Below are 257,826 nucleotides of genomic sequence, written 5' to 3'. Positions count from 1 at the left end.
AAGGCAGAGGAACAAGATATATTATTGTTGCCATATGCTAGAATAAACGACAATGGCAGAAAAAGTCAGCATGTGTTTTGTTGATTATGGAATGTTGTCAGTCATGAGAAGCTGTGGAATGTGATTTAGCAAGCTTTGACTCTTAGATCTTAGTTTTAGGTAAGATTTACTGTTTCAATTTTCCTTGGAAGATCACTACCATCTTCTCAAATAATTATTAAGTCTATAAAATACTTATAGAATTCTTCCATAATTGATTTAATTTTACTGTTTCTTTTCTTTTTTTAAGGTTGCTATGCCTGATACCGAAAGGGACACGGTGGCTCAGTGGCTAAGAAGCTGAGCTTGTCAATCAGAAAGGTCAGAGGTTTGGTGTTTGAATCCCTAGAGCTGCGTAACGCAGTGAGCTCCCGTTATTTGTCAGAGCTTTTGCCCACCTAGCAGTTTGAAAGCATGTAAAAATGCAAGTAGAAAAATAGGAACGACCTTTGGTGGGAAGGTAAAAGCGTTCCGTGCACCTTCGGCATTTAGTCATGCCAGCCACATGACCATGGACACGTCTTCGAACAGCGCTGGCTCTTCTGCTTTGAAACGGAGATGACCATCGCCCCCTAGAGTCAGGAACAACTAGCACATATTTTCAAGGGGAACTTTTACCTTTACCTATGCCTGATACCATTTAAATTTCACCTATAATTTGAAGTGCTATTTATGCTTTTTGGTTAGTGTGAAGGATTTCTTAATATGGTCCAGATTTTGGTTATTAACAGGCTAAAAGTTAACAGAATTTAGTAAATTATATCAGTGCAACCTTGCTTTATGAAAACTCATAACGGGTCTCAAATAAATGACAAGTTTGCATTTTCATAATCCCCATATTTATAGTATTTTTGTTATAGAGCTAAATGTTTTCTTTCCTCTCTTTCCCCAATCAAATGCCTATAGAATCATCCTGCAGTTCTTTTAGCTTACTTCTTTATTGCAAGAGTCACTAACCTCACTTCAGCCTCAGGAATTTGCTGAATTGTTACACATGATAACACACCTGTGACCCTTAATATATCCATCTTGTTACATTTGTCACTAATCCATCAAAGCATGAAAAACACATACACTTAAATGCAATTGAGACATAAAGAACTATGATAAGCTCAGACAATTAGTTACAGTTGTGCTGACCAGATAAATTAAACTGTCTTGGCCAGAGCCAGCTCCAGCCACTTTGATGGCACCAAGGTCATATTCTGGCATTCTCTATGGTTTGGTTCATCTCCTAATTTTGTTTTCTTAGGAACTTCAAAGGGAGCCTTATTATTTTTTTAGTTTTTGAGCTTTACACTTACAGTTTTCAGCCCTGAATTGTTTTCTTTTTTCAGACATTTTCATCCTTTTCATACAAATATTAGTTATAATATCACCCACTGTCAAATGGAGACAGTTCTGCAAAATTATAATTAATCCATGACCAGGCACATTGGCTTAATTTCTGAAGTCTTTTCATGATGCCTCCTAAAAGTTTGTATCCCCAGAGCCAACACTCCTCTTGGGAGAGAGAACAGTTGGATATTGAGACAATCCGTATTCAGACACAGTTTTATTGGAGCATAGCAATTTGGCTGTTATAAAATATGCTCCAGAATAAATACAACAATTCAACACAATATTTTGAGTGTGTTCCTTGTTTATTATTCTGCACAATATAGTCATTTCATTTTAAATGCAACTGCTATACATCATCTGCCAATTTTAAATAAAAAGCAAAAGTGCACTCTAGTTGAGAATGGCTCCTGGTGATTTCATGGACACAACCATGTAGTTGCACTTCATTATTCAAGTCAATTACATCTGAGACCAGTACAATATATTATTTTCTTTCTCCTTCCATGGAAATATAGCATAATATTGTGTAAGTGAACTAAAACATTTTGAAGACTATAAAAGTAGAGATCAGACTTGTACAGCATCTAGAAGACCAAATAATGAATCCTAGAATTACTGTAATGAAAAAAACTGTATAATGGGAAAGATTGATAACAGCTGAAAAATGAGTATTGAAGTCTTAAGAATAACTATGCATAATACTTATATCATTTAAGATTCATTGGTATAGTATAAGCATGTGCCTAAGGAAATTTAATGCTCTTGGGAAAAAATATTTATTTATTTAACTTCTATGCCATCTACTTTGCCTAGAGGCAACTCTAGGTAGTTTACAATAAATAAAAACAAAATTAAACATTAAAACAACAAGTGAAATTGATAAAATTGCTTTAAAATTAAAGATGGGAAGGAAAGGAACAAGGTTCACAAAGGGAGGTGGTAGGCCTTATCTTAGTCCATTAATCACCTCCAGAATGACACCATCCCCATATTGTGTTGTATGATAAGAGTAACTTGTAAGCCTCTCAGAGTCATTTGGTTCAGTTGGACAAGTATAGAAATTGAATGAATGAATGACACTTCTTAAGTGTCTTCAGTTTTTTTAATTTAGTAGGTCCCATTATAAACTAGAAACTTTGAAAACAATTGCTAACAATATAACTGCTCCACTGCAGATAATCTTTAACTTACAATTTAGCCCAAAATTTCTGTTGCTAAGCAAGACAGTTGTTAAATGAGTTTTGTTTCCTTTTATGACCTTTCTTACCACAGTTGTTAAGTGAATCACTGCAGCTGTTAAGTTAGTAACACGGTTGCTAAATGAATCTGGCTTTCCTGTTGACCTTGCTTGTCTAAAGGTCTTCACATGACCTCAGGACTTTGCAACCATCATACATATGAATCAGTTGCCAAGCATCCAAATTTTGATTATGTGACCTTGGGGATACTGCAAAAGTCATAAGTGTAAAAAACAGTCATGTCAGTTTTTTCAGTGTAATTGTAACCTTGGTCAATAAGTGAATTGTTGTAAGTAGAGAACTATGTATAATATTTATTGTGGTCTAAGACCTCAAAGTATTCATTCACTTCATTTATTTATTCATAATATTTTCCACCAGCAATGATAGTAGGGAATGTAGTCATGTAAATAGCTTAATACAGTAAAACTCAACTGTGTTGATCTAATATTGTGATGATACTGCTTGCAGTTAGTTGCTGGGGACTAACATGAGCCTAGAAATTCTTCATCTTCTAGGCCAACTTTTAGGTGAAGTGACTTTAAATTGCTAGCTCAGGGGTGTCAAACTCGTAATGCATATTGTTGACACGTGACATATCGCAACTTTCCCCCCTTTGCTAAACTGAGGGTGGGTGTGGCCAGTGTGTGATGCATCCAGCCCGCGGGCGCAAGTTTGACACCCCTGTGCTAGCTGAAACACAAAAAGGTTATGTCCTATCACCCAAGATTTTAACAAAAATTGGATAAACTTCTGCATATTAGGAAAAACAATCCTGTTGTTTAGCAAGAAGATTTTGTTCTTAGTAAAAGAAAGTATGAAAATTTACTCTCCGAGAATGCACTGATGTCCCCTAGGGTAACTGCCATAGGATTAAACTTTTTCCTGATTGTGACATGTAAGGATCTATTTGGAAGTTCAATAAATCATGAATGTTTTAAAGACTGGCCAAAGATTTTATTCATTAATGCAAAATATATGACACTTCTATAAGAGGACTAACTCCGAGGAATGAATCTGCCCAGTATGAAGGCAGGATTGATACTGACAGCAATCACCTTATTTTGCCCCCACTAACCACGGAGGTAGGAGCAGTTTTAAAGATGAAAAATGCTGCCTTCTTTCAGATAAAAAAGATGAAAAATGCTGTCTTCTTTCAGATTTAAAAAAAAACTTCAATTTAACAGAATTATTTTAGTAGATTTAAGAACAGGTATATATATATATATATGCCTTGTTTATTATTGGGGATGACAACTGAAAGGAGAAGGCTCTGGGAAGATTGAGGAGTAAGCCGTTTGTAATAAAGGCTGCTAAAGGGAGAATAGACCTATTAAGATTCGCACATCTTTGTTATGCTTCCCTTCTGTACCACTCCTGGTGGTGGTAATTTAAATACATGGCTTGTTCTGTAGAGGAGATTATGCATTTTTTATTCATGGATCAGTTTATAGATGTTTCTAGGAAAACTGCCAGGTTTTGTTCTGTTCTAATTGCTATTATAAGGTGCTGGATCTAAGATTGGAAGTACCGCTAATTGCTTTTGCTTCAAGGCTTTTTCAGCATTTTATATTTGTTAGTAGAGAGCCAGTTTGATGTAGTGGTTAAGGCACCAGGCTAGGTGACCTTGAGTTAGTCACGTTCTCTCTGCCCTAGGAAGGAATCAATGGCAAACCATTTTCTGAAAACCTTGCCAAGAAAACTGGGGAGACTTACCCAGGCAGTCTCTGAGAACCAGACACAATCAAACAGAAGAAAGAAAAATAATAAGTGTTGGGCCAAGAGACAAAAAAGATTGAATTCAAGGGGTTTAGCTGATTGCCTGATAAGGGATCATCAGCTATTTCTGAAGGGCAAGACTGGATGATGTCTTCTTGCCTCCAGTGGTCCGCTTATGAATGCAATCTTGGCCTATGTATTGTCTGCATTCAGCCTGTATTGGCATGCTCTAAGTTGCAAACTAGTGTTTTCTGGCTTCTTTTACTTTAAGCATTATTGCTGGCCTGCTGGGCTTTAATTTGTTTTCTGGGCAACCCCCTGCAATTTGATTGGCACAGAGGTAGGAAGCCCTCTTTGTCCAGTTTTCTCAGCTTTGCTTCAAGAAGGTCTGACGTGGCCTCTGAGATTACACTTAGGCATTGAATTCAATCAAAATAAAGTAACTCTAATACAATCTACCAATTACTGAGATGTATTTTCATTTGCCATGTAGTCTATGCATTCTTTACAACATTCTTTTAATGTAGTATTTATTGTGTATAGCTTTTTTGTGTGTGTCCACACCCAACACCTCTGTACCTCCTATTTCAACCCCAGGTGGCCTGTCTCAGTCTGCCCTGATTCCAGGTCCTTCTCTATCTTAACTGCCCATTGGATTCTCATCATGGATCTGGATTGTAACTAGATTATTCCAATTCACAACATCAAGCATGCCAACAGGAGCAGTGATGGGATTTAATTTTTTTTACTACCGGTTCTATGGGCGTGGCTTGGTGAGCATGGCAGGGGAAGGATACTGCAAAATCCCCATTCCCTCCCCACTCTACTAACCTGATTTCCAGCTCTGTTCTCCTGTGCAGGGCAACAAAAGATGACCCAGCCGATCAGCTGGGACTCGGGAGGCAGTGAATAGATGGGCGGGGCCAGCCAGAGGTGATATTTGCTAGTTCCCCAAACTACTTAAAATTTCCGCTACTGGTTCACCAGAACCGGTCAGAACTGGCTGAATACCACTTCTGAACAAGAGCCATACTTAACAAAGGAGTCAGCTAGTAAGTATTCAGGCAATGACAGAACATGATTTTGCTGCCTGGGATGCTGCTGGAGATTGTAAGCTCTCTTGCTCAACCTGAACTTGCTAGTTCTATCTCTTTCTTGGAGGAAGAAGAAAAAATTAATGGAGTCACAAGAATCAGAATGAACGAGGTAGATAACACTTCTAGCTTTCTATATGGTCATGCATTGGCATAAAAACCCTGCCAACAATCTTTAAAGAAACCTTGTTCATTGCTGTGAACATCATCAGCTATAAAGTGATGTGATAGGTCTGTTCTCATTTGGATTACATTTTGGGAGACTTGGCTACATTGATCTAGCGGTATGGCTCTTATCTTCTAATCAGTATTCTAAGCAAGTTGTTTTCCTTTATATAAAAAAAATGGGGTAACGGAAGTCTACAAATTACAGTACTTAACAGCAAACAGGCTGAATTTCAACAGCATATTTTTTGCTGGGTGGGTAGATAAGGTGTTGTCAGGTCCAAAGCTCAAAGACAACAACAAAACCAACTCAACTTCAATCCCTTTTTTAAAAATAACACTTAGTGGAAAAATCTTGCCAAAGTAAAGCTATAACCTTCTAACTTGCTGGATATACCCCAGAAGATTGTAATCCTGCGATCTCTGGGTGGAAGGTTCTCTCCTCCCAATTCCAGCTCAGGTCTTTGCAGTGTCTTAATCTGGACCTCTTTCTGGAAAAGCTCTGTTGCCAAAAGTCTTCTATATTGCTCCTCCAGGTGCACATTCCATCACAGTTTTCTTGTAAAATTAAGAGTGGGAATTGGAGGGCCAGGCTTCTGGGAGGCCAATCATTTCTATCCCCACAACCAAATCCTCCAAATCTCATCAAAAAATCCACGACTCCTCAAACTTTAATTTTTAGATTTGATCTATTTATTTAAATATCATATTTGCCCATCTCCCTCATTGAGAGTCTAGATTGATTTTAAGAGTATCCAGGAAAATTTCAAATATGGGAATCAAAGTTTCAGATAATCCTTGACCATTTGTTCAGCAACCCTTTGAACTCATGATGGTATTGAAAAAGGTGATATGACCAATTCTTGCACTTATAACCATTGCCGCAATCCTGTGATCACATGATCAAAATTTAGGCACCAGCATCTATTTATGATGATTGCAGTGTCCCAGGCTCACATGGTCACCATTGATTTTTCTAGGGGGCTTCTAATAAGTAGTCAATGGAGGAAGCCAGATTGACATAATCATGATTGTGAGTCACATAACAACTATGGCAAAAATGGTTATAAAATCAAGCACAACCCTCTTAATGACTGCATTGCTGAGCAACAGAAGTTCTGGTCCTAGTTGTGGTCATAAGTTGAGGACTACCTATATCCTAATGCTTTTAGTCAGTCCAAAGGGAAAAAAAGTTTCCTAGTTTGAATTTGAGATGCATAGCTTAATCATCTCTTCATATTTTAATTCATTTGTGAATGAAGATATGCAACATAAGGCCCGATAAATATTATTTATTTTTTAAATTTTATTTAAAATAATATACATACTATACAGTGGTGGGTTTCAAAAATTGTTCGAACCTACTCTGTGGGTGTGGTCTCCTTTGTGGGAGTGGCTTGCCGCCCATGTGACCGGATGGGAGTGGCTTGCCGCCCATGTGACCGGATATGAAGATGCCGACAACACTTGTCAGAACCACCTTAAATTACCTCACACACAGCACTGGCATGCATAAGAATATGACGTAAACTTGTTTTTAAAAGGCATCTTTGGTTTGCGTTAAAACAACTTCAACACACGCAATGTTCTGATTGTACCACAAACGCAGTAGTCATCCTTACCTTTCACAGAGGCACTGAGTTTTATAAATATGAGCATGATACAATGTATATATAACATACAATGTATGTTTATGGATTGAAAAAGTTGTAACAGTGCAGTAAAGCAGTAATTCCACTAGATGTCCTCAAAGTGTAACCAGACTATACAGAATTGTAAATGCACTTTGCCAAACCCACCAGGCATTTGATTCAACTCAGTGTCAAGGACTAAATTTTACACAAACTAGTTATGTATCACAGTATTCCCATTCAGTAGTATAAATATGCCACAGACATATAAGGGAGCTAATTTTGTCATTTACAAAATTTAGTATATGGGGCTGGAGGTTTGTTCTTCAAGCACGTGGGTTGGTTTCCAAACATTTCATTACCAGGCTGAGTAACATCTTCAGCAGAGTTTAGGGGGTGTCAGCTCCCCCCCATTCCCCACGCACATGCGCACATGATCCCCCTCTCCCCCCAACCCTCTCTCTCCCCTGATCCCCACACATGCCCCCACTCCCCTGACTCCTGGGCATGAATGTATAACCACTCCGTGCATGCCCCACCCTTGTGCATGCATGGCAGAGACCCAAAAGCCAGTGGCCGGCGGGAGAGCCATGTGTACGTGCGCAGTGGAGCTGAGCTGGGGCGATGGCTCACATGCCCGCAGAGAGGGCTTTTCATGCCACTTGTGGCACACATGCTATGGGTTTGCCATCATGGACATAGAGGAATCTGCAAGAAATACAATAATTGCATTGAATTATAAGAAGAAAAATGTTTCTCATCAGGCTGTGAATTTCATCGCTATCAAACCATGTATCTTTCCATATTGTAAATATGTTTAAAGAGATTAAATTAAAGAAACTAATTCTCAATTCATATGAGTTTAAGAGTGTTAGAAGGGTGTGAACATTACTAGTTTCAGTGAGATTGTAATTTTATATAATGGACAGTTTCCTCCTTCTCCACCATCAATTGGAGGAGGAAATTACTCACCAAATATCAGGGAAATATTGACTATTTTCATTTATACCAATATAATTACCCTGTTTCCCTGAAAATAAGACCTCCCTGGATAATAAGCCCTCCTCAAAAATATTGCAACACAGCAGCAGCCCGGAGGTGACCACCCTCGCCACCTCCTGCACCTCAAAAATAATAAGACCTCCCCCAAAATAAGGCCAAGCGCTTATTTCGGAGGTCAAAAGAAAATAAGACCCTGTCTTATTTTCAGGAAAACCTGGTAGTATATCACGTGGTTTGTCTTTTCTTGAGTTTTTATGTCAAACTGATGTAATAATAAGATGTTGGTTTGGGTACTGGAGAGACATAAGTTTACAATCCCACACAACTGTAAAAATTTGGTAAGTATCTTTGAGCCAATTCCTTTTTTTAGCCCAACCCATCTCATAGGATTACTGTGGGATAAAATTAAGGGGAATGTCCTTGCATAAACTATTTTGAGCTGTGGGAGAAAATGCCACATATAAGTACAAGAAGTAACAAGTAAATAAACCTCATGTGACATGTTTACTTCCAAGGAAGGTTAAAAATTAATTGTAGATTTGCTGCATTTTCTTTTTAATTTATTTGACCAGTTACGTGATTTTTGGACACGTCTCCACACTCTCACGTGGAATGAAGTTCTCAGCAGCACATGCATAAATGTGCTTGCAAGAAAGAGGAAGAACGGAAGGCAGCAAACACTTTAAATGTTTGGGATTGGCTGCAATATCCCATTGTCAGTCCTGAAAACAAATACTACAGCATGCATAAAGTACACACTTAAGCCACTTCACATAGCTGGCCACTAGTTCAGTTTCAGTTTCAGTTCAGTTTATTAAATTTATATGTTGCCCTTTTCCCCCGAAGGGGACTCAGGGTGGCTCACAACTCGAACCGGGGAAGGGGGATACAGACAAAAGATTAAAAAAAAACAACAACCAGCAAGCATAACAATAACAATATATAATTTAAAACTCACAACAGTCATACCATTCGAGACGGGGGCAACAGCTCTTTAGCCCCAGGCCTGTCGGAACAGCCAGGTTTTGAACAGCCAGTTACCCAATGTTTTGTGGAGGGCTGCACGAAGTCTCTATGAAACCATGGAGAACTCTCCCAAAGGAGTTTCTGTTGTGGATAATGGCAGGAAGAAAATAATCTTAACAAAGTAAGCATCTGGTTACAGGTACTCCTTGAGTTACAACAGTTCACTTAGTGACTGTTTGAAGTTACAACGGCATGGGAAAAAGTGACTTATGACCATTTTTCACATGACTGTTGCAGCTGATCATGATCACATGATCAAAATGTGGATGCTTGGCACCTGGCATGCTTGCAGTGTCCCAGGGTCATGGGCTCACCTTTTGTGACCTTCCGACAAGCAAAGTCAATGGGGATGCCAGATTCACTTAACAACTGTGTTACTAATTTACCATTGCAGTCATTCACTTAGCAACAGCGGCAAAAAAGGTTGTAAAATAGGGCAAAATTCATTAACAACAGACTCACTTAGCAACAGAAATTTGGGCTCAATTGTGGTCATAAGTCTACCTGTACTTATAACTAATAGGAACAGAAATAATCCTAACTAATAGGAGCAGAAATCCAGCAATATGCAGTAACTATTATGAAGAAGGTAGACTTGGCAACAAGCTGTGTGTGAGAGACAGAGGGGGGGAGAGGGAGAGAGAAAGAAAGAGAGAGAGAGGAGGGAGCGAATGTCTCTGTATGAAATATTCACATTAGTTTGTAGACCCAGGTAAACAAACCTACAGTATCAAAACAATCATTTGTCCATTATTTAAACTGGAAAGTGTGTCTGTTTTGATCATAATAATGCTTTGCTGGATGGATTTTGATTTATTTATTTTTTTAAAAAGATCTATGTAATTCCAGTCTCTTTTTGAAAGCCTCCTATGATGGAACACTGATAACTTCTGAAGGCAAGCTATTACATTGGTTGATTGCTTTCATCATTAGGAATTTTCTCCTTCTAGGTTGCTTATCTCCTTGGTTAGTTTTCATCCATTGCTTCTTGTCTTGCCTTTTGGATGTTTTGGAAAATAGTCTGACCCCTCATCTTTGTAGAAGCCCTCAGATATTGAGGTACCTCTAATTCTTTGGCACTTAAGAAAAAACACCACATCAACTGCAACTACTAGTGGGTTCCTCTGTCTTTATGAATTTCTTCACAGTCTGCAAAAGAGGCATTGTTTGTCTACTTCTGTTGTAGGTAGCCAGGAGAGAATTGCAAAGTAAGAACTGAAAATTGGTTGTTCTAGCCATATGAAGTAAAAGATGATTATCACACACTGAGAAGAAACTTAAGTATACAAGGTGGTAAAGGATTTGGCCCTTTAACAAATTTTCTCTGGCAACATTGCAGGGAAGTCAGTCCATGAATTGTGTGCCAGAACACGAGTGTGTGCGTGTGTGTGTGTGTGTGTGTGTGTGTGTGAGAGAGAGAGAGTGAGTGAAGCCCTATGCAACTGCAAGGATATTTAGGAGATTTTTTTTAAAAGACTGAAATGTCATCAACTACATAACTGGAGAGGAACGATTAAGTCATAAATGTTTCAATCCTCCCTAAACAGTAGCATAGCTGGAAGTAATATTAAAAATCTTTTCTATATAGATTAGATAATATTAGGTGAAGTTACTTAAATTAACTTTCTATTATCCACAAGGAGGTCTTAATAATGAAATGTCATAGTAAATAGATAAGTTCCAGAGCTGTAGCTCTTTCTGTTCTTTTCTCCTCCCATCTGCTATAGTGCTTGAAACTTACATTAATCTGATTTTTTTCCTTAGAAAACCCTCCCTCAGAAACTTAAAGAAACTAAGCTTATATTAATAATATAACTATCGGTACTCAAGGGCTTTGTCACTTTGGAAAAGAAAGATGCAAAAGGAAAGACTTTTGCAAAGCTATCCTATGTGGAAAAAGATACGGGGGCCCTGATTAAGATAGAAAATCTATATGTGCTTCTCTATAATTATTACTAACCTGTGAACATCCACACCTAGCAGCTCTGACAATGCATATAGCAAGGTGAACCATTTATCAGGATAGAATGCAATACAGGAAGTCCTTGACTTACAACCTGTTGTTTACTGACAGTTCAAAGTTCCAACAAGTGACTTATGATCGCTTTTTAGATTTATGACAGTTGCACCATTCCCATGGTAACCTGATCAAAATTTGGGTGCTTGGCAACTGGCTCCTATTTATGACAGTTGCAGTGTTCTGGGTCATGTGATCTCCTTTTGCGACCTTCAGACAAGCAAAGTCAATGGAGAAGCCAGATACATTTAAAATCCATGTTACTAATTTAACAAGTGCAGTTATTAACTTAACAGCTGTGGCAAGAAAGGTTGTAAAATGGGGCAAAACTCAACTGTCTTGCTTAGCAACATTAATTTTAGGCTCAATTGTGGTCATAAGTCAAGGACTACCTGTATATTTATTTTTCAAGTTAGAAGAAAATGGCATATGTTAGCATTATGCCAATGTATCTTGCAAATACTGAATCTACTATAATGATTGTACTGAATATTTTTAACTTGTATTCAGTCCATCTGCTTTTTGACTGTATGTATGTGTTGAAGTTTGATATTTAATTTTCCTAATTACATGTCAGACTTTACACTAGGCATGCAATAAAATTTGATTCTCCAGACACTCAGAACAATATCAGAAAGTTGCTTACAGTACACAAAAACTTTATAAGCAGAATACAGCTAAATTGCTTTATTGCAGACAGAAATAAAAAATCATATACTAATTATCACAGAACAAGTAAACCAATCTCTACACATACAATAGATATAATTTTTAGGCTTTTTCCTTCTGCCTTTTCAAGCCAACTAACTTTGGACTCTTCTTGAGAATAAGAGACAGATGCTTGCTGTTTACATAATGATTTTTTCTGGCCTGAAAATCATTGGTTCCTGCCTTGCAGCTTCAGCCTTTATATTAGACTAGCCTTTCTTAACCTTTTTTTAACTTTAGAGAAAGGCTTGAAATAATTTTCAGGTCTCAGAGAACCCTGCATAAATATCATTATATCTACAGCTCTTGGTACATTCGTATGATTAGTATGAGCTACAGATATAACAATATGAAAATTTCAGCATACAGTTCACTTCTAACCTACACAACCCGTGTTTTCTAATGTTTACAATGACAACAATGTCAGGCAGGTAACTGAGTCATAGCATTTAAAATTCCGATTTAGTGCACTGCAAGTACTACATTACTACTGCTCAGCACACCAAATTTTTTTCAGTTGCAATCTTTAGCAGAACCCTAGCAACCTCTCTGCAGCATCCTAGCTGAAAAAGACTGCATTAGACACCGACAAGAGTATATATTCTTCCAGTTGTGGTTAAGATTTGATAATCAGCAAGTCCAGTGGTGGGGTTTCGGCTCCCGTTGCAACTGGTAAGCTGCAATGGGATCCGGGTGTGCACAACGGGGATGCGCACTGCGCCGTATGCTGCACACACGTGCACAGATGGCCCATTTCCTTCAAATACAGGTAAGGAATGAGGGAGGGAAGGCGGGCGGGCATGCCCTCCAAAGCACCATTCTGTACCGCCTGCAACCCACCACTGAGCAAGCCTTGAAAATAAGTGGGGACTATACTGTAAAGCAAAGTTGCTGTAGTATGTTAAAGTTTAGGAGAGGAGGAATAATTCAGAATAATTTTTCTTCTTGTTTATATATTTTAAGATTTGATATTTGTAAAAAAAAAAGTACAGTTTTCACTATGTGCTGTACCTATGTCATCTCCTCTTTCTTGTAGGCTTGCATTGCTTTAGATATTGTTAATTATTAAAATGCTAATTTCCCCTTTAAGTTGATAGCATTCAGTGGCATTGCAAGCTTGTACTGTAGTGAGGTCAGATTACTTGTAGAGCAGAATTCTGGTTTTGCAGAGTGGGGGAGGAGGGAGAGGGGATGATTCTGCGTATGCAGCCGGCAAGCAGTTCCATTTGCACAAGTGGCAAGCATGCACGCCTGCCACTTATACAAATGAAGCGTGCACGCACTCGCCTGCTGCTGGCACAAATCAGGGTGCAAGTGGCCAGCTGTTTCCACAGCCCAGCTGCAACCCCCTCACGGCCCATAGGTTGGGGACCCCTGTTTTAGAGGATGAGATCAGCAAGGGACTTACTGTATAAGCCATTTCAAGGTAATACAGGTCTTTATAGTAGTTCTTAGACCAGTGACGACGAAACTTTTCGGCACCAAGTGCCCAAACCGGAACATGTGTGCATTTGCGAGCATGTGTGCATGCCAAAGTGCTGGAAACCCAAAGACCAATTGGCTGGTGCAAGCGTGCCTGGGTTTTTTGGCCATTTTTTGGCCTTTTTGAAGCTGTTTTGGGCCATTTGTAGGCTGTTTTTTGTGCTGTTTTCAGACCATTTTGGGGGGCATTTAGGGGGCATTTTCAGACAATTTTTCGGCCTGAAAACAGCCCAAAACCCAGCCCAAAAAAAGGCCTGAATACAGCCCAAAAATGGTCTGTTTTTTAAACCAGAAGAGCAGCTGGCAACAGCACACGTGTCCACAGAGAGGGCTCTGTGTGCCACCTCTGGCATGTGTGCCATAGGTTCTCCATCACGGTCGTAGGCTGCCTGTCCTATGCTATTCTCTGTTTTTCCATTGAAAGAACTGGACATAGGTAGTTTAGTATGGGAAAACCACTTTGAGAAAACTTTCTTAGTTGTGCAAAATGGTTAGCCTAACAATGGAGTCCCAAATCCCCCGTGATCCACTACCAGGCCGCAGCCATTTGGAACTGGGCCTCATAAGCAGCGAGTGAGCCCGTCTGTGCACAGCTCTACTTGTCTGAACAAGAGGCGCTTGCTCAAACGCGCAGCTACATTAGTATGAGCACAAGGCACCAGTGCCCACTGCTTGCACAAATGGAGTTGCGCACATTCACATATGCACCTGCCACTCACACGGAACTACGTGCTCTCTCCCCTTCCGCTGGGCCGAAAGGTTGGGGACCAGAGGTGGGTTTCTGTTGGTTTGCCTCGGATCGGGAGGCAGGAGGCTCTGCCTACCTGCCCAGATGCTTCTGCACATGCAAGGGTGCACAAGCGAACCAGTAGTAAAATAAATTGAAGCCCACCACTGTTTGGGACCATTGGTCTAATATACTGTTTTTTGCAGTTAATAAGAAGATCTGGAGAGCAGAAGAAATAGCTTAGTTTCTCACAGAAAAATTCTTCCAAAAGAGAAAGTTGTTGAGCAGGCCAACGAGAGGGATCCTTTTTTAAAAAGTTCACTAGGAATAAATTTTGCACCTGGGAAAAGATGCAATGGCAGGCAATCCAAGATGAATCTAGACAATGCAGTCTGATGAATAATTGTTATTGGTTTTCATTAGCAATGTAGGCTAATGGTCTTGAGCAGGACTGGGCAGTGTTATATTTTTTGGTTCAAGTGGGGACTGAAGTCTCCTAAAATGGAGCTGAATGAGATCTGGAGAAGCTTGTCTACTCTTTGCAGAAGGTCTCTGGAGAAGCTGAAATGACAGAAGGTATGAAGTTCTCTCAACCAAAGAGAAGCCTCAGCCAGCCTGGAAGAGGGAATGTTGGCCACTATACTTAGCCTCTCTTTTTTTTAACCTCAAAATTGAAAGTAGGTAAGGTATTTAGAAATAGGGCAGTTTACATATGCATTAAGTAAATACTATGGGATGCATAACACACAGGCAGAATTCACTTAGTCTGCACAATAGTTAGAAATTGAAAGCTTCCATTTTACAATGGATTTTAAAATTCAGTCCATAGCTGTTGTTGTCCAGGCAGAAAATGGAACATACATAGTTACCTAGCTGTAAATGATGCTTGGCAATAAAGGTTGTGAAAACTAAATGCTGTTCGATATCTTAAGAAAAAAATATCACATTCTTGTGGCCTGCCAGCAGCCAGCAGAGGAACATGGGCCAGTCCTGGAGTCTGGGGAAGGCTCTGATGAGGGCTCTGTGTCAGAGGCAGAGATAAGGCCAGAGCCATATGCCAATTATCAGCTGCCTTCAGAGTCAGACATCAGTGAGGCAGATGAACAGCTGGAGCCTGTTCCCAGTGTGCACATAGGCAGAGTTGCCAGACGAAGGGAACAGTTGAAGAACAAGGATCAACTTGGGAATAAATCCAAAGGTGGACAGTGAATGGCCCCTCCCAGAGGAAACAAAAGAGGAGCAAAAGGGGAGTAGAGTTTGCAGGAGAAAATAGGGTTTGCTTAATTGGTTCATGGCTCTCTGAGACTCCTTGCCAAGTTCTATAGATATTGGTCTGGTTCGCTCCTATTAAATATCAAGGCATGAGGTAAAACAGAGCGATTTATTGGAACAGTTAACGGCAAACATAATTTCAGACGGCGCACCTCAGCCAATCAGGTCTCGGCTTCTCCGGCCCCGCCTGTCGGCTGCGTCGGAAGGACACAACAGCTCCCTACGCCAGATAAGGTCTGTGACTGTAAATCCTCCCTTGAAAGACTTTGCTGTATGTGAACGAGCAGAATTCACAGTAAATTAATCAAAGGGGTTTTTGTCAGGACCAAGAATTTGCTTCATGCTCTTGGGAAGGCTCGGTCAGAACACACATTCTGATTTGTATCAAACCCTGGAAAACCCACTTCAGTCCCTTGACAGCTTTCCTTTTGTCAAAAATCATGCTAGGACTCAGCAATAAATCATAAACGTTCAAACATTTAATCCTTAATTCTGCTCTCAGCTAGGCTTAGCGGAAGGTTTCCAGACATGACTTAACTCAGGATCTTTCCTGCAGATGAGAAGGAAACCTTAATGCAGTCATTGATTGCTTACTGCAGAACAAGAATTCAGGGCCTTTAAATATCCACGATCTAGTCTTTTTTCCTCCTGCCTTTCTAAGTTAATGGGTATTTGGCAATTCACTTGGTGGTCTTGGGTGCTTGAGGTATGTTTACAGAATGGTTCTGTGTAGCCTAGGAACAACTGATTCCTTCCTTGCCAGCCTATGCTGTCCATGTTTCCAGTTGTATTTTTACATTTTAGAAAGCAGTGCAGAGGGCAGCACATGGAGTTGGCATTTCCACAGATGCCTCTGTTGTTTATGAAAGACTGGCAAGGAGCCACTGCTGCATAAAGCAGATTTGTTGATTGCAGAATTACATAAGGGTACTTGAGCTACCCTCTACTCTTAAGTGCACTCTTTGTATGTTCATGCAGTTGTGCATATCCATGTATAGCTTGACTCCCTGTTCATCTCTCAGAGGTTAATATATATTGGTCAAGAGAAAGCACCATACGCTAGTGAAATCTGAAGAAGGGAAAGAGAGGTTACAATTCAGCAATTGGGAAAGACTCTTGAAATAGTTCCTGTGAAATTAATTACTTAACTTAATCAGGATTAACAAATTCCAGTGGTTTCAGGAATTGTATTGTTGTTTGGAATTGCTTTAATGCTGATGTTAATTAAGGATTTATTTACTACTATGTTTGAAAACTTGAGGTCCCACCAGTAGAACTCAGAATTTCAAAACTTAATATTCCACGAAAAACATTTTAGGTAGATTTTTTAATAGATGCAGATTTACATAGAGCATCAAATCATCTTGATAAACTAATTTGACAGTTGATAGCACCCTTATATAAAGAGATATCTTTTTAGCTTTGTTTATTAAAGCAAGTTTACATAAGGTCACATTAAGCAAACCTACACCTTCCTGTATGTGTCCATGTGTACCATATCTTCAATTCAAAACAGTATTTCTAGTTGTGTCCCAGTTCCTGTTTTATTGCCAGCCAACATGATAATAAACGTAGAAGAACAGGCTGGGCAAAATAGAATCCCAGTAACGTGTTTGACGTTTGCCATTATTCTTGTAGGTTCTGCAATTACTGTTAGTCTTTTTGTTTGCCTCGAAATCATTGTGAACAATGGGATTGTTTGGCTCGAGTAGAGGAAGGAACAGAAAATGCTGGCCCCCTTCCAATGAATTCCATGAATGAAGTTTTTTCCATCCCGGCAGGAATAAAACCATTTGGGACTATTCCAATGATCCCATTTTACTAAAGCATTCATTACTGATGAATCAGAAGAACAGGATTGTTTGGTACATATACAGGCCTCAAGCCTGTGTTTTAAAGTTAAAAGGTAGCCTGTTTATGCTCTGATGTGGATTTTTAAAATTAATTATTTGTTATATATAGGTACACATACTAGGTTATAACCCAGCGTTGTCTGGGTATTTATTTATAAGGGAAAAATGTCCGGACCAAACAGAATTTCTTATGTTGGATTTTCCCCCTTACTGGAGGGATTTCCTTGTGGAGTACTATGAAGCTGTTACCATGGCAACTGTACTGCACTGAGCCATTTTACAGCAGTAAAGTAGAAGACATTTGAAGGCACAACAGGTTGTATCATAACAGAACACATATCCAGAAGGGTGTTAGGGGGTCTTTCCCCTACAGTATTTGTTTCCAGAGAGTACGTCATCTGTGTACCAAGTTTTGTTGAAATTGCTTGAGGTGTTCCAGAGTTATGCTGGAACACACAGTCACAGACACACATATATGAAGACAAGACAACCAATTAAAAAAAGAAACATCAGAGAGAGAGAGAGAGAGAGAGAGGGGAGGGAGGGAGGGAGGGAGGGAGGGAGGGGGAGGGAGATTTATATAGAGATATATTCATCATTTCTTTTAACGACCCCATGATCCCTTGCGGGGTGGAGTCTGGGCAACTTAATGGGGCTAGCAAGTCCTTTCAAGACAAAATATTTATCATTTCCTCCCCTGATTTTTTTTTCCTTTGAACACTTTTGAGATATGTTGGTTTGAAAAATAGGATGCGTGATTTGTGGCCATCCTGTGGAATGAATATACAGAATGACCTTGTAGGTCAGAGGAAAGATTCATTACCACAACAATAATTAGATAAAAGAGACTTGAGGCCAGACCAGGAAAATGGTTTGTGGAAATGCCTAAGACAGCATCCTCACTCCCACAATTTACCCAAAGATTAAAAAAGAAAAAGGGAAGCACATTCAGACTTGAACAACTCTGTTCATACAAACAGTTCTTCTTAGTCTGGTCTACCTTATAGAGTGGACACCATAGAGCTTCTGTGGTAGAGGGTGGACTGAAGAACTTGGGTCTCATTGCTACTAGGCCAGCACATTCAACACTCTAGCAGTCTGACTCTCAAATACCTAAAGTTTAGATATTTACTGAGCACCTCTAAATGTGGGAAGTCCATTGGCAGGACTTTTCTCCTAGTAATTCCTGCTGTTTAAGGAAAAAATAAACATTTTTTTTCCTACTCTATTCCATTATTTAGCATATTCCAAATGGAGTTTACAGAATGGATTTGGTCAGGAAGATATCATCAGAAGAAATAATTTCAGGTTAAAATAAACATCTTGCAGAGCTGCATAAGGTAAATGCGTTTTCTTGAATTTAAAAAAAAACCCACACATTAACCTGAAATGGCATGTTGACCTCCCTTACATTTATGTATTATGGCTTGTGCCATACGCTTTTACAATAAACGACAAATGATACAAAACATCAAAGTCATCCTGTCTTGTTCATAAGGCAACTTCATAACAGAAACAATTTTGAAAGGTGCACAAACTTTTTTGAACGTTTTGTGCATCTAAAACTATACAGATAATCCTTGACTTACAACCATTTGTTTAGTGACAGTTCAAATGCACAATGGCACTGAAAAAAGTGACTTATGACAGGTTTTTTTTACTCTTACAACTATTGCAGCATCCCCAAGGCTATGTGATCAAAATTCGGGCAGTTGGCAACTGGCATGTATTTATGATAGGGTCATGTGGGTCTTATGATCAACATTTGTAATCTTTCCAGGTGTTTTCTGACAAGCAAAGTCAACGTGGCAATAATGTCATAAAATGAGTCACAACTCACTTAACAACTGCCTTTCTTAGCAATGGAAATTTTGGACTCAATTATGGTTGTAAATCAAGGACTACTTGCACTATTGAGAATTTTTAAAAAAACTTGACAAAGGTAGTGTCAACCTTTTGAGATAGTCCAGATCAAGAATTTATACCACGGAGATTCCAGGAATATAAACTTATTGTTGTAGAGAGTAATAACAGAATCTGGAAAATCTGCTCAAGTTTCTGCCTATTCTCCCTTTATAGCAATAAAATCAAGGCAGAGTAATTCTGAATTTTTTTTCCCCACTTGCTTCATCCCCTGGCCTGTGTAATTGTTTTTCCAAGTGGTTTTTCCTTGATGGTTCTTTCAAACCAAGGTCATATCAAAATTCTTTTACAAGTAGAGGAAGAATCAAAGGGAATAAAGCCCAGAACATAAAGCAGACAATGAATAGAGACATCTATAAAACAGGATACGTCTAAGAATTAATAAGCTGAGTCAACTTCTCGCATTAAAAAGTTGATAGGTAAGTGACAAATCAGAGCAAAATTGATATATTGATAGCAATCAAGAGTTGGTTTACAGGATAAGTCTACAAATTAATAAACTGAGTCAACCCCTAGAGTAAAAAGGAGACCGAAGCATATACTGTATATGGAGAGTCAGTTTAGTCTAGTGGTTAAGGCCCTAGGCTAGAAACAAAGGGAGTGTGAGTTCTAGTCATTATGGTGGTGCAGTGATAAGAATACAGTGTTGCAAGCTAACTCTACCCACAGCCAATCTTGACCGGCTGAAATTTGACTCAGCCTTCCATCCTTTCGAGGCCAGTACAACGAGCCAGATTGTTAGGGGCAATATGCTGACACTGTAAACCACTCTCTGAGTGGTTTATGGAAGGGTATATAAGTCTAAATGTTGCCGCTATTGCTAGTTCCACCTCACGCCTGAAAGCCAGAGTGTGACTTTGCGCCAGTAACTCTCTCTCAGCCCAACATACTTCACAGAGGAGTTGTTGTTTCTTGACAGTAAAAATACAGGATTCTAAGGAGGATTGCTATCTTGGATCACTCCCATTCACTCCCTGCTCTGTCTTTACATCAAGAATATGTAGCAGACTATTTGCATTTCTGCCTATCTGGAATCAACAACAACAACAACAACAACAATAAGAAGCTCTGGAGAGAATACTAATGTTGAAGCTACCATCCACTGTCAACCTTAAGATAAGATGCAGATCTGCAAATTGCAATGCAGGTGAGGATGTCATCTCTCTTGCATTTCAGTTATGTATTTCGCAGCAGAAAAGATATAAGAGTCTGCCATATCAGGCCTGCAAAAATTCACACATCTACTGAATGGCAGCAAGAAAGCAGAGTTTTCTCTACTATGCACTGACTGTCCAGTTTTGTAGCCAAGATCTCGTACCTCTAGGAACAGCTGCACTTTAGGACTGAAAGACTGAAATTGCAATAATCAAATGAGAAAGTATTTTGTAATGTGTTACAATTTTGTTTGTATATTCCAGAGTTGGGAATCTTTATACCCACATGACCCCAGGGATACTGAGATTTAAAGCTCTTTGAATCAGAATCAAAGGGTTCTATCATTGAGCAAATATGAATTAAACCAAATATTTGAAATCCAGAAGGAGTTTGGAAATCTTTACAGAGAACTCAGTTATATGGGTAGAGATAAGATGCACAAACTAACAATAATACTATGCTATGTCAGGGCAAATTATTGTCTTATCAGCAATACTTCAGTTTTAGGGCTAGGGTTGACTACAGAATTATTTATCAGACAAAAGGTCAACATTTCTTTATTGGGTAGCAAGACACAAATCACATTATTGCTTCCCTCCCACTTTTTATTCTCCTTCCCTCCCCACTTCAGATTATGTAGGGGTTCATATTGCTTGTTCAGAAAATAAACCTTCTTTGCCTTGGTTTAATACCAGGAATTAATTACACTAATGAAATGATACACATTCTTCAGTGCTGGTGCTTTTTTAATTAAACATAGAAGCAGAGTACTTGCATAGAAAGTTTAGGAGATATATTTGAAAAGATTCTAGCTTCATATGTAGAGCCATTTGAACAGTGTTAATGTTGACAGGTTTGAAAAGGAAAATGGGCAGTGCTGTTTGGAGGGGTATTCTAAATGTGCCCAGATTTCTTTTATCTCAGGTGGATCCTTGTTCAGAATTTCATCTTTCTGATCAGAGAGCGTGAAGCAACATTTACAGGCTGAGCCAATCCAATGCTTTTATTTTGAAATATCCCAGATATTATATAACTACTTGCAAAGTTAGGTTGGTGACTTCGTTGTGATTGTACAGATATGCTGGTGACACCACTGAATTTGTGAAACAGTTGGCACTCTTTGTAACTTGGTTTTCCACAATACAAATCAAGGCACACTGCAATGTTGCAGAGCTGGTTTTTCAAACATCATCACAGGAATGTAGAAGGCATTCTCATACTGAAACTGCTGAGTATGCTCTCAGACTGTTCTCACTGCTCCAAAAATCTCTTTTAAGGTCAGGCTCCTTTCATAGTGGCAGCACTGGCAAGGGCCCCATGGACCTTGTTCTACCTGTCTAGCATTATAAACAAGGGCAGAAGTTGCACCCAATGAAAGTTCTTCTTTAACAATATATGTGGCAATGGTTCATATTATAAAAGGCTGGTTAGAAGGCAACTGCAGAATTTATGTGTGCTTCTACTTTCTTAATAATATATAACAAGAGCTCTGGTGCAACCGTTTCTTAAGATAATTTTTTTACACATATTCTCTTCCTTTCTTATATATCATATATGGTCAAAAGCACAAAAGCATATATGAGTTTGGTTTGTAGAAATGTTACAGCATTCAATGATCATTTAAAAAAATCTTAGTGGTAAACAACAAAAGTTTAAGTGAATGATGAAACTCACATTTTAAGGAGATACTAGCAATTTATAACAGCATTAATGCTAGCTTAATCTAACTGCAACTCAAAGTTCAACCAGTCTTTTATCATCACTTCACCTCTGGTTCAAAAGGAATTTTTCTACCTTAAATTAGCAGGATTCTACTATAGTCACATTTTGGTATAAACCAATAGTCTCTTCTTAGCGTTGCTCTAGGTACGCTAAGACAGCATGGCTATTAATATATGTCTATATATTATGGCTATACAATGTTTTGGATTTGATTTGGAAGATGTGTTTCAGAATTCATGAACCCCAAAAGCAACTTTTGCTTCTGTGGAAAAGATGCAGCTGCTTTAATGAGCCATATCAGTAGATAAATAATACCTTGGCACTGTGATATTCTTTATTTTCCAAAGACTCCTGCTTCAAATCTTTTCCTGTTGCATTCCCTCTTTTAAAATGAAACTTGTGTGCGGTGTTAGTGCCTGTCTTTCTTTAATACTGTTTCTTTGAACAAAGAAATATGTATCATGTAATTACGATATTTAATTCTTCCAATGTGCTTACCTTTCACTGCTCCATCATTAATCCAATGCATACAGTATCCCATTGCACCCCCTTTCCCAGAAGCAATGAAGTATAAAGTTAAGGAACAAAGAAAAGGGGAGATATTTCCAAATGCCCAATCTCCTTGTCAACAATGTTTCTTTACAAGCCCTATCAAGTTCAATTTCTTCTTGAATATTTCAACATTTTGGCTCCATGTAAACTACCATATGCCCCTAAAAACAAGATGGATGGTCTCTATATTTGATAAATGAATGAACAAAGAAACAAACAAACACACAAATGAATGAATAGAAAAGAGGAGAGGGTCACAGAAAGTCACTTTGGGAGCAAAATCATATAAATCTTCAGAGGCAGAAAACTGAATTGGTGCAAAAATGGTGATCTGGTGAACTCCATTACAATTAACATTCCTTCGCCTGTTAATTTTGCTTTGGCTGTTGTTGTTTTTACAGTTTTTAATGTTTAAATTTTTGTTATAGATAATGATTTTAGATATTTATTGATTTAACCTTATTCTATGTGCCCCAGAATCACTTGCTGGTGAGATGAATGAATGAATGAATGAATGAATAGATAGATAGATAGATAGATAGATAGATAGATAGATAGATAGATAGATAGATAGAGGTAAAAAAGCACAGGAGAAAAACATTAGAATTTAGAATAAAAGAGTTGGAAGGGATCTTGAAGGTCTTCTAGTCTAACCCCCTGCTTAGGCAGGAAACCCTACACCACTTCAGACAAATGACTATCCAACATCTTCTTAAAGACTTCCAGTGTTGGGGCATTCACAACTTCTGGAGGCAAGCTGTTCCACTGATTAATTGTTCTAACTGTCAGGAAATTTCTCCTCAGTTCTAAGTTGCTTCTCTCCGTGATCAGTTTCCACCCATTGCTTCTTTTTCTACCTTCAGGTGCTTTGGGGAATAGCTTGACTCCCTTTTCTTTGTGGCAGCCCCTGAGATATCAGAACACTGCTATCATGTCACCCCATATTCCTTCTTTTCATTAAATTAGACATACCCAATTCCTGCAACCGTTCTTCATATGTTTTAGCCTGTAACCAACGTTAGACACAAGATTACAGCATTCAGATGTCTCCCTATATTTTTTCCTAGTAGGTGGCACTGACTAAGGGAAATAGCAATTACACTCTAGGGGAGGATATATCGACACATTTCCCCATGATAAGAGCACAGTTTGACCGTGAACTGCTAAAGGTGCTCCAGTTCTGTGTGCAATGGATGGTCTGGAGAACTTAATTTATGGTAGCAAGCTTTCTGCTGACACAGTGAATGGTGGGTGGAATTTTATGTAGGACAACGTCCTCTGTGAACTATGTTCCTCCACCATTATGCAAGCCTCACTAATTGGGATCATTTATAAGGGCAATTAATTCACTGCAGACATGTTGTCAATACAAAACACCTGCTTTAACATGAACTTGTGCAGCTGGGTTCACACAAGGCACTAACCCACAGCATGCTTTGTTGACTTGATTGGTCCAGTATGTTCTGTGAACTAAAGCATTGTGACTGCTGAATGTATTCTATGAACTGAGGCATTTCCCATATTGATTCACAACTGGAAAAAAATGACAGTCTTCCTATTGGCATCCACCTCTCTGAGAGGACAACTACATGGTCTGATCATTTGCCAAGGTCTTGAATTTAAATCACATGACCATGGGGATGCTGCATCAGTCATAAGTGCGATGACTGGTTGTAAATCACTTCTTTCAAAGTCATTTGTAACTTTGAGCAATCACTGAGCAAATGGTTGCAAGTTGATGATTACCTGTACACACAAATGGAATGGGGATTACTGAATCCTATTCATTCAGCCAATACTTCTTCCTTTGCAATCTAACCATAAAAAGGGTGATACAGAAAGACATCCATCTGTGCATATCCAACCTCTCCATCTCTTGCCAAAATAACCGTGTGGGACTTATAGGACAGGGATACTACTTTTGGAGAAATTTTGGAACTATAGTACAAGCAAATTTATTCCTAGAGCCTGAACTGAGAAATTGCCACTCATTCAAACAAAGTACAGTGTCAGCCAATCTGTTGAAAAAGGTGCTTGAATGAGAATATTGGTGTTTTGTTCTACTTGTTACTTGCATGACAATGGTGTCGCAGGAACAGAAGGTTTCTTTTTTTAATTGTTTTTTGGAAGCCAAGCTGAATGCCAAATCAGGCTGTCTGAACCCTTTGAAAAGCTGAGGATGTTGCTTCAAGTTGTGAGTGCAGATCTAGAGAAGAGCATCACCCACTGAGCTTTTCCTTCTCACCCCACCAGACCATTCCTCTGCTCCATTGCCTTCTAATGAAGAGGAGGCCCTGGTCCACTCACCTTTATTTCATGCAGTAAAACTGATCTAGACTGGCTGTGGAAATTAACTTTGTCCATTGATGCCTTGACCTTGAAACTGATGCTTATTTCAATCATTAAGCCATGTGTTTTATATCGCCAGACTGCTAGAAAATTACAGTGCCTAACATTTCACACTCTATTTGCAATAAAGTCCAGTGATCCTTGGGCCATCCATAACAGATTTTAAGGCAATAATGTTGGCACATAAGCATTTTTAGCAGCATACTGATGAATTTGCAAATGTAAAAAAATACTGATAAGCGCTGAACCTGTCTAGTTAGCAAATTAAAATAAAAAACACAGAAAGAACTGTGTGTTGCAAAGTACACCACATTAAAATAAACAGTGTTCAAAAGTCTGACTTTAAAAAGGATTTAATTTGTTCATGCAGTGTACCTAGAACAATGTTGGCAAACCTTTTCTGCACTGAGTGCCAAAACAGGAGCATGGGCGCATGTGCGTGCCGGAAACAGGAAGAGCAGCACGCACATGTGCACCGTCACCTGGTCCTCCAATTTCTGGTGCACATGCGTGTGCAAATAGCAGCTGGCTGGTGCACATGCGCATGTCAGAAACAGGAAGAGAAGCCATCCAGTGCTGGGAAGATGATCTTCTGGTTTCTGGCACCTGCATGGACACCGGCCAGTTGATTTTTGTGCACGCATGCATGCCAGAAACCAGAAGACCAGGGGGACGGTGCTCATGTGTGTGCCGGAAACCAGAAGAGCAACCACACGGTGTGTGCAGGCAGCTGCTCTCCTAGTTTCCGGTGCACAAGAAGATCTGCTGGCCAGTGCGTCGGAATCGGGAAGAGCAACAGGCGACGGCTTGCGTGCCTGGAGAGATGACTCTGTGTGCCACTTCCAGCACGCGTGCTATAGGTTCGCCATCACAGACCTAGAAGATTCTTGATGAACTTTAGGTCCTGAATAGGCTGTTGCGTTGAGGGTTTCTCGGCAAATGAAAGCTATGTTGCTTTGCTAAGCTGCTTTCTTTCTGGCCCTTTTGTTACAATGTAGGGTTTGCCTCTTTCCTTGATGAGCTGTTGTGACCCTTCCTTCATCCCTTTGCCTCCTTGAAATCGTAGCCACTTGAAGGGCGAATGGGTTGTTTTTACTGGGTTTCTCCCATTGTTATGAGCTACACACTTTTTCCTCCTGAATTTTTTTTTATAGATTGCCCTACCTTCTACAAAAATCCTGCTATAAAACCTTTTCTAACACCACTTCCTAGGCTAGACTTGACAAATGGGAGGCCTCATGCTGCTAAAATAAGACACACATGCAAGCGCGCACAAAGCAATGTGATTTATTTTGAAAGCGTAAAGAAAAAGAAGAAGAAAGAATGTAAATGCTTCAAGGATACATGCAATGACAGGAACAGAGGAGATTGAAAGTTAACCCAAAGTTAAAACCTCCAAAGGTTTCCAATCCTACCCAAGGCAGGATTAGCCACATGTGGTTTTATGAATTTCTATAATAGGAGAGAATGGAATGCATGATATCATTTATTTTTATCTTCAGTAATTGAACTTCAAAATAGCTTTTGTCTGAAGGTGCTAAGCTTTATTGTTTCCTAACTTTATAATGTCAGGCGTGATTTCAAGGCAATTTGCTGGTTTTCCTTCCTTTCTGAAGAAACTCAAGACAGTTTCCCCTGAAGATATAGTTTCTTTTTTTCCAGTGTTCCACCGATGATGCGCCTTCTTGGATTTCAATTCTCAACACCAGATGCAACTTAGATATAATTATAAATCCCTGGAAAACTCTAAATTTTAGTATTTACACTGATAACATACTATTTATCATCATCTGAAATAACTGCACACAATCTTGTGAAAGAAGGAGATAAACAAATAAAGAAATATGTAAAAAAAATATTCAATATTCCCTCACATTGTATTGCACCTAACTGGTGAGTTTGCTCAATTATTTTTAAATATTAAAATTGCTTCTGCCTATTGCTTTATATCAAACATTTTTCCCCTTAAAAACTGTACTCCAAGTTCTGATTTTGCCTGTGTGGCACATAGGGAAGCCATTTTTGTTTCAGTTTAGTTATACAGGTAGGCCTTGACTTATGACCATAATTAAGCCCAAAGTTTCTGTTGTTAAGTGAGATGTTTGTTAAGTAAATTTTGCCCAATTTCTTGCCATAGTTGTTAAGTGAATCACTGCAGGTGATAAGTTAGATGTTAAATGAATTTGGCTTCCCCATTGACTTTGCTTGTCAGAAGGTGGCAAAAAATGATCACATAACCTCACAGCATAGCAACATTTTTAAATATGAACCAATTGCCAAGCATCTGAATTTTGATCACATGACCATAGGAACGTTGCAAAGGTTATAACTGAAAATCAGTCAAAAGACACTTTCTTTCAATGCCATTTGAATGGTCACTAAATGAATGCAAGTCAAGGATTACCAGTACTGTACTTCTATTCTAGATATGTTAATTTTATTACTTCTGGGATTTCCCCAATTTTGATTTCTCAATCTAATATTGTCAGGTAAGTATGTCTTTTTTCAGTGTTGGGTGAAATTTATCTTCATGGTCATCAGTACTGTTTATATCTTAACACATTGTGATATTCTTTATTTCTCTGGAAAAATTCCTAGTTAAAAACACGCATATGAAGGTTTCAGTTCAAGTTTTGCTTTTAACTTTTGTTTTAAATAATGCTGTATATTTTTTCCAGTAATTTTGAAACCCCCCCCCCCACTAAATTGCCTATGGGTCTTATCTTATTCCCATTTAAGGAGTAAGGTGTTTATCCATTTAGTGCCAACTCAGTTGAAAACTAGGTTTCTTGCAGCAAGATGGCAATGCAGTTATGAACTTTACAAGATTATCTCCACATTTTGACCACGAATTGGCCACATTCCAACTAATTAAGGTATTGTAGCTTTGTTCTAGTGGGCCTCATGTCAGTGTTTAATTAGGGACGCACATTGTAATGGCTCTGTTTGGGATTTTTGATTTCGTCTGGGTTTTTTCCTCCTTTCCAAATAAATTTGCTGATTATTCTTTGCTGACCTTACAGAATTGTTTCTGGGATTAAGACTGATGCCATTTGAACTTTAAAAATTAATCTTAGTTAATATAAGCAATATATTTAACAACTGCAATTGATCCTAACCTGGAGAGTTTCAAAATTTTCCACCCTTCAAATTTTTTTTAAAAAATGTCACAGAGAAAAAGGATTTACTTTATCTCCCCATGCCATGATGCCAAACTGTCAGAACTCTTTGGAATAGCTTATTCTAAATAAAAGGGCTTTGGGGCTGTTCTGTGTAATATATAGCTTGGCTCTTAAAGCAAAAGACAGTTTATGGAACTTTTCTGTTCTACTATCTGGAAAATGAATTGCTCTATTGGGAATGGCAAATGGTTTTAGGTGATGAGAATAATTGCAATTGATTAACAGATCCCAGTCCACAGGCAGTTTCTCCCAAGTTCCAGAAGTTGGCTGCATGCAACCATTGCATACAACTCAGGAAACACAGGTAGTACCTCCTGACCTTCGAAGTTAGCACCTCTCTCGGATTTCTCACCAGTTGGCTTTGAACTGTAGCATGGATTAATAGCTAATGTCCACTATATAAGTTCTAGTGGAAATTGGAGACTTCCACTATATTGATATCTGCTGGAAAACTTACTCCATTAACAATGGAACATCCAACAGATTGCTGCCCCTTCTGTCTGACAATGTTATTTTTCAGAAGAAGAAATAAGGGGTCAACTATCCTGGACCTCATCCTGACAATTGGTATTAACCAATAGATTGAAGGCCTTAAGTATCTTTGATAAAAGCAATTCATTTTGGAATTCAAGGGAACTAGAAGAGGAAAATCTGAGAGACGTCATTCAGGTGTCTAGGACTTTGCGAAGGTGTCTGGGGAAGGAGAGGCAATTAGGGTAGACATTTGTGTTGTTACGTTGTGATGCAATCCCCATGATTTATGCATTTGTGTTGTGATCAAAGTATAAAAGGGTGGGAGTTGCAAGTTGAATATACTCAGCTCTTTTACTCATTAAGAGAAAATGGAGACCACCAATATCCAAATGTTGTCCTGTGCAAATCTGTTCTTTATTGAAAACTGATAACCCGGAGTTGCATGGGGATTTATTTATAGGGGGAAAATGTCCTGACCAAACGTAATTTCTAATGTTGGATTTTCCTCCTTACCAGAGGGAGCCCCTTTGTGGAGTACTGTGAAGCCATTACCATGGCAATTCCATTGCGCTGTACAGTAGAAGCCATTTTACGGCACAACAGGCTGTATCTTAACAGAACACACACACCGAGGGCTGTTAGGGGTATTTTACCCACACAGTATTTTTTCCCCAGAGAGTAAGTCATCTGTGTACCAAGTTCGGTTGAAATTGCTTGAGATGTTCCAGAGTTATGCTGGAATACACAGTCACAGACACACACATATGAAGACAAGACAACCAATTAAAAGAAGGAAACATCAGATTGAGTTTTCTGATTTTTTAAACAGCAATGCAGTAAAATAGTTTGCCTAAACATTGATAGGTTCTCCCTCACTGGAGATTTTTTAAATAGGCTGGATAGCTATCTGCCTGGGTGGTTTAATGGTTTTCCCAATGCACTGTAGTTTAGAATAGATGATCCATATATTGTATGATGCCATACAACTGATTTGGTCCAAGATTTCTGCAGACCTGATGTGTTTTGCAAATAGCTGAAACAGGAGAATTCCAAAATGTCTTCAAGGAAAAGAAGAGAGACAGTCTATATAGGTCTTCTGAAGTGTTTTACCTACACATTTCTGCCAGGGATATCCTCCATGGCTTTAAGGAGACAAACTCCACCGTTCATTAGATTACAGTCATGGTTATATATTATACTGCCACTCGACTATTGGTTTGTCAGCATTTCCATAATAAACATTTAACTTCTGTGATTTATTGCCTAACTATTAAAAATATTGCTTGAGCAGAAAATTTGGAAGCCTGAATGTTTTGAGAACACAGTGAAGGAAATCTGTAGCAGGAACCATGACTTAATTCTATAATTATTGCATCATAGACACTTTATATCTGAAGCTGATGTAAGGTTGAGGTATATTTTAGGCGTCCTTTGATAATATTGTCTATAATTCTGCCAGATACATTTCTGGTATGCCTATCTCTTCCAATAGAAAATTGTATATTAAAAAATAAAATACATTACAAAAATAGAACTCAACATTATTTTTCTCGACTGTTTTATCTATATACTTAATAATGGTAAGATCTGTTTTTGTATTCTTTGCAATTTTGCTTCATAACTCATTTTATTTTAAATTATTAGTTTATAGAAACACAAGGGGATATATAGAGCACTTCCTCCTAGACCTCCCCCAACAACCCTGTCAGGTAGGTTGGGTGAATTGCTTAGTGGGTTTCCTTGAAGAGATTGGGATGAAATCTAGAGCTCTTTACTCTATTTAAGCGGTTCCCAACTTTTCTGGTTTCATGGACTGGCCGTGAGAGAGATGGTTTCACATATGGACCTGCTGCTTGTACAAATGGAGCTTTGTGTGGTCATCTGCTGCTTAGACAGCCGGCTTCCTACTATCGGGCCAGGGGTTGGGGACCCCTGCTCTAATTTATTACATCACACTGGCTCTCTTAGGTAAAGGTTTCCCTTGCACATATGTACTAGTTGTTCCCGACTCTAGGGGGGTGGGGCTCATCGTTTCAAAGCTGAAGACCCAGTGCTGTCCGAAGACATCTCCGTGGTCATGTGGCTGGCATGACAAAACGCCAAAGGTGCACTGAAGTCCTATTACCTTCCCACCAAAGGTGGTTCTTATTTTTCTACTTGCATTTTTATGTGCTTTCGAACTGCTGGGTTGGCAGAAGCTGGGACAAGTAATGGGAGCTCACTCCATTACATGGAGTGTAACTTGAGGTTCTCTTAGTAAGGGACAATTGCGGCTCAAATCAAATCAACACTATCTTCCTCCTCCCCCTTTTTCTCCTTTTACAAAATATGCTTGCTATATCATCTTAAATAACTTTAGCTGGTTTACAGCAAAATAAACATAGCCAATCCTTGCTTAGTGACAACATTTGGGACCAGCCAACTCAGTTGCTAATCATCATGGTAATTTGGAAGACCGTATTATTACAATGGATTATCAAGATGAGTTCCTTTCCCGCCATTAAACAAGTCACCATTATCCATTGTAAAATGAGAAGAGATGTTAAATACCGGTAGGTTTTGCCCCATTTTACAACCTTTGTTAAGTGAATCACTGCAGCTGTTAAGTTAGAACACAGTTATTAAGTGAACCTGGCTTCCCCATTGACTTTGCTGGTCAAGTTGCAAAAGGTGATCACATGATACCCCCCTCCCCCAAGCACTGCCAACCATCATACATTCCAGTTACCAAGTGCCCAAATTTTGATCATATGATGCTGCAACAGTCAGAAATGTGAAAAAAGTCAGAAATGTGAAAAATGTCATGTCACTTTTTTCAGTGCTGTTTTAACTTTGGAGGTCATTAAACAAATGGTTATAAGTCAAGGACTACCAGTACTTGGAATGAAGGGACCCACTTTTCAATAGTTTTTCTCCTATTTTTGAGCAACCATTTTTGAGCAATTTAGATTAATATACATGTGTATGTGTGTGTGGGAAATCTGTGGTGCAGGGATATTCTATTTTCTTGTGAATTGCTCTTCAGAGTCCCATATTCATCTTGCATGCTTCTTAAGATAGTTTAGAAACAGTTACCGTTAACTGTAAAATCAGTATTATTATACTAATCTTTTAAAGTTCCTTATTGGTTTTTGTTTTCTGGTGCAATGGTTTTCCCTTCCTATTTAAAAAAAATAAATTTCTTTTTTATCCTTGAGTCATAGAGATATTGACTTTACATTGATGAAAGTATCAATTTCAAAAAGCAGCTTTCTTTGGAACAGCTGAGATCTTGCAACACTATCTTTAATATCATCAAACAGCAATATCTCCCCATCCCAGGTCCTTGGGCATGCCTTGGTAGGTAAATGAAAATGCCAAACAGTCTAACTATCTGATAAAAAAGTCATTTCACAAATGGAAGTGAGTTAAAAAACATAAATTTATTTAAGTTCTCGACTTACAACCACAATGGCGCCCAAAATTTCCTCCGCTAATCGAGATATTTGTTAACTGAATTTTGCCCCCTTTTACGACCTTTCTTGCCAGTTAAATGAATCACTGCAGTCGTTAAATTAGTAATACAGTTGTAAAGTGAATCTGGCTTCCCCATTGACTTGGCTTCTCAGAAGATGACCCTATGAAACTGCATCATAAATATGTCAAGCACCTGAATTTTATCACATGACCATGGGGATGTTGCAACTGTGAAAAATGATCATAAAGTCATTTTGAGGAGGGGGAGGGTGCTGTTGTAACTTTGAACAATCACTAAACGAATGGTTCTAAATCAAAGACTAGCTCTATTCCTTTAATCATATAAAACAATGCAATCTACAAATGAATTTTAGATTTTCATTTTGACTGTATACAGCATCCTAAGAAATATTCTTGGCAATTTAGAGGGGGAAGGATATAATGAGCAGGGCTTTATACCGTGTTAGTCCGCTTGAGGCTACTGATGACATTATTAAAAATAAATGTGAAAGTACAGTATGAAGAAAACTCAGAAAACTATGATCCAAAGATCATGACTAGCCATATAAACCATCCTCCACGGCAATCCGAAATGAATTGTAATCCGCAGAAACCCACGTCGCAAGCAAGACGTAAACTTTACAAAATCTTTGTTGAAGATTTCCCCCCTCCCTCCCCCTCAGAGTTTTGCCATCCTGTATTTATTTAAGTAACGGTAGCTGCGGAAGGGAAAAGCGTTCGCGGAGGTCCATCGTGGGAAACTGGCCGATGGCGGATTCAGACCAGCCGGCTGTACCACTCAACGTGCCTCCGTCTCTTCCTTCCAGCACGGCAACTCGTCTCGTTTTGAAACTGCCAACTGCTAGATAGGAGATCTTGCAACGTGGTTGCAGGCGAAGTCGGCTCCCAATGCTGCCTCTTTAGCCGCCGTTGGATTACAGAAGAGAAGTCGGTGAGCCGCCGTTTCCCTTTTGCAATGGTAGTGGAGATCAAAGTATTCAACGAAATCTATCGATTGCCTCCAGGTAGATGCCTCCTCTGCCTATCTGGTTGCACGCCTCGTCGACTATGAAGCCGATAGTCTTTTTAAGGGGCACCTCGCGTGAATATTCGCAAGAACTACATTACCCAGAAGTCAACGCGCTAGTCGTGCAAAGGACGTCTGCGCACTAAGACACTCGGATCCAAGTTTGGAGCTTTTAGCTGCCAGTCCTGGCCCATCATGTAGGTGCAGCACAGCTTTCCTTCCCATTGCAATAGCGGGAGAAACCCCACTTTGCAATCTGTTTTGCAAGGCGTGCAATTGCAGCTCCTTCCTCTGCAAGGAAATCTGCTGTGAGAAGTGAGAAAAACTCCAGTTGCATGAAGATTGAGCGCTTGCAGTTTGCATCTTTGTTGCAAAACTAGCTACAGAAGGCAAAGTCTTTTGTGTTCCCCTCCCCCATCAAAGCAGAGGGGAAAATGTCTCAGAGAGGTAAGGCTCGGACTTGCGTTATTTGCAGATATGCAAAAAGTCGTTCATGCATTTTGGAATTGCATGCATGCAATTTGCGGGATACTATTGCATTTTGAAGTTTGAGGCGCTGAATAGCTCTCAGTTGCATTTCCTGTTTAGTATCTGTGTGCTTTTTGCAGGCACACAAGCACACACACACGGGCGCGCATATACTCGGGCGCGCGGCGTGCACGCACAGAGTTCCTGTAAGGCAGGGCTTGCAGTTTAGTTGTGCATTGACGTTATTTGCATTCTTTTGCTGGGATTCCTGAGCTTGCGCCCCCCCCCCTTTGCAGTCTTCATTGATAAAGGGTTTTGAAAAGCTTATGCATGAGCAGCTGTACCTCTAACTCCCCCCCCGCCCCCCTTAAGGCCAATGCAGATAAATCTGCAGACAGTTTTCAATGCAGATTTAAATCCTTGCGTGCGTTTTAAATCTCCGAAGGAAATGGAAGGTGAAACTTGAGTGGAGTTAACCAAGAATTAAATATAAGTCTCGGTTTCTATGGGAAAGTATTGTTCTGATGCCCAGTATCGAGTTCATTTTCCATAGACTTGGCTCCCTTCCCCTTGTCGCAAGTAGTATGCGTATTGCAAAGGCTAGATTTGAGAAAGTTACGTAGGGGGCTCTCCTGATCTTACTTTGGAACGCGTTTTTTTTTAAATCTCGCGTGTGTGTTTTGTTTTTTTTAAGATGAAGACAGAGCAGCGAGGCTTCTGCGAGTCTTACGGGAGAGGTACTGTTAAAGGTTTGGGAGAAGTGGAAAGCTTGCATTTGACACGAATTAAGGAGGAAGTGCGGCTTGCCGTGGCTCATTCAAACTTTAGGGAGAATTCGCTGAACATAGGAGGAGTTGTTCTTTGAATTGGGGGCTCCTCTCGTCTGGGGTGGGTGGTATGCTTTTGGAGGTTTCTTGGCTGCATCTTGGGGGAAGAGAGTGGCTTCGGGACAGAGGCTGCGGGATAAACTCCGAAAGGCCACTTGTAAGAGTTGCTCGGTGAGTAAACAGCGCCTAAGCCAGACAAGGACAGAGACAGGCGTCGCGATTGCTGTTCGGAAAGGAAAAAGCTGGTGGCCAGCCGCTATTCCCCCCCCCCCCCCTCTCTCACATACGACGGGCATACAAAGGTTGCTGCTTTTCGGGGCGGCCGAATTGCATAATTGACTCCCCATTTGCTGTAGTGATCTCTCCCAGCCAAATGGAGGTTTTGGTGGTCCCAATAAAAGCTCTCAGCTCAATCCTTATGGCCAGGCTGTCAAGATGCCTGCGCCGAAGGTTTTTTTTTTCCGCTGAGGCTTTTTCATCCAACGGGCTAATTTAGAGAATAGTGAGAAAGAAATCCGTCCTTTGATACGTGGAGGAGGGAAAGAGGTGTAACTCTTTCTCGCCTCTCTCCAAAGCCTTGGAAAAACCGATTGAGGGCTGAAAGAAAGATGAGGTGATTTTTCACATTACATTTCCCCCCACCCATCTTCATTTACCACCAAGCACAAGCTAGTCTTTTGCCTGCCTGCCTCTAGGTTTCTGGGAAGAAGGATTGCTTTGGACACTCTGGGTTGTTTTTTTTTTTTTTTTGACTGCTTTCCAGCACCATCCAATCTCAGTTTCCTCATAAATTTAAATGTACAATATAGCATTTTCAAAGAGAGAGAATGGCAGCTATTTAGACATTCTAATATGGAAATGGACATCCTTACCTATGATCTCCTCCTCCCTTTTGAAGAAAACTGCAACTTTAGTAGTACCTAGTAAGATCCGAAATATGTCACTATAAAAGTGTCTCACTATTTCTGGGCCTTGACTGAGTGTGGTATCTGGTCTTATCAGTTTAACATTTGTTCTATTCTGTATTTGAGAACTAGTATTAAGCAGATTTGAGGATGAACCAGTTCTTATTGGCCTCTGAAGAGAAAGACTAGGATTTTGTAAAGATGCAAACTTGAGTGTCCCGAAGAATATAATATTTCAAAAAAGAAAATGGCATTTTGTTTGTGTTGTAAGGTCAACATTGTGGAATTTACTTTAGTCCACAACTCTTTATTTTCATCTGCAGAAATAGATGGCCTAGATTTTTATGGAGAAAAATTAATTATAGTACTAGTAACTCTTAATTGTGGCTTGATCTTTCTTTATTCCATGTCCTGCCATCATTCCACCACTTAATTACCTGATATTCCAATACCTCTGTCCTGAGAGTCATCTTTTGCTCTCATAATGCAGACTTGTTTTAGAAAATCTATGGCTTGTTTCATTTAATAAATACTTAAGGTATGCCAGCTGGACATGCAGCTTGGCTCCTTCCTTATAATGGATCTCTGTGCCATCTTGTTCTCATTTCAAGAAGATTTGGCAGAAGGTTGGAGACAGATTACAGAATGAGAATTTATCCATGTGGCATGCCATGTGCAGACTTGGCATGACGAAGCAATTCTGGGTAGCCTCCAACTAGCAGTATTGACTTCAATGGTACTATTTTCCATCAATTGTGTAATAGTTTTCAATTGTGTCAATGATTGATTGATTGGTTGCCTAAGTGTAATCAAGTCATTGTTGAGTGTTAGTGATCACATTCTGGGGACCTCAACCCCTTTACGAAATTTCAGATTGTTTGTTGATCCCCAAACATTGTATTATATGAAAACAATTTACTAAATGCTATTTAAAGTAATATTATTATTATTAATAGGTGCCTTGGTGCAATACCAAAATCATTGGAGCACCACTTGAACACTATCGGCATTGACAAATTCACCAGTCAATTGCAGAAGGCAATTGGAACAGCTTAAATCCATCAGACTTCCACATCTGCCTAACCCAGGTCCTTCGGAAGGACTCAATAGATGGATAAAAATGCCAAATCTAGTCCGAACATCTGGATGTGTGACAAACCATAATTATACATTTGACCCCTTGCATAGTCCCATTGATCCTTGGGTGTCAATATTAACTCCTTTGTAGAATGCTGACATAGACAGATTTTCTCCAGGAGGATCTGTCCCCACCCTGATCCTTCAGGTTTTCTAATGGTGTGTCCATCACTGCAATTGTTTATTTATTTAAAAACTTTTTTGTAGCTGCCCATTTTATATTGAACTCTGGGTAGCTCACAATTAACAATAAAACCTCCATCAATAAAACAACATAATACATATACTTATTAAAACTATAAACTTAAAAAATCCTTGGCACTGAAAATAATCTTCAACCATGCAGTCCCTCGTTAAATTCTTTCATCCCCCTCATTCTATCAGTGCTCAGGGAAAAGATTTAAGTGCTTTTCAGAAGGCTAGGAGAACAGAGACCTACCAAACCTCAAGGAGAAGGGTATTTCACAGGGTAGGGACTGCCATGGAAAAGGCAGGCTTCTTTTTTTTATTGAAAATTTTGAGGGGGAAAAAAAACCTTTTACAAATATTTCCCCCCTCCCCCCAACCCCCCCCTTCCTAGAACCATACAGGGTATAAATCTTTAACAAAGATATTCTAAGATAAACTTAAAAAAAAGTTAGTATCATCTTTCATTTGAGCTTTAACTTCTCTTTGCTAGGCTAGCTCTAAACAGATTATATCATTCCTTGTTTCTTCAATTATAAACTATCTGGAATTTCTTAGTCCCATATTTATTTTGAGTATAGTCAATCCATCTTCTCCACTCCAGTTTATATCTCTCATTTGAATGGTCCTTGTGATATGCTGATATTTTAGCCATCTCTGCTAGGTTTGTTACTTTTAATGTCCATTCTTGAATAGTAGGCAAATCTTCCTTCCAGTATTGTGCCACCAACAGTCTTGCCGCGGTTATTAAATGCAAAATCAGGTTAGTCTCTATAACTGTACAATCAGTAATTATACCCAACAAAAATAACTGAGGGGTAAACTTTATCCTTTTCTAAAGAACATTTTGCATAATCCACCATATTTTTATCCCCCCAAAAATATGGAATGCTTCACGAATTTGTGTGTCATCCTTGCGCAGGGGCCATGCTAATCTTCTCTGTATTGTTCCAATTTTAGTATATGTGCTGCCGAAGCGAGCACGAAAAGGCAGGCCTCTTAGATTCCATAATACAGCAACGGGAAGGTCTAGGAGTGCATCTGATCTGATAGGACAGGTAGATGTCCTTAGGGAGACACGATCCTGCAGATAACCTAGCTCTGTGCTACATAGAGCTTTAAAAGTAATAATAACCAGCATCTTGAATTGCGCCTGGAAGGAGACTGAGAGCCGGTGTTTTGGAGGGTTCTGAAGTCCTGTTCAAATTACTGCAATGTGCTCTACATGAGGCTGTTCTGGAAGACCACCCAGAAGCTACAACTGGTTCAGAATGCAGCAATGTGTAGAGTGACAGCCACTGCTAGGTTTACCTAATGTAATGTGATTTCATATTCATCCTTAACAAAATTCTTTAAATTCCACAGTTCCTCTCGTTCCAGAGCAATAAGATTCAAGCAAAATGATTCCTGATGTTCTTCGTGAACATGGTGGGGATATGCTCAACTTCACATTGTAACAACTGGTTGGCTTTCTGCTTTCACTTAGCTTAACTTGGAAGTTTGTGTTTTGTTCCTCAATCAGCCGCTGATCGCATATTTGTTGTTACAGTAGAACTGAGCTTTTTTATTTCTTCCTACTAGTAATACAGTTAATTTGATTTGGTGATACCTATCTGTGTGTGCATGTGTGTGCTTATGTATACACAATTCTTTTAGTTATTTGAAGATTGTGTTGGCAATGAAGAAATAATTGGATTGCGAAAAGTTCATAATAGAGTTCTGAACAAAATATGAATGCAGTGCCTTAAAAGCAGCTGCATCTTCTGATTGATTTGCATAGCTGCTTTGCAGTTTGTGGTTTATTTTGCCTGTGACCTCAGTAGAAGTGCTGTCTGCATGTAGATGTCTGTGTAGAAAACCAAAGACAACTTTGAAGCAACTGTAAGCTTTACGAGTGCAGATGTTTTAATGTTTCAAAAATAGAAGTTTTGTTTCAATTGATGTACTTCCATAACGCTCATATATTCCCATTTGTTGTTTGTTGAACATTGGAAAACTTGATGCTATTTCAGGATTCTGGGAACTGCAGTGCAATGCATCTGGGAAGTGCTTGATTGCAACAGGTTGCTATAGATACAACTTTCATTTCTTTCTGGATCAGCTCAAGTAATTTTCTCCAAGTGATGTAGATTCAATGAAGAGTGATGTAGATAAATATTAGGTGTCCTTTGAATTACCGGTAGTTGATACACTTGTTTAAACTGCGCGTATGTATCTGTAATTGTGAACTACTATGATTCTTCTTGACTGAGCCTGAATACAGCATTGCACGGGGAAGAATGTTAAATAATTGGATTATACTAGTAACTGGAATATATTCTGTGTAGCCCATCTGCAGGTTTAGCAATCCCTTAAATCACAAGGAAATTAATGTATGATGTATCACTTTACTCAATAGCTGAGGAATATATAAACTATTAAGTTTAGTAGGATCTATTGGTAAATCACATTTACTGGTTTTCCACTACATGCTAAGCTGTATAAATCATGATTTTACACATTGCTATGGCTAGGTTTACCACAAATCAACCAACCTACTTTATGTCTTATTATGCAGTGAACCTAGTTAGTATTTATTTTCCTGTTATTTTGACCTTTGAATAGCCTCGGTGCTATCTGCAGCTATCTGAATGTGAGAACTTACCTGTACTCTTTCGTTCTGTTTAAAAAGGCTTATTTGAAATAATCTCCATAGTGTTAATTCCAAAGAAAACGTCATGAGAAATAGCATGCATGACTTCTGCTAAGTGACTGGGAAGTCCTGTGCCCTATCTTGCAACTAATGTATTAGTTGAATGCCACTCAAGAATTAAAGTGAGTGTTTGCGCTTGTATTCTGTGAGTGGGTGAATTCAATCTTTTTAATGAACAGTCCTTTTAAGTATATTACTGTAGAGCAATTTACAAAAATCTCACTTTTTCTTCAAAGCTTATTGAATGTGGATTTCTTTAGAATGGAATTCCATGGGTATTTGACTACTTTCAGCCACGGGGCCTGGGAATGACACAACACTTAATAAAATTTCTGCCCAAAGACTTCAGGTTGCAGTGACCATATTTGTCCTGCTTTTTGTGTGACCTCAGTCACGTTGCTGGTGTAATGCAATGTGAATGACTATTTACAGAGCCATTGAAAAGGATAAATACTGAAATAACACCAATTCTGTTGTTTCACCAAAGGATAATTAGTTCTGAGTGCTTGCAAATTAGTACTTAGTTGAAATGTCACTGATAATTATTTTCAGGTAATGAGCATAACCAAGGGCAAGACCTGGAGTTCTCTGTAAGGTAAAGGTTCCCTTTGCTCATATGTGCTAGTCGTTCTTGACGCTAGGGGGAGATGCTCATCTCTTTTTCAAAGCTGAAGAGCCAGTGCTGTCTGAAGACATCTCTGTGGTCATGTGGCCAGCATGACTAAATGCTGAAAGTGCATGGAATGCTGTTACCTTCCCACCAAAGGTGGTTCCTATTTTTTCCATTTGCATTTTTTCATATGCTTTCAAACTGCTAGTTTGGCAGAAGCTGGAACAAGTAAAGGGAGCTCACCCCGTTACATGGCGCTATGGATTTGAACCACCGAACTGCCGACCTTTTTGATCGACAAGCTCAGCATCTTAGCCACTGAGCCACCGTGTCCCTTTAGAATTCTCTTTACTATAGTGGAAAATGTAACTACACTTTGGTGTTCAAATGAAGAGTCCTTTTTCAATTCCAGTTTACCTAGAGCAGGGGTGTCAAACTGGCGGCCTGCAGCCTGCATGCTTCATGCGCAAGCCATCTAGTCCATGAATGGGAAAAAGTCATGAAATGTCACTTGACAGCAATGTAACGCCACGGGTTTGACACGCCTGTGACCTAGAGTCTGTTCCCAGAGCATCTACTTGTTTTCACAAATGGCACTTCATTTATTTGTTTGTTTGTTTGTTATATTTATTTGCTGTCCATCTCAATGTGGGTCTACTGTGGGCGACTTGCAACAATCAAATGGGGGGGGGATGATTAAAAATGTAAACAATAAGAAAAGAATAAAACAGTAAAAATAAACAGTGGAAATACAATAACTTGAAATTAAAATTAAACATTTAGAGACAGTGGAGCCATTGGAGGATTGAAAGTTTTCCCTGTGCATACCAGGTAGATAAAAAGTCTTGACATAACCTACACAGTAAATAAAGTTTTTTGACTAACTAAAGGAAGTATTTCTTCCCCTCTGACAACCCTAAATAACGGAAGGGCCTGCCTGTTTGCTTATGGCTGTGACTTCACTCTGGAAACCCGCTTTCAGATTTCCAAAGCAAAGCAGAAATCTATAAGCTTAAATGTCCTAGAGAAGATATATAAATCCTTCCACCTGTCCAATGAACAATGTCACTGAACTAGGGTGAGTGATACTTTCCTGGTATCATGACTAGTTGTCTTTATGCTGCTGTACATGTTGGCGATATGACCACCTGATTGTGGTCAAGACATTTTGTGGCCATATTTCAGCTAAATGTATACTTGATGTCTGCCCTTTTTTTGACAGATTAAGTTTTAGTTGAGTGGGTAAGGAAAGTCTCTTAAAGAAACACATAGGCAGCTGTAGTAAATTATCTACTAAAAAGACACTCTTGGAATGAAACTCTGGGCTCTAGCTTTTCATTTCCCATTTTATAGAAGAAACTACAATTGTATATATTTTAATACACTTACATCTTTCCCCTTTAATGCTGTTGATAGTATGTCAGTTGTTCCATTCTCCAACTGCCATATGCTTTACTGACTTTGAAGGCCACTCAGCCTGAAGTTGGTGTAGAATGCAGTCCTTAACTCCTGGCAGCTGAGAGCCAAATATTCTGTACAAGTAGTCTTCAAGATACAACCGTGATAGAGCTTGCCCATTACAGTTGCATGTTGTGGCAGTTATTAGGTGAAATGTGTTAACTAATGACATACTCCATCCTCCCTGCTATCCCCAATACAACATAAAATCAATGTATGGGTCATTAAGCAGAGTGTGGGTGCCTCCTGGGTGGGAAGGTTCGTTGGAGGCCTAACTCAAGCCCAGGCCCACTTGCCCTGGTCTTCTCAAGGCCTCCCCCACCCACGAGTGACCACATGCTCCACTTCACATGCCTTGGGGCTCCTCTGGGCCTTTTCCCACTCCCACCAAGTCCTCCCAGTCCTTAGTCCTGATTCCTACCCCACTAAACCCTACATTCTCCTTCCTCCTTATCTTTTGAAGAGTTCAGAGACCTTCCAGGGCATAGGAATGACTTCCTTCTTTGTGCCACCTCTTGGCACAGTTCTGAAAACGGCCATCATTTTGTCCCACCCACAAAATGGTGGCTGCATTTGGGTTGCCTCCCTACAACTCGGAGACAAACTGCTTTGTTTTGCTGTCTTACCAAGATCTGCAATGTTGGAAAACCTTTCTTCCGTGTTCCGAAGCTTCTGGAGCACTATTCAGACCTCTCTAAATCAGCAAATTGATGTAATTTTGCTGGTGGCCACCATATTGTCCCACCCACAAACGGGCAGGACAAAATGTCAGCGGCATTTGGATCGCCACTGTGGAGCCCAGGTACATATGGCCTTCCCTTCTTCCATAATATGACCACTGTAGATGTTGTAACATTGAAATGGGGTTGTAACTTTGAAATGGGGTCGTATGTAGCTTGGGGGAGGTCTGTTGTATCTCAACGATTACCTGTAATGTTACATTAACTTCTAGTATGCCTCTTGATCTTTTAAAAGGTCAGGGGGGGGTGCTTTTACTTTCTTCAGGCGGAACCAATAAATCCACTGAGATTGATGATTATTTGAACTTGTCTTGAGGAAGTCAGTGGTGCCTAGGAGGACCCATGCTTTTAAGTATACCAGCTTTGGCTTACAGTAAGGTAAAAGTTCCCCCCACACATATGAGCTAGTCGTTCCCGATTCTACGGGGTGGTGCTCATCTCTGTTTCAAAGCCGAAGAGCCAGCACTGTCCAAAGACGTCTCCGTGGTCATGTGGCCAGCATGACTAAGTGCCAACGGCGCCCGGAATGCTGTTACCTTCCCACACATGGTGGTCCCTATTTTTCTACAGGCATTTTTACATGCTTTCGAACTGCTAGGTTGGCAGAAGCTGAAACAAGTACTGGAGCTCACTCTGTTACTCGGCGCTAGGGATTCAGAACACTGAACTGCCAACCTTCTGATCGGCAAGCTCAGCATCTTAGTCACTGAGCCACCACATCCCATTGTTTTACAGTACCAACATTTTCCTGGGATTATGAATATCCCAATAAGATTGTAGCTCAGGATGCAGTAGTTTGGGTTAAGATCTTTTTCAAATGTAAAAAGGCTTGGATATCTGAGAATTATCTCCTTCCTCGCATCCTCCCTTCTATCCCTAACTGTAGAAGGAAATATCTTTCTCCTAGGACAGAATTGAGAAGAATGAGGCAGGGGATGTTTTGAGAGAGGTTTCACCTTTGATAGTTTCCTGAGTTTTTTACATGGAGGATTCTCAGTAGAAATACAGAAATGGTTAACCTTGCTTTCTTCTGGGATTCTTGTTTTTACTTCCTAATTTAGCCCATTGCCTTGGAGGTCTCCCATCAAAGTAATAACCAGACCCAGGCCTGCTTTTTTTCCTCTAACTGGGACAAGGCTAGCCAGGGGTTTACTGCCTGTCACTGAATATTGACGTTCCTTTTCAGATTTTATTCTGGCAGTTTTGGTTGGTTTAGTCTGATTGATCTGTGATCTCTGTTTTGATTGGAGTTTTATTACTGTGTTTTACCTGCAGTTTATTCTTGTAAGCTCTCCTGATTAGTCATAGACCCTGCAAAGCCTACTTGATAAAACACTTAATACTGTATAAATAAACAGATGGCATGGTGAGGAAGATATGTCCATAGATACACAAATCCCAGTGTATTTATTAGCATGATCCTTTAGAATCCCTAATTTTCCTGCTGTTTTGAAAGGGAGGGGTGTAAGGGACAAGGAAAAGAGAGCTTAAAATTAAATTGCCTCCCATTTTTCTTTCCAGCCTAATACAGTATTGTGTGTCTTCTAAGTTAGATCTCGATATCTGAATCATGTGTTTGCAATGTGGAATTAACCTGAGAATTGGAATGCTGTGAAATCTAGTAAAAAAATAATCCACTCAACCCTAGTTGAGCATTTGTTGCATTGAAAAACGTATGATTTATATCTATTGCATAGGTTTTAGCTGGTTGTGTCCCTGCCTCTTGTTATTGGGAACAAGAACCTCCCTTTTGTTGAGTATCTGGGAGAAATAACATGGCAAAGGGGCCTAGTGGTTTTTATGTTTGAGCCATGAAGATAGAATATTTACGTTAGAGATACGATCAATCTGTTCATACGTATGAAAATAGGTATGTAAAGGTGAAGGGGGAAAAAAATCTAATATTTCTGTAGAGCCTATATTGTATTTAAGAGTTATGTAGACTGCCATTTAGGTTTTTAATTGCTGTATTGCTAGGGCTGCTCTTTCCTATGGCTGAGGTTGCTGCTGATTCAGGTGACGTTTAGCAGACAGTGATGTCAAAAGTACATCCAGTTAAGATTTCTGCACTCTTTATCATTAGAATGTACAAATGTTACATTTATATTTTATCTTCTTTCATAAATACAGAATTTGTTAAAAGTCCACAAAGTCATATTTTAAATAGTATATCATGTACAGGAATTTACAACCACTCATTTAGCAATTGTTTGAAGTTATGACAGCACACAAAAAAAGTAAACTTGCAATTACCGCCATTACAGCATCGCCGTGATCTCATGATCAAAATTTGGGTGCTTGGCAACTGGCGTGTGTTCATGATAGTTGCAATATCCCATTTCCAACCTTCCCAGCTGGTTTCTGACAAGCAAAGTCAATGAGAGAAGCCAGATTTAGTTAAGGACTGCACAAGTCACTTAACAAGTGCAGTGATTTACTTAACTACTATTGGCAAAAGTCATAAAGTTGGGTGCACAACTCACTTAACAACTATTGTGCTTAGCAACAGAAATTCTGGTCCCAATTGAGATCGTAAGTCAATGCAGCTTCTGTCTTCGGTGTTTTTAGTTAGCAACTTAAGCTAATACTACAGTCAGCAGAACTTGACCTCCATGATACGATGTGTACACCATTATTAGGATTTCTGGTCACTGAATCATGAATGACACCAGAATAGCCCTTGATAAACATTCAAACAATACATGATATTATAATTATTCAGGGCTTTAACCCAATGGTTTTACATTTAGTTGTGCTTTCATTAGTTTGAGGATTTCTAGAATATATAAAACAGGATTGTATACTATTTATTCCATATCTTTTTAGTTGAAAAGGCTCCAGGATGGCTTACAAAGATTTGAATAATAATAACCTTAAGTTTATAATCTGAAAGACAAAACGCATGAGGAAAAGACTTGTGGGAAGAATGAGGAAAATCACTTAAATGTAAAAAAAAACTGTTTCTATGATACAAGCAATCCTTGATTAATGACTATAGATAATGCTCGTCTAATAAGCACAATTGAGGCCAACATTTATATTGCTAAGCAAGACAGTTACGTGATTGCTCGATTGTATGATCCTTCTTGCCACAGTTCTTAAGTGAATCACTGCAATTGTTAAGTAGATATCACGGTGATATCATGGTATCACGTGAATCTGGCTTCCCCATGGACTTTGCTTGTCAGAATACTGCAAAAGGAGATCACATGACCCCAGGACACAGCAACCGTCATAAATATGAACCAGTTGCCAAGTGTCTGGGTTTTGATCACGTGAACATGGGGATGCTGCAACAACGTAAGTGGGAAAAATGGTCATAAGGCACATTGAATGGTTACTAAATGAATGGTTATATGTCAAGGACTACCTGTATTACCTCATACCTTTTGCAGATCCTGATTTGATAATAGACTACTTTTGTCTAATGCTGTGCTCAATACATTACAGGCTGCTTCCCATAAGTTCCCTAATATCAGATGTTAATAATTCTTGCAGCATGCTGTGGTGAATAATCAGTTGTAATTGAATTAATACAGATGTTGAATAAAAGGATAGGTTTGGCTCAAGGATGTGAGCTGCTGAACTTTAGTTCCTTTTTGTGAACATTACTATTAATATAATGTAGTGGGTGGAACAATCCTATGGGCATGACTGTGCCAGGTTGTTTGGGCTGTAGAGGATGAAGTTTCCTTTCCTAAGAACAAGCAGAAGGGACTAAACCAACTTCAGTGGGGATGAAGGACGCTTGGCTGCAGGGGTGAAATTCAGCAGGTTCTGACAGATTCTGGAGAACCGGTAGCGGAAATTTTGAGTAGTTCGGAGAACCGGCAAATACTACTTCTGGCTGGCTCCAGAGTGGGGTGGGAATGGAGATTTTGCAGTATCTTTCCCCTGTCACGCCAACCAAGACATGCCCACAGAAGTGGTAGTAAAAAATTTGAATTTCACCATTGGTTGGCTGTCATTGCCAACACTGCAATTTGGGGCAGGAGACCAACAACAATCTCTCTTCTGGCAAGAGAGCCGCTCCAGGCTTTATCCCAGACAAATATTGCCCTCCAAGAGGCTATAGTTAAAGGTCATCTACAAATATCTTTGTTTTATCACTTTTATCTTTTCACATAGACAGCATAGTATATTCTTTATACCGCTGGTCCCAAACAGGTATCACAATCATAAGGTAAAGGTAAAGGACATATGTGCTAGTCATTCCTGACTCTAGAACACAGTGCTCATCTCCTTCAAAGCCGAAGAGCCAGCACTGTCCGAAGACGTCACCGTAGTAATGTGGCCGGCATGATTAAACGCCAAAGGCACACGGAAAGCTGTTCCCTTCCCAATAAAGGTGGTTCCTGTATTTGTATTTTTATGTGCTTTCAAACTGCTAGGTTGGCAGAAGCTGGGACAAGTAATGGGAACTTACTCCATTACGCGGTGCTAGGGATTCATACTGCCAAAATGTTGACCTTCTGATCGACAAGCTCAGCGTCTTAGCCACTGAGCCACCATGTCCCTACATCACAATCATATCTATAGTTAATTTACAGATTTTTAAAACAGCAATATTGCATCTCTCATCAACAGCAGAGAGACATCTTGTCCAGGAGTTTAAAACTAAATCTAAATCTGAACATTAAGTACTTTCCCCTTCAGTTAGCTATTTATTACTTTTTCTAGGCTGCCTAAACACAAAATGCTCTTTTAAGCCTTTTAATTTCTCTGTGATGTTTTTCATGGATCAAGTTGTGGATGTGTATTGTTATCTATTGTTGGGATCACAATTCTGTTGGTGGAATCATCATTAATTTAAAAAAGGCATTTTTGTCCCTCCCGCCCCCCCAAATGCATTATGCATCCCTTGTGTGCATAGTATTTATAATGGCTTTTGTATCTAACAAGTCTTTTTTTTTAAAAAAAAATAGCCATCATACAAGTCGTTTTCACTGGTTTCATCCCTTAAATTTTATTTTCCTCTAATGTCTCCTTTTACTATTCTTTCCTTTTTTATCTTCTCCTTCAACAGTTGATGGATATATAATACGCGTCCTGGAAGAATTCATCTCCATGCATCTGATGAAGCTGATTATTGCCACAGAAATCAAAGTAATTTTTTTTTTAGACTAAAGAGGCAAAAGACACCTTATTTAAATAACAAAAGAAGTGCATTCGTTCTCTTGTTATTTTTTTTTTTTTGTGAAAAGTGCTGAAACTTCTATAGGCAATGCTTTTAAAAAAAATCTGGATAGATGCTCTATGCTAGAAACATTGATCATATACTGCATTTTATACCACAGCCTAAAATTTGCTTTTTATCTCTCGATGATGTTGCTCCAAGACTACCACTTAGGTGTCCAAAGAGATTTGAAAATATTGGTTGTTCATTTTAGACCATCCAAATACTAGCCTTCTCCAACTGAGCATTGGAGTTTTCCCAAAAGTGTTTAAATTGAAAGAATAAATGTATGGAAGTGGGGAGTGAAATCAATAGAAAATCCACTTACTGAATAAATCTTAACAGTTCTTCTCCTTGATAGACTGAGAATCTTCTTAGAAACTCCTGCTCCTTCACATATTAGAAGGTGAAATGAGGGCAGATAGGATGGGCTTTAAATTTAAAGCTTCCAAACTTTCTACAGGATTCAGTCACATTGCCGATCCAGAGGAAAACATATGTCACCAGTAATGAGCATTTTATTTGTTCTATTGGAAGAGGTGCTTTGTCTTTGTAAGCAAGTCCTACAGGACTTGGGCTAAGATAGCAGAAGTGACTTTCTCTGGCTCTTTAAGAAAATTGTTTTGTATGGTTGCATGAACTGTCAGAGTTAGAAAGTGGTGGAGAATCTGCAGTTTCTTTAACAGCCATCTAGCATTATTCTGTTGTCAGGGAGGGAGTATTGTACAACCACACTGTTAACATTTAACTATTCAAAATAAATCAAATGCATAACTTGGAAATCATTTAAAACTAGACACACACACACACACACACACACAGAGTCCTTGAGTTGTAATCTTAATTGAGATTGGCAATTATGGTCATCAGTCATGATGGTTGTAAAGCGATGCACCACATGGATGGACCTAATTTTATTACCTTTATAATGGTGATCGTAAAGCACACTCTGGTGATTTTACAGACAGACAGACAGACAGACACAAACACACAAACACTGACCTAAGGAAAATCCTTGGGAACCCAGAAAGACATTTTTGAATCAGGCCTATTTTACTATATGTAATATAACAACTGAGGAAAATTTACTAACACGCCACCCCCCCACCCGCCCAGTAGCCTAGAGTTAATTAGCTTAACTCAATTCCTTATGTGAAAGAGAACTATTTTCTCTACGGGCTTGCTGTAAGTGACAACATCACGCTCCAAATGTACTCTTATGGGGATCATGTTATAATTTAGTTTGTGAAAATGCTCTGGGGGATGGTTAATAGGATGAGAATGAAATCAGCAAATGGTAATGGCAATTCTGACCAAAATAAGTAAAATTTCAAAATGTACTAAATGTCCACTTTTAAAAGATTTACAAGTACAGTTGGACTTCAGTGATTAAATAATTGATATGGAAAAAGAGATAAGGCTTAGGAACCTATATTTTTTATGTTTTATGATAGCTATAATAATGATTTATCACTTATACCTTTATGTACACTGAGAGCTTATACACCGAAGAAAAATTCCTTATGTGTTCAATCATACTTGACCAATAAAGAATTATATTTGATTCTATTGAAACAGGCAAGGCTATTTGTCAATATATATTAAGTTTTCCCCAAAATGGGATCTTTTAGATGTGTTACTTCCCAGAACTCTCTAGCCAGCTAGAATTCACTCTGACTGATAATGGTTCTCCACAGTCTTAGATGCAAGTTAGAGTAATGATTTTTCTCCATAGTGAGGGGGGAGGAGTATCCAGACTGGGTTGACCTCATTGATTGGATTGAGTCAGATAAGCTCTTTGGGACACGCCCCTGGCCACCAGATATTCCCCAGTTATCGACTCAATCCACTTACTGGAAGGTTCACCATTCTGGATCTCCAGCAAATCGCAAAGAATTACAAGGAAAAAATATTTGGACCTGACAAATTTTGCCTCCCTGTACCGCGCACAACCTCCTCCTGCAAGGATTGGACTGCCACAAGCCCCCTGGGGCGGCGTGCTGCCCTGGCCACTGAGTGAGACCAGAGTCACTCAGTGAGGACCTTTGCCGGGCAAGCAGGAGGAGAGGGCACAAGCCTCCTGGAGGCAAGCCCTGCTGCGGAGGCTCTACAGGGGCTGGAGCACTCCACCGCTCCCCTCAGCGATCGAGCGGCAAACAGTGGCTTCCCAAATGGTGCGGAGCGCCCATGCTGCCTCCACATGGCCAGCGTCGGAAAGAGGCAGGGAGCGAGAAATCCGGCTACAGGGGCTCGCGGCAGCTCCTGGGAGCACACACCAGCCCTCATTGTTCAGGTCTCTGCTCCTCAAGGTCAAGACAAGCTCGGCAACAGAGGTGCCGCCTCAGTGCCAGGGCTTCTCAGTGGAGAACATCTTTGATGAGCAGGCCATCGAGGCTGACACGGTGCCTATGCCTAAGGCCTTCCTCGACCTGGTCAGGTGCCAAGGGGCATCTCCTGCCACTGGTCCCTCACTCTCATCCACGGACAGGGTGTTTTTTAACGTGGATCAGGAGTTGGCTAAGGTGCTGGAACAGCCCTCCATCGATGCTTCGGTCGTGGCTCTTCATATGTCTACCAACATGCCTGGGGAGCCAGAGGATGCTCTGAAGTTGGAGGACAAGAAGGCGGACTTCACCTTGCAAGAGGGGTCATCAAGTGGCTGCTTGGGCAGTGAAAGTAGCCACCACAGCCTCCTTCATCAACCGATCATCCTTGCTGTGGCTGTAGGAGCTACAGCAACGTACCCCCATAGCGGATGTCCGATCGCATCAAGACATCAACAAACTGGTGGCAGCCATCCAGTTCTCCTGTGCACCGCTTGGAGAGTCCAAGCAATGGGTTACTTCCCTGGACTGAGAAGTCTTTTCCCTGGCCACGCCTCCTTGCGTGGCTACGTTCTCCAGAAAAAATTCTCAGTCCAGCCCGATTGGATTGATTTTCTGTGAACTCCAGCTATTTGGCTTTTTCCTTTTGGCTTGGACTCTCCAAACTATTCTTTTCCCTTCTAAACTTTTCCCTTCCTTTCCTCTTTCTTCCCTTGTGGTTGGCGGCCTCTGGATTGCTGCATTTGAGCCTCTCGGAGGCTGGGAGGTAGGCGGACAGTGGAGGAGGGCTCTCCAGGGCCGCGTTGCCTCAGCCAGCTTTGGAGGCCTGCCGCTTGCCTTTAAAAAGCGCAGCGATCAGCGGCAAGGCTCCTAGGGCACGCAGCGACCTCTGTGATCCACCATTTGTTGTTTTGCCGGAGTTTTTTCTTTTGTCTGGCCTTAGTTTCATTCCAGCCTGCTGCAGAGGCGAGTGAGGCTGGTGGTTCAGCCGCACGCGCGCCACACTCGTCCTCCTTATTCCCCACACTGTTGCGGTGGCCATTTTGGGCAAGGGCCTTTTGCGCCTTTTTATGCCCAGGCCTACTGCCTCAGCGCCGCCTCATCGGGAGCCGCTGGATGAACAGGGGGTACAGCGGGGCCCCCTCAACTGTCCCTCTGCCATCCTCAACGAACGGCAAGCAGCGCTAGTGCCAGTGCCGCCCGCGGCCTGTGGTCTGGCACAGGGAAGCACCCGGGGCCTGCATAACGTTAAGCTTAATTTGAATTGAATTTGAATTTGAATTTGTTTATTTATAGGCCGCCCTTTTCCCTGAGGGGACTCAGGGCGGCTTACAATCACAAAGGGAAAGGAAGTGTGGGACAATAACAAAAAGAAATGTGCACAAAGTAAAAATTAGATGATAAAACTCAACATTCACTCAGCATTCGGGGGGGGGGCAAAATCAGATTATCCCCAGGCCTGACGGGCTAGCCAGTTCTTGAGGGCTTTGCGGAAGGCCTGGACGGTGGTGAGGGTACGAATCTCCACGGGGAGATTGTTCCATAGTGTCGGAGCCGCAACAGAGAAGGCTCTCCTCCGAGTAGTCGCCAGTCGGCACTTAAACCCCTTTTTTCCTTCGCATGCGCCTGGGCACTCTCTGATCTCCTGATGGGTCTTGCAGTTTGCACTGCAGACCTTTTAACCTCCATTCCCTCTGTTCTTTCTGGCACTACCGCTCTATATATGGAATATGTGTGTATGTACATTTTTTTCCACTTTGGATTCCTCAACTTATGTCCCTTTTTGTTTCCTTTGTTGCAGAGTAGCCAGTCAGAGCATCCATTACTCCTGCTGCCTCCCTGCACTTGTCTGATCTATCTGTGTGATCATTCACCATGGAACCTTCTACATCAGGTTCTTTCGCTGGTAGACAGGGTCCTGCGCAGGTTCCTAGCGAGGTTTCCCTCCACTAAGGATAGTGGTTCAGGCAGGGTAAACACCCCAAGATCCCCTCTGTAGCTGAGGCTAAGGATGCTGAAAGGCGCCAGAGAGCCCTTGACAAGCAGTTTGAGAGGGCAAAGCGCCTGGTGGAGAAGATTATAGCTGAGGGAGCGGAGGTGATACCCCTGGCTCCCTACTGGCCTCGGAGATCGTGGTTCGCCGACTTGGTCAGCCTGTCGGTGTCCCCTCCGTGGCGAATCCCACCGGATCAGGTCTCTCTCAGCCAGGGGGCCGTTGTCCATCCAGAGCCCCAGTGGCTCCAGTTGGCCGTCTGGCACTTGAGGGGGACCTGTTAAGGACCGAGGGTTTGTCAGTGGAGGTAGTGCGCACCATCCAAGCAGCTTGGTGATCCTCCACGACGAGAATCTATGATGCCACTTGGGCATCCTTCGCCAGATGGTGTGAGGACCTTCTCATTGATCCGGTTACTGCGCCTGTGTGCTGCGTATTGGACTTCTTACAAGGGGGTCTTGAGAAAGGTCTGTCCCCTGCTGTGGCGCCAGGTGGCGGCTTTGTCCACTGTCTGGTCCGGGGATCCCTCTTTGTCTCTCGGCAAGATCCCCAGGGTACGCTGCTTCCTGAAGGGCGCCTCTAACCTTCGTCCTCCCGCCGTGCATCGGTATCCTACCTGGCAGCTGTCCGTGGTGCTTCAAGCACTCACTTCTCCACCTTTCGAGCCACTGCGTTCCACCTCGCTGCGGCATTTCACACTGAAGACGGCCTTCTTGATAGCCATCACGTCTGCCCACCGTATTTCTGAGTTGGCGGCCCTGTCAGTCCGTCAGGACCTGTGTGTTGTCCATCCCGACAGTGTTGTGTTACGGCTTGATCCTTCCTTCATTCCGAAGGTCAACACCCGGTTTCACAGGGCACAAGAAGTCATCTTGCCGAGTTTTTGCCCACACCCATCTCATGCGCGGGAGCATTCCTGGCATAAACTGGATGTTCAGCGGGCCCTCAAAATCTATCTTCACCGGACCTCGGACTTCCGTCAGTCCGAGGCCTTGTTTGTATCCTTCCAGCCTGGCTCCTTGGGCAAGAAGGTCACCTCCGCCACCGTGGGCAGATGGTTGAGGGTGTGCATCGCTCCTGCCTATGAAAGTCAGTCTCGGGAGGTTCCGCGTAACATCACTGCCCACCCTACAAGGAGCGCGGCCACCTCGGCTGCCTGGGCCACCCAAGCTTCAATCAAAGAGATTTGTAGGGCAGCCACGTGGTCTTCACCTTCCCCATTCATCAGACATTACAAACTGGACGTGTTTGCCTCGGCTGAGGCGGCTTTTGGCAGGAGGGTACTCCAGGCGGTTGTTCCTACGACTGTCTCCCGGGACTCTGATTCTGCCCGCCCAGATGGACAGTAACTTGGGTATGTCCCATTGCTTGGACTCTCCAAGCGGTGCACAGGAGAAAGACCATTGGCTTACCTGAAGGGTCCTTCTCTGTGCACCCCGGGAGAGTCCAACCCGCCCAGGTCCATCCCGGGATACGTGATAAAATTGTCACCTGAATTGAAGATTGGACTCATCTTGTTCCATCCTCATGGTCTAGACTCTTCTATTTTTTTCTGGAGAACATAGCCACGCAAAGAGGTGTGGCCAGAGAAAAGACTTCTCAGTCCAGGGCAAGCTTGGACTCTCCCGCGGTGCACAGAGAAGGACCTTTCAGGTAAGCCAATGGTCTTTTTCATCGGATGCCACCTTAGCTGCAGCCAGGTTTGCCTCCAGGGTGATCACTTCATCGGTGGCATCATGCAGGCTGCTGTGGCTACAGCATTGACATTCGGATGTTCACCACAAGTGGCGCCTGGCATCGGCCCCCTTAACAGGGGACTTCCTTTTTGGGTTGGCCCTGGAGCCCTTCCTGATTGAGAACAAGGACAAAAGGAAAGTCCTACCCACCTCCCCGAAGAAGGTCAGCTTCAGGACGGCTCCATACCCCAGACGCTCCTATTCCCGGGGTCAAGACTCTGGGTCCTTCTTTCGGGGTCAGGATTCCTTCAGGGGGGTCAGAGGCAGGGTACTTTGGGAACAGACAGTACCAGGGAGGATTCTCTGCTAGGCAGAGATACCAAACAGAGAGCAGAGAGGCAGGCAGCAGAAGTGGCCCTTTCGAGGAGGCGGAGGGGGCGCTCCTTCCGCAAAAATTAAATCTAGGCCCAGTGCTCCTCCAATTAGGTTGTGCTTGGCATACTTCGCCGACCGCTGAGACCTCTCCTCCTCCGACAAGTGGGTGCAGAAGACCATCAGGCATGGCCTTTTACTCAAATTCCTTTCCAGTCCCCCAAGTTTCTTCTGGATTTGCCCAGTTTCAAAGAACCCGACCCGGAGGTTGTTGATGCAGGAGGCCATCCAATACCTATTGGAGATGAGGGCGATCCATCCAGTGCCTCCACAGCAACAGGTTCAGGGTCACTATTCAATTCTCTTTGTCATTCCCAAGGCCTTGGGGGGCTGGAGAGCGATCCTCGATTTGAAACGCCTGAACCGTTCCATCCGATATAAGGAAGTTCAAGATGCACTCTCTCCACTCCCATCTTGGAGGGGGTTAGACAGGGAGACTTTCTCACCTCTATAGACCTCACAGAGGCCTACCTGCACATTCCCATTGCCCAGGAACACTGCAGGTACCTCAGATTTTGCTACCTGAGGCACCACTTTCAGTACCGGGCCCTACCCTTTGGGTTGTCTTCGGCCCCGAGGGTATTCACTAAGGTAATGGCTGTTCTGGCAGCGCACCTGAGGCAGATTCCAGTGCATATCCAATGTACCTAGATGACCTGTTATTGCAGTCATCCTCCTTTAAGGGTGCCCTACGGGATCTAGACATCACCATGACAGTCCTGAGAGAACACAGGTTTATGGTGAATCTGGCCAAGAGCCACCTCCACCCCTCTACTAGTCTGATCCACCTAGGAGCCCGAATAGATACCCAGGCAGGCACAGTCTATCTGTCACCTGAAAGACAGCTAGCTCTTAGGCAGCTAGCATCCTTGGTAGCCAGGAAACATAGGGTGTCCTTAGCCACTTTGTCTAAATTGCTGGGCACCATGGTCTCTGCCACTGGCATTGTCCCGTGGGCAAGAGGAACCTCCAATGGTTCCTCTTGCCTTTCCAGCGAAGGCGCACAAGCTGCTCGCAGGCCAAAGTACTTTTTCCTGCAGAAGTCTCCCGCTCCCTGACTTGGTGGATGTCCCTGGCGCTTACGAAGGGCGAAGCCTTCTGGACACCAGACCGCATGACGGTAACAAAGAACGCCAGTCTGAGCGGGTGGGGTGCCCATCTGCAGGCTCAGATGGCGCAAGGACAATGGACTCAGGCAGAAGGGGCTCACAACATGAACTGGTTGGAGCTCAGGGCGGTCCGCCTGGCTCTGTTACACTTCCAGCACTCGGTCTGGGGCCCTCACATATTAGTCCTCACAGACAATATCACCACCAAGGCTCACATAAACAGACAGGGGGGGACCAGATCCAGGGCCCTCATGAAGGAGGCCAAACGTCTGGGACAGTGGGCCGAAAGGAACCTCCGGTCTTTGAGGGCAGAACACATAGCGGGGGTGGACAACACCAGAGCCGACTGGTTCAGCTGGGCCGCGGTTTAAAACTTGGAGTGGAGGCTGCAGCCGGCGATCTTTGAGGAGGTGGCGGAGCACTTCGGACGTCCAGAGTTTGACTTATTCGCCACCCCTCCCCATTCCCTCTCGATCAGCTGGGATTTGGGAGGCAGAGAATAGATTGGGGGTGGGGCCAGTCAAAAGTGGTATTTAGTTTGGTTCTCCGAATTACTCAAAATTTCTGCTACTGGTTCTCCAGAACTAGTCAGAACCTGCTGAATACCACTTCTGGTTATAAGTGTGAAATATGGTCATAAGTCTTTTTTTCAATTTCGTTGCAACTTCAAACAGTCACTAAGTGAACTGTTGTAAGTCTACCTGTATTGCATTCTAACCACTGTGCCACCAGAGTCATCTAAATTTTGACTCCCTGGTCCCTGATACATTAAATCGTTTTGTAAAAAACAACTGCTGAGAAGAATACAGGGATTGTGATAAAGACAAGAAAAATAGATTTGGTTTTCTCAGCCTTAGCAACTTTAAGATGTGTGGACTTCAACTCCTAGAATTCCCCAGCCAATAGTGCTGACTGGGGAATTCTGGGAATTGAAATCCACATTTCTTAAAGTTGCCAAGATTGAGAAACACTGTGGTCAGGGCTTCTGTAACTGATTATTTTGGCACACCTTTGCGTGATGTTTTTGGTACAGCCACTTCCTTTTATACTCCAGCTTTTATGGTTGAGATGGGGTGAGGCGTTATAGATTGTCATGTGTATTACTTCAGCTGTAAAGCAAACAACTCATTTAGAATTGGGAATTGGCACTGTTCTGTTCCAGGAAAGGATAATTTGTTCTTATAGAAAAATAAGAAGAAAAAAAATCAACATGTGGAGCCAGGCAATAAAACATTATGAAAGAAAAGAAAGAAAAGGATGTTACAGCAGCAGGTGCCACCCCAGTCCAGATGTTGATGCAAAGGGTTCTTGCAACACCACTATTGTCTTTTAGCTTCTTGGAGCTTTTTAGGTTGACGACTTCTGAATCCCCTCCCTGGGTGCCCCATTATTTGCAGGAATACAATTTTCAACAAGGTAATTCATTGCAATACTGTATGGTAAAGCACTGTTCATCATTATTAGAAGGTCAGGCAAACATATAGCATGGATCTTGGGTCTTGCTAAATTTCTGGCATTTCTTTTAGAACAAATACCAGCTATTTACTTTGTCCAGTTCCAAGTCACCCTCAGTAGGCAAGCAGTTCAGACTTCAGGCAAGGTAACCTGCTGGCTGTGTTGGGGAAGAAAGGTTAGTGGAGGGCGATACACACAGGTAATACTTGAGTGTGGCCTTCCCACCATGATCACACTGGTCGTAAAATGGATCAGCCACGTAACCAACCCAATTTTACAACTTCTTTGTGGTTGTCATGATGGGACTCCACAGTTGTTAAGCAAAGATTAACGTGGTTGTTAGTGCACTTTTGCTAAAAATGAGAAGTAAATGCCAGGTTTTGGCAAAAATGTTGTGAAATGTAATTACCGTATTTTTCGGAGTATAAGATGCACCTTTTTTCCTCAAAAAAGAGGCTGAAAATCTGGGTGCATCTTATACACCGAATACAGCATTTTTTGCCTCCTAAAGCCCCGCCCCTTCACCTAAATGGCCGTGCAGAGCCTCTAGGAAGCTTTTAGAGAGCTCCTGGGTGCTGGGGAGGGCAGAAATGAAAAAATACCTGTCACTGCGGGACACTGTAAATGGCCTGGTTGCTGTAAATGTGGCCTGGTTCCTGAGTGCCCAAAGTGTGGTCACATGACGAGGGGGTGGAGGCAACCATTGAAATTTCCAGGTCTTAAGCATCTCCAAGTAGGTCAATTGGAACTTCAAACAGTTGCTTAGGAATCGGTTCTAAGTCAAGGACTCCCTGTGCAGGTAGTCCTCAAGTTACAATGGTTAATTTAGTGACCATTCAAAGCTCTGAAAAAAGTGACCATTTTTCACACTTATGACTATTGCAGCATCCCATGGTCATGTGGTTTACATTCAGATACTTGACAACTGACTCATACTGATGGCAGTTTCAGAGTCCTGGAGTCACGTGATCCCCTTTTGTGATTTTCTGGCAAACAAAGTCAATGGGGAAGCCAGATTCACTTAACAACCTTGTTACTAATTTAAGAACTGCAGTGATTCACTCAACAAATGTGGTGAGAAAAGTCGTAAAATGGGGCAAAACTCACTTAACAAATTTCTTACTTAACAACATAAATTTTGGGCTCAATTGCATTTGTAAGTGGAGGACTGCCTGTATATATTTAAAAAGTGTCAGAAAAGAGATTGCCAGAAAATGAGCAGGGAGCTGCTTTCATTTATATCTCATAAATCCTTAACCCTGATTCCTCCAACAGATAAATATTCCAAAGAGTATGTAGACCTTTAATGAAAAATGTTTCCCTAATTTTGTGTTAGGCTGTGAAGTGATACTTTCAACTCAACCATTTTTTTTTCAGTTGTTGCTTTGCATATTCTGAACTTCAGATACGTTGCTCATAAATTAAGTACTTTGGTGAAATTACTTGAACATAGTAGAATTTCTTTTCTAGCCCTCTGTCCAAATATATTTGTTAATGGAGGATGGGGCAGGGAATGGGGTTTATCTTATGCAAGGAAGAAGCAGGCTTCTTTTCTTAAACTTAATTGGAAAAAGGCTGTCTGGGGTGCTTTTTCCTTCTAGTGAATTTTTGGTGCAAACCATTTGAATATGATTATAGAGTTTTCCTTATATAAATGGAAGTTGTAAGATGACTTTGAGTGGCTTTTGAATGGTATATGGGGAAATAACGTTTTTGTTTCCTGGAAATTTCAAGAAAAGAAGGCAGAGGAAGGAAGGAGAAATGAAACCCATTTTCACCTTGTTGATTCTTCACTTTCGCCTTTTGGGGGGCTTTTCTGCATTGCCAGCAGAGGGAGCCAATAACAGAATAATAGAATAACAAGAGTTGGAAGGACCTTGGACGCCTTGTAGTCCATCACGGTTTTTGTTGATGACCCTGATTGATGATAGCTAACACTTATGAAGAACGGCAATATCAAAGAGTTCCATGGAGGTTCCTCTCTTTTACAAGAAAGGCGTAATGTGACCAGCATCTGGCATGATTTACATCCCTCCTTTATTTTGCTTAACTATCTATGCTGGAGTTCAGTCCTGCAAATATTGCATGGTCACTGGATATTCTTACGGTTTTTATCCAGGTTAGTACAACTCCTTTGGTAGCCAAATTGAACTTTTTCTATCCTCAGAAAACTTCCAGTAGATCCTTGAAGTTCACACTTCTTAGAGTGGCTGAGGCTGAGATTGTAGGAGGAGAGGAAAATAGACAAAGATGAGTTCAAGTCCTGCCTTAGGGACATAAAAGCAAACTGGCTAACTTTTGGCCACTCTCAGCCCCACCCACCTTATAGGGCAGTGTTTCTCAACCTTGGCAACTTGAAGATGTCCGGACTTCAACTCCCAGAATTCCCCAGCCAGCGAATGCTGGCTGGGGAATTCTGGGAGTTGAAGTCCGGACATCTTCAAGTTGCCAAGGTTGAGAAACACTGTCATAGGGGGTTGTTGTGGGGAAAATAGGAGGAAGACGTTGGATATGATACGTTCGCCTCCTTGAGTTATTTGTAAAAGCGATAAAGATGGGATAGAAACGAATAAGATAATAAATAAAAGCTCTGGAGCCAACTATGTGATCTTTCTCCTTCTTTCCTGCCCTTCAAATGAAAAGTGTCTCCACAAGGCAGGTTCCTGAAAAGCTGCCTTTCTAAATTATTATGACAAAATATGTGAAGTGGAAATTACTGGCGTTTCTTTAAAGAGAATCCTTTTGAACTGGAAAACTGAGCCTCCCAACTTCTTACTCACTTGGAAGAAGCCGCTTTAAATACAGTAATTCAGGCTAGATGTGGGCAGGATTACATCAGTATTTATTTTCTACTTATCCACAGAACCCTTAAGAATGTAGTTTGGCACTTTAATACATTGATGTCTTCAATAGATTTCGGTGAAGCCGTAGATACTCTGGTGAAGTGAATGGGCCAACCTGGGCATCGTCTACCTGGTTCTCCCTTTAGGGGAGACTTATTATTTTACTCCCCTTCACATCAAAAAATAATAATGGTAATTTGTGTAAAATTAAATTTCAGTTCATTTTTAGCATACTAAAAATACATAAAATTTGTTGAATAGACTATAAGCAGCTTCCAAACACTTTAGATATTTATTATTTGTTGGTCTTCCTGCTTTTCCCAGGCAAACAATACTCCAAAGTAGCCATAATTTGATGACAGTGTTTGCATACACAGTGACAATGTTTGCATAATACATTAAGTGTGGTTTTAGGTTGACCACAGTTAAGGCCAATAAATGCATACCACACAACCCAGCACACCATGGGCAGTGATGCAATAGCACTTCTCCATCTTTGTTCTGACTATCACTTCCTGGTTTATTTATAGGCAGTCCTTGACTTAAAATCATTCATTTTAACGACTATTCAAACTACAACGGCACTTAAAAAAAAGTGATTTACAACTGGTCCTTGCAGTTACGCTTGTCCCAGCATCTCCAGTCATGTGATTAAAATTCAGGTACTTGACAACTGGCATGTATTTGTGACAGTTGCAGTATCCTGGGTTTTGTGATCGCCATTTGAGTTTCCCAGGGGCTTCTGATAAGCAAAGTCAATGAGAAAAGCCCTGATTCATTGAGCACTGCTGGCGCTGTATTGCAGGCTAATTCTGCTGACTGTCTACAGTTTAATTCTCACTGGCTCAAGGTTGACTCAGCCTTCCATCCCTCTGAGATTGGTAAAATGAGGGCCCAGATTGTTGGGGGCAAAACACTGATTCTGTAAACCGCTAAGAGAGAGGGCTGTAAATCACTGAGAAGCGGTATACAAGTCTAAGTGCTATTGCTATTCACTTAACAACTGTGCAGTTCATTAATGCAGTGATTCATGCAAAAGCCACTGCAAAAAAAGGGCATAAAATTGTGTGCCACTCACGTAACAACCCTTTTGGTCCAAATTGTAGTAAATTGAGGGCTAAATTTCCTGCAGAATTGGAATGTTGAAGTTGTAGTGGTGTCATTCTTGACAAAGCCAACATGTGCAGGACAGAGAAGGCTTAGCTTCCAACCTCCTTGTTTCAAAAGAAAGTTCTCATGCACCCACAGAAGAACAAAGCAAGAGAAGTTTCATTTTGTGGTGGCTTCATTTTGTAAACACTTCTGCACTGTGAACTGTTTTCATGGCATTCCAATAAATTGCTGGTTAACCATTAATAAAACTAGTCATTAATCTGAGTTTGGACAACACTCTAAATTAGCATTCAGGTAAATAACCTATAACAAGGTTTGGTTACAGATTGTAGCTAAGGAGAAAGGTTTCATTGACAATGTGGCTTCACTTGGATAATACATAGTATATTGCTTTAGGTTTTAGGTTTGTAGATAGCATCTGTTCACTTGAATGAAAAAGACCATAGACTAGTAGTTTAACAACTAGGACCGAATGCTATACTTACAAATAGTAGCCAGGACTGTTCATTTAATCCAATTGAACTCCAGAAAGATGAGCTTCTAACAGTATGAGAGAAATGCAATGCTTTTACATATTTGTTTATGACAAGGGAGAATATTTGTGGCTCAGGGTTGAAATGAGGGTCCTTGATGTTCTCTGAACTTGGTTGTTTTCAGTGATAGTAAGGAATGGAATTTATATTTTAGTGTCTCAGTTTATATTCTAGTACAGTGATGGCGAACCTTTTCGGTACCGAGTGTGGAAACGACGTGGGCGTGCTTGTCAGGGTTGCAACCCAGAAGAGGAACTGCATAGGGGGCATGTGTGTGCTGGAAGATGAACTTCTGGTTTCCGATGCACGCATGTGCACCAGCCAGCTAGTCTTCTGGTTACTGGCACACATGTACGTGCGATGATCAGCTGACTGTTGCGCATGCTCATGCCAAAAAATGGAAGACCAGTTCTTCCAGTTTCTGGCACAAGCATGCGTGCCGGCTAGCTGATCATCACATGCACATGTGCAACAGAAACTGGTAAGAGGAACGGGCCATGCTGAATGTGCCAGGCCACTTTGTGCACGTGTGCCATAGGTTCGCCATCACGGTTCTAGTGGCTTGCCTTATCAGTGTTGGTGGTGGGCTGAGAGGTTCTTTGCTTGGGCTGTTTAAGTGGACCAAGATCACTCAGGGTTACCAAGAGCCCGAATCACGATCATGTCACCATGGGGATGCTGCAACAGTCCTAAATGCAAGAACTAGTCATAACTCACTTTTTTCAGTGTCATTGTGATTTGGATTGGTCATAAGTCAAGGACTACCTGTATTTTACTCTTATCGTTTGTAAGCTGTTCAGAGCTTTAAGTACCGTATTTTTCGGAGTATAAGATGCACTGGAGTATAAGATGCACCAAGATTTTGAAGAGCCAAATTTTTTAAAAAAGTGTTTTGCACTCTGCAGACCTCCCATAAATGGCCCATTTTTTTTCAAAAAAAGGGGATGCACAGCCTTTAGGAGGCTTGTAGAGAGCTCTTGGAGGTGGGGTGGAGGGCAAAAACGAGCAAAAAAGGTCTGGTTTTTTTGCAAAATCAGGCCCATTTTTTGTCAAAAAAAGGGCATGCATAGCCTTTAGGAGGCTTATAGAGTGCACCTGGGAACTGGGAGGGGGCAAAATTGAGCAAAAAACAGTCAGTTTTTTGCTCATTTCTGTCCTCCCCAGCACCCAGGAACACTGAAAGCCTCCTAAAGGCTATGCACAGTCATTTTGGTGAAGGGGCGGGATTTCAGGAGGCCAAAATGCTGTATTCAGTATATAAGATGCATCTAGATTTTCAGCCTCTTTTTTGAGGGAAAAAGGTTCATCTTATTCTCTGAAAAATACGGTAAGTAAATATAGCTTCATTTTTGCATTAATTTTTTTTCAAGATACTGCACCAGCTATCCAGTCTATTAATAAACTAAAATATTAATAATTTTGACAGTATTTATTGATTTTATTTATTAATTAAGTGTGTACTGTCTACATAGCTCTGAGAGGTTTACTAGAAAAAGAAAACATAACAAGCACAAAATCTTTACAAAATTAAGATGGAGAGAAGGTGGGGGGAAGAGGGAGAAGGAGGGAGAACTCTGAAGCCAACAGCTACTCCCAGGGTTGTGTACCCTTCTTGGATCCCCCGTGCCATTTGACAGAGGCAAGTCGTAATGCTTTTCCAAAAGGCCATCAGAATGGAGACCAGCCTTACCTTGGGGAAAGGTGTTCTATAGGGTGGAGGCAATAGCAGAGAAGGCTCTCCTCCTAGACATCACCAGTTGGCATTCTTTAGCCAACAGGGTCTATAACCGTGATGGCGAACCTATGGCATTTGTGGCAGAGGTGGCATGCCATAGCGCCCTCTCTGTGGGCATGTGAGCCATCACCCCAGTTCAGTTCTGCTGCACGCGTATGTGCCTCCCACCAGCCAGCTGGTCTTCAGGCCTCTGCTGCATATGCACGGGGGTGGGGGACATGCGGGGGAGCACACGCATGCATGCAGGCCGTGCACACTGGGAAGCGCATGCATGCGTGAGGTGGTGGTGGTTCAGGGCCATGCGCATTGGGCACTCGGTCCGGAAAAGGTTAGCCATCACTGGTCTATAGCATGTCCTTCCTGCCTGACCGGATGGGATTGCTGGATGTAACTGGGAAGAAACGATCTTGCCAATAAACATATTTGCAATATATTGGCAAAATCACTAACAAACAGTCCGTTTGAAATCTAAAGCCCTTATCACTGTTAATTTTAAGGACAAGCAGCTCTGATTGGAAAATTGCAGAATGCTTTACTGTTTGCATTTCTTTCTAAGGTGACTTTTTGTCCTGGGAATAGAATTTGGAATGGAGGCCTTGTGAAGGGAGACCAGAGGAAATGTATTGATGCTTGCATGCTGGAGAGCAAAGCCAGAGGTCATTTTCCTAACTAACCAGATTAATAATGTAAAGTCACCAATGTCACAGACAACAAGAGGTCTGTTTCTTAGAACTTCAAAGAGAGTTTTGGGGAGAACATAGATTCTTCTTTTTCATCCATGCCCCAGGCTGTTGCCCCTAACCCTGAAAGCATACCAGATGGTATTGCATTTCTTTCTAAAATTAGACAGCTTTGTGACTTAGTAATTATTGGAATGCTTTAAAAGTGTGCTCATTTTTAGAAATCAATATTACAACATCAACTAAAAAGTAATCAGGAGTGTAATTAAAACTACTACCAAATACTGCAAGCCACGTTTTATTTCATCTTCAACTTCTTTTTAATTTTTTCCCCCTCCAAGCCTGCAGATGTTTGTGGAAATGAAATTTGTAGTCAAGTCCTGCATGGGTATATGGTAATCATAAAATTTCCTTTTAAGTTTCTGCTGAGGAAAACACTCAAATATGTTTATTTTATACTTTGGAAAAAAAGAAGGGATGAGGATTTGGGGGACGGGGATGTCAGCCTGCGAATATAAATTATTTTTAACACGAACATATTTGTGTAGCTAAAAGACTTGTATAGAAAAATTTTAGAAATGTAATGCGGTATCAAAATACCAAATTATAAAGGAGATATATGTTATTGGTAAGTTTTCTTCCAGATAGAAGTTTAATCAGGCATGGTCTAGTTAGCTCCTTCATTCTTACACGTAATGAAACACTATTCCCATTATATTCTAGTGGGGGGGGAAAATCAGTGTAATTAAGACAAGCCAGGATATAGAAATTGAGTTTTAAAGCAGTGGTCAAGCTTGCTTGGAAGCTATTAATATTGGTGTCTGTGTCTAGGTCTGTGTCTGTATGTGCATATATGTTTGTAGAAGATTAGGTTTTTGGACTACAATTAAGAAAAATTAGGTTTGAACCTCCACTCAATTCTGAAGTTGACTGATTGATTGGAGACCAATTGCTATTGACTCTTCAACCCATCACACAGATTTACTGCTATGAGGATAAAATGAGTGGAGATCCATGTGTGTTACTCTGAGCTCCAAAGGCAATAAAGGATATAGTTGATAAAGCTGTGCTTAATTATACTTTATTGTAAGAAGTGATTGCTGCAACTTTGTTTACTAGACTGAGTTTTGATAGCAACAGCTAGAATGTGTTCTGAGTCTGCAAGGCCTCTTTAACTTTTGGAGATTAAGCACTGCTGTAGGCAAAAGGAGGGCTGGGCTGAATCCATCAGCCACAGCTGAATAAGTTGTTCTTGATGGTTTAGAAACTGTGTAGGCAGTAGTGATCAAGTGAGGGAGAAGTATGCTTGGTGATTAGGGCAGTCAGAACTCCTTCAGAGCCCAACAGTGGAATTTGAGGAACATTCACTTACTAAAACCGTGATGGCAAACCTATGGCAAAAGTGTGCCCGAAGTGGCACGCGGAGCCTTGTCGCCTGATGTGCGTGGCGTTGCCTGTTTTTCTTCCAGGTTTCTGGCACGCATGCGCACATGAAGATCAGCTGGTGTGTGGCACTGCTGGTAACTGGAAGACTCGCTGGCTGTTGTGCATGAGCATGCAGGGAACCAGACCAGTGGTGGGTTCTGGCGGGTACGCCATGGTATGGGCATACCGGTGCCTGCTGGGAGCCGCAGGCACCATTCCGGTACAGTGCTGTGGAGGGCCCACCCGCCTGCCTGCTCTCCTTACCTTTATTTGAGCCGACTGGAGCATTTGCACACACGCACGCAGCATACGGGGCCTGCACGATGCTCCACCGAGCAGCTGGAATGTCGCAGGGCGGTGATGTGCATACGTGCGCAGCGCCCATGCACGAGGTGGACGCCTGGCCCTGTCGCAGCGCACCAGTTGCAGCGGGATCTGGAACCCATCACTGAACCAGATGTTCATTTTCCGGCATGTTAATCCCTCCTGGGCAGTTCTTCTTCCTGGTTGCGATCCAGACAAGCGTGCATGCAGTGCTCCCTTTTCAGCACTTGGTGCTGAAAAGATTCGCCATCACTATCCTAGAACAATGTTTCTCAACCATGGCAACTTTAAGATTCAGAAGGTTTCAGCACTGGACTGTATCCAACAAGATTCAGTTCTGTGATAAGAAAAGTAATTATTACTACTATTAGGCAGGAGAAACCAAATGTGCAGGTATAGAATGCAGACAGTACCTGGCTCAATAGTAGTCCCTGGGAGAGGGATTTAGATGTCCTGGTGGGGCACCGCTTAAATATGAGCCAGTAGTATGCTGCAGCTTTGAAAAAAAGCCAATGCAGTCCTAGGCTGCATCAACAGAGGGAAAGCGATGAGTAATGAATAATAAGTGACAGTACTGCTTAAAGTCACTAGTGAGGCCAGATTTGGAAGACTGCAACCAGTTCTGATCTCATGATACAAAAAAGATGCTGAAGCCCTAGAAAGAATGCAGAGAAGAGCAACAAAAATAATAAAGAATCTGGAGGCTAAATTGCATGATGAATGACGAAGGGAACTAGGTATGTCTAGTCTGACAAAGAGAAGTCTTAGGGGAGACCTGATAGCAATCTTCCAATACTTGAAGGACTATCATAAAAAAGAGGGTGTCAATTTATTCTCCAAAGCATCAGGCAGGACAATATACAATTGGGGGAAACTCATCAGAGAGATCCAATTGGAAATGAGGACTTTCCTGACAGTGAGAACAATTAATGTGAAACAGTTTGCCTCCTGGAGTTGTGGGTCACTGCATGTTTCCAAGAAAAGATTAGACAGTCATTTGTTCCGGGATGATCTAAGCCGTCTCCTTCCTTGGGCAGGGGGTTGGACTAAAAGATTTCCTAGGTCCCTTCCAGCTCCATGATTCTATTCTAGCACGTCTTCAAATTGGCTGGCTGGGGAATTCTGGGACTTGAGCTTCTGAAAATCAAATCTAGACTTGATTTACAATCAAGTAACCATGAATTGGACTTCAGCCTAGTCCTGTTTTATATTGTACCGTGGCACATGCCACCTGGTTCCTAGAAGGAAACATAATATGCAAACAGCAGCAAAAATGTTCATATAGAGCTATAGAGATAGTCCTTGACTTATGACCACTATTGGGACCAGAATTTCCATTTCTAAGCAAGACAGGTGGTAAGTGAATTACTGTGCTAGAATGTCCAGCTAGATGGGGGAAGGAGTAAATGGATTAATGAGCTTAGAGTCCTTGCAGAACAGGAAATGACACAGACAGTCCTCGAAGCCGTTATTTGCTGTTCCCAAGAGAATGTATTCAGCATGGCAAGATTCTTCTAAATAGGTTTGCAGTAATAAAGATGCAATTCTGATCAGCTCATCCAGGCATTATTCTGGTTCCTTGCACCTGACAGTTATCCCTGATTTTGTTATCTTTTTTTTTGCCATAGTTATTAAGCAGTAGGTTAGTGAATACAGCTGCTCCCATTGACTTTGCTTGTTGGAAGCTAGCTGGGAAGTTTGCAAATGGTGATCACATGACCCCAGGACAGAGGTGGTATTCAGCAGGTTCTGACCAGTTCTGAAGAACCGGTAGTGAAAATTTTGAGTAGTTCGGAGACCCAGTAAATACCACCTCTGACTGCCCCTGCCCCCAATCTATTCCCTGCATCCTGCGTCCCAGATGATCAGGAGGAAATGGGAATTTTTCAGTAACCGTCCCCTAGAAGTGGGGTGGGAATGGGGATTTTACAGTATCCTTCCCCTGCCATGCCCACCAATCCACATTCACTGAACTGGTAGTAAACATTTTTGATTCCCACCACTGCCCCAGGACCCTGTAACCATTTTAAACACATGCTAGTTGCCAAGGCCAGGATTTTGATCATGCGACTTTGGGGATACTGTGGCGGACATGTGAGAATTAGTTGTAAGTCACTTTTTCAGTGCTGTTGTAACCTCAGATAGTTGTTAAACAAATGGTTGTGAGTCGAGGACCACGTGTAAAGCATAGTAGATAATAGAAATGAAATTGCCTGGACTTCTTTTGGTATACAAGCAGCAGATAATTTTATCCCTTGCTTATGTAAGAAATGAAATTGGTGATAATTTCTTTCTAACTGAAATGGATATTAAACCGGAGTTGATTATTATACTTGATCTATATGCTTTTATTCTGCTCAAAATGAGCATTAGAAATGGCTTTCAGTTAAAATAATGAAAAGACAGAATAAGCGAAGTAGAAGGAATGAAGTTAAAACATGAATAATGAAATAAACTAAAAACAGAATTGAGTTTCAGAATTTCATGCCAACTTAGTTCTTGACCTCTCTATGTTCATGAGAAGAAACATTGCTAAACGTGATTAAAATACAAGGTAGCAATCAGTAATTGAAGTCAAAAGTTTAATTGTTGCCATTCAGAGGAATTCCGGGGACTGGAAGTTTTCAGTCTGGCCAGGGGGCGTTGCTCAAAGAGCTTATCTGACTCATCCAATCATGAGAGGACAAAGTCAACCCATTCTGGATACTCCTCCCCCCTCACTATGGAGAATGAGCAAGTTCCACCAATGATCTTTGTAGGTGCAATGTCAACATTCTTACCAAAGGGCCACAACACTTTTTTGTCATTTACCTTCCTGCATTTCTTGTTCCCCACCTACTCACAACACTTGTGGCAGAATGCATGGGTTCACTTGCCTACAATTTATATTTGGCACCTTTCCAATGCATTATTTTTTTTAAAAAAATAGTTTGCCTGCATGCAATTAACATCTATCAACATTGTTCAGTTTTTTAAAATATGTAATTCTGCAGTATGTGCACACACACACACACACACACACACACACAGGGAGAGGGAGGGAATGCAGGCAGACATTTGAAAACGAGGGAATGCTCGGTTGTAAATTAAAATGTGTAATTTTTCTATTTGATTCTGTTTTTCAAGAAAAACATGGATCTATGGGAGAAAATGAAATGCAGTAATCATTTCTATACATCCTTTACTATTTCATTGTGGTACCTTACATATGATTAATTTGCTCTACAATCCTCAATTTTTTTAAATTATATGCAAAAGTACACTAAGTGAGACAACAGCGACATGTTCTAAATGAATTCACTTCAAATTTATTTAAAATGATTTAAATTCTTAAATTCCACACAGGCAGACTTGCAAGTGTGAAATTGAATCTTCCTTCTTTTGATGAACATGGGCCAGGGTGTGTATATGTTTGTACAGGTGTGACAGAAATGCATATTGATCTTGCATTGGGCAGTTTTTTTTAATACTATTTTCCCTCTGTATATAAGAACTGTAGTGCTTTGATGCATTAGAAAATATATGGGATAGCAATTTATGAACCTTGTGTGTTGTGTCACCCATTAGGTTAAAAGGAAATCTACTGTTGGGATTTATTATTACTTTTTCCAATGGTTTTCAGTTTCTTCTATTTGTTGGGGGAAGGGAAAAACTTAAGAAAAATGGTATTTGCTCTCATTATTCTCTTTCTGTCCCTCCAACCCTCCCCCTTTATATCTCTAGCCACAAAGATTAAAAACATAAGCAACCACTAAATTAGACAAGATGATTTCCAGTGAAACTGAAAGTTTCATAAAGTTTCCCACAAATTTTACAGTGGAATTCTTGTGGCTTTTCTTTTTTCAGATAAGCAGTCAGGGAAACCATATTTGTGGGATGAGAAATAATTGTTGCCTTTGGGCTTGGCTGGAAGGGAAATGCAAGTGTGATTTATGCTCCACTGGGGAATACTCTTGGGTCCTGTTCCAGCTTACTCTTACAGCTGATTTTTATAGGCATTGATGCAAGAGATGACCCATGGCAGAGGTTACTGTACATGTTTTGTGATGTCCAGAAGACCCTGGATGTTTACTTTAGATACAGAGGGGGAAAACGTGTGGGCATGTTTTGGGAGTAGAATAGTAACAGTAGTTGATGAATTTTTTTTGATAGTCTTTGATTGATGGCCCCAATTGGGCCTGAACTTTTTGTTGTTAAGCAAGAGAGTTCTTAAAGGAATTTTGCTCATTTTATAACACTTCCTGCCACAGTTATTAAATAAATTCCTGCAATTATTAAGTTGGTAACAAGGTTGCTAAGTGACTCTGGCTTGTTGACTTCGCTTGTCAGAAGGTTGCAGAAAGCAGTTACATGACCTGGGACATCATGGTGGTAACTTTGTTACTGATCCCGTTATAACTTTGAACTATGGTTGTAGGTCAAAAACTACCCATATGCTCTTTTTCCAGGGTGCTGCTCAGGAGAGTCCAAGTAAGGATTAAATACAGCCAAACTGCCCAGAACTGAATTGAAACTTTAAGCCACGCCTCTGGTGCTGAATATCTCCAGTTTTTTTTCAATTCAGCTAGCCCAGTGGATGCGCTTAGAGTTTCTCTTCAATTCTAACAGTTTTGCTTGGACTATCTTGAGCCTAAATTGTAAGTAGTGTTAAATTTGAGGTGTGAGCAGGCTTAGTGAGATAGTTTGCTGTTTTTCTGTGATTTACTGTTTGAATCTCGCTCATTCCCCCGGCATCCTGTTTAACACCCAGGTGCCGCTTGGAACTCAGGCAGCTGTCGGGGAAGCACGCCAGTCGGAGCTCTGATGCCAGTGCTGCCGCGACCCCCGATGGGAGGGAAAGTCCCTGCTGAGGCTCTCGTGGCCGTCGTCCGTGCCTCCTGGTGGCTGGCATGCGGTGCAGTTCTGCAGCCTGACTCACGGCAGGAGCCACGCGGTGCCTTCTTTGTCCGGCCTGGATGGCAATTTGGCTCGTGTTCTATCTTCAGAGCGGCAAGGATTGGGGCCTACTGGTCACGAACCTTGGATCCTGCAGGCGCTGGGAGCTGTTAACGCTCGCGCTTAACACCAGGTGGCAAAAAATTGGTGCTACGACCTCCCACGTCTCTCTTGAGTGTTCTGTTGGTCTGCAAGGGATTTGCAAGGTGGTGAGTGGAGGTAGTCCCTGATTTATCAGCTAGGCCATCGTATTTCATATGGCTGATCGGGTCCCTGAAGAACCCACCCAAGCAGGGGGCCATTCCAGGGCTTTCTCCAGGCAGGCCGGCATGGCTGCCAGGGAGGCCATCAGGGGCTCCAAACCATATTCCAGGCCCGGGCCTAAGTAGGGATCGGGGCCAGGCAAGGATGCTTTGCACCACCAAAAGACCCTTGAAACAATTCTCCAAGACCCAGCACCAGGCACAAACCTCTCATTCGATGACTCCTGAGGAGCTCTCCATGGAAGTTCTACCAGCCCAGGCAAGGCCTGTTTCAGATAGTGAGGATGAGGGCCAGAAGTTTTTGCCCACGGCTTCTATGGCCATGGCGGTGTCTTCTGGGCCTTCAATGGTGGATCAGGCTGACCTTTTCGCTTGCCCTTCGGATCTGGAGGAAGGCCCTGTTCCGGGTCCATTGGCCCCTCAACACCCACCTCCCAGGCCTGACCCCAGGGTTTGCCCCATGGAGGACCTGGGGTCCAACTTTTCAGTTGAGATGCAGGGAGTTATTAATAGGGCCATATCCCAGGGCATTGAAGCGGGCATGTTGCTCAAGGGCAAACGCACCGCAAGACTAAACATCTTCAGCCCCAGTCAGTTCCTAGGGCTGCATCTCCCGCACATGTCACGCATTCCCTCCATTCCTCTTTGGGCTCCGAGGATTCGGACTGGGAGGAGGGGGAGGACATTCTTCCTATACAAGAGGCTTCCTACACAAGAGTTTTCTGGGGAGGAAGGTGCTGCTACTGAAAAGCCCATATTTTCAGGCCTATTTAAGATTGCCCATTTCAAAACCACTTGGGATAAGGCCAAGTTAGCCACCCGTATGGGGTCAATACCACCTGTTCAGGCTCCTGCTGAGCCAGATGATTTATCTGGGGATTTATTTGAGGAGCCTGTCTCGGCCCAAGAGATTATTCCTATTCCCAAACTTTTTCTTAATTTGGTTCAGAAGCAGTGGGCTCAACCAGCTACCATGGCTACCCCCAGTAGCAATGATAAGAAGCTGTACACTGTGGATGCCAGCCTGGAGGATTTACTTAAGCTGCCACCTATCGATCCTCCTGTAGCAGCCCTCACCTCGACGTCAGTGCTTCCGCCTGATCTCTTGGGGAGTCTCAAGGCTGAGGACAAGAAATCTGAAAATGCCTGCCATAAGATACATCAGGCAGCTGCATGGGCGATTAAGACGTCCGCCTCAGCTTCCTTTCTTTCCAGGACCGCTCTCCTCTGGTTGAGGCAGTTAATTGCAAGAATTCCGGTTAGGGATACCAAGTTAAGATAGGATATTAATAAAATCATGGCTGCCATGGAGTATACAGCCGATGCCACCCTCAGTGCGGCTAAGTTAGCTTCTCGGGCCCTGGCTTCTAACGTTACCACCAGGCGTCTCTTGTGGCTGAGGCACTGGAATGTAGACATACGTTCCAAGTGGAAGTTGGTTTCTGCTCCCTTCAAGGGGGACAAGCTTTTGGGGGGAGGTCATAGTTGAAAACAAGGACAAGAAGAAGGTGATGCCGTCGGTTACTATTAATCCGACAAGAAGGGCTTCTACTCCTACAGGAGGCAGCCCTTTCGGAACATGGAGTCCTCCTCGAGCTCCGCTCCGTCGCATAGATCCTTTAACCAGCAGGCAGATAGGTCCCAGGATCGCCAGCCTTTCCGGGACAGGGGTTGTCAGCAGCGCTATTCCAGATGTTCCTTTCGGGGTGGCTCTGGTTCCCGCCCCTTCAGGAGGTATAAATGACTGTCAGAGGTCAGCTCCCATAGGAGGGCGGCTCCAGTTGTTTCATGCCCAGTGGGAGCAGATTACATCGGATCAGTGGGTTTTGCAAACGATCCGACTGGGACTCACCTTGGAGTTCCTCTCTCTTCCTCCATGTCACTTCATCAGGTGCCCAGTTCCTTCGTGTCCGGTCAAAAGGTCTCTCATGGAACAGGAGGTCAGGCATCTCAGGGAGATCAGGCCATAGAGCCGGTCCCAGCAGGTCAGGAGGGGACAGGGTTTTATTCCATCCTGTTCCTGGACCCCAAAAACTCCGGAGGGTGGAGGGGGATCCTAGATTTTAAAAGATTAAATTATCACATAACCTATTGGAGGTTCAAGATCCAGTACCTCCAATCTATCCTGGACTGCATCAGGCCGGGAGACATCTTGACCTCCATAGATCTAAAGGAGGCCTACCTCCACATACCCATCTGCAAAGCCCACCGCCGGTACCTGCCCTGCTGTTCGGCCTGTCATAGGCCCCCAGGACATTTACGAAGGTCCTTTCAGCAGTGGCGGCCTTCCTCAGATCACATCTGGTGTGGCTGCATTGCTACCTGGACGATGTGCTCATCCAGTCATCATCCCCCCAGCAGGCGGTCCGGGACTTGCAATACACGATGCAAGTACTTCAAAGTCATGGTTTTTCCATCAACTTGGAAAAGAGCCACCTTCATCCAACGACCAGGCTTCAACATCTAGGGGCCATCATCGACACCGTCGCCTGCCAGATCTTCCTATCGCTGGAGCGGGTGGCGAGCCTCAGGACGAGGGTCACGCAGGTACAACGGTCTTCCCGAGCCAAGATTGTTCAGCTGTTGCAACTCCTAGGCAAGATGATCTCATGCCTATCCATCATCCCGTGGGCACGTCTTCACTCTCGTCCCCTCCAGTGGCTCCTGCTCCCTTACCAAAGGGCCAACAAGAGCAGCTCGCTGAGGCTCATACTGGTCTCCATGAAGGTGCATCATTTGCTCAGGTGGTGGTTGTCTCCAGCCCTGAAGAAGGGATCCCTGTTTAAGGAACCGACCCAGCTCACCATCACAACGGATGCCAATTTGTATGATTGGGGAGCCCATTTCCGCAATCAGATAGCTCAGGGCAGGTGGTCCACAGCCGAAGCATTGCACAGCATCAACTAGCTGGAGCTGAGAGTGGTCTGGTTGGCCCTGATTCGGTTTCAGACTGGCATTTGGGGACATCACATGAGGGTGTTGACGGACAACATTGCGACGAAGGCGCACATCAACCGCCGGGGGGCACACGCTCCAGGTCCTTAATGTCAGAGGCCGACAACCTAGGTCGGTGGGCATACAACCTAGGTCTGTTGTCCATACAGGCGGAGCACATCTCCGGCATGACCAACACCCAAGCGGACTGGCTGAGCAGGACCACTGTCGACCACTCAGAGTGGCGCCTGCATCCGCAGTTGTTCCAGTGCATGGTTCAGAGGTTCGGTTACCCCCAGGTGGATCTGTTCACCACAGTGGCCAACTCATACCTTCCCAGGTTTTTCACCAGATTTCACAACCCAAGGGCCGAAGGGGTCAATGCTCTGCACTGCCCTTGGCCACGAGGGCTGTTCTACGCCTTCCCACTGTTGCCTCTATTTTTCGAGTCATCAGGAAGATCCTGGCAGAGGCAGCGGAGATCCTGCTGGTGGCTCCCTTTTGGCCCAGGAGAACCTGGTTTGCCGACCTGGTAAGTCTCTCCGTCCAAGATCCATGGCAGATTCCACCGCACGAGATCTGGCTCTGTCAGGGGACCCCTTCAACATCCCGAGCCCTAGTGGCTACAACTAGCCGTCTGGCACTTGAGAGGGATCTCTTGAGCAAGGACAACCTTTCCATCAAGGTGATCTGCACCATCCAGGCGTCACGTCGTCCCTCCACGACTCGGATCTACGATGCTACCTGGCGGGCCTTCGTTGGCTGGTGTTCTTCCAATAGAGTTTCGGCTCCCTCAGCTTTGGTTCCTGTCATTCTGGACTTCCTACAAGATGGCCTTGTCAAGGGTTTGGCGCCTAACACTCTCCGCTGTCAGGTGGCTGCGCTTTCCACCATCCTGGCTCTTGTCGGTCAGTATTCTCTCGGTCGTCATCCCACCATCCGCAGTTTTCTCAGAGGGGCTGCTAACCTGAGTCCCCCGACAGTTCACAGATACCCGACTTGGGACCTTAACGTGGTTTTGCGGGCTCTTGTTGAGCCTCCGTTCGAGCCAATCTGGACGGCCATCATGAAACATCTGACGTTTAAGACTGCCTTTCTCATTGCCATCACTTCCGCTAGGCGTATTTCTGAACTGGCTGCCTTGTCTGTCCGTGAGGACTTGTGCCTGATTCAACAAGACAGAGTGATCCTCAGACTGGATCCATCCTTCATTCCTAAAATTAATTCCTGGTTCCACCAAGCTCAGGAGGTCATCCTCCCTGACATCTGTCCGCATCCCAGACATCCCCGTGAGAAGCGCTGGCACAAGCTGGATATACGCAGGACGCTCCGCAGATACATCAAGCGTACTGCCAGTTTTCAACGTTCCGAGTTACTGTTCATCTCCTTCCAGCCATTGTCTCAGGGCAGGAAGGTGTCTTGGTGGGTGGCTTAGGGCCTGCATCGCTCTCGCTCATGTTCTGCAGTCTAAACCAGTACCCAGTCGCATCACCGCGCATTCGACCAGAAGCACTGCCACCACTGCTGTCTGGGCGACTTGGGCTCCGATTGAGGAGATTTGCAGAGCGGCCACCTGGACTTCCTTGTCTCCGTTCATGCGGAATTATAAGTTGGACAAGTTTGCTTCGGCGGAAGAGGCCTTTGGGAGGCGTGTGCTGCAGGGCCTCCATTCCAGCGGAGAGACCCTGACTGCTTCTGCTTCCCCCCTAGTGATATTTAGCTTGGGTATGTCCCTTGCTTGGACTCTCCTGAGCAGTGCCCTGGAAAAGGACCATTGGACTTACCTGAAGGGTCGTTTTCAGGGCGCTGCGAAGGAGAGATCACCCCACCCTGGGGTCTGGCTCTGCTGTTGTCTAGTTTTTCCTTGGAGGTTCCAGTTGGACTTGTTTATTGTTGTGATTGTTTGATTCCATTGTTGGACTTCTCAGCGTGCAACAGTTCCACGTCTTCATTGAAAAAATCTGGAGATATTCAGCACCAGAGGCGAAACCAAAGTTTCAATTCAGTTCTGGGCAGTTTGGTTGTATTTAAACCTTGCTTGGACTCTCCTTCGCAGCGCACTGAAAACGACCCTTCAGGTAAGTCTAATGGTCCTTCTGTGCCCATCTCTCCTGTAATGACCAGTAGCATGTTCAGATCAGAAAAGATCAGAAGAAGTAGCAGCAGCTACACTGTATTATTGATGTTATACTAATTAACCCATCCGTTCTTGAAGTGCAATGTATTTCGACATATAAGAATTCCCTAGTTTTTTAAAAACGTTTGGTAGTAGAGATTCTATGAGTACCTTTTATGAAATGTCTATTTAAATAACTGTAAGAAAAGCTTTAATTTTCTAGAGAGTACACAACTTACTTGCCTCTGTATATTTTGAATGATATGGCTATGATTCAGGAGTTTAGGGAGCCGCAGTTGAAACATTTGTGCTATATTCCTATTTTCTATTGCATGTCTAGGAATTGCCCACATGGGTATCTTGTCATTTAATTTATATTGATATTTTTTCCAAACCTGCAGTAAAGCATTCCTTAAAATGTGACTTTTAAAAAATTTGTCCACTTTTTTGTTGTATAACAGGTAAGCATGCCAACCATATACCAGATCATACCCCTCAATATTAAGTATACTATCATTAGTTAAATCAATCCAATCACTAATTACAGATAATGCTACTGCATCATAATATAATTTTAGGTTGGGTAATTTCAAATCTCCCCTCTCACGCACATCTTGCATTATTTTTAGCTTTGCTCTCGGCTTCTTTCCTGCCCATACAAATTTATTAATACCTTTCTGCCATTTTAGCAGGTTCACATCTTTTTAAAGTATAGGTAGCATTTGGAAAAGTAATAAAAATTTAGGTAAAATATTGAAAACATTTGGAGGGCACCAGCTTGTCTATGGTTTCAGGACAATAAAGTTTATTATCTCTTTGACAACATGAACACTGCTGAGTAGGTGTATCTAGTGCCTTCTTCTTCCAAACAATTTCAATCTCAATCATAATATCTCTCTCCCCCCCTGTTTAATTAAAGTTTGTTTCTGATTGAAACAGTCTACAAGGTTTATCTTCTGTAAAGATGTCCCTGCACCATGTCTGTGAGTAACTCCTCATTCTTGGCCCAGGAAGAGGGTTGTGTGTACAAGCTTCTTGTCTACAGTCCTCTGTTTGGCCATTATGTTTTTTTCCCCATTTATTCTTTACTGTCCAGGGACTGACAGGACCAGGCTTATACTCCATCATTCAGATAACTTCTTCTGGTGGAGGAGACATTTTTTTTATCAGAACAATCATCTTGTTTTTGCAATTCCATGCAGCCCCTACTCTGTGCTACAATTAGGAAGCTCATAATGTGGAGACAATTTATTTTTCTCACAGTACTCAATTTTTTTCAGGGGCACCAGGGTGAGAAGTCAAGCATTGTGTAAGTTGTCAGTGGAATATATAGAAGGAATGTCTGGAAATGTCAAGACTGGTTTTGATACACCCAGGGGTTTTTACAACCAATTAATCTGAATTTATGATGCTACTGATAGTTATTCTGTGATTATGAAAGTCCGTGAACTGTATTACTAACAATTGGCTCTGAAGAAAGCATTAAAAACATTGAGTTCTTTTCAGGCTCAGGTCTGTCTGTCTTGTCTGTCTGTCTGTCTATCTGTCTATCTGTCTCTGTCTATATTTCATACTGGGCGGTGTACAATTTAATCGATAAAATTAAGCATTAAAACCAGAATAATTTAATTTTTTTTTCTAAAAATACAGAAAACATTAAAAAAATACAAAAGATGGAGAGTTCCAAGGTAGGGAGCTTAGCAATTGTTAAAATTGGGAGCGGGCTTTTTATGAGGCAACCAGCTCCAGTGTTGTGTGTGCCCCCCCCCCCCCGCCCAATGCAAGGCTACACAGCCAAGTTTTGGCCCTATTTCAAATGCCAAGAGATTGGAGGCTTTCCTCACCTCCAAGGGCAAGATTTTCCACAGAGAAATCGGGGTGGCAGCAGAAAGGCCTTCTTTCTAGACCCCACGAGCAAAAATTATTTGACTGATGGAGTTTGTAGCATACCCTCCCTGCCTGAACAAGTGGGACAGGCTGATGCGAAGGGGCGAAGCCAATTCCAAAGGTAGCCAGAACCTAAGTAGGTTCCGTAGGTATTCATTTATTTATTTGTTTTTTTCTTTGATTAACTGCTTTGCTACCTATCTTGTTTCAAAGCAACTCTGGGTAGCTTACAGCATTACAAGCATAAAAACCATAAAGTTAAATATTTCTAATATGATAAAAAATAGAATTGCAATCAAAGTTAAAATTATAGTGAGAAATGGGGAAGGGAAGGGAGTGGGATGTACAAAGGGGAGAGGTCAGATTGCCTCTTAATTACCATGTTTTTCAGAGTATAATATGCACCTTTTTCCCTCAAAAAAGAGGCTGAAAATCTGAATGCATCTTATATACTGAATATAGCATTTTTGGCCTCCCGAAACCCCACCCCTTCACCAAAATGGCCGTACATAACCTTTAGGAGGCTTTCAGAGTACTCCTGGGTGCTGGAAAAGGCAGAAATGAGCAAAAAACGGACTTTTTTTGCTCAATTTGCCCCCCCCCCAGCCCTCAGGAGCACTCTATAAGCCTCCTAAAGGCTATGCATGCCCTTTTTTGGGGGGGGGGAAATGGGCCATTTTTGGGAGGTCTGCAGAGTGCAAAAATCTTTCTTTTTAATTTGCCTCTTCAAAATCTTGGTGCGTTTTATACTCCGGTGCGTCTTATACTCCGAAAGATACAGTAATCAGCCATCTCCAGTGTGGCGCTGCCCCATCTGGCACCCTTTCTACCCATTTAGAGGTGCAGTGGTTAGAACGCTACTTCTGCTGACTGCCTGCTGCTTGCATTTTCAAATCTCATCAGGCTCAAGGTTGACTCAGTCTTCCATCTTTTTGGGGTCGGTAAATTGAGGAGCCAGATTGTGGAGGGCAATAGGCTGACTCTCTAAATTGCTTAGAGAAGACTGTAAAGCACTGTAAAGTGGTATATAATTCTAAGTGCTATCCCTTGGTGGCAGTTGCAGCAGAAGTAATGCTAACAGGAGGTGAATTCCTGGGCCCTTAGAATGCTGCTGACATGACAATGTTCCTGGTGCCATGGGAGATAAAAAGAAAAGGTTACCTAGCTGCTGGTGCTGAGCAGATAGACTATGTGGTCGGAAAAAGCTCCCTTTCTGTACTTTGTTTGTAATTGCCAGTCCTATTTTCCAATCCAAATGCACCAGTTATCACTCTCTATCAGCTGATCTGGCCACAATGCTGCAAATGCAGGTAGTCCTCGACTTACGACCATAATGGAGCCCACAATTTCTGTTGCTAAGTGAGACAGTTGTTAAGTGAGTTTCCCCCCTACTTTCTTGCCAGAGTTGTTAAGTGAATTGCTGTTGTTAAGTTAGGGAAGATGGTTAAATGAATCTGACTTCCTTATTGTCTTCGCTATTCAGAATGACACAAAAGGGGAGATCATACGACTCCAGGACACTGCAAACGCCGTAAGTACATGCCAGTTGCCAAGCATATGAATTTTGATCACGTGACCACAGGGATGCTGCAACAATCATGTTATGTAATTACTAAAAATAGTCATGTCACTTTTTTTAACGCAGTTGTAACTTTATACAGTCACTAAACAAATGGTTGTAAATTGAGGACTACCTGTGCTTTAAAATAAAGCAAAAATAGGCAGTATTTTTTGGCCACAGGATATATACATTTGGGAAACACTGAATACGTATTTTCACAAAACAGTTGCAACAATTTCCAGACATCAGAAGGTAAAAGAAGTGAGCATCCTCCACTTTTTTTTTTTTAATAAGTACAATTCCCATGGGACCTCTATGGAATTCTGAGACCTTGTAGATAAGAAGCCTGCTAGAAGATCAACATTTGGCTTTCCAAGAAGACAGTTTCCCATGTACTTTTAAAATAAAAATAATATTTAAGAATTATTAAAACCAGATGGGAAAAGGAATCCTGGCTTAGTGGCAGGAGAAATGTCCTCAGGTTCTACCTTGCCTGATCCCTAAAATAAAAGAGAGAATCTAGATGCTGCTGTGAAACTCATAGAGGGAATCTGGAAGAACTTTTTCTCAGATCTCACTAGAAAAACGTATCTGACAATTGATAGGCATGGAAATGTTTCTCTAGTCAGTAAAGGCAATAAGAAAAATGAAATTTTCTGCAACAGTGCTAGGAAAGGAAGTAAATAAGTTCATCTTCCTCTCTACTTTCAAGAGGTCCTGGGCAGCCAACTCAGATGCCCCTGTAGGGTTAGAGCACCATTGTAATTTTGGAATATCCTTGCCCTATAGCAGTGACGGCGAACACATGTGCGCTTGTTGGTGCCGCAACCTGGAATTGAAGCTGCCAGGGTGCATGTGCATGCTGAAATGAACTTCTAGTTTCTTGTGTGCACATGCACATTGGCCAGCTAGTCTTCCAGTTAGTGGCGCACATGTACGTGCGCCAATCAGCTGGCTGTTGCGCATGCTCACACTGAAAAACAGACCAGTCCTTCCAGTTTCTCGCACTTCCACATGCACAAAGGCCAGCTGATGGTCACATGTGCATGCGTGCCAGAAACCCAGAAGAGGAACGGGTGATGCTATGCGTGCCAGGCAACATGGCTCCGTGTGCCACTTTGGGCACGTGTGCCATAGGTTCGCCATAGCCTTCTCCATCCAAAGCATCTGCTTTTGCCATCTAAGGCTCCGTGTGATCATCCATTGGCATTTGCCAGCTTCTGTAGTTGAATGGAGTGTGTTAACTTATTTGAAGGATGTACTTAAAGAAACTTCTGAGAAAATTCTGTTGGATAGTATAGTACCCAATGAATCACTATGTACTTCTTTCTTGCAGCTTGAACATCATTATTATTATTTTTTGGATGAACTTTGCTTGTTCCATGAAATGCATGCCATTTTTAAAAAAAACAAATGCACTCCTTTCTTTATGCCAAAGAAATGAAAGGTCCTCCCACGTTCTCTTCACTGCATGTGTAAGTGGTGGGTGTGGAAATGCGTCCAGTATTTAGTCATTCATGTCTCTGGCAGTTTCTTGAAGGCCCGGTTTTCATTCAAAGCTGAAGTGAAAATATTAAACGCAACCGTGTTTGCAGAGTGGCTTAAGACAAACCAGAAGAACTAAGCCTTCCCTAGTAACAAGGGTATTATGTCTTAGTAGAATGTGGGACTGTTGTCAGACATGCTATTAGAATTAAATATAGCCACTGTTCAACATGACAGGAAGAACAACTGGTTTGGAAATGCTTCACAGTCATTTCACTTGGCTGCTGTTGACCCCACCGTGCGTTAGAGGTAGTACGACTCATTTGCTTCTCTGGTAATCTGGATGGCTCTGAAAATGGTGAGGCAAACAGACAAGTCATGACACATAATGCAAATTATGTTGGGAAGGAAGTCTCTAAATAAGTAAATTTAGATCCATTTTTTTTCGATTGGATAGATAGATAGATAGATAGATAGATAGATAGATAGATAGATAGATAGATAGATAGATAGATAGATAGAAGTTTATTTATATGCCGCCCTTTTCCCTGGGGGGACTCAGGGCGGCTCACAATCCAAGGGGGAGGGGGAGACAAACTTTTTAACATATAAGACAATACATAATTAAAAAAACACAACATTCATACCATTCGGGCGGGTTACAGTCTTAGCCCCAGGCCTGACGGGATAGCCAGATTCTGAGGGCTGTGCGGAAGGTCTGGAGGGTGGTGAGGGTATGAATCTCCACGGGGAGATCGTTCCATAGGGTCGGAGCTACCACCGAGAAGGCTCTCCTCCGCGTAGTTGCCAGTCAGCATTGACCGGCAGATGGAACTCGGAGGAGGCCTAATCGATGAGATCTAATAGGTCGCGTGGAGGTAATTGGCAGTAGGCGGTCTCTCAAGTACCCAGATCCACTACCATGTAGGGCTTTATGTGTGACAAGTAGCACCTTGAAGCGCACCCGGAGATCGACAGGTAGCCAGTGCAGCTCGCATTCACTGAACTCTGGGGAAGAGATCACAAAGCCAATTGATTTCACTGGAACTTAAAAAGCATGCTGTGTTGAAGCAGACAGATATTTTACTGCTGAAAAGATTTTTTTTAATCGAACATTCATTTATATACAGGTTGTCTCCAGCTTACAACTATTTGTTTAGCAACTGTTTGAAATTACCACAGCACTGAAAAAAACTGACTGACTACGGTCTTCGCACTTACAACCGTAGGCATCTCCACAGTGATGTGGTCAAAAATCTGGGTGCTTGGCAACTGGCATGTAAATACATTGTTGTTACAACATCCTGGAATCACGTGATCGTCTTTTATAATCTTCTCAGTCAGCTTCTGGCAAGTCGGGGGGAGGGGGAGCCAGATTCGCTAAACAACCATATGATTCACAACTACAGTGATTCACTTAACAAAAATGGTAAAAAAGAATTTGCACATTAAATCTGCAAAATGAGGAAACACCTGGGAAAATGAGGAAATACCTAGAGAGAATGATGTAATAAATTTTTTTTAGATTGGGCAGAAATGGGCAGATTGACATTAAAAATAAAAGAAAAAGAAGATACCATTTTGGTGAAGGGGCGGGATTTCAGGAGGCAAAAATGCTGTATCAGTGTATAAAATGCACCCAGATTTTCAGCCTCTTTTTTGAGGGAAAAAGGTGTGTCTTATACTCTGAAAAATGCGGTAATAACTGCCTTGATTTCTCTTTAGAAATTCTGGTCATTAGTCAAGGACTTTTTGTACGTATAACAATAGCACTTAAACTTATATACCGCTTTACAGTGGTTTTACAGCCTTCTCTAAGCGGTTTCCAGAGTCAGCATATTGCCTCCAACAATTTGGATCCTCATTTTACCCACCTTGGAAGGATGGAAGGCTGGGTCAGCCTTCAGCCTGGTGAGATTTGAACTGCCAAATTGCAGGCTACCGGCAGTCAGCAGACATACTGTATTTTTCGGAGTATAAGATGCACCTTTTTTCCTCTAAAAAGAGGCTGAAAATCTGGGTGCGTCTTATACGCCGAATACAGCATTTTTTGCCTCCTGAAGCCCCGCCTGTTCACCAAAATGGTCCTGCATAGCCTTATGGAGGATTTCAGAGAGCTCCTGGGGGCTGGGGAGGGCAGAAATTAGCAAAAACTGGACTGTTTTTTGCCCCCCCCAGCCCCCAGCAGCCCTCTATAAGCCTCCATAAGGTTATGCATGCAGTTTTTTGACAAAAAAGGGACCATTTTTGTGGAAAATGGGTCATTTTTTGCTCTTTTTTGCCCCCTCCCCCAGGAGCACTTTGCAAGCCCCCCCCCAAGTCTATTCCTGCCTTTTATTTGGAAAAAAACAGGCCCGTTTTTCGGGGAGGTTTGCAGAGTGCAAAACCTTTTTTCCCCCTTTTGGAAAGCTCTTTAGTTAGAGTGGTTGATGAGTTTTAGGCGCTACAGATTGTCAGTGATTTCCTTCTCCAGCACATGGATAAATACACCTGGAAACATCTACCTACCTACCTACTCTCATTAACTCCCTACCTACTACTGTATTTCTCTCTCTCTCTCTCCCTCTATCTACGTAACTACTCTCTTTCTCCCTACCTACCTACTGTATTTTTCTCTTTATGTCTCTTTCTCCCTCTATCTACTTATATACTTCACCTACCTACTCACTCTCTCTCCCTACCTACCTACTGTATTTCTCTCTCTTTCTCTCCCTCTCTATCCCTCTTATCTACCTACCTACTTTTTTAAAAAAAATGCTTCTTCAAAACCTGGGTGCGTCTTATACTCCAAAAAATACAGTAGCCTGCAGTACTGAACTCTAACCACCCTGTCACTTGTTCAACTATAAGTGTCTATCACATTCTGTACTTCTTTTCAGTATTATTTTTTGAGCTGATCTTTTGATTTTGCCAAAAGGGATTTAAAATAAAAGTTCTGATGCTCAGCTTCATACAGAAAGAAAAGATAATATGGCAGGAGAAGGAAAAAAGCCAGGAAGAGTTAAATGAATGAGGTACCCGAGCCATGGTTTGTTTAGCTTTATTTGTTTAACCCTGATTAGCTCCCTTCCAAGTACTCTCATAAACTCAAACTGTGAATCATGTTTCCTTATTTGTCTATCAGCATTGTCCAGTCAGTGGGAAAAAAACAAGCAGCTTTTATCAGCATTTATTTATTTATTAAACAAATGTATATGGCCACCCAACTCCCACACAGTGACTCTGCATGGTTTAGGAGCATGCTTGTTGCCAAACAATGTTGTTCAGAAATGAGATTTCTTCCTAAGCGAGATATTTGCTGATCCTTTCAACATCTTCAGCCACTTCTGTTTGACAGCCAGATAGCCTTGAGCAAACCGATCTGTGCTGTAGATGCAAAACTACACTTGTTGTTAACTCTGTGCCAGAAATACTAGGGAGAAAGTTTCCTTCCACTGTCAAGGCAGTGATAAACACGTCTTCCAAGTTGGACTTGCCTCTTGCTCATTACTTTGCAGCTTTTTTTATATTAATATAGAAATGATTCACTGCTTCACTTCCTTTTTTTTTCTTTTGACTTCCAAGTATAACCTACAGGTTTAGTACTATTTCCTAATGGTTTTTCATTCACATATTGTCCTAACCAGACCTGACTCTACTTAGCTTCTGCTTCCTGAGGCATTTGTCTGGGCAGATAAGAAAGCTAAATGGAGCCCAATGATTCTTTAAAGAGGAAGATAAGGCCAGCATGGACATATCTAATGAGAACCAGTTTAGTGTAGTGAATAAAGGCAGTGGGCTAGAAACCAGACCATGAGCTCTAGTCCTCCCTTAGGCATCAAGCCACCTGGGAATCAAGAATGGTTTGAAGGCAAACACCCCCATCCCTCAAAATGCAACCTTTGTTTCATGTCATTATGTACATTCAATAGATACTTCTAGTGTGTTGATCACCATCATGTACCATCTTCATTTCAGGTATTAATATGCCTTTATCCTTAGCATTTCCTAGACAAAGAAAGTTTTGAGAAATTAGCTTGTCCCCTTCATCCCTTAAATTTTGGGTTCTCTCTTGGTTTCTCTCTTTGCATGGCAATGGGAATTGCTCTAAAGGTATTTGGTTCTTTGTTTTCTTCATTATTTTATTTTATTTTTCTTTATGTACACTGAGAGCATATGCACCAAAGACAAATTTCTTGTGTGTCCAATCCCACTTGGCCAATAAAAAATTCTATTCCATTCCATTCCATGATCACATGATTTGCTTTGAGGTGTGTGTGTGTGTGTTTATGTGTAGTATGTACTGGAAGAAAATTTCTGAGGGATTTTAGCTTACTTGCTTCTTTTTACGTTTCTTTAGACCGCAGATATAATTAGAACTCACGAGCAGTGAGGAGACTTGCTGTTGTGGTTTAGAAAGCACTGATTAAATGCAGGAATCATTGAGTCAATGGGCACACCAATGTATTCCCAAGTGCCTCTCTTTGTGCCTACTAGCCCCACTGACTCATTTGACATTTTAAAAACATTGTTTTAATAAAAAGAAATTAATGGAACATCAAAGCAAAGTAAGAGCACAACATTTGATATCTCTCTCTGTCTCTCTCTCTCTCTCTCTCTCTCTCTCTCTCTCTCTCTCTCTCTCTCTCTCTCTCTCTCTCTCTCTCTCTCTCTCTCTCTCTTTTGCAATAATGTCTCTTATTCCCATTGAGGGGCTGAAGCATCCTGGAAGCTAGTTCATCTTCTGATTAATACAAATGTTATGACTAGTTGTGTCTACCATGGCAGATCCTTTGGGAACCATAAGCTCTCAAAGTTTCAGATGTTCCTCTCTTACTTCTGACTCTGGCTGTTTTTTAGAGAACTGTATAACTTTGTTGGAGAAGTTGAATATTTTTATTCAGGGGCAATAAAATAAGTTTCTCTCTTTCCTACCCTCACATTAATTTTTTTTAAAAAAACAAGAGTATAACTTCAATTAATTTGATGATGACAAGGGAAGTTCCTACTTCCAATATACTTAAGTATATAGCATGCTATCATGCTTGTCTTTTTATACTATAGAAAACATAGTGGTTTTTTTCTTTGAATCTGCTTACATTTCTTTTTGTTCTACAGCTTAGATATTTAAGTTTAAATATTAGATATTTAGAAATTTAAATTTTAAATTTAAATATTTAGATATTAAAGTCTTTGGATGTGCCTGGATGTGCCAAATTTTATGACTAGTTGTGTCTACCATGGCAGATCCTTTGGGAACCATAAGCTCTCAAAGTTTCAGATGTGCCTCTCCTCTTACACTTCTGACTCTGGCTGTTTTTTAGAGAACTCTATAACAGCTAGAACTGTTCTAGCAGTCTAGAAAGTTGCGGGCTTGCTTTATTAGACCAACTCTCACTGACCTGAGCCAGTATTAAAAATGTTCTTTTTTACACCTTAAGAAAAAGGGAAGGAATTCAAGTAAGTTGAAATAAGTGATTTAGGGGTGGTAGGCAAAGTAACTGGCTTACCTTAAACAGTTAATCACTTCTACATTTTCTCTCAGACACACTCACTCATCCTTGTACATTTTTTTCTCTCTTCAAGGAAATAGGAAAAGAAAGGCCACATTTTATGTTTTTCATGTTAGCTTAAAAGATCTCATTCAGGTATGTGGAGCATCAGATGACTGAACCTGGCTACTAAGAATGGTGCAGCCACCCGAAAAATAGCTTATTTGAATCAGGAAATGGAATTCTTGGTTGGAATTACCACAATATGACATCTGTTGAAGTGGGAGGAAAATATGCAGTAGTAATTACATTATTTGGTGATAGCCATTCCCTTCTGGGACTGAATGATTAATGGAACAAGTCACCTCTGCAGGATTTCCTGGCTTACATTGAAGGAGTGGAGTTTTTGTATAGCTGGTTTACACTTGTGGATTTTTAAAAGACACTGGAGGCTGCTTTACAACATATGTTGGGGTGAGATTAGTTGAATGTCAGGAAGTAGCAATTGTGACTTGCAGCCGGTGCTCAGGTGAAGGGGATGGATTAGGGGAAACAACCATTGACCTCTTTTTTGACATATGTATTCTTTGGCATTAGAACAGTTTTGTCATTGGACTTTCAGCAAATCAGAACATTGATTAAAATGATAGCAGAGGATAGAAAATGTTCTTTCTTCTAGATGAATGGACAAGCGGATGGAAAGAAGACCAAATTCCTTAACGATAGCACCGCTAGTTGCAAATGAATCACAATAACAATATTTACACCAAGAGTGGGCAAAGTTAACTTTTCAGATACTATGCTCAAGTCCCAGTATCATTAGCAGAATAATAGTTGTGAAGAAAAATAGAAACCTGAGTCCAGCCTCTTCTACATCTCTACCTCACATAGTAAAATGGGATAAAGGGGTGGTAGAATCAGGGATTCCAGTTGAATGCCATCGATTCCAGTTGATTTCAGTTGAATGCCATTGATTGCTAATTTCCCTTGCTAGGTGATACTGTTGGTTCAACAATGCAACCTGTGTCAAATCCCTGGCCTGCATATTGTAAAACAGAAAACCACCATGACCCGTTTGTTCTACTAGCTCAGTGGTTCCCAAACTTGGCAACTTTAAGACTTGTGGACTTCAACTCCCAGAATTCTCCAGCCAGCAGAGCTCTGTCTTAAAGTTGCCAAATTTGGGAATCACTGTACTAGGTGAATATGGTTTGCACTGGCTAGATGCCATGTTCCAGATTTTGAGGGAGCTGCTCCCCTGGCCACATACACACACATGTCAGGGATTTAATCTGGAATTCAAGCGGTCTGCTTTTTGCTGGGCTGTTCTTCTGTTTAGAAGAGCCGAGGTGGCGCAGTGGTTAAATGCAGCACTGCAGGCTACTTCAGCTGACTGCAGTTCTGCAGTTCGGCTTTTCAAATCTCACTGGCTAGGGGTTGACTCAGCATTCCATCCTTCCGAGGTGGGTAAAATGAGGACCCGGATTGTTGTTGGGGGCAATATGCTGACTCTGTAAACCGCTTAGAGAGGGCTGAAAGCCCTATGAAGCGGTATATAAGTCTAACTGCTATTGCTATTGCTATTGTTTAAACCATTTCTGTCCACGAACCTAAGGCCATCACCTTGTGGGCACTGTTCCCTCTAAGGTGCGCGGCTGCGGAGCCGCGCACGTTGCAACAAAACCCCGCGCAGCAGTTTCTATCTGCCGCGCAGAGATTTCTGTAAAGGAAACGTGTGGAAGTCCTTTGCAGGCGGCTACAACTGGATCCGGCAGTGCTGTTGGAGGAGGAGGAGGCGAACCAGCCTGCCACCGCCGGCCACCGCCGGCCCCGCCGCTCTTCCCGCCCCTTTCCCAGCCCCACAGTCCAGCGGTCGCAGCAGAAACAGCCCCGGGTCTCCGCTGCCGTTCCCCGCATTTTCTGGATGGGGATCCCTTGGAGAGGGGATTCCTTCCTGCGAGACCCTGTCCAGAAAATGCGGGGAGCGGCAGCGGAGCCCCGGGGCTGCTTCTGCTGCGACTGCTGGACTGTGGGGCTGGGAAGGGGGCGGGAAGAGCGGCGGGGCTGGCGGTGGCAGGCTGGTTCGCCTCCTCCTCCTCCAACAGCACTGCCGAATTTTCGCCCAATGCTGCGGGGGCGCCAGCGGGAGCTTTGGTGGCTTCACCTCAGCCGCAGCACTGGGCAGCAAATGTGTTGGTGCTGTTGGAGGAGGAGGAGGAGGCGGCAGCAATAGCACCTGAGGACAGGACAAGAACCAATGGAAACTTGTCAGAAGGAGACTCAAGCTGGAAATAAGGAGAAATCTGACAGTAAGAACAATTAAAATCAATGGAATCTTAATTCATTTGCTACAGGTTTTCAAAAGACTGGACGGCCATTTGTCTCAGATGATATAAAGACTCCTGCCTTGGACAAGGGGCTGGACTAGAAGACCTCCAGTATCCCTTCTGATTCTATGATTTTAAAAACCACAAGCTTTTTACAGCTCGCTTGCAACTTTACCAAATTTAATTCAGCCATTTCCTTTTGTTATTAAATGGGTATTGCTAGTTCAATGCGCTCCACTTTTAAGATGCTGAAAAAATCCCCATGACCCACAACAAAATTCATTCTTCCACTCTTATCTTGCCCTAACTTCTGATAGGTTCCTGAAATATAGATCTATAAAATTAAGTGAAAATATTTCTATCTATTTTAATACAGACTCGTAAAACAGATTGGGACAAATGACATTAGTGCTCTGGGATAATAGCAGGTTTACTCTATTTGGATTTTCAGATAAAAGGTATCTTTTGTGCTAAGTTCTAACAATGTAGTTCTCTAATGTAACTATGAAACAGTCCAAATATATAATTCCCCTCAGGGAGGAATTCTGGGAGTTGAAGTCCACAAGTCTTAAAACTGTCACGTTTGAAGACCCCTGGGGTTTTTTTTCCCTAAAGGGTTAGGGGTGCAAGGGTCCTGTAACAACAGCTTTAAGACTTGCGTGCTTCAAATGCCAGACTTTCTGAGCCAACATTTTGGTTGCTAAGCAGGAGCGTTGTTAAGTGATACTGATATTATATAACACTTTTAATTAAGCGGGTACCTTGAATAAACATAACTTTGAGTTTCAAATAATACTGATTTTGTTGTTGTCTTAGGTGACATCTGTGAAAAAAATTCAGGTGCTCAGGCATGAAAATATGCCGCTCAAACACTATACTTTCTGCTCACACTGAAAAAAAATTAGAGGGAACATTGCTTGTGGGATAAATTTCTCCAAAGAAGAGGGATACCTTCCCATATCTCATATTACCTGGAGCAGTCTATGAAGATAATGTTAAGTCCCAAAGAACATGACTGTGAGTTTTATCTTACTTGGTTAGGAATTATTTAGCAAGGTAAATTAGGTGATTTCACACATAACTCTTATGTTTCTGTTGTGGCATTTTCAAGCACATCGAATATCAAACTGAATTTTACCTCAGTGATCATTTTTCCTGGCACACAGTAAGAAGGACTCAGGAAGTTGAAGGTTAATATGGATAATGCAAGAAAACAGATGGTTCTCTATTGCAAATCTAGATTATTATTAAAGCAATGAATGGAGATTTGTGATTGCTACTAAAATTATGGTAGTTTTTAAATTATGTCTCACTACATTTAGATGTTGTTATGATCTATTTTTGTATAGATTGCCACAAGGGGCAATTCATGCTTGAAAAGACAAGGAAATTCTTTAGAGCAGGGGTGGGCAACTATAGCCCCTTTATGACCTATGGACTTCAACTCCCAGCATGGTCAGGAATTCTGGAAGATGAAATCCACAGGTCATAAAGAGACCATAATCACCCACTCCTGTTTTAGAGGATAATTTAATTAGAGCATTTAGTTTCATTTTCCCATACAATATTTTCCTTTACCATTTCACTCTTTGCACTCTCGCACAGTTAATACATATAGATTTTCCATGTGTGTTAGTATTTTTAGATATAAAATAACAGTGCCATTTCTAGAGTGTGAAACTGTTATTAGATCCAAACTGCAGAAATATAGATGCGTAGAGGCAGGAAGATACAGAAAGATCTAATCGCTCGCTGCCATCTGGTCGTTATCAGGATTTTTGTAGCTCTATACAAAACAGAATATAATGATAAAATATGAACCTACAGTCTGAACAGTATATAAAAATCTTTCATTTCCCTTACATAATCTATACTGTCTAATTCTTAACACTTGCCTGTGATTTTAGTGTTGCTTGCCTTCCAAGAGCTTATCCGCCAATATATTATTCTGTTTTCAATGACTAAATAGCAACAGCTTTGTAGGCAATCTTTTGATTTGATAAACTAGATTCTGTTGTCTTTGGAGACAGAAATAAATTTTATTAGATTGCTTCTTGACATTGGTATCTGACAGTTAGAACAATCAATCAGTGGAACCGGTTTGCTTCCAGAAGTTGTGGGTGCGCTATCATGGGAGGTTTTTAAGAAGAGGTTGGATGGCAGCTTGTCTGAAATGGTATAGAGTCTCCTGTTTGAGTGAGGAGTTGGACTAGAGGACCTCCAAAGTCCCTTCCAACTCTGTTATTCTTCACCCAAATCTGATGTCTTTCAGAAGAATTTTTGCAACAATTCCTGACAGAATTTTTGCTTAAAACCAGGAAAAGAAGCTATGTACTTGGTCTTGTTTCATTAGGGCAAGGAACTTTACATGCCCACAGAGAATGCACACCTGCAATTTGTCTACCACTGTACTTTAGACTTTAGTGTTTGCTAAGCAGAAAATTGTAAAGTCTGACTTCATTGTCTGGACTGAAGTGAAAGAGAAAATTGAAATTAGACTGCTGAATTTCCCCCCCCCCCCCCTCTCTAAGAAGCATGGGTCATTATTGTGAACATTTCTTTTAAACATCCAAACTGCATCTTCCAAAACCCGGGTGTGGCACTGTCCTTTTTGGCTGTAGTTTGCATACTCCACATCTAGAGAATTGCACATCTGAATACTCCTGATTTGAACTAATCTCCCTGACAAGGCTTAATTTTTCATGGTGCTGTTTTGCTTGTCGGTTTCTATGTTTTATATCATGGCACGGTCGGATGGAAGAGACAAAAGAGATGTTCTTCAGACTCAAACACTGACTGTTTAAAGGTAGCCCTTTAAAACATGACTTATTAAGAATCACATGGATGATTCTTGGTAGCAGTATCCTGCTCTGTTCTGCCCAGCAGTCTACAATAACAAAAGAATATGAATGAATCGTGTACTAACCAGTGTCCTCCAGAACAACAGTAGCAATGCTATGTTCTGGAAGTTGCTAGGAGCTGTAGTGCAAGCCAGTGTGGGTTGCAGAGTTCAGAAGGAGGAGATTTGTATTGAAAACAAAACTGATTCTAGCAGAGTACTATGTAAACCTCTGGGATGAGAAAAAAGTGATCCTAGAGATTGCAGGCAGCAACGCCCCTTAGTAACACAGTGAAGCCGCAATGTCTTTTTAATGTTGTAAACTCCTCCCTTTGGCTTTTCTTTATTAGCCAAATGTAGGTCCTGCAGACTAAGGCCACTACCCACTCTTAAGTAACACACACACACACACACACACACACACACACACACACACACACAGGCACCTTCCCCATATGATTTCTTTGAACCTTGTGGGCATGAGAAAGGTTATTATTTGTTTTGTGGTTTGAAATGCTATAATTCACCTGAGATCAATTTAATGTTCCCTGTGCCCTAGCAGTAAGCTTCATAAGAATTCATTTGGCCTTCTACTTCTAAGAGCCTTTGGCAATCTGTTGATTTTTATAACCTCTTAGAATGCATGTGGGATCAAGTGAAGAGCTCGATGCTTTTACAATGATTCCAAGGGTCACCATGCATTTTGGCTTCGCCTTAATCATTGAACATTGTGCTAGCTTAGCCCTTTTTCCATATGTTCCATGAATCCTCCTCTTTTTTTTGTCATTCTCTACCTCCGTAACCCTCTTTCTATGTTAATAGCAATAGCACTTGGACTGATGTACCGCTTCACAGGCTTTACAGCCCTCTCTAAGCGGTTTATAGGGTCAGCATATTGCCCCCAACAATTTGGGTCCTCATTTTACCCACCTTGGAAGGATGGAAGGCTGAGTCAACCTCTTTGTTTTTGTCTGGTAGTCTACGAATGCAGCCAGTGGTGTAGGTAGACCAGAGATCAGGGATACCTCTTATAAACATTCAATAAGAAGTAGCCAAGATAGGCAGTGGGGAAACAGGTCCAGATGCACACCTGAAATTGGCAATTACGTTAGTTGCCGAAATCCCCTTTACTTGTCAAAAGGAAATTTGCTCATAATGCTACTATCCTTTTTATTTTGAAAATGTACAACCTTTTCCTCTAATAAACTAGTTGTGTTTTCAAATAAATTGCAGATTTACAGCAAAGGGGGGAATTCTGAATTATTCCTATGGGCCTACTGGTGCCATGATTTAAGCTATAATTTGAACAGTGAAAACTTTTTTTTTTAAAAAAAATCTTTTTGTTTGTCCTTACCTCGTTCCTTTATCTGGAATATAGCAGCAGTTTTAAAGCGGGGACAGGCAGTGTAGTAGTTCTGGCAGGAATGGAGATTATAATGTAACGTCTTTTAAAAATGAAAACAAGAAGCAATCAAGGATATGTGATCATGGATGGATCGTAGATAATGATTGCAGTGGGCTTATGATAGTTTGCAAGTCATTTAAGGATTTTTGGCAAGTTAAATTCAATAATAAACAATTAACAGAGGGTTTTGAAATTGGGCTTGTTGATGGGGTTACCTGTTGACTGCTTTGTTTAAATTGTGGCTTACTTTGTCTTTATGCACATTTTTCCTTTTTTTCGTATTGTTTTGTTTTTCTTTTTTTTCCTTTCCTTTTTGGATTTTATTTTTTAACTTTGGAAATTAAAAAAAAAAATTTTAAAAATTGAAAATAATATACAAGAATGCTTCACTAGTATATCCAATGCTTTAGGTGCCCAGCTGAGTGTGATCATTTGCTTTTCAGCAGGGATTGTGTCTGACAGTTTGAGTGAATGGGGAAAACCTTTGAGGTCAGCTCCCTGGATAATAGAATAATGGAGTTGGAAGGGACCTTGAAGGTCATCTAGCCCAACTCCCGCTCAAGCAGAAGATACCTGAGTAGCTGAATTGGCCTGTGCACAGAACATTGGGTGCATGGACAAAATGAGGAGGAGGAGGAAAAAGTAGACTGAGAAAGCATTTTGTTGCTTTCTCAAAGCATTAGAATGAGAGGTTGTTTAAAGAAATGCAAATAACATCTGAACAGAGCATAATTAATCAGGCATTAAGTACCATGAGAGATGGTGATACCCCTAACCTGGATGGCTTTAAAAGGAAATTATCGAAGTCCAGGGCTATTAATGTGGAAGACTCCTTATTTACCTTCAAGTTGGTGGCAGCACATCATTTGCAGGGGAACAACTGTGAGAGGACTCTGCTTGCAAATAACCTGATGGACTGAGGAAGGTGATATACAACACAAAATACTGGATAAAATGGGCCTTGACCAGGTGTAACAGGTTTTTTCTTACCTTTTAAGTCTCCTGTGAGGCTTAGCAGTCTTGTCTTTGCTCCCCTTTTTGGCAAACGTACTATGCATTGTGCAAGACTGAGAGCTAAAGGACTGGCTGCATTTAAACCATGCCAGTCACAAATGAGATGCTTCAGCTTAGAGCCAACTGGGGTTCCATTATCTTTATGGATCCCAGTGTGGCTCGCCAGCCTCTGTCACAGCTATAGCCTTTCTCCTTTTCAATTTCCGGGCTTCCTGTTGCTCTTGACTGTCAATCATAGAAAATGGAAAACGATTAGGTTGCAAAACAACATCCTCTGTCTTTAGTACCAAGCAGACCATAAGACACCCCCACCCCCCCATGAAATAAAATGAAGGGACGGTTGCAGCTAAGTGTCTCCCTTAAAAAGAAGAAGAAAGGAATGTCCTGTCTGAGTAGAATGGTTCCAGAGGGATGACATCATGATAGATTGGTGCTTTGTAATTGGCTATAGGGAGGGACGTGGGGGCTCAGTGGCTAAGTCACTGAGTTTTTCGATCAGAAAGGTCGGCAGTTCGGCGGTTCGAATCCCTAGTGCTGCATAATGGAGTGAGCTGCTGTTACTTGTCCTAGCTTCTGCCAACCTAGCAGTTCGAAAGCATGTAAAAATGCAAGTAGAAAAATAAGGACCACTTTGGTGGGAAGGTAACAGTGTTCCGTGAGCATTCAGCATTTAGTCATGCCGGCCACATGACCGTGGAGACATCTTCAGACAGTGCTGGCTCTTTGGCTTTGAAATAGAGATGAGCACCGTCCCCTAGAGTCGGGAACGACTAGCACATATGTGCAAGGGGAACCTTTACTTATTATTATTAATTATTATTATTCCCCACAGCAGCCATTTAGAACACCTCAATGTTCTGGATACGTTCATCAGTTCCAAATGGTTGGACAGCGTTATCCCTGTGCAGCCTTGTAACTTTTGAGTTGTGCTTTTTTATCTGGGGAGGAGGGAGCGTTGAAGTCAGCATTGATTCTTGCCGACTACCTTGACCAGTGATGGCGAATGTTTTGGACTCATTGTGTTGAAAATTCAGACAGTGCCTAACTTCACTCTGTGCCCATATCACATTCCCAAACAAAAGATAAGCAGTTTTCTATTGTCACTCCCATCTAGGCCATCATGAATTACTGCTGTCACTCAAAAAGGCTACCTGCACTGTTCTCCAAGGTGTATTCTCCTGGCAGCCTATTCAAGGTTGATCTGCGTCAACGAGGCCTTTGTTCTTGAAACGGCTTGGGAGGACGCTCTTCCATGGCCTTTGCAGCCTCCAAAAACCAGGCAAAAGCATGCCCTGTTCTCATGAGCCTCTCAACATTCAGAGGTTCCAGAAGCCACATGAGAGAGAGACCTTCTTGGGCAACTTCCTGAGAGTTGGGAGGCTGCACAGAGCACATTTTATTTCAGGGCCCATTCCCAGGTGGACCCTGAAAATTGTACAAGAATGGGATGTAGTTTTGAGAATAGTTGTTGGTTATTGTTGAATGCTGGCATGTCACCCCAAATGTCATGTGACGCATGTATCATATTTCGCAATCGCTGTCTTAGACCCTACAGTTTTCTTGGCAAGATTTTAAAAGTAGTTTGCCTTCCCTTTAGGGCCAAAAGAGGGTGGCTGGCTGAAGGGCACCCAGCTTAATCACTCCACAGAGGTAGTTTGTTTAAACGGGTCTCAGCATTAGGGCCTCGTAAGGAATGGCTTCATGAAGGAGTTTAACTTACCGAAAACACTGCATATGTCATTCATTTCAGGTGTTGGAAGATAATAGGCCAGAACTACTATAAATGAGATTGACTAGGCTGCTATTTGCCTTATTTCAGAAGAATTGAAGCTCCATTTGGGTCCTTAGAGGTCTGAGAGGTAAAGCACACTTGTGAGGCCCAAACCTCACCCAGTGCCAGATTCCTCTGAAAGACAAATGACTGTTTTGTTTCTCAGTTTATTTTATGTGAGTGGGGATCTGAAGATTTGGCCACAAAGCACCTTTCCTCGGTGACTCTTGTTTAGTCTAAGGGTGTAAATGTTTGAAATGAGAACTGAAGGAATGCAATACGTCTTGTAGATTTAGCTAATGCGGGTCTAAGAGGCTCACTGGATCAGACTAGCATCCTATTACAGACATTGGAAAGCAGCTTAGTTAGACAACAACGCTTTCTTATCATCTACTCCTCAGGAGAGGTATTGTCAGCCCTTCAAGGTACACCTGAGTAGGATGCCAAAGTCATGTAGACCAGAATCCTCGGTCTGAGGACCGGCCCCTGGTCTGCAATATGCCAGCAACTGGTCTGCGCAAACAAGCAAAGTCCCATCCATGGGATGCAGGAAGCATGGAAAACCACACTTCCTCTGGTCTGTGAAAAAACCTTTCTCCATGGAACCAGTCCCTGGTGCCCAAAAGGTTGGGTGGGGGGGGCACTGAAGTAGGCCAATACTACTTATATTGTAAAGCGTCAGTAAGAGAATCATATAGGATATTAATATAGTCAACAATTCTGTCTTATAGAAAATCTCCCATTTAAGAATCCACCAGATTCCAGAGTAGATAATATTTTCCTGTAGTTGGATAACCATGTGAGACCAAACTTCATCAGAGTGTGATATCGCAGTGAGACAGTGGTCACTTTACCAATATCAAGACTGCTTATCTCTTAGTCTGAGATTAGCCTATGTTAGTTGGGGCTTTACGTTTTGAAGGTTGGAGAAATTCTGAGTTATCTTTCTCCCAATGAGTATGCTGTCACAATGAGAGAGTTAGCAGTTACAGTGTGTGATACCCTAGTATTGTTTTCTTTCAGTGCTACCTCTGTATAAAATCAGGAGGGGTGGCCATTGAGAATTTTGGGGTTAAGTGTCAGTAATGCATTGCTAACACTTGGCTCTAGTCTTTTGCTGACATTTGAAGCAGCCATTTACAGGTTCTGAACTAGGGTTTGAATGCAGTGATGAGTAGAAGAAGTTTTTTTTAAAAAAAACAACAACAACAGTTTGAATCTTTACAAAATGGAGACCTTTTATCAATTAGGAATATTGAGAATGTGATGTTTCTATGTTCCTATTATGTAATTGAGGCTCAATTTATTTTTGTGACCAGGGATGCTTATTACACATACGGGTAACCTCATGCTTAGGTACTGTAGTGTGTTTGCATTTGGTGTAGAAGCTCATGGAAAATGTAGCAATTGGTTGCTGATGGGTACATGTGACTCCCATATTGAAATACTGACTCTAGGAGGCGGTGCTCATCTCTGTTTCAAAGCTGAAGAGCCAGTGTTGTCCCAAGACATCTCCGTGGTCCTGTGGCCGGCATGGCTAAACGTCGAAGGCGCACAGAACGCTTTACCTTCCCACCAAAGGTGCATTTTTATATGCTTTTGAACTGCTAGGTTGGCAGAATCTGGGACAAGTAACGGGAGCTCACTCCATTACGCAGCACTAGGGATTTGAACTGCTGAACTGCCGACTTTTCTGATCGACAAGCTCAGCTTCTTAGCCACTGAGCCACTGCGTCCCATATTCCATATCCTTATGATATAAATGGCACTAAATACTGTACAGTTAGCCCTTGACTTACAATCATTCATTTAGTGACTGTTGGAGTTACAGTGGCACTGAAAAAAGTGTTTTATATCTATTTTTCACATGCCCGTTGCAGCATTCCTGCAGTCAGGTAATCAAAATCTGGACACTTAGTAACTGGCATGTATTTATGACAGACGCACTATGCTGGGATCATTGTGATCATCTTTTGCAACCTTCTGACAAGCAAAGATTCACTTAACAGCTATGTTACTAATGTAACGACTTCAGTCATTCCCTTAACAACCATGGCAAGAAAGGTCATGAAATGAGGCACAATTCACTTAACAACTGTCTTGCTTATCAATGGAAATTTTGGACTCAATTGTGGTAGTAAGTCAAGAAATAATTGTAAGGTGGAACCAGGGAGGTTGAAGTGTTTAAAAAGGCATCGTTGTTAAGACCCTGCAGGTGCTCTTCCTCTCCAGAGCTGAGAAATGAGTGGAATTTCACTTATGGTAGAGTTTACATCCTTGAACTGATGTATAAATACGGTTAGATGCCCAGATTCTGCAGTGACTGATCGTCATTATAAGAGTTTCTCTCACATCTGCCTAAAAAAGAAACGAACTTATCTTGGGAAACTGAGCCACGGCCTTGAATCTTCTACAGCTAAGCTCCCGTGTTTGTGTTTCTTGAAAGTGATTTATTGCCCCACTCAGGGTAAAGCCCAAATCAGTTTTGTTTTGTTTTCATTTTCTTCACCTCCTTCCTGTGCATGTTTTTAACAGTTTATTATTTTTCTGGTGCATTTTATGTATTCTAAACCACTTGAGATAGTGTAATATTGGAAACAATATAGTACACTGAGTATTAAGAAGAAATAGCCCTGACAATCATTGTTGACATTTTAAGTATGTTCCCCAAAGCTGTTGGAAGAGAGAGTGACCTAGTTGCATAGATCGCACTTCTCAAATAGCTCCTATTATTTCCCCCTTAAAAGCCAGTCACTATAACCAGATCTTCTAAGATAGTTGCCCATTTGGTCTAGTACCGTGATGGTGAACCTATGGCATATGTGCCACAGGTGGCACGCAGAGCCCTCTCTGCAGGCATGCGAGCTGTTGCCCCAGCTCAGCTCCACCGCGCATTCGCACAGTCCTCCCAATCGCCAGCTGGTCTTTCTGGGTCTCTGCCAAGCATGTGCAGGGGGCAGGGCGCATGCGGAAGATCCGTGTGCATGTGAGGGGGGTCATGTACATGAGAGCAGGGTAATGGGCCTGCACGAGGGTCTGTGGGTAGGAGCACGGGGGGGGGTGTTGCAAGGGCATGTGTGTGGGGGCAGAGGACACAGGGGTGTCACACGCACTTTATATTATGGGTGTGCATGCACTTTTGGCACGCAACAACAAAAGGTTAGCCATCACTGGTGTAGTACACCCAAGTTCATTTTTTAATCATTTAGTTTTGTGTATCTCTTTGCTGCCAATTAATGGATGTCTGCTAAGTGCTACCCAGAACAGCAGTAATAGGAAACAGATTTGCCTATACTTAGGAAAAGGTTATTATCCAAGATCAGACTAGCCCCCAGTTTGTATTTTCAGAGTAGAAGTTAAAATGTGGCTTACTAAGAAAGCCCTGTGATGAGATGGTATAATACAAGCTTGAACCTTCATCCTGGCTTACTTTGGATGTTTTGCTCTCCTGGTCTTTGTCTTTTGTTGTAACGTTTTGTAATTTTGTACTGTTAATCCATTGTTTTATTACAGATAGTCCTCAACCATTCATTTAAAGAATGTTCAAAGTTATAATGGCACTGAAAAAAGTGATTTATGATTGTTTTTCACACTAAAGACCATTGCAGCATTTCCGCAATCAAGTGATCAAAATTCAGATGCTTGGCAAGTGGCATGTATTTATGACAGTTGCAATGTCCTGGGGTCATGTGATCAACTTGTGACCTGACAAACAAAGTCAGAGGGGAAACCAGATTCACTTAATAACTGTTACTAACTTAAGAACTGAAATGATTCACTTAACAACTGTGGCAAAAAAAGATTTTAAATTGGACAAAACTTACTTAACAACTGTCTTGCTTAGCAACCGAAATTTGTAGCCGTAAATCAAGAACTACCTGTATATAATTTTGATTTTTAACCCTTTTATTCTAAAAGGGAATGGACATAAGCTGTTCTAGAATAATATGGAGATAACCTTGATGAAGATAATGCAAAATCTATTAAGGGAAAAGTAAAAGCCAACCCTGTCCTGGGAAAGGAGAAGGCTTGAGAAATCCCTCTTAAAATGTATTTATTTAATCAAATTTAGACACTTCCCATCTCACTATCCCAGTGGCTGTGGGCGGTTTACAGGTAAAGATGATGGATATGAATATGATATCCATTCAAAATGGATAAAAAAAATAAAGATCATAAAATCATGTAAAGAGACACAATTAAAATAGACTTAAAAGAAAGACAAGGAACAAGGAAAAGCAAACATTAGAAAGATAAGTGAAAACACAGAGGGTGTGCCTTCAAGGTACCAACCACTCCCAAGGATACATGGTGCTCTTGGATACCCATGTGAGTTGTCAGAGCTACATCTTCATGCTCTTCTGGAAGATCAAGAGAGTGGGGGCCAACATACCCCGGGGCAAGGATGTTTCCATAAGGCAGGAGCAACCACAGAGAAAGAGCCTCTTCTTAGACTTCACCAAGAAACTACTCTGTTTCCCTGAAAGTAAGACCTCCCCAGATAATAACCCCAACCATGCTTTTGAGCGAATGCGCTAAAATAAGCCCTCCCCTGAAAATATTGCAGCACAGCAGCAGCAGCCATGAAGTGACCATGCTCGCTGCCTCCTGTACCTCAAATAATAGGCCAAGTGCTTATTTCAGGGGTCAAAACAAAATAAGACCCTGTCTTATTTTCAGGAAAACATGGTAAGTTCTTTAACCGATGGGGTCAGATATTGGTCCTGCCATTGACTGTTGGGTTACTCAGCAGAATTTGCATAATATTGCTTAATATTGTTCTTATTGTCATAGAAGGAAGCCTGTCACCGTATATAAAACGATGAAGGAATAGGTGTCCAAATTGGTGGCCATGGATTTTTCAGTGATAAACCAAATAAATTGTCCTTCCTCCTACCTGTAGAATCTCAGCAGGATGTAAAAAGAGATTTTGGTAGTTTGCTTGCTGAAATTGCCTTGCTTATCTTTTTGGCTTCTGGGCTATCTGTGTTCAAATTTAAAGTATTTGGGAATCACCAGTAACTTCTTTTTATGCTTTTTGAGTAAAATAGACTTAAAGGTAAAAGTGCCCTTCAGACATGTGCTAGTCGTTTCACGACTCTAGGGGGCGATGCTCATCTCTGTTTCAAAGCCAAAGAACCAGCACTGTCTGAAGACGTGTCCATGGTCATTTGGCTGGCATGACTAAATGCTAAAGGTGCACAGAACACTGTTACCTTCCCACCAAAGGTGGTCCCTGTTTTTCTACTTGTATTTTTTACATGCTTTCGAACTGCTAGGTTGACAGAAGTTGGGACAAGTAACGGCAGCTCACTCCGTTAACACGGTGCTAGGGATTCGAACCGCCAAAGTGCTGATGTTTCTGATCGACAAGCTCAGCATCTTAGCCACTGAGCCACTGCGTCCCTATTAAATAGACTTTACGGAAGCATTAACATGGATACTATTAGAGCCTCCAATGTGCAAGTGCAAGCCAACCAATCTCGACTAATAAAGCTTTCATTTTTTGTGCTTGGAATGAATCCCATTCATGCAATTTTAAATAAAATGTGTACTTTGGTTCCTTTGTGGCATCCCAGATGTTAAAATACATGAGGGTCAAGAAGGGTCAGGGTGAGAGATTCGAAGCTATTAAAAGGCTCTACACAAAAGCTCTTTTCTTTGAAGACTTTGGCTTTTCAGGTTTGCCACATGCATCATCTGTCAGGGTCTCATTCTCTCCAGATTATTTTAAGGCTTGGATTTCTACTAAGTCTTTCTAAGAAATGATGGGTTATGGTGTATCATTCTGCCATCTTGAATAGAGTATTGTGTTTGTATTTGTATTTCTATTTATTATACTTGTATGCCGCTGTATTCCCCGGGGGGACTCAGGGCAGCGAACAAACACATGGGGAAGGGGGCAATACAAAAACAAACGAGACAAACGGGATACAAAGACAAATTAAAAACTACACAACAATCAGCAATTCGAGTGGGGCTGGGAACTCATCAGCCCCAGGCCTGCCGGAACAGCCAGGTTTTGACGGCTTTGCGGAAAGCCTGAAGGGTGGTGAGGGTCCGAATCTCCACGGGGAGATCGTTCCAGAGGGCCGGAGCAGCCACAGAAAAGGCCCTCCCCCGGGGGGTCGACAGTCGACATTGACTAGCTGATGGTATCCGGAGGAGGCCTAATCTGTGGGATCTGATTGGTGGAAGGGAAAATACGCAGATAGATACCTAAATATATTAGGGCTTATTGAGGTTGAAAGTAAGTCTCTGCAAAGGACTTTATATGTAGAACTTTGCATTCCTCAAGAAAAGTGATTGATATTTATGGCAGACTTTGCAAGGTGAGGCTAAACCTTAATTAAAAAAATTAATGCATTGTTTTTTTTAAATTTCTCAGGCAAGAAGAAAAATCCAGGGTTGAAAATTCCTAAAGAAGCATTTGAACAACCACAGACAAGCTCAACGTATGTATATCTTAATATTATTATGGAGAGGGGGCTGGAGCAGTTCAACCTCAATCCCTATCTTAATTCCATGAGTTTCAACAGATTTTAACCGATCTGAAGGGAGACTAGAGCTAGAGTGGCTTATCAGCTCTCCTTTGTTGCAAGTGCTGTGTTTGATTAGTAGTGAGAGCAAAGAGCACCTTTGATGAGAACTAAGGAGGGTGCTAATTCAGTGAGTTTGTGTTGCACAGAATTAATAACCAGCCAGGTGGTGTCACCTGCAAAAGCTGGACTGTGATACTGAGATCTAAAAAAGATGTTAATAAGCCCTTAACTCCTATGAGCCTGTCCTAACATCTTTAGGACGGGCTCATAGAAGTTAAAGGCTTATTATTCTGTAGGTTTATGGAGGTGGCAGAGGTTTGATAATTGGCTGGAAGTTTTCCAGGTCTGTTCAGAGTTTCAGGAGTCAGCGGATTGAGAATTGTTTGGAGCGACCCTCTAGATAATCCAGTAGATGAAGTTGCCTGTCTCCTGTGCTTGATGAATGGCTAGCTAGAGCTATATGGTTAGGGGTTCCCATGCTCTGTCTGCCCCAGACCTACCGTATTTTTCGGAGTATAAGACGCACCAAGGTTTTGAAGAGGCAAATTAAAAAATATATTTTTTGGCACTCTGCAAACCTCCCAAAAATGGCCTGTTTTTCATGAAAACGGACCCATTCCCCCCCCCCCAAAGGCATTAATAGCCTTTAGGAGGCTTGTAGAGTGCTCCTGGGGGGGCAAAAACTAGCAAAAAATAGCCCGTTTTCCCCCCAAACGGGCCTGTTTTTTTGTCAAAAATAGGGCATAGATAGCCTTTAGAAGGCTTATAAAGTGCTGCTGGGGGGGGGGAATTGACCAAAAAATGACCCATTTTTTTGCTCATTTCTGCCCTCCCCAGCCCCCAGGAGCTCTCTGAAAGCTACCTAAAAGCTATGCATAACCATTTTGGTGAAGGGGGCGGGATTTCAGGAGGCAAAATATGCTGTATTGTGTATAAGATTTAAAGCCTCTTTTTTGAGGGAAAGAGGTGCATCTTATACTCTGAAAAATACGGTAATTGCCCTAGTTTCCGGTTGTTGGTCCCGAATGCATACTTGGCTTGTAATAAAGTTTTCCTCATCTACAATCTAACAATAGCACTTAGATATATACTAGTTCATAATGCTTTACAGCTCCCTCTAAGCAGTTTACAGAGTCAGTATATTGCCCCCAACAATCTGGGTCCTCCTTTCTCCAGCTGATGGCGCAGGGGGGTCCAGGAGTGGGTTGTTCAATCCTTATTTGCCCAAGAGACTGAGTCAGAATTGAAGCCACACCTCCAGCTTCTCCTGCTGACTTCCAATTCTGACTCAATCTTGCCCGATAAGAGATGTAAAATTTATTGCTGTGAGTGAAAATTGTTTTTTTTTAGAGTTAGTTTGCTTTAAAGTATTTTTTTCTTGTTTTTTAATGTTACTAGCTGATGGAAGGGGTTGAACTTGGCTCACAAGTTCTTTTCCACCTGGTTACTGTTAGAGTGGTGAAGAGTTTGGGCTAGGTCCTGATGGAGGTTTCCAGGTTCCTTGCAGGCAAGCAGTTGGCTGTGCCGGCTATCAGAGATCTATTGCAGTTCCGTTCGGCTTGATTACTGCTTGCTGACTCATGCACGGGCCAGGGAGGTTTCCCTGCATTGCTGCTGGTTCTCAGGGGCTGCAGCTGGTGGACGTCGAAGCTACTGGTGTGAAGGGTGTGCATGTGGAGCGCAGGCGCTCCCGTGTGGCTGCAAACAGTCCAGAATAACAGGAGGGCCCGATTGGCGCTGGCTGGACTTGCAGAGGGCCGAGCAGCTGATCCACGCGTTCTTGGGGCCATTTGCTCGCCGACACCATTTGTTTTCCTGGAAGCTACTCCCTCATGAGTATGGGGCCCTGGGGGCGGCCATTTTGGTAGAGCTTCTTGGGTGGTGGCCATCTTGGGAAGGTCCTTGTGGTGGTGGCTATTTTGTTAGTGGCTATGAGGTGGCAGCCATTTTGTTTGGAACTCTGGTGGGTCACATGGTCGGCAGCCATTTTATTTTCCCTTTTTCACTGCCACGAGGCTCATTGCGACTGCCGGCTCTGGTGAGAACAGTCGCAGATTGCTGTGCTGGTTACCGAACTGAGCAGAGTGAGGCCTTGGGGCAAAGAGTATTGCTACATTGCCATGGCTGATTCCCCCGGTTAGAGCACCTCTGGGGTGGCTTCTGCAGCTCCATAGAAGAGCTCCAAGAAGAGGAAGAGTTCCCCTCAGGATCCTCCTTCCCTAGTGAAGCAAGCTCCTCCAGGCAAGGAAGTACAGGGGATGGGGAGAAGAGCCCTCCAGGAAGACAGAGGTGCTGTTTCTTTCTTTCCAGCCTTCTACCATTGGGTCACGGGTGTCCCCCTCTACCATTGGGTGATGGTTACGGGCTTGTATTGCCCGAGCCTATGAGGCGAAGGTAAGCTGGTGCCACGGGGATAACGGCTCATTCAACTAGGAGTGCGGCCACAACTGCCTTGTGGAACACTCAGGCTCCAATTGGGGATATTTGCAGAGCTGCGACATGGGTTTCCCCTTCACCTTTTATTAGGTATTATAGATTGGATGCTTTTGCATCTGCCGAGGCGTCATTTGGTTGTCGGGTGCTTCAAGGAGTTCATGCTCCCTCGGGTACCATGGACCAGTGAGCTCTCGCCCTAGGGACTGAGGCTTTGGTATATCCCACTCCTGGACCCTCCTGCGCTATCAGCTGGAGAAGAAACGTTGGTCCTACCACACTTCTCAGCGTAGTGCAGGACGGTCCAGGTCCCGCCCTTGTTTGTTGTTTAGTTAGGTCCGTGTCTCCGGGGCTATTAATGCTACGGGCAGGGCCTGCTCTTCTTCTGTTTCTCTAGTTGGAGTTGCACCTTGTCGGAATTGGAAGTCAGTAGGGGAAGCTGGAGGCGTGGCTTCAATTCTGACTCAGTCTCTTGGGCAAATAAGGATTGAACAACCCACTCCTGGACCCTCCTGCGCCACGCTGAGAAGAACATTCACCTGGGACCAACGTTCCTTTACCAACCCCGGAAGGATGGAAGGCTGAGTCAATCTTGAGTGGGGAGAATCAAACTGATGAACTGCAGACACCCGGCATTCAGCAGCAGAGGCCTGCAGTACTGCATTCTAACCACTGTGCCACTCCGGCTCTAGTTCTGCATGAGAGTGTCAACTTTGCATGTATTATGTGAACCTTGCAGGACATGGGGTCAGAGGTGGGGTGCCCTTCTTGGAAATGTGCCCATCAATGTTTTGTTTGGTAGGCATCTCTGGTGTAGGAACAGTGGTTGTTGTGATTGTCATTTGAAAGGACTCCAGTGACTTCTGGGGCTACTGCTCTGCAGAAACCAGACATGAGATCCTGCTCATGAAGTTTAGCTCTAGAGATCAGCTAGTACTGCCGTTAGTGTATCAGAACTTTCTGCTACAAAGGGCCTGACTTACCTGAGCTGCTTGATGCTGTGGCCAGTTTTGTCAGAATATTCATGAACTGGCAAGAGATATGATAACAAGGTCAGCCAATGTATAGACATGGCAACTGGGTCAGCCAATGGGAACTGTTTGGTGACTGAGAGCCATGCCATATGGCTTGGAGCCTAGGCAGGACTTACCTATGTAGCTATGAGTCTGTGCAAGAAAACTAATCTAGTCTGCTCTCTGAATTGAAACTGAAACCATCTCTCCTCTGCCTGTGTTTTTCCTGTAACTCTATCACATTGGAAGAATCTGCTGTTGGTGTTATTATGTATGTAAAGAAGTTAATGAATCCTGTTGAATCAGTTATCTGTGTGAGCTTTCTGGATGTGATTTCTGCAACAAAACTCTGACAAATTTGGCAGTAAAGACTCCAGAACCTAAGGCATTGGGGACTTAAGTTTGCCTTCTTTTTTAGATGTGGATTCATGGGTAGCTTGGGGATTCATAGCATGAACTTAGATTATTGAGGGACTGACTGTGGGGGGGGGGTCTTATGTTAGACATTATCTTTCTCTCAGAATGGGATAGCACTACCCCAGACAGAGTTCTTACATTGCATTCTAATAAGCTGACTGCTTGAACTTTTGGACTCTTCAGTTGTGCAGTTTTCATTCATTTCAAGGCTGTGATGTAGATGAAAGTATCAGGCAACATTTTCTTGCTTGATCTGCAACAATCACCAGGAAGAAAACCAAGTTTCTCTTCGCCATCTTGTCTCTTGTTTTCTGGGTTTATGTTACGTCTTCTGTTAGCTTCAAAGTCTGATGGGGCCTGAAAAGCCCTTAAAGTCCTTTCCACTGCTTCCAGGAAAAAGATAATGTTTGCCTAGTGTGGAGGGTCATGGAGAGTGACTTGGAGCCTTGACATTTGCTGGATTAATGATTTCTTGATACCTTGACAAATTTGTTAGATAATACAGAGACTTGCTTTACTGAATTGTGTCAAGCCTTCCTTTCTTTCTAGTTTGGCAGTCAGCTAGGATAACAACCTTTTTTCCCCACTTGCTCTTGACTCTGTCTGCTATATTTCCTTTCAAAAAGGAGGTCTGTTTTATCTTATAAGTTCCTTTGGATGTAGTTTCTAAGCATACAGTATCTGTTTTTTTCCCCATGCTTCCCTCTTCTTTTAGTTGATAACAAGGCATCCAAAACACCAACAGAAGTACAGTCTCCACCAAGAACCCGATACTGCTCTAGTAATCAACAGAATGCTGAACATTCTTAATGTTCTCATAAGAGAAATGTTCTTAAGGCTGAATGTTCTCTTGTGACCAATTTCCTAGAGCAGAACTATTTCTCTTCTCCTTTCTTTAGCTTTCAGCTGGCCATACCTATATCATTGACAAATGTCGAAAAATTAATAGCAATTCAGGTGTGACTATCTCACCAGCAGAAATTTAATGAGCCACTGGTAGGGAAGAAGTTACCTGTTTGGCAATGGGGAAGGTTTAAAGCTACTGTAGAATCAGTGGTGAAATTCAATTTTTTTTACTACCGGTTTGGTGGGCGTGGCGGGGGAAGGATACTGCAAAATCCCCATTCCCTCCCCACTCCTGGGAGAAGTATATTGCAAAATCTCCGTTCCAGGTTGTATTTGCCCGTTCTCCGAAGTACACAAAATTTCCGCTACCGGTTCTGCAGAACCTGTCAGAACTGGCTGAATTTCAACCCCGTGTAGAATGATCAATGGATAAATCGAAGTGGCCACGATCACTTATGAAGTCCATGTAAAAATAACTCTTTGATAAAGATACAGATTTATAGGAGCTTCCACTGTAAATAAGGTGTATAGTTGCACTGTTCCCGTGTTTATATGTTACATTTCTGGTTATTTGATATGGCCCATCACAAGAGTCTACTGCTGTTTCTACCCTCTTGCCTCCTGTGTCCTTAAGCCTGTCTTAGTGTTATGATAGCCCCAACAGTCTTTTTTTTTAAGTTTCTGTTTCTTCAAGGTTCAGTGGCAGTGTCCTTTCTCACTGCCCTAGTTTTCTGCACTATAATCAATATGTCTTGCAGATATAGGGCACTAAGTAAAATCAACATTAACAACATTAATAAGTCAGGAAAGGTCAGGAAAGTGGGAGAGGGTCTTTAACCTTCCCAGTTTATTAATCCTAACCTATTATTCTAACACACAATGGCTAGCGGCACAAGCTGTGTCTGCATATATGTATGAATGTATGCATGTGTGTGGAGGCTGTTATTTACTAGTCCCTCATATAACATGGCCAGTTATGTCTTAAAACTGGTCCAGTCCAGTTCTGTGAAATATCTGCAGCAATTCACTGCACGTTGTGATGACACAATATTTTCCCACTTCACATTATTAATTGCTGCTGATTGGGAACTGGATAGGGAGTAATGATGATTGATAACTGTTTTGTATTTACCACAGTATCAAAATATTCATGAAAATTCTAAAAACTATTCTAATGTTATGTGAGGCAAGCCATTTAAAACAGCGAATATATTTTCAGTACTGTATTGCTATTTAGGAGTTCTGAGTTATTTAAGCAGCCTTTTTTTAAAAATAAGAACAATTTAAGAAAAGGAAAGGCCTATTTGGAATTTGAAATACAGTAAGCAAATTTCTATTAATATCAAAAGTTGAAAATTCATGGATACAGGGACTTTGGATTATGTTGAGGAATTCAGCTTAATGTCTTCTGCAGGATCCAATCTGGGTCGGACCAGAGGTTTTGTCTTCTGAGCTTTCAGACTCATGCTAAAACCCATCTTCAGGGAACTTCTCTCTAGCAGAGTGTGTGCTGTTTTGTGTGTGGTATTTATAGTGCCTATTGTAAGTGGCTTTTTAGATGTTGATTGGGGTGTGTTGATGGCTGGCTTTTAAGTCATTAGCTGTTGTTTGTGTGCTGCCCAGCCCTGGTCTTCTAAATACTTGATAGGCTGGTGGTAAATCAGCACTCCTACTGGCTTACTGTGGGTATGTGTGTTTCCCAGGCTTCAATCACTTCCCCAGCTGTTTTTGTCCCTGCCCGTCCAACAATCTTGGTTATCGCAAAGTTGAATGTGTGTCCTTGTTCATTGCAGTGTGGGGCTACCAATGAGTTCAGGTCTCCTTGTTTGACCACTTGCAGTCTGGTCTGAAAGACCCAGTGACCTACCCAGATTGGATCCTGTCTCATTATCCTGGGACACATATATTCCCTTTATTCATTAACATCTTCTGATTTTTCTGTGTTAAGTTATAGTCGACTTAAGCAGGAGCCTTTTTTTAAAAAGAAACGTTGCTGGTCCTTTGTAAAAGAAGGGATTCATGACAAAGTTCATCCGTGCTCAGGTTACTTGGAGCTATTTCTGTCATGGATAATGCAAGATAAATAAGGTATTTGAAAGATAAATAAGGTATAATGCAAGATAAATAAGACATTTTCCAGGTAAACTTACTTCTCTGTGCAATTCATCAGATTAGATTAAATGAAAACTGAACATTTACAGTATATCTCTCTAGGCACACAATTAAAATAAAACAGAGGGTTAGAGGAAAGGAGTGATAATGAACCCCAACTTCAGCAATATATAAGACATGAAGATCAAACATAATATGTGGCTCTTTTGTGGTGAGTAAAAGGTATTTTGAAGAGTTCATCATTTAGAGGAATTAGTTATTCTTTCAACCACAATACTATCTATAGGAGCACAGAAAATCTTCAAAATAATAATTCTGAATAAATATTATTCAAAAGATGGTCTGTGAAAATGGACCAAATTTCTAACCACCAAGCAGAAATGTGAAGAATATTTAAAAATTGCCTGAGTTTCCATTTTTTTAACTGATCAGCAAAGTAATTTACCTGTAATATAAAGAATGGAAGAGATCAATTAAGTAAGCATTTAACACTTAAGATACATTTAAGGCTTAAAATGTATTTATGCCTGTTCACAAACTATACTTTGAAGGTCCTTTGAATAATACAGTTTCTGCCTTTTTATAATTGTTGCTGCTGCATTTTTTTAAAAAGTTCTTACATTAAAAATGTTCAGTGTTTTTTTATCATTATACACATGTTAATTAAAAATATTTTTACAACTTGAGATAGATAAAAAATTTCTTGTGATAGCTAATTATTGGCAACCCCTAAACTTAGATTCATATTTTAAAAATTACTTGATAGGAGATTCACATATACAAGTAATAGTTTCTTTAAAGAGCAATATTTTCCAAGTATACAATTTAAAAATGTATTAATTCCCAAACTCTCCTAATAATGCAATCCAAATCAGCATTTTTTTCCTCTGAGTAGATTAATGCATTTTTCTATACAATTATTCATAGGTGTGAATTTAAGTGCACATCAGATTATTTTCTGATTTTACTTTTCTTAATTTCACAGGCCACCTAGAGATTTGGATTCCAAAGCTTGCATTAATATTGGAGACAAGGTATGATGAAGATAAAATATGGTGGGTGGATCTGCTTGTGTGCTTGTTGGGAGGACTAAGGTGGAAATTAATGAAGAAGTGAATAGGAATGAATGCAGTAGTCTTATAAGTGTGTGTATGTGTGTGTGTCTCTGTATGAATATAATTTTATTTCTCACTCTTGTTATTTACATTTTTATATATTATATCTTGTATCTGTTTAATCCAGCATTCAAAAAGCTTTAACATTTTTAAATGATGTGGGGTGCTTTTACAGGCATTGAATTAACTTTCAATTTAGAGCATCAATATAGGTAGATACTCATTCAGCAACCATTCATAATTACAATGGTGATATTATGGGGGAACTTAAAAATTGTCACCACGGCAACATGATGGTCAGTGCCCACCTTGCAATTATGACAATACAGCAAGCCATGTTCAAATGGTTTTGTTTTCAAACATTTTCTAATGGCTTCCTATAATCAAAATCAATGGGAAAACAATTGGGGAATCAAAAGTTGTTCCTGTTCTTGCAGTTTTTTCACCCACCTGTACTCTGCAGTGTCTGCTTACACCTTGCCTGTAATACTCCCCTCACCCCTGCAGCATCCATACAACTGCCCATGACCCTGAGTGCTTGTTCACAATCCTCCTTCACCCGCAACTCTCACCTGTGGTGAAATCTGACGCTGAATTACATCTGAAGTGATCTGGAGAATGGAAGAGGGATAAAACTGCTATTCTTTTGGGTTCCAAAGAGAGAATATCTCTTGTGCAAACCACTTGTCTAATCTAGTGAAAGGGGGGGGGGGGACCTATGCAAACAATTAGGCACACGAAAGTAAAATTATTTAATGTGTGAAAATCAAGTGTTCATTTCCCTTTAGGGAAACAAAGTCTAAGAAAACGGAAAGTTAAACAGCTCACCTGCTTTGGCTGAATTGGAATGAAGATCTGCCTTTTAACTTCTGTTTTGTTTTCTTCACAGAACTTTGAAGTTAAAGCTGATGACCTGGAGCCAATATCCGAATTAGGACGTGGTGCATATGGGGTGGTAGAGATGATGCGACATATGCCCAGCGGGCAAATAATGGCAGTGAAGGTAGATTCTCTCCTGGTGTGCATTAACCGTCCAATTGTCCAAATTCACCCAGCTCTTCTTCAGGATTTTGAAATTGCAAGATGGATGAGATCAGGCCAAAGTGTAATGGTCAGGTTTCATTCAGTTTTGAAAGCCCCAAATATCTGGCTCACTTGTACATTGGTGAATCATAAGTTGTCTAGATCTATGCACATACAGTCATTCATAAAATTTGATGCCATATTTGCATTATGTTCCATAAGTGCTGCTTCCATATTTAAAAATCAAACATCTCTTTATATTTTTTTCTCCTTTTTGTGATTGATTGCCACACAGGAATGGGTTTTAGAACTTATTTGTGGTTCTTTACCAATATATATATTGTGTTGGCTTTTTTCTAAGCAGTTTGGCTGCTTACATTGGAAACAGATTTTTCTTAGCATGTAATATTTCTTTCTTTCTTTTTGCTTAGAATGAGTGGAATCTCTCCATGCAAATAGTCTTTATAAAAATGTGAGGGAATTTCATATGCGTGCACGTATACAGGTAGTCCTCGCTTAACAATGGTAATTGAGACTGGAATTTCTATTCCTAAGGAGTGTGATCATAAAGCACATGACATCCCTTGTAGTCACAGGGACTACTAGAACTATCATTGCTAAGTGGTGCGGTTATGTGATGTTTGATCTAACAGTCACTTTGGTTAACTATGGAAATTCCATCCCCAATTGGGGTTGTTAAGCAATGACTAAGTTTTTTAATGTGGGTTTTGGTCTTTCCTTTTAATATCTGGTTTTATTGTGAAGGCCTCAGATTAACCACAGTTGGAATATGCTAAGATCCTAAATCTACTTCAGACCTTGGTTTAAAGTTTAGGCACATGTAGACACACACACGCGCGCGCGCGCGCGCGCACACACACACACACAGACTGCGTGGAGAGTGAAAGAATACTATTTGCAAAAAAAATCTGACTGACTTAGAACTTCTACTTAGTTCTTTGTAATATGCCTTTACAATGATATATTTATAATTATGTATTTAAAGCATCACATTCAATAATATTCAGAATTTACTATGGATATTATAACCATTGAATATCATTACAGCCATTGAACATCAATGGGTTTTTTGCTTTAATATAAATTCCTGGTAGCTAATCACCCATACAGATCATATCATTAGATAATTTCATTCCAATATTTTAAATATGAAAATTTAAAACAGAAAGAGAAAGAAATATTTTGTCCCCTTTCCACTGAATTAAAACACTTGAAAAAGAATGTACTGCATATATTAATGGCAGATTCTACTGAAACTGATTAACATACAAAATATAATTGATTATGACTTGCTCGTTTCCTTTCTAGAAGCTGTGAGAATGGTAAAGTATGCCTTTGGGGAACAGACTAGAACTTGTTTTTAAAGCAATTACAATTACATGAAATATAAATTTTCTATGCAGTGCCAAACTGCCTATCAGTTATATTAGTCACAGATTCCAGCTGTTTTGACAACTACTAGCCTGATACAAATATATTATTGAATCCAAATTACTGCTAAACCATAGTGTACTCCCTTAATATTTTGATAATATCCAGATACAGAGCCAAATCATGATTTAGCTTGTTGAGGTAACCAATGCCTAATAAAAGATACCAAGGTCAACAAAGGCCTACTTATCCCTAGTGAGCACAGAGACTGGATAAATATGAGAGCCTACTCAATCGAGGCATGGATAGCAAGAATTCAGTAGATGCACATACACGCACAAACACCTTTCCCATGAAAACGAATGGCAGAATCCTGGCAGAGTGCATCAAAACTGCCATTCATGCAAACAGCTGTGTTGGATTGGGGCAGGTGAAGAATGCATTCCTAAACCTGGTGCACATTCTGTGGTCCCTCTTTACCCAGTGCTCTGCCATTGTTGCTTTGTTAATGATAGAAGACCCAAGAAAGCAAATATAAATAAACAGAGAGGGGGGAAAGAAAAGAAAAGCACTTACGTAATAACAATCATCCTTTGCCCTTCTATAGCACCTCACATCTGAGGATCTCACAGTGCTCCCCAGACATAAATTACGCCTGTGAGGTAGGTAAGTGTTATCATCCCCATTTCACAAAGACACAAAGAGGCTTTTTAAAAAGTTTCGTATTGGAGTGTCTGTTATGGGGCACTTGTAGCCTAAGTTTATGTTTATGCACTCAGTAGTAAATTATACTGGATTTCAAAAAACTCACTCTCCACCACTACCACTGGGTAAGTGTGCCAAAGACTGCAGTCTTCTTATTTAAGGCCGTAAAAGCACTTGAGTTTTGTCAAAGGATGCTGGGATTCGGGGTAAGGCTCCCAAGCCACAACTTTGGCTGGCTTCAACTTTTGTGGCTGCCATCTTTAAACCTAATTTGAAGGCTTCCTGCTTCTGAGAGTAGGCCAGCAGGCATTTGTTTCTCCTTGTCTTGCAGTAAAAGAGATGAGCCACTAGAAAAATAACTCGTTAAATTAGCTTGATAAAATAAGCCAAACTCCTAGGTCTGCCAATGTAATGCTACTGCTGTGAAAACAGCTCTGGCTGCCAGTTAATTTTGCGGTGTGATTGAAAAGGTAGCTATCTTCTTTAAGCACCTACAGGGCTAATTGCCTGGACATGTTTGAAACTCTCTTTGGTTGATTCTGTTCATCCATAAGATCAGGGAAGAGAAGGTTTGCTTCTGGTAAGATCTTTTTGACGGATGGTCATCGTTTTGACAGCCAGGTTGTTGTCTGATAAAGCATCCATGATTAAAAATAGGAAGAGTGAACTGGCTCTTGTTTTCCAGCGAATCCGAGCAACCGTGAATAGCCAGGAACAGAAGAGGCTATTGATGGACTTGGACATTTCTATGAGAACCGTAGACTGTCATTTCACTGTCACATTCTATGGTGCACTATTTCGAGAGGTAGGACTTAAGACCTTTTCATGCTTTTATCTAGGACATAGAAAATTATACTGGATTAACCGGATGGTCATTTAGCCTGGGAGTGGGCAACCTGCTGGGCTATTCCAAGTGTTGTCCTTCATTTGACAACTGATTGGATCTGAAACCAAATAATGCATGGATTTCAGTTACTCAAACTCGGTCCCATCCTATTACTTAATATGCCTTACAACAAACCAAAATACTATAAGTCGGTAATTGCTAAAGATTATTCAGAAGGGGGTTTGCGCCTTCTTGTGAAAAAAGATGGACTGCTTTAATAACTGGCAGAGAGCTTGCGGTGGTCAAATAAAGCCCAAAGGTTTTCTTTAAATCATTTTCAAACAGCGCACAACCAGTTGTTACAGTAAGACCCCTGGAGACAATTCAGTTGATACAAAATATCTTCAGTATATACACAAAACCCACAAAGAAACCCAGGCACGGACAGAAGGTTCTGAACAAAAAAAATTTCCTTTGACCTAGAAGATGAAAAGCTCGATGGAGAATAGCATGTATTTTCATCCAGCAATGAAAAATAGCAAAAGAGGTATTGGAAGGATGTGTAATCCCAAATCATCTCACTAAAGAAGAGTTATGCTGTTGGAAGATCTGCAAGACTTTTTTGGGGCTGCATTAATTATGGCTGCCTTAGTGTATCAGACTATGATGCTAGACTTTTAAAATAGCAAAATCCTAACAACAACAACAATAACAAAAACAGCAGCAGAATTTTCTTTCATATCCTTTCATCCTTTTCATAAACAATCAAATTAAGCAGTGATTTAGAAGGTAGACCTCTCTCTGGTTGAATTTTATTGATCAAACCGTTTTTATCTGGCAAGCAGCTTGTAAATGATTTATTTTCTCTTGGTACTATTATCTAATTTCTGGTGCCTTTTCCCCACACATCTATTGCTCATTGCTTCCATCAGTCAATCTAAATAATTCACATTCCACACAGCAGCTAAAGACTACGGTGTGTGGTAGGCCATATTGAAAATCTAACCTAAGTCGACAAGAAATTTTTGGAGGTGGTGCATATGTGTTTTGGTAAGGATATGTTTTGGTGATAGAAACTGGTCGAAGCTCAAAATCACTTATGTGTTCTCCCTTTCACCAACTCCCATTCGTCTAGGGTGATGTGTGGATTTGTATGGAATTGATGGATACCTCACTGGACAAATTCTACAAGCAAGTGATTGACAGGGGCTTAACGATTCCTGAGGATATCCTAGGGAAAATAGCTGTCTCTGTAAGTGCTCTACTTTTTAAAAATTGAAATTCTCTTTCAAAAATGATTTAACATTGCTGCGGCTGTAAGTCAGGGTAAAAGAAAAAAAAAAGAGTGTGACCACATTGCTTAGCAACAGTAGTTCTAGTAGTCCCCGTTGCTGTTGTTATTAAATGGGGATCACGTGTGTACAGTGCGTTTTAAGGGATTGTTTCTTTTACCGTATTTTTCAGAGTATAAGACACAGAAGTATAAGATGCACCTAGCTTCTGGGGAGGAAAACAAGAAGGGGGGGGGATCTGCCTCTGTCTCCTAGCAATTTTCCTCCTTGCAGCAAACAGTACAGATGATATACACTGTTTGTGGTGTTACATTTCAGACTATACTTGTACAGATGTTGTTAAAATTGATGTGGCTTTCTGGAAGTATACATTATTCTCTGCTATTTAAAAGAAAATACAATAGCACTGGGTTGCAAGCATTTATTTTAAATAGTTGCTTCATTTAGTTAAGTTGTCTAGAACAATAATAAAACAGTCTTTAAAAAATAAGTCTAATAATTTGAACATTCTATAGGCATTTATAGTATTTTTGGAGTATAAGACGCACCCTTTCCCCCCAAAAAAGTGGCTGAAAATCTGGGTATGTCTTATACGCTGAATACAGCATTTTTTTGCCTCCTGAAATTCCGCCCCTTCACCAAAATAGCCTTGCATAGCTTTTAGGAGGCTTTCAGAGAGCTTCTGGGGGCTGGGGAGGGCAGAAATGAGCAAAAAATGAACTGTTTTTTTGCTCAAATTTGCACACCCCTCCCGGGGAGCATCCTATAAGCTTCCTAATGGCCTTTTTTGACAAAAAACAGGCCAATTTTTGAAAACAAAAAACCCAGGCCATTTGTTGCTCGTTTTTGCCACCCCCCCTCCCCACTCTAGGAACACTCTACAAGCCTCCTAAGGGCTATTCATGCCCTTTTTTGGGGAAAAAAAAAAAGGCCCGTTTTGGGGAGGTTTGCAGAATGCAAAACTTTTTTTTTAAATTTGCCTCTTGAAAACCTTGGTGCGTTTTATACTCCAGTGCATCTTATACTCTGAAAAATACGGTACCTCCTGGCAGCAAACAGCTTAGCCTGATTAAAAGTAAAAAAAATCTGCCTCTGTCTCCCAGCAATTTGCCCCTTGCAGCAAATAGCAAACAGCCAGTTTCACTTTCAATTTCAGCAGGGCTTCCCTATGATCAGCTCTTTCAGGCTGCAGCAATTGCCATAGCCTATTGCCACCTCTGTAAGCCCAATTTTCTTGTTTGCTGCAAGGAGGTAAATTGCTGGGAGGCAGAGGCCAAAGGGCGGGGGCCGGTGTGGACGGGGCTATATTTGGTGTATAAGATGCATCCAAATTTTCACCCTCTTTTACGGGGAAAAAGGTTTGTCTTATACCTAAAAAATATGGTAATTAGAAGATCTGATATTGAAAATAAAATTTGATTTGGGCCTTACCCTTCCTGCTTCAAGCATGAATCACCTTAGTTCAAATCCAAATGGGTTAGATAAATGATAACAATGTTTTCTGCGTTAAATACCTTGATAATCTGAGATTTTTTTTTAAAAAAAGATTGTAATTTGTATGTTTTGGGGCAGAGTTCTATGAACTCTGGAGTGGGGAATCTATTTGTTTTGTAAAAGTAAAAATCCACCCCCCCAAAAAAAAAATTGAAAAAAAAAAGGATTGTATTTATGTTTTGCTTAGCTGACTAACTGAGGTTCTTATACCTTTCAGGAAACACTAGGGCTGAAAGTGGGGTGGGGGGAGCTATCGGTTGGAAGCCAGAGCTGTCAATCGCAGCTATATTTCCTCCTTTTCTTTCTTCATACCTCTAAAGAGCATGGAAGGAAATGCAATTATTTGGTTTTATTAGTCTATCTGTCTGCAGTCTGCAGCTTCTTAAACCCTTGAGGCAGGAGAAAGGGTTCTGGGTGCAACCTGATCTGCTTGGAGTCAGTTTGCAGACAATCTGCCTTAATTTAAAAAAACAACACACATTTGAAAATGGACTGTAGTAAAAGCAGGTGCACAGAATTATTATATAGCTATCTTTCCTTAAAAGTTTCCTGGAATACGTTGATGGAAGTGGTGGCAGTATTTTTGTTAATGGGGAAGGAACCGTTCTCAGGAAAGGAGAAGATCAGGACCAACTTAGGTACAACAAAAAATATCTGTTTAACCTTTTGACATTTCTTGTGTTTATACAGATAGTCCTTAACTTATGACCACAATTGAGCCCAAAATTCATGTTGCTAAGTGAGAAATTTGTTAAGTACACTTTGCCCCATTTTATGACTTTTCTTGCCACATTTGTTAAGTGAATCACTGCAGTTGTTAAATTAACAACACAGTTGTTAAGTGAATCTGGTTTCCCAGATTGACTTTTCTTATCGGAAGGTCGCAAAAGCTGGTCACATGATCCCAGGACACTGCGACCTTCATAAATATGAGTCAGTTGCCAAGTGGCTGAATTTTGATCAGATGACCATGGGGATTCTGCATCGGTCAGAAGTGTGAAAAACGATCACAAGTCACTTTTGTCCGGTGCGTTTGTAACTCTGAACGGTCACTAAGCAAACTGTTGTAAGTCGAGGACTACCTGTACAGTAAGGTAACTGACAATAGGAGGTGCATATTATTTTATTGCAAAGGAATTTTTTAACTTAATCCTGCTTGGTAACCAGCGCTCTGTTCATCCCCCAACTCTTTCTGTTCTGCAGGGGAAAAATAATCAAAACGGATCCTTGCTATAAAAACATTTGATTCATTGGGAGACGGCTGGAATTCTAATCAAAAAAATTTCCCCTGTAAAGATGCAGAAAGGATGGGTAGAGTCTGACCCTTGGAAAAAGGGCTGCTTATATCAACCTTTAGCTTGGCCATGCTGCAAAGGGTGTTTGGCATGAATCATGTTTTATTACGTTGGTATTAGACTGCAGGCTCAGCATTCTTCTGCTGGTTAATTACCAAGATGCCCAACCCCAGACTGTCTCTACCTGGGGTTAAGTGTTGAAAGGGTGTGTGTGTGTGTGTGTGTGTGTGTGTGAACTTGTGCCCTGAAAATAACTCTTTCTGCTTCAGCCGCTGCAGCTGATTCTCTCTCTTGTGCATTTCAGATTGTAAAAGCATTAGAACACCTACATAGTAAACTCTCTGTAATTCACCGAGGTAAGTAAGCACAAACTTGGTGCTTCAATTCTCTCACTCAGCTGTGAAAGAGGGGGCAGGGCTTTTGGATAAAAGATCTCTCTTATCATTTAACCCCCGAACCCACATATATTTGTCTCTGACTCCCACCCTTTTCCCCCTCCTCCTTCTTTTCCTTCCAATGCTTCTTGGATCTTGCCATTGACATTCAGCTCTGAAAAGCTATGGTTTTTTGTTTGTTTTAAAGAAGCAAAATCTTTCATTTAACTACCCTGGGTCCAAAGTGAACAATAAAGAAAAACCCCAGCCAACCATTTTGACTCGGGGGGGGGGGGGGAGGGGGAGCTTCCCTATGGGGATGTCACTGCAGCCCCGGGGCACTGGGCAAGTAGTGCTTTTGCATAATAGTGGCTTCCTGTTTTCCCAGATTTTTTTTTTTTCACTGAAAGCCTTTGGACAGACAGTGGAATGCCATGCTATTATTCTAAGGCGACTACTTTGTATTACATCGTTTAGGATAACGGTTTTTTATTTATTCTATTGTATTATTTTATTTTATTATTTTTTAAAAATTATATTGCCGCTTACTCAGTGGTGGTGTGGTGGTTAGAATGCAGTACTGCAGGAGTTTGATTCTGAATGGCTCAAGGTTGACTCAGCCTCCAATCCTTCTAAGAGCGGTAAAATGAGGACCCAGATTGTTGGGGGGCAATAGGCTGACACTGTAAACTGCTTAGAGAGGTCTATAAAAGACTATGAAGCGGTATTTAAGTCTTAAATTGGGCTATGGAGAGCAACTAAAGTCAGGCCAAGCTATTCTGACTTAGGGGACAAACTGGCTCATATGCTTTGATTAATCAGTAATACAACTGAAAAGTTAAATGCTGTCCTCTGGATTGTAACTTAAAATCCTGCCTCACTGTATTTTGTGGACATCCAGGATGGAGAGATTTTCATTGGAGTAGCTTGATGAGCAGATAGTTATCAAATTAAGAGCCAGTTTTGACCTCAAGGCTCTGTGGAATGCTCCCGTGCCTTAGTTCTAATCAGAGGTCCTGTTTGTCTGTTTTCACAATAAGGAAACACACCTGCCATCTTTTCTGTCTGAATGCTGTAACAGATGGTGAATCCAAAATGGATAAATTAAGCTTTGTGACTGCCATGATCTCAAATAGTGCTTGTGTCATGTTAAGCAAACCAGTGTTGCAGAGAAGGAGGCCTCAAACGTTCATGATGTGCATATACCACTAGTAATAGCACTTCTATATCATTTCGCAGTGCTTTACAGCCCTCTCTAAGTGGTCTACAGAGTCGGCATATTGCCCTGCCAACAATCTGGGTCCCAATTTTACCAGCCTTGGAAGGATGGAAGGCGGAGTCAACCTTGAGCCGGTTAGGATCGAACTCCTGGCAGCGAGCTGAAGTAGTTGAGTTAGCCTGTAGTAGTACACCATCATGATCATATTTGTAGCCCTGACTTACCGATTGCCATGTTTAGCTCAAAGTTACAATAATGTAAAAAAAAAATAGCACTGCAACCAATCCTTGAATTTTATTTATTTATTAAACAGATTTACATAGCCTCCCAACTCACACGCGGTGACTCCAGGCAGGTTTAAAAAATTTAAAAATTCAGAATTTAACCCTCCCGTTTCCCCCCACCACCACCACCACCCAAGATAGTTGACTTCGGAATCAAACAAGCCACTTGATTGGCTCCGAATGGATTCTCCAGGCCCATTAATGACCCTTGCAGCATCATGCAATCATGTGATTATCTTTTGCAGGCTTCACAACTGGTTTTTGACAAGCAATGTTCATGAAGGAGGTGGAAACAAAATAGCACATCGCAATCACATAACTTTCTTTTCCTTAGTGATTGTGGCACTTAATGACCAAGGGGGAAATGAATTTATAAGCTCGTCATGGGATACGCTTAGTGACACAGCACTTAGTGACTGAGTTGCTTGGCCCAATTGTGGTTGCTGAGTGAGGACTACTTTTATGATCATGTACTATAGTTTAGTGTGACTTGTGACATTTGTTAGTGGATATTAGAGGGCCACTTTTAAAGTTAACTGCTCTAGTGTTTAAGAAGTTGGCTTAGGAGAAGGAGGAGACCCAGGTTCTCATCCCTCCTCAGCCACTGAAACTCCCTGGCTGACTTTGGGCTGATCTCTCGACCCAATCTGCTTCACAGAGTTCTTTTGGGAAAAACAATATAAGTGAGTGTTATGCGTGCCATCTTGAGCTCTTGAATGCAAAGCAAGGTATAAATCGATTGGTCAAATAAGTACCGTATTTTTCGGAGTATAAGATGCACTGGAGTATAAGACACACCAATGTTTTGAAGAGGCAAATAAAAAAAAAAGTTTTTTCACTTTGCAAATCTCGTGAAAACGGGCCCGTTTCCCCCCCCCCCCAGGCATGAATAGCCTTTAGTGGGCTTGCAAAGTGCTCCCGGGGGGGGGGGACAACCAAGCAAAAATGGCCCATTTTTTGCGAAAACGGGCCCATTTATTGTAAGAAAAGAAAGGACATGGATGGCCTTTAGGAAGCTTATAGAGTGCTCCTGGGGGCTTGGGGGGGTAGAATTGAGCAAAAACTGGGCCGTTTTTTGCTCATTTCTGCCCTCCCCAACCTCCAGGAGCTCTCTAAAAGCTTCCTAGAGGCTCTGCATGGCCATTTTGGTGAAGGGGGTGGGGTTTCGGGAGGCAACAAATGCTGTATTCATTGTATAAGACGCACCCAGATTTTCAGCCTCTTTTTTGAGGTAAAAAGGTGTGCCTTATACACTGAAAAATACGGTAAGTATCAACAATTAACCATGTTTCATTTTGCTCCATGGAGAGAAGAAACTTTGAAAGAAAGTATGTCTTCTCAGTGCCAATTTCTAGGTTTTTCATCCTGATTAACACACAGCTAAAAGCATTTGCCATTCTGTTTGAACTCTATTCGCTGTTTCCTCAGTGTAAATTAATAGTGGAATTATTGGTAGGAATAAACGCCAGACTACAGTCTATGGAAAAATACATTTGTGTCTGTGTGTGTGCATTTTGTGTGTAGATCTTTTTATTTTAAGCCAACAAATAAACGGTGCATTGCTTTGGGTGCCCTCTGCTGGTGACAACCCATGTTGTAGCCTGCTTCCTTTTTCACCATAATCTCCAACAAGAAAAAAAAAAGGAGTGCTTGCAAGCAATGACATTCCTCTGTAATTTCTTTTGCAGATGTCAAGCCTTCCAATGTGCTGATTAATACACAAGGACAGGTGAAAATGTGTGACTTTGGAATTAGTGGGTACCTCGTTGATTCTGTGGCTAAGACAATGGATGCTGGATGCAAACCGTATATGGCAGTAAGTGCAGTGAATCGTGAAACCTTCAGGGCAAACTGTGTCACGTCACTTACTATGCACACAATGGCAGATATTTGCTTTGTTTTATCAAATTTAAGATATATACATGTTCGTGTGCATGTGCACGTGTACACACACATATACATTATATACATATACACATATTCTGTGTGTGTATTGTTCAGTCACTAAGTGACTGTCCATCTCTGTGATCCGTGTGTGTGTATGTGAGTGTGTGGGCAGTGTAGTGGTGAAGATGCTTGCCTCCCACTCACAATTCAATCCTAGATAGTTTTTCAGGGTGCAAAGAAAAGGTATCTGCTGCGAACTCCACGTGGCATCAGGAAGGGCATCCGGCCAGTAAACACTTGGCTGTATTCAGTTACCCGGACTCTAACCTGAATTAAGAGATTAGAGGGCCTTAAGAAAGGGTGTTTTTATGTATGTAGTCTACATTTCTAAGGTATTCAAGGTTGCTTTGCATCTGAACACCAAGAAAACACCATAGAAACAGCAGAAATATCAGAAAGGCAGTAGAAGAATGAAAGTCTAAAGATTTGGCTTGGTGAAAATCTGTTAGAATGACTTTGTTGGTTATCTTCTAAAATGAAACAATGTTTTAGAGTAGCTGTTTTGCTCTAAGGTGCCAGGACTGAACCTACCACATTCTGTCAATGGGAGGATCTGAAATAGAGACTCACAATATGACTTCCTGATGACCATTTCCAGCCAGTGATGTTGACCAAGTTCATAATGACCTGTTTCAAAATACAGTTCTCCACAGCTTATAATATAATACAATATAATACAATAGCAGAGTTGGAAGGGACCTTGGAGGTCTTCTAGTCCAACCCCCTGCCTAGTCAGGAAACGCTATACCTTTCTAGACAAATGGCTATCCAACATCTTGTTAAGATATATTACAACTATGGTAAGATAAGTTACAACTATGGTAGTTATGATTAACTCTAGTTCTTCTACAGTGAACTTCTAAATGAATACTGCGAAAAACCAAGATAACACCACCAATCTTGGGTCCCATGCCCATCTAACCAATTTTCATACTAGCACTGAAACTGGAGAGACAGGAAGAGATTACTGGGACCTGTCAATTCCCAGTCTTCAAAACTAGGAAGAGGACGTGTAATTATTCGGAACCACCATAGGCATAAAGTTTGCAAAACAAAACTATCGTGGCTGGCTGGTGTGCTGCTTTCCTGCCATGCATCCAGCCATAGGATTCTTTGTTGGTTTCAATTCAAGTAAATGCTCTAAGTACCTCTCTAGGATTAGACGATAGACCCAGATAGAAACTCTGCAGTAAGAACACTGGAGATAAGAAGCCACATACACATGTTCACTTTAAGCAGAAAGAATCATTTGATGCATTATTCAAACCAGAATGAGAACTTTGACTGTGCGCAGATAAGCTGATGTATCCCCCAGACTTTCCTTTTCAGAGGCAGTGAAACAGCTGGATTGGAACTCTTGATCTTTCCTTTGGAGACCCTTGAACACAGGGAGAACAGTCGCTGTGCTCAATCATATCATGGTGCTCCATGTACCTTTAAAACCCCAAAGAGCATTTAACATTTACAGTATTCCCCCCTCCCCCAAACTTTTCATCAAGTTAGACTGGCCCAGATGAGGTGTGTTAGATTCTGCCGCAGTACAATGCAATAGATGCCTTTGGGCAGTGATGTAGCACTTTCTCAGCCTTCCTGAAGGGAATGTCTGGAGTTAGGTATGTACATTAACAGTTCACACAGGGGCTGGTAATTACAGCTTCTACTCTGGCAATTAAGGTCAGCCAAAAATGATTGAAACCTGATACTATAAAATGAAAATGAAATACAGCATATGTGCAATCTGCAATGCACACTTAATTGGAAGTAAACTATCTTGAACATCTTTGTAAAAATCTGAGAGTATCATGCGACTCGGACATTATAGTTCAAAGTTGAACAAGTATATCCAAGTAATGTTTATTTTTTTGAACTAAAGAACTTGGAGAGTCTCATATTCCTTGGGAACAAGGAAGCAGTAGTTTCTCTTTTCTTGATTTTATTTCTATGTTCTTAAGAACTTCCCTCCCAATACCTTAATCTTAAAACGCATTCTTGATGCGTGACTACTAGAACTGTAGTGCCATATAAGCATTTAGTTCATTTCTTACAGAAATACATACGCTTTCCTACATTTGCTTATAGATTTCCTGTGCCTTTGGCTGGAACTCTTTCAGCTTGCACACACTGAGCCAATTGTGAATTCAACAGAAATGAATTTGTCACTGTCTCGGCTGCCTTCTATAGGTCGTGCATGGGTGGCCATGCCATCTTAATACTATAATAAACTTACCAGGATTACAGACAAATCTGCAAGGATCTTCTCCATCACAATTAAGCAAAATGCACAAACCTGTCAGTGAGGATGCTCTGCTGAGAAATTTACCAAGCATGCAGGGCTTTGGAATATTAACACTGTTGTTTTGGCTGCCATCTGTGATTTCTTCCCCTTTGAGGAGTCTTTGCAATCTGCTGCTTTTTTCTACTAGCAAGATGTGATTATTGGCTTTGGAAAGCTTGCATTCTATCCCATTAAGGAAGACAACAGCATTTTTGGTTGCCTTTTTTTTTTTTTTTTGGAAATACCCTCAAACTGGAGAACGTATAGGATGGGAGTTGTGCTAAGCGTTTGTTAAGATTGGCACCAGCTTCTCAAACTAAAAGCAAGATTCTCACCCAGCTTTGTTGGCAAGATTTATTGAACTGAAACTAATTTGTACAAGAATTTCAAGAACTGATCATACAGAACAACTTTTATCTTCTGGAATTTCTTAAGAGTGGAGACTTGGTCTGCTTTCCCTTAATGACCTTCCCATAAAGTGGTGAAGAGGCAGATATCTTTGCAGAAGATGGAAGACCTTCCATTTGCCTTTATCAAACAATTATCCTGAATCTTTATTAGCTTGTGATGATCTTTACCTCAAGCTTTCTTCACAAAACATTTTAGCCAGTCATTCTGGCAGCACTCTGTCACCTTAACTGTTAAAAAAATCATGAGTTGGGGAAGGCAAGATCTTACCCACTTCTTCCTGGTATCTGATAGCAATAGTAATAGCACTTAGACTTATATACCGCTCCATAGTTCTTTACCGCACTCTGTTCTGACCCAGCCTTCATGAGCCCCACTCAACAGCCTACTCGTGAGGAGAAACTCCTTTTTATTTAGAAAGGCAGGAATACACCGCAATCACTGACAAAGCTCCAGGTCACACATCCATAGGTGATTCACAAGCCATAGCAGTCTTTGTGTTCCCCGCAGGGAGCCTCAATTGGCACTTCAATCCCAACACAAAGAGTATTGACCAATCTGGTTAGTGGCAAGGAAATCCTGTCGAGGAATCCACCGGAGGGAACTCTTCTGGAGCATGAACAAATGTCACCAACAACCATGCCTCCCACACACCTCCTTATATCCCAGCCAAGGAGGGGCTTGTTAACGTCTCCTCCTTTTCCTGGATAGCTGGCTCTGCATTGATCTCCTCTCCACACTTCTCCGTGCATATGTGCATCTGGGACAGGATCCAGCTGTTCCTCCCACTCTGCTTCTCTGGGTTCAAAATTCTATTTAGGCTTGATTTTAACGAGTTTAATGATTTATGCATATTTTTTATAATTTCACATAGTTCTTCAAATTCCCAGCTTTCCATGATGTGCAGTTCTAAAGTTACAGTTAGTTAAACAGTTCTTATTTCAGAGTTCTGGCCCACCTTAAATTTATCTACTTCAGCTGCTGTGGGGAAGAGCGATGGGAGCCATCTTAGTCTTTTGTTCTTCCTTAATGTCCAGTTCCAAAATTGCAGTTAGTTATACAAGTCTTATTTTGAGGGTCTGATCCACCTTAAATTTCAACTACTGTGAGACCGGAAGAGAAGCCGGGGGCATCTTATTCTTTTGCAGAGGAAAAAAAAGGACAAAAGGGGGGTGGGGGGGAGAACCCTCGCATTTCCCAATTCTTGACTCTAATAATTCTTTGCCCTGTCACCTTCCGCCTCTGGTCAGCCACAGCTGCTCAAAACATACCAATTGGAACAAACTTGCAAACAGGCAGATTTAGGTATGTTTCTCTTTTGCCTCCTGCTTTCCCATATTCTGATTTATCACAGTTGGTTAATTAGAACTTCCCGCACAGTCAAGGTTAGGTTATCAGTTATCAGTGAGAAGAAGTGCCTTTTTTCTTGATTTTTTGGAGTTGCTTCAAAGCAAAGTAAATCCTTCGGAAAGTTTGGTTTCTATTTCAAAACCAAAACCAAATTTAGAGTTTATATTTGAGTGAGTTTGTCACTTCTCTGCTTTCTCCTTTTCTGTCCGAATTTGTTTCAAGCAAAATAGCTTTTTTTGGGGGGTGGGGGTGGTTCAACCCTCTATTTCCTTTCTTTCTTTCTTTTTTTAAAATCCCGGTCTGACCATCAATATTATTTATGCTCTCAAGATTTCTTTGCCTTTACCAGGTTTGATTTATGGCTGTGGGTTAGATAAATTTTCTTACCAGTCTTTCATCTCTTCCTCACCCTCCTGTTCATTTACTTAGACAGGAAGTCAGCATCTTGTCAGCCATATTGCAGGCTGCCGCCCCCACTTCGATTCATAAGGCAAATCTCCGACCTGTTGCCTCCCTCTGGGTCTGATGAGACTCTGCCTTTCTTTGCCCCTCCCCCCTCCAGGAGGGTTCTGATCCAAAAAAGGATCACCGGAGTAAGTTTGTCAGACAGGGTTCATGTGAGGCTCTTCAGATCTCACATTCCCCATGTTTGTGCAACTGGAGAACTTCCTGTCGAATCCCCCTATTACCAGTACTTTGATTATTGTAGAATAAGGGGAAAAAGAGAAAAAACAATATCTTTGTTGATGTCAAAAGTAATATGGGGAGGGATGAATGTGTCCATTTGTGCAAATGTTTGGGGGGTGAGCAAAGGCAAGCATTTGTAGACCCTTTTTGTCTTAATTGTTCTTGCCTTTTGGAAGCTCTGTGCATGCGCACAGTGGGAACAGGCTCACACTGTTCTTCTGCCTCGCTGGTGTCATGCTCCGGAGGTTCTGGAGGCAGCACATAACTCCCAGATGGCCCTGGCCCCCACTCTGCCTCCGACGCAGAGCCCTCGTCCGAGCCTTCGCAAAACTCCAGGACTGGCCCATTTTCCTCCCCAAGCTCCTCACTGTCTGACTGCTGCCAGCTCTGCAGGCCACCAGCAGACCACAACACCTTCTATCCTAGAAAGGGATGCAAATTGCTGTTTGTAACTAACCTGGCTCTTGTAAATATACTGTCCTGTGCTGTTGCATACTAGATTGTAATACAATTTGGCTACTTTGCCTTTGACTCAAAGCATATTGTATAGACCCAGACCCAGTTTAAGTTGATTTAATAACAGTTTGGCCTATGAATGTGTTACGTTTGTCATAGCAGTAGTAGAACATTATTTCATTCCCTGAGTAAACACTTAAAACTAACTATCGTGTTTCCCTGAAAATAAGACAGGATCTTATTTTCTTTTTACCCCAGAAATAAGCACTTGGCTTTACTTTCGGGGAGGTCTTATTATTTTTGAGGTGCAGGAGGTGGCGAGTGTGGTCACCTCATGGCTGCTGCTGCACTGCAGTATTTTCGGGGAGTGCTTATTTTTGCACATGCGCTCAAAAGCCCAATTGGGCTTATTATCTGGGGAGGTCTTATTTTCAGAGAATCAGTATATATCAATTTAATTTTCTCTCTCTCTTTTACTCCCCATTCAAGCCTGAAAGAATCAACCCGGAACTAAACCAAAAAGGATACAGTGTAAAATCTGATATTTGGAGTCTGGGCATTACAATGGTAAGAATACATTACTGAAGAATGATGCCGGGAATAATTTTATTATTTATTCTTTTCTGCTGACTTTTGCAACTCAAAATCCTTGTAATCTGAAATGGCTTTAACTGCATTTAAATTAAGAAGGTCTGTAGCCTAAATGTACAGTTTCAAAAAAAGGGGGAAATTGCATGGAAGATTCTTGAGTGAATTGATTGTGTTCTGATGGCAAGTCATTGTAAAAGAATTTAGAACTGACCTTGGAGAAGGGATGAGAGAGCGCGACTATGGGGAGAAGGAGAGTGGGATTTTAAAGATGGACCAAAAAAGGAGAAAGTGTGAGAAAGAAACTCAAGGTAAAGCTTGTCTTGACTTTGTTGAGTATAAAATGAGAGAGAGAGAGAGGGAGGGAGAGAGAGAGAGGGAGAGAGAGAGAGAGAGAGAGAGAGAGAGAGAGAGAGAGAAACTTTAAGAGGTTTTCAAGACTCAACTCAGTTTCTCTTCAAGAAGAAAGACACCGTAGCAGGCCTGTCAAACTGGCGGACCACGGGCTGAATGTGTCACGCACAGGCCATGTCCACCATGACTCCGCAAAGGCAAAAAACATCACAATACCTCACAATAAGTCATGACATGATCGAGTTTAACAGAGGTGCAGTAGGGATTCAAGGAATGCTGCTTTATTGTTGAATGGTACCATAGAATCTTGAAAACCTATTTTCTGAGTCCCATTTTGTATGAAACAAAATTAAGGTGGGAATATTTTGAGTTTCTTTCTTATAATTCCTTCTATCTCTGGACTATCTCCTGTCCAGGTTTCTCCGCCTCTCATGATTTGCTCCTGCCTTGCTCTGCCTCTCATGATTTCCCAAATTCTGCTCTAAATTCCTTCAGGGTCACACTCTTCCCTTAACAGAGTGACCTCCCGTTACTTGCCCCAGCTTCTGCCAACCTAGCAGTTCGAAAGCATGTAAAAATGCAAGTAGAAAACTAGGAACCACCTTGGTGGGAAGGTAACAGCGTTCCGTGGTCCTTCGGCATTTAGTCATGCCAGCCACATGACCACGGAGACATCTTCAGGCAGTGCTGGCTTTTCAGCTAAAAAACGGAGATGAGCACTGCCCCCTAGAGCCAGAAATGACTAGCATGCATGTGCGGGGAAACCGTTACCTTTTACCATGAATCCCCACAGTTTTTTACACCCTTCCAAAGGTAAGCATCCTTTTAGAAAGCATCCTGACTGGCTGTTATTGATTGACTGATAAAAGAGTACACAGTTAGTTCCTGACCCATTCTCTCTCTTCCCATAACTGTTTGAATTCAGCTGCATATAGAAAGACGACGTTTAGCTTGTTTTTATTTTGCTTGTCTTGTTTGTGTTTTGGGAATCTGCCTGGTTTCTACCCTTTAAGTGATTTAAAGAGTGGTCCCTCTTCTCACTCTCTCACTCCCCCCCCAACTTATTGGGTTTTTTTTGCAAAATAATTGTATTTTCTGGGCAAAAGCCAGAATTTATTGTGCATCACCCTTATGCAATAGGGGTGAAAGAATAAACCGTTCAGGGAAGCCTGGTCAGGGAGGGGGGGGGGGGGGGGAAGCAAACCCTTTCAGAGTCAGAATTTACCCAGCACTATGTTAGCTATAACAGCATAATTTATAAACAACTCCCCAATTGGTCCATGTGATTGGCAAAAGAGTTTATCCATTTAAATTTAGAATGGGCTTTTTATACTTTCTTCAGAAATGGAAGAATCTTAGCAGGTCCAGCTATCGTCCTCAGCCATAGTTCTGCATTTGCTTGTGATGAATATTGAAAAACCAGGCAGCAGCATACGTGGGTTGCGTGTCTGCAAACGGGGGGGGGGGGGGGGAAGCCCTATAGCAACCATCCATCACAAAGCTCGTTCCATTGGCACCATGCCCGCAGGAGAGAAATACGCATTTGGGGTGAACATTAAGGTTCCTGGTAGCAAGTCATAATTCTCTTGGGAACGATTAGTCCCCTTTTGTTGCAACAGCCCTCGTGGGCTGGGCAAAGAGAGGAAAGTAGACTCTCCCCTGGCACCCTCGTGTCTTCTAGAGAAGCTGTGGGTACGTGGCACAAACCAGAAGAACTCGCCTCACATATTTCAAAGCTGCAGCTTTGAAATATTCCCAGAGACACGCTGTCTCCAGAGACTTGCACAGACTGTGCCTCAGAGGCACCAAATGAGCCCAGTGTTTCCAAGGAAAAATGGAAGAGGGAGGGGGGTGGGAGAAAAGCACAGCCTCTGGCGCAGAAATCACAAAAATAAAATCCAAACGAAGTTGTAATTTCAGCTCTCAGCCTGCAGGTGGCAGCGTGCAACAACATTGGATTGAGTTTGGGTCCTCTTTAGCAGTAGCCTTTTCATATTTTTCTTTGGGCAGGCATGGGGGAGAGGGAGGGGGAGAAGTGTCTCCGGAAGATGTCTTGATGTCTCCCTGTCTTTTGTTTTTGGACCTAGATTGAATTAGCAATCTTGCGGTTTCCGTATGACTCCTGGGGGACGCCGTTCCAGCAGCTCAAACAGGTAGTGGAAGAACCATCACCACAGCTCCCTGTAGACACGTTTTCAGCTGGATTTGTCGATTTTACCTCACAGTGGTAAGAACATTCTCCCTGAATCATGGAGAAGTCAGATACCGCTTCATTAACCTTTGAATTTGCTCACATATTACTGGGGGCATACAGGTGTACGCTGACATGCTGACCAGAGATAAATGCAGCTTAACATCAGGCAGTTGCTTCCAAAATGCACTGCAATCCCCAAATGAGAGAGGATGCCTAGATTGTCTCTAAAATGTGTCATTTCTCACAAAAGGAGAAATTGGCAAAGGGAAAAAAAACCCAGTTGCTTATGAATTGCTTTCTAACTTTACCCCAATCAGTCTTTTAATACAAATATTGGAACAGGAGTGCAGTAGTTGTTCAGGAAGGTAGTAAACATGTAATTTGAATATCAAGTTATACATGTTCTTGTTTTTAAGTCCTACAATGCTTATCCTTTGAAAATGAAGCATGGATGAAAATGGGCACAACACTAATGGTCTCTGCTACTCAAAGTAACATTTTTTTTTGTAATAAAAAGTTTTTTATTAGATAAACATTAAAAACATTGGACATAGTGCAACATTTCTGGCATAAACATTTCCATATAGTGATTGGATTTTACAACAATTACATTTTATATCCATTACATAGGTGTATGTAGTCAGTCAGTTGATCCTTTCTTTTATATAATTACTAATCGTACAAATACATATTCAATTCCTACCTATCACACATTCTTGATACCATATTTTTCAATTCTTAACTTGTCTGTGTTTTTCTGTCCCGGCCTTTTCCCCTAATTTCTAACCATTGGTACCATTTGTCCCAGATTTTGTGATATTCTGTCTCACCCCAGTCTTTGAGTTCTAGAGTCAGTCTGTCCAATCAACTAGTTCTAACAACCATGCTAACATTTCTGTTGTGTCCCCTTCCTCTTTCTCTGTCCTTTACTGTAAACTCTGTCCTTTACTGTAAACTGTAATGTTCTTAGGGCTGGGAACAGATCTGTTAACTTGTGTTCTTAAAGCATTAGCTTTACATTATGTGATGTGTGGAATATTATTCTTGAATGAGAACAATTAGGCACCCGCATATCTGTCTCTGGTCTTCACAGTTTTCTCTTTTCAAAACAGCAGAAAGGTGGGTGGGCTAATTGATTTTGCAGTTCTGCTCAGACCTCCAGATGTATTGGCACCTAACTCACAGTGCTGCAGACCTGTCCATCCCATTGGATTGAGTTTCTCCCAGAACCATGAAGGATGCTTTCTTCCAGATGTCCGGTTGCAGCTGTATCATTATTATGCCTTGTAAAAAGCTCTTTCTACAAAAGTGTCCTGCTCTTTTTATTCTTTCCAACCCAGAGTTAGTAACCAAATAAGCTAAAGACTCTGCCTGTCCATAAGCACAATAACTATCTAAAAACAGAACAGAATGCAACCAGATTTGTAAGGGGAAGCCAACAAAGGAAAGATTTTGGTTGAAACTGGCCAAACTTGTCCAGGGGATGCGAAAAACAATTCCTAATGGAGTTATGTAACATTTTGGAATTCTGCTGACTGCTTATTTCTGTCCCCACTTTTTAGGTGACACAGTGTCACTTGCAACCTATCAGACCCAACCCAAGGAAAGATACACAGCTATCTTCAAACACAGAAAGAGAGAGAAAACACGAGTGGTCCTCGACTTAGAACATAACTGAGCCCAAACTTTCCGTGGCTGAGCAAGACAGTTGTTAAGTTAATTTTGCGCCATCTTGCAACCTTTCTTGACACAGCTGTGAAGTGAATTTGGCTTCCCCATTGACTTTGCTTAATCAGAAGGTCGCAGAAGGTGATCACATGACCCTGGGACATTGCAACAGTCATAAATCCATGCCAGTTGCCAAGCATCTAGTTTTTTTGATAACGTGATCATGGGCTGATGTAACGGTTGTAAATGTGAAAATTGTCATAGGTCACTTTTTTCAGAAGCGTAACTTTAAACAGTCACTAAAAAAATAGTTTTAGGTTGGGGACTATCTGTACTTTATTATACTGAACAAAATACAGACACCTCCTATGACTGCCACTAGCAAAGATGTTGGAAAGAATTCCAACCTCTTTATCTTTCCCTCCATTGATATGTTTATGATTAAATATGTTCATTGGAAGTATAGCTGGCAGATATTTCTAATGAACGCATCATTTTCTATTCTAACGTTAAGGGAGATGAGCAGTCTAGAAACATGAAATATAAATAAATAAAATCAAAATAAATGTTGACACTTGCTCATAAACTAGAAATCCCAGAATATAAAACAAAGCTTGCACGGGGCAATAACCCATATTACATAAAAACAATAGCAACGCTAAAGTATTAAATACTGAGTGTTCATTCTGAATTACTCCTAACCTTGTAATAAACAGTGCCAAACAAAATAAGCAAAGGAAAAACAGATGAATGTTGTGAAATGAAAAATCTCAAACCTCTTAAGTGTTTCAAAACTGTTTTAGCATAGCAGGTTTCCATATCCTTGAAAGTTTGGGTGTCATGCACAGTCTTCTGTTCATTTTCTTGTTTGCCAAGGATAAAGTGGTCCCCAGCAAGAATCAGTAGTAGAGAGTTCAGATTGGATCAGCCTGGAATTAATGGGAAAGATGTAACCACGCAGAACATGTGAATCCTAATCTCTGTGGCCTGTGATCATTGCCTGTAAATAGTGAAGGTTAAATTTAGTGGATCTGAATTTAGGAAAAAGGAAATATTACCCAAAAAACTATTGAGGTGGGAAACACAAAAAACAGAGAAAGGTTTACAAAAGTTAAGATGGAGTGAGAATGAGGTTAAAACAATAGGAGAAAGAAAAACAAAGGGAAGTAGAAGATGCATACATAGAAGGAAATAGAAGTTGGTATCTTATATCAAAAGTAGTTATATATATTCTTAATTTCCCACTTAGAAGGCAAAGCATTGGCAAAAGAGAAAGTAGGCTTAAATTATTGTGCTAAAATGATGAGCTGGCTCTCTATCTTGGACTTCTTCTGAAATCCTGATTAACACATTGCCCCCTAGAGTTGTGGGTCGATTTGTTATTATTGTTATGTCTTGTGTTGGTTTCTGTTTAGGCCTGTTGGATTTATTGTAATTATTTTCTGTAGAGACTTTTACTCTCATAAAGTTATTTTGTATTTTTTTTAATCTATATTCTTTGAGCCTAGACAAGTTTAGAATAAAATTACTTTGCGAAATCTGTAAATAGTGAGGTGGCCACAATAAGATTGCAACCAATAGTAGGTCTTACTTATATTATCCTGTCAATCTTGGAAGGTGACACATTATACCCAATCTTTGCAAGTTTAGCTTCCTGAGTTCTGATTGTTTAAGGATTTTGTGTATAAATAAATACAAATAATTTTAAAAAAAGAAAAAAGAAGACAATTTTTCCGATCTGTTTTTTTTGGGGGGGGGGTTAAGCTGGAAGTGGGTTTTTAGTGGACATTCATCCATGACTATTAAAGAATCACCTTGAAGCTTTCTATAAAAGCTTCATTGTTTTGTAAACAGTCAGAAGTCCTCAAAGGAAATGGTCAAGGTACAGTAAGATTTTTTACTGTTTGCTTTACGCAAACTGGCTTTACTTCCACTGCCCTCTTCCTGAGCTAAGCCATGTGTGTCTGAGTGAACTTTTCCTAAAGGACTATTTACAGTGGCTTTCAGGAAATGTCACATTGACCTCCCAGAAGATTATGGAGGAACTGAGATTGGTTTCTCAGAGTTTTAAGCCATTTTGGGGGTTGGGCAAAATACCCTCAGAAATAAAATTGTGGTAAGAAATACTTAATTCAATTAACTATTAAAATTAGGGAATTAAAATTAGTGTGGAGAAAGCAATGTAGTTCTCTCATTTCTGAAGTTTGCCCATAAGAGTGACATGAAATGGAATTCTGCTCTTTTCTTTTGTCAAACAGTACTTAGCAATATTCCTCGCGTTGCTTTGGAGGGATTATATATATTTGGGAGCATTCATCTGGAACTGCAGAGCAGCCCCCACTGAGAATGGAAAAATAAAAAGCTTGATGACTAACTTTTCTATAATATAGCTCAAATCTGTTCAAAGTAGTTGGTAATATGGTGGTGGTTTCCTGAATTCTGTGTCTCATAGTATAAAAAATAATGTATCCAACTTCATTTTCCAGTAGAATCGAGGGAGGGGTTACGTATGGGTATTGTCACAGTCTGATTGGTCCATAGACTGAGGGAAATTTCTTTAATATTCCTCCTTTCCCATTGGCTCCCAGTTTCCTCTCAGTCTTTTGGTCCAAGCACTGTTGTTTTGGCTCTTAGGTAGGAAATTTTTAATAAATTCATTATAATTGATTATTTGATTCGATTGATTAGTTTCTCTAAATTCCAAATTATATCAGCTGCGGCCCCAGGAGTAGTCTTTTCTGCTTCGTGCGGCTGGGGAGAGCCCTTCGGGGCATTGCCCTCCCACTCCGTGGGCCAGGAGCCCTGCTCTGATCCTCGGGCTGGCGGGGGTGACAGGCTTCAAAGCGCAGCTCCTGGGAGCTTGCTGCAAGCCGCAAAAATTTAAAAAGAGACTCCGCGGCTTTTTTTCCAGCGCTGAGAGCCTCGGAGCGCACGGAGATTCCCCAGCGCGCCATTCTCCTTGACTCAGTTGCTGCCTTCTGCTGCGCTGTCCCCGATCAGCAAGGGGCCGCGGCGATTAAAGGACGAGTCGTGGCTCTTAAAAGGCAGGCCACGGCCATTCCAGACTTCTCGGCAGTGCATTTGGAGGCTCCGGCGGCCATTTTAAACTGCGCCACATGCAGAAAGCCGTCCGAGGAACCGCATGGCCGCCCCCAAGCTCCTGCATCACGGCCACTAATTGAGGCCGGCAGGACATTGTCCTGAATACAGATTTGCAGCTCCCGTAGGCCAAGGCATCAGTGGAACCTACAGTGGCCTTTGAATCTGGACACGTGAGTGTTGCGATGGCAGCAAGATCTGAGCCTCCTCAGACCCCATTAGAAGCCTCCAACGAAGGCAGGGAAGACCAAACAGATAGGTCCAGAATGAGGGCTGCAGCCTCCAAAACTATGGCAGCTCAGCGCCCTTACAGAGCAGCAACAAGGGATGAACTTAGTAGACAGAGAGCTCTGGAGAATACCATAGTCAGAGCAGAAAAGCAGACCCAGACCACCAGGCTCTGTTTGGCCAGCAGATCCAGGTCCCCCATCAGACCTTTATCCACCCAGTTGGGCTCTCCCCGGAAAGGGTTTAGTCCTTCCCCTTCAGTCTCCCCATCTAGACCCCATAGGTATTCCAGGCAGGGGGCTTCCCCTTCCCCTTTTATATCCCCCAGAGACGTTGGGGGTGGGGAGGTGGACCCCTTGGAGGGTCTTTCTAGATCTTACCACACCTCTGCAGGGTTAGCTCCCTAAGATCCACCATTACCAGGCCCATTGCAGGAGGATCTTGAAGAACTAGATCTTCTGCCCGAAAGTATTAAATGCCTCATTTCTTCAGCCATCTCACGTGGCATAGCCAGCATGTCCCGGAGAGACAGGGCCCCTCACTCTGGCAGGGCACCGGGGGTTCATAGGCAGTAGCATCTCAGGCCCCCATTCCCCTCCATGGTCAGTGAAGGTTCCATTTTGGGGGAGGACAATCACTACGATATGGGCTTCTCAGAGGATGAGGATTCAGTTCCTCCAGATCCCCCCACCTTTCTGGGTCTTTTTCCACCAGCCATGTTTAAAACTCTGCTACACAAGGCCAGGAAAACAACTAAGATTGGAACTGGGGATCCAACGTTCCCTCAGCCTAGGGACCCCGATCTGGCTATGTTTTCTAACACCACCACAAACAAGGAGGATATTCCTGCTCCCCCCCCCCCCATTCCTTGACATAGTAAAGAACCAGTGGGCCAGTCCTTCCACCTTTTCAAATCCGGGCAGCAGCAATCGCCTCTTCTACAATGTGGAGCAGGCTTTTGCCCAGGTCCTGCAATTGCCAGCAATCAATACACCAGTAGCAGCTCTGGTTGCCTCCTCCCCTGTAGTTTCTGGGGATGCGGCTGATAAGATGAAGCCGGAGGACAAGCATGTGGAACTTACCTTGTGTAAGAACTTTAACGCTTCTGCCTGGGCAATCAAATCGGCAGCGGCGGCCTCTTACTTTAACCACACAACCGTTATGTGGCTCCGTCAACTCCAGGAGCGTATTCCGATCCAGGATGAGCTTCTGCATCAAGACATAACTAAGATCATAGCAGCCTCTCAATTCTCAGCCGATGCAACCCTGGATGCCGTTAAATTTGCCTCCAGCACTCTGGCCATGTCAGTCACCTCCCGACACTTGTTGTGGTTGCACAGTTGGCAGATGGACAACAAGGCCAAATGGAATTTGGCTGTCGCTCCTTACACAGGTGCTAATCTTTTTGGGGAATCTCTAGATCCTATCTTAATAGAAAATAAGGATAAGAAGAAGGTCCTTCCATCCAATACCAAAAAGTCAGACACTCGCCCGGCCCCCTATTGTAGGCCCTCCTATAGGGCACCCGAGCATGATCACCAGCAGAGATACAACTCCTTTAGACCAGACAGACAGTTCCAATGCCCGTCTTACCAGGACTGTAGCAGGTACCAGGGCCAGTCTAGGCGGCCCTTTCACGGAGGGGGCAGCCGTCCCTTCCGCAGGGGGAAATGACTCCAACCCAGATCTTCCCATAGGCAGCCGCCTGGCTCACTTTGCGGATCAATGGGACTGGATCACCATGGACGCCTGGGTCAGATCCATCATCAGGCTCGGTCTGCGGCTGGAGTTCCTCTCTACCCTGTCACAGCCCTTCAGAATGTTCCCTCCCTCCCGGGACCCGGAATGCCGACGCTTAATGTATCTGGCTATAGATCATCTTCTCGACATTTGGGTGGTGGAAGCTCTTCCACCGGCGGAGCGCGGATTGGGCCATTACTCCAACCTGTTCGTGGTTCCGAAGAGATCTGGGGGCTGGAGGGCAATTCTGGATCTCAAGCGCCTGAACCAATGTCTAGTTTACAGGCGCTTCAAAATGTTGTCCCTCAGATCCATTCTCCAGGGGATCCATCAGGGGGATTATTTGGCCTCGGTAGACCTAACAGAGGCCTACCTTCACGTTCAAATTTTGCCAGCCCACTGCAGGTACCTGAGGTTCTTACACGAGGACCTCCACTATCAATACCACGCCCTCCCCTTTTGTCTGGCCTCAGCTCCTTGCACCTTCACAAAGGTCCTCGCAACATTGGCGGCTCACCGGTTCTATCAATATATCAGAAGCAAAACAACTACTATTAAAATTAGGACGTCATGGTTTACTTCGATGGCAATAGATCATAATACAGGAATACTGTATACATATGGTAAATTTGTTATAAGTACAATACTTTGTACTGATTTTTAGTAGATTTTCTTTTTGCATTTTCTATATTTTTTTTCTCTCTGCATTTTGAATTTATATTAAGTTAGGTACTTGGTAATGTTTGTTAGAGCAACTCAGTGGTTAAGACGCTGAGCTTGTTGATCAGAAAGGTGGGCAGTTTGGCGGTTTAAATCCCTAGTGCCGCGTAACGGAGTGAGCTCCTGTTACTTGTCCCAGCTTCTGCCAACCTAGCAGTTCGAAAGCACATAAAAAATGCAAATAGAAAAATAGGAACCACTTTGGTGGTAAGGTAACAGCGTTCCATGCACCTTAAGCGTTTAGTCATGCCTGCCACATGACCACGGAGACGTCTTAGGACAGTGCTGGTTCTTTGGCTTTGAAACGGAGATGAGCACCGCCCCCTATAGTCGTGAACGACTAGCACATGTGCGAGGGGAATCTTTATCTTTAATGTTTGTTAATAATAATTCATGATAGATAGATCAATAGATAGATATCAAATTCTACAAAAAACATTATCCATATAGCATAAACCAGGTGTCCCTAACTCCCAGTCCTTAGACCAGCAATGGGCTGTGGCATGCCAGAAACCGGGCTGCGCAAACAAGGAAAGCCCCATCTATGGGATGTACACAATACCACACCCTCTCTGATCTAGGGAAAACCTCTCCATGGAACCGGTCCCTGGTGCCTAAAAGATTGGGGGGTGCTAGCATAAACCATCTTTGGAAAGCAACAAACCAACAGACATTAGTCTACAGCAAAAGTATTTTCAGGATGAACTTGGATAGGATTCAATGCAAATTTTAAAAATAATCCATTTTGTCCACGCACGGTCTCTCCTGTCAGTTTTGATAAGCCAAGGCAGCGTGTGCATATGCGACTATGTGACTCATCGGCTTTTGTTATTACACAGCAGAAGCGCTTCCGTCCACCTGAGCTCTGTGATGAAGCAGCAAGAGATTATCAGGAAGTACCCATTCAGCAAGCATCCTTATTTCTTCCGGGCCTGATAAATCCCAGCAGAGGGTGTGTGTTTGCTGGAGCTGATGAACACACTTGGCTTTCTCATAATGTGGCTCTTTATGCCTCCTTCCCCTCCATGAACTCACGCGTATGTGTCAGGATCTTTTTCAAGTTGCTCCAAGCATCTTCCCCATAAATACCCTGCCAGGAAGAGAGTGGCTATTACATCCTGTCTTCAAAGCTCTTTTTTTTTTTTGGTGGAAAGAGACTGAAATAAACTTTTTGCCTCTTCATCTCACCAGCCCCGTAGCCCTCAAGTGTTTCCAGCCAGCCGTTGTAGTAAAGCTATTTTCAGAATGGAGGATCTTCACAACCATCAATAATAACAAACTCCATATTTAGTCAGTAGGTTAAATAAATTGAATGTGGAAGGCAAGCCTGCCCTGTATTTTAGAGCCAGTAATGAAATGTTAGATGCATCAGCTCAGCGCTTAGTCAAATATTTGAAGACCAGCATTATTGTGTCAGATTTGTACCTGTTTCCGCAAGGCATCTTTTAGAACTGCAATTTTCAAAGAGAGAGCCATTAATTCTTTTACAGAACGTAGGTCATAAAACTTGTCTTTACTTTCCATCCTAAGCATAGCTTGCAGTCCTAACTTCTTTTTATCCTTTATACACATGAAAGTGTAATTGTAAACTCACTGGGGAGATAGTTCTGAAGGCTTTTCTTGCTGATTACCCTGATATCCTTAATTGCTGGGCATGAATACCTGTTATAAGCAGACCTGCTTATATAACTGGCCCTGGAAGTTAGAGCCTTGCCCAATCAGGATTCCATCTCATAGGGTGTTGAGTGGGTTTGGGGGGAGGGGGACATATATGCCTACATTTCTGCAACAGATATATGGGCCACACTTCAGCCCATGGTTATCAATAATAGGAGAAGCTGCATGGCTGAGTGATGCCACTTTGCTCCCTGGTAATGATGGTAAATGCATCATGGTTCTAGTAGATGGGTCAAATTTGAACAGCATTGACTTCATGAATGAATATAGGACAGGAGCTGGAAGTCATCCTCTAGAACAGGGGTGTCAAACTTGATTTCATTGGGCTGTGTATAAAGGCTGTGTCAGGGTTGTGTTTGACCTTAGGGGTGTGGGGGGCGTTGCCATGCTGGGTGTGGCCAGCTCGATGTCACTCGTGTCCATGCCGCCTGTAGCAGCACAAGCGCTCTGTCAGTGAAAACAGCATTTTCTTTGGCAGAGTGTTGCAGGATGCCGTCTTATATATGCAGCCTTCCCGAGCTCTGCTTTTGCTGTCAGAGGCATTGCGGGCTGATCCTTCACTGTTCCCAGGGCAGCCCTAGAGACCAGATCTAAGCATCCCATGGGCCAGACCTGGCCTGCGGGCCTTGAGTTTGAGACCCCTGCCCTAGGAACTCAAATAAATACTGTTCCATATCACCTGCATCAATTGTGAAAGACATGCAGGGAAAAAGAAGAGACTAGAAGAGCTTTCCATTTAGTATTGCTAGATGTCTTTGGTCTTAATCAACTGCAAGTCCAAAATCACAGCATACATTAGTAATGTGCCAATCAAGTAATTTTGCAAGGATCTACTCCTGGATTTCATGTAGAGGCAATCCTCGATTTACGACAGTTCATTTAGTGACCATTCGAAGTTAAAACGGCACTGAAAAAAGTGACTTGTGACTGTTTTTCACACGTCCATTACAGCTTCTCTGTGGTCATGTGATCAAAATTTAGATGCTAAATCAACCAATTCATGTTTGTGATGCTTGTAGTATCCTGGGGTCACATCATCATCTTTTATGACCTGACAAGCAAAGTCAATGGGAAAGGCAGATTTACTTAACAACCACATTACTAACTTAACAACTGCAGTGATTCACTTAACAATTGTAGCAATAAAGGTCGTAAAATGGGCAAAATTTACTAAACGAATGTCTCGCTTAGCAACATAAATTTTGAGCTTAATTGTGGTCGTAAGTCAAGAACTACTTGTATAACCTTTTCTTAAAATTAGGTCAATGTAATAAACTACCTTTCATGCCAGATCCTCAATCCAACTATGATATTATTGTCTAAGCGAATGGGTTAGTCCTTCCTAACTTGATTGAATATGTATCATAAAAACTAGAGATCTACTTTAACATTTTATTTCATGAGGAAACTTAAATAATTATAATCAGTTTTAAAATCAGAACAGGATAAAATTTGCAACAAAGAATATTACCAGGGAACGAAAGAAATAAAATTTGCTGTAGTTCAGTGTAATTTTGTTTTCTCTCCCTCCCCCTTAGTCTTGGCATTAAATTTATTTGAAAATTATGTTGACGATAAGTAATTAAGCATATGAATATCAGTATTCATAAAAATGGTACAAATACTGTTTTAAAGTTTTGGTTCTGTGTTTATAATGTATGGATATTGTGATGAATATTAGTAGATAGGTTGAGAGCTTCATTCAGGGAGATGAAAGATGGTAGCAAGAAATAATGTTGCCCTTCCCTGAATTTGGTGAAACTGACTGTTGTGAAGTGTAAGAGATTAACACATCAATTTTTTCATTAAAATCAATTGTAGTTTTTAAGAACACAGCAACATTTTTTGTTATTTCAATGGATAAGAAATTGTAAACTGCCAAGAACCAGTAATCACAGATTCTTTTTCTGAAAGGATTGAACAAGTAGTGATAATCTAGTCACAAGGGTTACTTTGATTTAAAAGCAGAGTGGTCAGTTGTTCGATCCAAATGAGTTTTACTTTTGTGCATATAACGGTACTCTCGAGCTCTGTATTAAGAAGCGGAACATAATAAAAAATTGTGAACTGAGAACCAAGGTTAATTACAGCAATCCATCCTGCTGCAGTTTATCTGAAATTGAAATTTTCTTAATTTATTCTAGGGTTTTGGTTTGCATAAAGTCAAATGTAGCTCTTATTCTCATTTTTAAAATTTGGGAGTAATGTCTCTATTGGAGTAAGTAGAATACCTTGGTTATCTTGCATCTTTTATCAGTAATGGTAAAGTAACTCATATCTATAGATGTTTTACCCAAAAATCTATTCTGTTCATTTTGTGTAAGATGTAAAGCAATCTGGTACCAGTTTCTCAGTTCCTGGCATTGTTTATATTGACTTGGCAGATACAGTATTAAACATACAGAAGATACCAAAATTGCTGATTTTCTTTCACCTTCACAAATATTAGCAGATATTAATAGCACTTGAATTGTTGTTTTTAACTAGGATTTGAATGTTAGTTCTTCAGATTCTTCAGGTCCCTATTAAGGACTTGGCTTCTTCTAAAAAGCCTCATAGGCACAGTTTGAGACGTTAATAAACTTGTTATTGCAGGACAGATTGAAACCATATATTGCAGTCACAAAAGTCAAAGCCTTAATATGTCTGTTATAGAGTTCAGATTCTAAACTCCAGGCTGTTGGCAGAATTAGCCTGTAATACTGCACTTTAACCACTGTGTCCCCAGGGCTCATTGGATATGTGACTATAGTAATGGCCTTGGGAGGTGGTCAAACTAAGTTAGCGTAACATTTCTTTCTAGCTTGGGAACTGCTGGTTCCTCCTCCTTCAGCTCATTTCATACAGAACTTCCCTTTAGTAAAACTGGTCATAGCTGTTATTGGCTGGGGATTGCGGGGGATGTAAGCTAATTAACTTTGTATAACTGAATCCCAGTGGTGGGATTCAGCCAGTTCACACCTATCCGGGAGAACCGGTTGTTAACTTTCTAAGCAGTTCGGAGAACCGGTTGTTTGAAGAAATCTTATTTTTTTTCCAGTTTACAGGGCTAATCCTGTAAGGAAGGCAGGAAGAAAACATTCTGGTGTTTCTAGCCTAACCTTTATTGCCCTACTAACAGAAACTGCCTCTCAGGTTAACCCTTACTACATTGTAACAGCTAAGGTGAAGTGCCCATCGACGTGAGTGACGTTGAGTTGGCCACGCCTACCCAGTCACATGACCACCAAGCCCCGCCTATCCAGCTGGTCTTTAGGGCAGAGAACTGGTTGTTAAATTATTTGAATCCCACCACTGGTCCTACACCATATAAATGTATGATTTATTAATTATGAAGAGTCTTGGTATGGAAGATATCCAGCAAGGTAAGGGTATCCATTTAAAGCCACAATGTATGACATAAAGTAGAAGGGTTTCCTTATTTTCTGAATTACATTTTTGGAGGTTAAAAAAAAATCCAACTCTAAAAATATTTAGCCAGTAAATTAAGAAAATGAGATTCTGGTTGCCATATTGAAAATTTTAAGCAAGCCAGAAATTTTTTCAGCATTAGTTGTCTACACAATGCTGTCTAGCAGCATTTTTTGGTTTTTTAAAAATGTTTGACATTTGTTTGTTAAAGCACCAAATAACTGGCATAATTTCTCTTTTACATTTAAAACTATTTTTGGTTAAACTTGAAAACTCATAAAACTACACAGTAAAACATTCACCAAGTACATAAAGCAGAAGCCAAGCTTTATTAGAAATTTCCACATTATATTATTTATAGCATAAAAACATAAGGATGATATTATCATGAAAGCAGCCATTTAAAAAAATGAATAGAAACCACTTTTTTAAATTTTTTGCCATGCTGTGGATTATATTGACCTCTATTGAAATGCCAGTTTTGTAAGCAGAATTGAATTCCTATTTTAAAATCAATTTAATTTTCAGAAGTTTCAAAGCAGTTGCCACTGTGAATTCAGAAGGAATTTTTAAAAAGTTTTCTTTTTTCCTTTCCCCTAGCCCAGTAAACAAAATTAAAGTCTATGAGTAGCTTGTATAATGTTACCTGGGAACTACATTCTAACTCATATTTTGTTTAAAAGGAACAAAAATGAGCAAAAAGTCTTCCTTTAAAACTTGTTATAAAATCAAATGAATATGGTAAATCACATTTAATTTGTATGGATATGATGTACCATCAGTGGATACTTTTAAACTTTACTTTAACCTCTTTTATATGAGATTATAAATTATATTAGTGTTATTCTGTCTTACTCTTGAATTTGTAAACTCAAAGGTACAGACCATTTTTGCTTGAAGAAGCTACATTTATTCCATTTAGTTGTACTTCAGCCAGACACAAATTAGATTTTACATGTGGAATTTAATTTCAGTCATAAAAAATCTGCCCTACTGCTGTGCTTGTGAGATGTGGTTACTGCATATATCCTGCTGATGCTTCAGAATTACGGTTAGAGGGGGTATGCATCAGAATGTATATTTGTTGTGCTATTGAATTTGTGCAGAATAGTATGATTGCTTTTTTAAAATGCTCATAGAACAGCATTCTATATCAGGAATCTCCAGTCTCTGGTCCACACCATGCCAGAAACAGGGCCATGCAAACAAGCGAAGCCCCATCCAGGGAGTGCAGGCAGCACACAAAACTACGCCCCTTCCACTCCACCAAAAAAACTCTTTCCACAGCAACAGCCCCTGGTGCACAAAATAGTGAAGTCTTTAAACCCCCTACTTTATTTGAAGATTTTGGGGGGAATTTATTTATATTGTTGATGACTTATTAGTTTGGTTAATCTCTCCATCCGGTTTTAGAGTCAAGCTTTCATTGGGTTAGATTGGCATTTGGCTGTTGCTTATATACTGAATGTAAAATAATATGTATCTTTCTTTTTCTTTCAAAGCTTGAAGAAAAATTCCACAGAGAGACCTACGTATCATGAGCTAATGGTGAGTTTATCTTGTTGAATTCAAGTGTAATATAGATTTCACTCATGCTTTTGAATAAAATGAGGAAGCAAGAAGAATAGTGCCATCCCAATATTTCTGTTCTCTGCCTTTAGCCTTTACATAGCCAAAAGAAATGCCAGTTATAGAGTTGGTGCCTGTAGGACCATGTCTTAGCTTGCACCTAGTTCTCCCTTGTTGTCTGCCCACCTACCGTATTTTTCAGAGTATAAGACGCACCTTTTTTCCTCTAAAAAGAGGCTGAAAATCTGGGTGCGTTTATACACCGAATACAGCATTTTTTGCCTCCTGAAGCCCCGCCCCTTCACCCAAATTGCTGTGCCTCTTCAAAACGTGGGTGTGTCTTATACTCTGGTGTGTCTTATACTCTGAAAAATACGGTATATCTAAATGCAGAACACCCAGGCACAATTTTGAAATCACTGAATGAGGAAGGAATGGAGGGGAGGGGAGGAAGGAAGGAAGGAAGGATTCCCCTTCAAAGGCTAGAGTTGCTTGATATGATGTTTTATGAATTAGCATCAGGGATGGATAGCAATAGCAATAGCAGTTAGACTTATATACCGCTTCATAGGGCTTTCAGCCCTCTCTAAGCAGTTTACAGAGTCAGCATATTGCCCCCACATCTGGGTCCTCATTTTACCCACCTTGGAAGGATGGAAGGCTGAGTCAACCCTGAGCCGGTGAGATTTGAACCGCCGAGCTGCAGAACTAGCAGTCAGCTGAAGTGGTTGCAGTACTGCACCCTAACCACTGCGCCACCTCGGCTCATTCATGGATGAATCAGTAGGTTTCTAATCCAAGTGATTTTTGCTTCTGCTTTTCTATAAATTGAAATACACAAACATACATATGCGCTCTCTCTCACTCACTCACTCACTCATATGGAAAGTATGAGCTCTGCTTTTTATTATTGCCACAATTTTCAATATGCATAGTGAGGTATCTAAATTTTTGGGAAAGGTAGCTTATCAAGACTTTCCAGTGACTTCATTATGGAGTAATATATCAGTATTCTTTTTAAAAAAGAGATATGAGGTTGTGTTTTTAAAAACAAACAAACAAACACAGACTTTCTCTATTTTGCCAGTGAACCTATTTGAGTTATTGCTGTATTAACACCCGTGTTTCATTGGAAAACACAAAAAATATCTACAAGGGCAGCAATAACAGTGGTCAGCAGCCTATAATGAAATGAAACATAGGAGGCCAAGTGAACAATACTGCCTGAACCAGCAGAAGTCAGGAAATGTACTTTTGATGCGGAGTAGGAAACAGTCGATGGAGGTTGAAATCTCAGTAGGCTAAGGGCAGTAGAAAAGCAATTGTGAGTTTGTTCCCTCAAGAAACAATATCCCATACTTGCATTGTGACAACCAATGCCGACTAAGCACTCAGTCACTATGCTGAAAAGTTTTTTAAAAAGTCTGTGGGAAGCCTGCAAACTGATCATGAGGGGAATAAGGTCCTATTATAGCACACCAGTTTGGTGTGATGCTTACAGCTCCAGTCTAGAAAGTGAAAGACTGAGTTCAAATCCTGCCTTAGCCATGAAAGCCAGCTGGGTGACTTTGGGCCAGTCACTTTCTCTCAGCCCAACATAGGAGGAGGAAAGTGTGTTGTATGTTCTCTGCTTTGAGTTATTTGTAAAAATAATAAAGGCAAGAAACAAACAAACAAATTAAAAATATGGGTTTTTTATTGGGACTTTTTGTCACCTTCCACTCATTGTTTTCTTTTCTTTTTTAGCAACACCCCTTCTTTACCTTTCATGAATCCAAAGAAACAGATGTGGCTTCTTTTGTCAAACTCATCCTGGAAAACTGAAAAAAAGGACTTGTACATTATTTTATTCTTTGATGGACTGGTGGGATTAAGGAGGAAGGGGTCATGGTAGGACAGCCTTCATTACAGGAAAGCCAGAGGAGAATTTAACTGGTGGCCATTTTCCTTTTATTTTTTTTTGTAAAATCCTAATCTCCTTCCCTTGAAGGCTTTTTTAAAGGGTTCTTTGGTATTCATAGTGATATAGAATGAACTGATTAGTGAAATGAATTTTAATAAGATTGTCAACCATAAACAAAACACAAAACAACGAGTGATTTAAATGATGATATTTTAGGGCTCTCTAACCAACCTCTCAACTAGCCATACTTAATTTTCTGTCAAATCAGATTTCTTTTGTTTATGGTAATAGGTGCTACGGTAGTAATGAAGTTCGATATAGAGTTATATTTTGTCCTTACTATTATTTTAATATTTATGTTAAGCGCTTGATTTTTAATAGAATTCTTGTTTTTGTTTTTATGTGAGACAATGGACAATAATGACAGCTAAAACACTGAAGTTACAGAAAAGAGTATTTATAGTGCTTTGTAGGAAAAGGAAGAGGCGAAGGCATGGCCCATTTATGACATGGATGACTAATTTACATTGAAATAAGAGTTTGGTTTGTATGTTACTCCAGCAATGTATGAGGAAGTCTACATCATTCCTTAGGATATGTCTGAAGATTGTTTTGGCAAGAACATCAGCAGGATGCAAAAAGAAAAAAGAAAGAAAATGATTTGTTGGATGAGATTATTATTCCAGTGGTTTGGTTTAAAACTGCAGTTTCTATAAACAATTATATCTTTAAGATTAAGATTCTATCTCAGTATCAGGCTCTGTGGGATTAACAGTGGCAGTGATGTATTTAAAAGCTAGTGGAAAATCAAAAGCACCTTTAGACATTTGATTGTTGCTTAAATAATGACGTTTCTCTAACTCACGGGTGTTAAACTCGATAGTGTCACGTGACGTATCGCAACATATCACAGTGTTTTTTGCCTTTACAGAACCAGAGTGGCCCTGATGCATCAAGTCCGCAGGCTGCCAGTTTGACACCCCTGCTCCAAATCATGGCCAATCAAGGAAGAACTCTGTCCCTATTGGCTTAGGAGAGAGTTTTGTGCCTTTGAATGAAAAAAAAAGGCTTCACAAAGGAAAGTGGGACTGAGGAGGCATAGAGATATGGGTTTCACAAAGGGGGGTGGTAATCAAGAAATGAGAAAAGTTTTACTAGTTTTGCATTCTTCTGAGAACACTGAGCTTGCTCTGGACTCTCAGGTGTCCTATAGTGGTCTTCTTTTTCACCTACATGAATCTATTCTCCGCAGCCAGCTCACCATGACCAATCTGCCACGGCCAACTCATCATGGACAACTCGCTGCAGGACAACTTGCCACAGAACAGCTTGCTTCGGGACAAGAGTTACACTAATATCAAAGAAATGGTGGAATAGAATCATTAAAGAAAAGATGCAAAAGGAAGGACAGGATGAAATGTGAATGGCAAAAATTAAAATAATGTTTATTTATTTTAAATAATTAAATAGAATTTTTAAATTGTCCCGCAACAAATTGTCTTGCAGCGAGTTGGCCTTGGCCAGTTTGTCCGCTGCAGGTTGGCCGCAATGAGTTTACTGCAGCAAGTTGGCTGAAGAGATTCTCATCTCTGGCACACATTAGACTAGGCTCTATCTGAAAACAAAAGATAGAACAGGATAGAATTACTTAATAAGCATTATTCCCCTCATCTAACATGAGCAACAGAAAACACACACACACACACACACACACACACACACACACACACACACACACACACACACACTGGTAGGGCTAAAACTACTTGATTTTTCATTCAGAAGTGGTTGTCATAGATTTTGTTTTAACTTATGGAAATGGCAATTTGTGTGTCTCTCTTACTTCACAATACACTTTTTTATTGGGGTTGTTTCAGAAATAAGACCAGATCTTATCTGATGAAAATAACTGCAGTTCTCCCTTGATTTCCAAGGCAACTTTTTGCTCAAGAAGCATTTATGTTTCCTTCTGGCAATATTAATTAATTCTTCCCAGTGGTTCAAACACTCCAAATGGAGGTTGTAGAATGTAGAAATGCATCCAGGGTCTTCAAGATGTGCTTGCCAATATGTAGTCAACACCCTACACATCTGGAGCAGTGGTGGGATTCCAAACCTTTTCCTACCAGTTCTATGAAACAGCGCTTTGCGTGCGCATGCAGCACTTAAAGACCGCCCTTGTTGTCAGTGCTGGTGGGCTGAGCTGTTTTTTAGCTCAGCTGAGGCGTGGCAATCCACTCTGCCACACGAATCAGCTGAGCTAAAAAACAAGGGAATATAGGACAGGAAACAGCGGGGGCGGCACCAATCAGAAGTATTTGCCGGTTCTGCTAACTACTCCAAATTTCCACTACTGGTTCACCTGCACTGGTCCACACTGGCTGAATACCACCTCTGATCGGGAGAGCATAAAATTGGGGAAGACCAGTATTAGTATTGATAAGGTGGCTTTTTGTCAAAGACATTTTTGATCCTGCTTTCCAGCAGTCCATATTTTACAGTATAGCTGGTCTTTTTTGCAGAAGTCCACAGGAAGTGATTTAGAAGATGTTTAATTGCAGATAAAACACTAAAATTCTTCCCTTTCATTGCATTTGTTCAAAAGCAAAGAATGGTTTGTAACTATTTTATATGTCTGGTTACCTTCTCTGCCCCCTCTAGCTGATTCTTAGCTGCTGTGATTGATTGTCTTCAGCTGCATCTAAAGCTCAGCCAGTTAGGTTTTAGAACTAGTTCCAGCATCTAGTCTCACTTTGGAAAAACATGTCATTTAAAACCCACTTTTGGATTTTCCTATAAACAGATCTGACGCTTGTTGTAGAGATTGGTTTGTTGCCTTTTTTTCCCTTCTTGGAATAGTGAAGCTCTGTTGGATATTACATCCTCTTGACCTCAGAACACCTTTATCGGAGTGCTGTGGTAACAGACGGGCTGGATTCAGGAGATCAAATTGGGCTTAATAGACAATATTAATATTCCCATTGGTTTCCAATTGCTGGAGCATGCCAGTGATGTCTGCAGTTAAGTCTGACTGGAAAGAATAACACTACATGCCTCGTGCTTTGTTTTAGGAATTAGAATGTGGTGTTTGTGAGCTCTTTTGTCAGGTTTGTCCAAATATAATTCATCTCTTGGCAGGTACACGAACCCTACCACAGTTATAGAATAAAACGTGCCTAACATCTGTATTTTCTATTCCAGATTTAAAGCTTTGCTTGTCTTTGTTATTTAAAAGTTCTCATATCATGTTAGTGAGCATAATTCCCCTAAAATGTTCACAGCCCTTGAAATGCAGTCCGAATTTACGTCCATTTTCTAAAGGAAGATAGGTAAAAATGGAAAATAAATAACTGATCGGATTGTCTCCTGAAAACAGGCTTAAAAGAAGACATCGTCCATTTACATGTATTTATGTGTATTCTCTCTGTCTCTCACTCTCTCTCATTCTCTCACAGAGACTTGCACATGTACCCCAGAGTGTTCTGAAATACACCATCCTGCTTGAAGTTGTTACAGAGCCTTCATTTTTATAGGCTGTCATAAATAAATAAACTGACACAGATAACCATTATGTGTTTTATACAGAAAAATGAACCCTTCATCTGATGTTTTCCAATATTTGAAAATGTTTCTGGGTTCAGCAAGGCTCTACTAGTAAATTTCTTCTATTCTAGTAAATGTTAACAGAGCAGGAATCATGGCTGCTGTGACTGATCTTTTAATTTCAGCTTTCTCAGCTGTCTTAGGTTTGTTTAAGTTACTTCAGAATAATTATTTTTAATGGTATGTGGATTTGGGGCACGGCTATATGCAAACTGGTGATCTCCTGGGTTGTTGGTTTCCCCCCTGATCTGTAAAACAGTGCTGAAAAAAATTGCCATAATGGCATACATTCTAGAAACGAATATAGATGACTGTTGAAACCATTTCTAAGCAAGAAGTAGCTGGCAGAGACTGATGCCTGAAGCAAAATCCTATTAACAACACCAGAACATTTTGCCATGCATGATAGCAAGCTAATAAACACTGCACTGAAGTTGTGTCTCCACCTTTGGATTGTGTATCCTAAAAGCTTATGAAGCAGGAATGCCCATTTTCAGAATTGCTTGGAGCAGTGAAGGAAAAGGGGTGGCTTTGAGGCACGCACAGACGCGCAAGCGCTCATATACACACTGTGTTGCCCTCTTATTTGAACTGAAAGGTCATTGTTGAATTCTTCTCTACAGGGTATTGCTTTTGTCATCTCATGCCACACTCTACTTGATGATTTTCTACTTTCAGATGTAGACCATGATAACTCATTCCTCCATTAAAAACAAAAGAATCTTAAGGTTTCTTTTTCCAGCCTCTTAATTACTTTGGGGTTCCTTTTATTCTGAATGCTCTGAATTCTTCCACTGAGGTTCCTCATCACACACAACTTGTTCGGGAAAGCAACCAATCAATTAAAGACAGCCTGGTGTGCATTTATTTAGGGAATGAAGGAAATATTTTCATGGATTCTGATTTTCATACAGTCTCCAGACCAACCTCAGAAAAGGCCTTAGAAATTATGTTTGTGTGATTCTGCCCCCCCCCTTTATAATGTGGAAAGTGTTTTGTTTTCTTTTGTTTTAAAGGAACATTTCAGCTAAAAAAATCTATCTTTCCACTGAAGGAAATAATGCAGGGATGAGTTGCCGCATTTTATGTTTTAAATGTTGACTAATATTTATTGGTCAATGTTTTTTTTTCAAAATAGGAAAATTAAATGCCCTTTCTTATGTCACAAAACTATTTTTCTATGTCATAAAACACAGCCTAATTAACTCCAGACCCTGGAGTTAATAGTCTAAAATAAAATAAGAGATAGTATAAATCCATTGAACTATGAAGCTTCATATAATTATGAGTAACTTAATCCATGATTGCATGGGACTAAAATGGATTTTTAAAATTCCATTTATGGTAATTTCTTCCTGAAATTAAAATTTTTATTCTTGAATAATGTAATATTTTCTGAACCATAACATTTGCTGTTTGGCGATGTACAAATATACCTAGTCATCATTAAGTGTGTGTAAGTTCTGGCCCACGTATTCTGCACCTCACTTTGAGTCAGTTGATGATGATGATGTTCAACCATAACGTTAAGGCCTTTTAATGTTAGTTACAGACAACAGCAAATTTTAGCTAGTGTGCTATTCACTCTGTGGGATTTGGAGCCTGTAAATTTGCCATCGCTGCATTTTCCCAAAAAGTGGTTTCATAATGGACTTGACAGATTAGCTGAAATAGTGTATCTGATATAATTGACTGATCTACTGGTTGCTCTTATTTTTCTTTCCTAATTGTGCGTGAATTGAAAATACACCCTACGTAAATTTGTACAATTGATATTCAGAGCGTCTAAACTCTGATCCACACCACGGCATCTGGTGTGTGAGATACTCCAAATTGAACAGGGAATGGAAAGTTTTATACAGAACTCCCAAGTATAGTTTTTAGTTACCCCTATGCAGTATGTAATGGAGTGAAAGCCCACAATCTGTTTCTTGTGGCTTTCTGCTGTATGTAATAAGGTATTCCTGAGTTACAAGCCCACAGCATTGTGAAAAGAAAAAGGCAATCTCCTCTCATTAGCATAGCATTAGCAGATAGTGGCATCATCATATATGTTATGCATATGATATATTACATGATATCAGTATTCCAGTGTTTGAGGGGCTGCCACAAAGAGGAGGAGGTCAAATTATTTTCCAAAGTGCCAGAAGACAGGACAAGAAACAATGAATGGAAACTAATCAAGAAGAGAAGCAACCTGGAATTAAGGAGAAACTTCCTAACAGTGAGAACAATAACCAGTGGAACAGCTTGGCTTTAGACATTGTGGGTGCTTCATCACTGGGGTTTTTTTAAGAAGAGACTGGTCGGAAATGTATAGAGCAGGGGTGTCAAACTTGATTTCACTGAGAGCCGAATCGGGGTTGTGTTTGACTTTGGGGATCAGGTGGGCGTGGCCAGCTCAACATCACTTGTGTGCAGCCCCTCCCGAGCTCCATTTTCGGTGGCAGAGGCACTGTGGGCCGGTCCTTTGCTATTTCCAGGGCAGCCCCATGGGTCAGATCTAAGCACCCTGAGGGCCGAATCTGACCCACGGGCCTTGAGTTTGACACCCCTGCTATAGAGTCTCCTGTTTGAGTAGGGTTGGACTAGAAGACCTCCAAGGTCCTTTCAGCTCTGTTCTGATTGATTGATACAATAATTTTTCCATAAACAATCGGCTTTGTTTTAAGGATGTGTGAGAAGGGCAACAAAACCATCATCACCATCCTTGAATATAGGTGGGATTTTTTTTTGCTAATAAATATACAGTGGCAATATTAGTTACAGAAAGACAGGATTTGATGTATCCTGGTTTAATCATAAAGTAATAGTTGACTGACAATTCCTTGTTCCCGATTCTCCCACACTAGAAGAGCAGGCATTGGTGGATTTCTGACATGATAGATAGACAATGACACAGCCAATATTGGGAGAAGGAATTTACCAAGAACCATCTATCTGCCCACCATTTGTTAATTAGAAAATTTGAAATCTGAAAACTCAACTTTTTTAGGAATTGCTTCTTGAGGAATGTATCAATTTTGTCTTTTATTGCATGGGAGGAAAGTTCTTTCCCATCTAGAAAAATGGCTGAATGCAATACTTCTGGGTTAATATCATTAATACTTCAATAACAATATCTGTTAAATTGAGCATGATAATTCATCTAAACCAAGTGATTTGTTATAGGGGTTAAGGCACCAGTAGGAACTTTGAGTTCAAGTCTCATCCTAGGTACAAAGCTAGTTGGATGGATAGACAGTCACTATTTCTCAGTCACAAATAAGCCAATGGCAAAGCACTTCTGAAAAACCTTTGCAAAAAGACCGCAGAGGACTAGTCCAGGCCATCTCCACGTGTCAACCCTTTACTTGAAGACACACACATATACAAAGACAATTTACATGGTGGTAAAGTGCTCTTCTCAAAGCTGTCATAACTTCTAATATTTATTAAGCAACCGGTTGTAAGTCAAGGACTATATTTGTTTCTCAACCTCAACTACTTTTAAGATGTGTGGTTTTCGACTCCCTGAATTCTTCAGCTAGCAAACTCCTTGGGGAATTCTGAATTAAGTCCACACATCTTGGTGAGGTTGAGAAATACTGCTATGTTCAGTTCTGTGGGGAATACCTGATTTGATTCCCAGGGATTGAGAGAAGAGAGAAAATCAACAATTTTATCACCCATTCTTTATACACACACAGGTATATGTTTATTAGATTTTAGTCTCAATAAAAGTTTTCATATTACACAGTTTTCACCTCCCCCTCCTCTTCATTATCTAATTTTTGGAGGCAGGTAAATCCGATTCAGTCAGTTTTAATTTTGCTTCCCCATTCTTTGAGTAAGACAACCATTGAATCAGTATGCAGCTTGAAACAGCAAATAAAGGCTTAGCATAGTTTGTGGATAGACAATAAAATTTTATTAGCCTTTTTGACTAGACTTCTATACTACTTTAAAGACCAACTCCAGCTGATAAATGTTAGTCAATGGTGGAAACACACAAATTAGTGTAATTCATCACCATATTATTTCCTACAGTGGAAAGACGGGTTTTCTGGTTAATGAAATGTTCCTTTAAAAAGAAAAGATTCCACATTATAATGAAAATATTGTGCAAATTTCGGAATACGTTTACAGAGACTCATGAACTTCCACGAATCACAGTTCACCCAATTTGCATTTCTTCACTGCATAATTGCAATGACTGTAGTAGAGCTGTAAATGGAGAAAGATCATGGGATGATGGCCCACATCCAGCAGTTTAAAACCCAATAGAAATGTAAGAAGTCAAAAAGGTACATAGTAAAATAGAAAAGTTGAGCCAAGCAAATGTTACATACAGCTTGTCAGGGTTCCAAGTAACATCCCCAGCTAAAGAAGATGTTGAAGCTTGAGTTTCCTCAAATTTTATTAGAGATGTCACTTTGGCACCTGGGAAAAAACCTGAATCTGAAAGTCTCCAGGTTTTCCCCACCCAAAAGAAAGTTTAAATCCCTGCCCAGCACCATCTTTTACATTTGGGCCTTCAGGTACTGCCATGACTGTTCTGACTGATCTGGAGCTATAAGGGCACCCACAGACTATGAGGAAATGTTAAACAAGCCTGAAAGAAGATTGGGCATGTCCAAAATGCAAAAGAACCTCCCATAGATAAGTCCTCAACTTAGAACAGTTCATTTAGTGACCATTCAAAGTTGCAACGACACTTAAAAAGTGACTTATGGCCATCTTACACACTTTTTCAACCATTGTAGCATTCCCCATGATCACATGATTAAAATTCAGATGCTTGGCAACTGATTCATATTTATGACCCTTGCAGTGACCCGGGCAGTGGTGGGTTTCAACGTTTTTTACTACCGGTTCTGTTGGGCGTGGCTCATTCTGTGCGCATGGCTTGGCAGTCATGTGACTGGGTGGGCATTGTTTGGTGGTTATGTGACTGGGTGGCCATGGCCAATTTAGCCGTCCATTTTGCCAATTTAGCAGTCCATTAAGCAATACACAGCAGCCTCCTTTTCTCTAGGTTTTTTTGCTCTAGGTTTTTTTTTTTTTAGGTTGGCAATGCCTGGGGATTTCTGGGAATTTCTCCTCTGTGTTAGAGGCCCTAAAATAACCAAGATGATATAAGGTCTGCTGCAGCAGGGGGTTTCACTAGATGACCTCTGAGATCCCTTCCAGCCCAGGATTGCTGTGCTGTTTCAAAGCATCCTCTGAAGCTGCGTCTAGTGCCAGGTTTGTGGTCCTCCCTCCTCCTCCTTTTTCTCTCCATCCATCCATCCATATCACATTCACTTTCCCTTCCCTTTTCTCCCTTCCCTCCCTCCCTTCCACTATTGATTAGCTTAGCCTGAGCAATGATAGCTACCCGCGCTTTCAGTAAGCTCTCAACTCCATGCCAGAGGTCTGCAAACTTGGCAACTTGTAGACTTCAACTCCCAGAATTCTCAGGCCATCAGAGCTGAATTCTGGGAGTTGAAGTCCACAAGTCTTAAATTTGCCAAGTTTGCAGACCTCTGCTCCATGCACTTGGGAATTCTTTCTTTCTCTCTCTTACCTGTAGACAGGAGGAGGAGGAGGCAGCTCAGTTGGGGCGCAGGGTAAGCACCACGTGGCAGCTTAGGCAGAGAAGCTACCCGAAAGATGAGGAGTGACTGGATGGGGCGGGTGGGCAGGGCATTTGCACTTAAAACAGTCTGCGCATGCGCACAACAGTAAAAAAGATGGAAAATTACATTTTCCCATGAAGATTGTTGTGCGCATGTGCAGAACAGAAAACCAAGATAGTGTTGCCACCGAGGATACTACCTGTAAGGTCACGTGTCTGCTGAAGTTACTATCTATTTGTGCAAACTGGACTGAATAGATAGGAACCCATCTCTGGACCTGGTGTCATGTGATGGGCTTTTGTGACCTTATAAGCAAAGTCAATGGGAAAGCCAGACTTTGCTAACAACCATGTTACTAACTTAACAAATGCAATGATTCACCTAACAACCATGGCAAGAAAAATTGTAAATGGCACAAACTTTCCTAATGAATGTTTCACTTAGCAACAAAAATTTTGGACTCAATTGTGGTCGTAACTTCTATTGCTAGCTGCAGATTCAATGTCTAGGGTTTAACATTACAGATTAGATTTTTTGTTTGCCATTCAGCATTGTCGACTGATTGTTTAAGAAGCATTCCAACCTGATCATTGTCTGGAGATAGCGTAAGACAGTGATGGCTAACAAATCTCATTGTACATATGTTGTGCACTGACAATAAAGAATTATTATTGTTGTTATTGTTATTGTTATTTACTTTATTCATTAAACATGAAACTCAGCCAACTGAACATTCAAAAATGCATCACAAATACCAGTGATTGGTGCTAATGGTTGATACAGTTTGCTGCCAGCGTCCTAGGTATCAACCAAGTACCTTCTTAAAATATAAGATGTTCCGAGTAGTGCAGTTTTTTGCAGTTCTGCTGGTGTTATTGCAGGAAAAATAACACCAAGATGTTGATGTATCTTGTAAAATTCTTGGACGTGGTGCCAAATGCCCCGATGACAATGGGTATCACTGTTAACATGCTTCATCCATAGCCGTGTAGTTTCGATGGCCAGGTCGCGATATTTCATTATTTTTTCTAGCTCTTTTTCTTCAACTCTGGCATCTCCAGGAACAGCAATATCAATAAACTGTACACTTCGGCCCTCTACAACTGTGATATCTGGCGTGTTGTGCTCCAAATTACCATCTGTTTGTATTCGAAAGTCCCACAATATCTTCACCTTTTCATTTTAAATAACTTTTTCCACTTTATGTTTATATTATTATTATTATACAATTGTATCACAGCGGCCAGTTGTTTCACCGGATTTGGCCTTGGTTACTAGTTGGGCCCCACCCAGGGGCCTAGGACGTCGTAACGTATTTTCGTAATATGCGTGCAGATCCAAGCAGTGCAGCTTTTTGCATTTGACTGACGGTGATTTTGTCAATTTTTAACTGTTTTAAATGTAATTCCAGTGCTTTTGGAATAGCACCCAGTGTGCCAATTACTACTGGAATTACCACCGCTGGTTTGTGCCATAATCGTTGAATTTCAATTTTTAAGTCCTGGTATTTTGCGATTATTTCATATTCCTTCTCGGCGACCCTGCTATCACCTGGTATTGCGATGTCTACGATTGTGACCTTATTTTTCTCAACCAGTGTGATGTCTGGTGTATTATGAGCCAGTATTTTGTCTGTTTGTATATGAAAATCCCACAAGATCTTGACCATCTGATTTTCGGTGACTTTTTCAGACTGATATTCCCACCAGTTTGTTGCTGTTTTAATATTATAATTTTTGCACAAATTCCAATGGATCATTTGTGCTACTGAATTGTGCCGCAATTAATAATAATAATAATAATAATAATAATAATAATAATAATAATAATAATTGGATATGGTGAAAAAAACAAATAAGAATTCCATACCGCATCGGTCGTCGCGCGGGTTAACAAGGGCCGCGGCGGATGTTGGGGTCCCTGGACATCCGTCGACAAGTGGGCTACAAGTGGACCAGCCAACAAAACGACAAAAATATAGTGCAGATGAAAACCGTGCCATAATGGCCTGTTACTACAACTCAGAACCAGAAAAAAGAGGCTATTTAAAGCGAATGTATGAATTATGGAAACAGCAATATCCAGATTCAAATGTTAGTGAACAACGACTAGCAGATCAAAGGCGATTTATTATACGGAATAAAGTGTTTAGTGAAGTTGAACATGAGGAAATTCAGGCAAATTGCAAAACCCAAAAAACAATATCACAAGCGGAAATAACTGATATTCAAGACACAACTAAAGACATTATAATAGAACTCCCAGAAGAAGCTCTTGGGGAGGAAATAACATCACCACCACTAGAACCAGTTATCACTGAACCAACTGATGAACTAACTCAAAAACAAAAAGAATTGAAGGATAAGATCATGGAGCATTTTCTGCTTAATGAGGAAAGGCAACGTTTACCATCACTAAAAACTGTGCCGAAGAAAATTTTGGCCCCTATCATGAAAATGGTTAATGCAGTGTTTTCAACAATTGAACCAGGATCCATCTTGGAAACAAACCAGTTAATGTACAGCGCAGCTGTAATAGTCACTAATGAACTAGGCATTAAAATTAAAGTACCTAGTCACACAACAGAAAAAGCATCAAAGCCAAAGTGGAAAATCCGTTTAGAACAAAAAATAAAAAAATTAAGGGCAGATGCTAGTAACTTAAAGAACATGCATGAGCAACGGCTTAAAAACAACAAAATCATAGATCGGCTAATCAGGAGATATAGATTGGATACAAGAAACATCAATGAAGCTGTAGAGATTGTAAAACAGCAGATAACAGCAACAGCTAGAAAAATTGAAAGATATGAGGCACAAATCATCCAATATAAACAAAATCAGCAATTTCGATCAGACCAACGGCGTTTTTATCAAAGTCTTAATGTGAATGGTGACACCAAAAGTGAAAAACCAGAAAAACAGGCCACAGTTGAATTCTGGAAAGAATTGTGGGAAAATGCAAAGGACTACAACAAGGAAGCAAAGTGGATACATGACTTTGAGAAAAGCATTGGCAACAAACAAATGCAAGTATTAGAAATAACAACTGAGATGGTCAAAAATCGAGTTAAAAAGGTAAAGAATTGGACATCACCTGGAAAGGACCAATTACATGGTTTCTGGCTCAAATATCTGACCAGTTTACATGCAATATTGGCCAGGCAACTGAATGAAATTTTACAAAAGGGCCAAATTGATGAATGGTTGACAACTGGAAAAACATACTTGATTCAGAAAGATGCAACTAAAGGAACAACACCTGAAAACTACAGACCAATAACATGCTTGCCAACAACCTTCAAATTACTCACAGGCATTATTGCAGATAACATGATGGATTATTTGGAAACAAACAACATCTTGCCAGTAGAGCAAAAAGGCAACAAAAGAAGGAGCAGGGGCACAAAAGATCAGCTTCTAATTGATAAAATGATATTAGAAAATTGTAAGAACAGAAAAACGAACTTGAATATGGTCTGGATTGATTACAAAAAGGCATTTGACTCACTGCCACATAGTTGGGTCATAAAATGCTTAGAAACAACTGGCATTAGCAAAAATATTACATCCTTTACTGAAAAGGCAATGAAACAATGGAGAACTGAGTTGGCAGTAGGGAATGAGAGCTACGGAATGGTTAATATCAAGCGAGGAATTTTCCAGGGTGATTCACTTTCACCTCTTCTCTTCATCATTGCAATGATCCCACTATCAGTAATCTTAAAAAAAATGAAATTAGGCTACCAAACAGCCAAAAAAGCTGAAAAAATTTCACATTTACTATATATGGATGATTTGAAACTCTATGGAAAGTCAGAAATAGAAATCCAATCATTGACAAATACAGTCCGAGTATTCAGCACCGATATTTCAATGCAGTTTGGCATAGAAAAATGCGCCACTGTATCCATAAAAAGGGGCAAAATCACTGCATCTGAGGGAATTGAAATGCCCAATGGCCAACTAATTAAATGCAAAGAAAATGAAGCCTACAAATACTTAGGCATTCTGCAGTTGGATAACATCAAGCATGGAGAAGTAAAAACTATTGTCAGACGAGAGTACACCAACAGAGTTAGGAAAATTTTGAAATCTAAATTGAATGGTGGAAATACAATCAAGGCCATAAATACCTGGGCAATACCAGTCATAAGATACACAGCTGGCATAGTTAACTGGACACAAGCTGATTTGGACCTTTTGGACCGAAAAACCAGGAAACTAATGACAATGCACTACAGTTTACATCCACGTGGTGATACTGATAGACTATATCTGCCCCGAAAATCAGGTGGCAGAGGATTATTACAAGTGAAGCAAACAGTTGAAGAAGAAAAACATGCACTGGCTGATTATTTAAAAGAAAGTCAAGAACATCTATTAATCGAAGTAAAGAACAAAAATCTACTGAAGGCCCAACAGACAAAACAAGAATACAGAAAAGATGTGATAAAATCAAGAATGGAGAGTTGGCAGAACAAAGCACTGCATGGTCACTTTCTGGAAAAAATAAAAGATAAAGTGGACAGTGAACAAACTTGGTTATGGTTAACAACAGGTACATTAAAGAAAGAAACAGAGTCACTAATCCTGGCTGCGCAAGAACAAGCTATCCGCACAAATGCCATTAAGGCCAAAATCGAAAAATCCTCTGATGATGCCAAATGCAGACTTTGCAAAGAAGCTGATGAAACTGTTGATCACATACTCAGCTGCTGTAAAAAAATCGCGCAGACTGATTATAAATTGCGGCACAATTCAGTAGCACAAATGATCCATTGGAATTTGTGCAAAAATTATAATATTAAAACAGCAACAAACTGGTGGGAACATCAGCCTGAAAAAGTCACCGAAAATCAGATGGTCAAGATCTTGTGGGATTTCCGTATACAAACTGACAAAATACTGGCGCATAATACACCAGACATCACACTGGTTGAGAAAAATAAGGTCACAATCATAGACATCGCAATACCAGGTGATAGCAGGGTCGCCGAGAAGGAACATGAAAAAATCGCAAGATACCAGGACTTAAAAATCGAAATTCAACGACTATGGCACAAACCAGCAGTGGTAATTCCAGTGGTAATTGGCACACTGGGTGCTATTCCAAAAGCACTGGAATTACATTTAAAACAGTTAAAAATTGACAAAATCACCATCACTCAAATGCAAAAAGCCGCACTGCTTGGATCTGCACGCATATTACGAAAATACGTTACGACGTCCTAGGCCCCTGGGTGGGGCCCGACTAGTAACCAATGCCAAATCCGGCGAAACAACTGGCCGCTGTGATACAATTGTATAACAATAATAATAATTGGAAATACAATCAAGGCCATAAATACCTGGGCAATACCAGTTATAAGATACACAGCTGGTATAGTTAACTGGACACAAGCTGATTTGGACCTTTTGGACCGAAAAACCAGGAAACTAATGACAATGCACTACAGTTTACATCCACGTGGTGATACTGATAGACTCTACCTGCCCCGAAAATCAGGTGGCAGAGGATTATTACAAGTGAAGCAAACAGTTGAAGAAGAAAAACATGCACTGGCTGATTATTTAAAAGAAAGTCAAGAACATCTATTAATTGAAGTAAAGAACAAAAAACTACTGAAGGCCCAACAGACGAAACAAGAATACAGAAAAGATGTGATAAAATCAAGAATGGAGAGTTGGCAGAACAAAGCACTGCATGGCCAATTTCTGGAAAAAATAAAAGATAAAGTGGACAGTGAACAAACTTGGTTATGGTTAACAACAGGCACATTAAAGAAAGAAACAGAGTCATTAATCCTGGCTGCGCAAGAACAAGCTATCCGCACAAATGCCATTAAGGCCAAAATCGAAAAATCCTCTGATGATGCCAAATGCAGACTTTGCAAAGAAGCTGATGAAACTGTTGATCACATACTCAGCTGCTGTAAAAAAATCGCGCAGACGGATTATAAATTGCGGCACAATTCAGTAGCACAAATGATCCATTGGAATTTGTGCAAAAATTATAATATTAAAACAGCAACAAACTGGTGGGAACATCAGCCTGAAAAAGTCACCGAAAATCAGATGGTCAAGATCTTGTGGGATTTCCGTATACAAACCGACAAAATACTGGCACATAATACACCAGACATCACACTGGTTGAGAAAAATAAGGTCACAATCATAGACATCGCAATACCAGGTGATAGCAGGGTCGCCGAGAAGGAACATGAAAAAATCGCAAGATACCAGGACTTAAAAATCGAAATTCAACGACTATGGCACAAACCAGCAGTGGTAATTCCAGTGGTAATTGGCACACTGGGTGCTATTCCAAAAGCACTGGAATTACATTTAAAACAGTTAAAAATTGACAAAATCACCATCAGTCAAATGCAAAAAGCCGCACTGCTTGGATCTGCACGCATATTACGAAAATACGTTACGACGTCCTAGGCCCCTGGGTGGGGCCCGACTAGTAACCAATGCCAAATCCGGCGAAACAACTGGCCGCTGTGATACAATTGTACAACAACAACAACAATAATAATAATAAACCTTTTTGTCATTGCATACCAAAAGCACCCACCCACCCACCCAATAATGCAATGCACGTGTGAGCTCTGTGTACGCCCCACCCCTCCATGGATACGTGCACACATCCCTGTGCTCCCCCTGCCCCTATGCATGTCTGCATGCCCCTTTCCCCCTGTTTATGTGCACCATGACCCCCCCCCCATGTGAACCCCAACCCTCACGTATGCACGGCAGAGACCCGAAAATCAGCTGGCCAGCAGGAGGCATGTGCACATGCGCAATGGAGCTGAGCTGGGGTGATGGCTCACATGCCTGCAGAGATGGCTCTGCGTGTCACAGGTTTGCCATCACGGGCATAAGACAAAAATTAGCAGTTTATCCATCCAGCTCTTTTACCAAACAGAATAAAATGCATTAATATATATTATATATTAGTGGAGCTAGACTCATTGGGCAGAAGTTAAGTTTCAAAACAAAGATTATTAGAGAAGCTTCAAGATGAAATTGGGGGTTGATGGTTCTGTCTGAACTCAGAATAAACGTTGAGCCAGGAACAGCCTTGAAACGTAGCATGCACATTTCCTTTTTAGGAAAAACAATTCCTGTGTAATACTTGTACTTTTCTAAATTGTCTGCAGCACGCTTCAAATTTGCACTCTCTTCATAAGGCATAGAGTACAACTCCCAGACATTCATTTTACCTACTCATTGATGTTGGCTTTGATGTTCCAGTTGCTAATTTTGGGGGGCTTTTGACAAAGAGCAAAAATCTGTCTTCTGGTAATTAAACAAGAGCTGATTGTCAGTACTGTCCTTAGAAAGAGCCCTCTGGAGGCAATCTAGGATTTTTGATAAAATCACTATGACATGCGTATAAAGTAATTTTGGATACCTTTGTCCAATGAAGTTTTGCAAGCTGCTGATTAATATAGAATTGCAAAGGGTCAAGGAAACAGCTATGCTTGATCCTGACCGAGTTAGAATACAAGTTACAAATGGAATAGAAGTACTGTGTTGTAGGCAGCCTCTTGACAAATTTGCATTCATGTGCAACCTATAAATTCAGTATGAAGAAAGTCTTAAACTTTTCCTGGAAGATTCTGCTGGAAATAAGAGCCCAAGGTACATTTAAAATCAACAAATGCTGCATATAGAGATACTTTGGATTTACATTTTTCTACTGCATGGTATAGAACTAGGATTTGATGATGATGATAATGCTGTCTAGTTTGGTAATAAAATGTGGGCAAGAAAACCATGAAGTTTAAAGAGCACCAAGGACCCCACAGTTAAACCCTGGACCACAAATGTTCTCTTCTATTGGAACCAGGGTTTGTTATCCTATTGTAAAGGCTGATTGCTTCTCAGGCAGAATGTTCTCCTACTGTAGAATTGCCATACAGATGTATAATTTATTCATGATACTTAAAAGGGCTTTGGGTTGGCAGTTTGATAGATAGATCCTTTCTGAGAATTAAGGGGAAAATGCCATCTTCTAATCAACCCTGAATCTTTTATCTGTGAGATGAAAACAAAAAATCTCAAGCCTGGAATTCACCACTTGGGATCTATCTCAAGTTCATCTTGGACATGGTCACCTCCTAGGTTGTTGCCAATTTTCAGTGGTATTTTTAAATCCCCGAGTCTGAAACAAAGCCTCAGGTAATGGATGAAGAACAGATTTAATAGGAACCAAAAGAAAATTCCTCGGGGGGAATCTGACATGTAGAACCAGCTGGACCTGCATCAAAACAATGTGTTAATACAATGCATTAGAAAACTTTTGAATTCCTGGATTGTTAACAAGGGGCTTTAAAGTTTCATCTTTTTGAACTTCAAAGGAATTTTTGAATGTCATTTGTTTCCCAGGAGAATGTATGAACCAGTTACCAGGAAAGATTATCAGACTTCTAACTTGTGGTAAGATCTTGTTTGGTTTCTGTACACTCTTGGTTGAACCAGTTTTATAAAGCTGAATATTTGGTAGGGCTCCTGTCTTGCTTTGCATTCTTCTTATTGGTTAGACATCCTACAGCAGTGATGGCTAACCTTTTTCCCATCACGTGCCAAAAGTGGGGGGAGCGCAGGGAGGTCATGCACAGGCGTGCCCACACCCATAATGCTATGCATGGGACTCCCTGAGTGCATGTGTGTGCAACCCACCCCCACCCTCCTGCTTTTGGCACGTGTTGGACCCGTTCTTTGCCCTCCCCAGGCTCCAGAGGCTTTCTAGGCGCCAGGGGAGGGGCAAAAACAACCTCCCCCTCTCCCTGGAGGCTTTGGGAGGCTTCCCCGAAGCCTCCGGAGTGTGAAAAATGGCCCTACGGGCAAACCGGAAGTTACTTTTTCCCATCCTCTGGAGCCTTCAGGGAAGCCTCCTGAAGCCTCTGGAGGGCGAAAAATGGCACTACAGGTAATCCCCTAGGGCTGTTCCCAAACGTCCGGTTTGCACGTTGGGTTTTTTTCCACCCTCCAGAGGCTTCAGGGAAGGCCGAAGTCAGCTGGCCCTAAGAAATGGCTCCACATGCCACCTGTGGCACCCGTGCCATAGATTTGCCATCATGGCCCTATACCCTTAACATGACTTAACCACGATGATCAGAAATCAGATTTCTTGAATCCACAGCCAGGCATGCTCAGTTCCGATTTAAACAGCATTTTTCCCCCTTGCAAAATAAGTTTTCCCATTCTTTTTCTTCTCCCTCCCCCTCCTTATTTTTCCTTCTGTTTTCTTTTAACTTGTTCTATTTCTCTTTTAAGTTATCAACAGTATCTTGTTCAAACTTTGTTCCTCAATCTCAGTTCCTTGGAGTATTTTTTTTCTTTCTTTTCTTTTTTTGGAAAGCACCTATTTTCTTCTAGTATCTTTATTTTGCTCCTGAGTTTGAATATTTTCAGAACACACTCTGAAGGCTAGATATCAGTTCTTGCCATCTGGATTTGCTGAAATCGCTATCTCACCTGAATTTCTAAGTGCAGTTCACTGCTGAAGCCTCACCGGGGGAAAAAAAGGTATTGGTAACACTCAAACATCGTATTTTCAGTTTATATTTATGATGTTAGCAATCTGAAAATCATTGTCAGAGCAGTTTGATTTTTTTAAAAAAAACTCCATGCAATTGAAATATATTCACTACAAATAGAAAGCCTTTAAAAATTGTGGTTAATCAAATATCATTAGTATCTTGGTGACATACCCATTAAGTCCCAGTTATTTGTCTCACAAAGGATGATTGCATCTCATTCATATTTTATTTGAAAATGGTCTGGAGATAATTGAAAAAGAACTAAGTGCACCTTCTGGTAGAACACAACCTGTCACACCTACAGTCACAAACCTGAGGTTAGAAAGAAACCACTTCTGCCGTTGGCAGTCTGGCAAACAGATGGTCTTCTTGATGAAGCAAACATTAGGGTCTTAAATGCCTTCCTGTTTTGTCTCGGTTGTAGATTAATTCCTTCCATTTTTCCCTTCTGGAAAGGCCAATATTATTTAAAATTTTAAATTGCGGTGATCACAAACGGTTTATGAGTTTGCACAGCCAGATTTGAGGTCTCTGAATAAAGCAAGTTGTAAATGTCAGTATTGCCAGACTGAAAAGATTGGTTCATACACAAACACATGAATCTTGCACATGGAATTTATTTTTGGTGAGGAGCCCTCACTGTTCTTGTACATATGTTCATTTTTGAATGAGTGCATGTTTATCTTAAATGTGTGCAGAAACCATCACAGTAACATGCACACCTGTTTCACACTGTTCTTGTATAGATGTTAATTGTTGAATGAGTGCACATTTATCTTAAATGTCACAATGGTGCTTTTTTCAAGAGGCAACTGGACTTTCTGGTTTTTCTTTGAAGACATTTTGCTTCTCATCCAAGAAGTTGAAGAAGCTTCTTGAATGAGAAGCAAAACATCTTCAAAGAAAAACCAGAAAGTCCAGTTGCCTCTTGAAAAAAGCACCTTTATGACAACCATGACCTGGATGATTGAAAATCTCCATAGATATTGTTGTGGCCCAGCAGGAGCCATTGGAGCTGCCACCAGACAACGACAGCGAGGGGCCCTATGAGTCAGCTCTGGAGGATGTGGAGAACCCTGGACAGGGTTCCGACTCCGAACAGGGCGCAGAGAGGCTGGTTGGCCACCAGGAGGCACCTGAGCCTTGGAGCAGTGGGGAGGAGACAAGGGAGTGTGATCCTGACATCATGCATTGGAGCAGTGGGGAGGAGAAAAGGGAGTTGGTCCTGGATGCCCGGCAACGGAGGGCTAATGGGCATAAAGAACAGTTATGTAGTTACAGGAGATAATTGAACTCAGCTAGTGGTAATTAGGCTCCTCTCAAGACTATAAAAGGAATGACTTTCTACACGCTCGTCGTAGGAGTCAACATATTTACTAGAGCTGGAGAACTCTCGTGGCTAGCTTGGCAGGCTGGATTGCTGCCAAGGTTAGTCTGTGCTGAATTGCTGCCAACATCTAGTCTGTGCTGGATTGCTGCCAAGGTCTAGTCTGTGTGTTAATAAATCCTTGAAGTATCTTTGTTTCAGTGTGCTTTGGTGTAGGACGAGGGGGGTCAGAACAGATATTTATCTTAAATGTGTGCAGAAACCATCACAGGTGACACGTATATCTCCTACCATAATTTCAAGTGAAAAACTTCAGTAGTTATATTCATCTTTATGTGCTGATCAGCCCCATAACTTTAGCTACTTTTGGAAGATCTTGGCTTATTAAGATGGGACAGAGCTCATTTGCTGACCTTTTATTCCCCTCTTTATACAAGCAATGGAAGAAGTCAGGAAGCTGGAATTAATCCCAGTTTTCATTTATAGGTCAACTGGGAACTATAGCTAAGGATTCCAGAAAAGCAGATAGCTTTCCTAAGATAACATCTAAGACAATATTCATTATCCAAATCTTGGTTTATTTGCAGGTCCATCCTGGGCTTATAAATCTTAACTGTAATAATAAATGTTTCAAATACAGAAAATTCAGTTCTAGGAATGAACAATAGTTCTAAAGAAGCTGCTGCCTTCTGATAGAGAAAAGCAGAAGTTGCTTCTCTGAAGAAATAAATAATTCCAAAATATCATATTTCCTTTTTTACTGAGCTTTTGCAATGATCTAGACTTCTTCAAAAGCTGTGTTTCTACAAAGGTTTGCTTTCAGTGTCTTTTGGGACTTTGGACAATGAGAACTGTACTCCAAATGCTTAGTAATTTTGTGGCTCCTGTACAATAACTCTAAATCTAGCCATCATTGAATTATGCAGCAACTGTTGACGCTTCAGTTTATACGAATTATATAACTATGCGTTAACTGGAATGTCCAAATAATAGATATGTGATGTAAAATGATACGGCTGTTTGAATGTCTTTATAATCCCTAGGAATTATACGAAATAGGGATTCAGCCTTTTCTCTAATACGTATGCACTATGGCAGTTAATATATCTATTTGAATGTGTGTGTGTATTGAAAGAATAAAAAAATTCCACTCCTAAAAAGCAAATGACTAAACAAAAACCAATAGCACAAAAAGAAACTTTGTTCTAATACATAATTTTTGAATCTGTGTACTGAATTTTGAACTAGCCTATCTGTTTTGTAAATTTTTTTAAAAAAAAGAACATAAAAGAAGCACCAAATTTTAGAGAAACACATTCAGTGATTGACTATATTTTAAGAGAACAACAGAACAAAATTAACAATTGGACGGGACCTCCAAGGGATCTTCTATTCCAACCCCCTGCTCAAGAGGGGACCCTATACCATTTTAGCATGGTTATCCCATCTCTTCTTAAAAATCTCCGGTGTTAGAGAACCTACAATTTCTGAAGGCTGGCTGTTCCACTAATTAATTGTTCTCGCTGTCAGGAAATTTCTCCTTGGATCTAAATTGATTCTCTCCTTTCCATCCATTACTTCAGGTTCTGCCTTCAGGTGCTTTGGAGAATAGGTTGACCCACTCTTCTTTATGGAGGCCCTTCGATATTGAAACACTGCAACCATGCCACAGCTTGTCTTTCTTTCATATTAGTTAAGTGTAGCTGTTACTTGGTCTTAATGATCAAGTTCTCTCTCTTCTACCTCTATTCCTAATAGAAAATATTGTTCCAGATTTAGATCTGCAAAGAGTTGTCCTTTTTAATTAGCCACCCTTGGCATCATCTCATTTGAGCAATCCTATTGGAGGAGATGCCTTGGTTCAGGAAAGTAAGATTTTGTCATGGAAGCCCTCTGATTGAGACCAAGCTGCACTGAATCTGCAATAGACAATCAATCAATCAATTTTTATTATGGTCTGAATCTCCAGTAATACCATGTTTCCCTGAAAATAAGGCAGGCTCTTATTTTCTATTGATCCCCGAAATAAACACTTGGCCTTATTTTTGGGAAGGTCTTATTTTTGAGGTGCAGGAGACAGCGAGTGTGGTTACCTCATAGCTGCTGCTGTGTTGCAATATTTTTGGGGAGGGTTTATTTGGGGGGAGGACTTATTTTAGCACATGCACTCAAAAGCCCGACTGGGTTTATTATCCAGGGAGGTCTTATTTTGGGGGAAACAGAGTAGACACTAATAGGTCTTTCAACAATCAGACTCACTTTTTGACTTCTGATGCCTATGAGTTGACCTGAATAGGTCAATCACTCAAAATAAAGTAATCAGTAATAAGTTTTACATCAGGAAAGTGTTACGTGCATCCTTCCAAAACAATGAGGTCGCAGCATAGAAATGTGTTATTTAAATGACCAAATTCTGATAGGCTTGTTTTCATCCCCATACCAAACCCCACAAATTGATCAAACATATGAGAGACCTTGGCAGATCCAGCAGAGTAATAAATAATTTGTTTTCATTTGTATTCCTTCTGGTGATGTCATTGCTTCATCAGAGGGCTTCCTGCAGCCCCAGACCCCTGAAAAGTTGCCCATCACTGTATAAATAGTATCCAATATCTCAGAATAACTGTATACAGTCAGGGACCTCTGTGGTTTTTTTCCCTATAAATGAGACAGTATAGCATTGTGAAGGTCTTGGAGTATTTCTTACAAGGTTTGGCTGGAGATTCCAAACATGGTTTTACACAATCATACCATAGATCAGGTTCTGAACCCTGCATGCTCAAAACAAGTGGAAAGCTACTTCTTAGAAAGATTTAGATATATTTTTTCAATAGAAAAACCACAATCAAACACGGCTTGCAAAGTTCCACAAGGGTTTGGAAACATCTCTGAACTTTAAAGCATCTCTGGAAATATCAAAATCAGGCATCAATTGGAGATTTCCAGTTTTTTGTGGCTTTGGCTAAGCCAGGAGTAGAAAAAATTACATTTTTTAAAACTTTTTTTTTTTTTTTTTTGCTTCTGTTTGGGTTTTTGGGCATGTGCATATATACACACACTCAAGCACTTTCTGGCTGAAGATTTTTTTTTTTTTTTGAGTTAACAGTTACTGGAGTCTGATCATCTTCCAGTATCTATTGTTACTGTTTCTTTTCAGCTTTCTTTTCCTGTAATAAACAGTCTGGTATGAAATGGTGTACTTGGCCAAATTCTATAGTTCTAAACGGTTTCCAGTGATGTACAACTTTGCCTCATAATATTGGCTGTTTTTACAGTTCCACCCATCTCTATCTACTAAATTCACCAAATATCAACAATTGCCTGAAGGTTACATAAAGCAGAATGAAGAGCAATTTATATCTGTGTGTCTCTTTGTGATCTATTGGGGAAGGCCTCAAGATATTCTGGTTTCCTCTTATTTAAATATAATTGATGGGGAAATGTCTATAGAGAATCTCAGTCATCCAGGTCATGGTGTTTTTTCAGGAGGCAACTGGACTTTCTTTGAAGACGTTTTGCTTCTCGTTGAAGAAGCTTCTTCAGTTCTGACTGGATGGTGGTGAATGGAAGGATTGATACTCCTTGCAGACAGCTGCATTCTCTTAGTGAGTAGTTGAGGTTTATCTGTGTCATCAGGGTCACCTGAGGAGTGCAATTGGCTGTGGAGCCTTTTTGGAACTGTTGAAAGGACTGGATGATGTTGCATCCCCCCCCCTCTGTTGAGAGAGGGCTGTTCAATTTTGACATAGATGACATAGAGGGCAGTGAGCCATGTGCAGATCTGTACATTGGGGAAACAAAACAACCACTTCATAAGCACATGGCACAACATAAGAAAACAAAGCCATCAGGACAAGATTCAGCAGGCCATCTGCATTTAAAAGACAATGGCCACTCACAGCATAGTTCACATTTTGGACAGAGAAAAACCAGAAAGTCAAAGGAAAAACAGGAAGTCCATTGCCTCTTGAAAAACTTACTTAACTGTAAGTACAGGTAAGTCCTCAACTTGCAACCACAACTAAGCCCCAAATTTTTGTTGTTGAGTGAGACAGTTGTTTAATGAGTTTTGCCCCATTTTATGAATTTCCATTCCATAGTTGTTAAGTCACTGCACTTGTTGTTACTAATGCAGTTGCTAAGTCAATCTGGCTTCCCCATCGATTTTGTTTATCAGACGGTCACAAAAAGTGATCACATGACCCCGGGACACTTCAACTACCATAAATACGAGCCAATTGCCAAGCATCCAAATTTAGATCACATGGCCATGGGGATGCTGCAACAGTTGTAAGTGTGAAAAACAGTCATAAGACATTGTTTTCAGTGCTGTTGTAACTTTGAACAGTCACTAAATGAATGGTTGTAAGTTGAAGACTACCTGTATCTCTGGCTGCCACACAACCTTTAGTGAACATGCCCAATGCCTACTGCATTTAAGTGCTCGGCTGGGTTGCCTAACAGGAAATGAAGCTTGAGCTTCTGCTCTGATAAGTGATTAGCAGTATAAAGATATCTCTTCAAAAGCATTTTAGTTGCAACCCTCTAATTATCAGGGTTGATAGACTTCTCCCTCATCTCCACGACATTTGATATAAGGACGCACAAACTGCCTCTTGGATCAGAACAAGGGACTATGTAGAGCAGTATCCTGGTGAGCCAGATAGCCTTGGCAAGCTGGAAGGAGAATATTGTGGAGCCAACAATGGATAATCAGATGAATAGAATGGAACAACTATGAGCCAAGCAATCAGCATGTGTGAGAGAAATCCAAAAGGATATTTCAAAAAAGCAAAAACCCTGCTGCTTGAAATGATTTTTTTTTCTAAAGTAGTTCAGTTGAAAGGAACTTCTTGTCAGATCAAGAGGGGAATGATTTAGCAATTAGTTCTCTGCCTGGTTGCTGGGTGGGAGTAGCCTACTCTGCCTCCTGCACCAAGGCGGCGGGGGAGGGGGGGTTTGCCCTCCCAGGTTCTGGAGGCTTTCCTCGGTAGTCTCTGGGAGGGCAAAAACATCCTCCCCCGGGCTCCAGAGGCCCTCTAGAGGCTGGAAATGGGCCCATTTCTGGATTTCCGGAACTTCCAGGAGGCCCATTTTTTGCCTTCCCCAGGCTCCAGAGGCTTTTCTTCACCTGAAAGGTGAAAACGGCTTTTCCCGGGTTCCGGAGGCCCTCCGGAGATTCTGGGAGGCCTGTTTTTCACCCTCCCAAAGCAGAGGTGGGTTCCTTCTGGTTCGGCCCAAATCAGGTGAACTGGTAGTAGTGGCAGCCAGAGGCTCTGCCCACCTGCCTGGATGCTTCTGCGCATGCATAGAAGCATGCGTGGGAGCACGCCTAAGCCAGTAGTAAAATAATTGACAACCCACCACTGTTCCAGAGCCTCCGCACAGGCCCTGCACTTACCTGGCATGCAAAACGGGTCACGTGGAAACTCCTGGGAGGGGCGGAGCAGGGTGGGGTGGCGTCAGCCAGTCGTTGCAACTACTGGTTCAGCGAACCAAAAGTAAAATTAGTATCTGGTTCTCCTGAACCAGTCCAAATCAACTAACCCCCCCCTCCCGGGTCAGATGCTTGAACATATGGAGAACCCTGCACGATCAGCAAAATGTGAGGCAGACAGTAGGACCGGATCAACTCTCTTCCTCCATCTTGCTCCCTACATTAAAAGATGATTATCTGAAAGGAAAGGCTCTTTTGTAGTCTTCCAGCCCAACTTATACGGCAACGATGCTTCTCATGGGATGGAACTTCCTACTGCAAAAATTACTCCTCTAATATGGCTGAGCAGACATGGCTGAACAAGAGGAATGGAGCAAGAAGTTTTGGCCAGTAGAGGGTGATCCAGCCTCCTTTCATTCAGTTCTCATAGTTTGGAGAATAGACACCAAGTAGAGTTGGTGTTAGCAACTTACCTGGTTGTAGACTTGAAGCAAGTATGAACAAAAGGGAAACTTGGGAATAATACAAGCAGTCCTTGACTTATGACAATTGAGCCTCATATTTTTCGTTGCTAAACAAGGCAATTGTTATGTGAGTTGTGTCCCATTTTGCACCCTTTTGTCATTAAGAGAATCACTGCAGTGATTAAGCGAATCTGGCTTTCCCCATTGACTGCCCTTGGCAGAAGCTGGCTGGGAAGGTTCCAAATGGTGATCATATGACACACACACCGTTACAGACAGGGCAACCGTCAAAATACATGCCAGTTGCCAAGCAACTAAATTTTGATCACATGACCCAGGGGATGTAAATATGAGAATTGGTCATAAGTCACTTTTTTTGAATGTCGTTGTAATTTTGAACAGTCACTAAATCAATGGTTGTAAATTGAGGACTACCTGTATTATGTATCTGCTTTGATTTTTTGCCTCCAATGGATGAGCCTCCTTCTTTTGTATTGGGTGGGGGTGGCTTTAAGGGGCAACATGAGAAGCCATGCGGGCGTGTGATCCTACTGGTTTAACAACCGGCTCGCTTCACTCGCACATGTGCACAATTTACAGAAAAATTACCTTGTGTTCTACTGGGGAAGCCCTCAAGACCTTCTGGATTCCTCTTATTTCAAAATAACTGATGGGGAGGAAAACAGCAATCCACTCAGCTGTGCCTATCAGCTAGGCTTCAGAAAAGGGAATATAGGTGAGTATAGTGCAGGGGCAGGCGGGTGGGCCAACCTGAAAGTCAGAGCGAACTGGTTCGCTCCCAGCTGATAGTCGGAGCTACCGGTTCACCTGATCCAGTCCTACCCAGTAGAATTCCACCCCTGAAGCTATACCTATGCTTAAGGCATTCATTTGAAGGCACTAACTCTGAAAGTGCCTTCAAAATGGACCCTGTCTCTTTCATTTTCAGATTATGAGCCACCAAAGTGTGCTAGGACCAGCCAATCGTCAAAAATTATGCATCTCTGATTCACAAGGTCACTGCCTATTACAGAAAGGGAAAATTTCTTCCTCCAAGGTTTCTTCCAATTGTGTCATCTTCCATTCTCTTCTGAGAATTCCCCCCCCCTCTAAAGTTCCATTGGATCAGTGGTTAAATTTTACTACCGGTTCTGTGGGTGTGGCTTGGTGGGTGTGACAGGGGAAGGATACTGCAAAATCCCCATTCCCTCCCAATCAGCTGGGACTCGGGAGGCAGAGAATAGATGGGGGTGAGACTAGTCAGTCAATTTCCACTTCTGGTTCTCCAGAACCTATCAGAACCTGCTGAATTTCACCTGAATTTTAACTATTGGATAGTTTTTATCTGGAAGTAAGGTGAAAGCTATTCTCTTTACCTGATTTCACGTTCCTAGAGCATCATGGGAGAATTCTGCTTCTACAACAGAAGGCGAGATGCAAGATTTAGAAGTCTCATCTGATGAGACATGTTTCAAAGTGTGGTTTATTTTTTTTTCCATAGCTGTAAGTAATAGAGCAAATCTGTTCGAATCAACTCTGCCACAATGCCAGAAGTAATAAAATCTGAATATCTTGATGGCTGTACTTTATTTCACATTAGATTATTTTTGAAAACCTAATGAATCGTTTTATGGCAAAAGAAAACCTGATTAAAGAATGAGCTTAAGCCACGGGCCTAAAAGAGCACAAATCCAAGGACTTCTATTCCTTGAAAAACTTCATAGAAAAGAGGAGGAAAGTATGGCTTTCCTGGAAGTCATTTTCCATTGTTGAGCTATTCTTAAAATGTATGCTTGCCCAAGGTTTAACCCAATTCTTCCATTTTATAATGTTAACATTTTAAAAAATCTGGTACAGCTTCTTTCAATCTGATGCGCTCCAGATGTGTTGATTTAGAAATCAAGACTGGGGAGCTTAAAAGTTGTAGATACAGGCACAAAGTTGAGAAATGAGTGAGTGGAGCAATTAAAAGAGACAGATAGCTAGACAGACAGACAGACAGACAGATATAGACAGTAAATAGATGATAGATAGATGATGGATAGATAGATAGATAGATAGATAGATAGATAGATAGATAGATAGATAGATAGATAGATAGATAGATAGATAGATAGAGACAGTAAATAGATGATAGATAAATAGATAGAGAAGAGACAGACAGACAGACAGACAGATAGAGATAGCTAGCTAGATAGCTAGAGAGAGAGAGAGACAGACAGACAGACAGATAGACGTAAATAGATGATAGATAGATGATAGATAGATGATAGATAGATAGATAGATAGATAGATAGATAGATAGATAGAGAAAGAGAGAGAGAGAGGCAGACAGAGAGACAGACAGAGAGAGAGACAGTAAATAAATGATTGGTAGATAGAAACAGACAGACAGAAAGTAGATAGATGAGAGAGAGAGAGAGAGAGGGAGGCAGGCAGAAAGACAGACAGAGAGATAGCTAGATAGATATAGACATACAGAGAGTAGATAGATGATAGCTATCTAGCTAGTTAGCTATAGACAGACAGACAGACAGACAGACAAGATATTATTTGGATTCTTGGAAAACGGAATATACTGCAGAAATCTTTTTATAGAAAAATATGTGGAAGGAAAATGGAATTTTGTTCCTGGTTCTCTGAAGTGGGATATGAAGGGAGAACAAAGTCAGCTGTTCCTCTAGGCAACTGCAGAGCAAACTGGTAAGCAGGGAATTGTCTAAATATGAACAATGACATTGTGCCAACACTGGAATTTATTTGCATCAGATGTCACACACAGGTCCAAAATGGCAACATTTATGATATGGTACTGCATTGACATTTTGTCATCTTAGTTTGCTATAGATGTTATTAGTTAATAACTAAATTGTATTATTTTTGCTAGACAATGGAACGTTTTATGAATCATGAAAGGTCTCAGTAGCATAGGTATGCTGCTGGCATTTTGAGATACTGTTGCAAATCCAAGACATCTTAATGCTTCTCTTTAATATGCAGACATTATAGTTGGATCCATAGTCATGAGCACAAAGAATCTGGAAGATGGTATGCCTGAAATCAGAGGGCTGATGGAAGTGTTCTATGCTATGAAGTGATGTTTTCTTCCATTCCCATTAATGAGAAAAATGTTGCCTCATAAAACTGAGATAACCAAAGTAGAAAACATTGAAGACTATACACTATAAAAACACACTATATAAACACACTATAAAGAGATGTTGAGACTCTAGAAAAAGTGCAGAGAAGAGCAACCAAGATGATTAGGGGACTGGAGGCTAAAACATAGGAAGAACGGTTGCAGGAACTGGGCATGGCTAGTCTAGTGAAGAGAAGGACCAGGAGAGACATAATAACAGTGTTCCAATATTTGAGGGGCTGCCACAGAGAGGAGGTGTCAAGCTATTCTCCAAAGCACCTGAAGGCCAGGCAAGGAATAATAGATGGAAACTGATTAAGGAGAGTTTCAACCTGGAAATAAGGAGAAATGTTCTGACTGTGAGAGCAATAAACCAATGGAACAGCTTTCTTTCAGAAATTGTGGGAACTTCATCACTGGAAGCTTTCAACAAGAGACTGGACTGCCATCTGTCAGAAATGGTGTAGTGTCTGCTTGGGCTGGGGGTTGGACTTGGCTATGTACAAGGTCCCTTGCAACTCTGTTAATCTGTATCTATATCTGAAGAAAAAGGGCTGTCTTGCTAACCTCCCTTCTTCTTCCCTTTTGAGAATGTGCATAGTGTGTTTTCTCCTCTACCACCCAACAATGCTTCTTGGTCTCCAGAAATGAATGTGACCACAGCCACCTCTCAATTTTAGCTCTCTTCTCACTTTGCAGTATAAGATAAGGAGAGGATGTACCAGTTTGTTCTCAACTTACTGGGAAGGTTGAATACCACACATGGCCTTTGAGTGATTTGTTGGAGGCTGAACTCTAAAATAAATTGGAGCAGGTTAAAGACTAAATAGATGTGTGATATAAAGATGTGTGAAATGTGATAAGTCATAGATCATAAATCATACATCCATTCTAAACTGGTTTATGATTTATCATCCACGACTTATCACTTTATGTTGCCTTTATGTACACTGAGAGCTTATGCACCAGAGACAAATTCCTTCTGTGTCTACTTCCTCAATGAAGAATTCTATTCTGTCCCATTTGATTTGATTGCCATTGAAGATGTCAATTCAATTACAGATAATTACTTGAACGACTGCATACTTCATATATTCCCAACATGAAAAATTGTCATTTGGCTGTTGCTTTTCCAAAATTGCATTTAAAACTCTGATGTAGGATGCAGGTCATGCTATGGACTTTGGCTGTTGTTGCCAAGTATGTTGCAATCTTTATATTTACAATTTCTTTCTTTCCTGCCCCCTCGCACTCACCCATTATATATTAAGCTGTAACATCATTTGAAACAATCTCAAAACCAATAAGAAGTCATCTGATGCTGAGCGGTATCTTCAGCAATCTGCAGTAATGCCAATGATAGGAACAGATGTTTGTAAGATTTATTGAATTTGCTAAAACAGAATAACATGGTTCCTTGACATAGATCTGTCTGTCAAACATGTTGGTAGAGAATTCTGGAAGAATTCTGGAAGTTGAAATCCACAGTTACTGTATGGAGGGCACCTGAGCCAAGAAAGGATGCTCTGGATAGTACCTGTCCTACTTTTATACAGTAGTTGTAGTCATTTTTCCCCATATTCAATTTATACGGTTTCTAAGTTATACCTGCAAACCTCAATGCAACTTCTATTTCTGTGATCAAAGAATAGATGGAAAAGTGATGTGTCAGATTAGTTTTTTCAATCAGAGGTGCAACAGATAGCGCATGACTGTACATTTTTTTCCTTTTGAACAACAAGAAGCACCGAAACTCTCCATAAACCCAAAGAGTGTGTGAAAACAGCAGCATTCTTGAATCTTTAAAATCTCTGCCAGGTCAAAAAGTTTGGCACGGTCAAAAAGTACAATCACAATGTACTCTGCAGTGTTATGCCATTCTCTTATGAATGCCCACAGATTAATAAAATGTATTTCTACCAAACAAAATTCATTTTGCTTTTTCAATAACTTTATTCACAAGCACAAAAGAAGATATTTAAGGGATAGGAGCAATATTCTTTGCATTTTAATGTGAATTTAAACTTTGTATTTCCAATTTGTACATTCCAGATGTATGTATGAAATAAGACACTCCCATCTCTATATTTCCCGATGTTATGATGTAATTTGTGACACACACACAAACACACGTTTGTGAGTGTCACAAATTACATCATAACATCTGGAAATACAAAGATGGGAGTGTCTTATTACACACACACACACACACACACACACACACACAAGGAGCAGGTGAAAAACTTCATGCAGTCATTCTAAAATGGGACAATATAAATGCAAGAAAATGAGATATTGAGTGAAATTAAATTTTCCATTTTATACAGAAGAGTAATGCATATGACTTGTGGCTGCATGAGCTGTCAGTGAATAACACAAGCTGTCACATGAAGTGATATGTTCTCCTTTCAATAGAAGAGAATATCTGTACCTCAGGGTTGAATTATGGGGTCCTTGGTACTTTCTGAGCCTCATTATTCACTGGCCTAAGTAGGTAACATAATCAGTACTAACTTTCATTACCTAACTAGGTAACATAATCAGTACTAGTCATTGTGGGTTTACTCCTGTTTACAGCACCTTACTTGCCAGTGTTGATGGGGGTATGATTTTCTCCTTGATAGTTCCTTGATTAGAGTATTATTTTCTCATTGATAGGTTGTTTGTCTGGTGTTAATCCCTGCTTATCTAGGCATTGGCTCTGGTCTTTTTGTTTTTTTCTTAGCTTTTTAAATTCTCTTTTAAAGATGTTTTGGAGGGATCATTCTGCTCAGCCATTTGGCTCCACAGAGCACCACTGGGAAACCAATCATCTTGGGAGCTCCTTTACTCAGTACTACTCTTGGACAAAGAATGATTCATTCTACTTGGCTCAAGCCAGTCTACTTGGGAAGGATTATCACTGGCAAAAGGCTGTCTGCCAACATTTTTTGGGAAGGCTTGGCCATGGGGGTGACAAATATATTTGGAACCAATTGTCAGGGTATTCAGACTTGATTCACCAAACCTGTTCTCGTTTGTGTTTCTTCCCACCCTGCATCAGATCATGGAGAGCAAAGTTTCTCAGGAGGCTGAATTTGAACCAAACTAAATCCTCTTCTTGAAACAAAATAAGGGCTCACAATTCAACCTTCTCATGAGAATACCATGCAGTTGTAGTCATCAGAAACTGTTATCTGAATGGTTGTGGAAATTGTTGAAACCTGGTTCAGTTTGACAGTAGTTCAAATGATTCATTAAGATGTAATGTTTCTGATTATATGAGAAGTTTGGTTAACTTTTAAAGGATATAATTTCATCTTTAAAATAAATTATTTGATTGAACTTCAAATACTTTAAGCTATGTGTGATTTTTGGTTGCTCAATTTTCATGAGTGTCTTCATCTGGGCCAACATATCTTTAGTGTTGAATACAATTTGGTTAAAAGCAAATCCAAACCAAATGAAAGGATAGCACTCACAGATTTTGTTTTGTTCTATTCCAGAAACTGGACCATACTTCCCCCCCCAAAAAATTGCTTTGTTTTAATCATCTAATTTTCCATAAAAGGGTCAATTCAGAAAGTTCTGGCCTTGCTTTACTCATGAAATAGTGCACACTTGCTCCAAATTTATCTTACCCTTCCAAACTCTCTTATTCATATGCCAAAATGGTACAGTTTATTCATGAATATTTGTCTAGGAATGGACTACAATTTTGTCCTTCATTTTAATGTGCTATCCTTCCATGAATGCTAAGGATTAAGTGGTTAGCCTTCACACATGAACATCCCGTAAAAACAGGAACACTATATAGTAGATGAAAGAATATTGTAATATAAGTTGATCTTGTATTATTTCAAATGGGACTATAGACAGGAAGACCACCTTAAGTATCAAACCAATGGTTACCTTAGTGTGTGCTTATTTATCATATATATAAGGCATAAGAAACCAGGAGCCAGGATAGAGTTCAAAACTCCTAAACTTTATTTCATGCATAAACAGTCAAAACAAAGTGATGTAAGAATGGACTTCAAGGAGGGCTGGACTTAGGCCTCTGGTGGAAGTGTAATGACTCCAAACTGATGACATGTTTGACCTCATCCTTGGTCTGAGTTTGATAATCTCCTACAACATTTTCTCAACACAAATGCTGATGAGGATATAATTCACATTAAAATCTGACCTGTATTTTGCCCAACAGAAAGCTGTCTCTTTCCTATTATACGTCTGGCACACACAGATGAAGTTTTTCAAAGCTTCAACAAAGCCACAGGAGATGCCATCCCAGTCTATGAGACCTCTGATTAGAGGCAATCTGCTCATAGGTGGCAAGTGTAATTAGGTATTCAATCCATTGAGTGAATGGAGATATGCAATTATCTTTCCAATGTTACACTATCAGTCTTTTTGTATGGACTAGCGTAATGAAATATGGAACTCATTTCTGCAAAATACAGAAGGTTAAAAAAGAACAATAGTTACATAAATGTATTAGAAATTAATACACCCACATGCATACTTGAATAATATTTGCTGGCATATAGAGAGTTGTATCTTTTAGTTACTATAATGATATGAAACATGATATGTTTCTCTTTTTTCTACTGTATTTTTCACATTTTGAAAGATTTTTAATGTCTAATGTTGTATGTACAGAAAGTGCTTGACTTATGAACATAAGGAGCCCGGAATTCCTCCTGTAAGTCATGATGGTTGTAAGTTGAGGCACCCATGTGATCCAATTTTATAATTTTTATAACTTTTTTTTGCAGAGGTTATTAATTATTTCCATGGATGTTAAACAAATAAATGCATCCCTATGGGTACAGTATATTTTGCGGATAATGGCTGAAAAGGCCAGAAACCACCAAAAGCCATCATAAATTGTGATCACACGACTGTGCAACACTGTGACTGCTCATAAAGGTGAGCCAGTTTCCAAACGCCCAAAATCTGGTCATGTGACTGCAAGCGTATTGGAACCCCGAACCAGGTTGCAAGTTTGGATGGGTGGTGGCTATTGTAACTTCAAATGGCTATTAAGCGATTGGTCATTAAGCAAGGAATATTTGCTTAATTGTATTATTTGCTTAATTGATTGATGAATGTTGGAAATATTAAAAAGTCATCAGATTGGGGAGAAAATGCAAAAACTTGCAATGATTTTGAATTCTTTTACTTGGCCTAATATAGCTACTTGTCAGGTGCAGAAGACCAGGTCCACACAAAACGGGGCAAATAAACTGATTTATTGCTAAAGGCCTATGAACAGGCATCTTCTTGATTAATCAGTACTTGGCCAGATTTAGATAAGGGTTAATGGCACTCAAGGGGGGGGGGTTAGTTTGCTTGTGGTGACATAAGGATTCTAGCCTGATCCCTCTTTTAACTCCATCTCCAGGCCCTGCCATTCCTTTTCCTGTACTACTCAGCTATGGATTTTGTTTGCCACATTTTCTCTGTGGCTAGCCTAGCTGTGTGTATGACTCAAACTCAGTTTTGACTCTCTATGACTGACAAGTCCCTGAAGATTTCCTGGCAGAAAAATGAAAACTACCTTTTCAAAAGTAGGTTGCCTCTCATTTACCCTTGACTCCTGTTTCCTAGGTTGACAGAGAGGGACTGATTCAAAGTCACTCTGCTGATGATTGCTATAATTTAATCGATCATTCATTTCCACTTTGGTATCAATTCTTTTATGTCTGGGAGAGAGCTTCCAAGGCCAATATGTTGAATATCCCCATTTAAAAGCAAAGAGATGGAAATTTCCAATTTTAGACTCCACGTTCCAAAGTTTGCAAGTTATAGGAGTGAAGGAAGCTTATCATGGGCATGTCATATCATTCCTAGCACAAGAACTGATAAGGATGAATTTTCTCTAGAAGAAAAGGAAGGAGAAAAAAGGCATAAAGAAAAAATGTTTTTGACAAAATTAGTAGTCCAAGCAAAATGTTATGGATATAATTTACTTGGACTTCAGTAAGGCATTTGATAAAGTAGACCACAATCAGTGGTGGGTTATGGCCGGTATGCCACAGTATGGGCATACCTGTGCCTGCTGGGAGAAGCCCGCCTGTTTTCCTTACCTGTATTTGATCCAACCGGGCCACTTGTGCACACACATGCAGCGTACGGTGCCTGCGCGATGCTCCACTGAGCAGCTGGAGCATCGCAGGATGATGGTGCTCATGCGTGCGCAATGCACGTGCACATGGAGGATGTCCGGCCACATCGCAGCATACCGGTTGCGACGGGATCCAGAACCCACCACTGACCACAACCTACTACTTGATAAAATAGAAAAATATGGGTTGGCAGCATCACCATCAGATGGATTCATAACTGGTTGACTAACTGCACTCAACATGTAGTCTTTAATGAAACTGCATCTACGTGGAAGCAAGTATTCAGTGGGGTATCCTAAAGTTTCATCTTAGGGCCAGTACTCTTCAACCTCGATGATTTAGATGAGGGGATAGAAGGGGAACTCATCAAATTTGCAGATGACACCAAGCTGGCAGGTATAGCCAAAATGAAATTCAGTGGAGAGAAAAGTAAAGTTCTATATTTAGGCAAGAAAAAAACATGCATAGATATAGAAAAGGTAGTACCTGGCTTAATAGTAGTAACTGCGAGAGGAATTCTGGAGTCCAGCGGACAATCACTTAAATATGAAAGAGAAGTATGCTGCAGCTGCCAAAAAAGCCAACACAGTCCTAGACTACATTAACGGAAGAATTGAATCAAGATCATGTGAAGTGTTAATAGCACTTTATATTGCCTTGGTAAGACCACACTTGGAATACTGCATCCAGTTTTGGTTGCCACAATATAAAAAAGGTGTTGAGATTCTAGAAAGAGTGCAGAGGAGAACAAGAAAGATGATTAGAGAAATGGAGGCTAAAACATATGAAGAACGGTTGCAGGAACTGTGAATGTCTAGTTTAATGAAAAGAGTGACACGGTAGCAGTGTTTCAAGGGTTTGCCACAAAAAAGAGGAGTCAACCTACTCTGCAAAGCACATGAAGGCAGAACAAAAAACAATGGATGGAAATTAATCAAGGAGAGAACCAACCTAGAACTTAAGAGAAATTTTCTAACAGTTAGAACAATTAATCAGTGGAAGGACTTGCCTCCAGAAGTTATGGGTCTCCAACACTGGAGGTTTTTAAGAAGAGATTGGACCACCATTTGTCTGAAACAGTATACAGGCTCATGCTTGAGCAAGGGGTTGGCCTAGAAGATCTCCAAGGTTCCTTTCAACTCTGTTATTTTTTCTTTCTTTCTTCCTTTCTGCCCAAAGGCCATGATTGTAGATGAGGTATTATTACTCAGCTTTGGTAATCTTGAATAGGGCAAATGGTGTTATTCTATTAAAGTTCTAACAGTTTGTTGTAAACCTATTCCAAATCAGAGAGGGCTGGTCTAAATCATTTTAATGTATGATGATGAAGAAGCATGTCAGTATTGACTTAACTTTCAGAAATAGCAAGTCTAATATATTCTCAGCTAGTCCCTAGGCTTGTGGGTATCATTTCAAATAATATTGAGATGTGTATATTTTGCTGTATTGTGTGGTGCATGCAAGTATAAGTTATCTTGTAGGAATTTTGACTACTCCCCTCCCCAGCCCCAAAAGGAAGAGCCTGCAGGCTACGTAAGAATGTACGGCTATATGGGTGACCAAAACCAGTTGAGACTAACTTTCCATTTATTCCATCTTGTGGGAGACACCTGATGCAAATGTGAACTGCTAACATTTTACATTAGTCAAGAGGGCAAATTGATGTTAAACATTATTGAAGCTTTGTTTGAGCTCGAGTGAGGAGTTGTCCAAAAGCTTTGTAAACTGAGCCTTGCACAGTACTGTTAGGCTACGTTTTTGGCAACCCCAATGGAAATTGCAAAAGCAGATGTTAATATTTTAAGATGGATGACTCTGCAGCAGCCACTTCATTCTCTGAAGGCTGGGGGAAAGTGTGTGGCTTTACATTGCCTTTAGCGTTTAAGAAAGCTGTGGCATTTTTGACAAAACCAGGAGGCAAAATACACCCATTTCCTGTAGACCTTATCCACTGACACAGCTCCTAGAGAGGGACTCTTTCAAGTTGATATAATGATGAAACTAAAACACAAGGGAGAATTTGCTTAAAGACAATGGGTACAGCCTCTTTAGCATTTTAATAAGAAATTTTAATGCTATTCCCTTCGAATACAAGGTCTCAGTTTTAATACCCAGGATTTGGAAATCAGCATTTATCTCCTATTAATTAAGGGGCTGGGACAGGCAGCAGTTGAAGTCAGCTTGTTGGAAATCTTGTTTCTAGAGTATTTCCATTCATCTTCCGAGATCATCTGTCCTACTGCCCTCGAAACATGTGGCAACAACCTGCCCAATACAGGTAGTCCTCGACTTATGACCACAATTGAGCCCAACATTTCTATTGCTAAAGGAAACATTGTTTGAGGTTTGGCCCATTTTATGACCTTTCCTGCCACAGTTGTTAAGTGAATCACTGCCATTGTTAGTAACAAGGTTGTTAAGTGAATCTGGTTTATCAATTGACTTTGCTGGAAACAGGGTTTGCAAAAGGGGATCACATGACCCAGGGACACTGCTGCCGTCATAAATATGAGTCAGTTGCCAAGCATCTGAATTTTGATCATATGACCAAGGGGATGCTACAATCGTCGTAAGTGTGGAAAACGGTCATAAGTCACTTTTTTCAATGTAGTTGTAACTTTGAACCATCAATAAATGAACTGTTGTAAGTCGAAGACTATCTGTATTTCATACACACAGATAATCCATTTAGTTTATGATATGTACTTGGACGATTGTATCTTTATATTTTAATGATTTGATTCTAGATATTTTTTTATCCAATCTTTATTATTTTTAGAAGTAATTCCAGGCAGAAAATCCTTCCTCTTCTTATTTCCCCCATAACAACAACTCTGTGTGATAGGTTGGGTTGAGAGAGAGAGAGAGTGATTGTCCAAAGTCACCCAGCCGACTTACATGCTTAAGGCAGTGCTAGAATTCAAGGTCTCCCAGTTTCTGTCCTGGTGACTTAACTATCATTAGGATTTACTCACTTTTCTTCTAGAAAATGCCCTGGTTTAATATGTACATTTTGGCACACCCTCAACTTCTAACTGTGATTGCTAAGCATGTGCAAATTATTACATAAAACTAATCTATGAATTGCTCGAAAGTTTCAAGAAGAGTTGTCCAAGTGAGCCATTCTTAGTGCAAATATCATTTCCCCATTCTTCTGTATGCGTGTGTAGGTTTAATAACCATGGCTGTTTTCTGCATTGTGCCTTCCAAATCTGACATATATAATTTCTAATCATGGTTAAAAAGAACAACTCATTTGTTTCTTCACCACAATACAAACAAGAGCAACAACAATTCACGTGGAGTCCATTGGTGCTACTCATAATCCATTGGGTGGTTGATAAACTTACATGAATAATAATAACAAAAGAAATGAAAGGTAGTACTAATTGTAATAGGTGTCCTGGGTATAATCCCCAAACAACTGGAGCACCACTTGAATACCACCAACATTGACAAAATCACCAGTCAATTGTAGAAAAAAAAAGTTACTTGGAGCAGCTTACATCCTGCGGAGATACCTTTAGCACCATCAAACAGCAACATCTGCCTATCTCAGGTCTTTGGGAAGGATACAATAGGTGGAAAAGTGCAAAATGTGGCCTAAACATCTGGAAGACTGACGAACCACCACCACCACCACCACCACCACCACCACCACCACCACCACCATCATCATCATCATCATTTATTATACAAATATTCCACCCAAGTCCCGGCTATCCTATTTTATAAGTTAATGCTTATGTTACTTGTGTCACTTTTTTATGGCATTGATTTCCTTTTTAAAGGTAAATTGGTGCTGTCGTTCTCTCACTCTTGATCTATAAAATATCCGACACTGAAACACATCTGGAAAATCCATTTTATATTCTGTTTCACCAAAGTTGGCTATCTTATTTTAAGTTGTCACTGTTATTCCACTCTTCTTGTAAGACTCAAGGAGGTCTGAGACAGAAGTACTGATGGGGATAGGTGAATGTTACATTGTTTTGTAGGACTAAACACAAAGACATATATACACATGCGCTGATTATGACCCAAAGGATCGGTTCAATTTCCAGAATGCAAAATATTCTTCCAGTATGGGATGTGAAGCAAGTCAGAATTAAGTGGAGTAGTCCAAAATATGTATGATGCAGAATACAAGGCTATTCATGCTCACGAAGTTTTCCCAGATGCTACCGAAAGCCATGGAAAAAAGAAGCTACCAGGTTTCCAACAATCAGCTTATTTCATTAACAAACCACATGGAGGCAGCAAAAGATACATTTCCCCATTTTAGAAATAAGTTAGAGGAAAAAGGAATTATTTTAGAGCCTGATTCACACAGAGATTTACTGGCAGAGAAAAAGAAAATCATTTGGAACTGGCTGGAAGTCAAACACTTGTCCTCCTGTTAAAAATAAGGGGAAATATGGAAAACGGTGACCCCTTAGGTCTTGTCCAATCTTCTCTAAGTGAGTCAAAGAACAGATACCAGTCTGTATTCATAAAAGAAAGTCAGAGGGTTGTACCTATGGCTTTGTTGTTAGACAATTGGGCATTTGCCCTTTTGACTGTGCTTTTGTTTTCCAGCATTCATAACCATCCTCCCACCTGCGGAGCCCCAAAATGCAATACTGAAAAGTGAAGGAAGTCTTGGTGGGAAAGATTCACCAATATAAATTATCCCAAATATTGGTTTATCATCACATTTATGTTTTTTTAGGTACTCTGCTTGGCTATTATCTTCCACATGATAATCCCATCAGACAGACAGGTTAAGAAAGAGTATCATTAACCCAAGGTCACCCAGTGAGGTCCATAATCATGGGACTTGATTACAGGTCTTCTTGGTCTCAGACCAATTACTCTGAGATTACTAATTACTAATTACCAATTACTGTGATCCTCCCTCAGCTTGAAGCATTTGGGTGTGTTGGATTTCTATATGTACAATTCTGGACAATTATCTCCCATCTTTTTTCCAAGAGTTCAAGGTAACTTCCATGGGAATTTCATTTTTTTAAGACGAACCCTATAGCAGAACCCCTGGTGATGTGGTTTGAGCTGAGAAGGAGCATCCAGTGAATTTTTATTTTTTTCATCAAGCATGAATTAGATAGCAGATATAAGTATAAACATGATTATGAATACATGAAATGAGTATGAATACAAGGGAATATTAGGACAAGGATAGTAGGCAAGCTGGTGCATTTATTCACGCCCCTTAAAGACCTGTTAGGAATGGGGTGAGGTTGACAGTAGACGGGTCTAATATTAAAGTTTTGGGGGTTTGGGGAAGAAACCACAGTGTCAGGTATTGCATTCCAGGCATTGACAACTCTGTTACTGAAGTCGTATTTTCTGCAGTCAAGTTTGGAGCGGTTTACCAGATAGACTCCAAAATCCAAGTCCAATTCCTGAGCCAGTGTACTAGATCTTATAATGTATTCTGATTGGATGTGAAAAGTCAGAGCAAACCCTTCTTCAAGTCAAACTCAACTCTTGATTAGATCATAGACACAGTCATGCAGTTTTCTTAGTAGCTGTAAGGAAATGGTTTGCCATTACTTTCTCCAGGATACTTTTGAACTTCCAGTCTAGCCTTTCCTGAAATTTCAGAGAAATAACCAAGCAGAATCCTGCTTAGCTTCCAAGCTCAGCCAAAGTAGTAGTTCTATACAAATCACCTGTAATTTGAATTTGCTCTCTTTGGGATGCTAGAGAGTGAATCTAAAAATTTCTCTGTACAGGGCTGACTGTTGAAATACGCTCAGGGCTCAAACATAAGTCAGCCAAAGGATTTTTTTTTCAACCAAGTTTAATAATATTTTATAGGCATAATTGAGCTAAAATCTCTGGAAGAGGAAATATGAAATAACTATTTCCATTTTTCTTCATTTTTTTTAAGGCACACAATCTTAGTGGTAAAATCTTGAAAGCACAAACAAAAGTGCCTAAAAATTGCTAACTCCTGCTATGTGATTCAAGTTAATGTATGAACCTAGATTTCCCAAAAGAAAAAGCATAGTAACATGGAATAGAATTATTAATGAAGTGAAGTGGATGAAATAAATTAGTGGTTATTGTAATCTGGATATTGAACTTCATTTTGCCAAAATATTCCAATATTTTGCAAAGAAAAAATATTTACAGAATTCAGAATATATATATTGAACCTGCTGGGAAGGAAAAGGACTTTAAAATACTCAGGAATAATTCTGATATCGTAAATCAAATGAAGCACACGTAGATGACTAAAGAATAAACTTTACTCTCTATGAAATTGTATTCATTGGGTTGGTGTAACACAGGGGCGTCAAACTCGATTTCATTGAGGGCCACATCAGGGTTGTGTTTCTCCTTGGGGGGGGCAGGGTGCGTGTGGTCAGGGTGGGCATGGTCAGCTTGACGTCACTCATACCAGGGGTACCTGTGGTGGCCCAAACAATCTGCCAGTGAAAACAGGCTCCCGAACTCTGTTTTTTACTGCGACGGCTTCCTGCAACCCTCTGCCAGTGAAAATGGATCTCTGGAGGGCCACATACAGCCCTCCTGAGCTCGTTTTCTCTGACAAAGGCACCACGGGGTGGTCCTTGGCTCTTTTCCAGGGCACCAGGGCTTTGAATTTGACACCCCTGGTATAACAGTTCAGGGTCTGTACTGCATATTCGGCATGTATAGAAAGTTTCTTCCCAAATTTGGGTATCAAATATAATTAAAACAAAAACAGCAATCTCTTCAAATAATCCAAATTGCATCTACTTACTTTCTGGTTTCTGCATTTTTACAGATCCTCTAAGTCTCAGGGATTTTTTAAAAATATGCTTATTTAATACAGAAAGATACTATTTGTAATGTCTCTTTCTTGGTTATTAAATTCATACATTGCCTACATTATCCATTTTCTGATCGGCATATTCTTCCCCTTCTGACATTTTGCCAGACGTGGTTTATCCAGTTTAAGTTTTTGCAGCCTTAAGGATTAGAATCTGTACTTAAATCATTTATATTTGAAAAATATTGATACATATTTCCAGAATACCAAATTCTACAGCTCAAGTCAAGTGCTGTCTTGAAATTCCCTAATGCAATGGGTGTATATAATCTCTCACCGTTCTTTCTATCAGCTGCCCAGGAAAGGGTTTCTGTTTTTTGTTTTTTTGAAATGCAAACTCTTTTACCAAATCCTTCAGGAGTAATTCCCTCTTAGAAACTAGAATGTCCAGTAAACAATTAAATTCTCTGATCATAATCTTGGTTTGAAGGTGTTGAAAAGTGACTCAAGAAAAGTGCATTTGGGATGATGAGGAAACACGAACCCTTCTCTCCAGAACAATCAAAACCAACATGAGCCTGGAGAAAACCAATAACTCTGACCTTTTTGCCTGTTAGTCAATAAGGAGAAACTGTCAGGCACAAAAACCCAACCTTTCTTTAGGTTGCAACATAGATGATTTATTCATGCCTATACACACGAATCTGGTCAACTAAACTTCAACATTAAATTGACACCAGATAAGGGACAAAGGAATTCAGGAGGGGTTGAACTTGGATTGTTTGTGACAACATAAGGATTCTAAGTTGATGAGACATTTAACTCCTTCCTCCCAGCTCTGCTGTTCTTCTCCTACAAAAAACTGCCCTTATACTGAAACATTAGTAGTAGGAGAACAGAAAGAACGGAAGACACCAGATACAATTCCTTAGAGAGGTTGCAGAACAGTAAAGAGCAGGTTTCCAACTCCTAAGAAGAATCTCCTCTTGCATAATAAATACCTACAGTTTTGGCTTCCAATGAATATTTAGACTTAAAGAAAATGGGGAGAAGTGGTCAACAAAACTATCATGGCATGGATTACATAGGCACAAAAGAAACTGATGAGTCAATAATGCAGCATAGAAAGTCTTTGTTGATTAACAAACAGTAAGCTACCTTCACATCAATTCAGATTTAGTGTACTTGCGACCTGCTTTAAATAGGGAAACGTTGAAATGGAGCAAAAGATGCCTGAAAGTATTACATAGGCTCAAACCACCACCACCTCATAAATCCGAGATTTCTGTGGGCCAGTTTACTGGAAGAATTTTTCTGTTGTTGTGATAGGAGCTTAGTGAGTTTGGCTCTCTCTGAAAGATGGATGATGTAGGCAATGTATGCATTTAATAGCCAAGGAAGAGACATTGGGAATAGTGTCTTTTTGAAAGAATATGCACAATGAAATACGCTGAGTAGTTTTTCCATTGTCCACGATAATTCAAACTGGCACGAAGGAATTTGTAAAGCAAACACAGGCCGTCTGCTCCCAGCAAACTCACAAGGCCTGGTAGGTGGCAAATCAACAAACTTCAGGACGGCAAAAAAACAAAAAACAAAACCACCAATCTAGTCAGCTTGTGCGCTTTGATTTATTAGAAATAACTTAACAAAAGAAGTGAAGTTATGGAAAAGAAGACAAGGGGGGGGGGGATCTTGTAATTGATACCCACTTCACCGCATTGGGATTATCTGGATGTGATCTTGCCAACTAAATAATTACCAGCGTCTCTCCAGCAAGAAAACAGAACGAGCTTGTGTAACTTGGTATCCCCAGAGGAAGGATTAAAGTTTAAAACATGGGAAAGGAGAAGTCCGGCTGAAATAGCAGGACTTCAGTCATCAGTGCAGATCGTGAAGGCTGGGAAAATATTTGGAGCTGGTTTCAAACAGAGATGCCATAGATGGTAAAAGAGTTCCCAGAGCACTGAGTTCTACAAAGCAGCAAAGATGGTTGGGAAGTAGCTGTCAAAAGATTTCCAGACTTCCAGTTGATAGCTCAGATATTAATCAAATAAACAGATTGCAGATTTTCTTGATCAGGGCTTTAAGTATGACACAAACCATGGCTAGAAGTTGGGATTTTAAGGTGGCTAATTGACTTCCCTAAAGACCCTGGGAATTGCCCCCCATCCTGACCCCGATCTTCTTAGATGGTGCTGAGCCAGTAGGCCTTGCAACTTTAATTTTCCTTCTGCAGAAGAATAGGAATAATATTGACTTCATGATATCTTAAGGATAAGAAACCTTGCTTAGAAGAAAGACAGTAAAGGTGTGGATCATTGTGACATTGTCAGAAAGGAAATCAACTCATTTGCGCTGTGGCACTTGTGGATGCTCCTATGTATTCCTTGGACAGCAAAGGTGAATAGCAAGCAAGTACTGGAGCACATAACACCAGACATGTCACTAGAAGGAAAAATAACAAAATCACTTATTTTGGCCATTTCATGTGGGAGAATTCACTGGAGAAAGCAATTATGTTTGGAAGAGTTAGCAGTAAAAGAAACCAGGTTGTCAAAGAACACAGTGGCTGGTTACCATCAAAGCTGACACCAGTCAGGGCAGATAACACCTCAAAGAAATAGTGCAAAATCAAAAGATGTGGAGAAACCTGACCCATAGAATTGCTAAGAGTCGGACATGACTGAATGGATAGCATTATTTATTTATTTATTTATTTATTTATTTATTTATTTATTTATTTAATTTATATGCCGCCCAATCCTGAAGGACTCAGGGCGGCTTACAAAAAAGAGGAAAAAAAAGACACATAACGAACACATAACGAAAGAAAACGGTTTAAAATAGCAACACCTCATACATTCATTCTAATCGGGGCTGGACCTCAACAGTGAGGTCAACAGCCCCAGGCCTGCCGGAACAGCCAAGTTTTTACAGCTTTCCTGAAGGCCATGAGAGTGGGTATGGTCTGGATCTCTGGGGATAGCTGATTCCAAAGAGTCGGAGCAGCCACAGAGAAGGCTCTCCTCCGGGGGCCCGCCAGCCGACACTGTCTGGCTGACAGTATCTGAAGGAGGCCCAATCTGTGGGATCTTACTGGCCGCTGGGAGGTATGTGGCAGTAGGCGGTCTCGGAGGTACTCTGGCCCTAAGTCATGTAGGGCTTTAAAGGTGATAACCAACACCTTGAATTGTGTCTGGAGACCAATTGGTAGCCAGTGCAGCTCACGGAGGACAGGTGTAACGTGGGCGTACCTCGGTGTACCCAATATTGCTCGAGCGGCCGCATTCTGGACTAACTTCAGTCTCCGAACGCTTTTCAAGGGTAGCCCCATGTAGAGCGTGTTGCAATAATCCAGCCTTGAGGTGACAATGGCATGAGTAACCATTTGAAGTGCCTCCCGATCCAAATAGGGCCGCAATTGGTGCACCAGACGAACCTGGGCAAAGGCCCCCCTGGTCACAGCCGATAGATGATTGTGATAATGCCATGGTTAGCATATATTGTTTGTTACACGCAGTGACAACAGCGTAAAGCAACCCTGTCAGGGTTTGGGACTCTCTCTCGCCTCCAACCTTCTGAATTCCTTGCAGGATGTATCTCTAGATGGAGTTGGTCAAGTGCATCGTGCTAAGGGGGAAATGGATACCTATGTTTTACAGCCATCTTCTAGCTAAGAAAGAGATCATAAGTAGCCAGTTACCCTATATCTAAACATGGGTGTCAAATTTGCGGCGCCATGTTGCCATCATGTGATGTTTCGTGACATTTTTCCCATTCACAGAGCTGGGATGGGCGTGGCCTGCACGTGATGCATCCAGCCTGCGCGCTGCCAGTTTGATACCCCTGATCTAACATCATGCTTCTAAAAGCTGTTCTTTTAAAGCAGTAACATTCAGAATGCACTTAATGGGGTTGGAAATTGACTACATGAAAGAGAATCCAGTGGGAAGAAATAGCACAAGAAACTGCAGTGCAACTACAAAGTGGCTAGGCTTATCCTATAAGAAATTTTCCATGTGGAAATTGTAAATGCTGTAAAACAGAATCATAAAATAGTTGAGTGTGTAAATGTAGTTGAACCAGTGGATATGGTCTGCAAGAATTTTCCAACATGTGGTTCAGCTTCTATGATCTATGTCATGAAATGTTTTTATAGTAAATTCTAGATAGGAAAAACAATTGAAAGAGTAATGCAAGGGAAAGTAAGGGAGAACACCATGGGAGTTATAATTTCAGTAAGATAAGAGCCTCATTTGCAGGTCATTTTTCCTGACATTCCCAGTGTTATCTGAGACTTTTTCCTTGGGGAGGCTTTAAAAAAACCGATTATAGGAAATGATATACTTGAATGAATTGTAAGCTTAACGTCAAGCGCTCATAAGCCTTATAGAACTACCCTTGTGCCAAAGCAGATGTGAAAAGGTATTAAAAACAATTACAGTTCCTCCTATCTTTATTGGACATAAATGTTCGGTTTACATATAGCCCTCAACCTATGACCACAACTGACCCCAAAATTTCTGTTGCTAAGTGAGGCAGTTGTTTGTCTCATTTTACGACCTTTCTTGCCACCGTTGTTAAGTGAATCACTGCAGTTGTTAAGTTAGTAACACGGTTGTAAAGTGAATCTGGCTTCCCTATTGATTTTGCTTGTCAGAAGGTCACAAAATCCCGAGACATGACCTTGGGACCCTGCAACCGTCATAAATATAATGTCATATTCTGGCGCCCCTTATAAGAAAAGTCAGCAACAGAGGTCAATATGAGAATATTTATCTGAAAATGTGGACCCGGGACAAAGTGACCACCCAGAAAGGAGTCAAAATTTGTGCTACCATGGTTATTTCACCACCCCTTTTATCGTGCTCCACTCCCTTGTGCTTACACCCCTCCCACAAACTGCTTGTACCAATACAGGCGCCGCAGTCTGGCCATGCTCCCAGCCACCCATCCCGGCTTAGCAAGTCCAGCCTACGATCCAATGATCAGCTGTTTTCTCATGATCCAACATCCAGCTGTTTCTTTGCATTGAGGATCAGCTGGGTAAAGTCTGGGCCCGGCTTGCCAGTTGGCAGCCCTGTGGATGCAAGATCCATGCAATACAGGATGTAGGCGCATGTCTGGAAAGTCATCCCAGATGGTGGCTCAGGATGGCAAGCTGGCATGGACATTGATGCTCATGCACGTGTGTCCCAGCTGGCCACTCCTCCCCCACTCAAATGGCAGCCCTGGACCATCTGGTGGTCGGGGGCTGGCATATAAGCCAGTTGCCAAGGGTCTGAATTTTCCTTATGTGACCATGGGGATACTGCAACTGTCATAAATGTGAAAATACATGCTGTTGTAATTTTGGACAGTCACTAAATGAAAGGTTGTAAATTTGAGGGCTGCCTGTATATCATTGTTGCTTAGTAGCGCTATGTATAAGCCATCACAATAAAGTGTAGGGTGTAGAACATTTTCACTGAAATAAACACAAGCTTTTAGAAAACAGACAAATATGTTGTGTCCCCACATTAACTTTCCCGGTAATGCCAAATTTTCTAACAATTGCAAAACTGAACAAAGAAAGGCCAGGTTTAAAAAGTTATTATGCAATGTATTTCCTTCTCAGAGATCTTTGTAAGTGGCATGCTTACTAATTAACATTCCATACCAATTCTTCTCCAACAGTCAGCAACTGGAAGAAAAGTAGAATTCCATGTGTTTGCTAATAATGTACATGCTGCAACACACGCGAACACATGCTGACATACGCCTTAACGTTACCGCATTGCTTTCCTGGGCCTTTTGCACAATCCAACATTGCCCCTTTTGAACGATCATTTCATCAATACTTGTATTTTCCTTCATTTTGTGCAAGGCTCACCATATCTTTCTGTGGGGACCCAGATTGTTGGGGGCAATATGCTGACTCTCTGTAAACCGCTTAGAGAGGGCTGAAAGCCCTATGAAGCGGTATATAAGTCTACTGCTATTGCTATTGCTGTGATTTTGGAGGCAGACTGACCGGATGTACCTAAGGGGAAAAAGCTGGCCTCCCTCTCTCCTCCACCACCCACCAACTCCTCTTGCTTCAATCAGCATCAGGGTAATTTTTCTGCGCCCTGTCTGCTTTATATTTGGAAGATCTGATTCCAGATCCCAGCCTTTCCTTTGGTTTTGGTTTCTAACTTCTCAAAGGGGAGTTAGACTTTATCTACAGAAATTTGATCAAACTGGACATTTACTTTCGAAGGCTCGGGCAATAAGGAAGAAAATGTACTGTTGCTCCCCGAGTTAATTTTAATTAAGTTAGCCTTAAATGCATTAAATCTAATTTCTGACAGTGAGAGCAATCAACCAATGGAACAGAAGTTGCCTTCAGAAGTTGTGGGAGCTTCATTACTGGAAGCTTTCAAGAAGAGACTAGAATGCCATCTGTCAGAAATGGTCTCCTGCTTGGGTGGGTGGGGGTTTGGTCTAGATGACCCATAACAGTGATGGTTAACCTTTTTGGCACCGAGTGCTGAAACTGGAGTGTGTACATTCATGCGCATGCACCAGAGCATTGGAACCCAGATGAGAGCAGCTGGCTGGTGCACACATGCATGCCGGAACTCGGAAAAGAGCAGCTGACCAGTGCGTATACGCACAAGAAAACCCAGAAGAACAGTTGGCGATGGCGTGCGTGCCCACAGGGAGGGCTCTGCATGCCACCTCTGGAAACATGTGTCATACGTTAGCTATCACGGACCTAGAAGGCCCCTTCCAACTCTGCTAATCTGATCTAATTCATATGATTCTTTCCAGGGCATTTGATCATTTTCTCTGCCTCTTGCATGAGCAATAGTAATAATTTGGGATTAACCTTTGGAGTCACATTAGGGATTTTCCCTCATGGTCCTCTAGGATTGTGGGAAGCCTTGAGACCTTGGTGTGTATGGAGCTAAATAAAGTAAACCATGCCCAGTTTGAAGAGCTAGCCGGGATAGAATTACTTGGTGATTTAATGTACGGCCATCTCTTTGCACTTCTCAGAAAGTGCCTGATGCCCACGTTGTCACGCCAGAGACAATTCAGCAAAAGCCACCTTCGTGCTGTGATCATCAGTGTTTGTTCACCTGCTTCCAGATTTCATTTCCTCTTGGGGAGTTACGGCATGCTCAGACACTTGCTCCAGATGCTACGAGCTCAAGCCCTACTAGGCCACCAGGTCTTATTTTTACCTTCTTCCACTTCTGCTTGTGTGCTTAAAGGCATCGCCTCTCCTCTTCCACCACAGGGAGCTCTATTTTTAGATCCACGTTACCTTGTCCTTTTCCCATCACCTCTTGACCTGGGGCTGCTGGAAATAAGCTCTGACTTCCATCAAGCTGAGAAAGTTGCATCTTCCTTCCTTCCTGCCGCCATGAAAAGCTGGGCATTGACCTGACAGAAAAATAATTTTATGCATCACTGGGTCTTTTGATCTTGACTTTATGAATGGATGCGGCTTCTTCCCTCCTCCTCCCCTTAGATGTTTCTCAAGGAAAGGTGGGCTATTGTAGTGAGATGGTCATGAGATCCCACACGTTCCAGTAGAGGGAAACAGCTTGAACAATTGTTTCATACCACACAGTGTTATTGTTTACCAGCAGAGAAACTGTTTGTTCACTCCCTGAGGATGATTTTGAAACTTCCCTCTGCACATCAGACGGAGGTACTACATATATCCAAGTTCAGACATCAAAACTGGCCAATTGGGGCTTCTGATCAGTCTACTATTATTAATACAGCCACTATTATTACCATTGGTATTATTGTTTCTGAAAAGCAAATTGAACAGAAGATCCTTATTTCAATCACTTTGGTAAACTTGCAGAATCTGATTTCTGGAGGTTATGCAAAGCACCTGAACTACTGAAGTAAGAAACTGGACTCTCTAGAAGCCATTGGACTTCAGAAGTCCAGCATGCATGGCCAACAGCATGAGGGATGGAAGATTGAGACGCTGAGCGTGTCGATCAGGAGGGTCGGCAGTTCGGCGGTTCGAATCCCCAGCACCACGTAATGGAGTGAGCTCCCATTACTTGTCCCAGTTTCTTCCAACCTAGCAGTTCGAAAGCATGTAAAAATGCAAGTAGAAAAGAGGACCCACCTTTGGTGGGAAGGCAACAGTGTTCCATGTGCTTTCGGTGTTTAGTCATGCCCGCCAAATGACCATGGAGATGTCTTCAGACAGCGCTGCCTCTTTGGCTTTGAAATGGAGATGAGCACCGCCCCCTAGAGTTGGGAATGACTAGCAGATATGTGCGAGGGGAACCTTTACCTTTACCTGTAGTCAGATTAGAACTTGCTCCTCCAATGTGCTAAGCCAAGTTTGGTTTATGGTCTTTTTAAAAATTAAACAACAATTGACTTTTGTTCATGCAATATGCTAGTCCATAAACTATGGTTTCTAAGCCACCTTGACCAGGCTCACCAAATCTATTAAGATAAAAACAATCAGCTCGTGGGGATGCTTTAGGATGCTGTGCCAATTCAGTCGCGGGGCATGCAGTACTTTTACCTTGCTAGGCATAAAAGGAAGCCAGTAGGCCAATGAATGTTTTAGTCCTACCATTTCTGTGAAATAAAGGCTATCTGTTGCCTTTTAATAATATGGAGAAATTGTCATTCCACAAGGCTGTGGTCAAAAACATTGAGATGACAGTATTTATGATGGTGATCAAAGCTCTGTTTTCTGCATTTGACTTTTTTTGACTAAATTCTGCAAATATCCCTAGTCTTCATTCAAATGATTCCTTGCTGACACATTAGAAGGGGAGAACAAGAGGGATGGGGGGAGGGAGAGAGGAGGGGAGGGAGGGAGGGAGAGAGAGATTATCCACAGATTCAAGGAAAAAGGAACATATACAGATTACATTCTTCCAAATCCCCCTATTTTTGAGTTCTTTCAATCTGCAGAGACAAATGATTTCTCTAATTCAACATTAACACATATAGTACAGTGGTGGGTTTCCAATTTTTGTTTTACTACCGGTTTGCTTGCGATGCTTTTGTGCATGCCGCCGCTACTACTACCGGTTTGCCCAATCCAGGCCAAACCAGGAGCAACCCACCTCTGATATAGTACTTTTGTTTCATTTTAGATTTATAGGGGGGGCTATTTGAGTGATTTAAAGCATCCTTGAAGAAGAAATGTATCAGAGTTGAAAGAGACCTTGGAGATCTTCTCCAAAGCACCTGAAGATAGGACAAGAAGCAATAGATGGAAACTAATCAAGGAGAGAAACAACCTAGAACTAAGAAGAAATTTCATGACAGAACAATTAACTGGTGGAACAACTTGCCTTGAGAAGTTGTGAATGCTCCAACACTGGAAGTTTTTAATAAGATGTTATATAACCATTTGTCTGAAATTGTCTAGGGTTTCCTGTCTTAACAGACGGTTGGACTAGACGACCTCCAAGATCCCTTCCATCTTTGTTTTTCCATTCCATTCCATTCTATTCTACCTTGGAGATCTTCTAACCCAGCCCCTACTCAAGCAGGAGACCCTATACCATTTTAGACAAGTGGCTGTCTAATCTTTTCTTTAAAATCTCCAGTGCTGGCACACCCACAATATCTGAAAGCAAGTCGTTCCACCAATTAATTGTACTAACCATCAGGAAATTTCTTTTTAGTTCTAGAGTGGTTCTCTCCTTGATTGGTTCACACCCATTGCTTCTTGTCCTGCCTTCAGGTTCTTTGGAGAGTAGGTTGACCTCTTTTCTTTGTGGCAGCCTCTCAAACATTGGAACATTGCTTAGAATGTTTGACTCTTGATTTATTTGAGCTCAGAAACTTTTTTCCTTTGTGGTGAGGCATAGTCCCTGTTGCTTCATTCCATGGGAGAGAGGAAATCAGGCGAAATTTTATTTGAGTCCTTGCATATTAGTGAAGTTACTGGAGTCCAAGTTGTATTTATTGGTCAGATTTCTATGTCCCCATGTTCTCCACTTTGAGTTTGCAAAGCGGCTTACAAATAGGCTTGAGTAGAATTGTTCCTGTATTAGGTAGCAGCTCTACTTCTGCTTCTGTTAGCATTGCACGGTAGTCCCGACAAGAAGCCCAAGGAGGGTCATCCATACTATCTTTATTATTAGCCTACATTAATAAAATCTTGCCAGACTGAAAGTATTTCCTATGCCATTCCCTGTTCAGTGGCTTGAGACATTTTTTATATGCCAGTTGCTTACAGATGATTCTTCCTGTCTCCTCAGATCATTCCCACATACCGTTGCAGGTTCTTCTCACCATCTTGATAATTTGGCAAAGGATAACTTCCTCTTAGGAGTATCCATTCTCCCCATATCAAATTTAGAAATAAAACAGAGGATAATTTCTAGGTGGGGATGTCTGATACATTAGAAGCATGGTCAGATGCGCACTTTCAAAAACAACTAATGAAAGTGAAGAGGGTTTGATAGTAGAGAATATTTGTAGTACAGGAGTTGAACTGTGTGGTCCTTCGTGCTCTCTGAACTTGGTGGGTTTCTTGCAGATGTTTCAGTACCAAACTAGGTAATGTCATCAGCACACTGATGATGTTATCTAGTTTGCTAATGAAACATCTGCAAGAAAACAACTAAGCTTTGATGAAGTCTTCTTTCTTTCTTTTTCTTTTTTCTTTTTTTGAGATCTTAGGCTGGACTCATTTTGGGATTCTGCAGTGCTTGTAAACCATTATCCTAAACCAATGAACTTGTTGCATTTGCAATACACACATTTTCCTACCCCTTACTTGATTCTCTACACAGCTTTTCTTCTTCCACTAGAATGCTAGAGCTAAAGCTCACACTGAATATCACAGCTGGCTTTTGACATCATCAATTTCCCACAAAAAGAATGGGAGCTCCAATTGCAAGAATTATTCTTTTCCCAACTCTTAATTTCCCTGCTTCTTAGCTCCTCCCTCACATTTGTTTGCTCAAAACTTTGATTGCTGGAGAGAGAAAAAATCTCTCTTTTCTTTTTCCGGTAAACTTCAGCTGAGAGGCCATGCTAGCCGAAAAAACAGAGAAACATATGCTGCCTTTCTGTGACCTTTCCGAGGTTTCTTATTACTCCAATTTTCTGCCACTATCAATCATAGTGTTCAAAGCTTCTAATAAGCTTGGTTAGCCAATGTCTCATAGTTACAGCTTTTGGGATTTTCCAAAGGAGACAAACTTGCTGGAAAGATAAAATACATTAAGATTAATGTGAATAAGTTTGGAGAACTCTGGTTTATACACTTGCGCATACATAACATCCACAAACATCCACAGCCGTTTTATTATCTTTTTCCTTCATCGACTTGAAACAGTGAAGCTAATTTTGATCTTGCATTATACAAAGTGGTCCAAGTTCTGTTCTGGATCCAATCTGAGTCAGTTGCCAGGACCAGAGCTCTGTTCTAGATGATGCTTTTTCCAGTGATACAACTCCCCATTTTTATGAATGCAGCTCAGTCCATTGAGAATGATCAGCCCACTATGGATGAAGACCATACACACATCTAAACATTATGATGCCTTGCCATTCTAGATGCATCGCTCTTTAATCTATATATTTTGTGATGACCTTCCACTACCGGTAAACATAATGAATACTCCAGATCAGAATATATATATATATATATATATATATATATATATATATATATATATATATATATATATATGTGTGTGTGTGTGTGTGTGTGTGTGTGTGTGTGTGTGTGTGTGTGTGTGTGTGTGTGTGTGTGTGTGTGTGTGTGTGTGTGTGTTGTATTTGTGCTGATAAATAAATAAAGGGAGACTAGTATAGATCTATTTCAAGCTATTTAGCTCTCATCAGCTAGCCATACCCTTACTGGGATTCAAAGGGTATGGCTAGCTGATGAGAGCTAAATAGCTTGAAATAGATCTATACTAGTCTCCCTTTATTTATTTATCAGCACAAATACAACACAAATGTAACAAAGGCAACAGTAAAAATATTGGGTTTCAGTCGTGATGGTCTCTTGTGATGAGCCGATGGACAGAGAATGGAAGCAGTTAGCTTCCTCCCATAATTGGGGCATACCAGGGGTTGTGTATAATATAACCCCATACCAGGGGTTGTGTATATATAATTATTGTTCTTACAGTCCCAGACAGAGTTTCTGGGCAATTGTCATCCATTCATATCCAAAGGAATATATTCCATTCATATCCAAAGGAATATATTTTTCCACTGCTTGATGTTACTAATTGTATATAACACAGCATGATCGACTATGCTGGTGCCAAATCTGGGGTACAAGGAAGAATTAAGAGCAATAATAAGTAGGTATTCTGCCAGAAGATCCAAAGAGGGCCGATGGAACTGGAACATGCTGCTTCTCTTCTCCAAGTACTAATTCCAAGTCTATTTTTTCCCCTTCAAAGAAAAACAAACAAAACCTGAGTGTGGGTTAGTCTAATTTCTCCACAGTTGGCACCTCAACAAATGCAGAAGAACAGCTTGACATTCTTTCCATGTTTAAGTACTGTAGGGTAATGTTTTAAAATGGGCAGAATTCATTCCAAATTCTTCCTGTTTGTGTCCCTTGCAGAGTTTTGGATACAGGATGTCATTTAAACACAACCTTTTAAGTTTCATGTTTCTAAATGTCCTCAATGTGCATGAACCACACGAGCCAAAGAGCTGGATTCCCACCCACCCCACCTCCACTTGAGAGGTCAGATTGCTTCCTTTTGACACCTCTGAAAAATTCAAATACTTGAACATTTTTCCTTTCTTCAGTTGTGGAAGCATTCCCTTTCTGGGTAAGTTTATTTATTTTTTGTTTCTTTTGTCTTTCTCTCGCACTCTAATTGTTTTTTGTTTTGCTTTGCTCATATAGAAATTTTATATAAAATATAAAACTTGAACACACGGAAATTAGCCAAAATGACTCAATTAAATATTCAGAGATATGATCAGATCAGGTCTCTACTCTTCACAACAAATCTATATATGGGTTAGACCATGATCACGTGTGATTCAATCAGCACAGCTCCCCCACATTATAAAATACTTTTGAAAAAGCACAAACACAGACATGATCCCAGTCATCCTCTCTCTCTTTCTCTCTTTCTCTCCTTCTAATATCTGTCTGTCTATCTGTCTGTCTGTCTGTCTCTCATCTATCTGTAAGTCCCCCCAAATATATGAATTTGTATAACCAAATATTTTGAAACAGTTTTTAACAGATGTCAGAAATTATAAGATACTTGAGCCTTCAACAAGATTCTTGAAGATATACGCCATTTTACTTGAAATGAAATTTGTTCCTAAATTTCTCCAGTGTCTTTCTCTTAAATGCATTTACTCAAAGTTCAGTGGTGATTGGTGATGACTCTTTACAATGGACGAGAAAATTATTTCTACTGAAACCGGTATGGCCAGAAAGAGCAGTAGAACAGTGGAAGCAACCACCTCTAGGGATCATTCATATATCACCGCACTACAAATGTTGCATTAATCCCAGGAAAGTAGTTTAGATGGCATTGGGAATGGCCTTGAAGGACAGGAGGGAGAGCTGCTAGCAAGGCAACAGTCACACACCAAACTTTATAAGTGATCTTGAACCAAGCCAAGAAAGAAGCTTGAGAAAACGTATGTGAACAAACCCTCCCCAGTTCACCCTCCTCCCCAGTGAGGGAGGAGGAGGAAAATGTTCAGACCTGCCAGATTCTGTTACAACAAAAGTAGTCTTGAGCTACATGGCTTTGATTTCTTAGTTTGGTCTGTCTTGTATACAGGGGTGGGATTCTACCAGTTCGGGTGAACCTGTAGCTCCGAAGATCAGCTGGGTGTGAACCGGTTCGCTCTCATGAGCAAGTGGGGCCGCCCGCCCCCTGCTCTTTACCTACCTTTATCTTCTCAGCTGAGTCATGCGACAGTGGATTGCCGAGCCTCAGCTGTTTTCCTCCCCAAGCAGCAATCCGGAAGGCACTAAGTATTCTTTCAATTGCGCATCCTGGTGCATGTGTGAGTGAAAAGTGTGCATGCATGCAAAGTGCGAGCTTAGCAAGCCGGTTGTTAAACTGGTAAGATCCCACCCCTGCTTGTAGGGCTGACAGTCCACCATCAATACTTTCTGGCCACATAATGAGGTCAACCTTATTAGATGCCTGCAAATATGCAGATCTAACCAGCTCATCTTGGCTTCCTGCTTCTTACTGAGATCCATTCTAAAGGTTTTTGCTAAATATCTCTATGTGATCAAGGACTTTTGGGGAAAAAGAATAAGTGCTGCCTTAATTCTTAGTGCATGTCCACATCCATCCTAGGGCAATAGCTTCATTAGATCACCTTCAATAGGATTTAAATCAAAGATGGTCCACAGATGGTCTTGTTCATGCAAGCTGGGTAGAGGAACCCAAGGACTGTGGCTCCAAGGAACCTACAGCAAAGCTGAACCAATCTGAACTTTTGGGCCAACCCCAGAAGACAATAGAAGCAGATCCCTGATCAGCTTGTAACGTATATGGAGGAAGCTAAGGGCTGGGAGGAAATTCTTGCCGTGGGTGAGAAGGAAACCAGAGATGTTAAAAAAGACACAATGTCTTTTCCGTTGGTCATCCTTCTCCTCCCATCCCCCACCCCTCTGACTGTGTATGTTGTGTTTTCATTGCCATTAACCTGTAACAAGAGGATGTCAGCTTTCTCTATTTATATGCGGCTAGGAGAACTCTGTCCTCAGTCGACTTTCATAGGTTGCCAGCCATAGGCTGACTCTGGCATTTTTCTTCAATGTTGCTGAAATTTTGTGCCACTGGAAAGCTTAATGGACCATCCACCTCTTCTTGATTGTGAAAAAGAAAGAGAAGAGCAGCACATTTTACAATATTTTGCACTCCCAAACATTTCTTACTCTTTCATCCACCCACCTGGTCCCACTGGCAGTTTGACGTGGGTAATTTATGTTTGAAGTGAATTTTGCTTTTCCTGACATTTATCAAATCTAGCTTAATGAAGGGCCCAGTTTCTGGAAGAATTGATGTTCATTTGACCCCAAACTCCTCCTCCGCCTGGTGGCTGCTGGTTCCCATGATACTTACTTACATACTAGGACATTTCCCTTATGCTTGGCTGGGCACTGCTTTGTCACTGCTGCTCTCAAACACAAACATTTGCTGCCCGTATTCCATGGACACAGAAGCATGGTGGGAATCCAGTGGTGGGATTCAAATTTTTTTACTACCAGTTCTGTGTATATGCTTGGTGGGCATGATGTTGCTTGGTGGGCGTGGCTTGGTGAACATGGCAGGCGAAGGATACTGTAAAATCCCCATTCCCTCCCAATCAGCTGGGACTCAGGAGGCAGAGAATTGTTGGGGGTGGGGCCAGTCAGATGTGGTATTTACCGGTTCTCCGAACTACTTAAAATTTCCGCTACTGGTTCTCCAGTACTGGTCAGAACCTGCTGAATACCACCTCTGCCCCTGTCCTTGCTCTTTCCAAGCTCAGCGCTGGACCCACAGCAAAAGATGCTGTCTGCATCCTACATGCAAGTGGCATGTAGCAGACAAGGGTGACCCTTTGTTACATTTGGTGAGGGAGGGGGCCACCCAGGTGGGAAGCTAACCTTTGCCAGACCCTGCATCCTTGCCTGCCTCCAGGCATTTGAGTTTTCACACACAAGGGGCAGGAAGCTGCCCTGGGTCTGTCCGCGTGCAAAGGGAGGGCTTGCCTCCGTGGGAGATGCACCTGGTAGAAGCAGTTTGCTCAAGGAAGAAAACAGGATCTAACATATAAACAACATCCTCCTTGGACTAGTTCATGAGTCGCTGTTTCCAGAGTTTGTTTTTGAGCTATTCTTGCAAGCTTGGCCCCTCCCCATATCCCCGTGGAGTGAATAGCTAGGCTGAATCAAGAAGACCATAAGCGATGACTCAGGCCTGGAAGAGGCAATGTGGATAAACTCACAATCAGGAGGAGTTATGGAGGCTTTGGTCACTTGTAATGGAAACAGCTGGAATCAAAACTCCAGTCAGCTCTCCAAGTAGATATTCATGTCCCTGATTACAAGATTCTTATTTGTTGTCCTTATTTATTATAGCATATTGATTTCCTATGGCTAAGTAGTAAGTGGCAGTCCCAGGCTCAAGAATCAGTCACCTGGTAGAAATCCATGCTAAGAAACCAAAACAGCCTGAAAGAAATGTCGAATACTGTCAGTCATTCAGGTAAAATTGTCTGGAAGTTGAGTCATGCCAACTGGACTTCTTTTTTTGTTGGTTTAAAACAAGTGGCAAGTCCTTCCCTCAATAAGATGTGGAGGCCTCAGACAATTCCATTTTTTATGCCATTCACGCACAAGTCCCCAGGAAGATGAAAACCACTTTACCAGGGAGGCCACACTTAACAACTCACTGAGGGGAAAAGATTTAGGAACAACAACTCTTAATGGTTCTCTGCCTACTCACCTAACAAAAATGAAATTGCCCTGCAGGAGATAACCAACTTGCTCAGGCTGATGAGGCTAGTTGAATAAGTAGCAAAATGCTTCAAACCAACAAGAAAAAAAAAGTTCAGTTGTCATGACTGAACTTCTAGAATCTGAAGGAAAGAAAAATACTTCATGTGTGAGATGTTTATTTGTTTTTTAAATGGGAAGGAGCAATAAAACCTTACACTCCAGTTCTTATTCTGGTGGATGCCTCTTCACCGTTATAATCCTCAGTGTAAAGCAGATTTGGTATTCAGCCGGTTTGGACTGATTCGCCTGAACCAGTAGCAGAAACTGTGGGTGCTCACCCACCCTGGCTCTATGCCATCTTTCTAGGCACGTTTTTGAGGCTAGGCATTTGCGTGGAAGGTGTGTGTGCAAGCAAAGTGCATGTACAGAAGAATCTGTGGTAACAAAATGTGAAAAGTACTTATATAGAAGTGTGTCTAGGATGATGAGACTACAGCAGTCGGAATTCTGTACCACTGGCCACAGAGTTGGTCCTTGTCCTAAAGCAAACTCTCTACTACCCATGTAATGTATGACCTCTGCTGAAGTCCGTGGATTTTCCTTAAATGTATTGTGATTCAGAGAAGCCTGGTTGACAGGCAAAAATATTAAGTCCTGGTCTGCTACCAACCAGCATCCAGTTTCTGAGCTACTTGGGATATTAGAAGAGATTTGAATGGGATACATGAACCGTCCAAAGATGTCTCCGAGGTCATGTGGCCAGCATGACTAAACACTGAAGGTACACGGAACGCTGTTACCTTCCCACCAAAGGTGGTTCCTATTTTTCTACTTACATTTTTACGTGCTTTCAAATTGCTAGGTTGGTAGAAGTTGGAATAAATAACAGGAGCTCACTCCATTACACGGCACTAGGGATTCGAACCACCGAACTGCCAACCTTTTTGATCAACAAGCTCAGCATCTTAGCCATTTAGCCACCACGTCCCTATTCATTAATGTTTAAGTGCTATCCAAATGTCTGTTTTTAGCACCTTTTCCAAATGAATGTTAGGAACTTCCACCATCGGTCTAATTTTAGACTTTTTCCCCCTGCGTTCTTCTTTTAGAACATGGTGGACTAGGAGAAGTCACTGCCCCTTTGGAGAAGAAATTGCCTGGAGAAAAAAAAAGATATAAATGTAACAAATTTCTGTAAAGCATCCTGAGAAGTAGATAGATGTTTTAAGGGGTTAAGTGAAATAAGCCCTTGTATCTGATGCAGGAAATCTGTCATGAAAGCCCAGCTCTTGGGAGGAAACATTAAGTTTATCGTGGGAGAAAAGGAAAGCGAAGTGTTAAAGTTATTAACACGAACAGAGGATACCGGCACATCCTGCAGAAAACTTCCTGTTTAACCTACAAGTTAGAAAACAACAACTGAAGGGAAAATGATGAAATCGCAGCTTCACTCATTTTTGGTATGTGAATTTATTTTTACACTTTCATTATTTTGAGCTTTCAAGTGACTGATGGTTTTCACAGAATTCTTGCACCAGCCGGGCATAAAATTTCACCTTGCTACTCCATGGGAGTTAATTCAGCCCCATCATATGGTCACTGGCTTTCTTACTCACCCTCATTAACGCTAAGTGAAATTCCTACTCATGAGGGGCATTGCACTTTGTCCTGCTTCTTTAACCCTCTGGATTATGACAAGGCTTGGTTAAAAACCGCCTCCTTCATCCAAATTTAAGTATGCCCATGCACCTTTAACATTTCCCCTTTTCACTGTAGTATGTGCTACTTGGAAGTTGATTAGACACATATTTTAATTATGTGGGATACAGGTGGTCATTTTTTTGACACTTTGTTGTCTGGCCACCACCAACTTCTTCCTTCTGAAAAATGAGCAAATCCCAGCAGGAGTAGATTCACAAATGTGATCCCTATCTGGAGATATTATAAAGAAGTTAATTTGAAAACCGAGCCTACTGTAGTTCAAAACCTCCATAATAAAAATGCAATAGGATAAAATGCAGCAGTGGGAACAAAAGGCTAGGAATGGTCTGCCAAAAACGGAGAGCAGAGAAAAAAACCCAGCAAAGCTGAAATAAGGCTAAACACGACAACCCAACCTAAAAGAGCTGGGAACGCGAAGTCTTTGATGCTGAATCCAAAGTTCACCAGGTCAAAAATAAGGGTGTTTTATTATGAATGAAAAATAAAAAGTAACATTGCGTATGTGCTAAGTTCCTTCCCTTGCTGTTTGCCGCTCAGTGCAGTATGCAATGAAGGGATGCTCGACCCTTGACACAATCCCTTTAGAAATAAATAATTGACTGTGTCACATGATTAGATTGGTGGTTTCAGAAAGTCTGAAGGCTGTACATCTAGATGACAGGGATTGGAAATGTGGAACAAAAGTACACTTCATCTTTGAAGTCAATAACTTTGGTTTATTAAGGTTATAATTTTGTGGTCCCTGAGAGAGTGTTCCAGACTTTGTGGAAGATTTTGAGGCTGGTTCATTCATCCAAGTTTGGATAGGGATGACAGGAATAGAACGGGGACTGGGGGGATTCGGAGCTTTCCTTGTTCTCCAAACCACCCACAAATCAAGGTTTCATGTAGCTTTAAAAATGGTTTCAAGGGAAGGAACTTTACTATAATAATAACAATAACAATAATATAGCTGCAAACATTTCTCCTGATTTTTTACCCTGTTGGCAAAAATCTAGCAAACCTAAGACAGCTTTCTTTCTTTCTTTCTTTCTTTCTTTCTTTCTTTCTTTCTTTCTTTCTTTCTTTCTTTCTTTCCTTCTTTCTTTCTTTCTTTCTTCCTTCCTTTCTTCCTTCCTTCCTTCCTTTCTCTTTCTCTTTCTTTCTTTCTTTCTGTTTCTTTCTTTGTGTTTGTTTCCTTCTTTCTTTCTTTCTTTCCTTCCTTCCTTCCTTCCTTCCTTCCTTCCTTCCTTCCTTCCCTCCCTCCCTCCCTCCCTCCCTCCCTCCCTCCCTCCCTCCCTCCTTCCTTCCTTCCTTCCTTCCTTCCTTCCTTCCTTCCTTCCTTCCTTCCTTCCTCTTGTTGGGATTGTTGCACTAAGAACTTTCTACCCGGTATTTACATTGCCATTAAGATGACTTATATATTTGAACCATATTAAGTCATATGTCAAAAATACCAATACCAATAGCAATAGCACTTATATACCGCTTTGCAGGGCTTTACTCTCCTCGCTAAGCCATTTACAGAGTCAGCATATTGTCCCTAACAATCTGAGTCCTCATTTTACCAACCTCGGAAGGATGGAAGGCTGAGTTAATCTCGAACCAGTGAGAATTGAACTGCTGGCAGTCAGCAGAATTACCTTCAGTACTGCATTCTAACCACTGCGCCATCATAATATACAAACTAAACTACATAATTATTTTTAACTGCAAAGCAATTTTATCCAACTTTGGAAATAATGCTATGTTTTTATATTGGGTACTCCAATCCTTAAAGATAAGCATAGACACTAAGTTTTCTCACGTTTCTCTGCCAATGCCATCACAATTCTAGCAATTCTGGGAACGGTAGTTTCTGCACACCTGGAAAGACTCAGCTTTGGAAGGCAGGCTTAACTTCTCAGTCATTTTCCATGTAACTAAAGCAGTGGGACTTCTTTAGGTCTGGATATTATGATGTTCCATACTTCGGTTTCTCTGTCCCTAGGTGTGTTGAACAATTTTGTAGGAAGATCAGAAGGAAATGCATAATAGAAGCATCTCCAATGTTTGGGATTGCAAGGAAGAAACATTTAGGTTTTTGAAAATAGGCTGTGGGCACGTTCACAAAATGGATACTAGGAGATAGCTTTCCCACCACAACTCCAATGACAAAGCACAAATTTACCAGAATACTAAGCCCTGTTCCTCTGGTCACATCCTTCCTGTCAGGTGTTCCTTCCTATTCCTGATCTTCCAACAAAACATTCATCATTTTCTACAAAAACCTATCAGACAATCTGGTGGTCAGAGGCATTCCTGGAAATAAACTGAATGTGAGGAGGTTGTGTCTTTGTGTGAAGAATGCCACCTTTCCACTTCCTAAAATTAGACTATTTTTTTGGAAGCATCATTTTTTATTTAATTTTATTTATACCCTGTCTTTATTATTTTTATAAGTAACTCAAGATGGCGAACATGCCAGAGGTGGGTTCCTACCTATTTGGTCTGGTTTGGGGAACACGTAACTGTACCTGTTCTATCCTCCGTGGTGCCATCTTGGTTTTCTGTTCTGCACATGCACAGAAAAATCTTCATTGAAAAAATGTAATTTCCCCCGCTTTTTAATGTTGTGTGCATGCGTAGACTATTTTCAGTGCAAATGCCCCACCCACCCGTCCCACTCAGTCACTCCTCACCTTCTGGGTGGCTTCCCTGCCTAAGGTGCCACATGGTGCCTACCCTCACATGTCCACCTAGCCACGCCCATCCAGCTAGTCCGGCCTCCCAACAGTGTGAGGGACTGTGAATCAGCTACCTGTTCAAAACGTTTGAGGACCTCTGATATACTGAAACACTGACTTATCACTATGGGGCAGAAGTGGGTTCCTACCTATTCGATGCAATACGGGTGAATAGGTAGTAACTCCAGCAGACAAGTGACCATACCAGTATGGCGCCATCTTGGTTTTCTGTTCTGCACATTTGTCTCCCAGCCGGCTGTAGGCAGGCTTGCCATGCCCAAAATAGGGCATGGGGAGGGGGTAGCAAGCCCCCTGCAGCCCCCTGGGAACAAAAGCGTGGGGGGGGGCTTCAAGAGGCAAAGCAAGAAAGAAATCCTCATCGTTTGGGGATCCCAAGTGCACGGAGCAGAGAGGTCTTCAAACTTGGGAACTTTAAGACTTGTGGACTTCAACTCCCAGAATTCAGCTTTGCTGGCTGGAGAATTCTGGGAGTTGAAGTCTACAAGTTTTAAAGTTCCCAAGTTTGAAGACCTCTGCCAGCTGCTATCCTTAGGCTCAGGCTAAGCTAATCAATAGTGGCTCTCTAAGAATGCCAGATGATCAAGTTTCAAAATGTCTGGCTTTTCTTCCTCTTATCAAAGACCACCTGGGGTTCTTCACAGGGAGGGAGGGAGGGAGGAAGGAAGGGAGAAAAAGGGAAGGGAAAGTGAATTAGATATGGATGGATGGATGGGTGGATAGAGGGAGGAAGGGAGAGAGAGAAAAAGGAGAGGAAGGAAGGACCACAAACCTTGCACTAGACACAGCTTCAGAGGATGCTTTGAAACAGCACAGCAATCCAGGGTTGGAAGGGACCTCAGAGGTCATCTAGACCAACCCTCTGCTCCAGCAGGAGACCTTATATCATCTTGGTTATTTTAGTGCCTCTAACAAAGAGAAGAAATTCCCAGAAATCCCCAGGCATTGCCAACTCTCCCCCTAGTAAAAAAAAATCTAGAGCAAAAACTGTAGTATTAAAAAGAATAGAAAAGGGGGCTGCTGTGTATTGTTTAATGAACTGCTAAATTGGCAAAATGGACGGCTAAATTGGCCACTCCCACCCGGTCACATGGCCGTCAAGCTACACCCACAAAATAAGCCACGCCCACAGAACTGGTAGTAAAAAGTTTTGAAATCCACCACTAGAAGATACCTAATACTCTCCCCTCCTCTTATTTTCCCCACAACAACAACCCCGTGAGGTGGTTTGGGCTGAGAGAAAGGGACTGGCCCAAAGTCACCCATGTGACAGAGCCATTATGGTACCATGGCTAAGGCATCAAGCTAGAAACTGAAAGACTGCGAGTTCTAGTTCTGGCTGAGGGATGAAGCCAGTAGGGGGGGGATCTTGGGTCAGTCCCTCTCTCTTAGCCCTAGGAAAGAGGCAGTGGCAAACCACTTCCAAAATCTTACAAAGAAAAATGTAGGGACAAGTCCAAGTAGTCGCCAGGAGTCAATGCTTAACTGTGATGCATGTACATTCAAGAACTAAAGAAGATCAATTAATTGGTTTAAGATGCTTTAAGTGTCAAACTCAAATGTACTCTGGGAGCAACAGGATCAGTGTGAGTTGAAATTCCCAAGTCCACGTACTTCCATTGGTCTCTTCCAGCAAGATACTTTATAATTAGCAAATTTGTTTGGCTTCATTATTCTAGGTGTCTGAAGACAAGATGAGTAATCTACTAACTGGACTGCTTCACTTGCTGATATCCAACTCTGTTTTCGGCAGTGCATCCTCAATAAAGGACTGAGTCACAGAACCGGAGACATATTGTATAAGATAACAGTCAACAGGGCTAAACGATCTAAATGTGATTTGTAAAAAAAGGACTTATGAACGTGGCAGTTTGACCTTCAACTTATTGTGATGGGCTTGCATGCTTTCCTAAAATATTTTGGAGCCCATCAGCAAGATGCTCAGAAGGAAGGAAGACCATGTTACTCCAGACTTTTGCCCAAATAAATTCCTTGTGACTAATCACCTTGTTTATGATCAAAAAGAGGAAATAAATTCAGCTTTGAAATGTAGTCACGTTGGCCATTACAAAGGAAATATCCTGGTAATGGGCTAAGCGGTGTAATGAATTAAACAAAAAATACTTAAGTTCATTATTGTCTCGCTGTACTGCGGCATAACTTTAAAAAAAAATAAAAAAATTGGTTTTATTTTCATTACAAGATAAAAATATAGGGGGGGGGGGAATGAATGTTAGAAAACTAAGAAAAAGTGCAAATGGAAACAAAGGAATAGTCTTCTCACTTTTTTCCTGGCAGTAAAATACCATAATAATAATGATGATAACAACAACAACAACAACAACAACAACAACAACAACAACAACATACTCAATGACACATACTCAGCTGCTGTAAAAGAATCGCGCAGACTGATTATAAATTGCGGCACAATTCAGTAGCACACATAGTTGGATCATAAAATGCTTAGAAACAACTGGCATTAGCAAAAGTATTACATCCTTTACTGAAAAGGCGATGAAACAATGGAGAACTGAGTTGGCAGTAGGGAATGAGAACTACGGAATGGTTAATATCAAGCGAGGAATTTTCCAGGGTGATTCACTTTCACCTCTTCTCTTCATCATCGCAATGATCCCACTATCAGTAATCTTTAAAAAAATGAAATTAGGCTACCAAACAGCCAAAGAAGCTGAAAAAATTTCGCATTTACTATATATGGATGATTTGAAACTCTATGGAAAATCAGAAATAGAAATCCAATCATTGACAAATACAGTCCGAGTATTCAGCACCGATATTTCAATGCAGTTTGGCATGGAAAAATGCGCCACTGTATCCATAAAAAGGGGCAAAATCACTGCAAGTGAGGGAATTGAAATGCCCAATGGCCAACTAATTAAATGCAATGAAAATGAAGCCTACAAATACTTAGGCATTCTGCAGTTGGATAACATCAAGCACGGAGAAGCAAAAACTAGTGTCAGGCGAGAGTACACCAACAGAGTTAGGAAAATTTTGAAATCTAAATTGAATGGTGGAAATGCAATCAAGGCCATAAATACCTGGGCAATACCAGTTATAAGATACACAGCTGGTATAGCTAACTGGACACAAGCTGATTTGGACCTTTTGGACCGAAAAACCAGGAAACTAATGACAATGCACTACAGTTTACATCCACGTGGTGATACTGATAGACTCTACCTGCCCCGAAAATCAGGTGGCAGAGGATTATTACAAGTGAAGCAAACAGTTGAAGAAGAAAAACATGCACCGGCTGATTATTTAAAAGAAAGTCAAGAACATCTATTAATTGAAGTAAAGAACAAAAATCTACTGAAGGCCCAACAGACGAAACAAGAATACAGAAAAGATGTGATAAAATCAAGAATGGAGAGTTGGCAGAACAAAGCACTGCATGGCCAATTTCTGGAAAAAATAAAAGATAAAGTGGACAGTGAACAAACTTGGTTATGGTTAACAACAGGTACATTAAAGAAAGAAACAGAGTCACTAATCCTGGCTGCACAAGAACAAGCTATCCGCACAAATGCCATTAAGGCCAAAATCGAAAAATCCTCTGATGATGCCAAATGCAGACTTTGCAAAGAAGCTGATGAAACTGTTGATCACCATACTCAGCTGCTGTAAAAAAATCGCGCAGACTGATTATAAATTGCAGCACAATTCAGTAGCACAAATGATCCATTGGAATTTGTGCAAAAATTATAATATTAAAACAGCAACAAACTGGTGGGAACATCAGCCTGAAAAAGTCACCGAAAATCAGATGGTCAAGATCTTGTGGGATTTCCATATACAAACAGACAAAATACTGGCACATAATACACCAGACATCACACTGGTTGAGAAAAATAAGGTCACAATCATAGACATCGCAATACCAGGTGATAGCAGGGTCTCCGAGAAGGAACATGAAAAAATCGCAAGATACCAGGACTTAAAAATCGAAATTCAACGACTATGGCACAAACCAGCAGTGATAATTCCAGTGGTAATTGGGACACTGGGTGCTATTCCAAAAGCACTGGAATTACATTTAAAACAGTTAAAAATTGACAAAATCACCATCAGTCAAATGCAAAAAGCCGCACTGCTTGGATCTGCACGCATATTACGAAAATACGTTACGACGTCCTAGGCCCCTGGGTGGGGCCCGACTAGTAACCAATGCCAAATCCGGTGAAACAACTGGCCGCTGTGATACAATTGTATTGTAATAATAGCAATAATAATAATAATAATATTACAGTTTCAACCTTTTGTTGTATATGTCACAATATTGGATTGAAATTTACATTGAATTGTAACTTTATAATATGATGTATCATTAGCATTTAAACCTTTGATAAATTGTCAAAAATGCATAGGTATGTTGGAAATGCAACTGGTACTTTTTATAATCTCTGATAAACTTGTAACAAAGCTAAAACATACTGGGACCAAAATGAAGCATAACTTCAGGATCTGCTGAGATCTGATTCCCCTTGCTTGGATTTCATAGCCAATCTGAAATCTCTGCAGATCTTCCCATCACATAACTGAGATGAAGAAACTATATTCTTCAATGAACATCCTTACTTGTGTTGGGTTTCAAATTTTTTTGCTACTTGTTCGGTAGGTGTGGCTAGGTGGGGGGGCATGTGACTGAGTGGGCGTGACCAACTTTACATCACTCACACCCACTCGGTCACATGGCATCCCACACCAAGCGACACCCACAGGAAAAGGTAGGAAAATTTTTGGGATGTCTATCGACCCTCGCCCTCCCTTCGCCTATCGCCCCTGTTTCCTCTTCTTTACAACCAATTTCATTGTATTTAAGTACAATGACAATAAAAATTATACTTATGGCCCTGTCCCTAGCCCCGCTTCCTCCTCTACCACTGCCTCTTTGTTTGGTCTGCTTATCTCTGTGGCAACTAGTCCAGACTCTGGAAGGCAAGCTGACCACTGCTGCTGGAAAGTGGCTGGCTGGCAAAGAAGCCTCCCCAGCCACTGCCTCTTTGAGAGCCGTTTTGCAAAGTGGCTCTCAAAGAAGTGGTGGCTGGCCGCAGGCTGCCGAAAAGTCCCCCTGTTGGTGAAAAAGCTGCTTCCGTTGCCCCCATGTTCTTCGTGCATGCGCATCCCATTGCCTTGCAAGTCCAAGGGAGTGGCAACCGTGTGGGCGGGGTGAGCAAGCGGCGACAGGGGGACTGGTTCAGTGGCATGGCCAGCCAGCCATTGCTACCGGTTTGCTGAACTTTGCAAAATTTCTGCCACCGGTTCGGACAAACCGGTACGAACTGGCTGAATACCTTTGAACACCTCTGATCCTCCCGCAGCCTTCTCTGTGCTTCTCTGTTCTCTGTTTTGCTGGTTGGCAGTTTTCCAGCAATGCACCCACAAAAGCTGTGGAAACTTTCCCACTCTTCCCCCTGAAATAAATTGAGATTGTATGGAACTTCCTGCCCAGAAAGCCTTCTTGACTTCCAGATTCCAGATTATTTGCAAGCAATAGGATTGGAAGATACAAGGGAGGTTTGTGTGCATGTCAGTCACTATTTTCAGTTTGTTTGAAAGAGTTTGGATCAAAATGCTGATATCATAACATGTGGATTTTAACTCTTACAACATATTTCATGACATTTATCTGTTTGTGTGTACATAGAGCAGGAGAAAGCAGCGGCAGAAGACTCAAAAAGAGACCATTGGTCCAGAAACACATAAAAAATGTATGCCCAAATATAGAGGCTCTAAAATACAGTATCACATATACAGTAGATTCTTTGCTTTGTTTTAAACCTGAATGGCAAACTCTGATGGTCAATAAATGTAAAATAAATTGTTTTGGACACAAATACATATCTACAAAGAGATTATAGCATCCAGGAACATAAAGTCAGTGATTCTTGGCCAGGATTATCATTACAGTATTGCAAGACCACAGCATCAATCATTGCCAGCTGGAGATTTGTGAGTTTCAACTCAAACCCATCTGAAGAGCAGTAGACTTGGGAAGGCTGTTTCAGAGTGTTAAGCTCTTCTTGTGATGTTTTGGAAAGTAAACATGGGATAGAAATAGAACAGAACAAGATTTTCTTCCTCATTATCTCAGAAATATCACCATGCTAGGGGCAATAGAAATACAGAAAGGGTTGATTCTTGGCATTAACTTCTGTTAAAACAAGTGTTATGATAGCCAAACAGTACGTGACTGGTCAATGAGTAAAAGAGATAGAAGATTTCTGATTTCTGAGAAAGTATGGGGAACTGAAGATGGCTTTGCGAAAGCAGAGCTGATGATTACAGCCAACTGGCGAGTAGATGGCAGTCCTGATGCACTAGAACAGGGCTGTCAAACTCGCAGCCCACGGGCCAGCTGTGTCATGAGCTTTGCCACGCCTGGTTTAGTGAAGGGGGAAAAAGTCACAATACGTCACCTTGTGACAATGCAAGTTTGACACTTCTGCACCAGAAGCTCTGATGTATCACATGGGATCTTTCCTTTCACTTCAGTTGGCAAGACGTTGGGGTGAGAAAAGGTTGTGATCCTCTGGTTTGTGCTGGGTGTTTGTCAGCGCAGATTGAGAATGTCCCATGACTTTTTGGATTGGTGGTTGAAAATTTCCATCCAACGGCAGTTCACTGTCCAATGCCAGTTGCTCCTGATGATCACTGTGCTGAGGAGAGAACTGCGTTGCTGGCCTGAAAACTGTCAAGATGGAAAAGTGAGAAGAGTTGATTCATTTGATAAAAAAATAATGGACAACCTCTGACAACAACTGACAAGCTTTACACAAGAAAGGTTGATGAACTGATTAGGAATGATCAGATAACTCAAAGGGAAATCCCTGTCAATTCTGGCATTTCAAGGAATGAATGTATTATCAACGCTCAGTATCAGAACATTTATTTAAAATGGGTTCCTCATGTGCTTAGAGCAGAATTGAAACTATCAAAAATTGAAATTTGTCAGCAATTGTTGTGCTATGAGATTGAAGGTGAGGAATTTCTTCAGAGCATTGTGACAGCTGATGAAACATGGAATGCTTCACTTCTCTCTCTCTCTCTCCTTCCCTCCCTCCCTCCCTTTCCCCCCCTCTCTGCATGTGTATGTGTAATCTCATCCCAAGTTTTGGCAGGAAAACTCATGGTTACAGGTTTTTCGAAGGACAAAAAATTGTTCAAATGGATTTCCTTGAACCTAGCATCACTATTGAGTTAGAATACTACATGGTAGTTTTGAAAACATTCAAACAATGATTACACAAAATTCAGAAGCACAAAAAAAGAAATCGTTCTGCAACATGACAAAAAAAAATTGTTGACATAAATAAGAGGGTTTTCTCTAAACCAGGTGTATATTTCTGTGCTTGCTTGCCTGTGTTTGTGTATGCTTTTCATCTACACAAACACAGCAGTTTCTCATATTGATATACTTGTGTATAAGGATTTTCTATATTCAGTAATAGGTAGACATGTTACTGTGACATCTCCAGGACATACCATTGTCACAATACATACATTCAAACAGATGACATGAATAGCAGCTCTTAGGCAGAAAAATCTGCAAATACTATTTTGTCCTGTATATCAGATTTGCCGATTGTTATTGACAATGCATTTTACTGCTGTTTCCCCCCCAAAATCAGAAGCTGCTATTTTACCATTCTGATCTTTATTTTCTAAGTGAAAATATTACTAGGAAATATTGAGGATTAGCTGACCTCGGATAACTTGATTCTTTACAGATTGATCCATATCCAGCAGCAAAATCTACATGCTGTTCTTAAAAGAATTGTGAGCTAGATGGCGCCAGTTAGTTCAGATTCAGCTGTAGATAGGAATTGTATGAAAGGGCATGGCCTTTTCAAGACCGCACAGCTGGGATGCATTTCAAAAGAGCCCAAACTTTAGTTTGCTGATCTTGAGACAATGATAGATGGACGGACTAAAGAACAAATATATGGTACCAATCAAGTATGTGGTTTGGGCGGGGAGGGGGATGCAAAATATCATCTGGCAGCTATTTGAAACATGAGTTTGTATGCTGTATCTTCTGAACTGAACCAATATACTGGATACCCTCCGCAAGCATCTTGTCTGAACGGCTTTTGCATCATGTCTCTGCCCAGGGAGATACACTCTGTGTACATTCAGCGGAAACTCTGTGGGCCAATTGAGAAATGACACGGGGAAAATATAGATACGGCACATGTACATTATTGGCACATTTTTCTCTATGGAGGAAATCACAACCGGGAAAGCTAATCCTAACTGGAACATCATGCACAAAGAAAGAGCTTCAAATGTGGTGTTAGAGTGTCAGACTTGATAGGCTGTATATCTCTGGTCATCCACAAATTCCTGGCTAATCATGGAGCCTCTTCTGTCTTTTCCATTCATAAAGTTGCAAGAACAACAAAAACGTTTCTGAACGGACATTGCCCTATACACCTTAGGGATTATACAGGAAATAATGGAATGAATACATGCACCTGGGAAGTTTATAAAAGGCACATACAGATAGTTGTCTCCCTGCTGTTTATAGCCAGAAAAACATTTGTTAGATTTTATCAGGTATCTTAAAAAAATTTTTTTTTAAACGTTCCAACAGCTGAGGTTTTCTAGAATGTCTTTTGCAGAGTTTTAATTTTGTCTACAGTAAAAAAGAAACCCATATATGACTTAAGTTATTTTTCTGATTTGTCTGCTCTGCTTTCCAGTTATGGATCAGTTGTCTCAACTACATTGGACGCTACTTGTTCCAGTATTATTTGATTATATTGATTAGCAGGAGTGTAAAAGATTCTTGTAGGGACGCAATGGCTAAGACACCGAGCTTGTCAATCAGAAGGTTCGGCAGTTCGGCGGTTCGAATCCCTAGCGCCGTGTAACAGAGTGAGCGCCCGTTACTTATCCCAGCTTCTGCCAACCTAACAGTTCAAAAACACATAAAAATGCAAGTAGAAAAATAGGAACCACCTTTGGTGGGGAGGTAACAGCGTTCCGCGTACCTTCGGCATTTAGCCATGCTGGCCACATGACTACGGAGATGTCTTTAGCTAAGAAATGGAGATGAGCACCACCCTCTAGAGTCAGGAATGACTAGTACATATGTTCGAGGGGAACTCTTACCTTTAAAATATTTTTATTGTCTTTCTGAACTGAAATGCCACGAATCAGTGGTCCACGAATCAAAGGCACTAGCATTAGCATTAGAAATATCTACTACTGTCCCATTTCATCCAAATGTATATATTTGACAAATATGCATTAAAATGCATTTTGGGACATTAGTCAAAAAGAGTTAATATCAGAAATATTTACAGTTTGAAAGCATCTAAAATGAGTTCTTGCATTATCTGAAAAGATAGAAAACATTGCAAACCAAAGATACATGGTTAAAAAAATTGCTCTAAGCAAGAAATGTGGATTTTCTGGGTTCTATGAAATAAAATAATATATCATGCTGACTCACATTCCTGTTCATTTGTATATATTAAATATAATGTATGCTTATTCATGTATGTGTGTATCAATGAGCTCATGTATAAAAATGTTATGTTGAACTTTGGATAAAAGTTCTAAGAGGTTTTATATTTACATCAATATCATTGCTGCTATGCTCAATCATATGTGATGCAGTAGGTCCAAATAAAGTGGCCCAGATTTATATCTATAGATTTGTGCATGCAAATATTACGTACAATGTGTAATATCTAAAATCTTTCCATCAATGTCTGGCGAGACAAATTGGATTAGAAAAAGTACTCCTGGGAATGATTAAGCACCCTTTCGTTTTGCTCCAAATATAATCTTCCTACTATAAAATGCATGGGAGTTTAATTAGCTGCGCTTGACTATAATATGTAGTGTGTGCTGAAATATAACTCTGGTAACAATTACTTTCATCGTATGTATGAAGTGTTGATATCTTCAGAATGGGCTGTGCAAATTCTTACATGCTGGTGGCTTTCTGATGTTCCTGTTCATGTCTTTCAGGTTCAATTTAGAACATGGGTGTCAAACTCACTGCGTCACGTTGCCATCATTTGAAGTTTTTCCCTTCGTGGAGCAGGAATGGGCATGGCCTGCACTTGACACATCTGTCCAGTGGTGGGTTTCAAAATTTTTTGGAACCTCTTCTGTAGGTGTGGCCTGCTTTCCGGATCCACTGGTGGAACCTCTTCTAACCGGTTCGGTAGATTTGATGAACTGGTTCTACCGAACTGGTGCGAACTTGTAGGAAGCCACCTCTGCCTCTGTCCCTCAGGCAGCCAGTTTGATACCCCTGATCTAGAACAAGGGTTTTCAAATTTTCCTTAGCAATCACATTGGAATTTGGGAACCATTTTCCTAAAATGGTGGCTTGGGCCACAGTGGCACAGTGGTTAGAGTGCAGTACTGCAGGCTACTCAAGGTTGACTCAGCCTTTCATCCTTCCGAGGTGGGTAAAATGAGGACCCAGATTGTTGGGGGCAATAGGCTGATTCTGTAAACTGCTTAGAGAGGGCTGCAAAACACTGTAAAGCGGTATATAAGTCTAAGTGCTATTGCTATTGATGGATGTGGCCAATCACAGAACCCTTTCATAGAAGAAAGCAATGAAAGCAAAGTTACCTGTTCTTCTAAGCATGCCTCTGGAATCTCTTGGGCAATGCCGGAGGCACTGTTGGATGGACACTTAAAGCTGGTGTGGTATGGCATACTAGTTTGCTATTCTTTTCTTAAATTAAAAGAATATTTTTAAAAATAACAACTTGGACAGGGACTCGAGAAGTTATTGGCAAGCTCTTTGTAATTTCCAAAGAGCCAGATAGTGGATCCAGGATTTATATCAATTGCAGGTTTGTCATTCAACAAGCAGAAGGCATGAATATATGTAGCCAGAATGACTTCCTCAACTCAAATGCAAGCAGGAGACAATCTCAGCTTCTGTGTACATCTGAAATTGTCATATCAGGGATCTGGAGTCTGCAAGAATGCTGTGACTTAAAAAGAAATAGTTTCAGTAGATGCCTGCATTTTAGACACATATTTTCTTAATCTCTGGAATATATGCCATCAATTAACAAATCAAAGTACGGAACTGCTGACTTTTGGCAATAACAATTTTCAACACCATCAAGTTTACTTCTTTTTCTTTGTCTTAAACTAAAACAATAATGTGGCAAAGGATCAAGGGAAGAAAATCATTCTTCGTACCTATTTATCATAGTTGCTAGAATAGATGCAAAGTGATTTTTTTTTCATTCTGTGACACAAGGCTTTCTAATGGAAATCAGCTGCCAAACTATGACAGATCCATGAGTACTTAATGGCAAAAATGATTGCTCTTAAGCTCATTCCTATGCCATGTGAAATCCATTACTTCATTAGCACTGAGCAGGTAGATTAATTAACTGTTTTGAAGCCAGTCTTGTGCATGGAAGTTTGTGTATAGTTGAGAAATCTTCAGTGTGAACTTAGGCTAGGATTTATTTATTTTTTCTTTCAAGGTAATTATTAGTAGATAATTAACACAATTATTGTTCAGTTATAGGGTTGAATACAATAGATAACATTTCCAGATAGGAGAACAAATGATTTTTCAGAGTGACATCTAATGCGGCTTCTATATGCACATTGAGAGGCAGTCAGGAAATAGTCCACATAGAATTGCAATGATGGGAAATGATTAAAACCCATCTCTACATGTAAAGGTAAAGGTTCCCCTTGCACATATGTGCTAGTCGTTCCTGACTCTAGACAGTGGTGCTCATCTTTGTTTCAAAGCCAAAGAGCTAGAGCTGTCCAAAGACATCTCCGTGCTCTCACCTATTTCAATCATTGTGGCTGAAGGCCTGAATGCAGATTGAGGAATGATGCTTTAGAGCAGAAGTCCTTCTTTCCATTGGCCTGATTTGTATGGCATTTCGAACCTAGTTGTTAAAAGATGGCTGATACCACAGCCTGGCTTGAGATTTGTGAGATGAAATGGATCCTTCAGGCCTTTTTAAGGCTTAGGCAACAAAATTTAAGATGGCTAAACACACTGAAAGTATTTGTATTCCAGTGGAGTGATATTTCCAGGGTATAATTACACCTTCAGGTTATTTTGGTGTGCTAGTAATAGAAATAGACTCCCCCTGGATCGGAACGGACAGACTCATTCCTTTCAAATAGTCGTATTTCTTCCAGGTCTGGACAGGGGGGTGGGGGAAGCAAGTTTACTACCTAGCACAGTTCATATTCCTCTTAACTGCTATTGTTTCTGGTGGAAACAGACATCTTCATCATGTTCCATCTAAGAAGTTAGATTTCCTTCATTACATGGTTCCACCTGGGCCTTTCCAAATGGCTATTCTACAATTGCAAGGAAGTCCCTTGCACTGTTTCTTTGCAACCAATTACCCAGCAAATCAATTTCATCTGATTTCCCTCATGATGCTCCTATTTCTTGAGAAAGTACCTCGTAAAGGAACAATGTACAGATAACAAGGGTGAGTGTAATATAATATGAACTCTATAAAGAAATATGAGATGTGTGTTGGCTGCCCTCAACCACTGATAATTCCCTTCCATTGGAAGAATTTGGTGTCTTCCATATCTTACCTTTTTTGTCTAAAAAAAGTAACTTGCACTTTTCAAACCCTGTCTCAGAAGAGAATTGATCCATTGCTTTTCCATAGTTGTCATATACTGGGATCCCCATCTTCCTTGTATCTTGACTGTAACAGCTTCATTTGTTGCTCAACAACTCACTACTGCCTAAACCATTTGGAGTCCTTTTAATCTTACTTGCTAAAATGCATTTAGCATTTTATTTTTCACTCCTACAGATTTTATTGCAGTACCTCACTGACTGAAATATCTGTCAGCATGCTGAGTAATTTGTTGTTATCAGCCATGCTGACCAACTCATTGATTAACCCCAGTTCTGGATGAGGGTTTTTCCTCTTTTTTTCTCATCAGTCTGCCGGGAATTCACATTATTTTTGCTTCCTTTTTCATGTCGGGGTGGGAGTGGGTTTCATACTTAATGTATCAGCCAAAACTAGGCATAGTCCCTCTTGCAAGTAAGACCACTGATGCTTCAAGGGATTGATAGGAATTGAGGAGAATTATCCAGCTATGCTCCTATTTCTTTGAATTAAAGAACAGGACACCTTTTCAATTCTTTGGGAATCATCTCAGTACAGTATGTCTGCTTTATTTGGATTTTTAGACTCACTTGGCTGACCTGGCCCTTGCAGGATGAAGAGTGGAAATTTGTGAAAACCCTTGTGAAAATTTCACAGTAGGAAATGGGGAGGAAAAAAATCAAGATAGTTAGCCTATAATAAATAATTCACTTGATTTTTACCATCTCTACCTCTTCACAAACTAACAGTCTATGCCTTTTCTCCTAGAAATTTCTCCTAGAACAAGGATAAAATTTCTGACAATTAGAACAATTAATCATTGGAATGATTTGCCTCCAGAAGCTATGGGTGCTCCAACACTTTTTAACAGGTTTTAAAGAAGAGATTGGACAATTGTTTGTCTGAAATGATATAGGGTCTCCTGCCAAAGTATAGGGTTGGACTAGAAGACCTCCAAGATCCCTTATAACTCTGTTATTTTGTTAAATAGAATCATTTGCGATTCTCCTGTTATCTTTGGAAGGGCAGCTTCAATAAATATTTTGAAGCCGTGGCTTTTCATGACAATGAGAATAAAAACTGTGTTTAATTTTTTTTTGGGGGGGGGGAGCCCAGCCATGTCATACTCATTCTTTTAGCAACTAATAGAATGTGCTTTTAAAAAAAAAAAAACGAGTGCTATCCCTGTGACATACGATTTACTTTTCTGTAGGATTACCATGTCTAGACTGCAAAAACCAGGTGACTTTCAAAGTCACAAAAATCTTACCTAGATTTGTGCACCACAAATATGGTAGCCCTAGCCTAGGTGAGTGCATTTGAGAATTGCAGCTTGCAGACCAGTCTAAAACATACATTATGCTGAGAATGCATATTTTTGGTGTGTTAAGCATCTCCTCCTGTTCATTTTATTCTCAGCAGATAAAATCAGCAATCCATGAGACCAGTGAAAAGACACAGGGTGTCTGATGGACAGAAACATGGAAGGAATTTCATATTTTTCTATTGCTTTTCTACTCCCTGCTCCATGTCTGTCCAGACTGCTCCTTTCCCCCACCCGCAGCTTCAATGACATTTTTGAAAACAATGGGGAGTCTTTCTTGCAGCTGTCTTTCTGAGACCACCCAGATAAGAAGATGTCAGGTAAGCCAGACAGGAAGGTCATCTAGAAAATTGAAATTGTTGGATCATAGGTAGCTTCGGAAGCTTCTCCCAAAATTGCCACTAAGTTATTTATTTCTATGTTTTTATATGTGACAGAAGGAGAAAATTATTTAATACACTTTGTTCTAACATTTATTTACAGTCACACTATACTTGTTTTATTTCTTTGGGCTTCTTTTTGGAGACTTTCTACCCATTAGAATATGAAAATGTCAGGACATCATAAGCAGGACAGTCATTTCCAAACTAGTCTATGCTTAGGATCCAATCAGACAGTTTTGAAAGGGTGTGTGCCACTGTCCTATCTTTCCTCCATTCCAATTCAGAAATTTCAGTGTGCATTTACCTTGGCTAGGTTGGACATATTATCTCTATAATTTGATGGGGGCATGTGAAAAATACTAAAACATATGAGGAATGGTTGCAGGGATTGGGTATGTCTAGTCTGGTGAAAAGAAGGACTAGAGGTGACATGACAGCAGTGTTCCAATATTTGAGGGGCTTCCACAGAGAGGTCAACCTATTTTTCAAAGCATCAAAAAGCAAGACAAAAACAACAGATGGAAACTAATCAAGGAGGGAACCAACCTAGAAGTAAGGAGAAATTTCCTAACAGTGAGAATAATTAATAATTAAGTGGAATGGCTTGTCTTCAGAAGTTGTAGGTACTCCATCGCTGGAGGCTTATCCAGTTAATGGTATAGGCTCTCCTAACTGTGTGTGGGGTTGGACTAGAAGGTCCCTTCCAATCAGTGGTGGGATCCTGCCAGTTTAACAACCAGTTCGGCGATCGCATGTTTTGCTACACGCTCACAGGTGGAAGGTAACTGTGCACACAGTTTTACCAAACCTTACCTTCCACACTACTTCTTGGGGAGTAACACAGCTGAGGTGTGGCAATCTGCTCTGCTGTGCTAATCAGATGAGAGGCTATAAGTAAGTAAAGCGCAATGGTGGCAGGCCAATCTGATCGTCAGAACTACCGGTTTGCCTGAACCAGTCTGAACCAGCTGAATCCCACCCCTGCTTCCAATTCAGTTATACTGTTATTCCCCCGTATCAGTAGATATGCCCTTGTAAGAATAGTTTGTGGTGCCCCTGAGCTACGTTCTCCTTAGTTGCACTGATGAAGTTACCTTGTTAGAGTAATGAAATGTCTGCAAGAAAACAAGCAAACTCAGAGAGCACCCAGGTCCCCTCGTAATTGATATATCATATATTATGTTTTGCAGCTTTAAGGCCATAATAAGTGTGAAAAACCAATTTTGTGCAGTGGTTAAGGCATCAGGCTAGAAACAGGAGACTGGGAGTTCTAGCCCTACCTTAGGTGAAAAACCAGAAGAATGACCTTGGGCCAGCCATAGGAAGTAGGTGATGGCAAACCACTTCTAAAAACCTTGCCAAGAAAACTGCAAGAACTTGTCCAGGTAGTTGTCAAGTGCCAACACTGACTCAGAGGCATGTTAAATATTATGATAATTACTCTCTTATCCTTCAATTATATCACATTAGGCCTTATTCAATTCACTTATTATGACCTGCTGTCCTTTAAAATTCTAGAACCAATGTATTCATGAAAAATAAAGTGCCACCTTCAGCTTGAGGAAGGTTGCTCATCCCTGCTTTGCAGTCACTGTTCAATGACCAGGAGACCCATGGAAGATTTCTGAGGGAATGAAGAAAGGCAAAGCAGCTGGCCCTTGCCCCACGCAGGCCTATGTAGGAATGCCAGAACTGCACAATCAATTATTATGTGTGCATCCCTCTTACTTCTTACAGTTCCTTTACTTTTCTTTGCAGAGATCGACTTCTGATGATTTGTTATAGATCAACTCAACTGTAATAAAGGAGCCCTGTTGAGGCTGAAATGACTCTTCTCTTATCTCTTAAGGATAATGCTCCCAGTGTGTGGCCATGTATCTAGGTTACTGTAGATCTCTAAGCATTGGACAGAAAAGCATGGTAGATCTACCAGACCCGAGTTGAAAGACTCAGAATGATCACTAGACAGAAATCAAGGATTAGAGTATTGTGTGCTAAAACCAAGGAGGTATTTATCTATGAGACTTAACATTCTGCAAGCAAGCCAATGCAGTGTCATTTCAGCAAGCTTTCAGCCACAAATGAAAGAGATTACTATAGATGTCATGGAGTGAGTTTCATTTACTGCGAATGAAAGCCCCAATGTCAGGTGTACATTGGTGCAATAAATCTCTCCACAGGTGATCCAGAGAGGTTCTCAGGTTAGGGCCTAGAGGTCAATATTAGCAGCAATGTACTGATTTGCATTGCTTGCAGCTTAGTTTGGCTGTAGAGAGAAACAATGGAGACAGAAGACAGATTCCCTGAAGGGCTAATTGTTTAAATAAACAATGCTACATACCATTGATAGGTTTGCTTTATGTATCCTGTTTGCTGACTACTTTTCAATGAAAAGTAGGCTAAATATTCTTAAGGCAAAGGTAAAGATTCCCTTTGCATATATGTGCTAGTCATTCCTGGCTATTAATAGGAGTAATTTAATAAAAGTAAAGGTAAAGGTTCCCCTTGCACATATATCCTAGCCATTCCCAACTCTAGGGGACGGTGCTCATCTCTGTTTCAAAGCCAAAGAGCCAGCACTGTCCAAAGTCTCTTACATTTTTACCAACAAATATTCTTACCAACAAATAAACAATAAACAGAATGATCCCTGCTTGCCAAAATTGGTTATTAAGACAATTATTTTATTAAGCCTATTCAAGTTCACAAAACAGTTTGCAAGATTAGGTACCATGGAAAAATATATCATTTAGACCAGTGTTTCTCAACCTTGGCAACTTGAAGATGTCTGGACTTTAACTCCCAGAATTCCCCAGCCAGCAAATGCTGGCTGGGGAATTCTGGGAATTGAAGTCCGGACATCTTCAAGTTGCCAAGGTTGAGAAACACTGATTTAGACTATCCCACTTTGAAGGAAATTTTTTTTTAACTGATAATACTTTAAATCCATTTCTAAAATTGACCTACTTTACTATGTGAAGTCTACAATATAGCTTCTATTAAGCTATTGTTATTAAACTATTCGGGACGCGGTGGCTCAGTGGCTAAGACACTGAGCTTGTCGATCAGAAAGGTCAGCAGTTCAAATCCCTAGTGCTGCATAACGGAGTGAGCTCCCGTTATTTGTCCCAGCTTCTGCCAACCTAGCAGTTTGAAAGCATATAAAAATGCAAGTAGAAAAATAAGGACCACTTTGGTGGGAAGGTAACAGTGTTCCATGCCCCTTTGGCATTTAGTCATGCTGGCCCCATGACCATAGAGACGTCTTCGGACAGTGCTGGCTCTTCGGCTTTGAAACAGAGATGAGCACCGTCCCCTAGAGTTGGGAATGGCTAGCATATATGTGCAAGGAGAACCTTTACCTTTACTTTTATTAAACTATTCCTATTAATAAACTATATTAAATGTGGGTTTGAACCCATGTTCTACTGTTACAAACTTAGTATCACTGCATTTATTTTCCCTCTACAAACAAACCTGGGTATTTCACCTCAGAATTTTAGCTGAATTCCAATAAAAATGTCTTTTTAAGAAATAAAATATTCAGAAACAGATCAACCATTGTTTGTTTCCCCCCTTCTAACATTCCTTTGAAACTCTAGGTGCGAGATGACGCTATCTCAACATCTGGTAGAAGTTTGCTTTAAGGCCTGCAGCCTTCTCTCATATTATATCTTGAAATTGAAACCCTACAATTTAAATCTCCATCCCTAGTTCTCCCTCCTTTTTTCTTTATTCCCCAGCTTGCTTGATGAAGAGTTCTGGAGGGCTCAAAGACTTGCATACTATTCTGTGACCTTCAGTAGGCTTCATTTAAATGCTGTCCTCATCTGGATTTTGCAGTGATAACAAATGTTTCCAAAAGCAGGCCAGTGTATAGAGGGAAATGGAGAATTTCAACATAACGCAGCTGACTTTTTTAGGTTAAGCAATCCTACCAAAGTTCAAAGCATACGTGGAAAGCAAAAAGTAATGAAAGGAAACAGTTTGATGGAGTCCACAAATGATAGCATAATTGCTTTGAAAATTATTATTTTTTTAACCAAATGATTATCCCCTGAGATATAATTGCATTCCATGAATCATATTTTATCCTAGAAAAGTGGAATAAATGACTAATTTCTTGGATTAACAAAGAGTTGCAATCCATAATAACATAAGAAGAAGGTAGACAAACTTTGTTCTCTGAAGGATCAAGGGAGTGAGTTGAGTAGACACAGAATTCAATTGGGGGCCAATCTAGATGTCATGAGGACTCCTGCCAAGCCTACATCTTCCTTTATGGTGCTCTCATGATTCAGGCCTTTTTCTCTCCAACAAGACTCACTTGTGCAGGGGAAATGTTGCAGTATTAAACCCAAAAGAGGTATATTAAGCAATATACAGACAATTCCTAAGAGTAAAACCATTCACCAGTGGAACAGCTTGCCTTCAGAAGTTGTGGGTGCTTCATCACTGCAGCTTTTTAAGAAGAGACTGGACAGCACTTTGTCTCAAATTGTATAGGTATCCTGCTTGTGCAGGGGTTGGACTAGAAGATATCTAAGGCCCCTTCCAGCTCTATTCTGATTGATTGATTGAAGATAAAATGATAAAGATTGCCTCATTTTTGGTAACTGATAACTTCACCAACATGTCCATGCAAAGTAGCTTTGGAAATGGTTTGTAAGTAGACCACACACCTTCTGAAACATCATTTAAGGGTCCAGGAAATATCCTTGCCTGTTATAAATGTCGGTATGAGCCAATGGAAGTCTTCAGTGAGTCATAACAAGACTTGGGGTTCTTTCAAATGCTTTCTCAAGAACCAGAACTGTTCTAGAATACTGATAGCATGGAGTTGCTCCTAAATAGTACAAGGTATTATTATTTTTCTTCAGGACTTAAATGAACAACAGAAGGTTGCTTGGGATGAGACTTAATTATGTGCCCTACTTCTACATTGCCTATATCCCAATAGCAGATTCCCAAGCTGCATTCCCAAGTTTATTCTGGGTATGAATAAAAAATAAAATAAAATGTTATTGGTTAAAATAAAGTGTGTTGTGTAGAATTTTTGGTGCTCTGAAGCAGAGAACTCTGAGGAAACTATTTCAGTCTATGAACCCTGTTCGACATTTGAATCAAATAAAAGTGGTCAAGCTTGGATTAGATTTTAGTTTTGCTAGCATTCAGTTCTAAAAGGTCCAATGTCAGGTGAGAAGGCCTGGCAGGGGTGTCAAACTCATGTCATGGCGGCATCACGTGACATATTGGGACTTCCCCCCCCTTTGCTAAAACAACCGTGGGCATTGCCAGTGCGTGACGCCTGCGGGCTGGGAGTTTGATAGCCCTGGCCTATGGCCTAGGGACCAAATTACAGAAGCCAACCTGATCCTCCAAACTTCTAAAACCTCTGGCCAAGTTCTCCAAAGGTTCAGCCACAATCTGTTGATGAAAGTTCTATGAAAGTCTCTTAGAGAGGAGATGGACATTTTCAAGTGGGGTCCAGAAGCTCTGAAGCTTTTGAATAAGGGCAAAGACATAAAATTACATGAGTATTGTTAGAGAAGAATTTTGCTGACCTTCAGTGCCCTATTTGGCCTTCTCTATTTAGGCTGCTGCTTTTGAACCTCAACAAATTACACTTTCTGGGCTAATTTAAGATGCACTTTTTTTGGTATTCACACCTAGAATCTAGATCCAGATGGCCTAAGCTTTAGTTTCTAAGGAACAACTTCTGCCTATCTAAATCTAACTCAGTCCCTGGACCTGTTCATTTGTCAAATCCGTTAAGTATCAATAAGCCCAACTGAACCTAATCCTTCATTTACTGATACACGATAGACATTTCCATTTAATTGAGTTTGATTGCATGAATCTTCTTAGTTGCCATATGCTTCAGTAGAATTGTCTAAATCCCTATTTGTGTATGGAGGAGACAATATAAAGAAGTATCATAATGTTCAAATAATTTTATTTCAGGAGATTTCAGGGTATTTTTATCCCACCTTTATTATTTTTATAAATAACTCAAGGAAGCATACATACTTAATACTCCTCCTTCCTGTTTTCTCCACTACAACAACCCTGTGGGTTGGGCTGATAGAGAAAGACTGGCCCAAGTCAGCTTTCATGCCTAAAGTGGGACTGGAACTAGCATTCCCCTAGTTTCTTAATCGCAAGGCCAAATCATTTTGTTATTGTTTTGATTATAGTAGCTGGAAAAAAGTTATTTTGAGGTAGAAAACTCAGGAACTCTGCCTTCTAATTTCCCCAAAGATGCTTACAAAATAAAGGAAGGAAGACTTCCTATATCAATCTAGAACAAGGGTGTCAAACTCGATTTCATTGAGGGCCATATCAGGGTTGTGTTTGACCTCAGGGGGGCAGAGTGGGCATGGCCAGTGTGGGCGTGGCCAACTCAATGTCACTTGTGTCAAGGGCACCAGTGGTGGCCCAAGCACTCTGCCAGAGAAAACGATCTGTTTTTGGCTGCAATGGCCTCCTGCAAACTGCTGCCAGTGAAAATGGATCTCAGGAGGGCTGGTCCTTCACTGTTTCCAGAGTGACCCTGTGGGCCAGATCTAAGCACCCTGTGGGCCAGATCTGGCCCCTGGGCCTTGAGTTTGACACCACTGATCTAGAAAGACAAAGAACCAAAATTCCAGTTTTGTCGACTTGCATCAGCAGCCTGCTAGCTACAACTCTGGGGCTACTCCTTAGCATTATAGAGCAGCTATCAGAAGGTTGCCCACCTCTGGTGTAATTCCTGTCTTCTGGCCAGAATGATCTTCTTGACAGAAGACAGAGTCAGGCAACCTGTACACATTCAATTAGGCAAATGCCAAGAAATTTGCCTCTCCACTGCTTTTCAAGGGCAACTTGATCTCCGTTTAATATTTTCCGATCCCAAAGCGAATGGTTTATGTGAAATCAAGTACAACTGAATAACTCAACTTCTTGCTTGTGGATGACAGGCCAAAAAAGTAAAAGTTCATTTTGCCCCAACTTCAATAGAAGAGAGAGAGAGATTTATACTGGGGAATCCAGGAGAGGAAATTGAGGGTAGAAAGGACTTTTAAATGCCTTTTGGATAGAGAAAGGAAGAGATAATGGACCTTAGGAAAGCACATAAAACAGTGGAATGAATGTGTGTTCCTTATAATATAAAATGCAAGGAAAAATGAAAGTAATGGGAAAGTAGCAGAGGAAAAAGGAAAGAGAAAAATGGAGGCTAGAAGGGGAAAGAAAAAGAAAAGCATTGACTTTCAACTCTTTTTAGCGCAGTACATAAGCCCTCAACTTTTTTACTTTTGCATAGTAATATACACTAGCCATTTCTGTAACAATAAACCTATCTGATCAGCAAAAGCCAAAATAAAAGTTTCATTTTTTCCACCTCAAGCACAAAGTTCAGAAGTGGTTTCCAAGTAAAAACAAAGTTAGTTAGTTGTATTCTTAAATTAAAGCAGTCAATTTTTCCATCTCAGGAATGTGTATTCTTGACCCTCTTGCTGAAGATCTTTATTTATAAACTGATATATTGCTTTTGATTACAAGGCATTTACCGTTGTTAGAGCTCTCAGCTTCCCTAAAAGATTCATTCATTCATTTTCTATAGCCGTCCATCTCAGTCAATGATTCCAATGAGCTGGGAGATCTAACTGAGTGGCTTAGCTCCCTTCCAGCCTCCCCCTCTGCCCTATCATCCCCTCTGCCTAAAGGACAGATATTTCTTCTTCTTTCTTTATTGATCCCTTGCATAGGGCAAATGAACATTTTCTTGCAAGTTTTCTTTCCTTAGAAACGAAGCCATTTCTCACAGGTTGCCTGGTTTTTTTGTAGGAGCAATTCAAATTCAACCTAGAATTCTCACCTGAGACAGAAATGATGGGGTGTGTGTGTGTGTGTCAAATTGTCCTACTTCTCTTATTATGGAGAAGACACTAATGCTGAGAAAGAAGAAAGAAAGGTAGAAGGGAGGGAGGGAGGGAGGGAGGAAAGAAGAGGATGACCAATAGCAAGGTGGATGGATTATATTGGTGATAGGTTACATTGGTGTTGGGTACACTGTTGGGAGAAATGAACCAATGAAAGCTTAATTATGGCTCTTAAAATTTGTCTCAAGTATTGATTTATAATTTTTAAAGTACATTAACATTTTATTGCCCCTTAATTTAATTCTGAATATGTAACTTTTATTAATATTTTATCCCAGTTATTTTTTGTTCTTATATCTTGATTACCATGAGAACTGTACTTGTACATTTTATTCCATTTATGCATTTATTTAATCTTCTACATTTGTTATTCAATTTTTCTTATATGTTATAATTTCTGTTATGAAATTGTATTATTTACTGGACAATGATGGCAATAAGTTTGATTCTGTTTGTACAGAATGGACGACTATCTTTAATCCTTTTTATCAGAAGGTATGTACAAATAAATAGACATATTGCCTTTGGTTACAACATTCCCATAACCAGATCTTGTCCCTTAGACATTATAGATGGAAGAGGAAAGGCTGAAGTTGAACGCAGATAAGACCAAGTTACTATTTGTTCAGCAGAGTCCTCTGTCAAAGCTGGTGTTATCTCTGAATGGGCAAAAGTGAAGAAACAGATTCATAATTTGAGCATCCTCTTGAACTCACAGCTCATGTTCCATAAGCAGGTTAATACTCCAGTTGTGACCTTACCTGGAGCAGGAGAACTTAGCTACAATGATTCATACTTATATCATCACCAATATTGACTATTGAGATGGTTTTTAAATGCTGTTCTTAAAGACCACAAGTACTACAGCTGTGTAATGTTCTCTGTACTTACAAGCCCCCAGCATTAGGAGTAGATAACATCAATTCTATGGGTCCTATCCCGATTGCCTGTCAGTTTCTGGGTCTAATTTAAAATGCTGGTGTCAACCAATAAAGTCTTTTATGGCTTGGTAGCTAAATACTTGCAGGGCTGCTTGTTTCAACACTCATTGGCCCAGACCAGTCACTCTCTTTCACCCACCCCACTGCTTGTCATTGGGAAAATAAGAGGAGGAAATCTCACTTGGTACCAAGTAATACACCCATAGCAAACAGAACTCCGAGGCAGTTAGATTCCTTAAAGAACAATTTATCTGGATATATCATATTGGCACAAACTGGTGAAAACCGACTCTGAAACTTCCCATGGTTTTTACCTAATGAAAAGTAAAAGTTTCTTCCCTTTCTCAAACAATGTCACATGGTCCAATCAAGGCGTTACCCGGTTGTTTGGTAACTTTACTCCTCGTCCTCTGATCACCTGTGGGAATGCCTTTGGTTCCCAGGATAAAGTATTTTGTTTTGGCTACAAAACCCGAGCTATCTCTATTCCCCCCTCCCTATCCCTCAGCTCCAGTGTGGCAACATTGAACCCTTAAAACAGCTTTGGACAGGCCAGCTTCAGGGTTGATAGGAAGGAGTACTAGGTACGTTTGCCACCTGGAATTACTTATATATTAATAAAGATGGGATAAACGTCTAATAAACTACCGTAAATAAGCTACTACATCATCCAAGGAGAAGCTGCTCATAGCTGCATATCTCTGAGAGGTGAATGGGGCCAAAAGTAGGAGCTGTGGTGGTGCAGTGGACAGAATGCAGTATTGCAGGCAAATTCTGCCCACTGCCAGAAGTTTGATCCTCACTGGCTCAAGATTCAGTCTTCCATCCTTCTGAGGTGGATAAAATGAGGACCCAGACTGTTGGGGACAATATGCTGACTCTGTAAACCACTTAGAAAAAGCTGTAAAGCATTATGAATCAGTATATGAGTCTAACTGCTATTGCTAGAAGGCACTGCTTCTCAATGGTAGGATCAGTCCTTTGGGATAACTCCTGATGGAGATCCAATTAGTCCTCTTCCTGTAGGTGCAGCAAATGTTAAAAGCAGAAATGTTTTAGAGAACATTCTCTTAATTTCATGCACCGAGCCATCTTTTACTCTTTTACTGTAACACCTTTTATTTTTTTTAAATAAGTTGAGTTGGTTTATTCTTGCTTTGGGGGCTTTATGACTGTTAGTTAATTTGCTTTTTTAATCTTACAAGGAATGTTTAACTATGCTCTACATCATGTTAACTGTCAAGAAGTGCTAGATTGCAGTGACATGTAAGGGATATAAATAAATAAAATTACATTTGGTAATTATGACAGAAATCAATCTCCCTCAGAGGAATAGGGCTAAGTAGTTCTTTTAAAAGATTCTGAAATGGGGTTTTTTTTGGCTGCTAAGGATCAGTTTGGGACATGTAAAGTTATCTTAATAGTTACCATTTTTAGAAGATAAGTCTAACCTAATCACCATTTCCATCAGCTCTAAACCATCAGGCTTGCATGACTTCATAAAAAAGACCCTTTTGCCCTTGCAAGTCTGAATTTCTAAAAGGTGAACTTTTAGTGTAGGGCCAAGAATTGTTCAGAAGATACCATCACTCTGGGTGATTATCACGCCCATGCCCATTTTTTGTTTCAGGAGGCTTCAGGGAGGAGTGCTAGGCCCAAAATGGTGCGTGGGAGGGAGCACCGGGGAGGGGGGGTGCACATGCACAGAGGGGCGGGGGAGCACGGGAGGGATGTACACGCATGCGCAGAGGGGCACATCACATTAGGGGTGTGGGCATGCCTGCACGTGCTTTTGCGCACACATGCGCGATTTCAGCACACAAGGAGATAAAGGTTAGCCATCACTGAACTATAGGTAGTCAACAAGATAGATTATAATTAACATTCAGAATCAAGTTGCATCAATAAAGTAGTTTTCAAAACTTTGGTGAGTTGTTAAACTATTGTCATTTTTTGCCTCATTTCTAGTAATAAGATTGACTAATACAGGTAGTCCTTGACTTATGACCACAATTGAGCCCAACATTTCTGTTGTTAAGTGAGACATTTGTTAAGTGTGTTTTGCCCCATTTTACGAACTGTCTTGCCCCAGTGATTAAGTGAATCACCACAGTTGTTAAATTGGTAATAAAATTGTTAAGTGAATCTGGCTTCCCTATGGTGATCACATGAACACGGGATATTGCCACCGTCATAAATATGAACCAGTTGCCAAGGATCTGAATTTTGATCATGTGACCATGGGGATGCTACAATGATTGTATGAAAAATGGCCACAAGTCACTTTTTTCAGTGCCGTTGTAACTTCAAACAGTCACTAAATGAACTGTTGTGAGTTAAGTACTACCTGTATTAGTTTAGGAAGAGAGGAAATGACAGTACAAGGTTGTACAACCCTTCGCATGGTTGAATGCTCTGAAATGGGACAAATCCAGTCTGACCTAACTCCCAGTGTCATATATTTATAGTATTGATTTGGAAGTATTTCATCATCTGCCGGAGTTGGAGGACAGAATTTAATGAATTGTCCAGAAGTGGGCCTGGTTCCACCAAGAATAACACCAAAAGGGGCTTTTACAGCTGCAAGTGTTTTGTGGGTTGGAGTAGAAAACTTTGTACGCAGGACACAAATCTGGCACTGTCACACCGCAGAAATAATGGCTGAAAGGAATTTGATTGTAGAATCACAAGTGTCTTGAAGGATCGAAGAAGCTGCTTATTACCCTCTGGAGTAAATCAGCATAACTACTCTTGATTCCTAGCCCAACCACAAGTTAACAAGAGTTACTTTTTATTGTTCTGATGAAATTTTTATGCAAGTTGAAAAATGACATGGAGGTTGTCCTGGATACTTATCAAATTTGGGGAGAAATCCACCAAGAGACCACAATAGAATTGTTGAAAAGAGCACTATCCCATTAGCAAAAGTACAGCATCAATAAGTGCACAATGAGGGAGGAAAAAAGGGACCAGGATTGCAAATGTGTTATTAGCCTGTATGTGTCTACAAAGACATGTAATAGAATCCTAGGTGCATTGGTGAGAAGTGAGTCTGAAAACAAAGCAAAGCAGGTAAAATTCTGTACCACAGTAAGATGGACTCAGAATCCCTAAGTAACCTGTTAGTATCTCTGGAGGAAACCAATTATATTATAAGTATAATTCCAACAGAACTTTTGGTTCATATAAAAATACCCCTCGGGGTCCCCATTTTTAGGGGGCCAATGATGCATTTTGAATTTTGAGAGAAAATAGCTGACTGCGTCAATCAACTGCCAAGGAGGAGGTGCGGCTAATTGCAAAGTGCAATTTTCTGACACATAAGCCTGTGGGGTTGCTTCTTCTCACTTTTGCCTGCTCCACCAGCATGTTCTCTACTAAGACCATACACAATGGTGCTTCTGGCCTCCAAAGTGTTGCCTCAAATTAGATGCAATGATTCAGTGGTGGGTGTTAAAAATTTGTAGAACCTATTCTGTAGGTGTGGCCTGTTTTGTGGGAGTGGCTTAGCAATCATGTGACCGGATGGGAGTGGCTTGGTAGTCATGTGCCTGGGTGGGAGTGGCCAGCTTGTAAAATGTGGTAAACTCACTTAACAACACTCTTGCTTAGCAACCAAAATTTTGGGCTTAATTGTGATCATAAGTTCTTTCTTTCTTTCTTTCTTTCTTTCTTTCTTTCTTTCTTTCTTTCTTTCTTTCTTTCTTTCTTTCTTTCTTTCTTTCTTCCTTCCTTCCTTCCTTCCTTCTTTCCTTCCTTTCTTCCTTCTTTCTTGTGTGTCTCTCTCCCTCTTTCTTTCCTTCCTTCTTTCCTTTCTCTTCCTCTTCCTTTTCCTTCCTTCCTTCCTTCCTTCCTTTCTTTCTTTCTTTCTTTCTTTCTTTCTTTCTTTCTTTCTTTCTTTCTTTCTTGTGTCTCTCCCTCCCTCTTTCTTTCTTTCTTTCTTTCTTTCTTCCTTCCTTTCTTCCTTCCTTCCTTATTTCTTGTGTCTCTCCCTCCAACTTCCTTTTTTCCTTTCTTTCTCTTTCCTTCTCTTTCTTTCTTTCTTTCTTTCTTTCTTTCTTTCTTTCTTTCTTTCTCTCTCTCTCTCTCTCTCTCTCTCTTTCTTTCTCTCTCTCTCTCTCTCTTCCTCTTTCTATCTTTGTCTTTCTCTTTTCTCTCTCTTCCTCTCTCCCTTCATTTTTCTTTCTCTTTTACTCTTTCTATTTCTTTCTCTCTCTTTCCATACCCCACTCTCTCTCTCACACACATATCCCTTCCAGTTGGCAAAAATTTCTGTTTTGCCAGCTGGGAGGCTGGTAAAGAGGCCTCACTATCCATTTAAAGCTAACCCTATCACCTTATGCACATTTAATATAATAATACAATAGCAGAATTGGAAGGGACCTTGGAGGTCTTCTAGTCCAATCCCCTGCCTAGGCAGGAAACCCTATACCGTTTCAGACAAATGGCTATCCAACATCTTAAAGACTTCCAGTGTTGGGGCATTCAGAACTTCTGGAGGCAAGCTGTTCCACTGATAAATTGTTCTAACTGTCAGGAAATTTCTTCTCAGTTCTAAGTTGCTTCTTTCCTTGATCAGTTTCCACCCATTGCTTCTTGTTCTGCACTCAGGTGCTTTGGAGAATAGTTTGACTCCATCTTCTTTTTGGCAACCCCTGAGATATTGGAACACTGCTATCATGTCTCCCCTAGTCCTTCTATTAAACTAGACATACCCAGTTCCTGAAACCGTTCTTCATATGTTTTAGTCTCCAGTCCCCTAATCATCTTTGTTGCTCTTCTATGTACTCTTTCTAGAGTCTCCACAGCTTTTCTACATTGTGGCGACCAAAACTGAACGCAGTATTCCAAGTGTGTGGCCTTATCAAGGCATTATAAAGTGGTATTAACACTTCATGTGATCTTGATTCTATCCTTCTGTTTATGTAGCCTAGAACTGTGTTGGCTTTTTTGGCAGCTGCTGCACACTGCTGGCTCATATTTAAATGGTTGTCCACTAGGACTCCAAGATCCCTTTCACAGTTACTACTGTTGAACAAGGTACCACCTATACTGTACCTATGCATTTTGTTTTTCTTGCTTAAATGTAGAAACTTACTCTTTTCACCATTGAATTTCATTTTATTAGATAGTGCCCAATGTTCAAGTATTTGAAACCAGTCCTGGCGTACCGGTGCATACCAGAAACCCACCACTGCAATTATTCAATTCAAGGCCAGGCCTTGTCTTGAGAGAGTGAGAGCAGGCTGATCACTTCAATGTCTCCTGTCAGAATGCCAAGGTGGGCTGCCTAATTCTGAAGGGTCATTTTTCTCAAAGGACTGGTGGAAGCACTTTCTGCACAGGCAGAGGACTGTTGAAAGGATTAGAATAGAAATAAAATAGAATAGAAAGAATAGAATAGAATAACAGAGTTGGAAGAGACCTTGGAGGTCTTCTAGTCCAATCCCCTGCTTAGACAGGAAACACTATACCATTTCAGACAAAAGATGGTCCAACATCTTCTTAAAAACGTCCAGTGTTGGAGCATTCACAACTTCTGGAGACAAGTTGTTCCATAGATTAATTGTTCAGGAAATTTCTCCTTAGTTCTAGGTTGCTTCTCTCCTTGATTAGTTTTTACCCATTGCTTCTTGTTCTGTCCACAGGTGCTTTGGAAAATAGTTTGACCCCCTCTTCTTTGTGACAGCCCCTGAGATATTGGAACACTGCTATCATGTCCCCCCAGGTCCTTCTTTTCTAAATTAGACATACCCTTCCCACAAATGTTCTTTATATGTTTTAGCCTCCAGCCCTCTAATCATCTTTGTTGCTCTTCTCTGCACTCTTTCTAGGATTCCTAAGGGCTGCTTCAATACAGCTGGCACCTTTTGGGAAATACTGAGGATGGCTCCTTTTTACATACAGTCTCCAATAAAGATGCATTTATGGAAGCTTCTGTTGAAGCTAGCACTTGGAGCTTACTCTTTATCACTCCAGCTTTTCCCTGTAAAATTGGACATGGCTCACTTTAACACCTGCCTTGCTTAATAGCAACCAAACCTCTGGTCTCAGTTGTGGTCTCAACTCAAGGGCTACTTGTAAAGGGTAAAGAAGATGTAAACTTTGGAATGTAACTTCAAGCTCACCAGAGTAGTGTTCCTTTTGACTTCCTCACCCAGTAATCATATATGGTTAATGGAAATGATGGTGCCTGAGCCAGTTCAAGATTCATTTCAAGGACTGATGTAGTTTAGAGCTATCCAGGTTGAAGTGGACCTCTTCTGAAGAGGTGCCCACCCCCTTTTGGATCTCTTTAAAGCTCATCCACTTCCTTTGTAAACGGCATACGATTTTAATGGGTGAATCTGGCAATTCTTCCATGTGTTTGTTAGAATCAAGGCATTTCATAAACCTGCAACCTGGTTTCCCTGTTATACTGATCTCTGAATAAGATGACACACACTGCTAGGCTGCTGAGTATAGTCCTTTTGTCTTGTTGGGACTTCATATTGGGAAGGGGACAAATATGACTGTAGTGTTCAAAATCTTTCTGAGATAAGGGAGTGGTTTCATGATAGACTTCGAGCTTCTCTGGGAGAATATAAAGACTTTCTTCATGATCCCTCATTCTTCATGAGTCCAATTGTTTGGTCTCCATGGCAAATAGCAATAGCAATAGCAGTAGACTTATATACCGCTTCATAGGGCTTTCAGCCCTCTCTAGGCGGTTTACAGAGAGTCAGCATATTGCCCCCAACAATCTGGGTCCTCATTTTACCCACCTCGGAAGGATGGAAGGCTGAGTCAACCCTGAGCCGGTGGGATTTGAACCGCTGAACTGCTGATCTAGCAGTAGCCTGCAGTGCTGCATTTAACCACTGCGCCACCTTGGCAAACACTGGACTTCCCTCCATTTCTGGTAACACCACAAATATCCTGAAACATGTTCTGACCTAGGCTTCCCCAGCAGCATGAAGCTGAGTCCTCATCCCAACAAACTCCTTTTATTTAATTTACAGTGAATTCCCCTCTAGCAAAGTCCCGGTCCACAGTCTTTCAAGATAGTTCACAATTACCGACCTTTATCAGGCTCGGAAAGTGGCCAGGCCAATATCTTTCAGATGCCATAATACTTGGCAAGAATGCAGGAATGAACTAATTGTCTCCTGCAAACTCCCTCCCTATGGGAGGGGCCATTCACCATCTGCCTGTGGCCTTACTCCCAAGTCGACCTTTGTTCCTTAGCTGTTTCCTTTGTCTGACAACTCTGTGCATGCGCACTGGGAACAGGCTCCATCCGTTTGTCTGCCTCACTGATGTCTGACTCCAAAGGCTGATAACTGTCAGACGGTCCCCTCTCTGGTCCCCTCTCTGCCTTTGATGCAGGGCACTCATCAGAGCCTTCCCCAGACTCCAGCACTGGCCCATGTTCCTCCCCAACTTCCTCACTGTCCGAATCTGCTGCCAGCTCTGCTGGCCACTGGTGGGCCACAACAAAACATGCATTTAATGTATGCCTTACAAGGCATGTTAGTAATCTAGTTGGTGAGGGTATTTTAGTCCATTAAGGGAGTAAGAGCTTCTGACATCAATGATGTCAGAAGAATAATTTGGGGTTCCAACTGGAGCAGGGGCTTGCACAAGAATACGTAAATAAAATTGAGATCCAGACAGCTGAGAGGAAAGAAGAAATATCTATTCCTAAAAGCAAAACTTTAGAGGCAGCTGCAGAGAAATGCGGTAAAGTGGTACAGTTAAATAGGGGAGCTTGTTCTGGGCGTGGAAGTGTCTAGGTGCTGATTCTAGGTTGATACTTGAGGGGTATGTAGGTATGGCTATGGTGCTTAAGAGCCAAGGTGGTGCAGTGGTTAAATGCAGCACTGCAGGCTACTGCTAGATCAGCAGGTCAGCGGTTCAAATCTCACCGGCTCAGGGTTGACTCAGCCTTCCATCCTTCCGAGGTGGGTAAAATGAGGACCCAGATTGTTGGGGGCAATATGCTGACTCTCTGTAAACCGCTTAGAGAGGCCTGAAAGGCCTATGAAGCGGTATATAAGTCTACTGCTATTGCTATTGCTATTGCTATTGCTTATTCTTGTGAACATAAGGTTCCGCTGGGAGACTTAATTTAATTAATTGTATTTGTGTTTGTAGATCTTATCCTTTGATATGTGGCTTAGGTCTGGGTTTGAGGAAAATATTTCCTCCCCCCCCCTTGATATTTTTACTTGATTAATATAGTTTCAGCTTGATTGTCAATTATCTAGTGGAGACACTGATTCTCAGACCATTGTGGATTCTGTTAATGTTTTAAGGGAAGATGGAAACAGTACAAATAATAATATATATTTTCATATAAAACTTTTCACAGTGACCTCCGTAGAAGTAAAGAACCCCTAATATCTTATGGTAACAATTGAGCTTGCTGTGAAGAACAATATCAAAGTCATTCCACTGAATAGAAAAAAAAAGTTTAGAGGCAAAACAAAACTCCCGAAGAATCTTGGAAATATTGGCCGACATGGCCCAAAGGCTCTCACTACAGTTCATGTCTCGTGGCCTTGGCCATGATAAAAGGGCCCTTTGATCTTTTTCACAGCATTATTCCAAAGGCTACAACTTTCCATTTGGACGCTCGAAAGAAAGCTTGGCCAGTCCAAATCAGATAGCATGAGAATGGTGGATGCCATTTGCATTTGCCAAAGCCCGCAAGGGTGAGGTGGGGAAAGTCAGGATCATTTTCCTTTTCTTCCTGTGATTCCCCAGCCTCTTCCTTGTGAAGGAATTAAACGAAAAAGAGCAAACAAGCCACTTCAAAGCAAACGAGGCCCTTAATTTAGCATGCAGCGAAGATGGTGAGCTGTGAAGGTATTATCAGATTACAATGAAGGCCCACTTGCTCTCTGGAGGCCCTCGTTTCTTTCCCGGCACCGCTGTTAGAGCTGGAAATCATAACCACAGATTATAGCAAAGAGCTTCCAAATTTCCACATCCCAGCCAAAGACTCTGCTCCTTACTAGCCTTCTGTTTTCATGATAAACAGCATAATGGTCCCACTAGCCAGAGGGAGGGGTTTCTGACTAAATGTTTCAGTTACTGATTAGCTCTGCGATGGAATATATAATCTATAAGGAGGTCAAAATGGAGCCCAGGGCCTACATGCAATCAGCCAAAATTATTTTGGGGGTTTCCCCACAGCATTTCAAAGTGGGTGGGGCCAAGCTTTTAAGGTTTTCTTGGATGGGGTAGAGTAGAGTAGAAGAGAAGAGTTGGAGGGGATCTTGGAGGTATTCTAGTCCAACACCCCTGCTTAGGCAGCAAACCCTACACCACTTCAGACAAATGGTTATCCAAACTCTTCTTTAAAACTTCCAGTGTGGTGGATACATTTAAGTTAAACAAAAAAGTGTCTTCAGATTTAGAAAGGGCTTAAGGTACCCATAGAAGACCAGGCCCTGGTCTAAAAACTGGGAAACCATAAAGTTTTAGTCTCGCCTCAAACATAAGAGATCCCTAGGAAAAAGGCAATGGCAAATCACTTTTGAGAATACTGCCAAGAAAATTGCATGGACTTCAGTCCCCAGAGGTCAAGACTGACTTGAAGGCACACACACAATAGAGGGACCCATAACTCTGCACCCTTCCCCCAAAAAGAGTTATATGTATCAGGCCTTAAGTTCCTGAATGAAAGGTGGGACAAATCTAACAAATGAGTATTTGATCATGCATTATTGAAGGGCCGAGGTGGCGCAGTGGTTAGGGTGCAGTACTGCAGGCCACTTCAGCTGACTGTTATCTGCAGTTCGGCGGTTCTAATCTCACCGGCTCAAGGTTGACTCAGCCTTCCATCCTTCCGAGGTGGGTAAAATGAGGACCCAGATTGTTGTTGGGGGCGATATGCTGACTCTGTAAACCGCTTAGAGAGGGCTGAAAGCCCTATGAAGTGGTATATAAGTCTAACTGCTATTGCTATTAAAAAAAAGGGATTAAAAATATAGAATACAATATAGAATAACAGAGTTGGAAGGGACCTTGGAGGTCTTCAAGTCCAGCCGTTGCTTAGGCAGGAAACCCTACTCCACTTCAGACAAATATTATCCAATCTCTTCCACTGTTGTAGCATTCACAACTTCTGGAGGCAAGTTGTTCCACTGATTAATTGTTCTCACTATCAAGAAATTTCTCCTCAGTTCTAAGTTGCTTCTCTCCTTGATTAGTTTCCACCCATTGCTTCTTGTCCTGCCCTCACGTGCTTTGGAGAATAGCTTGACTCCCTCTTGTTTGTGGCAGCCCCTGAGATATTGGAACACTGCTATCAAGTCTCCTCTAGACCTTCTTTTCATTAAACTAGGCATACCCAGTTCCTGAAACCGTTCTTCATATGTTTTAGCCTCCAGTTCCCTAATCATCTTTGTTGCTCTTCTCTGCACTCTTTCTAGAGTCTCCACAACTTTTTTTACATTGTGGCGACCAAAACTGAATGCAGTATTCCAAGTGTGGCCTTCCTTACCAAGGCATTATAAAGTGGTATTAACACGTCACGTGATCTTGATTCTATCCCTCTATTTATGCAGCCTAGAACTCTGTTGATTTTTTTGGCAGCTGCAGCACATTCCTGGTTCATATTTAAGTGATTGTCCACTAGGATTCCAAGATCCTTCTGTGGTAGCTTTCAAGGATTGATACACTACTTTGGTCTCTCCAGAATATTTTAAGTGGGCACAGATGAATGGTGGTCCCCGTCCTATTCCCAGCCCCACACATCATGTATATGAACATGATTGTTGAGAATGGAAGGGAAGGGAGAAAAAACTTTATTCTTATCCCTCTATCTAGGGTACCTAATCCAGATCATTGTTTTCCTTCTGCTAAAGGTTTGGGGTATCACTTGCCAAGAAGGCCACAATATAGGATTTCCCCCACCACTCTCTGTCCCCTGAGGGACAAAACAGTAACTCATTGACTCTTCCCAAAAAACCAAAAATCAGCACTTTAATTCAATGGTGTTGAATTAAATCATTGAACAAAACAGAATGGCAGGTGGTAGGAACCAGAACAATTCTGTGAATAGGCCAAAGCAGTTTTTCTTTATTGTTTTATAAGAATCAGGCCAGACTGACTGCATTCCCTTGGGAAACAGTAGATAAAGACTTCACTATAAGGAGTCATTGGTACTCTATGGGCTTATTTCTTTTCTTGCAGATGTTTCATTACCCAAACTAGGTAATGTCATCAGTGCTAGCAAGGAATGGGATTTCCTCTTAGTTTATATTCCTGTCACTGTTGGTTGGGGTGACCTTAGAGGTTCTTTGGTTGGGTTCTTTACTGCAGGCTTCTTTGGCAGTTCCTTGATTGGGGCATTGTTTACTTCTTGATTCTTGGTCTGATGCTAATCTTGGATTTAATCTGTGCTCATTTGAGTGTTGATTGCTGGTGGGGAGGTGTTTTGTTCCCTTTTTAGCTGGTTGATTGTCTCTTCAATCCAGTGGTGGGTTCCGGATCCCGTTCGAAACAATATGCCCACATGGACACGTGTGTTGTACCTGCCTGCGATACCTCCGCAAGCCTCCGCGATGCTCCAGCTGCTCGGCGGAGCATCATGCAGGCGCCATGCATGTGCGCAGAAGCACCAAAGGCTTAAGAGGCAGGTAACCAGTTCGGGTGGGTGGGTGGGCCCGCCGGAGCACCATACCGTAACGGTATCTGGTGCTCCGGGCAGGCTCCAGTATGCCCGTACTGGGGCATACCGCCTGCAACCCACCACTGGTTCAATCTTCACTAATCTGGCCCATGGTTTTGACTCAATGACTCAATGGTAGAACACCTCTTTACCCTCCTTTAGCTAGCAACTCCCCCACACAAAGAGTTGTATATGAGCTCAGATCTCTCTATGAAGATTAGATGGGGCTTCCAAATGCTTAACAGTAACTGTTTTGAGCTCCTCATTTGTGAGACCTCTTCAAGCACATTGTGCACCTGCAAAGTCATCACTGCAGGGGAGAAAAACAACCCATTCCCTCTGCTTTCATGTTTTTTCATTCCTTGCCCAGCTTTCGCTGCTGAAAGTCACTGCATCCCTGGCAAGCAATGTTATGAATTGGATCAGGTTTCATTCCTTTGTTGAAACAGGAAATATTTTACCGGCTATAATCTATGGAATCCCAGAAGCTGCTAGAGTATTTGGATGAAAAATAAAATGTGATTTGATATGCTTTACTTCTGGCAAAACGTGCATTTGTAAAGGAGGGGAAATAATTCCCTTCCCCTGAGGTTACTCCTTTTCAGCTCAAGAAGAAAAATTTCTATCTGAAAGAGGCGGGGGGGCCGACAGGGATCAGACAGATTCGCATCAGTCATACATTTTCAGCTGGATGTGATTTTATGGGATTGTTAAAAATATAAACATTATATTAGAATCCCATCTCTTATTTTAAACTGTTACTGCAGAGCTTCCTTTCCTCATCATTATCAAGTTGTGAAATTTAGAGGTATAATGTGGAAAAATCACTAAACATTCATTCCCAATTTACCTGTTGTTTGGATGGCACATACGTGTTTTATACAGCTTAACATTCTCTGCTTGGATTTTAGCCTCAACATTTGAATGTCATCTGTATCATATTTTTTCCATAATTTCCCAGATTAATGTCTTCTGTTCTAACATCATGATTGTGCTGCATCATTGGCTGGCTGGATCTCCATTTCTGGAGGTTTTCAAGAAAAGATTGGACTCTATTGGTCTGGGATGATGTAAGAATCTTGGGTTGGACTAGAAGACCTCCACAGTTCCTTCCAACTCTGTGATTCTTTTTACCAAATAGTTTTATGTGAGGGCTTCTTAAAGGGGATTTTTGAACAGCTTCATGTTTTTCTCTGATATTTTGTAGTTCATTTGTGGTGGCTATCACCTTTTAAGCGGATAAATTGCAGAATTCAATGACTGACTTGAACCTGATCTTAAACAGCCCATTTTTCCTTTTAGTCCGGGAATGGAAAACATTGTAAGAGCTTCTCTTAAGGACCTCTATGAATTTTTGAGAAAAAGGATGAAAGAAAGACTCATAGCTTCCTTTGCACTTTGCTTTTTTTCCATAAACACATATTTTCAAAACTGAAGACAGAATGATCCCACCCAAATTTGTACACAATCCTGCGGTCCTGGAAAAATATGTGCTAAACTGGTCCTCAGGTTTTTGTGTGTGTCATGAGTCTGTATGCTGGCAGCTGCAGACCTGTATCACAGAAGACCTCATAGAAAGAGATCTTGGTTAACAGAGAAAAAGAGAATGGAAAAGGGATGAAGCCTGAATGCCATTCGGCTCATCAGAGGAACAACAGCTTCTATCTCATATTTATGCCTGTGTAGTTACTGGAGCTAAATCAACACACTGGATGGGAAATTCAGGGAGCTGAAGCCTATATATGTTCAAGATGCCAAATTTGAAAAACAGACCAAAAACAAGAATGCCTCAAACAGATTGTGTTGTGTACTCGAGTTATGACCGGCCAGTGTCATTCAAGCCGGATGAGAGTTTTCATTGGCTCAAACGTGGAGGCGTTCTGGTGGGAGAATGGCAGCGTTCTAACTGGTTAATGGTTTGACAGCTACCATATAAATAGCTGTCAAACCAAGGGGTTCTGTTCTGTAGTGTCAATGTTCTGAGACAGTTGAATGCAGATTCGCCTAAGTCGTTTATCACTACCACAGAGAATCTAATACTGGCAACAAGGAGCAGAGATGAACCCACACTGAGTCGCAGGTTTTTTGAAATCTTTCCGATTGCAACAATGTCTACCATTCTGAATTTCACTCCCTTCAGCGCTGAGAAGGAATCTTGGAAGGCGTTCTTAGAATGCTTTGAATGTTTTCTTATTGCCCATGATTTCGCTGAGGTAACTAATGATTGAAAGAAGGGCTTCTTTTTAAGTGCTTGTGGCCCCCAAATGTTTAGTATTACTGCCCCTATGCCTATTACTTTGGTACCTTGGGATGTAGTGCTAAACAAATTAAAGAATCATTATTCGCCAGCCCCCTCAAAGATAGCATGTAGACACACGTTTAGACAGTGTACGCAGAAAAATGTGGAATCCGTATGCCAATATATGGTTTCCCTCCGGTGTGAGGCAATCCATTGTGATTTCGGTGAATTGGATGAAGCTCTCTTACAGCAGTTAGTCTGTGGCATTAGGGACATCAGACTGCAGCGCAGGCTTTTAGCCAAACCTGAACTAACACTGCAAGCTGCTGTGGGTGAGGCCAGGGCTTCTGAGATGGCCAAAAAATCTATAACGCAAATTCAAAACTAGCCAACAATTCTCTGCTTTAATTCACCAACAAGCTGAGTCTGATGACACTTGGTCTGAGGACTGTGAGGAAATTGCCCACCTTCAATCAAAACCTAAAGCAACTCCTGGGGCTGCCAAATTTCCTCATGAGGGTTGCCTAGGTTGTGGCGGCAAACATTTATGCTCAAATTGCCGTTTTAAAACTGCAATCTGTCGGTGTTGTGGTTGGAAGGGGCATTTGGTGAGCGTCTGCCAGGTGATATTTCCTGAACTTGATCATCAATTTGAGCAATTCTCTACAAAAAGGTCTTACCAGATCAATGCCTGCCTCACATTCCCAGTGCTCATCGCTTGACAGCGACAGCTTCCAAGGCACTTGGGATGTCCAAACCGCAGCCGAGCAAACTGCAAAGATGTCAATTTTTTTCCTCACTGTTACCATCGAGGGCTCTCCATGCCGGATGGAGATTGACTCAGGGTCTTCCAAATCTATCATTTCATGGCCAGCACTACAGTAGCTCGCACCCTCTTGAAAGAAAGCCTCCCTATCTAGATGCACCTATTGTCTGAGGGACTATCAGGGCAACCTGATTCCGGTCATCGGAATGGCTTCAGTCCTGGTTGAACAAAATGCCTTCAAGGGTCATCTGCCTCTAGTCATGGTTGCCAAACCGCTTGCCACCTTGCTGGGCATTGACTGGTTCCAGCCCCTAGGGCTCACCATTGATGGCATTTATTCCACCGTGACTGATGACTTTGATGATCTCATTTCTGAGTTCTCTGATGTGTTTTCTAGCTCTTTGGGTAATTATCAAGGAAACCCCATCGCTCTTAATTTGGATCCAGGGGTAGCTCCCATTTGACTAAGGCTAGAAGGATCCCATTTGCTTTAAAGGCCAAGGTAGAGGCGGAATTAAACAAATTAATTGCACAAGGGATTTTAGGGCCCGTCTAACATGCACAGTGGGAGACTCCGATTGTCACCCCTGTGAAGGCCAATGGGTTGCTCAGAATTTGCGCGGACTACCGCTCAACCATTAATAAGGCATTACAAGCCAACCCGTACCCTGTACCAATGGTACAACATCTTCTGCATTCGTTGGGACACGGCAAAATTTTTGCCAAGTTGGACATGGCACAGGCGTATCAGCAGTAACCTGTTGATGATGCCTCTGCCAGTGCTCAAACTATTGTCACACACAAAGGTGCTTTTCGCTGCAAAAGTTTGCAATTTGGGGTTTGTGTTGCCCCTGGTCTGTTTCAAAGTCTTATGGACTTGATGGGGTGGTCCCGTATTTTGATGACATATTGATCACTGCTACTTGCAAATCCAATCTTATTGTCAAAATACGGGCCGTCCTCCTTCATTTCAGAAAGGCGGGGCTGAGACTCAAGAGGAGCAAATGTCAGTTAGAGATTCCCTCAGTGCGATTCCTAGGGTTTCTAATTGATGGACGAGGGATTCACCCCACCCCGGCTAAGGTTGAGGCCATTCACCAGGCGCCCACTCCGACATCTAAAGATGAGTTACAGGCTTTCCTAGATCTCCTAAATTTTTATGCAGTTTTCTTACTGCATAAAGCCACTATAGCAGAGTCACTGCACAGACTTCTGGATGGTGAGGCTGTCTGGTGGTGGGGGCCATGGGAGGCACATGCCTTCGCTGCTATCAAACATTTATTGATGTCCTCAGCGGTTCTCATTCAATATGACGAGTGGCTGCCTTTGACCCTCACCTGTGAACACCTCTCCATACAGTATAGGGGCTGTGCTAGCTCACTTATTACCCTCAGGTCAAGAAGCCCCTATAGCGTATTTTTCAAGAACCTTATCAACCACTGAATGTAATTACAGTCAGGTTGATAAGGAGGCGTTGATGGCTGTTGCAGGCATAAAGAGGTTTCATGACTACCTCTACAGCAACCACTTTCTCCTAATTGATCACAAGCCCCTTTTAGGAATTGTTGTGGGGATCAGCTGACACCACCCATACTGTTATCCCGCATGCTCCAATAGGTTGGGACAGTCAAATGGCATTATGGCCACCAGACAGTAGTGAAATTCAATTTTTTTACTACTGGTTCTGTGGGCGTGGCTTGGTGGGCATGGCAGGGGAAGGATACTGCAAAATCCCCATTCCCTCCCCACTCTGGGGCAAGCCAGAGGTGGTATTTGCTGGTTCTCTGAACTACTCAAAATTTCTGCTACCGGTTCTCCAGAATCTGTCAGAACCTGCTGGATTTCACCCCTGTCACCAGAGCTAATAAAGAAAGACAGTTAAACCCTTACTTCCTTACTGAATGCAGTTAAATTTCTTGAATGCCATACCCTTTTGGGGTCCTGGTGGTGGAAAGTATGTTTTAATTAACAAATGAGTAGAAGAGAGCCAAAATGTATAATTAGACCAGAATCTTTGTTTCTCCTTTTGTGTCACTAGCAGTGCTCAAGGCAAAAACATTTTGTGCACTTGGAAAAATACAAATAGCCCTTTGTGTATTTCAAAACAGGTTTAGTTTTCATTCAGAAATAATGAAGAGCCTTCGGGCGAGAAGTTCATTAATTAGTTCCAAATCCATCTGCAGGATTAAAATAACTCTAAATGTTAAAGATACACATGTTCAAGGAAATATAACAAGGGCAAATTTCAGGGAATTGCGGACTGATGAAGCTCCCTATTGAACAAAAGGGAGGCGGGGGAACCCTTGCAGGGCAGAGCTGAAGAGTATGCCCAATTCTTAGCGGACAAAATTGCTCGGTTTCGGTCGGACTTGGACTCCACACCCGCAGTTCCAGCCGAGGCACAAGGGGACCAAGTAGAACAGCTCTGGGTTGAGTTTCAGGACGTTACCCCCGGGGATGTGGACAAGGCCATGAGAGCTGTAAGTACCTCCACCTGTGTTCTGGATCCGTGTCCCTCATGGCTGGTTACTAACTGCAGTGAGGTGACACGAGGCTGGATCCAGGCGGTTGTAACCGCCTCCCTTCGGGAGGGGAACTTCCCCGCCGCACTGAAAGCGGCGGTGGTGAGACCCCTCCTGAAGAAACCATCCTTGGATCCAGCTGTTCTTAATAGCTATCGCCCAGTCTCCAACCTTCCCTTCTTGGGGAAGGTTGTTGAGAAGGTGGTGGCCTTCCAGCTCCAACGGTCCTTGGAGGAAGCAAACTATCTAGACCCCTTCCAGTCAGGCTTCAGACCCGGTTACAGCACAGAAACCGCTTTGGTCGCATTGATTGATGATCTTTGGAGAGCCAGAGATGAAGGACATTCCTCCATCCTGGTCCTCCTTGACCTCTCAGCGGCTTTCGATACCATCGACCATGGTATCCTTCTGCGACGACTGCGGGAGGTGGGAGTGGGAGGCACCGTGCTACGGTGGTTCTCCTCCTACCTCTCGGACAGGTCGCAGTCGGTGTTAGTGGGGGGGCAGAGATCGTCCCCTAGGCCCCTAAACTATGGGGTGCCGCAGGGTTCGGTCTTATCCCCCCTACTCTTCAACATCTACATGAAACCGCTGGGAGAGATCATCCGTAGGCACGGGATTAGATACCATCAATATGCGGACGATACTCAATTGTATCTGTCCGCCCCGTGCCAAATCAATGAAGCGGTAGACGTGATGAGCCGGGGCCTTGAGGCCGTCAAGCACAAGCACAAGCACAAGCTTGTGCTCAACCCAGAAAAGACCGAGTGGCTGTTGTGTTTTCCTCCCAAAGATTTGACTAATATTCCAACACTCAGGCTGGGGGGTCAAATTTTATACCCCTCAGAGAGGGTTCGCAACTTGGGAGTCCTCCTGGATCCACAGCTGTCATTCGACCATCACTTAACGGCTGTGACCAGGGGGGCATTCGCCCAGGTTCGCCTGGTGCGCCAGTTGCGACCCTACCTGAATCGGGAGGCTCTCACAACAGTCACTCGGGCCCTTGTGACCTCTAGGCTGGAATACTGCAATGTGCTCTACATGGGGCTGCCCTTGAGGAGCATCCGGCGACTTCAGCTAGTGCAGAACGCAGCCGCGCGAGTGATTGCGGGTGCACCTCGATTCACCCGCATTACACCTATCCTCCGCGAGCTGCGCTGGCTACCTGTCGATCTCCGGATGCGCTTCAAGGTGCTATTAATCACCCATAAAGCCCTACATGGCAGTGGATCTGGATACTTGAGAGACCGCCTTCTGCCAATTACTTCCCTGCGACCTATAAGATCCCATAGACTAGGCCTCCTCCGCATTCCATCGGCCAGCCAGTGTCGGCTGGCAACTACAAGGAGGAGGGCCTTCTCAGCAGTAGCCCCGACCCTTTGGAACGAGCTCCCCGTGGAGATTCGTACCCTCTCCACCGTCCAAGCCTTCCGCACAGCCTTGAAGAACTGGCTCGCCCGTCAGGCCTGGGGATAAGGATAGTTACCCCGCCCGAATGATGAATGTATGTTGTCTATTATTTTACTATATGTTGTCATCTTAATGTTTGTATTCCCCCTTCCTGGTTTTGTGTGAGCCGCCCTGAGTCCCCTCAGGGAAAAGGGCGGCCTACAAATGCTAATAAACCTAAACCTAAACCTAAAAAATCCTTGTAGGATCTATTCAGTATTGCTGTTGCTTTCTGTCATTATTGCTAGAATAATAATAGCAATGGTATTAGAACTTTCACCCACATAACAATAATAATATGTAATATATACATAATAATATACACAATAATAATTATTGCCAGTATCGTGTCACCCTCTGAACTTTCTGAAGAAAAAAGAACTCAAGGGTCTTTTAATCTGGAACCCACAAGCACAATCCCAAATAGGAGGAAAGAATAAATCTAGAAAGAAGATGCCATTTTCTACATTACTCATGGTTATACTTGGTTGTTGGACAACAGGACTGTCTGTCAGTAACTTCTTCTTTGAGTCCCTAACCCATAGTCAGAAAATCAGTAATAGCATCTCATCATCTTGTCCTACTGCTGGCTTCATTTTCTATTGCCTTTGAAACTCCCAGGCATAATTGTTTCCTCAAACACAGTTGAATCACATTCTATTACCTTTCTTGCCACCCTTGTTAAGGGAACCATTACAATACTAAGTTAATAACATAGTTCTGAAAGGAATCTTGCCTCCCCATTGATTTCGCTTGTCAGAAAGTTGCAAAACTTGATCATGTGTCCCAGGGACACTGCAACCATCATAAATATGAAGCAGTTGCCATGGAGAGGCATGCATATGAATTTTGATCACATGACTGTGGCATGCTGCAACGATCGTGTGAAAAATAGTGATGTCACTTTTTCAGTGCTGTTGTTATTTGGAATGGTCACTAAACAAATAGTTACCTGCATTGAGTTCCTTTTAATATCGATGCAAAATCCACATTATTAATTTCTCCCTGTAGAAAGTTGAACATAGATTAGGGGGGATAAAGTAAAATCCATAGGGAAAAGCTAGGCATCTAACTTATAGGAATCCCAACCAGAAAGACCAAACTGGAGGAAATCACCATGTCAATTCAGAGCTGATATATGTTAACTTCACTGACTTATTTTAGGTTCCTCAAGGAACCTGATGAATGTTGAATATAAATTTAAGTAATGCAAAAAGGAGGCACTAGAGGGAAGAGGGACCTTACTAAAATGAACAAGAATAAAATTAGAGACAAAGGCTTTTGTTTAACATGTTCCTCGGGGAAGCAAGGGGAATGAAGTGATGAAAGATATAAAGCAGATCTTTCTTAGTTTCTGATCGTCTCTTGAATTCACAGGTACTCCAAGAATGATATTGTTCAGGAAAACACATGGCAAGATTATGGGCTACCTCAATCTATTTGCAGCTGGAAAAGGGAGAAGCGCAGAATGACATCTCACCATTTGCTTCGATTCATTCAGAACTGCAATTCTAAACTCACATTTCAAGAAAACAAAATAAATTACTGCTACAGCAGGAACGTTGAGTTCCCATAAATTAGTCCTATTGTGATTGATTGCATTGTCTTAGTGTCCACATTATTTTTCTGATATGGGTAGTCCTTAACCTACAATCACAATTGAGGCCAAAATTTCTGCTGTTAAGTGAAACATTTGTTAAGTGAATTTTACCTCATATTTACAACCTTTCTCACCATAGCTAAGTAAATCACTGCAGTTGTTAATCGGAAAGGTGATTGCATAATACGGGGACAATGCAACTGTCATAAATATGGGTCAGTTGCCAAGCATCTGAATTTTGATCATATGACAGTCATAAGGCACTTTTTTTCAGTGCCCTTGTAACTCCGAACAGTCACTAAATGAACAGTTGCAGGTGGAGGACAACCTTTTAATGAGAATGTGAATTTGATGGCTCTTTAATGTTGTGGATACTCCTTTTGGGAATAACAGCTTTTTTAATAGGATCATGGTGTATGGAAAATTATGACTTGGAATGGAAAAGGAATAAATGGTAAAGAACAGGAATGAACAAATGAAAGAAAGAAATCTGAACGAAAGTATTCTGACCTTAAGGAATTGATTGATTGAATAAATGAATGTACAGGTTTAATTGGACTACTGCAATGTGCTCTATATGGGGCAGCCCTTGAAGAGTATTTGGAGACTTCAGCTTGTCCAGAATGCAGCCGCGTGAGCGATCGTGGGTGTACCTCGGTTCACCCACGTAACACCTATCCTCCGCGAGCTGCACTGGCTGCCTGTTTTTTTTTACTGTTTTTTTTTTTTACTGTTTTTTTAGGATTTATAGGCCGCCCTTTTCCCTGAGGGGACTCAGGGCGGCTTACAATCATAGGGAAGGGGGTGAAATGCAAAAACAAACAATATGTGAATAAAATAAAATGATAAAAACACAACTTGCATTCAACACTCAACCCTCGGGCGGGGTGAAATTGGAAACCTATCCCCAGGCCTGTTGGGATAGCCAGGTCTTAAGGGCTGTGCGGAAGGCCTGGACGGTGGTGAGGGTGCGTATCTCGACGGGGAGGTCGTTCCACAGGGTCGGAGCTGCAACAGAAAAGGCTCTCCTCCGTGTAGTCGCCAGTCGGCATTGACTGGCGGATGGAATTCGGAGGAGGCCCAGTCTGTGCGATCTAATAGGTCGCGAGGAGGTAATCGGCAGAAGGCGGTCTCTCAAGTTGGTCTCCAGATACGCTTCAAGGCGCTAGTCGTCACTTATAAAGCCCTTCATGGTATTGGACCTGGGTACTTGAGAGACCACCTGCTGCCAATTACCTCCACTAGACCGATTAGATCCCACAGATTAGGCCTCCTCCGAATTCTATCCGCCGGCCAGTGTCAACTGGCGACCACTCGGAGGAGAGCCTTCTCTGTGGCTGCTCTGACCCTCTGGAACGAACTCCCCGTGGGGATTCGGACCCTCACCACCCTCCAGGCCTTCTGCAAAGCCCTTAAAACCTGGCTGTTCCGACAGGCCTAAAGAGCTGTTGCCCCTGTCTCGAATGGTATGACTGTTGTGTGTTTTAAATTATGTATTGTTATGCTTTGTTTTTTAAATTTCTGTCTGTATTCCCCTTCCCTGGTTTGAGTTGTAAGCCGCCCTGAGTCCCCTTCGGGGGAAAAGGGCGGCATATAAATGTAATAAATTGAATTGAATTGAATTGAATTAATTATAAATGAAATGGCTAAATGTATTTTAGAAATTATGAACTGATTCATCTCAGTTTTTATGGGTGTATATCAGTGGTAGGATTCAACTATTTTTACTGTCAGTTTTGTGGGCGTGGCTTGGTGGGTGTGGCATGGCTTGGTGGCTGTGGCTTGGTGGCCACGGCAGGGGAGGGATACTGCAAAATCCCCATTCCCTCCCCATTCCAGGTGAAGGTTATTGCAAAATCCCCATTCCCTCCTGATTAGCTGGGACTCTGGAGGCAGAGAATAGATGGAGGCAGGGCCAGTTAGAGGTGGTATTTACCGGTTCTCCAAACTACTCAAAATTTCTGCTACCAGTTCTTCAGAACTGGTCAGAACCTGCAGAATACCACCTCTGGTATACATGAAAACAAGAATCCATAGGTAGGTTATATATTAAGATTTGATGAATTGTGATAATAGTGGCAATGGAAAAACCAGAGATTAGTTTTGGAAGACAAAAATCAACACTCTTAATGAAAATTTATTTTGCTTGCTGATATAAATGGATGGGTGGAAATGAGATGAAAAAATACAGAAGAAGTGATTTAGATGTTTGGCTCAATGAACTAATGAGTGTCCAATTGTTTTGTATATGAAGGAATTAAATTCTTTCCTTTTTCATATGCACATATGAACAGATTTATTATCTGGAAAAGGAATGAATTTTGAGAAAGGATAAGAATGGAGAAAGGGAAACAAGACAGAGGGGAAAAAAAAGAAGAGTGAAGGAAAAAGAATAACTGCCGATAGAGAAATTATGAATCTGGTCTAAAAGAAAATAATCTCCCAACAGAATAAACAGTATGTGGACAAAAGGAAAGAGGATGTGGAAACTGCTTGGAACAGAATAAAAAGAATAATATTGCACAGTACACAGAAGTAAGTTTGAACAAAATGATGCTTGGTAGAATGATCAATTGAAAAAGGCTGAGGATGAGAAGAAAGGATGCATATAAGAGGATGCAAAAAATGAAGCTGAGAGAAATTATGTGAAATTTACTGAGATGAAAAGACAAGGGAAAATAAAATTTGAAGCAATGGTTAAGATAAATGAGGTAGCAAAAAGTGGAACAATTTTGATGAAAATAAATGTTTTGCAAATGCAGAGACAGTGAATGGAATTAAAAACAAAAGATATGAAATTATTTGTAGGTGAATGCTTGTTTTCAAGGCCTGCTCTGCTGCTGACTTGTGTTCCTGGGATAGCTAGGTGAAGATATCCCCCACTCTCTCGTATCTATATATGATCTATGATCTATCTATCATCTTTCTCATCTTTCTCATCTATCATCTCTCCCTCCCTCCCTCCCTCTCTCCCTCCCCCCCTCTCTCTATCTCTACCTACCTACCCACCCACACATCATTTCATATGCACATGAGAGGGCAACAGTAAATTACTCATTTATTTTACCAAGACAACCACATGGACTAACAAGGTGAAGTGACAAAATTGCATTATACAGTACTTGGTAGAATGGCAATGAAGACATTTGAAACAATATTGCAATGTTGTGGTATGTCTATACCTTATAAAAATAGGAATTGTACCTATGATGCTCTATGGATGTAAGTTTTGAAGAAGTGGGATGAAGAAGCAGAACAATTAAGCTTTTGAACTTGGCGCTGAAAAAGTCTTCTGACAATACTATGGATAGCTCAGAAAACAAAGAAAACAAAGAAATGGATCATAGAATATATCATTCTGTGTTGTGCAGAATGTGCATTCTGTGTTGTGCTATATAAATGTAGCATTTATATATTTCCCTGACACAGTATGCTATTTGCTGAATGAATGAATGAATGAATGAATGAATGAATGAATGAATGAATGAATGAATAAATAAATAAATAAATAAATAAATAAATAAATAAATAAATACAGTTCTGAAATTTTGGATGCATTATGCAAATATTCAGGTTGCTGGGGAAAGTGGAAAATAAGAGGATGACCAGAACCAAAATGGATGGATTCAATTGCAGTGGAAATGTGTGCACTAGTGGAAGACCAAATGACCAGATTAGGGACAGATCATCCTGAAGAGGGTCTATCAGTGTGGCTGCTAAATGTCAACCCCACAATTATGTTAAAATGTTGATAATTAGCCAATTAAGTGAGAATTATAACCAATTTCTTTTATGATAACCTGTTGTAGCAATTGTTTTTATTCTATTGAAGAACAGAATTTAAAATGATTGCCACATGCTATTATAAAAAAGGATATTGTAAGAATGCTGAGAAATGTTAAGGCTGCAGTTGTAGACGATGTAACTGGAGCAATGTTAAAATAGGGTTGTGATTTGTCTATGAGAGGTTTGTTTAAAGTGTATGTGGAGAGTGCATCTGTGCCTGAAAATTATAAAAAGGCTGCTGTTGGGAAAGTAAAATTTAGGGCCTCAAAATACTTTTGTAGAATTGTGGTAAAAATACTGCAAGAGGTGGCAATGAGCAAAATTTGGAAAGTGTAATACATATTTATAGTAGGCAAATGATATGCAGACCAGATTTTTGCTTTTTAACAAGGGAATAAGAAATGTATGAAAGTTAAAAAAAAGTTCATTGTATTATTTTTTGTTTATAAAATATATTTCCTGAAGTGAATACATTTGAATTTTGCGATGTTTTATGTGAATATGAAGTTGAAATTGGTTGCTGAATATGAGAACAGTAACAGGTAAAACATGCAGGTGAATAAATTGAATAATTAGTAAATCCTTCGACAAGGGATCCACTATAATCTGAGAATAAGATAAGGAGGTGTGATTTCTGTATGATTGTTTTATACATTTACAGATAAGTGGATCAGGAATGATTACAAGCGGCATTACGGGTCCATTTTTTGAGCATGAATACCTTGCTCAATAGTAGCAACTGTGAGAGGAATCTTGGAATCCTAGTGAACAACCATTTAAATATGAGACAGTAGTGTGCAGCAGCTGCCAAAAAAGCCAACACAGTTCTAGGCTGCATAAACAGAGGGATAGAATCAAGATCACGTGGAGTGTTAATACCACTTTATAATGCCTTGGTAAGGCCATACTTGGAATACTGCATTCAGTTTTGGTCACCACGAGATAAAAAAGATGTGGAGACTCTTGAAAGAGTGCAGAGAAGAGCAACAAAGATGATTAGGGGATGGAGGCTAAAACATATGAAGAACGGTTACAGGAACTGGGTATGTCTAGTTTAATGAAAGGAAGGACTAGGGGAGACATGATAACAGTGTTCCAATATCTCAGGGGTTGCCACAAAGAAGAGGGAGTCAAACTATTCTCCAAATCACCTGAGAGTAGGACAAGAAGCAATGGGTGGAAACTAATCAAGGAGAGAAGCAACTTAAAACTGAGGAGAAATTTCCTGACAGTTAGAACAATTAATCAGTGGAACAGCTTGCCTCCAGAAGTTGTGAATGCCCCAACACTGGAAGTCTTTAAGAAGATGTTGGATAGCCATTTCTTGGACTAGAAGACCTCCAAGGTCCCTTCCAACTCTGCTATTGTATTGTATTGTATTGTATTGTATTGTATTGTATTGTATTGTATTGTATTGTATTGTATTGTATTGTATTGAATGAGCACGTATTTTGTGTGCAGATGACACCAAGTTGTTGGTTGAGAACCTACATGTTTTGTGATGAATATTATATACATTGGTTGATGCATCAAAGAGTATTCTGAAATATTAATATATGAAACCCCAACAAACCCCAAAGTTGGTCTTTTTCACAGGAGAATGGAATGAATGATTGCTTATTGCATCTACATGGCAAAACATAAAACCGAGCATTGACTTATATATGAAGAGTGAATGGATCACAAGGGAGAGCAAGTCCAAAAATGTCATGGTAGAATAGAGCCAATGAGATCCTGAAAAAGAAGGAGATGAGGATTTTGAAGGTCAAATATATATATATATATATATATATATATATATATATATATATATATATATATATATATATATATATATATATATATATATATATATATATATATATATATATATATATATATATATATATATATATATATATATATATATATATATATGAAACCAAGCGTCTATGGAGATTCTCAGTCATCCAGGTCATAGTTGTCCCAAAAGTGCTTTTTCAAAAGACAACTGGATTTTGTTTTTCCTTGAAGAAGTTTCGCTTGTCATGCAAGAACTGAAGAAGCTTCTTGGATGAGAAACGAAACGTCT

At 41.1% G+C, this 257,826-nt stretch overlaps 1 protein-coding gene and 1 non-coding gene across 3 annotated transcripts; one reads left to right on the top strand and one right to left on the bottom strand.

Annotated features, from left to right (window-relative positions):
• The first annotated feature begins 33,358 nt into the window (after window positions 1–33,358).
• On the top strand, window positions 33,359–149,989 carry MAP2K6 (mitogen-activated protein kinase kinase 6). 2 transcript variants are annotated; one of them, XM_087710200.1, is made up of 12 exons: window positions 33,359–33,601; window positions 101,392–101,458; window positions 109,352–109,400; window positions 110,371–110,484; window positions 113,287–113,406; window positions 114,563–114,679; window positions 117,813–117,864; window positions 121,074–121,201; window positions 126,998–127,075; window positions 129,538–129,677; window positions 143,690–143,735; window positions 145,503–149,989. In XM_087710200.1, exons 1-12 carry the CDS (start codon window positions 33,589–33,591, stop codon window positions 145,578–145,580), a joined length of 1,002 nt encoding a protein of 333 aa, XP_087566326.1. In that variant the 5' UTR covers window positions 33,359–33,588; the 3' UTR covers window positions 145,581–149,989. The 2 variants fall into 2 exon arrangements, with proteins under 2 accessions (XP_087566326.1, XP_087566325.1); XM_087710199.1 differs by lacking the exon at window positions 33,359–33,601 and adding an exon at window positions 34,302–34,359.
• LOC148048202 (U6 spliceosomal RNA) lies at window positions 37,555–37,661 on the bottom strand. Its single transcript, XR_015696193.1, has one exon. It is a non-coding gene; the product is annotated as a U6 spliceosomal RNA (small nuclear RNA).
• Window positions 149,990–257,826: the final 107,837 nt, after the last annotated feature.

Source organism: Thamnophis sirtalis, unplaced genomic scaffold, assembly GCF_051295495.1.
Source record: "Thamnophis sirtalis isolate CommonGarterSnake01/CBP01778 unplaced genomic scaffold, rThaSir2_p1.2 scaffold_3, whole genome shotgun sequence".
NCBI classification, from domain to species: Eukaryota; Metazoa; Chordata; class Lepidosauria; order Squamata; family Natricidae; genus Thamnophis; species Thamnophis sirtalis.
Note: the sequence above shows the minus strand (reverse complement) of the source record. Positions and strands in the feature narration are given on the sequence as shown.

Excerpts from the sequence above, each read along its gene's own strand:
- MAP2K6 (XM_087710199.1), top strand. The coding sequence starts at position 34,317 with ATGAAGACAGAGCAGCGAGGCTTCTGCGAGTCTTACGGGAGAG. Across the intron at positions 109,401-110,370 it reads GCATTAATATTGGAGACAAG|AACTTTGAAGTTAAAGCTGA; the intron begins GTATGATGAAGA and ends TTTTCTTCACAG. Across the intron at positions 127,076-129,537 it reads GGAGTCTGGGCATTACAATG|ATTGAATTAGCAATCTTGCG; the intron begins GTAAGAATACAT and ends TTTTGGACCTAG.